Source organism: Cotesia glomerata, linkage group LG3, assembly GCF_020080835.1.
Source record: "Cotesia glomerata isolate CgM1 linkage group LG3, MPM_Cglom_v2.3, whole genome shotgun sequence".
NCBI classification, from domain to species: domain Eukaryota; kingdom Metazoa; phylum Arthropoda; class Insecta; order Hymenoptera; family Braconidae; genus Cotesia; species Cotesia glomerata.
The window spans coordinates 26,790,196-27,078,553 of NC_058160.1; the positions used below are offsets into that span (position 1 = coordinate 26,790,196).

The window sequence follows — 288,358 nt, forward strand, 5'->3', positions numbered from 1 at the left end:
TAACTTTTTGGCTGCATTAGTCATTAGGTAATTATAAGAAGGATATGTTTTTTAAATAGTCGGCTTTTAAATGGAATTTACACTTGATTTCACAAGTAACAGACCGATAGCTTACACGGTGGCCATAGAAACAAAATTAGAATCAGCTTAAGAGAGTCGTAAACCAGAGAAGAGTACGTAAAACACGGGTTGAATGATGCGCGACAGCTGAAAGTTCAACCCGGCATCGGGTCTACAATTCCATCTAATCCCATCTTTATTATTAATTAGTAACCATTAATAATCATTATCAATATCAATAACGATATCAAATCTCTAAAAATTTCTTATTTCTTCCCAAAAAATAAAACCTTTAAAACTAAGCGCAATCCAGCTGAAATTTTTACCAGTTAAATTCATTTATTTTCTAGCATACAGAGCTAGATATTAGATAAATTATCACTATATTATACAAAATATTTAAAAATATATATAAAAAATACAAAATGCATAAATAGTTTGAGAAAATACTAATATTGCACAAATTTCTTGTACTGTTACAATAACAGATTCTTAATCCAATTTTTTATCATATAGTTTAGCGTTTTTTTAGGTAGTTACACATCTTTACACCAAATTACTCAATTCTGCGACATACTGTACTCAATAGAAATAATTAAATAATTTAAAAAAAAGGCAACTTTACTAAATTCATTCACTACTCAATACTAACTTTATTCAACGCTAAGTTTACTCAGTTTCAACTTTATTTTATGAAATCTTTACTCAATAGTATTTTATAAGTGATAGCGCGCTTTTAAAAATCTCTATTCAATTTTTTTTGTTTTATAATATTTTTACTTTAAATAAATTTAAAAAAAACTTTATGCAATAATTTTATTCTTAAAAAATAAAATTCCATTGTTTTACAAACTTTATTCAATCTCAACTTTACTCAACTATATGTAATTTCTATATCTACACGGAAAAAACAAGATTACACTGGATATCATCCCAGATTATACTGAGTAAAAAAAAAATTTCAGATAGTAGCTAGTATAATCCAGATATCACGCAGTATAATCTTCATTACAATGAGTATAATCTAGATATCACACAGTATAATCTGGATTTTTTTAACTATCTGAAATTTTTTTACCACAGATATCACTGAGTATAATCTGGGATGATATCCAGTGTCATTTTGTTCTTTCCGTGTAAATATAATAAAAAATTTTTTTTTTAATTTATTAAATTATTTTATTGCAGTACAGATTGCACAGAGCTGAGAAATTTTGAGTACAGTTTTTTTTGCCGAATAAAATATTATTAAATAAAAAAATATTGAATATAGATTTTTAAAAGCGCGTCATCACTTGTAAAATACTATTGAGTAAAGATTTAATTGAATACAGTTAATACTGAGTAAACAGCGTTGAGTAATTTGGAGTAAAGATGTGTAACTGCCTTTTTTTTACTATAATTTAATATCTTAAAATTATTAGGTAAAAGGTTAAAATATTTTATTGTAACAAAAATTTAAAACTTTATTTTATTTCTTATTTATTATTTGATTTTTATTGATGCCCACTAAATAAAACAGGGCGTTCACTGTTCTCTGACGGTTTCGAGTTATCCCAGAGAAGCATAATAAAATCGGACATAAATAACTGGCTCGAGGCGTGAGTTAAATAACGTAAATGTTAATAATCGTGTATAGTGGACCAGCTTGCTCATACGAGTACATACGAGTCAACTGTGCATTATATATTATATTATTATATTATATTACATTACAAAGTATATTATGATTAAATATTTTATGTTTAATACATATAAAATCCGAAACATAAACTTTATTTATTTATTTATCTATTTCTTCCCTTTGTTTACTTCCCGTAGGACTAAGGATGTCATACAGTGATATATTTTCGCAAAATATTTTTTAATCGCCGCTTGATAGACTCGCTTTGTTATTTATTTTAAAAAACTATCAGCAAACAAACAACAAATAAATAAAATAATTTGAAATGTTTAGTATACAATGGAAGTATCTTTTAAAAACATACTGTAACATCAAAGTTAGTTTATATAATCTAATAGATGAGAATAATTAAAGAGAACAAGATAAATTATTGTGAAAATTACCGCTCGGCCATTTACACGCCAACTATTTGCATGTCGTCACTTTCCTGGTGAACTACTGCAAAGACCTCGGATAATTTATTATTTCTTCTTCTTTAATTCTATTTTATTGGTCTCTTATTTTCTCACTTGATGATTAGCTGCTAATGACGCAAGGCTGAGATTACTCGGCTCATCTCTTCTCCGTTATATACAGATATTCTTCTCTTGGTTTTTTAAACTTTTTAATGGTTACGGAAAGGATCTCTCTTGGAGTCGGAGAAGCGCAATGACGCGGGCAATTTGTAGTCAGATGTCAACGAAGCTATTTCTGTTTTATAGTATTATGTGTATCTGTATTTATCTGTATTATATTATAGATATATGTGTTATATGTGTGTGAAAAAGAAAAACGAGTACAAGAAGCATAGCGGGCGGACGTTTAACTTTAACATAATATGAACAGACGACCCTCAAGTCGGCGATATATTATCTGGCGCTTTTCGGTTTTATTTTTGAGATTTTCCGTTTACACGCTCAACTATTTTTTTTCCTTCCGTTCTTATACAAGGTGTCGTTTGTTTTCGTATAAATTATGTCCAGTTGTTAAATATTTAGGCCTGCTGCTTGGTTTTATTCTCTGAAGATATAATATAGTTATTATTTTATGAGGTCGTTTTTAAAAATATAAATTATAATTTAATTATATTTAAATTAACAGACATCAAAAGAATTTTTAATAAATTATTATAAATGAAATTAAAATACTTTTTTTAATATATTATTTATTATAAATAAAATAAAAAAAAATTTAAGAAACAATGGAAGAAATTTTTTGAAAATATTTTGTTAAAAAAAAAAGTCAGATGTCGCTTGATTTTAATATATAATTTACAGTAATCTATATTATTAAGATAATAAGAAAAATTTTGTGTCCAGGATAGTCATATAATAAAATCGGTTTTTTAAGTGAAATTTAGTGTCATTGCAAAGGTCTTGATTTGAATTTCTGCCTTTTTAAGGTTTCATATCATTCTCACTGATATTCAATTTATTGTGATAAGTATTTAAGCTGCATTCGAAAATACATAATAAAGAAATTACCTTGTATCTTGAGAACTATTGACGTTTTTTAAGATATAAGCTGATCCCGATGTTACACACATCAAGATCTTTCATTTGAGTACCCACGTCAATTTTTCATATATTTATATGTATTATATATATATGTATATATGAAAAATATATCAAAATGCATGTGGGTACTCAAATGAAAGCTCTTGATGAGTGTAACATCGGGATGAGTTTATATCATTAAAAACGCCAATAGTTAAGAAAGTACAGTGCAATTTAACAAATATCCCGTGAACTATTGACATTTTTAAAGATATAAACTCAACTCGACATTACACTCATCGAGACCTTTCATTTGAGTACCCACATCAATTTTTCATATATTTATATATTATATATATGTATATATGAAAAATATATCAAAATGCATGTGGGTACTCAAATGAAAGCTCTTGATGAGTGTAACATCGGGATGAGTTTATATCTTTAAAAACGTCAATAGTTAAGAAAGTACAGTGCAATTTAACAAATATCCCGTGAACTATTGACATTTTTAAAGATATAAACTCAACTCGACATTACACTCATCGAGACCTTTTCATTTGAGTACCCACATCAATTTTTCATATATTTATATATTATATATATATGTATATATGAAAAATATATCAAAATGCATGTGGGTACTCAAATGAAAGCTCTTGATGAGTGTAACATCGGGATGAGTTTATATCTTTAAAAACGTCAATAGTTAAGAAAGTACAGTGCAATTTTACAAAAGTCGTTATTTAATAAAGCAAAATTTTATTTATTTATAGTTCACAAATCACGGCAGTCACATAGTGACTGCAAGGTTGTTAGTCTATTGTTATTTTATAATTAATAATACAAAATAATTGTTTCAATCGTTAAAAATTTATCTTTAACCCTTCGTCACTCGCCTCATGAGCAGATCGCCGCCTAACAACTACTCAACCTATAGAGGACTCACTATAGTGCGAGCGAGAAACTAAAAAAGACGCGAGTGACGAAGGGTTAACTAAAAAGTGTCTTCACAAAAATTTTTCTAAAAAATTTGAGAAGAAATCTTTGAATTAATAATAATTTTATTTTATAAAATTAATAATACAAAATAATTGTTTTAATTTTTTAAAATTTATTTTTAACTAAAAAGTGTCTTTACAAAAATTTTTCTAAAAAATTTAAGAAGAAATCTTTTACAAAAGATCCAAGTAATGAAATAAGTGAAAGATTGAGTCATTTGCTTAGTGAAATGTAGCTTATGCAGTAATCTAAGAAGCTAGTGCAGTCGTTGCTTTGATGATTAACAGACACGTGCCAAAGCGTACAAGAGCGCGCGCAGATCGTTAAGTGCTGACAAAGATCGGTCTGCACATGAGCTGCTGACACCCTACACTGAAGAACACTTAAACTTTTCTCATTTTTCCCATTACTTTCAACACACTTTTTCTCAGTCTCTCGGGTTTATTTATACATAAAATTCCATTTTTCCAGACTACGTGACGTAAGATTAAATGTTTTATTGCCGTCCGCTCGGCAAAGCTATTAAATATTCAAGTATTCTTTTAAAAGCGGACCCATTTAACTAAGTTGGATCTTTTTAAAATAAATATTCGACGTACTCTTAAATTAGAAGTTAATCAATCAATTGACTAACGAATTGATGATAAGAATATTGTTTTGTCACAATAATTAGACATCGATCGAGTATCATAACTTACGATGAAAATTTGTAAACTATGTTAGCTGTATCCTGTTATATCAACGATTGACTCATCTTGATGCATTAGCGGATATTGTCCTACGCCAAGTATCATGTTGCAGAGTCTAGTAGCATGTACAGTTTACATTTATACCCATAATATAGAATCAAATCGTATCGTGTGAATAGTACCAGCTGTTCAAGTCAAGATACTCTTATTTGACACCTACTACATAATATACTAGTCAAATTATTTACATTATTAAGAGAATAAGCAAAATTTTGTGGCCAGTGTATTTATATTATAAAATGGGTTTTTATGGTTAAATTTGGTATCATTGGAAAAGTCTTGACCTGAAGTTGTGCCTTTTTATGGTTTCATATCATTCTCACCAATAGTCAATTTATGATGATAAGTATTTAGGCTGCATTCGGAAATACTCTATCTTTAGATACATAATTAAGGAATGACCTTGTATTTCGTGAACTATTGACATTTTTAAAGATATAAGCTCATCTTGATGTTACACTCATCAAGACCTTTCATTTGAGTACCCACATCAATTTTTCATATATTTTTATATATTATATATATGTATATATGAAAAGTATATCAAAAATGCATGTGGGTACTCAAATGAAAGCTCTTAATAAGTGTAACATCGGGATGAGCTTATATCTTTAAAAACGTCAATAGTTAAAAAATCACAGTGCAATTTAACATAATCAAGAAATGACCTTGTATCTTGTGAACTATTGACATTTTTAAAGATATAAGCTCATCATGATGTTGAACTCATCAAGACCTTTCATTTGAGTACCCACATCAATTTTTCATATATTTTTATATATTATATATATGTATATATGAAAAATATATCAAAATTCATGTGGCTACTCAAATGAAAGCTCTTAATAAGTGTAACATCGGGATGAGCTTATATCTTTAAAAACGTCAATAGTTAAGAAATCACAGTGCAATTTAACATAATTAAGAAATGGCCATGTATCTTGTGAACTACTGATATTTTTAAAGATATAAACTCGCTCCGACATTACACTCATCGAGACTTTTCATTTGAATACTCACATTAATTTTTCATATATTTATATATATCATATATATGTATATATGAAAAATATATCAAAAATGCATGTGGGTACTCAAATGGAAGCTCTTGATGAGTGTAACATCGGGATGAGCTAATATCTTAAAAAATGTCAATAGTTAAAAAATTACAGTAGAATTTAACAAAAGTCATCATTTAATAAAGCAAGATTTTGTTTATTTATAGTTCACAAGTCACGGCAGTCACATAGTGACTGCGAGATTACTAGTTTATTTTTTATTTAGATTGTGAGAAAAGGATACTTTTAAATTTCCAGGAAAATGGATGTGATATTTTTTTTTCAATATAAAAATTTTTAAATAAATAATTAGTAACTGTTCAAAAAAATGTAATGATATGAATTTTAGACATTAAGTCTGTATATTTATTTTTTATAATTTTATATTAACAATTAATTATACTTACATACTAATGGTACTTATTTTAATTAAATACCACGTAGTTGATTAATTAAAGACGATAAAAATGTTTATATGTAAAAAGAATATTTTATATAATATTATAATTATCCTCTTCTATTTATTTTTTTTTTCACGTTCGACGTTTAAATTTTAATACTTAGATGACAGATAAAATGCTGAGGAATGACTGTCAAAAATAATATTAAGGACTTTAGTACGAAAATTCAGCAGTAATTGTGATTTAATCCTCGCCGAGCAGATCCTCATCGAGATTGACGTCCTGTAATAATTATATATTTATTATGCTGGTAGTTATCGAGTATTTTTTTATTTTATTTATGTAATTCATTAGTCGCGCTAATATTATGTGATAATTATTGTTGATATATGTAATCGATACAAATTGAACGTGAACGAAGGGTATTCAATATATATAGGAATATATGTGCCTGAACCGACGGATACATGTGAGTAATGTGTTCAATGTTTTAGTATGTTAGCCGAGAGCTTTTGCAAAAACCCCCAGGCTGTTTATTCTATCAGCAGTCACGGTGTATTTTATTTACAGGTTTGTTGCCATAACATACTAAACCCCATCGAGTTAATCCTGCGACAGAGTCGCAAATCGTAGCTGAGCTATGCGTTTTGTCACGCTTTCATACATTGCCTTTTATATATATATACATATGTATATTCATTTTTTTTTATTTTATACTCCGACTCAGCGTTTATTTATTTTATTTAACAATATCGTTGTTAGTAAATTACGCGTATCTAATTTATTAGTTTCACAAATAAAATTCACAGCTATTCGATATTATCAATTGACTTTACAGATGAATTATTTGTGCTATATTTTTTTAATAATAATAATAATTCAAATAAACGCGCTGTGCATTATTAGATTTTCCAAAATTTTACAAATGATATTTCATTAAAAACTAAGAAAATTAAATACATATTTTGTAAAATATTTGTTAAGTATCGTACAAAAAGTAAACTGTAAAATTTATTTTGATTGCGATTAATTTTTATAGTTTTAAACAGTAAAAATAGAAACTATAGAAACTATAAAAATTAATAGGAAAAAGTAAATTAATTTACTAAATATTTTATTAAATTTACTTCACAGTAAAATTTACTTGGATTGCTATTAATTTTTATAGTTTCTATTTTTACTGTTTGAAACTATAAAAATTAATCGCAATCAAAGTAAATTTTACAGTTTACTTTTTGTACGATACTTAACAAATATTTTACAAAATATGTATTTAATTTTTTTAGTTTTTAATGAAATATCATTTGTAAAATTTTGGAAAATCTAATAATGCACAGCGCGTTTATTTGAATTATTATTATTAATAAAAAAACAGTACAGTGGACATCGGGGTGGCACAAATTTAAATATTACAAAATTTAATGTAGAAAGTGTAAAAGCTACAATTTATAATTAAATATCGAAAATGTGATTAGTAGCTGTCACTATAGTAAATAACGACTCTCTCATCTTAAAAACTTACAGTTTCAAACAGTAAAATTGCCTTTTCAATATATAGTCTATACTATGAGTAAAAGGGGAAGGTCTCACACTCGAATAATTTAACATTTGAAACAGTAAAAATTCTACTCTTAAAATATATATTTTACCAGTCCAAGCAAATCAATAACTATAGTTTGATTTTTAGCGTTGCGTTCAAAATTTACCATTTTATTTTGTAAATATTGACGTTGCTTGTATAGAAATTTAGCAACTGTAGTTTATATTTTTTACATATCATGCGATCATTTTTTAGGTACGAAATGATAAATATCAAATTCAAAATTCTTAATTATTATACTTTAACATTTTCGACTTTCACATAGCAAATATTACTGTTTGAAATAGTATTTTTTCCGTGTAAATAATAAATTGTAGCATTTAAATGATAAATATTATAAAGTGATTGTTAAAATCAGGATTTTACTGTTTGAAATGGTAATTTTTTCCAGTTGATCATTACTTATTATAAATCGACTATTATTTATTACAGTTTACTTTTTCCGTGTACTATTATATTAAATATCATTTTATGTAATAAATCTATCAGAAAAATCCATTACGAATGTTTACATAAATATAATTAATTCCATAATTGTAAAATAATATATTTTAATCCCTAGAATAATATATGTAAAAGCAAATATACTTGTAATTGATATATTTAGTTTAAATATATTAATGGACCTGAAAATAAATAAAATAAAAAAGTAATTTATCTTACAGTGGTGTCGATATTTTCATCAAGCTCGAGATCCAAATCCAAATCCTCATCCTCTACCGTCAATGGTCTCGAAGTACTTTTCGGATTCGTTACTTTTTCAGGCACTAACGGCTTCATTTGAGCGCCAGCGTGATCTAAATCAAGCCCTTGCAATCTGTTGGCCAAATAATCATCCTTTTTGTTGTCATCATCCGCTTGTCCGTCATCATGAGTACCATGTCCAGCGGCTAACATTTCTTCAGCAGGCTTTCGCTCAATATTTAACTGAAAAATAAGAAAAAAAAACCAACGATCTAGATTATCTTAATAACCGTGACTTAATAATAAACACAATACATTGTGAGTATGAACGACTATAAAATTATTAATTTAACGAGAATAAATAAAAATAAGAGTAAGCAAGTAGATAAAACGAGTGGATGCTATTGTTGTTGGTATTATACATTTACAAGTGTAGATTGTAAATTGATTACAACTGAGTAATGGATTAGTTCCGATAGGATTCGCACAACATAAATGTAATCAGTTTACTGTTACGCAATCATCGTAAAGTGTGCGCTGCGATTTAAACTTTAAAACACGGCATTTGATGGATCAATCTGGCCTGTTTAAAGTAATCGTTTTATCGCATAACGATTCATGCATAAATCAATTACACTTAAATTAATAAAACGTTTATTGTTTTATTCTAATTAGATAAGCACTCCAGTTTTAAATACGTGCCAACTATTCATTATTTTAATATTAAAATCTATATTATTAAAAGAATAAGCAAAATTTTGTGGCCAGTGTATTTATATGATAAAATGGATTTTTATGGTTAAATTGAGTATCATTGGAAAAGTCTTGACTTGAATTTGTGTCTTTTCAAAGTTTCATATCATTCTCACCAATAGTCAATTTATGATAATAAGTATTTAGGCTGCATTCGAAAGTACTCTATCTCTAGATACATAATTAAGAAATGACATTGTATTTCGTCAACTATTGACGTTTTTTTAGATATAAGCTCATCTCGATGTTACACTCATCAAGACCTTTTATTTGAGTACTCACATCAATTTTTCATATATTATTTATATATATATATATATATATATATATATATATATATATATATATATATATATATATATATATATATATATATATATGTATATATGTATGTATATATGAAAAATATATCAAAATGCATGTGGGTACTCAAATGAACGCTCTTGATGAATGTAACCTTGGGATGAGCTTATATCTTTAAACACGTCAATAGTTAAGAAAGTACAGAGCATTTTAACAAATATCTTGTGGACTATTGACATTTTTAAAGATATAAGCTCTTCCCGATATTATGCTCATCGAGACCTTTCATTTGAGTACCCACATCAATTTTTCATATATTTTATATATTTATATATATGTATATATGAAAAATATATCAAAAATTCATGTGGGTACTCAAATGAAAGCTCTTGATGAATGTAATCTTGGGATGAGCTTATATCTTTGAAAACGGCAATAGTTAAAAAAGTACAGTGCAATTTAACAAAAGTCATTATTTAATAAAGCAAAATTTTATTTATTTATAGTTCACAAGTCACGGCAGTCACATAATGACTGCCAGGTTGCTAGCCATAAATAAATAATTTCTAAAAAATAATTTAGACTTATCAAATATTATTTATACAAAAAAATAATTAAATAATTACCGGCAAAGTTGGAAATTTCGATGCTGGAATCTTAGTTTTATATTCTTCCCTCAAGTACTCTTCAACCTTGAGCGCTTCTCTATAACCCGGGAATAAATTCTCATACTGTTCTGGATCAGCCAAACTTTGTCCAGCTTTTTCACTGACTGCAGAAAGTTTTTCCTTCCATAATTTTACGACATAAGAAATTTTACTTGGCGCATAAGCTCGTGCAAAGAAAGCGGCTTCGGGAATCCGATCAGTTTTTATTAAAATCTCCAAACACTCGTCAACTTTACCCAGCAAGAAGTTTGATAAAAATGATATATTATTCTTCCCACTTTCATCAGCAGCTTGCCCAAGTTTTTCAATCATACTTCCGTTGCCAGTGCTAGTGGCCAGTAAGAGTAACCCACCAAAATCTTGTGCGTGGTGTAAGCATTCTTGCGCGAGTCTAAGTTTTCCTTGCTGAGTGGCAAGAGAGGCCAACTGCTGCCATTTTTGCTGGCTGCTGGCTTCTTTGGCGAGAGTGTGAGCTGTCTCAAGGTCACCTAGGGAGAGAGCGAGCTCAAATCTGTGCTCGGGGTCTGTTGAGACCTCAAGAGCTTGTCTCTTGAAGCCTTGCTTCTCCAAAAAGTGAGCGACTCGAGTACGGTGTTCTTTAGGTACAGTAGGCAGCACACGGTCAGCTGTCTCGAAGTCTTTTCGCATCACCGCGGTCTGGTACTCCAGGACTGAAAGTAGTAGCGAGTAAGAAACAATTCCCAGCTCTTTGTCACACAAGTAAAGACGATTGTCCTTGGGAACGTAGCCGAGGAGATACATTGGACGGTCCAGATGAGAAATAGTGACGACTTCACCACCTACGAAGTAATTTATACGGTTCACGCTGTTGGTATAGATGAAGCAATCTCCTATCCAGCAACCAGTCTTGACCACTTCACTCATTTCGGCTACCATTTCAAAAGCATCTTCAATATCTTCTGCGTTCTCGTCTGCATTTAACACCGCCTCGCTGTGGTACTTTAGGATAAAGTACTGGTCAGTTGTCGCGAGGGCTATTAGTGATGCGTTCTCAGCCCAGTAGACGTGTGTTGGTTGAATGTCAATACGTCTTATCAGTCTGAGATTTTCCCAGTCGAAGAATGAAAGCCCTGAGACTGATGAAACTCCCAAAAGAAAACCACCGAATATTCCTATAATTAAAAATTAATAAATAAATCAAATTTAACCTAAAATGTTCCAAAAATTTCTGAATTTTTTTAATATAGCAAAAAGTGATATTATCGATAACATAAAATGAAATATTTAAGTAAATGTGGTGCTAGAACCAGAGCTTTAAGTGTTTATTAAGATGCAGAATTAATTTTAAGAAACTGTGATGAAAAAATTGTAAAAAACAGTTCTTACTGTTGTACAATGCTAAATAAATATCTATCTATTAATAAATAAATCAAAGTACAGACAATAAAAAATTAATATGATAACCAGAAACTTTTTGAAAACAAAATCTTGTACCGAAATTTATTAAAAAAATTTTCGGTAATTATTTACAAGTGGGTCAAAACTTATTTTTGGCCATATCTAGGTGAAAAATTAACATTTTTTTATTTTTTTTTATTCTACTTGTTTTTACGGCGGACTTATGGTGATGATATCGAAAGTATCAAAAAATTAATATTTCGATAGCTTTTTTGCTTTCAAAAGTTGGAAAAAATTTTGGCTCTCATGTTTTTGAATAAAATTTCTATTTTATCTTTTTTTGATATATTTCTCTTTGAAAAGTACATGAAAAAACGAACAATTAAAAAAAAAAGTCGAATATCACAATTTTCTAAAAATTTATAAATTTTTTTGAAAATTTGTTAAAATTGTGATAATTAATTTTTTTTTTTAATTGTTCATTTTTTATGTATTTAAAAAAAAAAAAAATTTATCAAAATTTTCAAAAAAAATGAAAATTAAAATAGTAGATCCCACTTGTAAATAATTACCAAATTTTAATGTAATGTAATCCGAGAATCAAGGTTCATGAAAAAAGTCAATGCTAAATTTTTATTTTAGCACAACGTTTAGAAGTTTATTACTCCTTCCTCAGGCGTCATAAAGATTCATGTATTAACTCTATCACTAAACAATAAATGCTGCTTTGTCGTTTCCATTCTAGTCTACAATATTCTGTTAAAAATTAGCTAAAAACACACCGTCTTTTATCAATTGAATGTCAACAATTTTGGACAGAATTATCCTCGGATTACATTACTTTAATTTACTTCAGTGTCAGGATCGTAATAACCTTTTAAAATTACCAAATTTTCTTATAATTTGATCACCAAATCTATATATATATATATATATATATATATATGAATAGCTGTGCGTTAGTCTCGCTAAAACTAAAAAACGACTGGACCGATTTCAACAATTTTCTTTTTATTTTGTTCGCTATAGTTCAGGGATGTTTTCGAAAGAATAAAATTTTCGAAAAACCCGAAAGTTCAGCTAAGGAAATCAACAGATCTAAAATTTTTAATCGTCTATCTTCTGTAGTTATGGACAAAAAAAAATTTCATAAATTCAGTGTTCATTTTTTGGGATCTTGATTTTCAGGCGATAATGAGAAGCGAGTTTCATTTAAGAACTTGACAAAATTCTAACCGCACTTCATACAGCCAGTATTTATTCTTTATCGAAGTAGATTAGAGTTTAAAGATTGATAATCGCTGTTCGAAAGGTGTAATAAAATATATTGTAGGTGATACGAAGTTCACCGGGTCAGCTAGTTAAATAATAAAAAAGCAATTACCATCAACACCAAAGTCGGGTTTCAAAGCTTTCTTTTCCTTGAAATTTTTGAATACTTTGACAACCGACGAACTTTCACGTACAGCATACTGACTGGAATCAGCGGCCCAAACAAACTCCAAAGCTTGACCAAAGGCCTTATTTCTCAGCGCCATTGAGGTGTAGATAATATACTCGCCATCTCCACAAACGACCAGGAACCGGCCATTAGGATTATGCTGAATAGTCTGAGGATAAATTTCACAAGCACCCATATCTTTAACAGCCAAGGGCAGGCGTTCGCCGTCTTGAACTTCTTCTCCCATAGCCTTGAGATTAACTTGCTGGATCTCGCTGTGTCTTGCCCAAACAATTTTTCCTCCCATCGAGTCCATGGAGACAGCTGGTTCTTCTCTACCAACTTTAATCATAACACTTCCTTCATCGTAACCGATGGCCACGTTGTTCGAGCCACGCATGCTGGAGATAGTCCAGACTCTCTCGAAGCCATAGTTGAGAGAAGACTCCAGCCTGTAAGTACCTGCGTGCCAGATTCTCACCGTCCCATCCTCGGATCCAGTTAAGACAATCGGCAGCTCGGGGTGGAAACAGACTGCAGATATATTCTGAGTGTGTCCTTCTAGCGTTTGGACACATGTTTTGTTCTGATAATCCCATATTTTTACATACCGGTCATCAGCGCCGGATATTAAGTATGGTTTATCACCCCCGTGATAATAATCAACGCAGTTTACTCCTTTCTCATGACCTTCAAGGGTAAAGTTCGCAGTCGAGGATCCAAGCTGCCAAACTTTGACTGTTCTGTCAAGTGAAGCACTTGCGAATGTGTTATTGTCTTTAGGATTGAATACTATCTGCATTACATAGTGAGTGTGACCTTCAAACACCTGCTGTCCTCGCCATGCCTTCTCCCAATTCCATAATTTTATTAACATGTCATCTGAAAAGTAAATTTATTGGTAATTTTATTTAAGAAGGTAATAATAAAATTTAAATTATTATAACTGGCAACCTTTATTAAATTGCACTGTATTTTCTTAAATATTAACGATTTTAAAGATATAAGCTCATCCCGATGTTACACTCATCCAGAGTTTTCATTTGAGTACCTACATGCATTTTTTATATATTTGTCATACATATATATATAGTATAATATAAATATATAAAATATATGAAAAATTGATGTGAGTACTCAAATAAAAGGTCTCGATGAGTGTAATGTCGGAGTGAGCTTATATCTTTAAAAATGTCAATAGTTCACAAGATATAAGATCATTTCTTAGTTATGTTAAATTGCACTGTACTTTTTTAACTATTGACGTTTTTAAAGATATAAGCTCATCCCGATGTTACACTTATCAAGAGCTTTCATTTGAGTACCCACATCAATTTTTCATATATATATATATAATTATGAAAAATATATCAAAAACGCATGTGGGTACTCAAATAAAAGCTCTTGATGAGTGGAACATCGGGATGAGCTTATATCTTTAAAAATGTCAATAGTTCACAAGATATAAGGTCATTTCTTAATTATGTGTCTAGAGATAGAGTATTTTCGAATGCAGCCTAAATACTTATCATAATAAATCGACTATCGGTGAGAATGATATGAAACCTTAAAAAGGCACAAATTCAAATCAAGACCTTTGCAATGATACTAAATCTCACTAAAAAAACCAATTTTATCATATCGATGGTTTTCTAACGCAACCACGTATCTCGATTTTTGAAGATGAAAGGGTTCAACTGAAAAATTGATAATTAACTATAAACGCGTTACTGAAAAAAAAAGATAAACCAGATTAATAATAAACATGATAGTATTTTTAGAAAATATAATTAATAAATATTGTTTTTAGATGAATATTAATTTTTTATAAGCCATTTTTTACCTCATCTCTAAAATTGTCATTTTTGAGTTACGAGGTTGCGTCAGAAAACCCTCAATATGACTATCCTGGACACAAAATTTTTCTTATTCTCTTAATAATATAGATTAAAATATTTACCACTACTGGTAAGAATAAAAGGCTGAGTTGGATGGACCGCAATACATCTGACATAATCACTGTGTGCTTCAAAAGAATGAACTCGCTCCAAAGTATTGTAGTTAAATACTCTCACTTGCATATCATCTGATCCTGTTACAACCCAGTTTTTTCTGGGCACAAATTTTGAAGTTCTTACGGGAAGATCACATACTTCAAATGTTTTTACCAGTGTCTGTGTTTCATGATTCCAGATGTTGACATTTCCTTGGTACAGCGAACATAACATCCACGGTTCTGACGGATGCAAGTCGACACTTTTAACTCTGTCGGACCTTGCGGTCAATTTGCGCTTTATATCTAGCCTCAGAGGCTGAAAAAATTTTTTTTTCATAGTTATTGTTGTAAACTAATTGTTAAATAAAATAAATAGATTCTATGCTGCGGTAAAAACTTTATAGGTTATATTGCGGTATGAAAATCATTACAGAAGCAAGTAATCATTTAAAATAAAATCTTGGTATGATTTATTAATTTGTTTATTAAATTAAATGATTCGATAAAATTTAAATTTAAAAAAAATGAAATATGTGGCGAAATTGACGTGTCCACTGTTAGTAAAGACACAGTGGTTACTTGAGGAGTAAGTTTATGCATTTTTATTAAAGAAATTAAAGGAAAATAAGGGTTAAAAAATTTAATTTTTTAATTAAGTACTTACCATTTTTAATTATTTTTTAATAAATACAAATTCAATTATATTTATCCTAATAATTTATATTTTTTTGATCCAAACAAGACACAACTATAAAAACCTTACACTTACGTGGCGCAAAATAATGGACATATAGCGGCGCGCGCATCTGGCTATCTATACATACATACTTAACTGACATATATGTAAAATTCAAATATTATTCATATCAGTAAAAATAAATGAGAAGTTACTATGAAATTAATTTTTTTATTTTTTAATATGATAAATATTTGTGTAAAATTTGTTGTTTGTAATAATCGAAATTGAATGAGAGTTTAAAAAGAAAAAACCTTTTTTTTTCGTTTTATTAAATCAATGTCTATCATACCCTTGTGTACTTCAATAAACCATGAAAAACGAATAATAAAATAAATTTTAATTGTATAATTTACATGAAAATTGTTTAATTTTATTTAACAAACAAATTTATTCCAAAAAATTATTTTTAAAATATTGCATTTTTAGTAGATTTCATAGAAATCTAACTATTGCATTGGTCCTCATGACGGAACTTTTGAAAAATTTTGCTATATTTCCACTCAGCTCGTCAAGCGGATTCAGAAAATGCATATGGTTCAAAAGTTTATCTATGTATGTATTTATATATATATATATATATATATATATATATATATATATAATCGGCATTGTCTCTTCTCTAACTCTCGTAATTCTATACGGATTTCAATAAAACGTAACATACTTATTCTTAGGACGATTTCCGAGGTTAAGTTCTAAGATGAGCCAAATCTGTCGATTAGTTTAGAAGTGAGAGCAATTCAAAAACTTTCAAAAATCGCAAAAAATTTTCACTTTTACCTTATTTCCGTGCAATAACAATGGAACGCGACATCCTATCGGATTTCTGTAAATTGCATTTGAAAGCTTATTTAATAAGCTTCAATTTGTGTACTTATTTATTTCTCCAAATTAAATAGTTTAGGAATAATAGCAATTCAAAAATTTTCAAAAATCGCAAAAATTTTCACTTTTACCGTATTTTGGTGCAATTACAATTGAACGCGATATCTTATCAAAATTCTATAAATGGTATCTGAAAGCTTATTAAATAAGCTTTAATTTGTGTACCTCATTATCAGTCTAGGCCAAAAATCACCTACTTTCTCAGACAGATATAATGAAATTTTACTTTTGCATTCGTTTTGACGTCATTGTTGTTTAATCAGACAGAAATTTATTTTTTTTTTTTTTTTCGTATGCAACCCTAGTAGTATTTTTATTATTCATCATGAAATCTACTTCCATTTCGGCTGCCGAATGGCCTTTTTTTAATTTTTTAAAATTTCTGCATGACAATTTTTTTTCTAATTTTTTTACCATAATCTTTTTGTTAGAAAAATTCTTAAAATTATCAACTATATAAAATTATCTGCTAAATTAATTTTCATTAGTTTACTGGAATTTACTTCAGTCACCTAGAGTAGATTGTAAAATTATTGATGCTCTGTAATAAAAATTTTTTGAATATATTTTTTAATTAAAAAGCTCTGATTACTGTCTATCATAATTAATCCCGGAAAAAAATGAAATATATATCTAAATTTTGGCGAATTTTTGAAGTACGAAGATCTAAGGAGATAAAAAAATGGTTAATTTAGATGAATGTAGATCTACTTTATTTTTTCTCGGGATACTTTATCATCATTAGCTATTTTACTTTTATTCTTCACGGCCTTTTTTTCAAAGGTCATTTTGGATTAAAACCCATTGTGGTTGCTCTCTTGTCATCTAGAGAATACTACTTGATGAATTATTATAAATGCAATTAGCAATTATGATTTACAAGTTTATAATTTAATTATTTAAATACTCCCATTTGGCCCAAGAGTTACAAATGATAAATTTTCTGTAAATTAAAACCAAAATTTCTGTAAAGAATATGATTTTTTTCATATTAAAAAAAACAATTTCAATTAATAAATACAAAAATATTTAATTACAATTTTCGATATTTATCTATAATTTTTATAATCGAAATTGGTGCGAGTTTTTCCGCTGAATTCCCACCCACGCATAATGCCGCACTGAAAAAAATATTCTTGACTGGAGGGTAAAATTTCTTGGCTCAAGAAAATATTAAGGAAGAATGAAAATTTCTTGAAAGAAAATTTCTTCTTGCTTAAAAAATAACTTTTGTCTTCCTTAAAATTTTCTTGGTGCAAAAAGTTTTTTTCCTTGCGGACCAAACTAAACTTGTAGTAAATTGTGGATTTTAGAATCAAAAGGGAAAAAACTTTTAAAATCCTTGAACTTGTTATAATTTCCAACGTCATAAACCGCTATCGGATTTTCATTTTACGTCATTAATTTAACTGCGTCATAAAGTATTAAATACGATGACGTTTTCTATACCTAATTTCCTCTTCATTATCATTATCCAATGAACAATATCATTTTACCCCCTTTGAGCGAAGTTTATTCGCTTGGTTTGAACTATTTTTATAACGCATAAATGCAATAGCGCATGAAATTAAAAAAACCAAGAGTGAACTTTGTCATAAGCATACAAGGAAATTACACGTGTTAGGAAGAGTGTTTAGCACGGAGTCTGCTCATATACTTCCTATCATTTATAACCGGATACTCTCCGGGATTTTCATCATTATCTGCCAAGCAGTCTCACTGCAAGCATTATCACCGTGATTATTATTACTTAAAAAAATATTAAGCTCATTTTGCTTACTGTTAATTATCATCAAGTTATTTAATATCTGCTGCTAATTTCGTATATTTTATTGTCAATTATCGTGCAATATCTGCAAGTTTTTGTATTCTTCATCTATCTTTGGGATTAAGTTAATCAAGTTTTGTTGTCAGAAGAATATTTCAATTAATTTACAAAGTTCCATTTGTAAATTCAATTATATCAGCGCTCTAACTCTATTAAAAGTGGAAACTCATCAAATTCGATTTATATTATTTTTGCAGTAAGTTTTCTTCTTAATATAATTTAATATAATTTTTACATCAATTTACTGTATTTGTAAATACATCTATAATTTTTTTAATAGAACATTGCAAGTATTGATTATTTTTTTTACAAAAATTTATTTATAATCAGATTATCAATATCTTCTTAAAAATATATCATATATTTTATTACAATCATACACTGATAAAAAAAAAATTAACTTGAATCAAAAGTAAAATTTTTGAACTAAGAAAATAATTTTGAAGAAGCTCATTATTTAATTATTAATTTATTAGATTGTGAGATTACATAATCCAAAAATAAAAAAGAAAAACATCATTAGAAATATAAAATATTAGTCTACAAAGACTCTAAATTTTGAAGAAATAAAATAATTAAATATTACTATATTATAGCTTCTAATATTATTATATTATTATCATCATAATAATGGATATTAATCATTGTCTTGAATCAAGACAAAAAATTCTTAAATCAAATAAAATGTACTTAAGCTAAGTGAAATTTCTTAGTTTAATAATTTTTCAACTCAAACCAAGAAGAAGAAATCCTTCAAAATTATTTACTTGATTCAAGTAAATTTTTTTTCTGTGTACAGTAACTAACTAATTTTTAAAAGTTTAAATATAATTATTTAAAGTTAGGTATGAAATTTTGATAATTATTCAATAAAAAGTTCTAATTTGAAACTCTTACTCCGCGAAGAAATTATCTGCGTGACCTATGCAAGTGATATTATTATATAACAATTATTTCTTCTTGCTAGTACCTCTGACCTACACTTGAGTGGCCATCACCTTGCTGATGAGCCGAGTAAATCAGTGTTCTTCTTAAAAGACACGCACATTCCTGTCATTATTATCACAACTCTACAATGAAGGTCATGCATTATCGACCGTTTAGTAAAACTTCTTTAAAATCCATTGACCGCTATGATTGCCGTTCACTGCATATCCTTGACAATAGACTCAATGAACTGTTGCTAATTAATTAAATGATTACGGAAATAATCAACGGCATTTATATATTCTTCTTAAACAATATACTGAAAGCTTAGTAGTTTTATTAAGAAGAAACGAATATTATTTAATTTACAGATATTGATAAAAGTAGCAAAACTGGAAGTGTCAATCAATCATTCGTCCGGTAAAAATGGCGAGGCAATCAATATCGGATCGAAAAATCCCTCATCTGAGGGACATCTTTGGTTTCGACAACAACAACAACAACAACAACAACCAGGTGCAATTGGAAAAACTTGGGAAACTGGAAGAGACGTCATTAAGCAACAATCAGATGAATCAGACGCGGAACCGCGATTACAGCAAAATTCTAACCGAGAGAGACGTAAAGCACTTAGAACAGCACCTGTCGATGAAGAAGACTATCCGTAAGAAGATAATGAGAGACTTGCAACAAGCGTTTGTAGAAGACCCCAACGAATTTAGAGTGGATGATGATATCCCTCTAGAGAAGCTAAAAGCTGAAATTAATTATCGAAGCTTGAGCTTCGGTTTTCCTTCACAAAAACATCGATGCGCGATAGGAAATACTGAAAGTACATTCCTGGAAATGCTTCGTGCCGATGGAGAAGGTATTTTTTTTATAATAATAGTTTTTTATTTTATTTATAAAAAAAAATAATACTTAAGTTAGCCAACATTTTTTAATTTTTTAATTTCTTTTTATTTATTAAATCAGCACAAAAAATATTTAAAAAAAAAAATAAAAAAATATTTTTAAAAAATAAAAATAAAAAAATATTTTTAAAAATTAAAAATAAAAAAAATATTTTTAAAAAATGGCATTTAAAGTTTTTAAAGTTTTTTGCGAATTAATTTTTTTTTGTGATTTTTTTCATTCAAAAAAATTATAAAAATTTTTAGATGGCTAACTTAATTTTCATAAAAAAAATATTCATTAAAATTATTTATTCTAGGATTTGACAAACGTCTAACGAATGGCTATGGCTATGACTCGTCTCGTAGTAGATCTCCAGAAAGAATGCCTTCAATCGTAATAACACATCATTTTGATACAGACGAAGATTCAACTAACTCTTACGATTCATTAGAAACTACGCTCACTCCAAAAGAAAATTCTAAATTTTGGAGACGTTTCACAATTAAGAATCCTGACAAGCGATGAATATCATAACTCGGTTTGTTTTACTAAAAATATTATTTTTAATTTAAATAATATTTATTTAAACAGCTGTATTTGTATTTTATCATGAACACGAGACTTAATTATCGTTACTGTTATCATATAGTTATATATTTTTGTTATTTTAAATTGATAATTAAGTTTTTAATCATATTCGTGTGATTTTACTGATACGAACGAAACTTGTCTGTGATACGCATACTTAATATTATTTATATATATTTAAAAATTTTAAAAAAGATTATTATAAGCTAAAAGTTTAAAAAAAAATTATTGATTCTTCTCATAAATATGAAGGTTTGATGAAGATGAACAAAAAAATTTACTCAATTTAAACTTGTATTTTTTTAAAAAGTTAAAAAATTTCACTGTTACACAACAATCGTATAAAAAATTTTTACTTTCATAGTATATTTATAAAATCTTAATTATTTTTAAATTTCGGTGGACGTTTCTCAATAAATGCTGACATACCCTCTTTTTGATCATCCTAAAAAATGAATTATATAACGTATATAAATTATCCTCGAGTATTTAAGACTATTATGTAAAAAATAAAAAATTTTTAATAAAATATTACCAAAGCAAAAGTCGCTTGGAACATTCTTCTTTCAAAGTTCAGCCCTTCTTGGAGTGACAATTCGAATGCTTTATTAACAGCTTCTTTAGCTAAAGCCACTGATAGTTGTGAATTAGCGGCTATTTTTTCACCTAGTTTAACTGCTTCGTTGATCAATTGATCTGCTGGGAATATTTTGCTGACCAAACCTGAAAAATATTAATTAATAGAGTTTTTTTCATGTATAAATAAAAGATATAGGGTAAAAGACCCCATTAGTGGCGGGGACCCCATTACTGACACTTTCTTTGATTTTAGTACTTATTCAATTAATGAAATATTTAATTTCAATAACGAATATATTATTTTTAATCTTTAAGACATTTAGATCAAAAAAATTTTTTATTTTTATTCCAAATAGAAAATTTTTTCATTGAAAGAAAAAGTGCCACTGATAGGGGTGAAAGGTGCTACTAATGGGGTTTTTTACCTTACACTGAAAGAAGGATTTATTTGTACCAAAAAATATTTGTTAATAGTTAACAAATGATTTATTAGAGACCACTTTTTAGTATTAAACAAATATTTTTTAGTATTTAAAATGATTTGTTTGTATTTAATAAATCTGATATTCATTTATTAAATATTAATAAATCTTTTTAAATACTAAGAAATATTTATTAAGGACTAAAAAGTGTTCTCTAATAAATGATTTGTTAAATATTAACAAATATTTTTAACTATAAACAAATCCTTCTATCAGTGTACATGATGTATATCACCTACCAAATTTCTCAGCTTCTTGGGCAGTTATCTGATTACCAGTCAGAACCATTTCCATGGCTTTACTTTTTCCAATAGCTTTGGTAAGTCTCTGAGTGCCACCAGATCCCGGGATTGTCCCGATGATTATCTCTGGCTGACCGAATTTAGCTTTATCACCAGCATAAATAATATCACACATCATTGCGATTTCACAGCCACCTCCTAACTATTTCATTTTAACATTATTAATTATTAAACTATCTATTCATTACTATATCGACGGTACTTTACCAAAGTACCGTCGATATTCGTCTAATTATTACCAAAAATTAATTACATACAGCATAACCATTAACAGCAGCGATAATCGGCTTTCTGATTTTAGAAATATCGCTCCAGTTTTGTAAGAATGATCCCTTCAAGTTTCCAGCGAATGTATTACTTGCCATCTCCTTAATATCCGCGCCTAAATATTTATATTTATTTATTAATTTATTAATAGTAAATAAAAAGGGAATAATGTTTTTTGTAAAAAAATTTTTTTACCGGCTGCAAATGCTTTTTCACTTCCAGTTAAAACAAGAGCTCCTATTGATTCATCTAAATCAAACTTTTCCATGGCGTCATTCAATTCTGTTATTAATTGCTGGCAAAGAGCATTGAGAGCTTTGGGTCTGTTGAGGGTCACCAGGCCAACATTCTGTTTTTCACCGGCTTTTTCTGCTTTGATGAACTCATATTTGTTCAAAACTGATGCTGGAAAATATTTATAATAATTGTATTAGTTATAAGGTATTGACTGCATTAGAAGTCATTGAACTGTGGATAATTAATTTATTTTCAATCATCAATCCGGCAAGTATTATGTAACAGTATATTTATGAATTAATTATTTATAAATTAATAAAGTAATAATTATTTTTACTCACCAGCATAAAGTTTGGTGGAAGTTGAAAAATTTTGAGTATTTTTTGGCAAACGATTGATAAAATTACGGGAAATAATTCTCATAGCCATGATGATGTGTCGAACCTGTTGTTGGTTGTGAAATAAAAATTCGATATGTGAATTAATATTTATGTATAATAATAATAATTATACATAAATTGCTCTACTGGCAAAAGCGGCCAACATATCTTACTATTATGATAAGAAGTTATCGTCATATAATACTTACTAAATTTTACACTATCGCATACCATTTACGGTTGAATTCGTATTAAATGTTGATAATATAAAAATATAACACTATATTGGTTATATATAAGCTAGATTTACATCATATATTACATAGAAAAATACTTACAGGCTCATATATATGTACATATATGTATACACTATAGCATGAAATGAATATACTTTTATTTAGATAAAAAAAATTGTATTCAAGACTGAAAACTGTTCAACATTACTTATAATATTAAATCATACATAAGTACATGTACATTTTTATTTTTTTTTACTGAATAATATGTATACATATATTTATATATATTTTAGTTGCTTAACAAATATATCTCTAAGTTATTTGAGATGGAAAAGAAAGAAATTAATCATTTTTTAATAATTAGTATCTGATATATTAATGTTATTATTATTAATATTTTATTATTGTTATTATCACATCGAACACGTGATATCAGTCGAGTATATTTATTTGAGCCATTGCGCATTCAAATGTTTAAAAATTCCAAAGTAAAGAAAATGTATTTTTTTGCTCGACGGGCAGAAAGCGTCAACTTTCGGCCCGCTGCGCTAAACAAAGTTGCCCCTTTCTGCCTTCGTCGAGCAAAAAAATAGTATACACTCCACGGGAAGTAAATAAGAAAGCCTCAGATCACATGTTTGTTGATTTCGGCTTCGCCTCAGCCAACAATTACATGTGATCTGAGACATTTCTTACTTTACTTCCCTAGGTGTGTAATATACTATATCATCAAATATACCCTTTCATTTTAATAATGGAAAATTTAATAAAAAAAAATAATTAATTAAATGAAAATTATTTTTTTAATAATATGCTTAAATTATTTGGTTTAAAATTTTAACGATTTTGCGTAGAGTGCTGCAGTGGCTTGCATCTCATCACCATTGAATCTACGTAGCTCGGCGATAACTTGAGCTCGAGGAAATCCAAGAGTTACAATAGCTTTGACATTAGCTTCTGTAAACGGATCACTCACTGTAACTGTTTCTAAATTATCTGATTTCGGTGTGCTAGTTGATGGGTTATTCGAGCTGCTTTCTACAAATAAAATTATTATAAAATAAAATAATTATTTTTTATACATTATATAATTACAGTAGACTTTCGATAACTCGAACTTCAAGAGAAATTATAAAAACTTCAAGTTAACGAGTTTTCGACATAACAAGATGTTCGAAATCTGCAATTAGACCAAAAATTAAGAAAACTCTTGATTTCTGCTGTATCAAGCATATTTGTTTTAAAAAATTATTAATTAATAAGGTAAGTTATATTACATAAAGTCTATTATTTTCTTCTGAAATAAAGAATTATCAGATTTATTATCAATTAATTTCTTGAGCTTAAATTGTGAATCAAATACATTATTATTATTATTATTTATTTATTTAACTGCAAAATTTTTATACCTGATATTTTTTAGTATTGCTGCATTTCTTATAACTTTTAGACCTTAATTTCTTCTTAAAAATATTTATATTCAAGTATTTTCTATTCATAAATAAAATTTTTTATTAATTTGGCGCGCAAACTTTTTTTTTAATAAGAAAATTTTTTAAAAATCTTAAAATTTTCAGTTACTATGTTTTGAAATTGGGCAGCCGTCCTATAGTAATTTAGATTTGATTGCTATAAGTTTGGACAGTTCCGAGAAAAATGTCTTTATAATTTACTAACTTCGATTTATAGAGTTTCACTTTTAAAATTCAAGTTACAGAGTCAAAATAATTCGAGATATCGCGAATTTAAGAGTTTAGCGGAAGGGAATACAAATTTTTTTCGAGTTACTGAGGATTTTGACTTGACAAGGTTCGAGTTATCGAGAATCCACTGTATAATTAAATACATACAGTACTAAAGTCTAAAAACAATTTTACCTTGCTGTTGTCTTAATTTTTTAGCTTCTCTAGCACTGTCCTCTAATACTTTTTGATATTCCTGGTCATCCATTGCATCATTATTACCACTTAATCTTGCACATTCCGGTAAATCACCTGTTAAATGTAGAAAATTAATTACTTGGTCATCTTTATAATTTATAATAGAATAATAATAGTAGTAAGTTATATTTATACAATTTATACAAACCTTCGGCTAAAAATTGTGTTTCTGTTCCAGTCGTGCCAATTTTTAAAATATTTTTCTTAAGATCTATACAACACTGATGCCGTTTAAGCATATCTAAACCAAGAAGCATGTCCATTGGTTGTTCCTCAAGAACACTGAAGGACGTTGTCAAGTGATCGTTTGCTATTTGTATTTGCACCATGTGAATACGTCCAATAATACGTTGAACACCTACACCTTTAGCAACTCCGGCCCACCTTGTGTCAACCAGTCGCATAATATGACATCTTTCAGCACATGCTGCTGACATTATTGTAGTTTGAGCACCTAATTTTTAAAATACATATTATAAGCTTCAGTAATTTACATCTAAATAATATTTGAATATTTATGTGTTTAAAATCATCTGAACGTTTATTACAAAATATACATTTTATAAATACCAAATGTATAAAATTAGAATATACGAATTTTTTTCTTTGTTGTAAAGTATCTGTTTCGAGAAACGAATATCGAACGCGTTTTAGATTTAAAAATAGTTGCGCTAAGAAAAACAACTTGTAGCAAACATGTTCTTGACATACCAGCAACGAAAAATTATTTTTCTCAATGCGTAAATATTAAAAAATAAATAAATTAGTACCTGAGTCGATAAATGCTTTGACTGGAAATCCATTAACTTTACAGTTGATATAAAGCATAACAACTGTTCCAAATGTTTCAGGATTATATTCCATAGCTGCTTCCATATTAGCTTCGATATTTTTTTGTTTTATTTCTTCAGCAATTAATCTTTGAGATTCAGTATCAAATGGATCTGCGTTCATCATTCTTAGTCGTTGTGCTTGACGTTCTTCGCGAATTTTTATTTGTTCTTTTAGTATCGTTGAAAATTTATCTAAAATTAAATTTTTAAATCAATAATAAAAAATGAAGATGATAGAAAAATAGTATACACTCCACGGGAAGTAAATAAGAAAGCCTCAATAAGAAGCCTCGGCCAACAATTACATGTGATCTGAGACATTTCTTACTTTACTTCCCTAGGTGTGTAATATACTAAATTAAAATAAAAAATTTACCAAGATTCCCTGAGAGTAAAGCATTGGCTAATCTAGGATTATTCTGTTTCAATAAAGCCAATTGATCAGGATTTGCTAAAAACATGTCCCTTATCATGGCAGGATCATTTTCATTTCTTGGATTTTGTACTCGAGAAGAATTACCCGATGAATTAGGGCTACTACTCAATGGTGCTCCTGGAACTCGAATTGAGCTAAAGTCCAGAAATGGTACGGCTGAAAAATAATATTTATGTTTATGAAAATTCTAAAATTAATTTTAATTATTTTTTGTAAATAAGAAACTTGTATTTTTACATCACATGAATTTCAGCATTATTATATTATACTAGCTGACCCGGTGAACTTCGTATCAACTACAATATATTTTATTACACCTTTTGATCAGCGATAATCAATCTTTAAACTCTAGTCTACTTCGATAAAGAATAAATACTGGCTGTATGAAGTGCGGTTAGAATTTTGTCAAGTTATTAAATGAAACTCGCTTCTCATTATCGCCTAAAAATCAAGATCCCAAAAAATGAACACAGAATTTATGAAATTTTTTGTTGTTCATATATACAGATTTTGATTTATAGCCAGACTAACGCACAGCACTTCATTTTTATATATATAGATGAAGAAGATAGTATAGTATAACTCTGCAGTATACTTGTACGTATCTTCCTACATATTGAACAATTTTGGTACACTCTTGCAACCTTGAGGCTCAAGCGTAACAATAGCGATTCCGATACAAAATTAACAATTTTAAATTTTTTTGACTGAACTTTCGGGTTTTCCAAAAATTTTTATTTTTCTAAACCATCCCTGAACTATAGCGAACAAAACAAAAAAAATTTTGAAAATCGGTCCAGCTGTTTTTGAGTTTTAGCAAGACTAACGCACAGCAATTTATTTTAATATTTATGATTTTGTTTCAAATGTTTTTTTTTTTTATAAACCATCTTTGAACCAAAACATACAAAAAAAAAAATTATCAAACCAGCGGTCAAACCATATTTGAGTTTTAGCGATACTAACGCGCAGCAATTCATTTTTATAACTATAGATATAGATTTTATATGGTGGTTGAGTATTCTTAAATTTTCTAATTTTCCGCGCAATTTTCTTGATTTTTTCTTTCATAAGAACCTTCTCCTGACAATAACAAACACATCAAAAAGAGAATTAGTGAAATCGGTCCAGCCGTTCACGCGTGATGGTGTGACCAAAGGAAATAGGCATTCATTTTTATATATATAGATTATATTATATTATTTATATAATATAAAATATGTAATATAAATTATATTATAGAAATATAATTATAATTATAAAAATAAAAATATTTATCAAAAAAAAATTTTGAAAATTGGATTTTTGACAGACTTTGAAACAAAAAAGTCCAAACTTCAATTTTTTTTGTCATCTTTTTGATACAAAAAAAGAATTTTTAATACTGCTGAATGTTTTTAGCTAAAAATTTAACTATATACTCTTGAAATATTTATAAATAAATGGTAAAAAGTTCAAAGTTCTATCTCTTTATCAGTTTTTACAAAAATTCCCAAAAAAATGCTCAAAAATCAGGGCTTCAAACCAGAAGACCCCCTTAAAACAAAATTTTTTTGTTATAAATAGATTCAGTAAAAATAACAAATTTACCTCCATTATTACTTGGAGGTTGATTCAATTCAACTCCACTCTGATGCATGTGTTGCAATATTACAGCATCACCATCTCTGATTCCATGTTCTTTTAAAGACTTTTTATCGTCCATAAGAGGCCGTCCATTAAATGCAATAACAGTTTCGAGAGCCGGAACCCCACATTCGACCTCGCAAAACGCTTTGAAATTTTCTAGCTCTAAATCCTCACTTACATCCAGGACAAATATATCGTCACCGAGGGTCATTACTGTTACTTTCATCCTAAAATCATAATAAAAATTATTATTTACTATTATTTATCATTTATATCCAAAAATTTATTTAACTTACTTGATAGCTTTGTAAATATTGCAATAAAACCAGTTTATATCGTTCACTTATATATAATAATAATCACAAAGGCCAAAAGTCCAAATTTATCGTTGTTCAAATTAATATTAATATTATTGTTGTTGTTATTATTAGATTGTATACAAGTTTGTTTATAAATTTACTAACTAGAGTAAAAATTTTAGACCTACTGCTCGCTGAAAATAAAATTGAAAAAAAGAGCTGCCGCTAAATCACGGAGTAATAATAACTTGAACTGAATGATAATGGACTTTTCTTTAGCTGGATCGTTTCTTTTAAACATATAAACAATAACCTCAAAAAAACCAGCTCAGCAAAAAATATAGACACGCAGTAACACGACAGAGACAGTACCTGTTTACCTATATTACGAGATACATCACTTCCACTAGAAAGAAAAGGAAAAACGAAGCAAAGTTATTATTATCATCATTATTATGAAGATGTATATGTTAATACACACTGTTATGTCCTTATGTCCTCCTCCTGGTGGACAACGATAGAAATCTTTATTTAAATTTAAAGTTACCGACGTGGTCTTTGATTCGCCCGGGAATATTGAAATACTCAACTTTATCAACGGGAACTTGTAGGATGAGGAAAATGATATAATAGTATATTACACACCTAGGGAAGTAAAGTAAGAAATGTCTCAGATCACATGTAATTGTTGGCCGAGGCGAAGCCGAGGTCAACAAACCTGTGATCTGAGGCTTTCTTATTTACTTCCCGAGGAGTGTATACTATTTCTTTGTCCGACGAAGGCGGAAAGCGGCAACTTAGTTTAGCGCAGCGGGACGAAAGTTGCCACTTTCCACCAGGGCAAAAAATGAATATAAATTAAATATAGTATATTGTGTAACATGGGACGAAAGTACTACTTTCTGTCCCGGGTATGTAATTGCCACCCTCGCCTTCGGCTCGGGTGGCAAATACCCGGGACGGAAATGTAGTACTTTTCGTCCCATGTTGCACATACTATATTTTTTATCCTGCCAGGCCCAAAATTCGTAAAAAAGTTTAATGGAACTCAGCGATTTGTGCACGGGATCTACGGGCGAAGCCCCGGCGGGCGGTTGGGGCGGAGCCCCCCCCCCACCTCAAAAATACTTATTTTAAATTATATTATATTTTATAATTTTTATATTTTCGTTGGAAAAAACAAAATACAATTATTTATCAACAGTTCGAAAAGTTTATTAGAAAATCACATTTTCTATTTAAATAACATTATTAACTTTATCATTATTTTAAATTATATAATTTTTTATCGCTGGATTTCGCTGCGACCAAATTGTTTGTTATATCTTGGGCTTCAGCTTGAATGTAGTCAGTACCCTCTTCGTCATTGTCACTCATCGCTGACGTTTCAGATGAGCTCATCTTAGTTTTTTCAATTGTTTTATAACTATTTAACTTTTTAAATTATTAACTAAATCACGTAAATTATATCACAATTGATGTGTTATTATTGCCGAGATATTGCACTAATGGCGTCATGACAGCTGTTCTGAAGCTTGATGCGTGTGAGTACTGACGCGCATAGTATCGCACATGCGCACTAATGGGTAAACCGAGGATAGAAAGTATCACTTTGATCTCACATAGAATGGATAGAATCCGAATTTTGGGCCTAGGCAGGATAAAAAATAATTGAACGGAATTAAGTTAACTGAATCGAAGTATATATTCAAAAGACTTTACACAAAATTAGAAACGAGGTGATAAGTCTGAGCTCGAATTAATAGTATATTACACACCTAGGGAAGTAATGTAAGAAATGTCTCAGATCACATGTAATTGTCGGCCGAGGCGAAGCCGAGGTCAACAAACATGTGATCTGAGGCTTTCTTATTTACTTCCCGTGGAGTGTATACTATTTTTTTGCTCGACGAAGGCGGAAAGCGGCAACTTAGTGTAGCGCAGCGGGACGAAAGTTGCCACTTTCCGCCCGGAGGGCAAAAAATACTATTCTGATTCTTCACTAGAATTTACTAAGTCCGACTCGCAGCAGTAGAAGTGGCGGGGGCGGCTCTCCCTACCATCCGAGTATTCCGCCGTACTGGCCTTTTGGCAACGTTGATTGGTCCTTCTCCTTCCTTCTGGGTCCTAGCTGTACTCCTACTCAGGTACTTGTCCTTTCCAGCCGTTGTTGAACTACCTGGACTCGCCAGCAGGGTTTGTCCAAAGTTTCATCATCCCTGGGAATTTACAGAATTTACCGGACTGAGTGGTTGAACTGGACTCGTCATAAATGAGGGTCACTAATCGGCTCAGACTATCTTCTCTTATTTTTTTTATACAATATTTTATATTCCTTAAGGGATGAAAATATATTTTCTAATATTTCTATAATTACTTATGTCGAGAGCAATTAGGTAGTAAATTTATATATTTATTGCTTAATCCTCTTTTCTATTTTATTATTCCTAGTCTATTGTGCTGAATTTTCGGGGAGTAAAAATACAGTCAACGCTCTCTGTATATGACTCGCCCGTACAGGACCATTCTCTGTATTTGACTCGTCCTTGTTCATAAGAACTGTGTAAAATCGTCAAATACAGAGGAAGAATGTGGTCAAATACAGAGAGCGTTGACTGTACATTTTAACAATAACCTTTTTTACTAATAACTATAGGTCTAGACCTAAGTTGTGGGGTTTTCCCAAAAGTTTTATTATAATTGTAAAAATAAATTTAATGTTGAGTTTCGCGCTATCAAAGGGGTATCATTAGTGCTCGCATGGCGGCGCCAGTCGTGATTCAACTAAACCGTGATATATGACATCACAACACACGTACTTACTGTATATTATGCTGTCATTCTTATTTATGGGGTAAAAGTAACAGAAATCTGATTTTTTTCAATTCTTTATAAATAAATTGAATGAAAATTAATTTAGCAGATATTTGATAATTTTAAGAATTTTTTTAACATATAAATTATGGCAAAAAAAAAGTAGAAAAAAAAATTGACATGTAGAAATTAAAAAAAATAAAAATTTAATTTTTTTTAAATAATTTTTTTGAAAAATTATATTTGCTAAAAAAAATGAAAAAATAGACTTTAATGTCATATAAATTGACTGTCAATTGATACAAAAAATTACAGATGAAGAATTTTAAATAATTTTCATGTGGATATTTTATTATTTTTTTCTTGTAATATATTATTTATTCAAAAATATTTAATTTTTATTAAATATCTGATTTTTTAATATTAAAGTTAGCTGTCACTTGACCAATTTTTTTTTAATTTTATTTAATAATTAAATGAATTCTAATAAATTATTTAAAATAATTGCATTTTTAATTTTTTAAAATTTCTATGTCAATTTTTTTTTTCTTATTTTTTTGCCATAATTTATTTGTTAACAAAAGTTCTAAAAATTATTAAATATCTGCTAAATAAATTTTCATGATTTTTTAATGAAAATTAATTCAGAAAATATTTAATAATTTTTCTAATAATATTGCATAAAAAAAAATAAGAAAAAAATTGACATTTGGAAAATTTAATAAATTAAAAATGCAATTTTTTAAAAATAATTTTTCGGAACAAATTTTTTTATTAAATAAAATTAAAAAATAATTAAGTGACAGCTAACTTTAAGCTCTTAATATCATGATTTTTTAGTATTTCTTTCTTTGTCACTTGTCATATTTTAATAAATAATAATAAAGAATAATAATAATAAATAATAATAATAAAGAAGAAAAATGGAGAAGCGTCAACGGAGATAGTTTCTCTCTCTGTTTAGCGTTGACGGCGATTGACGCGCCACTAATATAATGTTACTTTTGTATTTAATTATTTTACAGTACATACTATATATATGTTGTGTTTAAAGTATGTAAGAATATCAGTTTACTTATACTTATACTTAAAAATTTAAATCTTGAATTAAAAATCTTAATAAAGTAGAAAGAAGATAAGTAATAATAATTTATATCAATGCTGCTCTCCGAAAATTACTAATGTTTACATAACAATTATTTCACACCGCTGGAAGATACTTGTCCAATGGAGTTTTATATTAACAACAATAATTATTTGCGATGCAAATCGCAGCAAAATTAATAATCGGTATAATGAGTACATGGAAGCTGATACAACGACGTTGTTACGATCTTCTTTCACATAAATCGTCATTACTTATTATTCTTATTGCATTTACATGCATATTTGTTGGTACTGTACACTTTGGAGAGGTTAGAATTAATTAGTATTTATTTATTTTTTATTTTTTTAATTTGCTTAATTTATTAAATTATAACTAAAAAATATTTTTAAAAAATTGCACTTATAGTTTTTGAAGTTTTTAACAAATGAAAAAAATTTTTTTTTATTTTTTTATAGTAATTCTTTAATAAAAAAAATCAAAAAATTTTTTAGATGGCTAACTTTATTTTCATGCAATGTGATGATAATTTTTTCAGGTATGGCTTGCTTGGAGTAAAGAAAAATATCAAGCCGTATTCCACTCGTTCAATGACAATATCATCGGCACTTCGTTTCAAAATAAACTGTGCCAGCATGTGCCTATTGATGTAGTTTATACGTGGGTGAATGGTAGCGATCCAGCGTTTATTCAAGATTTACATAAATATATACCAGTTCCTAATGACATTAACGCAGCTGTGTCGAGATTTAATGATAAAGATGAGTTGAGGTACTCGTTGCGATCGCTAGAAATGTATGCACCATGGGTTAGACATGTTTATATTATTACTAATGGCCAAATACCCAATTGGCTGGATATGGATAATGAGAGAATGACACTTATTAGTCATCATGATATTTTTCCTAATAAAAATCATCTACCGACTTTTTCAAGTCCAGCTATTGAAAGTCATATCCATAGGTAATAAATTAATCAATTTTTTACACAGTAATAATAGATAAATAAATAAATAAATAATGTTGTTTTGTGTTGTAGAATACCAGGAATATCTGATAAATTTTTATATTTTAACGATGATGTTTTCCTGGGTACGGAAGTCTGGCCTGAAGATTTTATCACGCAAACTGGCGGGCAAAAAGTTTATTTGGCTTGGTGGATACCGGACTGCTCCGATATTTGTCCTTGGGCTTGGGTTGGAGATGGCTCTTGTGATCCTGCTTGTAATACAACAGTTTGTGAATTTGATGGTGAGATAATCTATATTATTAAGAGAATAAGAAAAATTTTATGTCCAGGATAGTCATATGATAAAATCGGTTTTTTGATTTAAATTTGTCTTGATTTAAATTTGTGCTTTTTCAAGGTTTTATATGATTCTCACTGATAGTCAATTTATTATAACAAGTATTTAGGCTGCATTCGAAAAATGCTCTAACTCTAGATACATAATTAAAAAATGACACTCATCAAGACCTTTCATTTGAGTACCCACATCAATTTTTCATATATTTTATATATTTATATATTTCACAAATGCCATATATATATATAGAATATATAGAAATTGCCATGTGGGTACTTAAATGAAAGGTCTCGATGAGTGTAATATCGGGATGAGTTTATATCTTTAAAAATGTCAATAATTAAGAAATGATCTTGTGAAATCTTGACATTTTTAAAGATATAAGCTCATCCTGACATTACACTGATCAAGACCTTTCATTTGAATACCCACATCAATTTTTCATATATTTCATTTATTTATATATTTCAAAAATACCATAAATATAGAATATATAGAAATTGCCATGTGGGTACTTAAATGAAAGGTTTCGATGAGTGTAACATCGGGATGAGCTTATATCTTTAAAAATGTCAATAGTACACAAGATATTTGTTAAAACGTCCTGTACTTTCTTAACTATTGACGTTTTTAAAGATATAAGCTCATCCTGATATTACACTCATCAAGAGCTTTCATTTGAGTACCCATATCAATTTTTCATATATTTTATATATTTACATATATGAATATATGAAAAATATATCAAAATGCATATGGGTACTCAAATGAAAGCTCTTGATGAGTGTAACATCGGGATGAGTTATATATTTAAAAACGTCAATATTTAAGAAAACACAGTGGAATTTAACAAAAGTCATTATTTAATAAAGCAAAATTTTATTTATTTACACATAGTGACTGCAAGGTTGCTAGTTTAATTTAATTAATTATTTTTTATATTATTGTATTTTAATTATTTTTTTAATTGTGTTAAAAGGTGGAGATTGTAATACAACGCCCATACCAACAGACAGTGAAGTGATGGAAGAAGACGGTGACTATCCGTATAAGCTTCTTCAAATGAATCAAGAAAAAGAAACAGCAAAATTTTTTGATTCATTAAAGCAAAAAAATCAAAATATAAATTCTTCAGTTACAACTCGTCCTTCTGTTACGACTATTCCGTCGTCATTACCTTCTTTTAATTCATTTTCAACGTCCGATCCTTTGAACGTTAATGAAAATTCACTGGATGATATAATTAAATTACTGAAGGATAAACATAATCATATAAATAATACTCAAGATAATGAATTAATACTTTCGAAAAATAGTTTTAGAATAAACAGAACTGCCGACCAAAATGGAGATAAAAAAAGAAAAAAATTATCTACGTCCACTGAAATAATAGGATTTAAGTACGAGTTTGCTCATCCGATGAGTCGCCGTAAGCAGCAAAATCGAAATGATGATATTATAAATCTTGTACATATAAGTGATCCTGAAAAATCAGACAATATTAATAATAACAATAATAATGACAATGACAATAATAATAAATATCCAAGTCACTTAAAACGTAAAATTCGTCGACTGGATACTTATGCAGAGTCATTATTATACGTTAATAGAATTTATAACGCAGCCTATGGGTTTCAGCGACGTCGCGTGCCAGCTCACATGCCACATTTATTAGACAAAAAAATAATAGAGGACATGCATGATAAATTTAAATTTGAATTCGATAAAACTTCGTCTCATCGCGTAAGAAATTCTCAAGATATGCAATTTGCATTTTCATATTTTTATTATCTTATCAGTGAAAAACAACAGTCAACTGCTGGTGAAATATTTGATAGATTTGATACTGATAAATCGGGTACATGGTCTGATCGTGAAATAAGAACTCTTTTATCACGAATAAATCCACTTCCGTTGGATTATAGTCTTGTGATAGATTTTGAAAATGCAATTACTAATTGCTCACGTCGTATTAAATTAACTAATAGTAAAAATATAGAGCCACCATCGGGTGAACGTTATCTTGATTCTATTCTGCCTACTGTGACTAAAGAATTAATAATAAAATGTGACGCAATAGCCAATAAAATTAAGTCACAGTTTGGTGAAAAAAATCGTTACCAACATGAAATTTTAAAAGCCGGAAGAAATGAAATCTTTGAGATGTTAACGAGCAATGTGTCCCAGACAGTACAATTGCTCGATGAAATACGACGAGAGCCAAAGAAATTTATTTGTCTAAATGATGATATGGATCCCTCGCGAAAATCAGAGAACGATATTATCCGAGCTTTACTTAATGATTTTTACCGTTCTCTATACCCACTTAAGAGCAATTTCGAATTACCAGCTCAGTATAGAAATAGATTTTCTCACCGAAATGAATTATACGAGTGGCGAGCTAGTCGAGCGAGAGCTAGGAATATTTTACTTTTACTTATATCATTACTGATGTTTATTACGATTTATCATTTATTTTACAATCAAATCCGACGATTTTTACGCAACAGATCTCTTCCGGCTTTTCTTGTGTAATTTATTAAATATCTGTGATTTTATTAAGTGTAACACTTGTACTATTTTATCAATCATTCTAGTCAACTATTATATATTTTTTTATCTGACTTATCATTTTTTTAATCATCACATTAACTCATTTTTATTACTATTAATTTATTGTTATATTAATTAAGAATTCTACAATAAACTATACAATAAATCGTGAATAATTTATGGAATTGTTGGTTTTTAATTATAACAGTGATTTAATTATATTTTTTGATGATCTAATGGAGGACACTGGAAATGGCGCAAATTTCTTGGTCCAACCATTCCTCCTTGGACTGTTGAGCATTCAGCCATCCACTTACCGACTCTGGTTACTTCACTGGATGATAACTTTGGACCAATTCCTAAAAGAAACAATTCAAAAGAATAATTCAATTTTTTAACTTCCCGCTAAGAAAATTGAAAATTTTCCAACACATTTTACAACAAAGGGAAGTTATTAATTTCGGTCCAATTTTCGAAAGTGAGAGTTTTCATCGGATCTCCACGAATTTGAGTTTTTTAAAAATAAATTTGAAATTATTAGAAACTCTAATAGAATTAGAGAAATAGAAATTTAATAGTTTAATTACTAATATTATTTAATATAATAACTTTATTATTATTATTTTTATAATAATAACTAAATTAAACTATAGTTTTTAATAGTTTCTAAAAACTATTTCTAAATTTAACACGAATTTAAGGTCTAAGGAAGTATGTGTGTGAATAAATTTTTGTCGTACGATTTCTTAAAAACGAATCAACCGATTGAATTTTACGACTCAAAAGGGTTTTTCAAAACTTATATCTGATTAGATTTGAGAGTTAATCCATCGAGCCATTCCGAAAAAATAAAAAAAATAAAAATTGAATTTTTGTTTTTTTAAAATAACTTTAAAGAATGCAGAAAAATCATAATAAAACCATGTATACATTTTTTGAGCTTAAAAAACTGCGTCGAATGCATTTTTGAAAATTAAAATCGAACGACGCATTCAAAAGTTATAGTTGTTTAATAAATATATTTTGATATTGACATTTTTGGAAGACCAGCAGATAAAATAAAAAGTGAAGCAAAAAAGGTGATTTTAAAATAATAAAATTCCAGGTTTACAAATAGTGATTATAAACTATCAGTTATATATTCTATCAATTAGTGATTATCAATTATCAATTACTAAAAATTTTTTTTTTCTTGTTTTGCTTTTCTCTTTTTTCAAATTAAAAAAAAAAAAACTTTTTTTTTTTTTTAATTTCTTAGGGCCAGTTTTTCAACCCCGGGCTTAAGTATTTTATCATTGTGAATATATCTATATATCTATATTATATATAGATATATTCACAATGATAAAATACTTAAACCCGAGGTTGAAAAGCTGGCCCTTAAATTTTTTAAACCTATCTTCTCTTTACAGATGCTATTTATTGTATAAAATCATTACTAAACATTCTACACATGAAAATGTAATATATTGTTGTGAATTGCTTAGGGCTTTTTTTTACAAATAAATAAATGAATAAATATTTTGAGCTCGAAGAGCTCAAAACGTAAAAAACGTTGCTTTGAGTTTTTAAAAAGCTCAAATATTAATCGAAAAACACATTTTAAGGCGCTTCAAATTCAAACTTAGCGGGAAGTTCTAGATTTTTTTTATAAAAATGAATAAAAAAATACGTACCTGGAATCATTGGATAGTGTGAAATCCAATTGGAGTTTATTTTACACTTGTTTTTAATTCTAGCTGATTTTGTTTTTTCTAAGCCTATGCTATCATCGCTAGCTAATGATCTATTGTCAGAGTCTTTGGTCATCTTAGCAGACTTAACATTTTGATGTCCATCAGCATTCGATGTCAATAAATTATCTACATTGACGCTTAATATTTTTTTCTCTTCACTCTGTGTTTTATGATCTTTATCAAGTACATCAATTATTTCTTCACTGTCGCGTGAAAGTTGATTATAATTATTAGAAAATTGTTTCTCAAAGACCGGTTGTTCTTCAGTAGCTTCTGAACCTTCAACTGATGGATGTTTTGTTGAATCTTGGGTAGAATTTACTTCATCGGATTTTAATTCAGAAGTACTTTGACATTCTGATGATTCAAAAATTACAAATTCAGACAGGTCTTGATTAGGTTCTCTTTCTTCACCGCCGCAATTTAATCCAGCTAAATATCTGTTAATTATTTTTAATTGTTAAAAACAAAAATATATAAATTTTATAAAATAATATAAATTAAAAAAATTCTTACTCGTAGATCTCCATAAATAAATTTACTGGAATCATTGATGATCCACCATCGGGTTCCATTGTAAATAACTCACAAATAATTAGCATTGTGTCAAAAAGACTGGAACCTAATAGACCAGCAGCAATTGCCAAAAATTTTTTTATTTGACATTTTCGACGAAATTTACCGACAATCATTATTAAATTTAAATCTGTAATTTCTAAACACAAGTCGGTCCATCGTTTCAAAATAACTTCAACTGGTACCGTTTTATTGTAATCTTTGATAAAAAAAAAAAATTAAATTTTTTTAAATTAAACTAATACATTTAAAAGAAATAATATTTTATAAACTGACAGTGTTTATAATTACCACCAAGTTGTCGTACAAGCACCTTTAGCAAACCGAATGTTAGACAAGATCCACTAGCAGCTGTCTCAAGAGGATATTCAAGTCGAGTTTTGCTCGGTGGTTCAGATCCTTCAGCTAACGCATTAAAATAAGCCGTTGACCATTTCAAGAGATCATACGGCTGTGTTCTAATCGCTGCTTTGCAGAATTGTTTTAAAATCACCGGTAATTTTGGAGGAACGCTTATAGAACTTGTTCCTCTTTCCTCATTTATCATTTTAATAATAATGGTAAAAATCAATTGTTGAAAAAGTATATAAAAAAAACAAACAATTTAGTTGAACTAGTTTTCTAACTGATGTTATTCTTTGTTTTGATAGCTAGCTGTTGTCTTGACGACCATTCAATAATGGTAATAATAATGGTATGCCATACTTTAACTTTAGTAATCAATTACTTATTACCTTAAAAAATAATAGATTGATTTTTTAATTTCATAAAATATTTAATTAATTTTTATTATTTAACATTTCTTACCATTTTTTAAAACTATTAAAATGTCTATAGGATTAATTCAATGAAACTGAATTTAGCAGACTTCTGACGATTTTTTTGACTTTTCTTACAAATTAATTCAAAAAAAAATATATTTTTTAAATTTTCACTTGTAATTTTTTTTAATTTCTAAATGTAGAATTTTTTTATTAAAATTTTAATGAAAATTAATTTAGCAGATATTTTATCATTTTAAGAATTTTTTTAACAAATAAATCATGGCAAAAAAAAAAGTAGAAAAAAAAATTGATGCAGAAATTTTAAAAAATTAAAAATGCAATTTTTTATAAATAATTTTTCGAGAAAATTTTTTTGTTAGTGATACTAAAATTACCAGAAATTTGAAAATTTCTGATTTTTTTAATCAATAAAAATTTTAAGTAAAAAAATATTTTTAAAAAATTGCACTTAAAATTTTTCAAATTTTCTAAATATTAAATTTTTTCTTTTAATCTTTTTTTTAAATAATTTTTTTTTATCAATAAAAAAATTCTAAAAATTTTTTGTGTCGGCTAATTTAATTTTCATTTTTTGTTAAATAAAATTAAAAAATGATCAAGTGACTGCTAACTTTAATGCCATAAAATTTTATCATAACAATTTTGTTATAAAAATCCAAAAAATTAACAGATTTTTATTAATTTCAGTATCATTGAATGAAGGCACAATTTTCACAATAATAATTAGTAATCAGTAAATAGTGACAATATGTCATGAAAATATGAAAATTAATTTAGCAGATATTTGATAATTTAAAAAATTTTTTTGACAAAAAATTATGATAAAAAAAATTGACATGTAGAAATTTAAAAAAAATTAAAAATCCAATTTTTTAAAAATAATTTTTCGGAACAAATTTATATGTCAAAAAAAAAACTAAAAAATAATCAAGTGACTGCTAACTTTAATGTCATCAATATTTCAGTTCAAAAAAATTTTTAAACTATTAACAGTCAGCTGACTTCAGTGCGAATAACAATTTCAAAAATTTTCTAGTATTTTTTTTTTTTAGTTTTTAAATTTTCGCGCTTAAATCACACTGTGCAAATTTTAATATTTTACTATATTTTATGCAATTCACTCTACCAACTGTTAAAAAAATAAAAATCCAGGTGGCAGTAAGAAGCACAATAAATCCATACAAAAGAGGGGATACATTTGATTTGGAGGGATTTCAACAAAATATTGTAAAATATGGCGTTACTTATATTGTAGTAACCTGTGCGCATCAATAAACGTGAGTGTATGTATCCGGCACTTTTATTGCTAAATATTAACCACTAAATTCGCCAAGTTATTCCATCTAAACCCTAATAATAATAAAAACATCATTAATAAAAGTGAAAAAGTAATTTTTTACAGACGTTTTAAAAATGTCTAAATCCGAGGAAACAATACCCGCAACAACGAATGCCACTGCTACAAATTCACCTACAGCTACACCAACTCCGGCTCAATCGCTGACAACAACAGAAACGACAGGTGATACTAACGAAAACGATTCAAATGATTCCTCTGGTGAAACAACATCGTCCCGCGGTGGAGACTTTGAGACTAAATTGGAGACCGATCGCAGTAAGAGATTTGATTATTTACTCCGTCAGACCGAGATATTTTCCCATTTCATGACAAACAACCAGAAAGATAAATCGACTAGTCCATTGAAGGTTAAGCCCGGCAGGCCCCGAAAGATTCAGCCAGCTGATAAGTCCGCCGAAGCTAACAGCAAAACTGACTCCTCAGGTGATCACAGACATCGAAAAACCGAGCAAGAAGAGGATGAAGAGCTGCTTGCTGAATCAAACACCAATGTCGCGCAAATCACGCGGTTTGAATCCTCCCCAAATTATATTAAAAATGGAGAGCTGCGTGATTATCAAATCCGCGGTCTTAATTGGATGATATCCCTTTACGAAAATGGAATTAATGGTATTCTCGCGGATGAAATGGGTTTGGGTAAAACTCTGCAGACTATTTCCCTGCTGGGTTACATGAAACACTTCCGGAGCATCCCCGGTCCGCACATTGTAATCGTTCCTAAATCAACACTCGCCAACTGGATGAACGAGTTCAAGAAATGGTGTCCAAGCTTGCGCGCAGTTTGCCTAATAGGAGACGCAGAAACCCGTAACACATTTATCCGGGACGTGATGATGCCCGGAGAGTGGGACGTCTGTATAACTTCCTACGAGATGGTAATAAAAGAAAAGTCAGTATTCAAAAAATTCAACTGGCGGTACATGGTGATCGACGAAGCTCACAGGATCAAGAATGAAAAGTCAAAATTATCTGAAATATTGCGAGAATTTAAAACAGCCAACCGGCTGCTACTAACTGGAACTCCGCTTCAGAACAATCTTCACGAGCTTTGGGCCCTGTTGAACTTTTTACTGCCAGATGTGTTCAATAGCTCCGACGACTTTGACTCCTGGTTCAACACCAACAGCTTCCTCGGAGACAACTCGCTTGTTGAGCGTTTGCACGCGGTACTTCGTCCGTTTTTACTTCGTCGTTTGAAGTCTGAGGTAGAGAAAGGCTTGAAGCCGAAGAAGGAGATGAAGGTTTACATTGGGTTGAGTAAAATGCAGCGAGAGTGGTACACAAAAGTTCTCATGAAAGATATTGATATTGTCAATGGAGCTGGTAAAATTGAAAAAATGCGCTTGCAAAATATATTGATGCAGTTGCGTAAGTGCTGTAATCATCCTTACCTATTTGACGGAGCTGAGCCAGGTCCTCCTTATACCACAGACGAACATTTAGTCTACAACTGTGGGAAGATGGTTATTCTTGATAAATTACTGCCTAAATTACAGCAGCAAGATTCTCGTGTACTTATCTTCAGCCAGATGACCAGAATGTTGGACATTCTGGAGGATTATTGCCACTGGAGAGGGTTTCAATATTGTCGTCTGGACGGTAACACTGCCCATGAAGATCGTCAGCGTCAAATAAACGAGTACAATGCTCCGAACAGTGAGAAATTTATTTTCATGTTATCAACACGCGCTGGAGGGTTGGGAATCAATTTAGCCACCGCTGATGTGGTTATTATATTCGACTCCGATTGGAATCCTCAGATGGACTTGCAAGCGATGGACCGGGCTCATCGGATCGGTCAGCAGAAGCAAGTTTGTGTTTTTAGATTCATAACTGAGAACACTGTTGAGGAAAAAATAGTGGAGCGAGCTGAAGTTAAATTACGCCTTGATAAACTGGTAATTCAGCAAGGTAGATTGGTCGACGCTAAACAGACTGCGCTTAACAAAGACGAGATGCTTAATATTATCAGACACGGAGCTAATCAAGTGTTTGCGTCCAAGGACAGTGCAATTACAGACGAGGATATTGACACGATTTTGCAGAAAGGCGAGAGCAAAACTGCTGAGTTGAAGCAGAAGCTTGAGAGCCTTGGTGAATCTTCGCTGAGAAATTTTACTGTTGATGCGCCTACGGACTCTGTTTATCAGTTTGAGGGTGAGGATTATCGTGAGAAGCAGAAGATACTTGGCCTGGGGCACTGGATTGAGCCGCCTAAGCGGGAGCGCAAAGCCAATTACGCTGTCGATGCTTATTTCCGAGAAGCTCTGAGAGTTTCTGAGCCAAAAGCGCCCAAAGCGCCACGTCCGCCTAAACAACCGATCGTTCAAGACTTTCAATTCTTCCCTCCGAGACTCTTCGAGCTGCTTGATCAGGAGATTTATTATTTCCGTCAGAGTGTTGGATATAAAGTACCGAAAAATCCTGAGCTTGGGTCCGATGCCGCGAGGGTTCAGAAGGAAGAGCAGAGGAAAATTGATGACGCTCAACCGCTGACTGACGATGAGGTTACTGAAAAGGAGAAATTATTAACTCAGGGTTTTACCAACTGGACCAAGCGGGACTTTAATCAGTTTATTAAAGCTAATGAAAAATACGGAAGAGATGACATTGAGAATATTGCTAAGGAAGTCGAGGGGAAAACTCCTGAGGAAGTGATGGAGTACTCTGCTGTCTTCTGGGAACGCTGTCACGAGCTTCAGGATATTGATCGTGTAATGGCGCAAATTGAGCGTGGAGAAGCTAAAATTCAGCGACGTGCGGGAATCAAGAAGGCTCTTGATGCGAAAATGGCGAGATATCGCGCTCCGTTTCATCAATTAAGAATTGCCTATGGGACGAATAAAGGGAAAAATTACACTGAAGAGGAAGACAGATTTTTAGTTTGTATGTTACATAAACTTGGATTTGATAAAGAAAATGTCTATGAAGAATTAAGAGCTACTGTCCGCTCGGCTCCGCAATTCAGATTCGACTGGTTTGTCAAATCAAGGACAGCTTTGGAGCTTCAGAGAAGGTGTAATACTCTTATTACTTTAATTGAACGGGAGAATCAAGAGCTGGAGGAACGCGAGAGACAGGAGCGTCGTAAAAAGGGCGGCGGAGCTGGTGGCGGAGGTGGAAATGCTGGAACAAAGCCTACTGGTAAAAGGAAGCAAGAAAACTTGCCAGCTCCTCAGGAGAAACCCAGGAAGAAGAAGAAATAAGTAATTTTTCTTTCGTTTTATTTCTCATTAAATTAATTGATTTATTTTTAATATTTTTCTTAAATTAATCATTGACTGGCAGATTGTAAACGTGTGTTGCTCCTTAATTTTTCTTTATTAGTCGGTACTTTTTTTTTTTTTTTTACTCATAATATTGTAAGATTTATTTATCTTAACTATTACTTAGTATTATTCTACTGATATAATTAATATTATTATTATGGTAATTAAATTCATAAAGATGTTTTGAATGATATGAGCAATCTTTAAATTAATTGTTGATTTAAAAAAAAATTTTTATCGTTCAAGACTTCTTTAATCATTAATAAAATAAATAAATTCAATTTTTAAATGCTCAGCTGAAAAAAAAAAAAATTCTTTTATAATTTTTTTTTAAGCCGTATGACAATGACAAATTTCCTTTAAAAATTAATTTGTAATATTTTTAAAATGAAAATAAATAAAAAAAAATAATTTCACAAAGTTTTATTTATACTACATTTATTTATTTATTGTAATTAGTTTACTTTTTTAAATAATTATAATATCAATTAATTATAAATTTTTTTACGTAGTAATAGATATACATAAATTTATTTTACTATTTTAAGTTGCCAATTTTACCTAATACACAATGGATAATTTTTTACAACAACAACAAAATTAATTCAAAAGGTAAGTCTCAATTTTTTTTTAATCCTTCCTTGACATTTTTTCTATTTATTGTTATTATCATACACAATTTTATAGTCCATACCAGGCACATGCTTACTTTTGCGATTCCTCAAAATTTATAACAATAATTTAAAGTTATCCATTGATTGAGAATTATAATATTTAGACTAATAATAAACGTTTGATTTTTTTAATTTTATTGACTGTCATATTAATAATTAAATTTATATCATGAAGGTATAAAAAAACAATAAAAGATTCATCCATTTAATTAATATCAAATTAAAAAAATTAATTATTTTGTCATACTATTTTTTATTTATAGTATTAAATGATATTAATAACAGGTAATATAATTCGAACATAATAACTGCGTTTTTGCGCGTTACTTTTATCATTTAATTGTTATTACAATATTATAATTAAATTATTTGTAATTCATAAGTCTACTCACAAAAAATCACTATTAATAATAATAATAATAATAACAACAATAATAATAATTTTTTGATGAAGGGCCGGCCTATAATGTGAGATTGACTACATTAGTATATTATTATTATTATTATTGTTATAATAATTATTATTAATGATTACAATACGTGTTAAATACCTGGCAACTGCCATATTTCCAATATATTATTTTTTAAGTAATACTTAATATAATCATTCATAAACATATTTATTTAAATAATAATTTTTCGATTCTTACGTAGTGCTGGACATATAGACGGAAAATATCAATGCGCTTAATATTTAATTATAATTTTAACAAAATTTCATTTTTTTTAACATAAGTAATAATGTTTCTTAACTCATCTAACAAATAATTAATAATAAAAAATTAACCATTATATATACTTATAATTGTAATAAAAAAAAATATAATATATATTACAAGCTTCAGCAAATTTTTAATTTTTTTAAATACCATAGATTTAATTAAATTAATTAAAATAATAATTAGATTTTCGGTCAGTAACACAGCTTTACTCCGGATTACTCAACTCTGCGACGTACTGTACTCCACTAAAATAATTGAATAACTTTAAAAAAAAAAAAAAAAAAAAAAAAAAACTTTACAATTCTTTCACTACTCGATACTAACAGTTAGTATCGGCTGCCCAATTTTAAAACACAGTAACTGCAAAATTTTTATACTTGATTTTTTCTAGTGTTGCTACATTTTTTTTTTTATAACTTTTAGGCCTCAATTTCAACTATTTTTTCTTAAAAATATTTATATAACAAGTATTTTCTATTCACAAATCAAATTTTTCATCAATTTGGTGAGCAAACTTTTTTTTAATAAGAAAAATTGAAAAAAATTTTAAAATGTTAGTTACTGTGTTTTGAAATTGAGCAACCGAACTTTACTTAGTATTAACTGTATTCAATAATATTTCGACTCAATAGTATAATTGTGATAATTGTGGACATTAATTTAAGTATGCTTTTAAATTAAGTTTACTGGAAAATAGCCATTTGTAAACTCGAACGTTTATAAACTATAAATTTGAAAATTAGTTGATATTGTCATTTGTAAAATTAGTCGCAAATAAAAAATGATATTAATGAAATTAGCAAAATGAAAATTTCACAAAATATAAATTCAAAGTTTACAATCGGCTAATTTTATAACTTTCTGCAGTAATAATTGGCTAAATTCACATAGCTACAGATTTTCATTTTTCCCTATTTTATAAATGACTGAATTTATATTTGGTGAAATTTCCATTTCGCTCATTTCATTAATATTATTTTTTATTAGCGACTAATTTTACAAATGATAATATCAACTGATTTCCAAATTTAGAGTTAATAAACATTCTAATTTACAAACAACTATTTTCTAGTAATATTAAAAACATACTTTAATTAATGACCATATTAGTAGTGTTGACGCGCTTTTAAAAATCTCAATCAATTTTTTTTTTTATTTAATAATATGTTTACTTTAAATAAAATAAAAAAAAAACTTTATACAATAATTTTATTCTTAAAAAATAAAACTCTATAGTTTTACAAACTTTATTCAATCTCAACTTTACTCAATTATATATCTATATATAATAAAAATTTTTTTTATTTTTATTAAATTATTTTATTGGAGTACAGATTGCACAGAGCTGAGAAATTTTGAGTATAGTTTTGTTTTTGTCGAATAAAATATTATTAAATAAAAAAATATTGAATAGAAACTTTTAAAAGCGCGTCAACACTTCTAATATACTATTGAGTCGAGATATCATTAAATAAAATTAATACTGAGTAAACTTAACGTTGAATAAAGTTAGTATCGAGTAGTGAAAGAATTGAGTAAAGTTTTTTTTTTTTTAAATTATTCAATTATTTTAGTGGAGTAGAATAATTCGGAGTAAAGCTGTGTTACTGTCAATTTTCGATAGTCAAAAAAAATTTTTGAACAGTATTTAGCGTACATTTAAAATTAATATTACAGTATTTTTACTCGACTTACATAGTATATGTGTACTTGACATAAGACATATTATAATAATTATTCGTAGTGATATAATAATACTGTTATAAATTATGGCGTGACAAATTATGAGTAATTATTTCGTCAAGTAATTTAACCACATACATACTGTGTTGAAAATTTGTATTTAATTTAATAAATTATCACTCAATTCATTAATTTGCAAAAAACGTACAAATAAAATGTTTTTTTTTTTTTTTTCGTAATCTAGTGGATAATCTTTAATAATTAATCATTTATTCGTCAATCTTAATATATGAATATTAATATATTTTATAATTTTCATTTTATCTACTTTTTTAAACCTGTATCAATACATTTTGATTGTTAAAAAATTTTAACCACTCAAAGTCGTCATAAGCGGTATAAAAAAAATTATTTTTTTTTTTTTGAAAATTAAAGAAGATAATTAATAGCTTCTGAAAAAAAAAATAATAATATAAGTAACTTAGTAACTAAAGTAGAAAATTTTTGACTGAAGATAAATAAATCTTTATCTTTAATAAAAACTAAATCACTTATTTAACTTGCGTTTATCATCTATCAGTTATTATATGTTAATTGATATTACTTTCTTGAATTACATACTTTTAATACGATTTATTTCTATTATATAGACTGACAGAATGTCAAGTTCAAGAAGCATACTAAATTCCAAATAATAAAAAAAATACAAAATGAAAAATAATAAATAATTGTTCTTGTATTTTGTGTGGATTTTTTTTTTATCTCCAAAAAATAAAATAAAGCTAAAAAATATATAATTAATAATTCAGTCAAAAGTAAAGAAGTAAAAAAAGATAACAGCCAAAAAAAGAGGTAAAGTGCCAGCAAAAAGTGACAGTAAAAGCGTAGTAGGTTTAAATTAATAACTTTCGGCATTAATTACTATTTTTTGCTCGTTTGTAGTCTTGGTTTTCATAAAGTGCATTGTCATTAGAAAATAAATAATATAAGTATTATTTAAATCTGGAATATTTAAATTATTTTTAATTTTTTCTAATAAAAAAAAATTAAAATTTTCCATCGTGAATAAATTGAAATATAAAAAAATTTATAAAAATGATTAAAACTGTTAAAGGCTCAAGTGACAGCTGTGATTGTCGACTCATTGAATAAAAATAAAAAATAAAATAACAAAAATATTTACATAATTATAGTAATAATGATTTAAAGAGAGTACGATTGAATAACAGTAAATAAGAACGAGATATGCCTCCAAGGGGGTGGATCAGGGGGTGGAGGCAGGGTTACTGGTTACGGACGGCAGTGGCTTCGCTTTCTTGCACCTTCATTACCGTCGTCGTCCTCGCCTCCCCGACGTATCTCTGTATATCTTTCCCCTTTAACGCTCACTATCTTATTATCTAAATAACGTACCAATTTTTTTGGCTCACGTTTTGGAGTTACGGGGCGGTGTTCACGAGAATCATCGTCACGATCAACGTAACTGTAACGTGCTATTATTCGGGACTTGAGCTCTTCGTCGTTTACAGCAGCCTTTGAGCGTCGACTGGGTTGCTAGAAAAATATTTAATCATCAAACATGCATTTCCATTTAATTTATAATATTAAGAGAATAAGAAAAGTTTTGTTTTCAGGATAGTTATATGATAAAATCGGTTTTTTCAGTGAAATTTAGTGTCATTGCAAAGGTCTTGACTTGAACTTGTGCCTTTTCAAGGTTTCATTTCATTCTTACTGATAGTCAATTTATTATGATTAGGCTGTATTTGAAAATGATCTATCTCTAGATACATAATTAAGAAATGACCTTGTATCTTGTGAACTATTGACATTTTTAAAGCTATAAGCTCACTCCGACATTACACTCATCGAGACCTTTTATTTGAGTACCAACATCAATTTTTCATATATTTTATATATTTATATATTTCACAAATACCATGTATATAAAATATATAGAAATTGCCATGTAGGTACTTAAATGAAAGGTCTCGATGAGTGTAATATCGGGATGAGCTTATATCTTTAAAAATGTCAATAATTAAGAAATGACGTTGTATCTCGTGAACTACTGACATTTTTAAAGATATAAGATCATCCCGATGTTACACTCATCGAGACCTTTCATTTGAGTACTTACATCAACTTTTCATATATTTATATATATTATATATATGTATATATGAAAAATATACCAAAATGCATGTGGGTACTCAAATGAAAGGTTTCGATGAGTGCAACATCGGGATGAGCTTATATCTTTAAAAACGGCAATAATTAAGAAATTACATTGAATCTTGTCATCTAATGACATTTTTAAAGATATAAGTTCATCTCGACATTACACTCATCGAGACCTTTCATTTGAGTACCCATATCAATTTTTCATATATTTTATATATTTATATATATTAGATATATGTATATATGAAAAATATATCAAAAATGCATGTGGGCACTCAAATGAAAGCTCTTGATGAGTGTAATATCAGGATGAGCTTATGTCTTTAAAAATATCAATAATTAAGAAATGACATTGTATCTCGTGAACTATTGACATTTTTAAAGATTTAAGCTCATCCCGACATTACAATCATCGAGACCTTTCATTTAAGTACCCACATTAATTTTTCATACATCTATATATATTACATATATGTATATATGAAAAATATATCAAAATGCATGTTGGTACTCAAATGAAAGCTCTTGATGAGTGTAACATCGGGATGAGCTTATATCTTTAAGAATATCAATATTTAAGAAAGTATAGTGCAATTTAACAAAATTTATTAAATAATACTGCAAAATTTTAATAATTTATAGTTCACAAGTCACGGAAGTCACATAGTGACTGCAAGGTTGCTCGTTACAATTCTAAAAATTTTACCGTTAGATAAGTAAGATTGCTGGAAATACTTTGACCAGCTTCTTGTCTATGTAAAGCTATTTGAGCAGCTTTAGCAGGATCTCCACCAGCGATAGCAAGACAATGTCGAATTTCAGCACGGCTTGCCGCTGGAAACATTTCTTGGAGCAGTGTTACTTGGTGCCATGAAGTTTCATGTTGCTGAAACAATTATGATTTTTTAATTACTCATCGATTGGAAGAGTTTCATCAGATTGATTTTTTTTTTTAAATTTCTTATGTGAAATATACAATTAAATATTAAAGCTCAACTTGGAGCAATTGAGGCATATACCATCAATTTTTCTCAAGCTTTAATATTTTATTGTATATATAACATACAAAATCCAACAGCGAAATATTTCATTGAGGTCACAAATTTTCTGCCCCAAATACTAACAATTCAAAAATACATAAGAGTATGAATAAAGTCTCTACTAAAAATTATTCCTGATTTAAAAAATTCGTGATATTCACTAGAGTTATTAAATAAATTTAAATAAAAATTTTTAACGTTTAAAGCAGTTATAAAACAAATAATTTGTTAAATCCATTCTATATTAATACACTGTTTAAAAATAGTGTATTTACCGATTGTTATATATAATATCGATATTAAGCGGAAAACTAGGCCAAGCATAAACATGAAACTTGAAAAAATTATACAGTTGTACGAAATTTTCTGTTAAACTGAACAGTAACAAAAAGTAACAACATTGATAATTATTTTTACTTCAGTAAAATATTCGCCACTAGAATCACTTCCGGCGTCGCTTGTCTCTGATAAATGATGTACTCTGATACTCTGGGACTCTGGTGGCAATAAAGCAGTGAGGCTTAGCTGGCTGAATAATTCATGAGGCTGAATATTATCAGCTTCTTCCTCTTTGTTTTCTTCCCGAAGTTTACTTTCGATGTCCAGTAGCCATTTAGTGACAGCTTCCTTTTCAATCGTTGAAAATTCGGGCAGGCAAGCTGACACCATTTCGCACAATCCTTCCACATCTAGGTCCTCTTCTAGAGCACTTTCTTCCACCATGCTCACCACATAGCTCAGTACAATGTCATCTATCAAGCTGCATAAACAATTTCAATTATTATTATTATTGCTCTGATCAGGTCTAAATTGTTCTATAATTAATTTAAATCAGGATGTTGTAGACCAAGATAATGTTATGTTTTTTATTTCATTTATTTTAACATGTTTCATTTTGGGCTACAACATCCTGATTTAAATTAATTATTATTATTAATGACATTGAAGTTAATAGTCACTAGAGAATTTTTTAATTTTTTTAACAAACAAATTTGTTCAAAAAAATTACTTTCAAAAAATTGCATTTTTTGTTTTTTAAAATTTCTGCATGTCAATTTTTTTTTCTAATTTTTTTTGCCATTATTTATTTGCAAAAAAAATCTAAAATTTATTAATTATCTGCTAAATTTATTTTCATTTATTAATGACATTAAAGTTAGCAGTCACTAGAGAATTTTTTTAACAAACAAATTTGTGCATGAAAATGAATTTAGCAGATATTTTGTAATTTTAAGAATTTTTTTAACAAATGAATTATGTCAAAGAAAATGAGAGAAAAAGATTGATATTTAGAAAACTAAAAAACTAAAAAATGCAATTTTTTAGAAATAGTTTTTCGGAGCAAATTTATTTATTAAAAAAAATTAAAAAATGGTCAAGCGACTGTTAACTTTAATGTCATAATTTGTTCAAAAAAATTACTTTTAAAAAATTGCATTTTTAGTTTTTTAAAATTTCTACATGTCAATTTTTTTTTCTAATTTTTTTTGCCATTATTTATTTAATAAAAAAATTCTAAAATTTATTAATTATCTGCTAAATTTATTTTCATTTATTAATGACATTAAAGTTAGCAGTCACTGGAGAATTTTTTTAACAAACAAATTTGTTCATAAAAATTAATTTAGCAGATATTTTATAATTTTTGCAACAAATAAATTATGTCAAAGAAAATGAGAAAAAAAATTGACATTTAGAAAATTAAAAAATGCAATTTTTTAGAAATAATTTTTCAGAGCAAATTTATTTATTAAAAAAAATTAAAAAATGGTCAAGCGACTGTTAACTTTAATGTCATAATTTGTACAAAAAAATTACTTTTAAAAAATTGCATTTTTTGTTTTTTAAAATTTCTACATGTCAATTTTTTTGCCATTATTTATTTAAAAATAAAATTCTAAAATTTATCAACTATTTACTAAATTTATTTTCATTTATTATTATTATTATTTGGATAACAATAGAAATGTCAATGACAGCTTACCTTAGTTGTGCAGTAGGTACTTGTTTCCTAACGAAATTAAATAATGATTTTTTAACCAATTCTTCTTTTTCATTCATCCTTTCCCCTGAAACACCATTAAAATATTATTATCTTCCTATCACTTGAGGTTAAAACTAAAAAACACTCTATGTATTATTATTATTATGATACACAAATAATCAATAGCACAATTATTCCACAATTATCCCAATGGTAAAACACTTTGGAATATTGATGAATTTTACAAGCTCGTGTCATTTCTTCTTCAAGTAAAATTTATTTTTGTCAACAAATAAATAAATAGTTAAAAAAACTAATGGAAAAATAAATAATGATTTGTGGAAGAGCAAAAATTAGTGATGGAGTTTTAGAAGCGCCGGTGGTGTACATTATTAAATTTACTTTGTTGAATTTTTATAACTAAAACAAAACCTCTGTATTTTTGAAAAAACAAGAGTTACGCTCGGTAAATATTGTGGTAATTATTATTGAATTATTAAAATGGCAAACCTCAATTAATGATTTGATTTATTTTCGTTTACAAACAAGCCTACAGATTATAATTTGACAGTTCAATCTGGGAAAGGGTGGTGAGTATATCTATTGAAAACTACGCAAGTGACATCTGGTAGCTCGACCTGACATGTACAGTACATCTGTATATATTGACCTGTACCTGCCTACTGTCTATACCTCGTACCCGCAAACCTCATCCTTTATCCTTATTTATCTTTTGTTTATATTTTTTTTATACAAGTATTGCTTACACTCATGCTTCCGGATTATTACACAAGATAAATGGAAATATATAAATTTATGTCGGTCAACTTATTTTTTATATCTAAAAGTGTAAGGTTATACTTATTTATTTTTTTTACATCTGACAACTTAAATTTTTTTTTTTTTTTTGAAAAATGATAAAAATTATTCGAAAATTTTTTAACTCACAAAACTAAAATTGTTAGATATTAATATTTTTTTTTTAATATAATTTTTTTTTTTTCCAGAAATTATCAAAAAATGGAGCAATAAAAATAAAAAATTTTTGGGTACAAATTTTATAGGTAATAAATTATTTTTAAATAAAATTTTGTAGGTATATTAGCAGATATTTATTATTCTAATGTGAAAAATAAAAAAAAAATTATGAAAATTAAGTTAGCCAACATCTAAAAACTTTTAGAATTTTTTTTATTGAAAAAATTGTTACAAAAAAAATAAAATAAAAAATTTCATTCGTAAAAAACTTTAAAAACTATAAGTGCAATTTAAAAAAAATATTTTTTAGTTCTTATTTAATAAATGACAAAAAATCAAAAAATTGAAAACGTCGGCTAACTTTAGTATTATTATTATTTTATATTAATCATTAAACTTTATTATAATTAAGTAAACCGATGTCTAAAAATTTTCAGATTTTTTTTTATTAAAAAAATTATTACAAGAAAATAAAAAAAAAAAATTATGAAAATTAAATTAGCCGACGTCTGAAAAGTTTTAGAATTTATTTTTATTGAAAAAATTATTACAAAAAAAATTTTCATTTGTAAAAAACTTGAAAAACTATAAGTGCAATTTAAAAAAAAAAACTATTTTTTAATTGTAATTTAATTATTGAAAAATAATCAAAAAATTAAAAACGTCGGCTAAACTTTAGTATTATAAAAAATTATGATACTGAAATTGAAAGACATCTAATAATTTTTAAAAATTTTTTAACAAATTAATTTATCACAAAAAAAATTATTTAAAAAATATTCCATTTCAGAGCTTTTAAAAATTATAAATGAAATTTTTCAAAATAATTTTTTTATTTATTTTTCAAGAAAAATAAAAAAATCAAGTGTCTGCTAATTTCAGTGTCATAAAAAATTCTGTTTATTTATCTTTTTGAATTACTAATAAGAAAAAACTTATCTGATTACTATTGTAAAATTTATTTTATTAATATCATAATAAAACTTATTCAATGATATGTTGATAAATATTTACAGAACTAAATTAGTCAATAAACAGCGAGGAAGATAAAAATAGTTATAAAAAAGACATATAATAATGACTGTTGGTGGAAAGATACTGATAACTTCAAAGCGTACTTTCTTAGCTGATGATTCAACAACAGACTTACTTCCATTGAGAAAACCAATCAAAGGATGTTACTGCGTTTACAATTATAATAAAAATTCAAAAAATAAACAAAGATCACAACCAACATGCACTACTGCAAGCGACTCAGATTTTTGGCCATGCAGTTACTGCAAGAGCAACTTTGATATTAAACTCACCGATTTGTCAACTGAAAATCAATTACCCGGAGCACCGACATTTAGTAGCGATACGTTTAGAAAAATAAGCAAGATAAATTACACTCCAACGTCGGAATTTCTTGGAAATGTTAAACGAAAAACATCTAGACAAAATTCTCAAGTGTCTGTATTGACTTTCGAGCCACAATCTTCAATACAAGACTTATCAAAGAAATCTACGGCAGATAGTCAATTAAATGAGCCCCGAAAATTGGGATCTGAATTAAAATTAGCTAAAAGTTACGAATCTATTGTGTCAGAAAAAAATATTACACCAGAAATTCAGACTATTTTTACCTCAACAGCGTCTTATAAAAATTCATCTAGTTCTTTGACTGATAATAAATTAAAAAAATCAATAAGTTTGTCATCAGATTTAAATACTCGAGAAAAAGAAAAATTTGTAAAAAATTTACCGCGAATTGTTGTACAAAATAATTGCCGTTGTAGAAATTGTTTGATAAAAGATGTAAAGGCTAAAAATTTAACGAGTCGCAAGCAAGTATGCGCTAAATGCGGATGTAAACGATTATCATTACTGTCAAGTGATAAAATTGATTCGGAAATTGATAAGGAAACACGAGAACTTGGAGATTTTCGTGACAAGAATTATTTCGACACACATGGCTCGAGTCGTACGCTTTTATCAACTCCATTAACTCCACCAGAAATACTCAAGCAGCATCAACTCAACGATAGGCTGTTTCCCGAGCCAGTTGATGAAGATAATTTGGTAGTATCTATTCCACTCTTAAGTGATGATCAGCTTAAAAAAATCATTCATTACTTTCCGCGAGATATTATAACTCAGTATTGTAAAAATAAGGCTGACACGAATGAGAAGAAAAAGAAGATCCAGCGAAAGTGTCCGCTCACTGGTCATCTCATTAATTTGTATAAGTTCAATCATATTAAGAAACCTCAGTCGTATATTATTAGTAATAATAATATTAATAGTCTTGCATTAAATTTTCAGAAAAAAATAACTTGATAATTATGGTATAAATTATAATGTAATGAGAATATTATTGATAAACGCTTTTTAGTTGTTTTATAAAGAATTCCAGTTAAAGATTTTATTTAAAGCATTTATATAGATAAATGTGATGTGTGGTGCAATAATCGTGTACTTGACATTGGAGAAAATGTATATGTAATAAAATTTTATAAGACTCGTTTGACCATGTAACACTTGTTTTGATCTGATATGTAACATTTGTAAGATATTGGCCTCATTTAAGGTTTTATCGTAATTTATAGTTCATATTTGTGTTATTATTGTTATTATTATTTTTTATTTTATAAATTATATCAAGCATAAAATATTTTATTAATCATAATTAATAAAAAATAATTAATTTTTTTTAAAACAAAACAATATTTTGAAAATCTATTTTTAAAAAATAAAAGAAGAAATCAGGTTATAAAAATTAGAAAATTATTATTATTTTTTGTTTTATAAATTATATCAAGCATAAAATATTTTATTAATCAAAATTAATAAAAAATAATTAATTTTTTTTAAAACAACGATATTTTGAAAATCTATTTTAAAAAACGAAAGAAGAAATCAGGTTTTAAAAGTTAAAAAGTTATTATTATTTGTTTTGTAAATTATATCGGGCATAAAATATTTTATTAATTAAAAATAATTAATTTTTTTTTAAACAAAATATTTTGAAAATCTATTTTTAAAAAACCAAAGAAGAAATCAGGTTATAAAAGTTAGAAAGTTATTATTATTTTATGTTTTGTTAATTACATCAGGCATAAAATATTTTATTAATTACAATTAATTTAAAAAAATTAATTTTGTTTAAGACAAAATAATATTTTGAAAATTTATTTTGAAAAATCGAAAGAAGAAATCAGGTTATAAAAGTTAGAAAGTTATTATGATTTTTTGTTTTGTAAATTATATCAGGCATAAGATATTTTATTAATTAAAAATAAATAATTTTTTTTTAAACAAAATATTTTGAAAATCTATTTTTAAAAAACCAAAGAAGAAATCAGGTTTTAAAATTTAGAAAGTTATTATTATTTTTTGTTTTGTAAATTAAATCAGGCATAAGATATTTTATTAATTAAAATTAATTTTTTTTTAAACAAAAAAATATTTTTAAAAAACGAAAGAAGAAATCAGTTTAAAAAATTAAATTTAAAAAAAGGCAACATGACCTTCTTTAAAACAAACCCTATATTTATACATATACAAGGCTTATTTTTATTCGAGGTCATTTTTGTATTTAATTATAAACGCTTATTAGAATTTTATTACACAAAAATTGTAAATAATTTTTTGCTTTACGATGCAAAAATTAAAAGTTTTTATACATTCTAAATATTGTATCATCATTATTTATAATATATTAAAAAATTAAACTTCTCTTTTGCTATAATTTATTGGTAATATATTTTCTTCTTAATAAATAAAAAAAAAATAGTTACAATTGAATATTACAAGTGTATTTGATGAAACAATTTTGTAATAACCAAAGTGTAAATATCATTAAAATAATTTTTTTTTTGTCAATCAAATCACAAATTGATAAATCATTGTAAAAACAATTTAATACATAAATATCGACATTAAGCAACATTCCATTTATTATTTAACTTATAAGTAGCATCTACGCGTATGAGGCAAGAACCCTGGCTATACCAATTATTCACAAATAAAATTTCAAGAAGATATTCAACACAGTAATATTGAAAATAATTATTTAAAATAATAGATATTGCATCCTAACTGAGAATGACTGATTGACATTAAATTTTAATGAGATCTTGAAGAAACATTTCACTGTGACCGTGATATCTTTGTAGAAGGATAAAAAGGACGTGTTTTTTTTAAATTAATATATTTAAAAAGATAGTAAGTACTTATTAACTTTTTCTTTATTTATAACTTTTAAAATATTACATACCGTAATTTATTCTTGGGCTACAATAATTAATTTTCGTCTTCCACTCTAGGATTACTTTGAGAAAATTGTTCGCTCGCAACAACCACGTAGTGGGGTAATACTTACGCAGTTAAATACGAATGATTGATCAAATGGACACAGTCTTACCGTGTACTTGATCAGAAACTGATCAGTAATAAAAAAACCAGTTATTTTTATAACATTCAAAATTTTATCTAAGTTCTTCACATATCTTCTCAGTTATGGAATTGAGATCGGTATTTATTCTCGCCTTTATCGCTGTATCCGAAGCCGTAGATCTACGTGAGTATTAAAAAATAATATTTATTAATTACAATAATAATAATTAAAAAAAAAAAATTGTTTAATTTTATAATTTAAAAAAAAAATTAATATAAGCACAAAAAAAATTTTTTTAGTTATTAAAAATACTTAATTTTATCTGGTGATAAAAGAGAAAGTCGATTGCCAGATTGTTAGAATTGTTTAGAGTTTTAAACTGATGTTAATACTACTTAAAGTTTCTGTAATAAGTAAAACTAAATTGCAACACTTGCATCAGATTATTAAATAATATTTATAACATTTAAATAACAAATAAAAAAAAAAACAACAAAATTAATTTAATAAAAAATTAATTTATTAAAAAAAAATTAATTTATTAAAAAAAAAATTTTTAAATTAAAAAAAAATAATTAAAAAATATCTTAAATAAAATAAAATAAAGTAAAAGAATTAATTTATTTTTATTGTATACGTCAAATATTTGTATTAACTAAAAATTATTTTTTTTTTTATTTTTAGTTTGCCTGATGAAGCTGAAATAAATCAGCGAAACGTTGAAATTCTTATAATTTAATTCATTTATTGTCCAAATTCCCAAGATCAAGTTTTTTAAATATTTTAAATATGGACGAGAACTTAAATATTAATATTTATAACTTTTTTTCAGCTTCCAGTTTTAAAATCTGCAAATTAGATGACCAAAATTTATCTCAGTGCGTAAATGAAGCTGCTAAACAAGCGATTGTTTCGATGGCAAATGGTAACTTTCAATTTTTCATTTAAGTATATGCATAATTACATATCTTCACTTCTATTTCAATTACTGTGAAATTAAATAATATCAATTTCGTTAAAAAAGCCATTCATATGAAACGCATGCAATTTGCCGACTTTACTTTCGACTTGCTCTGCAACTCTGCTTGACTAGTTATTCGCGCAGATATGCAGTATATTTATATAAATTTGCTTTCTTTTTACGGAACAATTAACAAACTGTTTAATTTATTACTTTTTATGCTTAAGGAATTTCAAGCTTAAATATTCTGCCGATTGAGCCTCTGGGGATCGATAACATGTCTATTGGCGAGTCTGGAACAATAGCTTCTTTCAAACAAAATTACCGTAATATTAAAGTTCACGGTCTGACCAAGGGATTAAATGTCACCAATTATGAGTAATTATTTATTTATTTATTTGTAAAAAAACACCATCGGCAATTTACAACATGTTACATTTTTATGTATAGAATTAATGATTTTATACGATACATAGCATCTGCAGAGAAGATAAATTTAAGAAATTTTAAAAATTTAAGAAATTAAAAAATTAAATTTGAAAGAAAAAATTATAAAAAATTTTTATTTATTTTATTTTTTTTTATTGACCATTATTTTTTTATTTTTCAGAATTGATTTTGATAATTTAATCTTTAAATCAGATTCTTTTAATCCGCAAATTGACTTTGTGGCTAATTGCAAACTTGATGGAAGACTATTGCTGTTTCGTATTCACGGTCAAGGACCCTGCAATATAACAATGTGTAATTTTAATTTATTATTTTAATTATTTTAATTTGAATTATTATTTTAAAATTATTTTAATTTTTTATTTTATTTTAATTAATTTATTTTTTTATTTGAATTATTTTTTTTTGAATTATTTTAATTTATTTATTTTAATTATTTTTATTTGAATTATTTTAATTTATTTTAATAAAATTATTTTTTTATTAATAAATTTAATTAAAATTTTATTTTTCAGTAAACTTAAAAACAAAAAATACTTACTACGGTGAAAAATACGAAAAGGATAATAAAACTTACATGAAACTCCTGAAGTACGATGTGAAATTCAGGCCGGAAAAAGTTATTCTAAACTTCGAAAGGCTTTTCGAAAAAGACAGTTTCTTGGGGACTCAAATAAACTCAATCCTAAACAGCAATTCTGATCTTCTTTTCCGAGAACTTCAAAGTTCTTACGAAGACACCTTCGCAAAAGTATTTATTAAATTCGGTAACGATATCTTCACACAAATCCCCTTCAATAAGATATTTCCAGCTTAAGTAATCTTATTGTTTGTAAATAAACAATTTTTATATATTTTTATTAATAAAAGTTATTATTTTAAAAGAAACACAGGCATTTATTCACAAAAGGCTGCTGTAGCTACATTACTTTATTCGATTGCTTCATATTAATAATAATAATAATTATTATTATTACTATTGGTTACCAGTTACAATAAATCGGCTATTAGTTCTACATATACAAGAATGATCGTGTAATTAGGTAGTAATATTTTTATAAACTGTTTATTATTTTTTACAGCCATCTTAGTAGCTTCTTATCCGTCATTATTGACTTTAATAATTAATAGCAACTTTAAAAAATTAATTTTACTCAACACATCTCTTTAATCAAAACCAATTAAATTTAACGCCGTAAAATCTTACAACTAATTTAATAAAATTTTTAAATATTGTCGGTGATATATATTTTTACACATGTATAAATAAATAACCATTAACTGTTCGGTATTTAGTATTATTGTAGATGAAAAATGTTTATTGATTAATTTTATAATGAAGAAATGACAAATAATTTATTATGATCAATTTAGTGATGAAGAAATGAAATTAGGTACAATTATTAATTATTATTTTTATGATAACTTATTGGCTAAGCTTTCGTGTGTTTTGTGCAGAAAAATTTCTCTTCTACTCAAGGATTATTAAATATTTTAATTGAAAAATCTCTCAGTAATTTTGCTGAAAGATTGTTAATTTTATTACTAACATTACGATAATTTAATATTTATTTTTATTTCTCAATCTATTTACTTCAGATTTAAATATTCTTCTTTTGTATATTTATGAATAATTTTTTGCATTATATATACTTAATAATTTTTCATTAAATTATTCATAATAATTGTGAATTTACGGCAATGATATTTATCATCTTCTTTAGTAAAACACTCATTAAGAAGTAGTAAAGCTAATGCGCAGGTATAATTTATAATATAATATAATGTTTGTGTAATTATAATTTAATTTTTCTCGACAATTTATCAATCTTTTACTTATATCTTGGTCTTAGTAGAATCTTCTCGATAATAATTTATAAATCTTGTACAATACAACATTGCGGTTAAAAATTTAGTCTACCTTGTACTAAAAATACATACGCAAAAATATTTACACATATATATGTCGTTCTATTAAATTTTGTTATCAGCCAAAATATTATTTTTTTTTCTATTATTTCCCTTTTTTTTTTTTATAAATAATTAATTAAAAACCATTGATATTTTATTTTATTAATGCGGTACAATTATAATTAATCAATACGTATTAACGGTCTAAATTATTTAGATTTAATAATTAATTATCGCCCGTAATTAAGCATCCACGTATATTGGTGATCTTGTTGGTCTTTTTAGTTTATTCTGTATAGTATTGATAGTTAAATAACATTTTTTATTTTTATTTTTTCCTATTTAATTCATACGACCGGTAAATGGAAGGAACGAAAGTAAGGCATCATATATAATAACAATAATCATAAGTACATATATTGGGTATACACAGGCATATATTTTAGCTTATGTAACATGTACATATACACATATATAAATTTTATATATTTACACTACTAGTTGCAAGCGTATTTCATAAAAGTTTATTTGTTAAAAACCAAGTTAATGAAATATTTTATATTTCACATTTAATTACGTGCTTTTTAAATTATTTATTGCAAAACAAATGCATAAGTTTGTAAAATTCATATTTTATATTTATATATACATAATCTATGTTATGAAATAAATAAATTAAAAAAAATATAAATAAATAACAAAAAAATACAATAAAGAAAAAAAATATTTTTAACTATGACACTTTTTAGCTGTATTGGGAAATGGTAAAATACTTAATGGGAGTATTTGTTTTTTTTATATAGTTGTGGCAATTAGCAATACATCAATAGGCAATTTATATATAAATATATATATATAGATGTATGTATATATATTTATATGGAGAGTACCCATACCTGTTCTTAACTTTATAGTTATTATGATATTACATAACATTACATAATAACAAACGTTCCCACGTGTAAATTATGTTCGAGTTTTTAAGAACATTTTTTTAATTATTATATACATTTTAATCTTTCACAAATATTTTTTTTATCTCTCATCATCATCATATTAATTAATAGTTAAAGGCGGGCTGTATTTAGCGTATTGTAGTATTATTTACAATCATTTTTTTTTTCTTTTTTTTTTTTTTTTTTTTTTTACTATAATTGATACATAACATGTGACATATATATTCACGCGTTACATATTACACATATCACGATTCCTAAATTCGCACAGCATTTTTATACTCAAATATTGCAATCATCGGCATATCGTGTTACAGATGCCATAAGGGCGTATAATAGAAATTATACTTTTTTTTCTGTCCAAAAAAAATTTTTAGTATGGAGAAATTTTTTTTTTGCATTTCTCTACGTTTCATTAAAAAATAAGTTGATTTTCATAAAAAAAATTTTATACACCCTTATGGCTCCCGGGACCCACCTCGGATGCCAAAAGGGCGTATAAAAAAATTTTTATTTGAGAACCGACGTATTTTTTCATGAAGTGTGCAGAAATGCAAAAAAAAATTTTTTTTCAAACTAAAAATTTTTTTGGACTTAGAAAAAAAAATAAAATTTTTATTATACGTCCGTATAATATTTTTTTTTGCATTTCTGCACATTTCGGACGAAACTACGTAAATTCCCGAAAAAAAATTTTTTCTACGCCCTTAAGGCTTTTCACCGGGACCTTTTTGCCGATTTACACCCTTATGGCCTCTAGAACGCGATATAATCAAAATTATAGCACTTTTTATCTAATATATTTCTTAATAAGTATATCTACTGAAAAAAAAAAATAATTTTTAATGTACAATTTTAGTTTCACAAATAAATTTTCCAATTTCAATAAATATTTTATTAAATATCTTTCAATATAAACTGTAAAAAATATTTATAGAGCAACTATAACGGACGTTTACATTTGTTGAATTTTTTTATTTAGGATTAGGATCTGTTAAAAACGTATATTCGCTTTTAATAATCCAGGTCAATTATTAATTAAGAAATATAATGCTATTAATTATAATGCACGTGACAAAATACCATAATTCAATTTCTTCTTTCGAGCTGTCTTAAAAGTATTAATATTCATGTTTATTATATTTATATGTATAGATGTTAATCTTCATAATATATATATTTTTTTTACGCAGTAAAGTATCTATCATGATACCTTTTTAAATTTTAATTTCAACATTTAATTAATTAATCATTAAGGTCTTGTAATTGACTATCTTAAAAACGCAACAAAACTAAAAAACATTTAAAAATTATTTATGTTGACTTTAACGTCAAATTTCGCAAGTGATATTTCACATATATAATATCATTTCATTACAGCAATACATAATATCTTCTTTTTATTTTATTTATTTATTTCTTCTTTTACACTTAGAATATCAATATACGTTACGACTTAACAATAGTCGTGCTAATATTTGTCATATCACCTCTTATGCAAGCTCACCTATTATTTGGCATAAAAAATAAGTCTATTATAATTTATAATATATATATTCATATTATTTTTATAATTTTTTCCTTCTTCCTTGCCTTAATAATAATAATAATAATAATAATGATATTATAGTTTATCATTATTATTGTGTATAAGTGTGTTGATAAATATTTAAGTAATGTTGTTGATAATAAGTGGCAGCGTGTTGTTATACAATTAATTATTTACGGAATTAAATTGCAAGTGTAAAGTGTTGTTTATGAAGATAATTCGTGTACAATTTAATCTCTTTTTTTTTCTTCTTCTTCTTATATATATAAAGAATATTTTAAATGTCTGGCTCGTACTTAGACATTGTTTTAATTAATTCCCGTGTAAAAATCATCTAGTATCATGATAAAGTTCATTATGAATATCATAATGAATCTTATATTTTGATACAAATATGAGATTCATATAAAAGCTATATTAATATACATTTGATATCCGTAATAAGTCAAATATTTATGGGAACAAATTTTTTTTTAACTTGATTATAAAATTTTTATTTTTTTTCTTAGAGAAAATTTCTAGTAATTTAATAATGAAATCATTATATTAACATAAATTTCTAATGATATCATAGTGATGTTGTTAGCCTTTTTTAATCGTGATATAAAATTATTGAGTCATAAATATATACAGGAAATAATGCCAATTAATTAAGTTAAAGAAATTTTTAGGAGGATTAAAATTGTTTTCAAATTAAAAAATAATTATCTCAAGATGAAAAAATTTTGTCAGTCAAAAACTTTTTTTTAAACCAAGATAGTGTTTTTTTAAATATTCTTATAAGTTAAGAAAATCAAGAAAGAAAAAGTAAAGTAGTTTAACAATAAAAATAGTGCTTTTCTCAATTATTATACTTTTCCTCTGATTAACAGAAAAAATGAAAATTTTATTAATTTACTTAAAAAAAAATTCGTTCACATACACTGATAGAAGGATTTCTTAGCATTTAAGAAGATTTTTTTATATTTAAGAAATCATTTCTTAAACATAATTTCTTAGTATTTAAAAAATATTTCATAGTATTTAAGAAATATTTCTTAGTATTAAAAAAATATTTCTTAGTATTTAAGAAATATTTCTTAGTATTTAAAAAATATTTCTTAGTATTTATAATATTTTTTAAATACTAAGAAATAATTTCTAAATACTAAGTAATGATGTTTAAGAAATGATTTCTTAAATACAAAAAAATCTTTTTAAATACTAAGAAATCCTTCTATTAGTGTAAGTATTTTATTTATTACGGGTTTCAGATAAATATTGATATGGCTTTTATATGAATCTCATATTTGTGTCAAAATATAAGATTCATTATGATATTCATAATGAACCTGATCATGATATCAGATAATTTTTACACGGGAATATTTTTCACTTTATTAATTTAATTAATTAATATATAAGCAACGATAGCGTCCAATGTTTTCCCTCATTTTCAGATAAATATAAATAGGTATTTAATATATTTATAAATATTTATATTTATATGAAAACAATATCAGTTATATGTATAATCGCAAGACAAACAGTAACACTTGGTAATTGGGCATCGTAATAAATTCGAAGATATAACACAGAAACATCATATATTATTAAAGTAAATTAATATAAGCATTATATTATCTCAAGTTAATGTTATTATATTATCTTTTGACTCATTATCAAACGCTGTATATAAAATAATTCCAGCGTGATGTGATATAATTATTTATAAATTAATAATCACGATAAGCGTGATATTTTATTTACTAGTCTTATTTCCCTCGATTGATTTTTATATTAATATCATTATTTATCATTAATATTATCATTAATTTAGGTGTATTTTCAGAGACGACTATCAGTGTTCAAGGATCACTCTCCCAGCGGGTAAACTGAATGCGTCTTGTGTCCAAGGATGGCGATAGAAGAGACCCGAGAGAGGCGCTCGGTGGTGAACTCCCAAAATTTTTAGATGTCAACGGTGACTTGAGATGCCTGTGTCGAATCACCTCTCGCTCGGCAGGCAGTGGCCACAGTTCCTGGCGAACCGATTGGCTTGGATGATTTGACTATACACTCCATATTATTAATTTTAATGAGTTATACTGACTATTTCTTCACATGCTTTATGAATTTAATGATAAACAAGAGATTTATTATCAAACATTTATGAAGATCATGATTCCTCTTATTTATTGCATAAATATCAACTTTTAAAAATAGATACTTACCTGGAGCGAGAGAGCCTCATCTCAGGATTCACCCTGTTTATTTCTTCTTCCCGTAATGGATCCGACTAATGACTTCAAAGTTGCGCCGATTCCTCGTCCGTTTGGAGTGGTCATGTTATTTGAATTTCTAAAACCCTGGGGATGAGCGTCGAGGCATTTTTGATACCTCAACTTGAAAAAAAAAATTAGTGTAATCTATATTATTAAGAGAACAAGAAAAATTTTATGTTCAGGATAGTTATATAAGAAAATCGGTTTTTTTTTAAGTGAAATTTAGTGTCATTGCAAAGGTCGACTTGAATTTATGCCTTTTTAAGGTTTCATATCATTCCTACCAATAGTCAATTTATGATGATAAGAATTTAGGCTGTATTCGAAAATACTCTATCTCTAAATACATAATTAAGAAATGACCTAGTATCTTGTAAACTATTGACATTTTTAATGATATAAGCTCATCCCGATGTTACACTCATCAAGATCTTTCATTTGAGTACCCACATCAATTTTTCAAATATTTATATATAATATATATATATATATATATATATATATATATATATATATATATATATATATATATATATATATATATATATATATGTATTTATGAAAAATATGTCAAAATGCATGTGGGTACTCAAATGAAAGGTCTCGATGAGTGTTAAGTCAGGGTGAGCTTATATCTTTAAAAATGTCAATAGTTCACAAGATATTTGTTAAAATGTCCTGTACTTTCTTAACTATTGATGTTTTTAAAAATATAAGCTCATCCCGATGTGACACTCATCAAGAGCTTTCTTTTTAGTACCCACATGCATTTTTGATATATTTTTCATATATACATATATGTAATATATATATAAATATATAAAATATATCAAAAATGCATATGGGTACTCAAATGAAAGCTCTTGATGAGTGTAACATCGGGATGAGCTTATATCTTTAAAAACGTCAATAGTTAAGAAAGTACAGTGCAACTAACAAAATTCACTATTTAATATAGCAAAATTTTATTTATTTATAGTTCACATGTCATGGCTAGTAATTATAATTCTTTTACTTTAGAAAAATAAAATAAAGAGATATTTACCTTGCAAGCAGCTTCAATTGTTTTGCAAAGAGCACCACTACTCGGCTCACAATTAAATACATGAGCGATGAAGAGATCCTGAGCTGTATGCATGATAAATGCACATTGCTTCACATTGGTTCCGATTCCCAAAAATGATAAGTAGCGTACTCGACACTCGGTGATCAATTTTTCATCCTGAATTAAAAAAATATTAATAATTATAATTATAATTTATTATTCATAACTTGTCATTATTGTTAGGTGACTTACATTAGGTGTAAGAATAGAAATCATACTAGGAGCCACAGCGACGTTTACATTCCGCCATTGATTAATAGGGGTGTTTGTCACCATGTGGTCGATTGCGTCGTTCAACACGTCCATTCCCGTAGCTGCAGTTACTTGCATTGACCCAAGATATTGTGCTCGTAAAACTTTTTTTGGCTCTTCCATTGGGGTAGGGAATGATTGTGCTGTTTTTTTTTTTTAAAGAAGAAATTAAATATTAATATCATAAATATAATAAAATTATTGATATAAAATAACAAATATAATAAAATTATTAATATAAAATAATTAATATAATAAAATTATTAATATAATTACAATACAATATAATAAATTTACTGATAAATTTCTTAATCTCAACAATGAATTTATTACCAGAAATATATCAGCGACTTACCAACCAGAGGCTGATCATTATTTCTGTGAAAGCGGCGATGTTCTGTGGGTAAATTGGTAGGTCTTGTTGCTAGACTAGTTCTGCCGTTAATGTCCACTGGTTTGGCGAGATTCTGGTGCAACGATCGCTCAATCATTATTTTTTTACAAATATCACGCAATGTGTTTGCAATTGTACGGGCTGGTATGTCACACCTAAACACGTGACACATGAATTTTCTAGTCGATCTGTCTCTTGCTACGTAAGCAAAGTCCCTAAAAATTCAAAGTTTCACAATTTAGCATTTCATTGGGCCATTTAATAATTATGACATTATATTTAATTAATTAATTCATTCGAGTGTTTGGATATTTATCTTAATTACCTCTCACTAAATGATCCGTAAAATGCGATAATTGGAAAACATAATTACCATTAAAAAGTTTGTTATTATTATTACTTATACTTATAAAAAAATAAATACCGTCCGTGATCTCTGCCAACTCCCCACACTCTTAAAGTATGAATTGGTTGGGTGTTAAGTACTGTCAGATTCTCTGGGTCAATTAATTTTAGTGCTCCTTCGTCTAAATCCATGAAAAGATCTTTTCCCTAAAAAAAAAAAAAAAAATTGCTTGTTTACATTAAAGAATAAATTTGTTGTAATTTATGACGTATTAAATTGACTTACGTCGCCCCATCGACCAACAACGTCTAGAAGATCATTTCTTCCGAGTGACAAGTCAACGATACACTTGTTGACAGCTTTGCTACTTCTTTCTGGTGTCAAGTCTTCTTCAGCTATTTCCGTCCAACCAAGAGACCGAACGGCGAATCTTATTGGTTTGTCTCTTCCCTCAGAGTCTGCTCGTGCTGGATAACTTCTTCTCCTATTATATTACATGTAAAATATTATTATCTATATTATTAAAAAAATAAGAAAAATTTTGTTTCTAGGATATTCATATGATAAAATCGGTTTTCTTATTGAAATTTAGTGTCATTGCAAAGGTCAATTTATTATGATAAGTATTTAGGCTGCATGCGAAAATACTCTATCTCTAAATACATAATTAAGAAATGATCTTGTATCTTGTGAAATATTGACATTTTTGAAGATATAAGCTCATCCCAATGTTACACTCATCGAGACCTTTCATTTGAGTACCCACATCAATTTTTCATATATTTTATATATATTTATATATTTCATAAATACCATATATATAAAATATATAGAAATTGCCATGTGGGTACTCAAATGAAAGGTCTCGATGAGTGTAACATCGGGATGAGCTTATATCTTTAAAAATGTTAATAATTAAGAAATGACCTTGTATTTTGTCAATTATTGACTTTTTTGAAGATATAAGTTCATCCCGAAGTTACACTCATCGAGACTTTTCATTTGAGTACCCACATCAATTTTACAGATATTTTATATATTTACATATTTCACAAATACCATATATATAAAATATATAGAAATTGCCATATGGGTACTCAAATGAAAGGTCTCGATGAGTGCAACATCGGAATGAGCTTATATCTTTAAAAATGTCAATAATTAAGAAATGACTGTATTTTGTCAATTATTGACATTTTTGAAGATATAAGCTCACCCCGATATTACACTCATAGAGACCTTTCATTTAAGTACCCACATCAATTTTTCATATATTTTATATATTTATATATATGTATATATGAAAAATATATCAAAAATGCATGTGGGTACTCAAATGAAAGCTCTTGATGAGTGTAACATCGGGATGAGCTTATATCTTTAAAAATGTCAATATTTAGGAAAGTACAGTGCAATATAACAAAATTCATTATTTAATGAAGCAAAATTTTAATTTTTTATAGTTCACAAGTCACGGCAGTCACACAGTGACTGTAAGTTTACTTGTAATTAATAACAAGCAAAAAATATGAAGATATTTGACTTTCTTATTTTATTTTTCATATTATAATAAATTTAATAAAAATATTATGATACTTAAATTAGCAGATAAAAATTCTTGGAATTTTTATAATCAATTAATTATTATAAAAACTATATTTTTAAAAATTCGCACTTTTAATTTTTTTAAATTTCTTCATGTGAAAATTTTTTATTATAATTTAATTACTATAAAAAATTGTTAGATGTCTGTTAAATTTAGTATCATAAAAATCTAAAATTTCTTCAGTAAAGTTTTACTTAAATTAATAAATAATAAAAACGTACTTTAATGCCAATTCTTCTTTTCGTTTGTTTTCTAATTCTTGATCTAACGCAGAACTTGTATTGCTACGTGTCACTGTATTGATTATCATCCCCAGTGAATGAAAATTATTTATCTGTTATACAAATAAATTAACATGAGCATAAACACATAATTAATAATTAAAATGACTATGTTAAAAAAAAAAAAAAACTTACACTGTCATTGTCTTTAACAAGACTTTTACGGTTTTCATTTTTGCAATTAAGTGTTGCCTCTGGTGGCTCTCTCTGTATGGTTCCGCTCTTTATGTGCCAGTAGTAAGGGCCATCTTTGTCTGAAAAACAAACAAACAGATCTAATATCTTCATAAATAATTCAATGTGTGCAATGCTATGTTAAAAAACTCAATAAAAAAGTATTGTCCGGTAGTTTGCATGCAAACGAGATATCTCACGAGAGTTTTGATGAATCTTTCTGATTATTTTTTTATTTCAGATTCATGGAGATAAAATTCAGATGTAGAATCGCTTGTTTTATTTTTTTTAAAACAAAAATATTAATTTAAAATTTTATAAAATAAACATAATTTACCCTCGTGTTTTTCCCAACCAGCCGGCAAATTTTCATCCTTGTCCTCCGAATGCGGACTTTCTGACTCGTCAGGTTTTTCTTTAAAATTATTGTGGAGTTGGTTTGTTATATTTTGATCCTTGGGCTGTCTGCGTTTAACTGGGACAGCATAAAGATCGCTGTTAAGGCCATCTTCTACGTGAGGAACTCCGCCCATTTCTGTTAAGTCGTTATCAACTTTTTCACAGTAACTGAAATGAAAATAAAGATTAATTTATTACTAATATTATTAAGAAAATAAGAAAATTTTTGTTTTCAGAATAGTGATATGATAAAATCGGTTTTTTAGTGAAATTTAGTGTCATTACAAAGATCTTAACTTGAATTCATGCCTTTTCATTTCATTCTCACCGATAGTCAATTTATTATAAGTATTTAGGCTGCATTTGAAAATTCTCTAGATACATAATTAAGAAATTACCTTGTATCTTGTGAAATATTGACATTTTTAAAGATATAAGCTCATCCCGATGTTACACTCATCAAGACCTTTCATTTGAGTACCCACATCAATTTTTCATATATTTTATATATTTATATATTTCACAAATACCATATATATAAAATATATAGAAATTGCCATGTGGGTACTCAAATGAAAGGTCTCGATGAGTATAACATCGGGATGAGCTTATATCTTTAAAAATGTCAATAATTAGGAAATGACCTTGTACCTTGTCAACTATTGACATTTTTTGAAGATATAAGCTCACCCCGTTATTACACTCATCAGGACCTTTCATTTGAGTACCCACATCAATTTTCCATATATTTTATATATTTATATATATTATATATATATTATATATGTATATATGAAAAATATATCAAAAATGCATGTGGGTACTCAAATGAAAGCTCTTGATGAGTGTAACATCGCGATGAGCTTATATCTTAAAAAATATCATAAGTTGACAAAATACAATGTAATTTCTTAATTATTGACATTTTTAAAGATATAAGCTCATCCCGATGTTACACTCATCAAGACCTTTTATTTAAGTACCTACATCAATTTTTCATATATTTTATATATTTATAAATATAACATATATGTATATATGAAAAATATATCTAAAATGCATGTGGGTACTCAAATGAAAGCTCTTGATGAGTATAACATTAGGATGAGCTTATATCTTTAAAAACGTCAATAGTGAAGAAAGTACAGTGCAATTTAACAAAAGTCATTATTTAATAAAGCAAAATTTCAATTTTTCATAGTTTACGGCAGTTACATAGTGACTGCAAAGTTGCAGGTTAATATTTAATAGAATACGTTTCAACAAAATTAAATAATAAAGTGATAATGTTGAAATCCGATCAGAAGATAGTGAAATCGAGATATACTGCACAGTTATCAATGGTAGTAACATTAACAGTTGTCATGTCAGACAACCGGGAATATTAAGATCGTTAAATCTAACGAGTAAATCGATAATCAAACCTGGAGGATTGTGTAACGATTACATAAGTGTTTGATAGTTTAAACAATCTGTATGCGATTGATCACTATCAGGGTTATCGGCGTTTACCGTGCCGATTTAAATGACCAATTGAATCGAATTGGTGGTCCGTAGAGTAAGAGCTGTTCGGATATATCGGCCAGTAAGCGGGTAGGATACAAGTGAGCTTTTTCTGTTTTTCTAACTAACGAGTATTGTAGGTATTATACATGTACGTTACGAATTACGAATAGGTATTCAAGAGGACAAGTATTGATAGCGGAGAAAAGAGAGAATGGTCGAGCTACAAAAGTAGTACAACAGGTGAGTTGAGTGTTAAGTCCATACATGGATCATCAATGTCTATTCTGTTGTAAATCCCGGGTTAGACATTGTTTTATACAGATCTTGATTGTTGTTTAGATAATAAAAATTTTTATTGTAATTTTTTTATAAATAATTTCGGTTTGGTTGGACAAAAATAGAGGACAAATATTTTTTTTTTCTAAGGGGTCATATCATTCTATGGGGTTGTTATTTCCATCTGAAAGACCTTTTATATTCTATAAAAGCGTATTAACCTTTAGGTGAATCGGTTATTCTAACCCTAAAGGGGGTTTATTTTCTCGATTCTTTAAAACCTTAATAAAAGTATGAAAGCTTCAGAATTTTTGTTTTTAAATACAAATTGTAGATTTTTAAAATAAATTGAAGACTGAATTGTGAAGTTTTTTTAAATATATCGAATTATTTCTTCTTTTTAAATAATATTAATTGTGATTAAGGAGGCATCGTGAAAAATCACATTTCTTACTACAATACAATATTTTTCAATTTTTTAATACTCGTACTTTTAAGTGTCCTCTATACGAATAAAATTTTTTTTCAACAGTCCTTGCGGTGCTAATTTTTGAAATATTAGCAATTAAAAATCGTACATCTAACATGTCTTCCCTATCCTGACCGTAGTTAGAATGAAAATTTTATTGAATAACAACCATACTTTTCTTAGGATTTTTTTGAAAAACTGAGAATATTTAATTGAAGTTTTAATAAGTATCTTTTCTCAAAAATAACATAGAGCGATATTCATTTTTTTATAAAAAATTTTTGAAGTTAGCGACTTTCGATATTTTACGTGAGCAGAAGTAAGTGAGCAATAGTCTGTAAAGAGAGGCAGTTCTAGTGCGTAAGAAAGAAACTAATAGCCATAACTTATTGGTGTCTTTATTTGCCGTGATACCTCCTTAAATTTCAATTCTCAGATAATAAATTAATATATCTAGAAGATATATAAACACTGAAAAATATTAATTGATATTTGCTTCGAAAAGCTGGAAGATAAATTTAATATTAATGCAAAATATTAATTACATAAAATAAATTGAGTAATTTAAAAAGCACATTAATTAATGCATAATTTTTGCGGATAAAAAATTTTATCTTTGCAGATTGTATAAAATATTTACTAATGATTAGCTTTCGTAAAAGAAGAAATAAAAGTGATTTTTTTATACATTTACTTAATTAGGGTGTCAGATTCAATAGATCGTTATCTAGCGCAAGGTTGCAAAATTTAATTGTTAATATATTATTTCCTCACAGTAATATATTATGAATAAAACAATATAAACATGAATTACTATTCGATTTTACACTGTCGACATTTATTCATCCCTTGCCATTAATATTGCAATTATTCATACATAATCAAACTCACATTTACAAATTCGATTGTATATATTACTAACATCTACTTTTATTTAAAAATAATAATGATCAATTGAATCTGATACTTTGAACTTATAATTTTCAAACATATTAATCAATAATAATAAATTATTAATATCTTCACCTTTAATCAAGGATAAAAACAAATAAAAATAATCAATATTAATCAACAATAATCAGCTTAAAAATTTAACTACATAAAAATATAATAATTACTTTAATTAAAAAATAACCAATTATTTACATGATACTACAGCGACCAATACATCGATACATTGCAAATAAATAAATAAATAAATATTTACAATAATAAGCATTACATTGAAAAAAAAAAATAATTTGAATTAAGATGATAAATTTCTTCAAAATTATTTTCTTAATTCAAATTAATTTTTTTTCTATGTGTAATTAAATAAATATAAAATTGGGACTTTACTGTCAGTACGATTTTTATTAATAAGTACGTACTTTCTGACGAGGTCAGAATCATCGGCATCGAGGGTCGCGGGTGGATTTGACAGGGCCTTAGATGATGATCGAGGATTCCCGTTGAGGTTATCATCAACCAGCGTCGACTCAGCTACCTCCGCACCCTCGCTGCCATACCTGAATCACGTTTATATATAATTTGTGTTATATATTTGTATAACTTTCAATAGTTCTAATAGTTCTTTTTTATTTAGAAGAAAAAAAAAATAAAAATAAAAATAGTTCAAGTTGAGCAGAACCCGAGTGAATTAAAATTAAAAAGTGTTTGCATATGCCGTCTTCTTGGCACTTGAATCTTTTAGATATGTAAGAGCGTTCAGACAGGATAAAGTGCTTACAGATAAATGTACCAGTTTAATTAACGGTGGTAGAACCGAGCCAACACCAGTTATAGCTTACAGTACGCGCAACTTAGTACACACTCGCTAACCAATGCTCTGAGGATTAACAGCACTCGCTTTTTCCTCCAATGCCGACAACAAATTTAACTTTTTTTTGTGATTTATTATTATAATTATATTTGTGTGAAAAAAATTACATTCAGAAAAGAAGAATATACTGTTCAAAATTAATTTATTAGATCATTTTAATTATTTGATAAATTTTTTTGGATATTAATTTTAAATTTATCATTTTTATAAATTTTTGTGAATTATAATAATAATAATAATAATAATAATAATAATAATTATTATTGTCATCTATATTATTAAGAGAATAAGAAAAATTTTGTATTTAGGATATTTATATGATAAAATCGCTTTTTTAAAATTAAATTTAGTGTCATTGCAAAGATCTTGATTTGAATTTGTACCTTTTCAAGGGTTTATATCATTCTCACGGATAATCAATTTATTATGATGTATTTAGACTGCATTCGAAAACCCTCTAGACACATAATTAAGAAATGACCTTGTATCTTGTACATTATTGACATTTTTAATGATATAAGCTCATCCCGTCATTACACTCATTGAGACCTTTTATTTGAGTACCCACATCAATTTTTCATATATTTATATGTATTATATATATGTATATAGAGCGGCATGATGGCCGAGCGGGTTAAGTCATTATTCCGTTAGTTCGCTCGCACATCATGCCGTGAGGCGAGGGTTCGAGCCCCGACAGTTGTTCGAATAGTTCCAACACCAACCGTCGGGGGTCGCTCCGGTAGCCGAACTGTACTGGCATGGGTTTTTTCTGTGGTTTCCCCATCGCCACTATTCCAACAACCGATAGAAAGGGGTGAGGAATAGGGTAAATACAGTACAGAAAGCACAAGTCGGTCCACAGCCGCGTGATAATAATAAAGAGTTAAGTATACAAATGTGCGAAAAATAAGGTTGATTATGTAGTGAAAATACAGGAGTGAAAAGAGGATGTGCTGGGGTCCAAAAAAGCGTTGAATAAACAAGGACAGTATAAAAACACAGGACGGTGGCGCACTCGCGGAATGCGACAGCTACCATCTACCCAGCCTTGTAAAAACCAAGAACGGTACAAGTAAAAATCGAAATAAATATATGTGTATATATGAAAAATATATCTTTAAAATATATTATTATTATTATTATTATGCTTTACTTGTACTCCTCTCGGTTTTTACAAGGCTGATTCCTCTTTTTCTTCTAGCTCTACGCTTTTTCTATTTCTCATATTGGACCTCAGCAAGTCCCACCCGACACTTCATTTTTATTTTAATTTTTTGCGGCTGTGGACCAATTTGTGCTTTCTGTGCCGTATTCACCCTGAACCTCACCTCTCAGGCTGTTGGAACAGAACCATGGGGAAACCACAGAGAAAACCCATGATAGTACAGTCGGAGCTGGGCTAAGTCTACAGTGATTGATAAGAAACTCTTCTTTATCGACCACTGGAGCATTAGGCCCCTCTCCTAGTGTGCAGAGATCCCTCGCGCTTACCAACGCCGACTAGAGTGGTCACCCATTCAAGTTGTTGCTTAAATGGGTAATCACCCAAGTCAGACGTGTGCCGCCCGGCTATCTCTGCCACTTTCAGAGGCTGGCAACGTAACGCACATATTTTTATTTATAATCACTGAAAAATAGTGGTGCGAGTCGGGATCGAACCCGGGTCCCACTCTTTCGAAAAGAGGGCACCGAGCCGACTAGGCTATTGCCAGCCTTATCTTTAAAATATATAAAAAATATATCTTTAAAATATATATCATATATATGTATATATGAAAAATATATCAAAAATGCATGTGGGTACTCAAATGAAAGCTCTTGCCAAGTGTAACATCGGGGTGAGCTTATATTTTAAAAAACGTCAATATTTAAGAAAGTACAGTGCAATTTAACATAATTAAGAAATCACCTTGAATCTTGTGAACTATTGATATTTTTAAAGATATAAGCTCATCTTGATATTACACTCATCAAGACTTTTCATTTGAGTACCCACATCAATATTTCATATATTTATATATATTATTATTATAATATTATATATATATGTCTATATAAAAAATATATCAAAAATGCATGTGGGTATTTAAATGAAAGCTCTTGATAAGTATAACATCGGGATGAGGTAATATCTTTAAAAACTTCAATATTTAAAAAAATACAATGCAATTTGACAAAAGTCATTATTTAATAAAACAAAATTTGTTTATTTATAGTTCACAAGTCACGGCAGTCACATAGTGACTGCAAGGTTGCTATTTATTACTATTATAAATATGAATATACAAAAAAATTACATTAGAAAAGAAGAATATAATGTTAAAAATAAATTTATGTTTATAATTTTAATTATTTAATACAAATTTTAAATTTATTATTTGTATAAATTTATATAATGCAAAATTTTTTATTGGCATAATATAATTTTGTTTACCTTCCTGAAAGGTATGCTAAGTATCAAACGAACAATAAAATATGAAACATGTACTCGAAACCTTCAACAGTTACCGTCGTTTGTCAATTCATCCTTGAACTTTATATACACGATAATGTTATTCATAAAAATATAACATATTCATTGGATTATTATTATTTATTATAATCCAAGATATTAAATATTATTCCTTTTATCAAGTTATTGAATTTTTCAAATCTCTTGAAAAATATTTATCCTACTATTCTATATTATATAATGTACAGTACTTTAATATTCTTGTCTCGATAGTTGCTTAAAATGTTTTTGAATACGAGGTCAGCGCAGGGACTAAATTACCCCTCGATCAGCTGTAATTGTAACACGTGTCGGTGTTTTACTTAAAACTTTCAATATGATATTGTAAAATTTTTTAATTAAGCCGTGAAACTATTTAAAAAACATTTCTTCTCTCTGAAAAATTTTTCCGCATTCTATATAAAATACCGGCGGTCATTTCAAGTGTAATGGTACAGTTTTATAATTTATAATTTGAATAGAAAAAATTGCTTTGCATTCAAAAACAGCCGCACAATTCAGAATAATAAACTTAAATATTCTTTTGAATTAAATAAATTTTTTCGTTTTAAAAGCGAGCTTTTATTCTTCCTTAAATTTTTTCATTATAATTAGAAATATAATTACTGTCGAAGAAAAGTTTAATTAATTTTTTTTTAATCCAATTTATTAAGCAGCAAAATTTTAAAAACTGAATTTTTTTCATTTTAAATAAACAATTTTATTTTTATAAATATTCTCAATTTTTATCAATTCATCAAAATTTATTATACATCACAAATTAATATAAAATCCAGCTAGTGCGCGAAAAATTTTTAGACATTCTACCGCAAGTTCCCGAGTTCAATTCCCAGCTTGAGCATTTTAATATTTCCCTCGATACAATTTTTATTTTACATAATAAAAATATTATTTCTTCTCACTTTTATTGAAATAAATAAATTAATCTTAAATTTCCATAATATACACTAAAATATTTATTATTATTTTGATTATTTCATCTATACTTTATATGTATAAAATAGCAAGCCGTCGAAAGCGTGGGCGTCGGTAATGGTCTTGGTTGTATTGGCGTAGTCGGGACGACGCTCGTTCGATCAATACACGCGGCACCGGCGCAACCCCACTTTTATAATAGTAAACCCCTCTATGTATTTCGGAGTTGCCCTGCGGCCCCAGTGGTCCCCACGGCAACAGTCTTACTCTTCTCGGTATACTAGTTCGCTCTTATTATAATATTATACATACATATAATACATATGTACGTTCTGTAGATCTCTTCGCCCTAACTTACTCACAAGCTCTTACATTCCTCCTTCTACTTCTGCTTCTATCTTGTACTTTGCCAAGGATGAAACTTGGATGATAGTGACAGAGCGATAAACAAGGAAACAGAGAGACTACTCCTGACTTTACAGACTACTCGTCTTTCACAACGCGCTTACAGCCAAAGGGTAATTAAGTTTATGCTGATTTGCCACCCTTCGATCCAACCAACTCCCGACACTCGTCAGAGTCGCCTCCGATGGATGGATATATGTCTTCGGGGACTTTATTTATAATTGTACTGTTCACTAACTGTATAACAAAAGTACTTGTTATTTTCTAAGAAATTTACTAATGTTATTTATTAAACCTTGTAATTTATTGATTAATAATTGAAATTATGTTAAAACTTTATAAAAATTATTAATAATTTTTTTATACATTTCTTCTTTACAAAAAATTTTTTTTGTTACTTTCAATAGTTAAATTTTTATTTGTAATTGTATAAAAACTTAATTGTTTAAAAATATAAAATATCAAAAATTTTTGGGTAAATAATTTTTTTATACATTTCTTCTTTACAAAACTTTTTTTTTATCTTCAGTAATTTAATTTTTGTACTTGTATAAAAATTTTTATTTAAAATAAAAGTTACTTAATTATATAAACTTGCAAGAGTTCTTTTTATCTTTGTCTAATTAGTTATATTAATTCAAAGTTAAAACTTCTTAAGATTGTAATAAAAAGATTATTTCAACAAGATATCTCTTATTTCTTCTGATTTATGATAATGTATCAAGAAATTTCTATTGAATAAAAAAAATGCGAATAAGAAAGAAGAAATAACGGCAAAAGGTTGAAAGTTATGTCGATTGGAAAATATTATATTATTTATATAATAAATGCGAGAGACGTAAGAAGAATAAAATTTTATGAGAAATATTTATACAAAAAATCGAAAGAAGAAATGCAAATATAGTTAATACTAAAATACATCTAATAAATTATTGTAAACAATTTTTCAATATAATTTAACATTTCTTCACGATAATTTATTTAAAGAGAATAAAAAAAGTGTAAGATGTCAGTAAACTTTCCGCATTTAGGTAATGAGTCACCCGACAAGAGAAGAAATGGGGAGTTTCTTTTGACGAATGGTGACACAAAAAATGTTTGTTAACTCATTGTATATTTATTACTGGATAAAACAGTTTTAAAGTGTCACGGTGATACTTTTTTATTAATATTGTTTCTTGATATCCTGCGGTGTCATTTTTAATTTTTATTTCTTCATTAATAAAAATTTTTTTTAATCAATAATTGATTACTAATTGCAACCATTGAATAATAATAAAAATAATTAAAACAATTGATAGCTAATTAATAAAAAGAAGAAATAAAAAGAAACTGATTATTCAATTTCAAGTGTTACATTTCTTCCTTAACCCGATGACTTGTAAGCGGAACCTATTTATTGATCATAAATATATAAATATATATGTATATGTATATATATATATATATATATATATATATATATATATATATATATATATATATATATGCTGCATATATATATGCTATATATATATATATATATATATATATATATATATAATTTAAGGATGACATTTTATTATTATAAATATAAATAAAACTCACAGTCAGCTACCGGCACTTGAATTATTAGCAACTATCGAAATCCGCGGCATTAATTCAACTTGCACTAAACTTTGATTGTTGTTCATTATATTAATACCCTTATATTTTTTTACCAATATACAATGATTAAAAAAAATATATGTCAATCTATCACGGAAAAATTTCCATTAATTTTTTATCTATATATGTATACAGCTAATTACATATAAATATCGGTAACAACGACTGCTCGACAGCCGGAGAAAGACTAAAGTATTTGACGGAGAATATCGAGCTTTCGGTACAACTCGGCTTTGTTCGGGTGGATTCGTTACACCTGATGACGTCATCATGCCGCACCATATCACATATTTCAACTACTGGAAATCCTCCAGTGTCTGTACTTGTATAAGTACATAAATAGTCACATCATCTTCATGTACACACTCAACTAAAATGTTTGTAATCGTTACTTTATTGCTGATATTAATTTTATAAATGAAGAAAACAAATTATGATTGCAAAAGAGCATCAAGAGTACTTGAGCGATAATTGACGCCGCTTGACATTATTTTCATGCTACAAGCAGGTGAAGCAAATATGACGCTAAAATTAATAAACACTTGATCACTTTTTAATTTAAAAAGAAATTTAGTGTTTAAATTAGTTTTATTTTAAAAATAATCAGGTGATAAATCAATTAGCATAAGTATAGGTTAGATTTTTTTATTATAAAAACATTCGATGCAAATATTTATCGGTTATAAATTGACATTTTTTTTTTAGGTTAAAATCAAATATAATAATGAAGACTATAAAAGAAGAAACAATTAATAAAAAAAGGTGATTATTAAATGAAGGTAATATTTAGATCTTAGTCAATGAATAACAATAAATGATTATGAAAATTAAATTAGCTGACATTTGAAAATTTTGATAATTTATTTTATTGAAAAATAATTTTTAAAAAATTAAAACAAATATTTTCACATGAAGAAAATTTTAAAAATTATCCGTGGAATTTTTTAATAATAATTTTTTAGTTCTAATTTTTAATTAATAAAAATAATCAAAAATTTTTGAGCGTCGGCTAACTTAAATTTCATTAAATGATTAGGTTATTTAAGATCCGTGATTTATTTAATGTCTAAATTATATCAAAATCCGCAACGCTTCGTTCTCTGATAGGATTTAGTTTTATTTAATAAGATTTAATAACAGATACTAAATGATTTAATAACAAATCTTTCATTACCAAATATTTAGTAATAGGTACTAAATCATTTATTAAAGCCCATTTAGTTCCACCAAATAAATATTTAGTAGTATTTAATAAATTATTTATTGGTACCCAATAAATCGTTTATTGGTATCAAAGAAATTAATTTTTTAATTAATTTTAACGTGTAACCTAACTTTTTAATTTAAAATAAATAAAAATAATTAAAATAAATAATTTTAAGTAAAAATATAAGGTATTATAAAGAAGAGAATCTCATCAAATTATATATTTTTGTTTGAGACATTTATAAAATTTAAAATTAAACAAGTTTTTAACATATCAATAATAGGCAAATTGAAAAATGTAAACTAAACTCCACTGAGAAAAGACATAAACAGAAGACATTTATTGGGAGTATGTGTGTTTTTAAAGGTTTGATAAATCTTCTAAAATCGAGCTGAATAAAATAATCTGAGTTATTTAATAGGTTATGTATCACATAAACATTGGAATTAAAGCATAGCCATCTACCGACAATACTTGCCAAAGAAATATTTAGTACCTGTTACTAAATATTATTTAGTGGAAATGAATATTTATTTCCATGTAATAAGGCTTTGTTCATATAAAGAAATCAATTATTAAACTGTAACAAATAATATTGATGGGTACAAAATATTTGTTTCTCCCAAATATATGAATAAAAATTTTGTTACTAAATAAGTTTAGTACTCCGGACTAAATCCTTCTATCAGTTTTGATAATCTCAACTTCATCAGAAGTTTTTGAGTGAATTTATACACAGAAAAAAAAATTAATTTGATTCAAGAGAAAAATTCTTAAACCAAGAAAATAATTTTGAAGAGTTTCGTTGTCTTGAATAAAAATAAAAATTTCTTGAATCAAGTAAAATTTATTTAGACCAAGAAGAATTTCTTAATTTAAGAATTTTTCTATTCAAGTCAAGAAAAGAAAGTTCTTCAAAATTATTTACTTGATTCAAGTAAATTTTTTTTTCTGTGTATAGACATCAAAATCCAAATCAAACTGCGCTCTATTACAGTCGCATGGAATACACTGATCAGTAAATTAAATTTTATCCACTTGTTCAAAAAGTTAAGGCTTAATTAATAATTGTCGTTTGAAAATATGACAAGTATTTTCAACAATAATAGATTAATATTATTACTCAATATATACACTATTTTCGACCGTGTGTCTAACCTTAGATTTTGTCCAAAACATATTGGTTGTAATTATTAAACTTGGTTGAGAATAATTGATAAAATGGTTCTTATGAATACCTAAATTTAAATTTTATATATTAATTTTAGATATTGGTATTTGCTATAAGATTGTTGAGGGTGATAAATTTGCAGCAAAAAAAAATATATTTTTGTGAAATATATTCCAATATTGATCTGAATAAGGAACCGAATAATTTAAGAATTTTTTGTATAACAATATATATGCTTATCACGTATATAGCGAATGATACTGGGACTTTCAGTATTGGAACAGCCATAATCTAGGTGGTTATTCAGGAAAAAGAAACTCTGGATATTTGTATTCCAAACAAACAAAGGAAGGTTATATAGGTAAAAAAATACACGGACAGGAAAAAAAAATCTGGTGTATTACGGGCAGCGCAAAAATTTTCACTGCTTTCTGGTATTCTGAATAGCTTCGGAGTGTTTGAAAATAAACGGTTGACATTGAATGAAAATTTGATTTTAAAATTCAAAGTATTGAAGATAACTCGCGTACTCTTAAAAATTTTCAATTTTCTCTGAGGGTGACTTGGAAAATAAAAAGTTGAACTGACATTTGTATTCCTGGAAGAAATTTGGCCGATAGATGTTGGTACAGTGGTACCGGCGGCAATAGCACACATGTGGCCTCATTGTTTGTTAACACGTAGGTTTTCTTTTCTGGTGTATAAGTATGTATGTACAGAGGAGCCGGAGGAATGAGTACATAGACTTGAGCAAAATTCAAGCACTTTGACGACGGTAATACACACGAGAAAGGCTACATGTATTCCCCAGTGCGCATAAATGTTAGACCCTCGTTGTTTTCAATGCTCTGTGGATTACGTCTTTGGCAAGATTTTCGTCGGGGGCTGAAATAAAATAGATCCCAGAAATTGCCTCTTCACGTGTTATGACTGGAAAAATAATTTTTTCGATAAAAATATTTGATAAACTTCGTTTATTTTATTTAGTTGGTTCCATTAATGCAAATGAATTAATTAATATAATTCAATTATTGACTCTAAACTAATATAAAAATATCTGGTTGACTAAAAAGTTTTATAGGTCGACAGTTTTTACGCAAAAATAATTATCTGTAAAAGAGCGATATCATAAACTTTCACACCAGCAATAACGAAACCCAGTAAATAAATGCATATATCACCTAGGTCATTTACTCCCAGTAATGGGATGTTGCAAATCCCAGCGCGCAATAATATACGTGAATTATTTTCGAGCTCTATGGGCGTAAGTTTGTTGCCAGTAAAAATTTCAACGCAATAATGAAACTAATACCCAAGAAAAAAAAAATAAGAACTATCAATCCGTTATTTTGGCAAAATAAATCCCGGAAAAAATTTTAAAGTTATGAAAAATTCATATTATTTCATAAACTTTTTTTTTTTAATTTTTTTTATTTTAATTTATTTGAAGTCGCATCAACTCCATAAGGTTATTAGCGACTACTATTTTACAAATACATATGTTAATTTCCAAGAATTTTTTTAAATTTTATTTACAAGAATAACATAAGTTGATTATCATTATTGAAACATGGGTAAAATCTCTATTTTATTATCTTTAATTAGTTTTATGATTTTGGGAATACTGTCGGTTCATTAAAATTATTATAAAATAAAAATTATAATATTAATAATAATATTTTTTTTTGTAACAAAAAATGGAGCGATCATTCTAGGGGTGCTTGTTTTTCAGGAAAATTGTGGGTGTAATACAATTATTATTATTTTTATTTTATAAAAATTTTAATGAAATAATATGAATTTTTCATAACTTTAAAATTTTTTCCGAGTCTATTTTTTCCGATTATCTGGCAAAATTAACTAATAGTGGTGATGATACTGAATTTAAAAGACATCTAAATATTTTTTAGTTTCATGACAATTAAATTATAATGATAAAAATTTTGCAAAGAAATTCCAGAAGTAGAAATTTAAGGAAATTATGAGTGCGTGTTTTTTAAAATATTTTTTTTATATTAATTGATTTGTTGTAAAAAATTAAAAAATTATTAGATGTCTGCTAATTTCAGTATCATATGATAATGATTTTTTTTTCTCGAAAAAATTTAATGAAAGCTTAATTAATTTTATAATCAATAAACCGAATTAGTGGTTCAAGATAAAATCTTTGTTGATCTAATCTTTAATCTTAATGAACTTTTCTCGCAATTGCAACGTGTATTTGTGTCTTATAGCGCCGCCCAGTTTAACGACCGAGACAGATGACCGAGCTAGTGTTCAAGAAAGCAAGGAACGAGAAATTAAGTAAAGCTTACATCTATGACATGAAGTTTTTCTCTCGTAAACGACGTGTCCCAAGGAAATGAAATTGCCCTTTGACGATTAGACGTAGCAGTTACTTCTGTGCGTATGTGTACGAGGATTATATATTATGTCTCGGAAGTATTAAACTTTTATAGTTTTACTCGACCATAAATTTTATTGGTTATACAGTTAAAGTTATTTACAGCTTGTTTTTCGCCAATTTCGTTTTGTATCTTCTATGAATTAAGATGTTTGTCCCTACATGGATCTAATATGTAATATCTTTCCAGAAAAAAATCCGATATATGAAGCAAGAAATTCCAATCTCAATATTATACTCAATACCAGATCGTAAAATTGGCAGGTAAGTTCAAATCAACTAGAACTCTTCTGACATTTGATTCATAAACTTTTTCTTCTTTATTTTAAGGTTTTAGTTGTTTTCTCTGGCAGATACGGCTATCAGACGATAAACCGACAAGCATTTCCTTAATTGGATTTTTATGCTCGGATTCTTGCCATCCGTCACTCGACGACAATGTGCTATCGCCAGTCGGAATAGAATGTCTACGTGCCTTCATGATATCCTCTGTAATTTATACCTCGGAAGCGTGCTTGCAGTGACACTGGTAAGGATACCTAAAGAACTTCACGAATTATTCTAATCGACTACAGATAATAATAAAAGCCCTTTTAAATTCGAGTTTATCTAACATTTTATAGATAGTACAACAATACTTTATCCATTTAGCGGAAAATTAGTTGATAATCTTGTTTGTAACAAGAAAAAAATTTTTTTAAAAAAAGTGCACGGCTCATAATGCTCATCTAATTATGAAATATTAAAAAAAAAAAAATAAAATAAAAAATAAAACATAAGTCGTTCAAAATTAGTTGCCGGAAAAACAGCTGTACTAGGAAGGTAATGGCGCAGGCGCTCCTGGTGGAATAAATGTACATAATATGTATAAACATTTCACCATCCATGTAAATTTTACATGGATATATATATAGATATACAGTCTTCTGGCTTTTTTATTTTGTTAATTGTACATTAATGACACTGAATTAGCTAACCATTTGCATTCGGTGATCTACAATTCTCCTAAAGAATTAAAAAAAAAAAAATTTACTTAATTGATGCATTTTTTCGCAAGTTATAGTGTTTTCAGAGTTTCATACATGACGGACAGGAAAATTTTTTGACCTATTTTGATGTTTTTTTCCATTTCTAGTGCACTAAATCAATTTTTGAAAAGTGTCAAATTAATCTCCATTAAATTATCTTGACAATAGTATGCAAAATATCTTGATTCCGTGAACTAACAAGACTATAATAATGAAAATAGTTGCCGAAATGAGACGAAAAAAATTTTTCGATCGTAAAGCACTTTGATGCTTCGCATCATGAGTCGTGTAATACACAGTAAAAAATTTTTCATCGTTGTGTAAAGTGTAAAAATTTTTGTGTAGAATATTACACTCTAGTGTGTAGAATTTCACATTCTCATGTGTTAATTTAACACACTAGAATGTTGAATTAACATTAATTTTTGTAAAAATAGTCAGTAACACAAATATTTGTGTTAAATTTGACGGAAATTTTTTACTGTGTATATTTTTACATTGAAAAAAAAATTAACTTGATTTGAGAGAAAAATTCTTGAACCAAGAAAATAATTTTGAAGAGGATAATTTTTTTGAATCAAGACAAAAATTCTTGAATCAAGTAAAATTTCTTTAAATTAAGAAAAATTAATTAGTTCAAAAATTTTTCTACTCAAATCAAGAAGATTGTTCTTTAAAATTACATACTTGATTCAAGAACATTTTTTTTTCTGTGTAGAAGTAGATTTTTTAAATTAAAACCCACGAAGGTCAGGTGATGCTGATTTTAGTATAATAAAAAAAAAATGTTTATCTTTTTTTAGATTTAATGATGTTTGTTCCGACAATGAAGGCCCCAGTTGTTTGTGAATGTGAACAAGGTAATTTAATGACAATGAAAACGTGTTTCTTCACCCTTAAATATGAGTTTAATTAAAACTTACCCAAGATTGTGGTTGGCGGTATTGTCTGGTGTTTCAGCGGTGACTGAATTTTGAGTTAAAGGACCTTGGGTTACGTCGACGCCCATGCTTTCAAGATCAAGTGTGGCGTAAGTTCTTCGTGCGTGTCTCGTACCACCGCCACCACCGTCTCCACCTCCGCCACCGTTTACGATCCCCGTGACCATTTCTTCTCTTCTGGCTCCACTGACCACTAAATCTTGATAGAATTCGTCGAAGAGTGAATTTTCCGTACCATTACTGTTCAATGCGTCATCGAAGCGAGCTGATTCAAGATGGTAGTTTGGATTTTCGAATGACAAAAGCCCGTTTTCTGTAAGTACAAAAAATATACTAATTAGTAAATATATAAATAGGCTTGATAACGACAATGAGTAATGAGCAATAAGCAGCAAGCTGGATAATTAGGGCAGCTAATTAAATTCTGATATTTTATTCGAAAATGTCGTTATTATAATATCAGTAGAATATAATTATGGAATAAAATAATTGGTAGGGAATTGATGTTGCATAAGTAAGGTTCCAATCTATTGATTATCTAGCTAAGCACGTAAATTTTTTATTTTGTTCAGTTATCCATATCGATTTCTTTACTAGCGTACTATAGTAACCCGGGTGGATGAGCTTTTAAAACTATTTCAAAATGGCGTTTAGAGTAATGGCCGAAGGAGGCCAAAGACGCTGTCAAATTAGATTTTATACACTGACATACACTTTTATCGTTTAAAATTATTAACTTGCTCTGCATATATTTATACTTGTTCTTTCCTCTTTTTATAACTCAATAGCTGTCTCATAAAATTATATTATTTCTGAAAAAAATTTATTCTTCCTTACAAGCACACTTGAAGAATTTTTTTTATTTTAATATTTTATATCCTTTGAACTATAGTGGATAAAAATCTTCATTTTAATTTTTAATTTTTTGAAGGAAATTTTTTTTTTGAAAATTTTGACATATTTTTTTTTGAGAAATACATAAAAAAATAAAAAATTAAACAAAAAAGTTGATTATCACAATTTTAACAAATTTTCAAAAAAATTTATAAATTTTATAGAAAATTGTGATATTCAACTTTTTTTTTTTAATTGTTCCTTTTTTTATGTACTTTTAAAAAAAAAAAAAATATATTAAAAACATAAAAAAAAGATAAAATAGAAATTTTATCCAAAAACATGAGCCAAAATTTTTTCCAACTTTTGAAAGCAAAAAATTTTTTATCATAAATGTATCGTAAAAATAAGCAGAATAAAAAAAATTAAAAAATGTTAATTTTTCACCTAGATATGGCCAAAAATAAGGTGAACCCCATTTGTAAATAATTATCATAAATTTTATTCTTATGAAAATAATTTCATAATTTGTTTCAAATTTTAAATGACAAAAAATCAACAAATTCATTTATCTTACCGCCGAATATATTTTTTTACAAAACCATTTATGTTAAATTTATTATTTAAATTTGCATATTTCTTCATTACACCTTAAAGTATATGGTTCGGTAAATTTACCGTAATTACACTTAGTCTTTACCGCCTTCCTGTCAGAGGAAGAAGATATTAACCTCGAGGTACCCGTACATTAAGAAAATTGAGCTACATTTCTAGTTCACGTGTAGTTTGACTAAACAATTGATGGTTCTTTGTTGTTGTTTGTTGTTGCTGTATAACAAAGTGAATAAGGTGGGCTAAAGAGATTACAAAAGTGCCAGTATAAAAATCTAACACTGTAAACACATTAACGTCACTTTAAAAGTCAAGAGAAAAGTTTCGAGACAGCGATAAAGCTCGTACTCTTGCTCTCGCTCTGTCGTAGTAATTACAACGTGCCCTGGGAACATAAAAATTTTTCTTGCGCCTTCTCGTTAATTTTCTTTTCCGCCAGTCTGCAGTCAACTCGAGAGCTGATATCACGTTTCCACTCTCTTTCCCATTTATAAGCTTTTGTGAAATAAATCTTTATGATTCGCTTGTATTTTAGTCTGAGAAAACAACTAATTATAATTATAACTAATAACTACTTCAAACATAAACAAAAGTGTTTTACTTAGTGGTTCAAAGATGTGTGTTCTAAACTAACAGACAAACATTAGTATCAACATTTATGTTCAACTGAATTATTGATCGAAGAAACATAAAAGTAAGTGAGTGATTTTATTGCCGTTAGCAAGGTAAGAGTGAATTTATTTTTTAGTAAACGACAGAGTAATAAAAATAATAATTTCTTATTATCATCAGATATTAACTTCCTTTCTTATTTACAGATCGTAACTCGCAACTCAAATATTTCAACCAGAAGCCAGAAGCAAAGCTGAAATGTGAATTAGAGTTTATGATGATGCAGGAAAGTAAACTTATATTATATTGTACTTAATGTGATATATAGTCACGGTATGTTTTATTAATAATTATAAATCATATTTAATAAGCTATCAGTTATCTGTCAACTGTAAATTTTTTATTTTTTGTTAGATATTATATCATACACACAGAGAAAAAAAATGTTCTTGAATCAAGTATATAATTTGGAAGAACTTAATATTCTTGATTTGAGTAGAAAAATTCTTGATTAAAGAATATTTTTCTTGATTAAAGAAAATTTTGATTCAATAATTTTTCGTCTTGATTCAAGACAATTACCCTCTTCAAAATTATATTCTTAGTTCAAGAATTTTTCTTTTGAATCAAGTTAATTTTTTTTTCAGTGCAGAAAAAAAATTAACTTTATGACACCAAAAAGGATGATTATTTGGCCAACAGATTTTGCAAGGGCTTGATTTAGATCACGCTGGCGCTAAAATGAAGCCGTTAGTGCCTGAAAAAGTAACGAATCCCAAAAGTACTTCGAAACCAATGACGGTAAAGGATGAGGATTTGGATTTGGATCTCGAGCTTGATGAAAATATCTTCACTGTAAGATAAATTACTTTTTTATTTTATTTATTTTCAGGTCCATTAATATATTTAAACTAAATATATCAATTACAAATACATCTACTTTCGCATATATTATTCTGGGGATTAAAATGTATTATTTTACAATTATGGAATTAATTATACTTATGTAAACATTCGTAATAGATTTTTCTGATAGATTTATTACATTAAATGATATTTAATATAATAGTACACGGAAAAAGTAAACTGTAATAAATAATAGTCGATTTATAATAAGTAATGATCAACTGGAAAAAATTACCATTTCAAACAGTAAAATCCTGATTTTAACAATCACTTTATAATATTTATCATTTAAGTGCTACAATTTATTATTTACATGGAAGAAAATACTATTTCAAACAGTAATATTCGCTATGTGAAAGTCGAAAATGTTAAAGTATAATTATTAAGAATTTTGAATTTGATATTTATCATTTCGTATCTAAAAAATGATCGCATGATATGTAAAAAATATAAACTACAGTTACTAAATTTTTATACAAGCAACGTCAATATTTACAAAGTAAAATGGTAAATTTTAAACAAAACGCTAAAAATCAAACTATAATTATTGATTTGCTTGGACTGGTAAAATATATATTTTAAGAGTAGAATTTTTATCTTTTCAAAAGTTAAATTCTCCGAGTGTGAGACCTTCCCCTTCTACTCATAGTATAGACTATATATTGAAACGGCAATTTTTACTGTTTGAAACTGTAATTTTTTAAGATGAGAGAGTCGTTATTTACTATAGTGACAGTTACTAATCACATTTTTGATATTAAATTATAAATTGTGGATTTTACACTTTCTACATTAAGTTTTATAATATATTTACATTTTTGCTACCCCGATGTCTGCTGTACCACACAGTAAAAAATTATTCGTCATTGTGTAAAGTGTAAAAATTTTTGTGTAGAATATTACCCTCAATTGTTTAGAATTTCATATTCTCATATGTTGATTTAACACAGTAGAATGTTAAATTAACATTCGTTTGTGTAAAAACAATCAGTAACACAAATATTTGTGTTAAATTTGACGAAAATTTTTTTTACTGTGCATTAGAAACTATAAAAATTAACCAGAATCCGAATGAATTTTACAGTTTACTTTTTTCCGTGAAGATGAAGTTCTTCAAAATCATTTACTTGATTCAAGTAAATTTATTTTCTGTGGAGCTCATAGAACAGTAAAGTGTAATATGAATTTGGCTATTCTATATCCAGCGATATTAATCGAGGTATAGGTAGATGGTTTTGGAGATGCAAAATAGTGAACAAGGGTAAAAGGAAGGAAGGAAGGAAGGAAGGAATAATCGACCTAGCTGTGTTGTTTTCAGTTTATATTGGCATTGTTATTCAGTAATACCGAAATTAAGTTGCCCTACGCGGTACACATACACTGTTTGATAGTAGAAATAACAAGGCAATCAGTTGACGATTATTTCCGGTAAACGAAAATTAGCTGCGTGAGAGATTCAGATAAATATTTGGGTTTAATATCATTATCGGCTGACAATATCTTGTTATTATTTATTGTACTTGTAGAAGTCTTATTATTAAGCAACAACGTCCTTGTTTGGATATAAATAATATGCCGCATAAAAAAGTATGTAACAGGATCAATATTCGTTAGACAGATGCTTTAAAAATTAACATTTAAGGCTTCTTAAACTAGAACACGCGTTATCCACATTGCAATACCTTTTTTTATTTAATACATATTTTCGTTGTCTCTTATTTCCATCACCCGCTGGTCGTGTGGCTTAGCATACAGCAGTATCCAGTTATTTTTCCCCTTTTCGCAAAGCTGGGTGAACTAAGCATCGTTGCATACTTTTATCCGGCATTTTATGCGTACCCAGTAGGATAATCTTGTTATACTTGTTACCAACGATACTCACACTATTATATCCCTCTGTACTACTCTTTTTTCACCGAGTTCTTATTCTATGATAACCTAATCGTTCATTGAACCGTCTATTCAGCTTCTACGTCCGACACACAGTTTTACGACAAAAAATTTAAATCCCTTGGTATGGAAAAACGCGTTAGTATTCCGGATGAATTCTGAGTGTTTTTGTTAACTTTTAACAAAAAATGCTAAATGTTAACAGGGGAATTCATGCAGTATAATTCAATTCTTGTACTGTAATAATGTAATTCAAGATATAAGCAATTGCAAGCACGCCAGAGTCTTATACTCTGAATTTTTTGTTATTTCTTTTTGCCTATTCATAATGCTTAGCATTTTCTGTGTAGTCGCATTTTGCTGGTTCCGAGTAAGGAAAAATCGGCTTTACTTTTATGACTCTCCCCTAAACGTAAGACGCTTCGACACTGCTAATATTTCACTGGTATATTTCGTGCAGCGGGTGCAAGTAGTGCTCAAATGCAGATAAAACAATTTGCTATTAAATTTTTAAACTACTTGCTTTTTGTTCTTTGTTTATTGTTTATTATAATTACTTAATGATTCACTTAAAAATTAATTTAAAAATTTACATAAATTTTTGTAAAAAAATTTAAATTAAATATTCAAATTTAAATAGAAAATTTTTACATCTTCGCAGAAAGAAAAATTTCTTGACTGGAAAACAAAATTCTTGGCTCAAGAAAATTTTCGGGTGCTTGAAGGAAGACCGAAGTTGTGTTGGCCGAAGTAAAAATTTTTCTTGAAATTCTATTCTTGGTAGAAGTTATTTTTTCTTAATTCAAATTATCATAAATACTTGATACAATAAATTTTTATATTTGATCAAAATTTTTAGATACTTTAGGGAAGCAGCGCCACCTACTTGAGCTGAGAAAAAAATTTTCTCACCTTGAGAAAATTTTTCTCTTGAATATTTGATACCCATTCTATATTATTTTAGCGTGCAATTATAAATATTGAATGAAAAAAAATGATTCAATATTATTTGATCTTCCCATTTGACATGTTATCAATAAAAATATTAATAAAAATTTACTTCTATCTTTATATTTAATTTTTGGAGCAAGAGAGAAATTTTCTCAAGACAAGAAAATTAACTTCTACACTGATAGAAGGATTTCTGAGAATTTAAGAAGATTTCTTTGTATTTAAGAAATCATTTCTTAAACATCATTTCTTAGCATTTAAAAAATATTTCTTAGTATTTAAGAAATATTTCTTAAACATCATTTCTTAGCATTTAAAAAATATTTCTTTGTATTTAAGAAATATTTCTTAGTAGTTATATTTCTTAATATTTAAGAAATATTTCTTTGTATTTAAGAAATATTTTTTAAATACTAAGAAATGATGTTAAAGAAATGATTTCTTAAATACTAAGAAATCCTTCTAACAGTGTATCAAGAACTAAATTTTTTGGAGCAAGAGGCTGAATTTTATCAAAACAACAAGATTTTCTTGACTTAAATAAATTTTCTTGGATTAAGATTCGTATTTCTTAAAGCAAGAGAATTAATTTTGTTGGAATAAGTGAAATTTCTTGTGTCAAAAAAAATGTTTTTTTCGCTCAAGAAAATAATTAGAAAGAAAAATATTTTCTTGGCTCAAGTGAACCTTTTTTTCTGTGTTTGAATAACGTGAATAAAAATTGTACGGTCAAATATGAGAGGTTCAGAATAAAGAATAAAGTTGATCCTCATAAAATTAAAAAACAATATGCTTGACATATTCATAACTTTAATATTAAACCATTCCGACAGCCATATATTGAATTTGTCACGTAAATCGTAGAAAGGTATATTAAACTGCACGAGACATGAAAAATACAAGATCGTCCGTCATATTTATAAGCTTTAAAACGAATTCCCGGGTGGATTTTGTTGCCCTCCAGTGGTCCTTGGAGAGGTCGCGGTTAACGCTATTCGCTATATACTAACTGTAAGTTGATAGGGGAGGTGTGTTTGCGGTTCGCCAGAGGGTTGCGCCCCCGCGAGTCGAGGGTGGTTGCCGCTCGTATAAGGTTAAAGTCTGACATCACATGAGCACATACATATATAATCTTTCTTACATATAAATCTTCAACCCGCTATCCGCCATCCACCATTCTTCATCCACCATAATTTACAGTTCTTAGCCATTCCGACATTAAACCCTCAAATTGATAGACTTGGGCTGTGAAGCTCGCCGACCGAGGTAAGTAACCCTTTTATTTTGCGTCTGTTCATTTCAGTATTGACTTTTTTATTTTTAAATTTAAGTTACGGATGAATTTAGTTAAATTTTTATTTTTTGAGATTATGTGCTGTTAATAATTAAATTGATCAATACAAAGGTCATATACTTCACAGTTAAATATTTAATCTATATTATTAAGAGAATAAGCAAAATTTTGTGGCCAATGTATTTATATGATAAAATGGGTTTTTATGGTTAAATTTGGTATCGTTGGAAAAGTCTTGACTTGAATTTATGCCTTTTCATGGTTTTATATCATTCTTACCAATAATCAATTTATCATGATAAGTATTTAGGCTGCATTCAAAAATGCTCTAGATACGTAGTAAAAAAAAATGACCCTGTATCTTGTGAACTATTGACATTTTTAAAGATATAAGCTCATCCTGATGTTACACTCATCGAGACCTTCCATTTGAGTACTCACATCAATTTTCTCATATATTTATATATATTATATATATGTATATATGAAAAATATATCAAAATGCATGTGGGTACTCAAATGAAAGCTCTTGATGAGTGTAACATCGGGATGAGCTTATATCTTTAAAAACGTCAATAGTTAAGAAAGTACAGTGCACTTTAACAGATATCTTGTGAATTATTGACATTTTTAAAGACATAAACTCACCCCGACATTACAGTCATCGATACCTTTCATTTGAGTACCCACATCAATTTTTCATATATTTATATATATTATATATATGAATATATGAAAAATATATAAAAATGCATGTGGGTACTCAAATGAAAGCTCTTGATAAGTGAAATATCGAGATGAGCTTATATCTTTAAAATCGTCAATAGTTAAAAAAGTACAGTGCAATTTAACAAAATTCATTATTTAATAAAGCAAAATTTTATTTATTTATAATTCACAAATCACAGCAGTCACATAGTGACTGTAAGGTTGGTAGTTTTTATTATAAAGCAGTTTTGGAGAAGAAAAGAAAAAGAAATAAGACAACTAAAATAACAGTTAATACTCTGAGATGAAATTGTATAGAACGGTACTTATATAAATTATATTTTATAACACGATATAAACTACACTAAGAACGATTTATGTAAATTAATCTTCCAGTAAATTTACTATAATTACTTTACCGTACAGCAGATACTACACGAGAAGACTGATGTCACTTGCGTACGTGAGTAAAATCTGTACGGGTAGTACATAATATAACGAGAACGGAAATGTCATCTGTGCTATATATACTTCAAACAATGTATATGTACTTTATATCTCGTGTGTAAAGACAAAGTGTTTTATATTATATTATATATATATATACCCATACATATATACGAATGTGAACATCATAAGTATATTTATTCGTATCTGTCTATTGGATCCCGAGAGAATAAACTTTTCTTCAGGCGCATGACATAGTTCTTTGTCCTTGTTTTTAGTGTTTTGTTGCGTCACTCTTTCGTTAAGAACGGTATTTTGTAGGAGTAGATGTTTACAAAAAGATATTTAGACGCCGGAAGTACTTCGAGAAATTGGGCAAACTTTTTGGTTCATTGTAGAATTACTGCTGTGTAAGAAGTTGATAGTTATTTTTCATATAAACGTCTAGGTGAAGTTATTATTTATTAGTTTATTGAATTAGAATAAAAATAAAAAGATTGCTCAGTGAGCGAGAAGAAAAAAATTAATTAAAAAAAAAGTAGTTCAGAGAGTATAAAAAATGTACAATATTGAAGCAGATCAATATTATATATAGTGTTGTTAAACACGCGAGTTATTCCTATAGAAAAATATGGCCATTGGGATTAGCTTAATAATCGATACTTATTATTATTATTATTATTAATATTATTGTTTTATTGTTTTATTTAAATAAGATGAATAAATATATTCATTTCAAAAATCTTTAGATATTTATTTATAATTTCCATTTCTTTTTTCAATAATAGTAATTTTTTTTAAAGACTGGTTTTATAATACTTTATATATTAAGTTTATTGGCTGTCCAGTCTAATACAACAATTTTTTTCTCTAATATTTTGTAATATTGTTAGCCTGTATTTCCCTTCAGGCATAAACAATTTATCCTTAATTCATATCTAAATTTGTCATTAAACATAAATTTGACTGAAAAAATAATTTGGATTATTATTTTGGTCTGGGCCGTCCGAATTATTTTTAGGCTGGACAGCCAATTAACTAAAATTATAAAATAATAATAATAATAATAATAATAATAATAATAATTGTAATGGAAATTAATATTAAAATTAAGTTGTTATAATTAATTATAATAGACAAAAAATTATAATAAATTAATTAATTTAATAAAATTCTTGATGCAACAAATTAAAAAATTCATAAAAAAAAGTCAATAATAAAAAATACATCGTTGAAATAATGAAATTACAAAGTTAATAATTATTATTAAAAACAATAATAATAGATATTTATTAATATCTCTAATAATATTTTTTTTTGTTTCAATAATATTAACTCCAAAAATTTACTGCTAAAATTTGAGTCATAAATTTGTAAATTTTAAAATTCTGCTTTAATTAGCTCAATGAAATAGTAACTACAAGTACTTGACTGATAAAAGAATAATTAATAAAAACATCAAGGTTAACATTAACTGAATACTTTGATTGGTAAAATCAAGATATACAATTCATACAACCCGGTTATCACGTGTTAGATACACTTATTGTTAAGCAAAAATAATAAAAATCAATGTGAAATAAAGACAAGCCGACGTTTAGTGTCACGCGATACAAAAGTTAATTTTTTTATTTTCAAGTTCGTAGTATATTGGTGAGTCTGGTCAGGGCCGCGTGTTGGTACGCGGACAAAAAAACAACTCCAATTAATAACTCAAAATACCCCAAGACTCAATCTGCTAAAAAAGATTCTTATATTTTAAATTTTACATCTGGAATTTTAAATTTTACAGGTACGATTAATGTGTCCTAAGTAAAAAGTTTTATAAGTTTAAAAAACCACTTACGGCTCGTTCTGTGTAGTACCATCGTGAAACTAAAATTACTCTAAACTTTTATCACAAAATGATAATAAAAAAAAATAAAATAAAAAAAAACACCTTCCACAGTCTAGTTTACGAGTTTACACCCCCTTTTAGTTTATCGATACACAGTAATTGCTGCATCCGTACATGTAGAAAAACAAATCACGAAGAAAACATATGTTACAACAAAATTTCTTAACACTTGTTCTTAATATTAAATATTTCTTCACTTGTTACCGAAATTTAAATTAAAAAATTATCGCTACATGTTATCTCACACTCGGCGTTATGATTCACCATTTAATTATCGTAATTGCGTCATATGGTGCCTACTGATATAAAAAAAAATTATAAAACTAATAATAAATACAATAAAATATATTATTTGTATTTCTACGTCTGGTTGAACAATAAAAGTTATAAGTTATAACAATAATAGTGATAGTGATAGTAATAGCAATGCAAGTACGTGGTATTGAGTGTAGCTGCAAGAAAACGAAGTAATAAAGCTCCAGATACGTTGGGGCGTCGCGTACGTCGCAGTGACTGGCAAACAGCTACATTGGCGCCCTCTCTTTTCACCCCCAACTGGCAGGCTTCTGTCTCAGTTGCTCGCGCGCGCATCTCCACCCTCGGACCTACACATGCTTCATCGCACATTATTTCATTCTTTCTCTCTTTTAGTCGGGGTAACTCGGTGGTTCCTTCCCTTACCTGTACTTTGACGTCTACTACTCCCACTATTCTTCTATGCTTTCCATCACTTTTTTTTTTATCTTTTTTTTTTTTTTAATCAAAATAATAATAAAAATATATGAATTGGAGATCGGTGTTTTTAATTATTAAACAGACAGGTAGTTTTTTAGCCAAAGTAACTGATCCGCAATGTGTAGATTTATTTATTTATTTGCCATTACAGAAACTCAACAGCCCAAAGGGCCAATAATAGGGTTACTTAATTTTTACAAAGTTGGAGATTTTGACAGAATGAAAAACTTGAGTAAAAGTATGACTCTACACATAAAAAAAAATGTTTTTGAATTAAGTATATAATTTTAAAGAACTTAATCTTCTTGATTTGAGTAGAAGAATTCTCGAACTAATAAATTTTTCTTGATTTAAGGAAATTTTACTTAATTCAAGAATTTTTCGTCTTAATTCAAAAAAATTACCCTCTTCAAAATCATTTTCTTGGGTCAAGAATTTTTCTCTTGAATTAAGTTAATTTTTTTTTATATAAACTAAAATTTATATATTTAATTAATTGTTCTAACTTAACAAAGTAGTTTAATAACTAAGGAAAAAAGAAAAAGAGATGAATTAAGACACGCATGCAGCGTTACATTTATTTTTAATTTCACGGAAAAAAGAAAAATAGAAAAATTAGATTATATAATGTAACGTGACGCTCCGTGATGAAAACTGGAAAAATTACAGTTTCAGATTGTAATTATTACAGATTTTATAAGAATTACATTGTAGAATGTAATATTTACATATTGAAAGCTCTGAAAATTAACATTCAAAGTTTAGATTTAGAAAAATGTTATTTCGAACTGTAGTTTTTCTAGTTTTTAATGCTACGGGACACTTATTACTATTTATAATGTAATTTTTCGAGTTTTCTTATTTCCGTGTTCATTTGTTGTTAGCCAGGACCAAAAGTGCCTAAATTAGATATTTTATCAAGAGTTAAATATTGGTGTTATGCAAATTAATATGTTATTCAATTTTATTAATTTTTCAACCTCGACATTTCGCACAGTAAAAAATATTGTGTAAAATCGACACAATTTTTGTGTTAAATGCGGCCTTCACAAATTAGTGTTAAACCTCCACACACTTTGTGTTAAAATAACACAAAGTGTGTTGAATTTTAACACTAAGTTTGTGTGGACCGTAGTAATTAGTATATTACACTCCATGGGAAGTAAATAAGAAAGCCTCAGATCACATGTTTGTTGACCTCGGCTTCGCCTCGGCCAACAATTGCATGTGATCTGAGACATTTCTTACTTTACTTCCCTATACACTGATAGAAGGATTTGTTTATAGTTAAAAATATTTGTTAATATTTAACAAATCATTTATTAGAGACCACTTTTTAGTCCTTAACAAATATTTCTTAGTATTTAAAAAGATTTATTAATATTTAATAAATGAATATCTGATTTATTAAATACAAACAAATCATTTTAAATACTAAGAAATATTTGTTTGATACTAAAAAATGGTCTCTAATAAATGATTTGTTAACTATTAACAAATATTTTTTTAATACAAATAAATCCTTCTATCAGTGTAGGTGTGTAATATACTATTTTTACTGTGCGGTATGAGATCTCATATAATCCTCAGGTGAAATTACAATTTTTGCAACAAATTTGATTAAATCTATTTTACAATATTATTATTATTAGTTTTTCTAAATTATTATTATTTTTTGAAAACTACAATTAAATTCTATAAACTTATATTTGAATTTTAAATTAGAATTTTAGAGAAAGAAAGATAGATAGAGTGAAATTGATAAAGATTTTTTTTTGTAGAGTAAGTATAAAATTTTTTACAAAAAAGATTTGATATTACTTTTTCGTATTTTCAATATTTGATACATAATTTTGGATTAAAAGTTAAACATTCAATTTTTAGTTTAAATTAAAGTACAATTATGATCAACTTTAATAAAACTAATAAAAATTATAAAATCTCCGCAATTAGTATTATCATCAGCAAATTTTATTAATTAAGTATATTTATTGCAATAAATTATAATCCCAACTTTGATCAGTTATTGACGTACTAAATATTTAGTCTATTACGCAGATTAAACATCATCAAGGTTCAATTAATATTTGTCTTTAGCCAACATAAAGTTTCATAAAAACAAAATGACTATGATTAAATTAATAGTATATAAAAGTAAGGAATCGCTATTTCTTGAACTAAAACTGGCCTTTAGTCATGTCGACCTTTTATCTTATTTTTCTTCATCAGCGTCTTTTTATTTTTCTTGCTCATCCTTTCCCTCTATCCCATATATACCACCCACCGCATCAGTGTCACTATCACTATCACTATATTTTACATTTATTCTTTCTCACTAAAGCTTTTCGCGCTACTTCACCTGATGGGGTAGTACACAGGTCATGTGACTTCATCGCCAACCAATCAGCGTGGTCTGTACGTTACCCAGCGGTTCTCATCCAACAATAGTGTAAAAAGATGTGTCATCATCCAACATAACACACAATTCCTACACAGAAAGAAAAATTTCTTGACTGGAGAACAAAATTCTTGGCTCAAGAAAATTTTTGAGTGCCTAAAGGAAGACCGCAGTTCTATTGGCAGAAGCAAAAATTTTTCTTGAAATTCTATTTTTGGTGGAAGTCATTTTTTCTTAATTCAAATTATTATAAATACTTGATACAATAAATTTTTATATTTGATCAAAATTTTTAGATACTTTAGGGAAGCAGCGCCACCTACTGGAGCTGAGAAAAAAATTTTTTCACCTTGAGAAAATTTTTCTCTTGAATATTTGATACCCATTTTATATTATTTTAGCGTGCAATTATACATATTGAATGAAAAAAAATGATTCAATACTATTTGATCTTCCCATTTGACATTTTAATCAATAATAGTATTAATGAAAATTTACTTCTATTTTTATATTTAATTTTTTGGAGCAAGAGAGTAATTTTCTCAAGACAAGAAAATTAACTTCTATCAAGAACTAAACTTTTTGGAGCAAGAGGCTGAATTTTCTCAAAACAACAAGATTTTCTTGACTTAAATAAATTTTCTTGGATCAAGATACGTATTTCTTAAAGCAAGAAAATTAATTTTTCAAATAAGTGAAATTTCTTGTCAAAAAAAATTTTTTTTTCGCTCAAGAAAATAATTAGAAAGAAAAATATTTTCTTGGCTCAAGTGAACCTTTTTTTCTGTGTAAATTAAATTTTATCGACATGTCCATAAAGCTAAGGCTTAACAAATTAATAATTTTCATTTGAAAATATCAAATTATCATAAACACTTGATACAATAAATTTTTATATTTGATCAAGATTTTTAGATACTTTAGAGAAGCAGCGCCACTTACTTCAGCTGAGAAAAAAATTTTTTCACCTTGAGAAAATTTTTCTCTTGAATATTTGATACCCATTTTATATTATTTTAGCGTGCAATTATACATATTGAATGAAAAAAAATGATTCAATACTATTTGATCTTCCCATTTGACATTTTAATCAATAATAGTATTAATGAAAATTTACTTCTATTTTTATATTTAATTTTTTGGAGCAAGAGAGTAATTTTCTCAAAACAAGAAAATTAATTTTTCAAATAAGTGAAATTTATTGTCAAAAAAAAATTTTTTTTTTGCTCAAGAAAATAATTAGGAAGAAAAATATTTTCTTGGCTCAAGTGAACCTTTTTTTCTGTGTATGATGTTAAATATAATAATAATAATAGTAGAGCACATATAGCATTTGATATTAATATCAACACATATAATGACAATACGATGGATAATATAAAGGGAAGCTGGAGAGTTTCGCAGGTTTAGTTTGTTATTGCATTAAATCTCATTATATTGGAACAATGATATGACATGAATATTCGTATGAATCCAAACAATAATTTAATTAAATTACACAAAAACAGCATACGCTCATACATGTATTATATGTTTTATGCAGAAATAAATTTACAGATAAATTCGCAGTTGAGTATAAACAATGCATCGCTATCTTATGACTATGACAATAAAAAATATCTGGCGGATTTACAGACGGAGATAGAGAATCGGAAAAGGAGAACAATGTAATTCAAGCTGCCCGCGAATCATGTCACGGAGCAGACAGCCGGTGAAATATATGCTTCTAAGGGATTAGGTGATCTCTCGGTATCTGGTGGGACTATGGGACACTGCAGTTGTATGCAAAAAGGAAGCCGAGGAGAGTTATGGTCATGAAACGTTAAATGCAGCACAGATCAGATCGTATACATATATATGTGGACATAGACGTGCATGGGTATTAGAATGTGGATCGTGGAGTTGAATGCAAGGGAGTGAGCAAACAAACGAACGAGAGCTTAATGATGCTCATGAATCATCCAGAGAGCGCGGTTGTGCATGTCAAAGACACCTACATGGCCCAGCTACGTTGCGAAACTCCTGCATGTTAGTTATTCGTATTCACCTGTCTATCGCTTACAGATATGTGACGAATATTCCTCCTAAACACTAGACAATGGCTTTTATCGTCTGCTTATATCGCGCTGTCACTCTGACTTCTGCCTACACTGATTCGATATTACCGACTGTAGTCATAAATAATTTATGTTCTAATAGGACAGACATTTCATGTCAATCACCCATTTTCGAGTCTCAGATTTTAATTTGATTTTTGGTTACCCCATGGATGAAATATCTGGAAAATGTATATCACTGATAAGAAAATTAACTTGACTCAAGAGCCAAAATCTTGAACCAAGAATACAATTTTGAAGAAAATGATTTTCTTGAGTCAAGAGAATAAATTCTTGAGTTAAGAAATTATTCTTGGTCTAAGAAAATTTGCTTGTTTTAATAATTTATTCTCAAGGAATTTAGACTCATGGAATCCCGGAAAAAATAGACCTGGAAAAAATATTAAAGTTACACAGTAAAAAATTTTTCGTCAAATTTAACACAAAAATTTGTGTTGATGACTTTTTTTACACAATTTGTGTTGAATCAACATACTAAAATGTTAAATTCTACACAAACATTTTTACACTTTACACAATGACGAAAAATTTTTTACTATTTATGAAAAATACACATATTATTCCATTAAAATTATTAGAAAATAAAAATAATATTTTTTTTGTAACAAAAAATGAAGCAATCATTATGGGGGAGCTTTTTTTCAGGAAAATTGTAGATGTGATACAATTATTATTATTATAATTTTTATTTTACTAGAAAATCAAACGCGCTTTGCGCGTTTCTGTCGAAATGTTTATTATCAACAATTTAATAATCAATATTTTTACAAATTTAACTCTTTAATATTTAACCGTTGCTATGGTAAATTTTATCATAATAACCGTTGCTATGGTAACCGTTGTTATAGTAACCATTGCCAAAGTGGTCACCATAACAACGAAAAACGACAACAATGAAAACATCACATCAAATTTTCAATAAAGGATAATAATTTTAATGAAATGATATGAATTTTTCATAACTTTACACCGTAAAAAATTTTTCGTCATTGTTTAAAGTGTAAAAATGTTTGTGTAGAATTTAACATTTTAGTATGTTGATTCAACACAATAGAGTGTTGATTCAACACAAATTGTGTAAAAAAAGTTATCAACACAAATTTTTGTGTTAAATTTGACGAAAAATTTTTTACTGTGTAATATTTTTTCCAGGTCTATTTTTTCCGGGTCTATTTTTTCCGATTACCTGATTCAAGAAAATCATTTTCTTCAAAATGGTATTCCTGGTTCAAGATTTTGGCTCTTGAGTCAAGTTAATTTTTTTATTAGTGTAAATTTTATACGCTGATACAAAAAATTAAATTGAATAAAGAGAAAAATTCTTAAACCAAGAAAATAATTTTAAAGAGTTTCACTGTTTTGAATCAAAACGAAAAATTCTTGAATTAAATAAAATTTACTTAAACCAAGAAAAATTTCTTAGTTTAAGAATTTTTCTACTCAAATCAAGAATAAAATTCTTCAAAATTATTTACTTGATTCAATTAAATTTTTCTTTCTGTATACGCTGATACAAAAAGGAATCAAAAATCATTTTCTTGGTTGAAAATTTTTTCTTTTGAATCAATTCAATTTTTTTATCGGTAAGATGTGTAGATATAAAATGTTTTTATTTTCATTTCTGTTAATGAAGCATATGTTTTTTTTTTGTGGGCGTAATTTTTTTATCACTTTAGCACTGATGTCCAAAATTAAATAACTCCTGTGTTGAATAGTTCTTTTGAAGCTGCGATATTCATCAAAATTGATTAAATAGATTGTCAAGGGTGATCAAATGATAAAAAGTTTATTTATTATCATTATTATGATTATTACTTATTGAATTTTAACAAAAATCAATAAGCGCGTGAAATCAAGCCCAGTTTTGTATTTTATCAATGAGGTTTCATTTGGAGCCAGAATGAACTGGCTGATCAAAAGGATTTATAAAATCAACTGATACGGTATAGAAAAGTATATAAAAGTATATAGTACGGATTGGATTCGGTGGAAGCTATTTCGTTTTAAGTACAAAAGTAGTGCCGTATAGGTAGAGGTATAGATTCATTGGTACATACAGCTTCGTGTAACCGACAGATACTAGTATCAGGAGTATCAGTGTGCTCGCGTTGGAAATAAGTGAAAGAGAAAAAGGGACAGAATATGTCGTGCAATGACGTTCTATTTCTACTCAGTACAAAGTACATTGAAAGAGTATAAAAGCAGACAAAAAGTAAAGCTGAAGCAAAAACGGGTATAGAGAGCTTCAATTTTACATCACGAATATTACCGAGACCGAGCGTGCTATTTTTTACCACCAACTTTTTTTTTTTACCAGAAAGCATCACGACTTAATTAATTTGAATAATAGACGAATAATTATCTGCACTAATGACTTTTTTCCGTTCATTGAAATTATTACTATTATTATAAAAAATTAATATAAAAAATGTGGAGAAAATTTTATTTTTATTTTATGAATTTTTTTTTATCATTTTATTTTCTATTTATTTTTTCCTGTAAAGTGCTTTTTTATTTATCAGTCTCATAGTTCGGTCATACTTGGCCGAAATAATCAAGCGAGATAGAGATAGACACAGGAAAGTGTTTCTAACGCAATAACATTTCAATTCGAGGACGGAAATTGCCAAAGGGCATTTTGTCGTCCTCGTAACACTCTGGCACTTTCTGCAGCCTGGGTGGGCGTACCTCTCTATTTTTTTATTTTATTGTTTGATATTTTTTATTATTATCTACATGCCTGATAAATTCTCCTCCCTGCTATTCATTTTAGTTATGCTCAACACTGTAATTGAATTTAATCAGTTAAGAGCTCAATATTAAATTTAAATATCAATCTAGAGACAATTTAATCATCAGCGCCAAGGGATTTTATCGATAATACAATGAACATGAAATTCATTATTTCCGTCAATATATCAAGTGCAATTCAAGTGGTCTTCAGTTATTGTATATTAAATATACATCGACATTTAAATTGATGCTCTGTATTATATTTGTGCACGTAAATCAAATACCACTACTATATCAATATAAATGAATAATAATAATATTAATGGAGTTGCTTCATACTCATATATTATTTTGAGTAGGCATAAGGAATTGTGTAATAGAGAATTGCAAGAACTATGATTGTCATTCATGTAATTTCTATTGTATACAAAAAAAATAATAATTTATAAAGAATTATTATTAATATTATTAATATTATTAATTATTATTAATATTATTAATTATTAATATTATTATTGTCTATATTATTGAGAGAATAAAAAAAATTTTGTCTTCAGGATAGTTAACTTATGATGATATGTATTTAGACTCTATTCGAAAATGCTCTATCTCTAATAATTAAGAAATTACCTTGTATCTTGTGAACTATTGACATTTTTAAAGATATAAGCTCATCCCTATGTTACACTCATCGAGAGCTTTCATTTGAGTACCCACATCAATTTTTCATATATTTCATATATTTATATATTTCACAAATACCATATATATAAAATATATAAAGATTGCCATGTGGGTATTTAAATGAAAGGTCTCGATGAGTGTAACATCGGGATGAGCTTATATCTTTAAAAATGTCAATAATTAAGAAATGTCCTTGTATCTTATCAACTATTGACATTTTTGAAGATATAAGCTCACCCCGACATTACAGTCATCAAGAGCTTTCATTTGAGTACTCACTTGCATTTTGATATATTTTTTATATATACATATATATAAAATATATGAAAAATTGATGTGGGTACTCAAATGAAAGCTCTCGATGAGTGTAATATCGGAATGAGCTTATATTTTTAAAAATGTCAATAATTAAGAAATTATATTGTATTCGGTCAACTTATGATATTTTTAAAGATATAAGCTCATTCCGATGTTACACTCGTCAGGAGCTTTCGTTTGAGTTCCCACATGCATTTTTATATATTTTTCATATACTTATATATATAATAAATATAAATATATGAAAAATTGATGTGGGTACTCAAATGAAAGGTCTCGATGAGTGTAACATCGGAATGAGCTTATATCTTTAAAAACGTCAACAGTTAAGAAAGTACAGTGCAATTTAACAAAATTCATTATTTATTAAAGTAAAATTTTACTTATTTATAGTTCACAAGTCACATGGTGACTGCAAGGTTGCTAGTTACATTTTTAAAAAATAATGACAGAAATAATCACAATAATAATAATTTAAAGAGAAATAGAGATAGAGGATAACTCTTGAGTGGAAAAACAAAATTACTACAACTCCAATTGTCAGAGTTAAACTTTAAGAGATGACGACAAAAGGGAACAACCTGATAACGACTACAGACTATATATATTCTACAAAATATCTCCAGTGTGACTGAATGAAACTACACGACCAAAATGCATTAGATAACACAGTACCACTATTGAATTATTGCATTAGTCACTCCCACTGAATTAAACCCACAAAACTAAACTCAAATTATCCTTGCAGTACCAAAAAATAGTAATCAAACATACAGTTTGTAATCAAATTTTTCAACTTTTGATTCAATAAATTAATCAAGGGAAAAACCAATGATATAGATAGAGACGTGAATCCAGATACATATCAAGATGATCCAATTATCATAGTTTAATTGAGAAAGTTTGTGAACGTGATAAATATTAATTGAATTAAACTCGGTTTGTTTCCTTTATCCTTTATCATATAGATATCATATCCGTGACATATATATTATACACATAGATAAATCAGCCCCAATGATAACAACACACTAGTGAGGAAATAGCTCGGGCCAAACTAATAAGCCTTATAGTTTATCCTCACGAATGAGACGTTATACACGTACGTTTATTTTCCAGCTTCGCAAACTCTATTACCATTTATGCTATAAATCTTTAAGCGTTCCGGTGTGCTGTGTCATGAAATACATAAGAAATTATTCATTTATTTACTAGTTAATGTTTAACTTTTTTTTTATTAACCAGTTTTCGGTACTCAGTAAAAATTTTTGCGTCATTGCGTCAATAAACTTAGTGTTAAAACTTTTTGTGTTAAATATTTAACACTTTTATGTGTAAATTTAATACTTTTATGAGTAAATTTAACACTTATTATGTTAAATCAACATAAAAATGTGTTAAATATTTAACATAAAATTTTTTGACGCAATGACGCAAAATTTTTTACTGTGTAAAAATCATCAGCAGAAGCCTAAAATTTTTTTTTATTTTGGAATAGTATTTAATTTTCGAAATATCTATTGTATAAATGAACAATGAGTACTTATTATAATAAATATTAAATTAGCCGACATCTGAAAATTTTTATTAATTTTTTTTATTGGAAAAATTGTTACAAAAAATTAAAAAAAATTTATTTGTAAAAAAATTGAAAAACTTTAAGTGCAATTTTTGATAAATATTTTTTTGTTTCAATTTAATAAATGAAAAAAAAATTAAAAACGATAAAAAATCATTAAAACACGCTTTCAAGATCAATTTTATCGGATAGAATTTATTCTAATAAATTCAACAGTTCAAAATGTACTTATCAGCTACATAAGATGTTTTTTACTTTCACACCAACAATTTGACTTGAAACTGAACCGAAATTTATAAATCTGACCCTTGTAAGCCCAATGTTTTTACGTCCAAAAGTAATTTATTTTATTCACTTAAAAAAAAGAAGGATATACTTTAGAGAAGAAATTTAGGGCTAAATATCGAATTGTTTTTCGAGCAGGCTATTGTCTAGACCAGGATCAAAAAAAATATCGACAAGCTACAAATGGAATAATTTCTGCCGTACGAAATTAGTTCGGGGGGAGCATGAAATAATAAATGCGATTTGGTCTAGTTTTTCATCCAAAACTTTTATTTAAGAAGAAGAAGAAGAAGAAGAAGAAGAAGAACGCGAACGAGGTGGGAGTGGTTGGGTCGATGCCGTCAATATTAGGTAGCTTTGAGCGGAATAACGTGCTATGCTGGTAACTGGTAAGACCTAGGTGAACAACGGAACACAGGAGAGATAAGGATGAGGAGAGAAGAAGAAAGAGGTCGATTTAATTTTACCAACTTTGTACTTGGGTCGAACAAGTGCTTGCACGTTCGACTTTCAGCCACTTTACCAGTCGTGCCAAGTACGCCGTCGAGAATTCGTCGCTACTCCTTCTATTCCGCGAATAGTTTTGAACTTACAATGGTCCTCCAACGCCTTTTTCCAAGGATAATATATATATTATATTACCCCATTCACATATCTAGCTACATAAATCTTTATACATATGTTATATACGTATTTGTATTCATAAATATTAAATTCAAGATGTTTTATTACGTAGGACTTTTTATTACGTACATTCGAAATACTTTAGTATTAATTATTATCATTTTGGATTTCAATACTATGATTTTATTATTAATTTTGGAAAAATTGACGTTTTTGTTGAGACTTGAATATTTTGGAAAAAAATTTTTATAAAATTTTTATTGAGCTTTATAATTTTTGATGTTAATAAAAAATTTTATGTCGTCCTAAACTTGTAAATAAAATTTTTTCACATCAATTTATCGATTTAAAAAAATTTTTTTTATATTTTTGAAGTAAAAAAAAATTTTTTCACAAAATTATAAAAAATTTTTTTATATTTTTAGAGTAAAAAATAATAGATTTTTATATTTTTGGAGTAAAATAAAAATAGATTTTTATATTTTTAGAGTAAAACAAAATTTTTTCACAAAATAAAAAAAAATTTTTTTATATTCTTGGAGTAAAAAATAATTGATTTTTATATTTTTGGAATAAAAAAAAATTTTTTTTACAAATGGAAATTTTTTTTTTATTATTAAAGAAAAAAATTTTTTTTTTCTAAATTATTGTAATTTTTATAAACTTCGTGGAAAAAAATTTATTTTAAATATTTTGGATCATGCGATTAAACAATTACCAATTTTTTTTTTATGTGTAGTTTCTTGAGTTATAAAGTTCAATTTTATCGAGCTAATGAATTCTTATTCCAGCATCGATAATATAATAAAATAAAATAAAATAAAAACAGTAGGAACATAACCAGATTATTACAAAATAACTAGAATAATAAAACATATATATTATGGGACCGTTAAAAACAAAATTTATTACATCTTCCCGAGCATGTGTCGCTGATTGCGTGCCGAAAAAACTTTGTTAATATTTTCTAGTACTCGCGTTACTATCGCATTAAATCAAAACTATTATCCAACAAAAAAGAAAATTTATCAAACTGGTATATATACGGTATTAGATGAGATATAGAAAAAAGTTTAAGTGGGCACTTAAAAACTCACCGAGAAAGACACTGTCGTCGTTGTCGAGATCAAGGTCGAGATTGCTGTTGGTGTTAGACTGCTGAGTCTGCCTGACGAGGTCCATGTTTGGGTCAACGGAATAGGTGGATCCCTGGCAGTCCTCCTCGAGACACCCCGCGGCCAGCAGTTCGGTCAACAGTGTAAGGTACGGCGAGGTTACAAGTCGCGGACTGGTTGTTCGAACGCAGCCGGGTATCCAGAGCCCAAGAAGACTGTAGGGTACCGCAGGAACCGCTCCCGCACTCACAAAACCGCCGTTTAACAATTCTCCGCACAACATAGGTGGAACAGAGACTCCTCACGTGTTACCTCCAAGAGCGAGAATTCTCTATCTGTTCAAAAAATTTTTTTTTATTTTCATTTTGTCAATTATTCACTATTAAAATTATTGAATAGACATGTCCATTATTTATTACTCTACTCCGGAATTTATTTTATACTCGATGTGTTTTTTATAGAGAAGAAAATTTGAATATCGATTGATTTTTAATATAACCATCGATTTAATACAACCAGCACACACAACTTTGCTGCCATTAATGCTGACACTGATATGGTACTGGTTCTGAGTCTGCTGGCGTGGGTGCAGGTTTTCTGATGATGTCAAGGATCGCAGGACCGTAGCTACTTTTACTTTGAATCGGGTTTAATTCTCAGTAATTATAATTTTATTATACTAAAATCTGACAATTTTTATCATTTTTTTAAACAAATTAATTTAAAGAAAATTTTACACGTTGAAATTTTAAAAAAACAAGAGCATAATTTTTTAAAAAACATTTTTTTGGTAATAATTTTTTTTTTAAATTAATTAAAAAAAGCGCCATTCGGCTATACCCGACATGGATAGGTAGATTTCTCGTTTAAATATTAAAAAAAATATGTTATTAAAAGGCAATAATGTCCTAAAATGTATTTTTTATTATATTTTTGCAAATAACGATATAAGACCGACTAAAACAAATAGATATTCAAAGACATCTACCTAAAAAATAGAATTTATAACAGATGAAAGCCATTTGATGATAGAAGCTAAAAATTTATTTATTCTAGTTTTTTTTTAACTTTTCCAACTACGAAATAAATTGAAAAATGTATCAAAAGGTGACGAAAAATAGCTCAAATTGAATATAATTATGTAAATTTTAAGATAAATTTGATAGATTTAAGCTACCTTTCACGACCTAAAAATTATTTGAAGAAAAAGGGCCGAAATACGTTTATTGAAAAATTATTGAAAATTCTCAAAATCACGAAATTAATTAAAAAAATCATTAAAACTAGACAAATGATAGTTTATATTAAAGGTTTAAATGAAGTTTAAGATAAATTTGATAGATCTTATCTATCTTTTACATCTGGAAAATTATTTTCATAAAATCCACAAAATTCAAAATTTTTTTGGAAATGAAAAAAATTTTTAAACAACCACAACTCGTAAACTAACCGGCCGATTTTGCTCATCTTCGAACTTGATCTTGGTATTGATCCACAGAATAAGCTCACAAAATTCCATGACGATCGGTTGAGAAACTGTGGGCGCAATCCTGCTGACATGGTGCGTTATATCATATATATATATATATATATATATATATATATATATATATATATATATATATATATATATATATATATATATATATATATAAATACATACATAAACTTTTGATCCAATGCCATTTTTCGACATTATTCGATGAAATGAAACATATTATGACAAAATTTTCTAAAAATTACGATATGAGACCGGCTACAATAGTTAGATTTCTGAAGAAATCTACCTAAAAATTGAAGTTTGAAAATTGAATTTTTACAAAATTAATTTGTAAAAATCAATACTTAAGATTTTATTTTAAAATAATTTTAGTTGAAATAAATTATCTACAAAGAAATAAATTTTTTTTTTTAAATGGAGAAATTTTATTGATGAAAATTCAGTAGTTAGGGTCAATGAATGTTGATAACTAAAAGAAAATTTATTATACTGAATATTTTATAAAATTATTATAATTAAAATCTAAAATATATATTTTACATTTGTATGATAAAAATATTTTATAGATTAAGGAAAATCCTCTAAAAAATTTTTGTGTGGGGGTGTGACGGAAAAAAATAAGGACGAAAAAGAATTTCAGAAAAATTTCGCAAGGAATGTTGGTAAAAAAATTCTTTCAATGTGGTAAAAATAAAAATAAAAATGCATGTAAATAAGAAGAGTGAGCATGAAAAATAAGGAGACGGAACGAGGACTCACGTGTGCTCTGATCGGTGAGAAAAGCACGCATGTATATTATATTAATCTCATAGAAGAGTAACAGTAGCAGCAGCAGCAGGATGCCATCAGATCGACTCAACCGAAATTGGAAGACCTCGAGCGAGACGAGACTCGAATAATTTTACGGTTCGTCTCATACGCTGCAGTTCCAGCGAACCATACACTTCTGTCATTGGAATATCAATCATCTCTTAAATCCGTCATTTACGGAAAAAAATTAAAAAAGTAAACTACATTGTAAATTTTTTCATTTTAAATACTTTTTTTTTTCCGTTTCACCTGAAAAATTTCAATGAAAGATTTTTTTTTATATACACTGATAGAAGGATTTATTAACTATTAATAATTTAATTTGTTTGGAGGCAATTATTTAATTTATTAAATTTTAATAAATATTTTTTAACATTCAATAAATATTTATTTAGGAGGAAAATACATTTATTAATAGTTGATAAGTATTTATTAATAGGCAAGAAGTATTTATTAATAGTTAATAAATATTTTGTTGAGTGAATTTGTTTCGCTTGCAATGTTATGTAATATAGAGATTGCTTATAAACAAAAATCATCTTTATAAATTATTTTCATTTATTATATTACATTATAATAACGTTTATTGTAAAATATTAAATTCTATCACAGCTCATAATTATCTTTTATATTTATAATTATTAAAAACGTGAATTTATTTAGTGAATTGAATTATTATCATATATTCCAGCTGTAGCGTTATAAAAAGTCTCAAAAGAAAATTGCTATTTTTGCTTTTTATTTTAAATAAATATTTGTTAAAAGTTAACAAAATATTCACTAACTATTAATAAATATTTAGTAACAGTCAATAAATTGTACTAACAGGGTAGCGATTGACCTGGAAAACCTGGAAATGTCAGGGAATTTGAAATTTCTGGAATAGTCAGTGAAAAGTCAGGAAGTTTTGACTTGGGTCAGAGAAATTTCTAGTTTATTTAAAAAAATAAATTAGAATGCTGTAGAAATAATAAATTATTTCTATAGCATTCTAAAAATCGTACTGTAGATAATATTTAATATTAATTGATGTTATTTAATTTCTTAATTTATATTTCTTCTTTTTTGTGATCAATAATATTAAAAAAACTAAATGTATGGATAATTAATAATAAAAAAGAAGTATAACTTCTCAATGATTAATGATAATAATAATATCAATTATTGTATTTTCAAAAGTTATAAACATTTAATCGAAAGAAACTGATTTTTTTTGAATAATTGAAAATCTGCAAAAAAGTATAACATAATTTATAGTTCCAAATTTTTACTTAATTCTGGATATTAGATATGAATTCTAGCATACAAAAATTATTTGCAATTATAACAAATATTTGAATAACCATTATTTTTTTTTAGGTTCTGGAATTTTATTTTTGATCAGGGAAAAGTCATGGAATTTTGAAATTAGTGTTCAGTCGTCACCCTGACTTAATATTACACTGAAAAAAAAAAATTAACTTGAATCAAGACAAAAATTCTTGAACCAAGAAAATAATTTTGAAGAGTTTCATTGTCTTGAATCAAGACGAAAAATTCTTGAATTGAATAAAATTTACTTAAACCAAGAAAAATTTCTTAGTTTAAAAATTTTTCTACTTAAATTAAGAAAATGAAATTCTTCAAAATTATTTACTTGATTCAAGTAAATTTTTTTTTCTGTGTACTGATTAACTGTTAATAAATATTTGTTAACTTAACAAATATTTATTAACATTTAATAAATAATTTATTAATTGTTAATAAATATTTATTAAATCCTATGATGTTAAAAAATCATTTATTAACAGTTAATAAAGCTTATTAAATATAAACAAATCCTTCTATCAGTGTATGTTAACATTCAATAATCTCGTTTTAGTATTTGATATAAATTGAAGAGCCGATAGGTAATTTATAAATTATATATTATAATTACAAAGACGTCGATAGGTCTTATAGGATTCTCATTAATTGGCGAATAATGGTGTAACTTTATCAAAGCTGTAGTACTATAGTCTCATTATCACAACAGAACTAAAGAAAATTGCGCTATTATACCGCCACGGGCCATACGGTGGGTTTTATGATAGCTAATGATAATATATATATCGCAACGCGCTTTCTGAGTTGAGGTCGAAGGAGGCCAACCAGGGCCGTCATAGATCAGTGAGCGCCAGGGATAAAACCTTATTTCATTTTTAAAAAATTATTATTATTTTAATAACTTATATAAAATATAAAAATAATAATATTGAGAGTTTGTATACAAATTATCTACATATTTTTTATTTTTAAAAAGTTCCAAAGTAAGTAATTGATAAAAAAGAGGGTAAAAAATTTTTTATAATAATCCCACATGAATTATTGAATAATTCAGGATAAAATATTTTCAGAGAATAAAAGTAAACTTTTGAATTATTCAAAAAGTTAACATATTGTAAGATATGTAAGAACAAATTGTTACAGCTTAATACTTACTTGGATAAATTATTAAGCAAATATAAATTTAACTATTTAAGATCTTATTTAAAATATACCATAATTACGGTATATTTTAAATAAGATCTTACGATCGATTAACTTAATAACTTTAAAGCGAAGCATAAGAAACTTCCTTGGTAATAATTAAAAAAGTTGTTACAGCGAAAATAACTGAAGAATTAACGTCCAGTATCGAGAATATAAAAAGTTTGTTTTTTAACGGTAAAATAAAGATGAAGAAGGTAAAAAGTAGTTATGAATGTTATGCAAAATAGATTACACAATATTTTCATTCTTTATTTGTTGCAACGAGGTTCGTGAAGCCATTAACTTGATTTATTTTTCTATCTTTATATTCTTTGCTTTTCTCCCGTATATAACACGAACCCGGAAAGCTCATGAAACGAGTCAAGTTATAAGTTTGCTCTGAAAAGGTTCGACTACATATAAATTTTCCCTCTCTAAGGTGAAATCTCTCGCTTAGTTTTTCTCTTTTCATTCTTTTCATCCCTAGTCTGGGCAAACATTCAAGCCAAGTCGTTACCAACCTTCTCAATTTTACCCACCGACTCTCTGCTTTTATAAATCGCAAGATAAAAACATTTTAAGAATGTAATTATAAACAAAAAACTCTATTCGTCTGGATATTAATTATCCAATTCAATTTTCACTATTTTACAAAAGAACTTTGATGATTTCTCCGTCAAAAGAATATAAAAATCTCTTGTTAATATTCCTCTTAAATTTAATTACTCGTGTTTTAAAAAGTTAACTTTTAATTCAACTTATATTCTTCACATAAAATAACATTTCGATCTCGTAAATTTTATAACGCAATAAAAAACAAAAGAATCTAATAAAACTCAATGGATAGCGATGTAAATCGAAGCTTATTTTATGTAAGCTTCAATTTATATTTTATGAAATTAAGCTTTGATGTTTTATGTGAAGATAAAGTCAATTTATCAATAAATTTCTTCTTTTATTTTTTAATTTATAATTTTTCTCATTAATAACAAAATAATTAGGAATAATACTTTACTTTGGAGTGACAGTTAACTGAAAAAGAGACGAATTTACCCAACAGACAGACAGACCGGTAGTGTTTTATTATACGGTGCGAAAAACCACTAAAGTAAATTGCTTTTTGTTAATTTATCGAGAGCTTACAGGCTATCGGCACTGTAAATGACGATTTATTTCAAAGCTCTCAATGCTTCAGTACAATTCAAAGCAAACTGATTATAAAGAAACACAAAAATAATAATAATATAAGTCTAATAATGACCAAAATATCTTATACAGATCGATAAATTTTGAAATATATAGCTCGAATGAATATAAGTGGATAAAAGAATAAAAAAAAAGACAGCGGGTTAAATAATGCTAGAATCCTGATGGAATTATAACTAGTAATTTTATTTTAGAATCAATTTAATGGAATTTTATTATTATTATTACCAGAGAATTTTTCGTGCTAGTGATCATTATGTTGATTGGAAAAAAAGTTTTTGTTTAAGCACACAGAATTAAATATGAAATCTTTTTATCTGTTTACATTGATATTGAAATGATGAAGGTCTTTTAAAATTATATTGGTTTAGCGAATCCATTAGCGGATTCTGTTAGCATTGCCCTCAAATCCTTCGAAGGTTTAATATATTATTGATGTAACATTTGTTATTTTTTATTTACAGTCGAATGTAGTTGTAAGATTTAATTTGAAAATCTATATTATTAAGAGAATAATAAGAATTTTGTGTCCAAGATTTTTTTGTAGTGAAATTTAGAATCATTGCAAAAGTCTTAACTTGAATTTGTGCCTTTTCAAGGTTTCTTATCATTCTCACCGGTAGTCAATTAATTATGATTTAGGCAACATTCGAAAATAATCTATCTCTAAATACATAATTAAGAAATGACATTGTATCTCGTGAACTATTGACATTTTTAAAGATATAAGCTCAGTCCGACATTATACTCATCGAGACCTTTCATTAGAGTACCCACATCAATTTTTCATATATTTTATATATTTATATATATGAATATATGAAAAATATATCAAAATGCATGTGGGTACTCAAATGAAAGCTCTTGATGGGTGTAACATCGGAATGTGATTATATCTTTAAAAATGTCAATATTTAAGAAAGTACAGGGCATTTTAACAAATATCTAGTGAACTATTGAAATTTTCAAAGATATAAACTCATTTCGACATTACACTCATCGAGACCTTTAATTTGAGTACCCACATCAATTTTACATATATTTATATATATTATATATAATATATATGTGTATATATGAAAAATATATCAAAAATGCATGTGGGTACTCAAATGAAAGCTCTTGATGAGTGTAACATCGGAATGAGCATATATCTTTAAAAATATCATAAGTTGACAAAATACAATATAATTTCTTAATTGTTGAAATTTTTAAAGATATAAGCTCATTCCGATGTTACACTCATCGAGACCTTTCATTTGAGTACCAACATGGATTTTTCATATATTTTATATATATTATATATATGTATATATGAAAAATATATCAAAATGCATGTGGGTACTCAAATGAAAGCTCTTGATGAGTGCAACATCGGGATGAGCTTATATCTTTAAAAACGTCAATATTTAAGAAATTACAGTGCAATTTAATAAAAATCATTATTTAATAAATCAAAATTTTATTTATTTATAGTTCACAAGTCAAGACAGTTATATAGTGACTGCAAGATTGCTAGTTTATTCTTATTTTTAATCAAGTACTAAACTAATGAGTATTTTAATTTTTGGTCTTGATTATTAACTTTAAAATTTTTTAATTACAATGATTGGAAAAATTAAAAAATTTTGTTCACAATCAAAAATTAAAAAGCCGCTTAAAAGATGATAGGACTAATGAAGAATAGAAATAATTAACTAACAAATGAGTAGTAAAATAAAGTTAATAGTGTACCGGGTCAATAACTAGAAACGCTGCTGCAGCAGGTTGATTGATCGCGATTGAGGCTCCAGTCAACCTGGCGCCAGTCCAGCGACTCTCAGACCCAGACCTAAAACAATTCTTATGTATGTATTATGTATTAGTCGAGTATATACATATATACGTTTGATTACAACCTGATGATGCAGCCACGCAACCGCCAAAGCACATATACAGCACCCACATAAACGTCCAAGTGTGGAAACAGTGAGTAGTATACTTATTGGCGCCGTGCTGCTCGGGTACGAGTTTAAAAAATAATAAAATAGCCGCTACTCGTCGAAAGCCAAGTCAACTAGTATAGTATACTATAGGAGTGTACTAGTCTACCCCATCGACTTTATTTTATGTCGACAATTACGATGCAATTACGATAAGACTCGCCGACCGACATTGTTATTTTTTTTTCTTCGCATTTACACGCTGGAAAAATACTGATTATTATTCTAGGAATGATAAAAAATTTAATAAAGACATACGTTTTTTTTTTTTTATTGATATGGTTAATTACTTAATGTATTTTAGAGAATTACGTAAAAGTAATTAAAAATCGATTAAGATTACAAAAAATTTGATTTTTTACTAAATTTAATTTTAAATCACAAATTTTTCATTTTTAATAAGCAATTTTAAGTAAAAAATTTTTAATTAAAATTTTCTAAATTTTATCAAAAATTGACTATTATAATTTCTTATCAAAAATTTATTTTTGAATAAAAAATTTGCAATTAAATATTAATTTTAAACCACAAGTTTTTAATTTTAAGCCACTAATTTTTATTTTAAATGAAAATTTCCAATTTTTAATTAAAAATCCTTGTTTTAAATCATTAAGTTCAATAAAATTAAATTTTGACTCACGAATCAATAATTTATTTTTAAAAAGTTTATTTTTGAATTGAAAATTTTCAATCAAATTTAATTTTAAATTGCACAAATTTCCAATTTCTAATTAAATAAACCACTTTAAATTTTTATAAATATCAAATACATCAACCATAATAATGATAAAATTATTTAAAAATATTCTTCTTAAAAACTTTGCGCAGTGTAGCGTAAGTAAAGTAAAAAAAAAAAAAAGTAAAATGCAAATCACTAAAAAAGTGAAATCTCGATGGTACTCGTTAGATCAAAAGTGGAAGTAATTTAAGCAACTTGTTAAAACCCATGTTTACTACTTGAGTATATAATAGTTGTCTAAGTATTATGAATATGAATTCATCAAGTAAAGAGGAAGATACTTAAGCGGCATATCACAAGCACAGCGATATTTCGAGGCATTACTGCACATTGAGGGACAGAAGGGAAAATGTCAAAGGGAAGAATAAAAGCAAAAATAAACATATCTGAAAAAGACCAAAAATAAAAAATAAAAAGATAGTATATAAACCGTGATTTTTGCTGGTAAAAAACAAATCCGCGACACAGAAGAGTACTTGGTCACGTTTACTAGAGAGGTGAAGATAGAAGTGTAGTGTGCAGTATGGTTAGTAACTATTATATGTAGCAGCTTCTATTCAGTGCAGAAACGGATGGTACTATAGGTCGTAAAAGTAAAATGGTTGGTCTACTTTGTAGACAGTGTAGTACGTAGCGCTACTGTAATTTCACCCCTCTGTATTATATTGTATCTAACAATATAAAAAACTGCGGATGATGATACCTCTAAAGGGTGACAAAGTTAACTTTGAGTTACTTTTTGTGCTACCGAGCAGATACAGGTCGTGGTCTTCAGAGATGTATGAGAGACACTAAAAAGTTCCGTCTAAAGGATCGTATTTAAGGATCGTTGACCTAGACATGTGCAGCTCTGATGCTTTGCGAAACTTAAGCTTCTTACTTTTAATTAACATTTCTTTTTATTTAGCTTGAGATTTTATTTAGGCGTCACAGAAAGTTGGATAGACATTTCAGAATTTTTCGAGATTTTACTCAACAGCTAAAAAATTAAAAATTTTTCAATTGTTTGATTTCAATAAAATCCTTTATTTCTTCTTTCAAAACAAGTGAATTTATAAAAGACTTTTTAGTAGATTTCATAGAAATCTAACTATTGCATTGGACCTCATGACGGAACTTTGGGAAAATTTTGCTATATTTCGACTTAGCTCGACTTAGCTCGTCGAGCGGATTCAGAAAATGCACATGGTTCAAAAGTTTATATATGTATGTATTTACACGATATAATCGGCATTGTCTCTTCTCTAACTCCCGCAAATCGTTACGGATCTCAGTAAAACGTAACTTACTCATTCTTAGGATGATTTCTGAAGTTAAGTTCTAAGATGAGCCAAATCTGTCGATTAGTTTAGAAACAAGAGCAATTCAAAAATCGCATATATTTTCACTTTCATCATATTTTCGTGCAATAACAATTAAATGCGATATCATATTTAATTTCTGTAAATTGCATCTGAAAGCTTATTTAATAAGCTTTTATTTGCATACTTATTAATTTTTCCAAATTGAATAGTTTAGAAATGGCAGCAATTCAAAAATTTTTGAAAATCACAAAAATATTCTCTTTTACCGTATTTCCATGCAATTACAATTGAACGCGATATCTTATCAAAATTTTGTAAATTGTATCTGAAAGCTTATTAAATGAACTTCAATTTGCATACCTCACTATCAGTCTAGGCCCAAAAATTACCTACTTTCTCAGACAGATTTGATGAAATTTTACACAGAAAAAAAAATGTTCTTGAATCAAGTATATATTTTTGAAGAGCTCAATATTCTGGGCTTGAGGAGAAAAATTCTTGATTTAAGGAAATTTTATTTAATTCAAGAATTTTTCGTCTTGATTCAAGGCAATTACCCTCTTCAAAATTATATTCTTGGTTCAAGAATTTTTCTCTTGAATCAAGTTAATTTTTTTTTCTGTGTAATTTTGCATTCGTTTTGATGTCATCGCTTTATTGTAATAGAAGTTGTTTATTATTATTAATATCATTTTATAAAAAATATGTTTTTTTATTCGAGAAATCTATACTTCCATTTCGGCTGCCGAATGGTTTTTTTAATATTTAAATTTAGTTTTGGTCAATGATAACAGATGGCGCGACGTCCTTGAATATAAGATAGAATGTACATGAAAAAGACGTTCTAAAAAGTAAAAATAAAATTTTTGGAGAAAAATATTAAACAATTAAGTCTTTAAGTCGTAATTCGTTAGAGCAAGTAGAATAAAGAATGAAAATTGCTCGGACGGTGACATTTAATGTTTAGCTATAATTAAATAATGGTAGGGTCGTATACCTTATACATATTACATACCATAATAATTTAAAGAATGTCGCTTGACATTACCTGTTTTATGAGTGAGAGTAATATCGTTAATGTCCGTCTTTTATTAGTTTTTTTCCGTAACAAGCGGTCATATTATTCTGTCTAAATAATGAAATATCTTACACAATTCATTAATCAACTTCTATGATAAAAACCGGCAAACAGACTGTTATTTTTAGTAAATATTAATGTCAGTGATATTTAATTCAGACAAAGCTCGAAGCTTTTTAGCAAAGCCTGAAAAAATTCTTCTGGAGTCAAATAAAAAAAGTTTATAAACAATAAAAAGAAGGGAAGAGTACAAAAGAGCTGGCGATTAATGTGGTCCCTTAGTGAACGTAAAATGCGTGACAATGAGTGTGTGACAGTAGACAACAACAACAAAAATAACAGTATAGAGCTAAAGCAGAAAGGTTGCATTTATTCGCCTTTCTCATTTTTACCGAGAGCCAGCACTCTCATTCTTTTTTATTTCAAAGCCGAGGGAGCATTCAGGTCGGCTGAAAGCTAGGCCAGACTATTTTTTATTATCATTTTTATTATTATTATTACTATGCTTTTCTTTTATTTATTTTTAACCTTACTCTTTCTCTAGTGCATCTCACTGTAACTCGCAAATGAATTCAAGTCAGCAATTCTAACGTTTCTTATCGTACATCCAAGTGACATTTTAATCTTGCTTTATTGCAAACCTCAATTCCGTCGAGCAGATTAAAAAAGCACTTTAATAATGTCGAACTTTTCCAAAATAATTACTTCGCCAATGATTGCTTTAATTTACGAATTTATGGGCTCGGGGAGAAGAGAGTTGTTATAGTGCGAACATTAAAGAGGAAGTTGTAAAAAAGTCAAATTTATTTTAGGATTATTTGAATTGTTTTACCATATGTTACCGGGTATATTATGTGAGATTAGCATTTAAATGTCACGTACTTGCGTATTAAATTTATTCTATTATTATTGTCTGTGTGATAAAGAGAATAAAAAAATTTTGTCCCCAGTATTTATTTGATAAAATTTGTTTTTTTTTTAGTGAAATTCGGTATCAGTAGAAAGGTCTTGACATAAATTTAATAAATTTGTGCCTTTTAGAGGTTTTATATATTTTTTGGTAATTGTTAATTATTTATCTCGAGTTTTGTGAGAAATTTTGAATAATTTATTGGTTCTAATATAAATTTCTTCCCTGACATTTGTCCATTAATTAATTAACAATAGATCCTGTGATAGCAATATTATTTTTAAAATTTATTTAAAAAGTATCCAAACTATTAATATTGTTTCTAAAAATATAAAAAATCATTAAACCAAAGTTTTGGAAGTAAAATCGTTATTTCAAGTTGATAATTCTTATTATTATAAATTTTTTTTTCGAAAAAATTTGGATCTCCAGTTACTTATTTTTTAACCTTTTGATCTATTTAAAAATTTTTTTTTCCATTAAAAAAAAAAGAAAATTAGAGTGAAGTTTCATTGGCTAAACTTCAGTATTTTTGGGAGCCAATAACGATTTTAATTTTTTTTATGGGAGTTCAAATCGAAAAAACTACGAAAATTAGGTAATAAAATTTTGTCTCCGGTATTTATTTGATAAAATTTGTTTTTTTTTTTAAGAGAAATTTAGTATCATTAGAAAGGTCTTGACAAAAATTTGTGTCTTTTCGGGTTTTATATTTTTTAACTTCCCGCTAAGAAAATTGAAAATTTTAAAAAATCGGGAAGTTATTGTTTTCACCCCGTTTTTCGAAAATCGAGTTTTCATCAGATCTCGACGTTTTGAGGTCCTAGGAAGCTTTCCTGACTGTTTCCGCGGTGATGTCACCGTGTGTGTGTGTGTGTGTGTGTGTGTGTGTGTGTGTGTGTGTGTGTGTGTGTGTGTGTGTGTGTGTGTGTGTGTGTGTCTGTGTGTGTGTAAATCTCTTATAACTTTTGAATGGATCATCCGATTCGATAAAAATAAGCGGCGTTCCAAAGAGTTCCTTTGACCTTAGAATTCTGATACTAGTTTACAGAATTTGAGTGGATGAATTTTGAGGAATCTCAAAAATAAAATTTTCAAAAATTCATTTTTTTTTTAATATCTTTTAAACGGCTAAACCGTTCGATTCCAAAAACTAATCAGCTCTTAATCTCAAGAAACCACGTCGATTGCCACCAGCCCGGTCAAAATCGGCTGATTCGTTCGTGAGATATCGTTGTCGAAAAAAATTGAAAAAAATGTTTTTTTTTTAGAATTTCTATGAAATTTTTAGTCTGACCAGTTTACACTTGAAGATTCTTCAATGAACTCAAAAAACTGCGTTGAATGCCGTAAACTACGAGAAAATCGGTTAATTTATTCAAAAGTTATTGCTGTTTGAAAATTCAAAAAATAGTGTTCTATGAAACTTCCATCAGCCTTTTGAGCTCGATGAGCTCAAAAGCACAGAACAGCTATTTGTTTGAGCTCGGAGAGTTCAAAATTACACAAAAATTATATTTTTGAGCTCGAAGAGCTTAAAAAATAAGTGAATTGTTGAGCGCTTAGGTATGGAGGTAGCGGGAAGTTGCAGGGATGGCCTTTAGGGTCAACCGTTTTCCTAATTTTTTTGATAATTGTCAATTTTTTATACCGAGTTTTTTGAGAAATTTTGAATAATCTGTTGGTTCTATAAATTTCTTCCACGACATTTGTCCATTAATTAATTGGTAATTGGTCTTGTGATAGCAATATTATTTTTAAAATTTATTTCAGAAGTATCCAAACTATTTATATTATTCCTAAAAATATAAAAAAATCATTAAACTAAAGTTCTTTTATTTATAATTCGCAATTTTTGGCAGTAAAATTGTTATTTCAGGTTGCTAATTATTATTATAAATTTTTTTAAGAAAATTTGATTTATTTAAAACATTTTTTTACCATTAAAAAAAAAGAAAAATAGAACGAAGTTTTATTGGCTAAAACTCGGTATTTTTGGGAACTAATAACGATTTTTAATTTTTTTTTTGGGAGTTCAAATCGTTAAAACTACGAAAATTAGGTAATAAAATTTTCCATCTTATGTTGTTACTAAAGTGCATCGATATTAGTATCATTTATTTGCACCAGTAGCTTTTTACATCCGTATGCATCAAAGAATAAAATTCAATTCTATTCTACCGAAAGTAATTGAAAAAATCACTGAAACGAAGTAGATAAATCCTCTGTAGACGATTACTTAATCAAAAAAAAAAAAAAAAAAAAAAAACCAATTTTATTTGTAAAGTTGCGATTGACATTTAATGAAAAAATTCAACAAGTTTTACACGCTGTCACCTATCAAAAATCCGAAAAACGATTCAATTATGTAATCAATTCGATCCCTAATGAATAAAACTAATGACTATTTGAATTCTGAGAGATTTGCATAGCCATAGACATCAAAAAGTCAGGATCAGAAAGTTTGAAAAAAAAAATTTTTTTCTGTCGATTAATTTATTTTTACCACCAGCTGTTTGACCTCAGAATAATAACTTTATGCTTGTCTATTGATGATGGTGCTGCCAGTGTGGATACGACTGAATTTAATCTAGCTCGTCCTATTTCCATGGAAAAAAAACAAAAGAGAACTCAAAGTGAATGTGGAAATATAAAGATAAAAAAAATGTTTAAAGCTTGGCACTGTTCCCAACCAACGATATGACTTAAATAACGCCTTTTTAATCAGCCCAGTCTATTCACTCTACAGAATATCGATTTTACAATTTTATTAAATAAAAAATATACATATATAGATATATTTATTTAAATTAACGTGATATTACGGATATATGTGCCGTGTATTTATACGTACACACACCTAGAATGCTACGAGACGAATTGACGATCGATTCTGGTAGGTGTTCGCAGTTGGCTGGTTGCACGTGCGCGTTCGACAATAATTAATGTGGTTCAGAGTATATATATTGTTGAAATAAACTGATATGGTATTTTATGTGACATAAGATATAATGTGACATGCAAGAGGTCAAATTAGTACTAAAAACCATCAGTGTAAAAATACTGATATTTTACAAAGTTCATTTTCTGTTTTCGTGGATTCAAATTTATATTTTTGTATTGATGCACACAGAAAAAAAAATTTACTTGAATCAAGTAAATAATTTTGAAGAATTTCATCTTCTTGATTTAAGTAGAAAAATTCTTAAACTAAGAAATTTGTCTTGGTTTAAGTAAGTTTTATTTAATTCAAGAATTTTTTGTCTTGATTCAAGACAATGAAACTCTTCAAAATTATTTTCTTGGTTCAAGATAATTTTTTTTTCATTGCACGGAAAAAAGAACAATAGAAAATTTACATTATATAATCTAACGTGGCGCTCCAATTTCACAATTTTCTACTTTTTTTTTTTTTTTAATTGTTCATTTTTTTTGTATTTTTCAAACAAAAAATATCTAAATAAAATCAAAGAGAAATTTCGTTCAAATAACATAAAAGTTATAATGATGGACCTCATTTGTAAATTATTACACTGATAAAAAAACTAATTTGACTCAAGAGCCAAAATCTTGAACCAAGAATAACATTTTGAAGAAAATGATTATTTTGAGTCAAGATAATAAATTCTTGATTCAAGAAAAATTTACTGAAATCAAAAATAATTTCTTGTCTCAGTAATTTATTCGCTTGACTCAACAAAATCATTTTCTTCAAAATGGTATTCTTGGTTCAAGATTTTGGCTCTTGAGTCTAGTTAATTTTTTTATCAGGGTACAGTTTCAGAATGTAATTATCATAGATTTTATAAGAATTACATTGTAGAATGTAATATTTACATTGAAAGCTCTGAAAATTAACATTCAAAGTTTGAATTTAGAAAAATGTTATTTCGAACTGTAATTTTTCTAGTTTTTAGTACGACGGGACACTTAATACTATTTATAATGTAATTTTTCGAGTTTTCTTTTTTCAGTGTGCAAAATAATAAAAAATTGATAAGGACCTTTTTTGTAGAAAATTGAATTTTTTATAAATAAGTACTCTTACAATTTTTGATATCTTCGATACTTAATCAAGAATCATCAATTGAACTTTAGTTTATATTTTTTTATTCTTATTTGAAAAAATTTTTGAAATGATATTTGAAACGAAAATTTTGCTAAAAATATGAAAGATACAATAAAATTGATAAGAACCTTTTTATAAAGGATAAAATTTCCTAAAAAAAAAGTATTCGTACTATTTTTCGGTTTCAAAATTTTTCTTAGAATTTGAGATTCAAAAATTTTCTTTCTTCAGAATAAAAGCTCGAATCTTTAGAAATAATAAGAAATATTATAAGATTTGAACTACTGTTATCTAACGAGAACGTAATGTAATTCGAATGTTGACTTGAGAGAGCGAACAAAGGATTGACAAGAGCACATGCACGATAACAATGGATGTAAACATGTATCCCAAGTAAACAGTAACCCATTTGCCTTGTATAATAGAAGCACGTTAGTCTGCTGGTTCATCGACTTAATTACCGGCAGAATCGCTGACTGCCTTACATACTGGCTGTGTAGTACGTACGTGTGTCTATGACGTGTACATGTCTTGATGCTGGTAAATGCTAAGTGTAAAGCGCAAGTGTCTGCCTTTATATCTCATGATTATAACTCTGACGTAGTACGTGTATTATAAGTTACAAGCTTATTGATCAGAGGGAAAAAGAAGAGATGGAAGAACTATCTAGTCTTTAATAATTTATTAATTATAATTTAAAAACGTATGATTAATTTTTTTTATAAAATATTATCCCATATTATCCTAATGACAAAAAATATTCTTATCAATTTATTATGAAGATAAATAAAAATAAGGACAACTACCTAATCTGACCTTTATTGTAATAAATTTTTTAGCGTCTGCAAGATACGCGCAATTGTATAAACAGATAATGAAAATCCAGAAAAAGATTCAGTTCACATTAAAATTTAGCAGTGAAAGTTCATTACAATTAATCGACGTGATAATCGTGTCTAAAAATGGAAATTTACTGCAGTATTATCGCGGCAACAATAATAACAATTATCATTTACAGTGTGATAAAATATTCATCATCAAAAACGAATTTAAATTGTGATATAGCATGTGTGCCGGGAAAATTACCATTTATCGGACATAATTTGCCAATTATCACAATGCGCTCTAGCTTTCTTTACATGTTCAATATTGACTTTTACCATTTGTTCCCAAATAGCAGCATGATGGGTTATTACAATTTCTCCGTCCCCGGAATAATAATCCGGGATCCAAAATTAATAAAGCAAATAATGACCACGGAGTTCATAAACTTTAGCAAAAACACCTCCTCCTTGGACCACAATTTGGATCCCTTGTTATCGACAAATCCTTTCTTCACTTCTGACGATCAGTGGAAAAAAAACCGGACAATACTGTTGAACGGACTAACCAGCCAAAAATTGAAGGTAATAGCCCTCGGGATAAGCAGTGTCGCCGATGAATTCACAAATTACCTCGAACAATTGATAACATCATCTTCTTCGAAATCAGGAGCGATAACAGTCAATGCCCTGGAATTGCTCTCTCGTTTTACTGCTCAAGTTGTAGCAATAGGAGGATTTGGAATAAATGGAAAATCTTTTAATACCGAAGAAACAGAAACTTTTGAAAGTATGGTTAGACCAATGTTACAACCGGGAAGTTTTTATGAATTTATCAGCATTATTACTTTTTTCTTTCCGTTTATAGCCAAAATTTTACGCGTAAGATTTATGCCAAAGAAAATTTACCATTACTTTGTTAACATCATAAAAACCGTGCTGGAAGCTAGATCAAACGGCAATCAAAACCCACACAATGACTTCATTCAAAAAGTCTCCGAGTTTTGCAGAAATGAAGAAACTGGAAAAATTGACGAAGTTTTAGTTGCGTCTCACGCAGCCTCCTTTTTTCTCGACGGATACATAACCTCTGGAGTGACATTAGCGTTCACAGCCTATCAAATCGCAAAGCATGGAGAAGTCCAGGAGAAACTCAGGCAACATGTGATCGAAATTCTGAAGAAAAATGATGGAAAGCTGACATACCAAACGCTGGAAGACATGAAATACATGGAACAGGTTATATACGAGTCAATGAGACTCTTTCCGGCATTGGGATACTTGGGCAAAGTCTGTACCAAGGAAACAAAACTGGTTGGCTCTGATGGTGTCGAGTGTTGTGTAAAACCAGGCACCGAGATGATAATTCCTGTATTTGGACTGCATCGTGATCAAAAGTATTGGGACAACCCGGAATTATTTGATCCAGAAAGATTTTCACCGGACAATGCTGGTAATCTTAATAAGTTCGTTTTCTTGCCGTTTGGGGGCGGGCCCAGGCAGTGTGTGGGAATGAGGGTGGCCATCATGCAGATGAAGGCTGCTTTAGCGATGTTGGTTAAGGATTATTGGATTGAGGTTGATCGGAAAACTGATGAACCTCTGAGAGTTCATAAACTATCGGGTCTGTTTACTGCCCCCCATTCTGATATTTGGATCAGAGTTTGTAAACTAAAAGATCGGAAGTAGGAAAGGTGAATTAATGTTTCAGAATTTGAAGAGATTTAGAAGAAAATTCAATAAATTTTTTTGAATTTTTGAGAATTAATGAAAGATCAAAAGTTGTTTATTTTTTACAATCATCTTTTCATACAAGCTAACTTTGAATATTCTAGTACAGTATAAAACCATTAGAAATTAAATCGAGTGCATTGCATGCTCTTGAAACAGCGACAATAGAATACATGCTTCGTTTGAAGCGCCAGTATAGAGATTAAATTCTAAAATGGCCTCGAGGTACATTTGCTTTAAAAATTCATAAATGTCCGTTTACATTCACTAAAATTTATTCTGTAACAAAAAATCTAGCTTATATTACAATAAAAAACGTTAATTATTTACAAGTTTAATTTTAATTTTTTTGAACGAAATTTCTATTTGATTTCATTGACAGGTTTTTTTTTTAAAATACAAAAAAAAATGAGAAGTTAAAAAAAAAATTTGATTATCACAATTTTAACAAATTATAAAAAAAATTTATAAATTTTTTAGAAAATTGTGATATTCAACTATTTTTTTTTGAACTGTTCGTTTTTATATATGCTTTTCAAAAAAATTTATCAAAAAAAGATAAAATAGAAATTTTATCCAAAAACATGAGAGCCAAAATTTTTCCAACTTTTAAAGGCAAAAAAGCTATCGAAATTTTTTATTTTCCTTTCACAACATTTTTTATCATAAATGCGCCGTAAAAATAAGCAGAATAAAAAAAAATAAAAAATGTTAATTTTTCACCTAGATATGGCGAAAAAATAGAGTGGACCTCACTTTTAAATAATTACCTAAAAAACTTAACTTGCTGCCTCACAGTTAGAAAATTCTAAATTAATATAAAAAGCTCTTAAAAAAAAAAATTAGGTTGTGGATTGAAAAATTCTGATAAAAAATCAACGCAACAATCAAAAGATTAAACACTTGAGTTGATAAATGAATTTCATTGCTAATATAACTGATACTTAAACTGTGTTTTCATATTGTTATCTTTTATTATTCGCATCACTCTTTTAGAATGAGTAGGCAGTAAGCAACAGTGTCTACTATTAAATATACGCAGTACATCTCAATGTCGTTAAGTCGGATAATATGACATCAAGGATGAATTTTATAATATGGTCCCTTCCATTCTGCAACACATATTTCAGTCTCCGACGGTTCAATTCACCGACAACACTTTGTTATCTTTTTATAGCGATTGCGTTATACAACGCAGATAAATATTGTCCGTGATTTTAATGTTTGTCAAAAAAGTGAATTAAATACCTTAATTTGAAAATGGATTCGATTTCTTGGTACTCTATTTTCCTGGCGTCAATAGTGGTTTTGATGTTTGGAATTTACTGGTATTTTATGGAAAAACAAAAGTACTGGTCGAAGCGTCGCGTACCATCCATCAAAAGCAACGTTCCATTTATCGGAAATATTTGGCCGGTAATAACGATGCGTAAAAGTACAGGCGAAATGTACGACGAGTTTTACAAATCAATGCCGAAGAGCAGTATGGTTGGGCTTTATAGTTTTGGGGAGCCAGAATTGCTGGTAAAAGACCCAGAATTAGTGAAAACAGTTTTACAAACAAACTTTTCAAGCTTTCAAAGAAACGGAATGCAAATAAACCCAGAAGCGGATCCACTTCTGAGCCGCAACCCATTCTTCACAGAGGGAGAACGTTGGAAAAAAGAACGTTCTGTGTTGACAAACAGCATGACGAGTGGAAAGCTCAAAAATATGGCACTTGCGGTCCACGATGTTTGCCTTGAATTTATTAATTACTTAAACAGCCAATTAAAGTTTAACAGCGGCAAAAATGTTGAAGTTGACGCACAACTTCTGTTTGCACGATTCACATCAGCTGTAGTTGCAAAAGCTGGATTTGGTGTAAACGGCAACTGCTTTTCCGACGAACCTGGCAGTTTTTTGGAAATGGCAAAAATGATGTTCGAACCTTCTTCATTTTCCTCCGTCAAAAGCATGCTCGTGATATTCTTTCCGATGCTTAACAGCATCATTAAAACCAGTTTCGTGCCTCCCAAAGTTGATCACTACTTCAGAAATATTGTAAAAGAAGTTTTGGATGCCCGAAAAGATGGCGCGAGAGGCAATGACTTTATCCAGCACTTGAGTGACACTTACAAATTAAACGCTGAAGAGGCTGATGGAAATCTGGATAAAAATGATGTCAACCTTTCAATCGCTGCACATGCTGCGTCGTTCTTGGTCGACGGCTATCTGACGTCCAGTGTCACGTTGACGTTCATTGTCTATGAAATAGCCCGTCATCCAGAAGTACAGGATAAATTGCGAAAAGAGGTGAAACAAGTTTTGGCGAAGCATTCCAATGAAATAACCTACGACGCTATTCAGGAAATGAAGTACATGGATCTAGTGATCAAAGAATCAATGCGGACAGTTCCAGTAGCGCCAATTCTTCAGAAAATTTGCACTGAGAAAAGCAAATTAGTCGGGTTTGACGGTGCTGAGTGTCAGGTTGAACCTGGTACTAAAATAACCATTCCTGTTCAAGGTTTGCTTACAGATTCCAAGTACTGGGAAAATCCAGACAAATTTGACCCGGAAAGATTTAACGACGAGAATAAATCTCAACAGCATAAATTTGTTTATCTGCCGTTCGGGGGAGGACCCAGGGTTTGCGTCGGCCAAAGAATGGCCTTGCTACAGATCAAAGGCGCGTTGGCTGTTTTGCTTGACAACTTTCAGCTTAAACTCTCCCCAAAGACTAAGCAACCTTTGGTCTGGGCTCCTGCTTTTGGCCTTAATATTCCTGAAGGTGGCATTTGGATAATGATTGCACCGCTGTAATAGATGCTTCGACGAGTACCTTATTAATTATAATTGTAATCACAGTTATGTTTATAATAATAATAACGATAATAATAATAGTTGTTAATGATTGATCTTTTTTTAGTCGATAGTTTTGATTGATTAGTTTTTCAATAATTGGTTCTGTTAGTGATGGCTTGGTTCTGATGATTGAAATGACACTTAATTGACAGTGATATGATACATATGTTAGCTGGTAATTTTTTTATTATTGACGAGAATGATTTGTGGATTATTAAAGTGTCAAATGGTTTGAATTGATTTTTTTTAATGATACCGAGAGAAAAAAATACTTTTATTGATTTGATTTTTTTTAAAAACATCGAGCATGTTTTTTGTCTGAAAAGTTGGTTAAATTAATTAAAATAGTCTAAATAAAGCTAAATTGATAAAAAATTTCAATTAATAGAGAAAATATGTACTACAAAATTTTTAAGAAAAAAAAAACAGATTATTTGTTTAAATTAGTAAAAAATGCAACAATAAAGAAGAAATAAAACAAATATTGATATTCTTTTTTTGAAAAAAAATTAATATGTTTAAAAGGTCCATTAAAAAAAATTCTTATCTAAATAATATTTTTTTCTGTTAGTGCATTAAAAAAATTTTGAAAATTACACTGAGAAAAAAAATATTTTTACTCAATTAACAATTTCTTGGTTCAAGAAACTCGCTGACGATCAAATATTATAATATTATTAATTATTAATTTCTGAAGAGAAGAGCATCAATATTTATTTTTGGATAATATATAAACAAAAGAATAGCTTTATTTAAATTAAGTAAAAATTATTTCAATCAATTTAACAGTTTTTTGAGCTAAGAATATATATTGTTGAAAATTTTTAAGAACACAAATTATTGTATCAAGAAAATTTTTTTAATAAGTTTTTTTTTTCTCAGTGTAAAAAAAAAACAGTTTTAAATATTTATAGTATAATAATTAAAAGCTTAAATGTAAATAATAAATGAGTAATTTTAAAATATTTTTGTTCATCTATGTATAAAAAGAATTTTTATAAAATAAAATATAAGCATGAATAATTTATAAAACATAAAATCTAGTCGGTCATTTATTCATACATTTACTAATAACACGTAAGTACAGTTAATTAATATTCAACGACTATGATTATTGAGCCATCTGGTTCCTCTACTCAGCGGTTTCCCAACAATGGTTCATTAAAAACTAATTCTATATAACTAATATTATGTGGGTATGCATATACACGTATATGATATTGTAATAATAATAATAATGATGATGATATTTTAATAAAACCTTCGTGTAGACCTCTCGCCCGGTTAATTATTTTGAATTAATAACTTTTCCTCGCGGTAATCGGCGGTCGTTATCCAGCGATTATAAATGATTAATAATGTTTAAATTTTATAATATTTTTACACAGATGAAAATGGCTGGGTGCTTATGATATTTTCCAGAGGAATAATACTGTGTTTTAATTAAAGCTCACGTACAATGCGTGTATTATGGTAATGAAAAGATATAGGATTATCAGAATTTAGTTTATCCTCTTTGTTTTTTAGTGATGACGCAAATAGGACAATGATGGGTTGAAATGTGCTGGATAATGGGGCGTAGTTTGCGAACAAGGAGAACAATAACTGTAATAGTGAATGAGAGTGAGAAGGTAGTGTGCTGCTAAAGCATCAAATACCAGAAACAATACCCCTAATCTCGATCATTCACAATACTAGACTTTACTTGTGCTGCTGAAACTGCTGCAGCTGCTGATATATCACTACTACTACGACTACTGGCTGTAATACCTAGAGAGTTATATTTTCGCTGTATTATGATGCTGTAAATTTAGGCTCTTGTTTTTTATGTTTGTTCTCAATTGATCAATTTTTATAGGCTTACTTTAGTTTATTGAAATAAATTGTTCTGATGTCATAGGATGTATACTACATAAATATGATAATATTTAATGATTATTTGTGGGAGCTTTGATTTTTTTATTTATTTAAAAGTTTTGTTATTATTTTGTTTTTTATATATTTAAACAAAATTTTATTTTTATCTTCAATCAAATATCGGTTTTTTGAAACATTTAATTTTGTAAAATTATTTTTTTAACTAGTAATTACTAGCAATCTTGCAGTCACTATGTGACTGCCGTGACTTATAAACTATAAATAAATAAAATTTTGCTTTATTAAATAATAACTTTTGTTAAATTGCACTGTACTTTTTTAACTGTTAACGTTTTTAAAGATATAAGCTCATCCCGATGTTACACTCATCAAGAGCTTTCATTTGAGTACCCACATGCATTTTTGATATATTTTTCATATATATATATATATATATATACATATATATATATATATATATGTATGAAAAATTGATGTAGGTACTCAAATGAAAGGTCTTGATAAGTATAATGTCAGGGTGTACTTATATCTTTAAAAATATCATTAGATGACAAGATTCAATGTCATTTCTTAACTATTGACGTTTTTAAAGATATAAGCTCATTTCGATATTACACTCATCAAGAGATTTCATTTGAGTACCCACATGCATTTTGATATATTTTTCATATATACATATATATAATATATATAAATATATGAAAAATTGATGTGGGTACTCAAATGAAAGGTCTTGATGAATGTAACATCGGAATGAATTTATATCTTTAAAAATGTCGATAGTTCACAAAATACAAGGTCATTTATTAATTATATATCTAGAGATAGAGCATTTTTGAATGCAGCCTAAATACTTATCATCATAAATTGATTATTGGTGAGAATGATATGAAAGCATGAAAAGGCACAAATTCAAGTCAAGACTTTTCCGACGATACCAAATTTAACCATAAAAACCCATTTTATCATCTAAATACACTGGCCACAAAATTTTGCTTATTCTCTTAATTAATATAGATTAAGCGTTCGATGAAAATTTATTTAAAAAAAATTTTTAATGATTTTTTTATGGGGACTAATTTTTTTGGATAATTTTTTAAATACTGAAATTTTGTAAATTTATTTCTAAATTATTGAAAGAAAATCATCAATTTTTTATACATTAATTTAAAATAAGCATTCATTAATGAATTATTCAAATTAATAAGATTTTTCATAATGATATCATTAAAAAAATATTTTTGTTGTAAAGTAGATCTAAATAATAAATAAAATAAAATTTTAATAACAAACACGTGTTACTTAAACAAACAAACAAAAATGACAATCACTCTGCAAACAAATAAAATAATTACTTAAAAAATATGAAATACGGGAAAAAAGTTACAGAGACAAGAGAGTTGCTAGGATTATTATATTTTACGGCTGTTGATGTTTTGTTCCCGGAGAATTTTATAAAATACAAAACGAGAGCACCGAGGGTGAAGTATATACATATTTCATATACAAACAATGCAGACTGTGTTACTACAGCCATTTTGGCATCCAAGCGAGCGAACGAGCGACCTACTTCGCAAAACACTCGTCTCTCCACTTTTGTTTGTATATATACTTCCACATCGATGTATGAAAACTTCAACCTCCACAATTAGTTTGAATTTTAATTAAAACTATAATTGAACTATTAATAAATAAATAAATAAACGTTGTCTAGACAGTTTCTGAAAGATAGTTTTTGGCATTAGTTCTATTCTTTCTATTCCATTTTGGGTTATATTAGCTCCGAGTTCTATTCTGTTCGATTATTTCCTCTGGATGGGCTTTTTGGTGACCATCCACTATGCTACCTTCCTTCCTGGTTCCTTCCTGTTTCCTTCCGGAAAGTGCTATTTCTCAGCACTCAAAATCGAGCAAACAAACTAGCTACTATCATATCACAACCCTCGATTTATTAGCAAACTATTTCTGATCATTGATCAAGTATAAAAGAAATCTGCACAGAAAAAAGGTTCACTTGAGCCAAGAAAATATTTTTCTTCCTAATTATTTTCTTGAGTGAAAAAAAAAATTTTTTTTTTGACACAAGAAATTTCACTTATTCCAACAAAATTTATTTAGATTTAGATTAGATTATTTATTTATCTATGCCAAATCCTGCTGGCCAAATGGCAAGTAAAAATAAAGAATACAATTAATTACAAATTTAAAAAATATTAATAATAATAATTTACAGATATTATAAGTACTCTGATTTCAATTTTATAAAATTATTATGATTACGATTTCTCTAACAATCTTATAAACATTTATGAACTCTATTTATACATCTAGATTAAAAAAATAGTCAAAAATTTTATTCTTGAAAATCTCAAGACTGGACGCATTTACAATATCAGACGGAAGTTCTTGCCACAAACGTATAGCAGTAATTACAAATGTACCTTCATAGTGAGTGGTTGCAAAGTTAGGTATTTTAAAATTTACATTGTTTTTCTTAGTAGCTAAACGATTCGATCTAATATCCACATCTTCTATGCATAATTCACGTAAATAATGAGGTTTATTTACAGAGAGTAATTTATAAAAATAATTTGCTAAATAATAAATTCTACGACTTTCGATAGAAAGCCAGCCTAGTCTACGTCTATAAGGAGTCACATGATCATCACGTTTTAAGTTGAAGATGAAGCGGATAGTAGAATTTAATGCTTTTTGTAATTTCAAATTATAATTCTCTTATTGCTTCAAGAAATACGTATCTTGACCCAAGAAAATTTATTTAAGTCAAAAAAATCTTGTTGTTTTGAGAAAATTCAGCCTCTTGCTCCAAAAAATTTAGTTCTTGATAAAAGTAAATTTTCTTGTCTTGAGAAACTTTCTCTCTTGCTCCAAAAAATTAAATATAAAGATAGAAGTAAATTTTCAATAATATTTTTATTGATTAACATGTCAAATGAGAAGATCAAATAATATTGAATCATTTTTTTTCATTCAATATGTATAGTTGCACGCTAAAATAATATAAAATAAGTATTAAATATTCAAGAGAAAAATTTTCTCAACTGAAGTAGGTGGCGCTGCTTTCTTAAAGTATCTAAAAATCTTGATCAAATATAAAAATTTATTGTATCAAGTATTTATAATAATTTGAATTAAAAAAAAATGACTTCCACCAAAAATAGAATTTCAAGAAAAATTTTTGCTTCTGCCAATACAACTGCGGTCTTCCTTTAGGCACCCGAAAATTTTCTTGAGCCAAGAATTTTGTTCTCCAGTCAAGAAATTTTTTTTTCTGTGTGGGAAAAATGATGAAAAAAAAACTAGAATTCACACGGACTGCAAAAGTATCAATTTATCGTGGATATAACTTGGAATTAATCTTATAAATACAAATACAATTTCTTTTCATTGGAACAAAAGTTGATTATCTTTCCAGTTGTCATAGCAAAATTCACTCTGTAAATAGAGGAAAAATAATGAATTTGAAGAACAATGAGGATCAATAAAATGAACTTTAATAATGAACGAAGAAGACAGCTGGAGACGAGAATTTAATTGAATTTGAAATAGGTCACATTCATTTAAATATCACTTTCTGTGTTTGTCACTCATATAAATTATCAGCATACATAATTAATTATATAAATTATATTATTATTATTATTATCATTTTTTTTTATTTTTCAATGATGTGATTAAATTACAAACACAATTTTATTTTAAAATAATATTTAATCTCATTTATCCAAATTTACTCGAGACGTCGATTTGAACCGTGGTAAAATGCAATTCATGTAATTCACCTCACTTGACCACTACAGTCCAATGCCATTACAATATACGTCAATCACATTTACAAAATTCTTTATTTTATAAAAACTTATTTTCGCTTTTTTCAAACTAAATGAATTTGGATAAAAAATTTCTATAGCGCACAATATTGAATTCTTTTGATGTCTAGTTCCCCGTTTACTTTTTATTACAGTAAAATTTACCGTGAAATTCAAGTAACTTAAAGTTATTTTGTTTCTTTTTATTTCTCTTGCCTTTTTTCTTCCATATGCTGTTATAGTTTTTTGATATAAAATGCATCTATAAAGTGGTTATCCATTTAATTGAAAATAGATTTACTTTTCGCTCGACAGGCTCCGGCATCGCGGTTTAATTCGTTTATTTTTGAAAACGTTTTAACGAACAAACGAACGAGCGAACGATCTAGAAGAGGATTACTCGTTCCAGTATTTTCAACGAAGCGTGTTAACTGTTAAAGTTTTATATTCACCCGAAAAGCTTTTAGAAGAATTAAAAGATATTTTTATCGGTTTTCATTTTGTGCCGAAAAATATTTCCTAAATCATTGATTAGCTTTTAATAAACATTTAAACTATAGTTTAAACTATATAGTAACTATTGTTAATATTCTTAAACTCTCCCAAATATATATTATATTTTACACGTTGCAATAATTCATTTCCGGGGGTTATTCTCTCGGTCTTTAGCTGCTAAATGTTATATTGCATATCCCACATTGTTCTGCTCAGCTGCAACCCAACACTACCGACATTGGGCACACTGACACGTGTGTAATGGTGGTGAATATATAGCATTGCGATTGCATTATTCTCATACTTTATCTATACCACTAATAACAATTAAACCGGCGTCTGTGTGTTCTATATTGTATTCGCACCACACCCTATACTAGACTTCTTTTATTCATAGGTACACGAGAAATTGTTTATTTATATAGAATAATTGTCTAATATTAGAGTAGAATACACACATTATTTTCACGATCAATACAATGTCGGATCAATAGAATTTAAGGTAATTGTTCTAAACTTATAAATTGCACTTTTACTTGAAATTTTTATAAATAGATTTTTTTTAATCACAAATAAAAAATTTTGAAAATTTTTTGGAAAACCCTAAACTGTTTTGGAGCAAGAAAAAAATTTTTTTGCTCAATAAAACTATTTTATCCGAGAGAATTTTTATTTTACAAAATCAGTTTTTCTACCAAAATTTTTTTTATGTGTAAAGTTTATAAAAAACAAACAAATTTACAAAAAAAAAAATTTTTTTTAATGTAAATTTTTCAATTTTAGTAAAATTTTTCTCAAATTTTTAAAATTTCACTTTTAATAATGTTTCTTTTATAAATTGATTTACTCATAATAAACTTAAAGAAAAAAAATTTTTTTATTATTTTGTTTTCAGTAAACTTAATTTTATATATATTTTTTAAACAATACACAAAACCCTCCAGCAAAGCCAATAAGCGGGTTACATTAAAAAAAAAAAATAACAGTTATATAATGTTTGAAAATAGTGCTTATAATTTGCGGCTTATAATAATTTAGTGCTTTATTTAAAGAGAAAACAGTTTGTAACAAAAAAAAAATTAATTAATCATGTAGAGTTTTCAATTTTTTATAAAATTTATGACTGAAAAAAGTGCGATTAAAAAAAAATGATCAAAGTTAATTAAATAAAAGCAATAATTTTCACCGAACAGAAAGTTAAACTTTCATAAACTAGAACAAAAGGAAGTTAACATAATTTTTGTCCATTGAAAAGAACAAAAGCCATAGAAGTAATAGCCAAAAAAAAACTATTTTATTTGAGGGGTACAATAATGTCGTGTGCAAGGTGTTAACATTTTAGCGCTTCCTTAAGCTCTTTTATAATAAAATACTAAATTTCTCAGCGTATACCGGCCTTTGTTTCGCGCTTGCTCTTTAAACTCGATCATCATCTTCATCTCTTTTCAGTCTATTCTCATTCCCATTCTCAGCCCTTAGTTCCAGGGCGCGTTAGAGCTGAACCCACTTTAGCTACTCCGTACCCGGCTCTAAATTTCACTAAATTCCAAGATCTCTACTCTACTCTGTACTAGCAGAACCATAAATCCAACTCCTCGGACGTACATATCTCTCTTTTATGCGCAACTACCTATACTACTACTATTCCTTTCATACTTCATCTCTCTCTTTCTCTCTATATTCACGATAAATTTAGCGTTGCCGAGTTTAAATATTTATTTTAATTGACCCTAATCGGTCAACTTCGCTCCTCTATCGCATTGCCCACTACATCTTACCGATACCTTAAGAAACATCGTCTATTTTTAGTCTGAATTGATTTAATGATCTCTTTAATTCAGAAAGAAATTTCAAGATTTTTTTATCCCCACACTGATAGAAGGATTTATTTGTATTAAATAATATTTGTTAATAGTTAACAAATCATTTATTAGAGACCATTTTTTAGTATTAAACAAATATTTCTTAGTATTTAAAATGATTTGTTTGTATTTAATAAATCTGATATTCATTTATTAAATATTAATAAATCTTTTTAAATACTAAGAAATATTTGTTAAGGACTAAAAAATGGCTTCTAATAAATGATTTGTGAAATATTAACAAATATTTTTAACTATAAACAAATCCTTTTATCAGTGCATTCGTTGACTTTTACTACTGAATTTTCAGACATGATATTTTAAATTGAATTTTTCTTTTTTAAAAAAAATCCTAGACCTTTCCCCTATGAAAAAAATTTATATCAAAAATAAATAATTAAATGCAAATTAAAATACATAAATTAATTTTTAACTATAACTAGCAACTTTGCAGTCACTATGTGACTGCCGTGACTTGCGGACTATAAGTAAATAAAATTTTGCTTTATTAAATAATGACTTTTGTTAAATTGCATTGTACTTTCTTAAATATTGACGTTTTTAAAGATATAAGCTCATCCCGACGTTACATTCATCAAGAGCTTTCATTTGAGTACCCACATGCATTTTGATATATTTTTCGTATATACATATATATAATATATATAAATATATGAAAAATTGATGTGGGTACTCAAATGAAAGGTCTTGACAAGTGTAACATCGGGATGAGCTTATATCTTTAAAAATGTCAATATTTCACAAGATATCTGTTAAATTGCACTGTACTTTCTTATCTATTGACGTTTTTAAAGATATGAGCTCATCACGATGTTACACTCATCAAGAGCTTTCATTTGAGTACCCACATGCATTTTTGATATATTTTTCATATATACATATATAATATACATAAAATATATGAAAAATTGATGTGGGTACTTAAATGAAAGGTCTCGATGAGTATAACATCAGGATGAGCTTATATCTTTAAAAATTTCAATAGTTCACAAGATACAGGGTAATTTCTTAATTATGTATCTAGAGATAGAGAATTTCCGAATGCAGCCTAAATACTTATTATCATAAATTGACTATTGGTGAGAATTATATGAAACCATGAAAAGGCACAACTCCATTTCCAACGATATTAAATTTAACCATAAAAACCCATTTTATCATCTAAATTCACTGGCCAAAAAATTTTGCTTATTCTCTTAATAATATAAATAATATTTTCAATTATTTTTATTATGAAATTTGAACTATGTTTTCATATATTTTTAATAGATTGCAATGATAGTAAAATATATAAACTTGACCGAAAGTTAATTATTGAAAATATATCTTTTATCTACAAATAAAAAATTAATTTGATTTAAAAAAAAATTAGGAAAACGGTTGATCCTGAAGGCCATCCCTGCAACTTCCCGCCAATCCTATACCTAAACGCTTGAAATTGCACTTATGACGTTTTTGAGCTCTTCGAGCTCATAAATACAATTTGCGTGTTATTTTGAGCTCTCCGAGCTCAAAAAAATAGCTTTTGTATGCTTTTGAGCTCTTCGAGCTCAAAAGTTTGATAAAACACTGTTTTTTGAATTTTCAAATCGCAATAAGTTTTGAATGAATAAACCGATTTTCACGCGGTTGGTGGCATTCGACGCAGTTTTTTAAGCTTCATAAAGAATCTTCAAGTTTAAATTAATAGAACGAAAAATTTTGGAGTAATTCCGAAAAAAAACTTTTTTCGGTTTTCTTTCGTCAACGATAACTCACGAACGAATCAATCAATTTTGACCGGACTGGCGGCGATCGACGTCATTTTTTGATGTTAAGAGCGGACTAGTTTTTGGAATTGATCGGTAAAGCCGTTTAAAAGTTATTCCAAAAAAACCCCATTTGTAAAAATTTTTTTTTTGTACATTTTTTGCGATTTCTCAAAATCTACCGGTCCAAATCGTTCCAAACTATATCTAAAATCTAAGTTTGGATAAGCCCTTTCGAATGGCACCAACCGCGATCAAATCGGTCAAGCCGTTCAAAAGTTATGAGAGGTTTACATACATCCACACACACACACACACACACACACACACCATCGCGGGAATAGTCAGGGAAGCTTTCTAGGACTCCGAAATGTCGAGATTCGATGAAAACTCGATTTTCGTAAAACGGGGTGATAACAATAATTTCCTGATTTTTGAAAATCTTCGATTTTCTTAGCGGGGAGTTAAAAATCTAACCAATAAAATTATTTTTATGAAATTTTTTATTTTAAATAAAAAAGAAAAATTCTTGAATTGAAATTAATTTTAAAAATATTTTCAATACATAAAAATTCTCATAAATTGAATCCATATATTTTTATGCCTGAACCATAAATAATAATAATAAAATATATTATTGATTTAATATACCAGAAATCTCTTGTAACGAGAATCATTACGATAAATTTGTAAGAAAAAGTAATAAAAAATAATAATTTAAATTGGAAAATCCGTAGAATATAAAAACGATCCTTTTCGGTAGGATTTCATTTCACAACCCGTCGCACAAGCTCGTTTCCGGTTCCTCTTTACCTTTTTTTTTTTTTTTTATCTTTTAGCGGCCCACCCTTCATTTCCACATCCCACAAATCGTTGTTAGAAAGTAGATCAATTTTAATTCCCGGCAATAAATTTTAATATAGATATCGGAAAACCCTTAGCTTTTATATGTATGAGAAAAAAGAAGAAAAGAAGACAGTATAGTAGTAATGTTGTACAATAATAATGTATCGAGGAAGTTGCCCGGATTTTTAGGTTAAGGTTAAAGATTTTCTCCGGTGAAAATAGGCGGGTAGTTTTAGTTATTTTGTTGGCGTTTGTTTGATCGACTCAGAAGCAATAAGTCAAAAAGTTTAAAGTTATAAGGAAACGCTAGAAACAGAAGATGCGTACACAGAAGGATGTCGCAAAGAGTATTGACGTCAACCGAGTTTTAAATATTGTATCCAAGTCACGTTCCAGAACCACCCGTATCTACCCTCTTCTTTCTTCCTCTCGTCCTTTACCCACTTCACCTCCGCTTTTACCGCCTCTTTCACCTCAACCTCAACCTCGAGGTATCCAACGCCCCACCTAACCCCTGATAGTGTATCTGAACGTCGCATAACTACCGCAAGGTTTCTAAGGAGACCTAAAAAGAAAATCTACGAGAAGACGAACTTTTTTTTTTTCAAGAAAATAAAATTTAAAAAAATATATACCAGCGAAAAAAAACTTTTGTCTCAGCCAGGTTCTCGCTCTAAGTAATAGAGCTTAATACACGAACGCTCAAGTTAGTTGGCTCAACGCTAAGCAGCTTGATGAACAAGATATCTTCTTGTACATATAGATATATACTTTTTTTAAAGTTTATAATCCGCAATTAACAGGCGAAAATTGTGAACATGGATAATTATATTGTTATAAACTTGGGGATTACTTTTTAATTTAAACCTGTCATTTTCTTGACGTTTCATTTAATATTTAGATTAAAATTTTATTATTATTATTTTTTTAATTAAGCAACTGGTTACCTGGTTCTGATAATTTAGAATTTGAACCAAATTAAATTATTGTGTCAATAATTTAATTTGCGAATTTGATTTCAGATTAATTAGGTTAATCTGAGTGATCGAGATAGGACGATTGTTTAATTAAAAAAAAAAAAAAAAAAAAAAATTGAGATAATATTATTTAAAGCTTTTATCGTGATGATATTATAATTTTCAATTTAAGTATTTACTGTAATATTACAGAAGTAAAAATAACTCTAAATAGAATATTATTTACTTGATAAAGATTTTTATTTTTAGTTTTTATTGATGTCTTTTTAATCTTATGTAATCAATCTCTAGCCCTTAGATCAGTCTTGGGATATTAAATTCAATATTACTTAATATGAATATTCATTGAATAAGGATATGATTCATTTATTACCATAATCATTAATTCTCTTTGATTTTATGGTAATTTGAAAATATAAGTTTTGCATAAATATTGAATTTTATAATTTTCAAGAGTTTTCATTTATTATTTAAAAATAATAAAATATATTTTATTCAATTAGCTTATAGCGATTTGCATTATACACCATACATAAAATAATACTTTTTTACATGCATTATCACATAGTTAATTAATATCACATTTCATCTTTTACATTGATGATCATTATCAAATTTTGTTAGCATGATTAATATTCAATTTGATAAAGTTTTTAAGTAGCATTTTAATTTATAAGATTCTCATTTTTTATTTAATTAATACTAATAAAATAATAATAATAATAATAAAAAATAACATCTTTACTTAGTCTTAAAAAATCAAAATTTTTAATTACTAGATATATTCACCCAAGGATGTTATGAGTGCTCATACCGACAATAGTGTGGTGAAAATAGTTAAAAAATAAAAATTGAATTAGTCTATCATCATTTGGATCGGGAAAGTTGGCTTACAATAATAAATGCTCTTTAATAAGTAAAATCACCGATCTTAGGAATAATGTTTAATAATAATAATAATAATATTAGTAATTAAAAAGGTGGATTAATTCTTAGCCAAATTCCTTGATCCAAATTTTGGATGGTATTGAATTAATAAAATTTAACTGTGTCTACACGGAAAAAAGTAAACTGTAATATTCATTCGGATTCCGGTTAATTTTTAAAGTTTCAAACAGTAAAGCAGACATCGGGGTGGCAAAAATATAAACATTAGAGAACTTAATGTAGAAAGTATAAAACCCACAATTTATAATTTAATATCTAAAATAAGTGATTAGTAGCTGTCACTATAGTAAATAATGACTCTTTCATCTTAAAAAATTACAGTTTCAAACAGTAAAAATTGCCATTTCAATATATAGTCCATATTATGAGGAGAAGGGGAACTCAGATGAAAGAGAAGGGGGTCTCACTCTGGGAGAATTTAACACTTGAAACAGTAAAAATTATACTTTTAAAATATACATTTTACCAGCCCTAGCAATTTACTAATTTTATTTTATACTTTTTACAGATCATTTTTTAGGCACGAAATGATGAATATCAAAGTCTGAATTCTTAATTATTATACGTTAACATTTTAGACATTTAAATAGCGAATATTACTGTTTAAAATAGTATTTTCTTCCACGTAAAGAGAAAAATTGTAACGTTTAAATGGTAAATATTATATAGTGAATAGTAAAATCATGATTTTACTGTTTGAAATGGTAATTTTTAGCAGTTGATCATTACTTATTATAAATCGAATGTTATTTATTACAGTTTACTTTTTTCCGTGTAAAATTTGGATTGGGGAATTGGGCTAAGAATTAATCAACCTTTTTAATAAATAAAAACACCGATCTTTGAATTATATATAAAATAATAATAATAATAATAATTACTCCATTTTGCTTTTATTACTTTTTTAACTTTTGGTGCCATTTCATCAAGAACTAATATCATACTATCTAAAATCATATTAACCGCAGCATTAAATTCAATAAAATCAAAAGTATTATTTAGATCATTTTTATAGATGACATTATTCACTTTATCATCTAATTTTGACAAAAACAAATCATAGTCTAAATTAAATAATAATAATAATAACAACAATGAAAATAATTTTTAAAAAATAAAAAAAAAGTAACTTCTTAAAAAAAGTGATAATAAAATAAAATAAAAAATCCTTATTACTTATTTTTAATATCAAGCACTTACCATTAATAACTCTTAAACCCAGTCCTCAAGATATGATACTTCTCCTCCGTTAAAAAACAGTCTAATTACCATGAAATAACAAAAAAAAAAAACCAGAATAAATATAAATAAATAAATAAATACCGCACAGTGGAGAGTTACTTGCACAATATAACAACACCAACTCAGTGAGTACTAAACTCTGCGTGCGTTTGACGTGAAACGTAACACGAGGGTAACTATTTCTTCCTTTTTTTATATTTTTTGGTCTTTTATTCTTTTTCTTGGTTCTACTCGCCCTCACCCTCGCCGCTCACCCCTCACCCCTCGACACTCTTTTCCGACTCTCTCACACACTCTCCGTGTGGCCTTGACGCGTGATGCGCAAGCGAGCTAACCGCTGCCAGATGCACAGCAACAAAATGTTTAAAAGTTTATATTAAATATAAAAAAAAAAAAACATTGTAAAAAAAAATTTCTCCGTCTGGTGTTTTGGTTTTGCCGCGAGCGCGACGAGAAATTTGAAATTATCGAGTAGAGTGTCGAGCTAAAACGATGTACCAGTACCCTTGGTACAAAGACGCGAAAACGTGACACTTTAAATGAAGCACGCAGCCTAGGTATAGTGTGGGATGATGCAAGGGTGAGAGAAAGAAAAAGAGAGTGATGGGAGACAGGTAGTTGTATAGTGCGATAAATAGAGTAAGTCGCTCCACTCGCCTGCGCGTATGCTTCACTAGGAGGGTGTTATGGCGCTGGTTTTGGGGTGAAAGAGAGACTTTGAAGGCTACACAGCCAACAGTCTTTTCCCCCTCCATAATACCAATCTAACCCCGGCGACCGCGCGACCGTGCGCAACCCCTCTTCCAACCCGCTCATCCATCTCAGGGGTGTATTTTCTTTTCGCAGTACCCTTTATTTTTTATTTTATTTTTTCTTTAGAATATCTATGGTTATTTTTGTTAATTTTTATTTTTTCGAGTACTTTTTTTTTATTTTTTCTTGATCATTCATTGACATTTATCAATAATTTTGCTCTTTAATTCGAATTTCTTTTTTATTCAATAAAAAAACTCAAGAGAAAAAATCGCACCAAAAAATCATTTTTGAAGAAATTTTTTGTCGAATAAAAAGAAATTTTTTAATAAAGTAAAATAGAAATTTTTTAGTTTAAAAATTTTGTGCTTGATTTATTACACAAATTTTTAAAAATGTTTTTCTCCAAAGTCATTTTTTTTTTATCAATCTACAATAATTTTTAAAACAGGAACCATTTAATTTTGAAATTCTTGAAAATACTTTATAAAAATTAAAAATTGAAGTTTAAGAATGAATAAAATTAAAAATTTAGAAAAAAAAACAATATAAATTTTTATACTAATAAATTAATCGGTAAGAAAAGAAAAGATTGGCAATAAAATGAAAAAAGTGAATACCAAAGGATAAATTAAGTCTTATCAACAAATAATATTTTTAAATATCTTTAACAAAAATCTTTGAAATATTAAATATTTATTTAATAATTATTACCTTGTTAAAAAAAGTTTAAAAATTTTACTTTCTAACATCTAACTAATATTTATATATTAAAAAAAATTGTATGAAATTGTAAAGTTATGTAAATAAAAGACTAATACTAATAAATTAATTTGATTTTTTAACTAATTACAATAACATTTCTCAAAAAATGAATATTACAACCTTACTTAAAATTCAGATTTTCATAATTTACAAGAACGTGAAAAATAGCGAAAAATTGATAATTTATTCAAAAAATAATAACAATGATAGCGATGAGCACAATAGGCAATTGATCGAAGGCAGTTAGTAGTGACAGAACGATTACTAATCTTTTACCAATTTGCTCCATTTCTTGTTCGCCGGCAATAAAATAGTCGCTAATGGTCCAAGCACAATGGAATAGCGGAAGAGTACCAGGAGAGAGAAGAAAGGATGTTAATGGCAATAAAAATGGAGGTAAAGATGATGGCGTCGATTACCGATTCTTGATTCTAAAGAGGGAGTACTTTGCAAATTCTTCAAAATTTATTTAAATTTTATTTTTTGAAAACTTTAAAGTTAAAAAAATTTTATTTTTTTTCCAATTCATAACAATATTAAATTAATAATCGACTAAAATACGGCAATAACAGAAGCACAGCGAGTTTAAACGCTTGATAGAAATAAATTAACTCGAGTGAAGGCATTAGAAGGTGATTGTAATTTCACACATGAGGTAGCAACCCTCCCTCTACCAGAAACTCAGATTATTCGTTTTCCTCATGTCCTCCCTCCAGACATACCTTCACTAACAAACTCTGTATTATATATCGCAGATCGTACATTGTATACTGTTTCGCGAGCACGTGTGTGTATATTATTCCCTCATATTCGAATTGGGTATTCGCAGCCTTATTCGCTATATACATTAACTCTGTTGTGCGTTGATCCTATTCCGACTCGACTCATACTCGCGCTTCTCTACCTCTTCCACTGTTGCTATACCGACACTCACTCACTAATCCAATTAATTTTCTCTCTTCGTCTATGGCGACATGTTTCACTGTTCCCTCTGTATACTCTATACCCATGTACTACTGTACATAGTTATGTTGATTTAATTACTCCGGAGGTATTATCACGGGGGAGGCTCAAAATAAACTTCTGGTAAATAATTCGCCCGATCATTCGGTGGATTTTAAAAAATAAATCAAATAATAAATAAATATTTAAATAAAATAATTTAAAATAAAATAAAATAATTAAAATAAAATCAAATAATAAATAAATAAATAAATAATCAATTAAATAAATAAATAAATATTCATATTAAACATTGATGCAAAAAAAAATTATTTTATTTAATTTTGAGTGAAGAAACTTCTTACAAAAAAGAAAAAAATTCTTAATCTAAAATGATAATATCTTTAATTGAAAAAAGGAGTTCTTTCTAATACAATCCTAAAAAATTATGCTTAGAATTTTTTTTAGAAATTGCATTTTTATTTATTTTAAGTTTTTTGAAAAAAACGTTTCAGAATAAATTTTTTATCAAAAATGAGATTGCTTTTTTTTAAAAAATTAAAAAAAAAGTTATTGAACGGTAAATTTAATTATATTGACTAAAAAAAATAGAACCTAAATCATTATTTAGAATTTTTTTTAGGAATTACATTTTTATTTATTTTAAGTTTTTTGAAAAAAACGTTTCAAAAAAATTTGAAAAAAAATTTTTTTATCAAAAATCAGATTGCCTTTTTTTAAATTAAAAAAAAAAAAGAGTTATTGAACAGTAAATTTAATTATATTGACTAAAAATAATAAAGCATCACATTAATCATTAGTTAGAATTTTTTTTAACGTACGTAAAAAATAGAATAATTAATAAGACAAAAAATTCAAAAAGTTTTCAATTAAAAAAATCAAAAATTGTGAAAAATTTATTCTGTAAATTTTCATAATTAAATTATAAATTCGCCGGGAAATAAAAAAAAATATTTCAAAACATTTTGGATTTTACAAACAAAAAAAATAGCTAACCATAGAACTAAAAAAAATCTAAGAAATACAAAATAATAATAAGTTTATGGTTTCGAAAAAATTTCCCATTATTCAGATTAATTTTATCTATCAATATCCATTAGATAATTTGAGTTTCCGTGACCTGCTAAAGAGCCTATAGCTGATAAAAATTTCCATCTATTTCTCCCTTGGGACTCCTCTACACAAAACAGCATTAAAATTCGTTATCCAATGGATATAAATTCATAAATATAATCCACAAAAGAAAATTATACGAGGTCCCTGAGGGGGCGTATCTACATTCCTCCTCGTGCATTATCGAAATTTGATTGCACGAAAGCAAGCGTGTATCGAGGCACATACATAATCTTATTTTAATATACCTCGTAGGTAGATATAGGATATTATACAAGGTACCTTACCCGATAATTTAATGTCTACGGTGAACCCTATTTGAGTGTAACTCTGGCGTGTTATCTCGCTGGATATATTAAACATTCACCTAGAATCAGCAGGGGCATTCACAGTTACCGTCTAGCTTTCTTCTCTCTAGAGAAAAATTTAATGCATATGTACAAAGAAATAAAAAGTATCCGAAAAGAACACCAGAGAACGAAGCTAGCTTTATATACATATATGTCTTATAAAAAATTAAAATTTCATCTGCTCCCTCGTTATACCGCGATACAGCCTCTGTAATCCTCACAGTTCACCGACGGCTTTGGTAATTAATTTCGACTAACTTTGGCCCAACTTCAATCTTATTTATTGAAAATTACGAGCAATAGTGAACTAATTACTTTATATTTCCGTGGGGAAACCTTCGATAGATTGTTCAGTAATTATTATTTATTAATTATCTTGAGGACGATAATCACTCGTTAAGAAGCTCCTAATAATTTATGATGTTCCATCAGTCTTAAATAGATAGCTCATTAGTTGTTTGCTGATGTACTCAAGAATTAATCAATTTATATGTAAGAGATTATTCATGACATAATATCAAATTGATATTTAAAGGTCGATTATTTTTTAACAACTTATAAGATTAATTTTTTTTATGAAATATTATTCTGGCAAAATTATTAAAAATTCTGTTTTTATAAATTGAATTGAATTTCAATAAAAAAATTCTTATATTTAAAATTCGTTGAAAGCGAAGAATTATTTTTAAAAAACATGTCGACTAGAACCGAGCCTGGAATCGAACCCAGACCTGCCTGATTATATTTTAGTAAATGGTGTATAAAGAGCAGACCGGGAAATATATGAAAAATTTACTTATTATTAAAACATATTTTTGTTTAAAAAAAAAGTCTTCTAGACATTAAAAAATTTTTTTGAGACAAATTTGACTCAATATTAATCCTGAATTTTTACACTAAAAAAAAAAAATTAATTTAATTCAATTGAAAAATTCTTGAAAAAAAAAATCATTTTAAAAAGCTTTATTATCTTAACTTTAGTAGAAAAATTTTTAAATCGATAAATTTTTTCTTCAAGGAAGTTCGAGCGTAACTAATGAGTCAAAATAGTGTTAAAGTTTTTTTTTAATTTTAGTTTTCCCAATATCCGTCAAAATTCTTTATTTTAATTTAAAATAATTTAAACAATTTAATAATTGATAATTTTTACTTATTTAATAAAGTAAAGTAATAAAATGACTTTGGAATTTATTACTTGCTGGAATAAATAAACAGATTTGGCAATAGTGCGCTTGATTATACCCATAACTGAGACGTGGATGAGTGTGTGAGAAACATTTCTCTCTCTGCAACTATATTTCTATCCTTTTCTTTTTTCTCAGCTGTTGACGCGATGATGTCAAATGTTTATTCGAATAAATGGCTGACGATAAACGAGTTACAAACATAAAATTTGACTAAATATTTCAAAAATTATATCGGTAATGTATTATTATTAAATTGTTTGTATATTTTGGAAAAATCCAAGTTACTTGTGTATAGTTTTTTATCCGTTAAAGTTGGGAGGTTAATATTGAAAAAAATAATTAAAGTCTCGACAAAAGTTTGTCCGCCATAAGAGCCCGTGTATAAGGAGATAAAATATGTGATTTTTAAAATTTAATATCTAAGTAACTAAACGGTGAATCTTTTTTAAATTTTGGAATTAAATAAATAACGTATTTATTTATACGTATATTTAATTTCAAAGCTGAAAGTTGGAAATTATTTTTTACATAAGATTCGCTCGAACTTCCTTAATCATTTAATTTTTTTTTCTTTTCAGTGTGCTTTGTCAAAATTGGCTAAATAATAAAAATTGGTCGAAACAATAAATTATATTTCCGGTCCAATCATCAATTTTCAAAGTAAAAAATAAAAATTCTTTTGATTTCGAGCACAAGTTATTTTTCGCTTCTTCCGAATAATTTATTCAGTTAAAAAGTTTTTTTTTAATCAAATTTATTTATTTTTTGAATGTACAAATTTTTTCCTTTAAAATAAAAATTAACTTATTTATCTGTTAAAATATTGTCTAAATGATAATTTTTCGTACGGAAATAATTTACAGGATTACAGAAAAATAAAAATAAAAATATTGACCGATAATTCAGGGGTTGGATATCGTACTCGGGGTCAATCTATTGTCGGAATTATATTTTTTCCTTTCTTCCCTCGTACTTCTTACCATACATGCACTGCACGTACACTCATCTTCACAACTTCTTCATCCATATACTTACGTATATTTTATACGTATATAAATATATATCTTGTTCTTATTTTGTTGAGTTGGCGACTCGACGACCCCGTTAGAATAGAAATCATTATTTCCACGCCGGCAATTGTCAGAGACGGTGCTCTCTCCTCCGCTGGCATCGATCCAATATTATCGATTCTTCGATGTCACACAACCAATAATCGGTTAAAAAGACCTCCGACTACGGCTAATAGTCCCAGATAATAAAAGATAATAATAATACTAAAATTTTATAATTATTACCAACGATTTTATAATCTGTTGGGTATCAGCTATTCAGCGCAGTTTACAAATGTCCTCACGCTTAATCCTTTTACATCCTTCGCATTAGCAGTTAACAGAGAAAACAAACAAATAATTTCCATAAAATAATCACAATTATTTTACTTGCTTTTTTAACTTTTTTAACATTAAAAAATAAACTAGTGTAATTCACGAGAAAGATTTTTGATGAAATTAAGAAAAAAAATTTTTTTTAACAAAATTTTTATTACATATCCTGAAAAAATTTAAGACTTATTTTTTATACAAAAATTTTTATCTATATTATTAAAAGAATAAGTGAAATTTTTTAGTCAGTCAATTAATATGAAAAAATGGGTTTTTATGATAAATATTTAGACTGCATTCGAAAATGCTTGATCTCTAGATACATAATTAAGAAATTACCTTGTATCTCGTGAACTATTAACATTTTTAAAGATATAAGCTCATCCCGATGTTACACTCATCAAGACCTTTCATTTGAGTACCCACATCAATTTTTCATATATTTATATATATTATATATATATGTATATATGAAAAATATATCAAAATGCATGTGGGTACTTAAATGAAAGCTCTTGATGAGTGTAACATCGGGATGAGCTTATATCTTTAAAAACGTCAATATTTAAGAAAGTACAATGCAATTTAACAATTATCTAGTGAAATATTGACATTTTTAAAGATATAAGCTCACTCTGACATTACACTCACCAAGACCTTTCATTTGAGTACCCACATCATTTTTTCATATATTTATATATATTATATATATGTATATATGAAAAATATATCAAAAATGCATGTGGGTACTCAAATGAAAACTTTTGATGAGTGTAACATCAGAATGAGCTTATATCTTTAAAAATGTCTATAGTTAAAAAAGTATAGTGCAATTTAACAAAATTAATTATTTAATAAAGCAAAATTTTATTTATTTATAATTCACAAGTCACGGCAGTCACATAATGACTGCAAGCTTGCTAGTAAATTAATAAATTATTATAAACAAAATTTTATTAAATTCTAAAGAACAGTTTTTTAATTAATTAATTTTTCTTGGATCTATTAAATTTTTTTGGTGTAAAATTATTAAATGGAGAAATTTTCGCTCTTCACAAAGAAAAAAAATTTTGTATTGAGAAGTAAAAATACTTCAACAAATTCCTGAACCAAGAAATTTATGACTAGATAATAATTTGTTCTTTTAGTATGCGAAATTTCGATTTTTTTGAGTCAAAAGTGAATTTCTAATTAAGAGAAAATTTTGAAATAAAAGTAGCATTCAAAGAAAATACTTTTCCTTAATCCAAAAATTTTTTTTCAATGTCTACCAATTGAACAGAAAATTAATGTGCGAAAAAAATTTTTTCCTCAATGTATGATGAATAAGAAGAATAAAAAAATATGCTAGATAATAATCTGACATATTAGCATCGATCATTGTAATTTAATTAGATATCAACAGTGTCATCCTCAGATAACGTAATCGATAATAGATCAATTATAGAGTAATTATAGTTGTATATCAATTACGATAAACTTAACCATGCAAGATGTGTATAGGAGAGCAGACATGTACCTATGTAGATATTATGTTTAACAACAGATAACAACTGATGCTTCGGGTAAACTTGTTTGAAAATAAACTTTCCATTTAAACTCTCCCACGATCCATTAACCAAACAGTTATTGCTATTATTATTATAAAGGGTGTACATATGTAGTCTTGGTCTCACCCTGGGTCTTCCTCATGGCTCGTGTGTTCCAGGTTAGTATGAGCGCATACAAGATGATGTATATGTAGGAGGTACAGCCGAGTGAAGAGTTTAAAGGGTATTATTGATTTCCAAAAAAACCAGATAGGATGAATAGACCGCTCGGGATCGATGCGCCCTGGGCTTTAATAAAAGGTTCAAAAATCAGAAAAGGACTTTCCTTTGGAGCTCAAGAGTAAGGAGCAAGGTTTTGTTGGCTTACCACAGACTTACCCTCCGATGGCGATGGATGCTCGGATGAGCTGAGCGCCAATAGCATCAGCAATACCACCGTAAGAATAGTGATGCAGTTTGATCCTCCTTTTTCCGGCGTAGGTTAGAGCACCTGAGGGACGAGTTATATATTCCCCGGTTTTATACTTACTTCAACAAAATCTCACTTTAAACTTACTGCGGCCATGTCCTCACTTTTTTCTTTTTTAGTTTTATTTTAAAATCTTGTATATTGTGTTTTCTTTCTTGGGATTTTCTGCTTTATTTTTATTCCGCTGTTACATCTCAGACATTTCTTCGAGGTACTTCAAATGGCCTGGCTGTGAGTCAACAACTTTTTTTATATTTTATTAACTCCGGGTCTTTCTGTCACACTGTTAAATGGAAGCTTCATTCGCTTTTTGTCAAATACAAAATCTTCTGAGTTATTTTTTCTTTTAAACAAGCAGAATTAAGTGAAACTGGATATTTATTTGATGTAAGTTCAAAATAAAATTCTTTTAATAAAACGAGAAAACTTGTGATCGAAATTTCTATTTTTTATTCAATACCTAAGCTCAAATTTTACTTTTACCTTTAATACAATTTTTATTGAAAAAAAAAACAATGATTTACTTGATAAAAATTCTAAAACTTTTTTTTTAAAGTGATTTGGAAAAGGTGACAGCTTGTTTGGCTAGAAATCGATAGATCATATTCTAAGAAATGATTCTAGACTTATGTTGGCGAAAAATTGCGGTAATTTTCAAAGTCTTAATGATTTTTCAAGCTGGGGAGCTAGAAAATGACCTTAATTAGGTGTTATTGGTGAAATTTTTGCAAAAACCTCTGAGCAGAGAAAAATTCAATGAATTTTTCTCCAACCTGGCTATAGGGCGATTCCGCGGGGGACGATTTTTGACATAAATTTTTAAATCACAGTATTTGTTAATTTTTTTTATACCAATTTTATTTAATTTGAAGAGGGTAAGAGCATTTGTGTTGCACGAACGTCGAAGTCTAATTTGAAAAGCAAATTAGTTTTGATAACTGCTACTAAAAAAAAACGTAGAAAAGTTGCAAAAAAAGTTACGCAAAAGTTACGCGTTTTTTATGCTTACAGTGATTCTGAAGATGAACCTTAAGTCTGATAAATCGCCGACTATTCCAAACAAATAATTTATTTTAGTTACATAGGAAAGTGCTAATTAGTGATACAGCATCTATGATCTCATATCTTTAATTTAAAGTTACATGGAAATGTTTATATTTACTACAGTGGGACGTGTTGCACCCGCGACTGGATAAAAAGTGAATAATTTATAACATTTATTTCTTTTAATAATTTTATTTAAATTAATAATTAGTTTGTTTTGTATTCTTTTGAAGAATGTAAAAATAATTTAATAAATATTCCATAATTAACAGACTTTTTTCATTCTAGCTTCATGACCTTTAATGGTGGGCCGATTTCGTTGCACCCGCGATAGCACTTTGAACCTCTCCTGTGTCTATTTAGACATTTTATTAAATGTTTTTTATATTAATTTTTGTAAAACAGATTACAATGTAATCCTGCGACCAGTCATTTCTTTAAAAAGAGTTTTTATTTTCTTAGTAAGAAGCCTTGAGTGAGTCTAAATGTTGCACCCGTGAGTACGGAATCGCCCTATAGAAATCGATAGATGAAATCATAAGGAATGATTCTAGACTTGAGTTGGAGAAAAATTTCGATAATTTTCAAAGTTTTAACTATTTTTCAAGCTGGGGAGCTAGAAAATGACCCTAATTAGGTTATTGGTGAAATTTTTTCAAAAACCTCTGAGCTGAGGAAAATTCGATGGATTTTTCTTCAACCATCCGAAATTTAAACTTTTTATTAAATACAAAAGCTTAAAAATTTTTTTTCCTTCTAAATCCTTCATTAAAGAGTTGATGTGACGTTTTCATTGTTGTCGCTTTTCGTTGCTATGGTAACCACTTTGGCAACGGTTACTATGGCAACGGTTACCATGGCAACGGTCTATTATTAATAAATAAAATTTGTGAAAATGAATTAAATTGTCGACAATAATAATTTTAACAGAAGCGCGCAAAGCGCGCTCGATTTTCTAGTAAGTATAGATAAATATTTATTTGATAGAAATATCAACGATGTGATATTATTTATCCTTAAAAAAAATTATGACTCATTTTAGTTAAATATTCATCAAATAGAAATTCCAAAAAAATTTTTTTTTGTATAGATTCGATCTAATTATGACACCAAATCTGTAATTTTATTTTCGATTTGTCAAATTTTTGGTGATAAATTTAAAATTCAAAATTCTCTTTGCGACCTCAAAGTTACTTCTAATGACCTTAAAATCATTTTTTGCACCAAAAAAAGCTTTTTTTAATACTAAAAAAAAATTTTTTTTAAAACTAAATAGCTAATATTTTTAACTAACTAACTAACTAATATTTTTGAATATTTTGAAACTAAAAAAAAAAATATTTCGTGATACGAACTTCAATAGAGAATTAAAAACTTCACGATTTGTTATCTTGACCTAAAAATTCCAAAATTTTATTTAACTTAAACAACTCAGTACACTATCACGCAATGACCTGCCCACATAATTTATTCACCTGCCCAATTTCTGCCAAACTAGTCACGCAATCGTTCATTTTTTTCCAATAATATTATATATAATTTTATCTAATTGCCAGTTCCTCCTTGCTGACTCCTAAATGTATAATTACATTAATAAAAATGTAATTAGCTGTAAGTCTGCGATTAAATTTTGTGGGTTTAAAAAATTAATAAAAAATAATTAGGAGGGAAATTCGTGTAAATGTTAAGTTATTGCAGTATGATATTATATTATAACATTGCACATATTATTCGTATCTCAACGAAGGCTCAGGAATGCGTTTGTGGTTGAATGTGGGCTTTAGGTGGTAAGAGAAAAGCGACAGGGGAAGAGAAGGGTATGCTAGTATGGTTTTCCCCAGAGAGCTAGATGAAGCTTTAGGTATAAGCATCCCTGAGGCCACCAACCCGTATATAGCCGACCTGCCGGAATAATTCTCAAGCAGTGGATCATGTTGATATTGCATTCGTATTGCAAACTGCTAAATGTCGAGAGTTATTACTCTTCTAGGAAGGGTATTTTAATCCTAAATCAGAATCCATTAATTAGTGGGATATACGCACTAGGAATTTCTTTCAAAAATTAATTTTTTTAATTTACAAAATATTCATAGAAAATTGAATCTCATTTTTTTTTTTAAAAGTGAAATTTTTCAAAAACTACCCTTTCGATCAGTTTCAAATTTTTACATAATTTTTGCAATTATATTTTTTAATAATTTATTAGCAACTTTGCAGTCACTACACTGAGAAAAAAAAATACTTTCATTAAGAAAATTTTCTTGATACAAGAATTTATGTTCTTGAAAATTTTCAACAATATATATTTCTTAGCTCAAGAAATTGTTAAATTGATTGAATAGTATATTACACACCTAGGGAAGTAAAGTAAGAAATGTCTCAGATCACATGTAATTGTTGGCCGAGGCGAAGCCGAGGTCAACTGCTGTGATCTGAGGCTTATTTACTTCCCGTAGAGTGTATACTATTTTTTGTCCGACGAAGGCGGAAAGCGGCAACAGTTTAGCGCAGCGGGACGAAAGTTGTCACTTTCCACCCGGAGGGCAAAAAATAATTTTTACTTAATTTAAATAAAGTTGTTCTTTTGTTTATCTATTATCCAAAGATAAATGTTGATGTTCTTCTCTTCAGAAATTAATAATTAAAAAATTAAAATTTTGTTTTAATAAATAATGACCGTTGTTAAATTACACTGCATTTTCTTAAATATTGACGTTTTTAAAGATATAAGCTCATTCTGATGTTACACTCATCAAGAGCTTTCATTTGAGTACCCACATGCATTTTTGATATATTTTTCATATATACATATATATAATATATATAAATATATGAAAAAATGATGTGGGTACTCAAATGAAAGGTCTCGATGAGTGTAATGTCAGGATAAGCTTATATCTTTAAAAAAGTCAATAATTCACAAGATATCTGTTAAATTGCACTGTACTTTCTTATCTATTGACATTTTTAAAGATATAAGCTCATACTGATGTTACACTCATCAAGAGCTTTCATTTGAGTATCCACATGCATTTTTGATATATTTTTCATATATACATATATGTAATATATAGATATATAAAATATATGAAAAATTGATGTGAGTACTCAAATGAAAGGTCTCGATGAATGTAATGTCGGGGTGAGCTTATATCTTTAAAAATGTCAATGGTTCACAGAATACAAAAATCATTTCTTAATTATGCATCTAGAGATAAAGCAAAGTTACTTCTACAAACTTAGAAAAAATTAATTTAAACAATTTTTAAACAAAGAACAAAATTTTGAAACTTTTATTTTAAATCAAATAAAAATCTTTAAAATCATTTTTAGTTTAAGAATTTTGTAACTTCCTGCTAAGAAAATTAAAAATTTTCAAAAGTCGGAAAATTATTGGTTTTACCCCGTTTTTTGAAAATCGAATTCTCATCAGATTTCGACGTTTTGAGGTCCTAGGAAGCTTCCCTGAATGTTTTCGCGATGATGTCAGTATGTCTGTATGTATGTGTGTGTATGTGTGTATGTATGTATGTGACCCTTTTATAACTTTTGAACAGCTTGACCGATTTCATCGCGGTTGGTGTCATTCGAAAGGGCTTGACCAAATTTAGATTTTGGATACACTTTAAACCGATTCGGACCGGTAGATTTTGAGAAATCTTAAAAAAACTACAAAAAAAAAATTTTTCAAATGTGGTTTTCTTGGAATAAGATTCAAATGGCTTTACCGATCGATTTCAAAAACTAATCAGCTCTTAACATCAAAAAACCACGTCGATCGCCGCCAGCCCGGTCAAAATCGGTTAATTCGTTCGTGAGAATAACTGCGTAAAAATCGGTTCATTCATTCAAAAGTTATTGCGGTTTGAAAATTCAAAAAATAGTGTTTTATCAAACTTCTATCAGACTTTTGAGCTGGAAGAGCTCAAAAGCATAAAAAAGCTATCTCTTTGAGCTCCGAGAGCTCAAAATAACACAGAAATTGTACTTTTGAGCTCGAAGAGCTCAAAAACAAAATAAGTGAAATGTTGAGCGTTTAGGTATGGAGTTAGCGGGAAGTTGCACGGATGGCCTTAAGAGTCAACCGTTTTCCTACTTTTTTTAGTGGATGTTTATCAATTTTAATATTAATCAATTAAAAAAAATACTTGGAACTATTGAACTAACTTTAATTGTTTCTACAATCGGAAAACAATAATCTAAAGTTTGATTTAAAAATAAATATTCTTTATAAGTTACAATTATAAATATAAGGATAGTAGAGTTGGAAGAACAAGTAAAGACACTGTAGGGTGGGATTGTCTCGGGAATCGCGTTGTTATTTCCCTTCCAATTTCTTGTGTACGACCACAAAATTGGATGGCACAGAATTACTACTATATATTCGCAGTGTCTCTCGAGACGTGGTCCCAGGAAGATGCGCTAGGATCCAGGATTCCCATCTATACCTTGTACAGACTACTGAAAAATAAAAGCAAAAATTGCGCTTAAGACAGGCAAAAAAATACCCAACTAAGTAATGATAACAATAAGAATAACGGCGAGACAGAATGAGAAAGTGGAAGGTATAAACTAAAAGATAGTATAATCCACCGTCGGGCTTGGACAAAACTATATGAATAATTGAATCACAGACGGTCCGAGTTTAACTGAGCTTAACTCAAGTATCGATAAAAAGAGCTATTTTAACTGAACTCTCTTTCTTTATTCTTCGTTTTATGCTTCTTGTGGCAGCTTTCTTCAGCGCACCAACAAACCCATACGTGTAACATTAGTTTTTACGACTGTTATACCCCAGAGTCAAGTTGTCCAATACCAATGCTCTGCTGATCTTGCTGCTATTAGATATGTTCCTCTTTTCCTACCGTACCAATGCTTAAATATCTAAAGGCGCTTATTTTATGTATAAAATACCTTCTACAAGACACTATTACATGCATGTAGTTTGTTTATTTCAAACAAATTATTTTTACTCGCTTCAAGCTAAGCTTGAATTTTTTTTTAAAATATGGTAATTATTTACAAGTGGGGTTAATCCCATTTTGGGCCATAACTACACGGAAAGAACAAGATAACAATGGATATCATCCCAGATTATACGCAGTGATATCTGTGGTGAAAAAAAATTTTAGATAGTAGCTAGAAAAATACAGATTATACTGCGTGATATCTGGATTATACTCATTGTAATCTGGATTGTACTAGCCACTATCTCAAATTTTTTTTCACTCAGTATAATCTGTGTAGATGAAAATTTAACATTTTCAAATTTTTTTTTTTATTCTGTTTGTTGTTATGGCGCATTTATGGTAAAAAATGTCATGAAAGAAAAAAATAAAGATTTCGATAGCTTTTTTGCCTTCAAAAGTTGGAAAAAATTTTGGCTTTCATGTTTTTGGATCAAATTTCTATTTTATCTTTTTTTGATATATTTTGTTTTGAAAAGTACATAAAAAAACTAATAATTGAAAAAAAAAAGTTCAATATCACAATTTTCTAAAAAATGTATAAATTTTTTTCAAAATTTGTTAAAATTGTGATAATCAACTTTTTTTTTTAAATTGTCCATTTTTTCATGTATTTTTCAAAAAAAAATATATCAATAAAATCAATTAAAAATTTCGTTCAAAAAAATGAAAATTAAAATGTTTGACCCCACTTGTAAATATTTACCTAAATTATTTCTACAGAAACTCTTGAAAAATGATGTCTATTAATTTCAATAAATTATTTAAAAAAATATTTTTGTTTTATTGTTTTCACAATTATATAATTTCAGATACACTTTTTTGCCACTCGGCTTATAATCAAGACATGAGATTGAACACTTTTTAGTCGATGAGTTTGATTTAAAATTTAAAAATAAACATATTTAGAATTTATAATAATAATTTAAATTTATCGGTGAATAACATTCAATTTGATAAAGTACTTTTTTTCATGATAATTGATAGTAAAATTAATTGACATTAAGTAAAGGAAGATTTGTGGTATAAATAAATAATTATTGATAATAATTAATATCGATAGTAATATAATAATAATTATCAGAATGGACGCTTGATAGTATTTAAATGTGATGTAATGAGTATTACTATAACTATTTGAACAGTTACACGAGGCAAGGCACATATCAATGTGTGTTATCTCATCCCATACATGTATACATATATGTATTTATTAAATTCTCTTTAAATTTTTTCATTGAAATTCAAATAATTAATTTAACAGTAGTAAATACATGAAGAATCAAAAATATATAATATCATCTCTGAGGAGTTATTTAATGTATATATATCAGTGGGTTATGTCCGTAGATGATGCATGCGTTGAGCTCATTAGTCTACTGCGTGCCATAAGTAAATACATATATATTCATTTTGTTTGTCCATATATAACTGTTAATGAGACAACATAAACTTAAGCTCAACGCAAAGCACAACTATATTCGTTGCTAGTATTAATAATCTTATCATAATGATATGACAGCTAAAATTATTTCATTTACAAGCTATTTATCTAATTAATTTATCTGATAATTTCACGATTAGACATTTTGTTCTTATAGAAGTTTTCACTGTTAATGTCAGTAAAGTATATAAGCGATATGAATACAATAATGAGAGGCTTTGGTTATTGTCATGAGGAGTAGAGGATAGTGAGTTAATTTAATAAATCTTAACCAAAAAGGCCGATCATCGTTGGCTATTGTTCGCCCAGCATTTTGAACAGTAATAGTCATTTTCAGGCGATCCGAAAAATGGACAATCTTCAGTGAGACATTCTCTTACAGAACCACTGTTCCTTTTGAATTCATTGTATTCTCTCGGTTCTGGTGCTGTTATGTTGTTGTAAAATGTTGACCTTTAAAAATAAAAAATAAATTTATTGAAAAAAATAAATCATCTATATTATTGAAAGAATAAGAAAAAGTATGGTTGTTATTCAATAAAATGTTCGCTCTAACTACGGTCAGGATAGGGAATACATGTTAAATGTACGATTTTTAATTGCTAATATTTCGAAAATTAACACCGCAAGGACTATTAAAAAAAATTTATTCGTATAGAGGACACTTAGAAGTACGCGTATTCGAAAATTGAGGAATGTTGTAAAAAAAAGTGATTTTTCACCATACCTCCTTAATAAAGCAAAATTTTAATTTTTTTTTGTTTACAAGTCACGGCAGTCACATAGTGACTACAAGGTTGCTAGTTTACATATAATCCAATAACTCACCTTGATAAATATAGAGTACGATCTTTATTCGTATTTTTTGGTTGTAGCTTACTGACACTAGCATGGCTGTTACTGTCACTGACAGTATAAAATTTTGATTTGCCAGCCCCATAATTTATTTCAGTCCCTGAGGCGTCTTTCTGCATCTCCAAATATCTGAAATAAAATTTTTAAATTAATTAAGCTATTATTATCTAATTACGCCGTCTCTTGAGGCTCATGAAGGTAATATAAGTGAAGTAATACAACCCTAATACCTATATCAATATTTTAGGCGCGGCTCGTTACTTAATATTTACCCTTGAATTTTAATATCACTTTCATTTTAATCATACATTACAAAATTATTTACAAAACAAAAAAATAATCACCTTGAGTGAGCGCACTGGAGATAATTTTGTAGCATTTGATCAACATACTGATGCCGGTGGCTTTTAAGTTTAACACACAGTACACCTTCGGTAGTCAGTCCAGCCAATGCCGAAGTCGGAGGACTTTTGGGTCTCTTGGCCATCGAAGACCAGAGTTTTTTGCTCATTGACTTCCCGATTGACCCAAACTGCTTAGCGACACCCAATAGCTGCTTAGCAGCTTTGCTCTTGCCAGTCAGCGATCCATCAGTGTCTGAAAGTCTGTCCAGATCTTCTGTCGTGAGTGTTTGATATTCACAGTCTAAGTAATCTCTAATAAGAATTTCCATCTGGAATATCAAATAATGTCAGTTTATTATTTTATTTTCTGTCAATTGTCTAAAAAATAAATCGCGTTACTAATGCCAAAAAGTTGTAGCTCAAAATATTTGGCTTTGAAGAACCAAAAAGGTATATAAAAAAATTTTTTTTTCTCCAATCAACATGGGGATGTATAAAAGTAGAAAATCCGGTTGAAAAACGCAAAAAAAAATTTTTTTTTACATACTCCCAAAAAAAATTTTAAAACCAAAAGCATGTATATGAAAAAATAATCTAAATAGCTTCTAAAGACCTCAAAACGTCGAAATATATAAAATTGATTTTTTATAATTGAAATGATAACACTACCAAAGCCCAATTTTTTTTTGATTTTTAATTTTTCGTATTTTGTAGAAATTCATAGAAAAAATTTTAAATAAAATTTTTAAGTTCTCCTTCTTGAGAAGGATTTACATTTTTTTTTTCTCTCTCGCCCTCTATTGGACAAGCGAAAGTATCTTTGTCATACTTATACAACAAATGGAATCTTAAACCGCATTTTATAAATAAATAAAAGCATTTTCCATAAATAAAAGCAAATTTTTAAAAAAGCACTTTACTCTTCGATAGATAATTTAATTATCTATCAAAAAGCGAAGCGTTTTTTTCGAAATCTTACCTTATAGGGTAGAAATACTGTTTGTGGCCAGTGAACCTTTTTTGGCCACTTTATTTTCAAATTATTATATAAATAATTTTATAAGCTCACGACTTTATAAATTAAATTTGTATAAATGTATTATTTCATAAATTCTATAAAAATTCTACTTGAATAGTTAAGTTTTTTACAAATTTACTAAAATATCGTGGCCAAAAATGGTCCTAAGATGGCCAAAACCGGTACTTCTACCCTACGTGAAAAAAACACGTTTGAAAATTAACTATCAACCGCTCTTCTTAAAAAAATTGAAAATTTCAAAAAATTCAGCTGTAGTAGTGTTTTCAGTTAAATTTCCAAAAATTACTTTTTTTTTAGATCTCGACGTTTTGAGATTCTTACAAGCTATTTCGACCATTTATTTATGCATGTACGTCCTTTCGGCTGTAGAAATTTTTTTTCTTAAAGCCAAAAGAGTATATCGACGCTCTAATTAGCAAATTGTCTAACTCCATTTTAGAGAATTTTTTATTTGTACGAAAAAAACAATTAGTTCAAAATTTATTATCACTTTAAAAAACTATTTTATATAATTATTATCTAATAGAGATATAATATTCAGGTTTGAATCTTTCAAATAATTTATAATTCAATTATGGCTACATCAAAATGTTAAAAAATCACCCTCTATAAAATATGGAGTTAGACATATTGCTAATTAGACCGTCGATATGTCGAAAAAAATTTTTTTTGCACTTTCTAACCAAATTTTTACTTTTATATATTCTCAAGTTAATTGGAAAAAAAAAAAAAAAATAATTATACGCCCTTTTAGTTCCGCTAAGTCAAAAGGACATATATTTTAAGATATGCCCTTTTAGAATTAGAAACGCGAAATAATAATAAAAATTTACAGTATCTTGATGACAAAGCAGAAGATCTTGAGAAGCGGTCCAATCCCAGTCTGGGCCAGGGTCAACAGCGAATAAGACAGGAAGTAATTGTCCAGTATCAGGATCGACAAGAGGTATACTAACGCCTGTGGTATCACCAATTCCGTTTGCACTTGCAGCAAACTCATTACCACAGTCGACAGTTACCAAAGGAGAGAAATGAGCCGAGTGGTAAGCTAAAAGCAGGGGCGTCCGGTGACACTTTGCTGGGGAAACTTGAAGTGGAAGATATACTCCACCGAAAGGAATTGGTGCCAAGGCCACACCTTCACAATCACGGAGCATAGTTTCCGCAATTACGATGATTGGTCTGCGCAAAACATGCGCCAGTGCAAGGACATGAACCTAATAATCAACAACAATAATAATGATGATGATAATGATAAAAGTCCAATGACAATATTCAGTATTATCAGAGATTGCTTGGAATAAATACCAAAGACATTGTTGACAATACACACATACCTCCTCAAGACTCTGATAAGAAGTTGCGGTCTGCGATCGTGGATTCGCAGATGCCATTTCCACAATGCTTTGCCATTCAGTTAACCACTCGGTTTCCGTATACGCCAGCCCAGCGGCGGCATTCAACCCCATCTGCCTCCATTTCCATCGTCTGAACAATGCGTCCTTGTATTCGCCTTTCGACAGAGTATTGTGTAAAGCATCCCTTAGAGTCAACAAACGATCATGGAACCCCCACATTCCTAACGACGCAGCATGGAGTAAGCAATTTCCATCTCCAGTGGTTGCTAATGGCCAGAGAACCCTAGCGCTACTGCTGTTCTTGCCACCGCACCACCAATTTAATCTTCCTGCTGCCTCGAGAGACGTCAAGCAGCCTACCTCAATCAAATCTCTCTCCAAAAATTGTCGAAATGAATCTAACAGACAGCAATCATTAATTAATTTATCTACTTTATTATTTTTTGAGTATCTGAGAATCTGATGAATCTTTATTTTTAAGAGAATAAGAAAAATTTTGTTTCTGGGATAGTCATATAATAAAATCGGTTTTTTTTAGTGAAATTTAGTGTCATTGCAAAGGTTTTCACTTGAATTTGTGTCTTTTCAAGATTTCATATCATTTTTATCAATAGTCAATTTATTATGATAAGTATTAAGGCTACATTCGAAAATAATCTATCTCTAGATACATAATTAAGAAATTACCTTATATCTTGTGAACTATATATTGACATTTTTAAAGATATAAGCTCAACCTGGCATTACAATCATCGAGACCTTTCATTTGAGTACCCACATGCATTTTGATATATTTTTCATGTGTACATATATATAATATATATAAATATATAAAATATATGAAAAATTGATGTGGGTACTCAAATGAAAGCTCTTAATGAGTGTAACATCGGGATGAGCTTATATTTTTAAAAACGTCAATAGTTAATAAAGTACAGTGCAATTTAACAAATATCTTGTAAATTATCGATATTTTTACAGATATAAGCTCATCCTGACATTACACTTATCGAGACCTTTCATTTGAATACCCACATCAATTTTTCATATATTTTCTATACATATAAATATATGAAAGTGCATGTGGGCACTCAAATGAAAACTCTTGAAGAGTGTAACATCGGCATGAACTTATATCTTTAAAAATATCATTAGTTGACAAAATACAATATAATTTCTTAATTATTAACATTTTTAAAGATATAAGCTCATCCCGATGTTACACTCTTCAAGACCTTTCATTTGAGTACCCATAACAATTTTTCATATATTTATATAAATTATATATATGTATATATGAAAAATATATCAAAATGCATGTGGGTACTCAAATGAAAGCTCTTAATGAGTGTAACATCAGGATGAGTTTATATCTTTAAAAACGTCAATCGTTAAGAAAGTACAGTGCAATTTAACAGATATCTTGTAAATTATTGACATTTTTTAAGATATAAGCTCATCCTGATGTTACACTCATTAAGACCTTTCATTTGAGTACCCACATCAATTTTTCATATATTTATATATATTATATATATGTATATATGAAAAATATATCAAAATGCATGTGGGTACTCAAATGAAAGGTCTCGATGAGTGTAACATCAGAATGAGCTTATATCTTTAAAAACGTCAATATTTAAGAAAGTACAGTGCAATTTAACAAAAATCATTATTTAATAAAACAAAATTTTAATTTTTTATAGATTATAAGTCACGGCAGTCACATAGTTATAATTATAATTACCAGGGTAGATTGATAGATCAGGTAATGAAAATGTAAATTCAGGCGTGTCAACAATCCCCAGAAATGTCAACTGCGAACGAGCGTGTGATACTATTGCTGCATTTTCAGTAGCTCGGGAAATTCCTCTCGCCAATTTTTTAGTCGTCCCACCTGCTGCTCCACCGACTCCACCAGTACCTCCGGTGCTGAGGGTGGTTGAATTATTTGTCGGTACATCTGGTTCCAATCCATCGTACATCGATAAAGTACTACTCATAACAATCCTATGGATTTTCTGTAAAAATGCACAAATGAAAAAGCACAAGTGTAGATATCTTTGGTGATATCAAATTAAACCGCATACATTTATCATTTAGGTGTGGTTTTAAATTTTTTTTCCTTATTCTCTGAATCGGAATTATTACAAAATAATAATAATTTTAAAATGATTAATACTCACGGCTATTGAATATTATAGTTCAGCTTGATTACACAGCATCAGTTCTGAAACAATAAGAATAATTTGAATATGTTGTTATTATGTAATAAAATAAAAATAAAAAATGTTTCATTTGGCTGATTAGGTATCGTCGTATTGAGCTTAATCATTATTAGTTTTATTATTTAATTTATTGTGCAATTGTATGCAAAGAGTAAGTTAATTGACGACAACCGGGTTCTATTATTGGCAATTTAAATAATTAACAAAAGAAATTAATAATAAATAAGTAGTAAAAGTTGGATATTAATTTTAAATATATCGGTAATGTCTAACAATAAACAAATAATTTTTTATCACTAGCTAACACGTGTAAAATTCAATACAAATCAATTTAAAGAATAAAATTCCTAATCTTTATGAATACTAATCATTTGAATAAATATGCTTTTGAATAGTTTTCAATAAATTAATTTCATTGTAATGATATTCAAACATATTTATTAGCGTATAAATAATATTTTTCGTATGAATCATTGAAGATAAAAAATTTATTTTTGTATTTCTTAAAATGACAATAAAAATTGAAATAATTATTAATTTTAAAATATTTAAAAATAAACTCTTTTTTTAATAAAAAATTGACAAAATACGTCTATAAAAAATTTTAATTACTCGAAAGCGTCTAGTCTCATTGAAGCGATTTTTCAAGTTTATAAATACATTTAAGAACAATGGATAAAACAAAAACTCACGTGCTAGTAATTATAAGAATTTAAATTTACAATACATCACAAACTATAATATAAACATTATTTAGTTACACACACACGGTCATACTGACGGCCTTGCTTTTTTAACCGGTTATGTACTAAAGAGCGAAAAATAAATAAAATTTTAAATTTTATTTATGAATTATTCATGAAAATTAATTTAGCAGATATTTAATAATTTTAAAAATTTTTGTAACAAATAAATTATGGATGACATTAAAGTTAGGAGTCACTTGATAATTTTTCAATTTTATTTAATAAATAAATTTGCTCCGAAATATTATTTCTAAAAAATTGCATTTTTCATTTATTTAATTTTCTAAATGTCAATTTTTTTTCTTATTTTCTTTGACATAATTTAATTGTTAAAAAAATTCTTAAAATTATAAAATATCTACTAAATTAATTTTCATAAATTATGGCAAAAAAAATTGACATGTAGAAATTTAAAAAAATAAAAAATGCAATTTTTTTTAACAAATTTGTTTGTTAAAAAAAATTTTTAAATTGTCAAGTGACTGCTAACTTTAATGTCATGAATTATTCATACAGCAATACACGGAATACAAAATACAGAATAATTGCTATTATCATATTGTCGCTACAGCTCTCACAACCGACACTCGAAAAATTACTCAAGAATTTTTAAATTAATAAATTTTTTAGTATACTATCTGATTTTTGCAAAAATTAATTATATTTGCAGCAATATTAAATAGAATAACGTACACTGGCAATTATAATAATGTATGAAAATAAATTTAGCAGATATTTAATAATTTTTTTTCAAATAAATTATTGCAAAAAAAATTAGAAAAAAAAATTGCCATGTAAAAATTTTAAAAAATAAAAAATGCAATTTTTTAAAAGTAATTTTTTTGAACAAATTTGTTTGTTAAAAAAAATTAAAAAATTCTCTAGAGACTGCTAACTTTAATATCATTAATAGTGTGTATAGTTATTTACAACTTCTAATAATATCAATATACATATAGAGCAATTGCGTTTTACAAAAATAGTTGTATAGCACTCTTGCTCTGTTCTGCTCTCAGTAGCCGTTGCGTTCAAGGTGAGAATTAAAAAAATTAAAAAAAATTAATTACGCGACCACATTAACGCATATGTGTGTTAATATAAGCATATATTTATGAAATAATAATTATTTGAAGCATTTAATTTCAACAGGTTTTTCGGATTACCTATGTGTGTACAAAAATATAATTTAAAAATTTTTAGTACTTAAAAAATTATTAAAATAAATTTTAGATGATTTTTAATTAAAAAAAATTTTATGAAAATTAATTTAGTATATTTTTTAAGAATTTTATAACAAAGAAATGATGGGAAAAAAAAATTAGAAAAAAAATTGACATGTAGAAATTTAAAAAAATAAAAAATGCAATTTTTTAAAAAGAACTTTTTGGAAAAAATTTTTTTGTTAAATACAATTAAAAAATTGTAAAGTGACAGCTAACTTAAATTTCATAAAAATTTATAAATAAATATTTTTCATGTAAAAAAAATTTTTTTTAAATGTCATTTGTTGTGAATAAAATAAAAAATGATGTTTTTTAATACAAACTAGATGCTTACATATTCAGATGTTTACTAGCACGAGAGTCATTAATAATATAGTTTATAAACATAAACTTTCACTTGTAATTAAAACATAAAGAAAAAATAAAAAATTAATTTTAATGATGAACGTCAATAAATAATTGAATGAATGAATGAAAATACTTACTGAATAAAAATTTCGATCTTGAATTAATAAATTATGAGCAATGCGTGGGAATAACACTAACAATAACAACAGTAATAATAAAATAGTCTTAGAACTTATTTATCATCAAGTGACATTTATTTAGTACAAGAATTAAGAACGCCAACACTTTTGGAGGTCATACTTCGATCGGTTTAATTTTTTAGTTAAACTGACAGCGATCATGCCGAATTTTTGCTGGTATTAATTTAGTATTGTTTTATTTAATCAATCATAGGTGTACTTATCGTTAAAACTTTATTAGATAATAAAATCCAGCATAGCAGTAATAAAATATAAGTATGTATTTACATACATACATATATATACCTATGATTATTTATACTTGTTGATAATAAAATTTGTCGTTTATTTATTTATTTACAGACACCACTGGGGAGTGTAGATAAATGTGTAACGTGAACGATGATAAATATACATTACACCCACAATCCACAATGTTTAATTGAATCTAAGGAGTTTAAGACTGGTAATGGTAAACATTGTTAAAGAGACCAAGACCAAGACCAAGACCAAGACCATCAACATCCAACATCAACACTACACACTCAACAGTTCTATACTTTACTACTGTTGATTTTTATACTTAATCCTCTATTCTTGTCTCTCTCGCTCTTGTGGTTGTGACTCATGGATCCTACCAGCTAAGGTTACAAATATATAACATAAATATGTATGTGTGTAATTAAATATGCTGGTAGAAATATGAATGTGCTGCTGTTTTGTCGTTACATGAAAATTGGCGTTAACTCTGAAACAGGTACAAAATTTATGATACTAAAGTGAGCCGACGTTTTTAATTATTTTCACTTTTTATGAAATTCCTAAAATCTATCTACTAGGACTTTTAAAAAAAATTGAAGTACACAATGACGCACACCAAGTACGTTCCAAAATTGTTTCTTTTAATTTTTAAATTTACAACAAAATTTTTTTTAATGTCCAAAAATCATATACAACCATATCGGTTACTTGGATTTTTTAATTTTTTATTTTATATCTTTTTGTAAAGAAATAAAAATTTTTTTTCTTAATAGTCTTATGAACGTGGACTTGGCGCGATTTTTTTACAGTGAAACTGTTTTTGTTCGGATTTCAGTATTTTTTGTAATTATAATAAAAATTGACAATTTTAATTTAATACATTTCCGGTGGCAAACTATCCCCTTTAAGCTATAGTTCATGTAAAAGTTATTCTTGCGCCGCCTGGCGTGTGTAATTGCAAGCTGTCAAATATCTTTTTTTCACTGTAGTTTCCCATCTATTATAAGATTAGCATGCATCCTTATATTATTTAGTCTCTGGCCGTCCGCTTTTTACATAAGAAAAAAGTTAAAATCTAAAAATCTGGGTCGCTATAGTTTGTGCTGATTATTTTTAATAATTTTAAATAGAAATTATAAAGATAATTGATAATAATCAAGTAATACGCGTAATAAAAGGCATGAACTACTATTATAAAATATCATATAAAAAAAAAAAAATCAAAATAAATTTGTAACCTCAAAAAACCGTTCTGCTTACGGTGTATAGTATACACACTCGGTAGTCTGGCTTGAGAACGGAACTTGGCGCCAGACTCTATCGAGTCTGTTGATATATTAGTGTGTGAAAATCATTTATATATAGTAGAAATATGTGTACTTATATATGTACAAGAGCGGATATATGTATGGGAGTTATGGTGGGAGAAGAACGGAGTTTGAAGCTCTTCGGAAAAACTATGTAACGACACTTCTTACCGAGAGCTTAGATTGCTAAGATCACGTCATTGTAAACCTCAATTTTATATTTTGAAGCTTTTTAATATTTTGTCAACTTGAATAATAAATTGAAACCAACTAAATAATTTTGATAAAAATTAAATAACGTCTAAATAGAATTCTTTTATTTAAAATGATTCCTTTCCCGCGCTGAAACCGAGTATTTTAATACTCCCGGGCGAAAGAACTACAGTAAGTAAAGTTTTCAATAAATAAAAATAACATCCACTAGATGGAAGCATAACAATTCACATGAAACAGTAAATTAAAAATCCCTAGATAATTTCACTAGGTTAATGACATATATTTATTACTAGAATAGTATATTTAAGTTCAAATATATCTATATATACATTCATGTATACATGTGGAATAATAAGCATGCAGCATGGTCGGCATAAACTTACATGGTTAAGTTGACATTACGTATGGAAAAATTAAATAAATAATTATTTAATAATAAAATCCACACATGTAAATATTTTATACAAATTCAGATGATAATATATATATATATTTACAATGAGTTACATGTGTGGTAAATTGTGTTCAGCTATTTTGTTACAACACTTTGGAGAAACGGTTGAAAGTGTAGGAGATTGTTTATTTAAAAACAATAAACAAACAGTACCTTTTATTATAAGCAAACTTTGTCTTCCACCGAACAAGGTATACATTATTTTATTTGAATTACTGTTGTGATTTTAATTGTTTAAAAATGACTAAAATACAATTTTAATTTTTTTGTCAACAGGTTAGAGAGTCACTGTGTGTTTTGATTAGATTTGGATTAGTTTCATATGAACAAGAAGAAAAGGAGCCTGTTCGATATGTACTTGATTATGATAAAGTATTAAATATTTTACGGTATTCAAGGTAAGTGACAGAAGTTTGATTAAAATTAAATGAAAATTAAGTTAGCCGACATCTAAAAATTTTTAGAATTTTTTTTTATTGAAAAAATTATTATAAAAAAAATTTCATTTGTAAAAAACTTGAAAAATTGAAGGTGAAATTCTTTAAAAATATTTTTTTGTTCTAATTTAATTATTAAAAAAATAATCAAAAAATTAAAAACGTCGGCTAACTTTATTATTATTAAAATTAATGACATTAAAATTAGCAGACACTTGACCATTTTTTTTATTAGTTAAGAATTAGAACTAAAAAATTCCATGGATAATTTTTAAAATTTTCTACATGTGAAAATTTTTGTTTTAATTTTTTTAAAATTATTTTTCAATAAAATAAATTTTCAAATGTCGGCTTATTTAATTTTCATATTTTTTTTAGATTTTATTTGACAAATAAACATAATACTAAAGTTAGCTAACGTTTCTAATTTTTTTATTTTTTTTTCATTTATTAAATTGGAACAAAAAAATAATTTGTAAAAATTCCACTTGTAGTTTTTCAAGTTTTTTACAATTGAAAATTTTTTTTCTATAATAAAAAAAAAATTATAAAAATTTTTAGATGCCGGTTAACTTAATTTTCATCAAATAAACTAAGTTTTGTAAATTATTTTAAAAAAATTGCATTTATAATTTTTTAAAACTTTTAAATTAAAAATTTTTTTCTAAATCTTTCTTCCTGTAATTGATTTATTAAAAAAATACTGAAATTATTAAATGCTTCTCAATATCAGTGTCATGAAAATCATTGATTATTTTTATTAATAGTTATAGTTTTACAGATTCATGTTGTTTATAAAAAAATGCAGCGGAGATGAAAGCGAAATAATGTTTGAAGAAGTTTTGAAAAACGGATATGAAACTGCGTCTCAAGTTATAATCAGAGCGTATGAAAAAATATCAAAAGGTAAATAAACGCCGATCATAGCACTACCCTGATAGCCAGCTTAATTCAAACTTTTATTCAATCTACTACCAAAATTTTTAGCCAACTTGATGGAAAGAGTTTACAAACCAAACGGTTTTAATTAAGTTGTCTATAAGTTACTCTGCAATTTGACGTCAAGACTTGCAGTGCAAGTATTTTAGTCAAGTTGTAGTAAAATTGAAAGGAAATTTAACCAAAAATTTGGTGTTAACTTGTATTCAAATTGTGGACGTAGATTTTTGTCAATTTGTTTACAACTGTTGTATTGTAAAGAATTACCGCAAACTTGATGTTAAGTTAATTGTAACTGCTGAAATCCAACTACTTTTTAAAAAAGCGTAACTATCAGGATACTTATAAAAGGGCTCCCCGCCTTTATTAATCCCGCCAAAATTTCTCAGCAAAAATTTCTCACAATTATTTACAATTAAGTACAATTATTTCTAAAAGAAAACATTAACATGGCCCTTTTATCATGGTTTTGTGTGAAAAAATATTGTACAAGAAATTATTGCTGACAATTTTTGTCGCGAGAAATTTTTGCATGAGAAAAAAGAGACGGTCACCTTAAGAGGGGGCGATACATGTAATTGCCTTAATTTCTACCTTTTTCTGAGAATTTTTTTAATTAAATAGGAATGAATGAACCATTTTGGAATTTTGTAGGATTATTTATTATATATTGAAGTACAGAAAAAAAATTTTTTTTTATTTTTTTTTTTTTTTCAAAATGGCCGCCGTAAAAACGAATCTGCCGAGACTCTCTCGGAAAAAGACACTAATTTGCGGGCGTTCTAATTTTTCGTATGGTGATTTGAAATTAAAAAAATTAGTTCTTACGTGTTCTTAAAACATATATCTTCTAGTTAAACCAACAAAAAAATCAAAAAAGTCAAAAAATCGTAAATTGGCACACCTCAGAAAAAAAGTTCGATTTTTTACCTCTTTTTCAATAGTTTTTTTTTTTTTGGTAAAAAGGGTTAATTTTTGTAAATTTTTTTGGAATGTTAGAGGTTTAACTAGAAGCTATTACTATAAAGTAGACGAGTAAAAAATTTCATTGAAATCGGTTGAGAACTTTTTGAGTTATCCCGCCCGCAAATTAAAAAAAAGTCATTTCGAGAAAAACGCGTTTAGATTCAGAGCCGACTGTTGCGATACTATAAAAGCTGAACACTTTAACGAATTATAACTTACAAAATAATGCGAATTTATATCGAAAAATTCACAGGCATATTTTTTGGGTATTATACTAACTATTAATGCAAAAAAAAAAATTTGATTTTTAAAAAATTTTACATGTATCGCCCCCCTCAAAAGAGTGGTTAAAAATTTTTTTATGTTAAAAATATTTATTTCAGTTAACAAAATACCTTCTATCGAGTTATTGTACGAGCAATTTCAAACAATGGTAAAAAATCAATTTTTGATAAGGAATACCCCAGAAAATAATAAAAACGACAAGACCTCGTCAATCGGGAACACGGATTTTGATGTTCCAAAATTAAATTTAGAGGAAATTCAAAAAATTGTAGATAAGGCAATTAATTCTGAGGGTAAAACTGGTTTTGGTGATGACAATATCTACTGGAAAGTTAATTTCGATAGATTAATTCAAGATTTAAGGTAAATTAATTTTTTTAATAAAATAATGATTAAAAAAAAATTAAAATGTAATTAAAAACTTATTATTTGTTGACAGAGATGAAATAATTGTAGAAACAGTCGGAAGGATTTATGATAACGATGCTGCTGAGTTGATGCGTCGTCTGATTTTTTTAATGTACACGCGGACAGCATCTTGGGCGCCAACATCGAACCCAATTCCTTTTCACGAAATCAGAGAAGATATCAGAAAATTAAATATTCCTAAACTTACTCAATACCTCGATCAATATTTACAAATAATTGGTAATTTTTTCTCTGATTTTTAATTTTTTTCATTAACATAAATACTAATTACAAAATAATTATAGTTGAAGATTCAAGGAGATTCGTAAAACGTGTTGGTGATTCAGGTGGTGGACAATTCAGTATTGATATGAAAGAAATATTGTCTCAACTTGCTTGGGCCACTGTAGAAAATGTTGTCTTGGAACGATTTGGCTCCAAAGCTGCTAGGATATTCAGGTTTTAATTCAATTATTTATTAATTAAAATATTATTTACAAGCTTAATTCAAATCATCTATATTATTAAGAGAGTAAGAAAAATTTTGTCTCCAGGATAGTCACAATCGGTTTTTTTTTACTGAAATTTATCATTCTCATCAATAGTTAATTTATTATGATAAGTATATAGGCTGCATTCAAAAATGCCTCTAGCTCTAGCTACATAATAAAAAAATGACTTTGTATCTTGTGAAATATTGACATTTTTAAAGAAATAAGCTCACCCCGAAATTACACTCATCGAAACCTTTCATTTGAGTAGCCACATCAATTTTTCATATATATATATATATATATATATATATATATATATATATATATATATATATATATATATATATATATATATGTTATGTATATGTATATATGAAAAATATATAAAAAATGCAAGTGGGTATTCAAATAAAAGCTCTTGATGAGTGTAACATCGGGATGAGCTTATATCTTTAAAAACGCCAATAGTTAAGAAAGTACAGTGCAATTTAACAGATATCTTGTAAATTATTGAAGTTTTTAAAGATATAAGCTCATCCTGACATTACACTCATCGAAACCTTTCATTTGAGTACCCACATCAATTTTTCATATATTTATATATATTATATATATGTATATATAAAAAATATATCAAAAATGCAAGTGGGTAAAAGTCATTATATAATTAAGCAAAATTTTATTTATTATAGTTCGCAATTGTCGGCAGTCACATAGTGACTGCAGGTTGTTAGTAAATTATAAGACATTAACAATAAATAATTGTCCTCAGGTTGGTTCGGCATGAAAAATTTATCGAAGAAGATAAAATTAAACAGATAGCAATGATGCCTGAAAGAGAAATTAAAGAACTGATGTACATATTGTTAGACAAAAACTATTTACAAGTTCAAGAGGTGAAGAAATCAACAGCTCCGACTGCTCCAATGAAAGGGATATTTTTATTACACATTAATTTTAACCATGTGGTACGCATGGTTGTTGAACATTGTTATCATGCATTGTACAATGCAATCCTCAGGCGGAATCATGTTACGACTACCAATGAATCTCTTATGGACAAACATTTACGTCTAGAAACAGTTTTAAGTAATTTGGAGGCAATGAATGCTGACCCAGCACAAATAGAACAGGTTAATTTTTATTTATTGATTATCAAATGAAAATGAAGTTAGCCGATATTTAAAAATTTTTTATTGAAAAAATTTCAATTAAACAATTAAAAAAAAAAACTTGAAAAACTATAAGTGCAATTTTTTATAAATATATCTTTTTAGTTGTAATTTAATTAATTAAAAAACTCAAAAATTTTTAGACGTCTGCTAACTTTAGTGTCATATTATTAAAGGTTATTCTATTAATTATGTAGTTGAAAATTTTAATAAACTGTATATTTTTTTTTTTGTATTATAGGTCAGACTTCTAATGACACCTGCTGAAAAAATTCAGGTGGACAAAGTTAAAATTACCACTAAAACATTAGGAACCGCAGAGTTATTCATCGAAGATACGTTATTTTTATTAAAAATGTATTTACGTTATCACTGATTAATTGCGATATTTATTAATAATTATCGCTCTATTGTGAATATTAATTATTCAAAAATTTTCAATAAAATTTTGTAAATTATTATGATTAATTATGAGTTTATTTTTAATTTTTAAATTAAGTTAAATCCTGAACTTAAATAATAATAAATGTGTAACAAAATGATACTGAAATTAACAGACATCTGACAATTATTCGAATTTTTATAACAAATCAACTATTTTAAAAAATTCACACTTGTAATTTTTTTAAATTTCTACATGTGAAATTTTTTCGCTAAATTTTTTTCTTTACAATTAAATTGTTATATGGCATTAAAGTTAGCAGTCACTTGACAATTTTTTAATTTTATTTAACAAAAAAATTTATTCCAAAAAATGATATTTAAAAAATTGATTTTTTTATTTTTTACAATTTTTACATGTCAATTTTTTTTTAATAATTTTTTTGCGCTAATTTATTTCTTAAAAAAATTTTAAAAATAATTAGATATCTGCTACTTTAATTTTTATAATTGTTATAACAATCTAAAAAATTGTTATGAAAATTAAGTTAGCCGTCATTTAAAAATTTTTAGAATTTTTTTTTATTAAAAAAACTATTACAAAATAATTAAAAAAAATTTTCATTTGTAAAAAACTCGAAAAACTGAAAGTGCAATTTTTAAAAAATATTTTTTAGTTCTAATTTAATAGTTAAAAAAAAATCAAAAAATGAAAAACGTCAGCTAACTATGATACTAAATTTTGCCGAAATTTTTAATTATTTTATATTTTTTTTAATAATTAAATTAAAACAAAAAAATATTTTTAAAAAATTTCACTTACAGTTTTTCAAGTTTTTTACAAGTGACATTTTTAAAAAATTTTTTTGTAATAATTTTTTCAATAAAAAAAATTCTAAAAATTTTTAAATGTCGGCTAACTTAATTTTCATCCGCTAACTTTATTATTATAAAATTGTTAGATGTCTGTTAAATTCAGTATCATTTAACAAATAAATATTTAAAAAATATAAATTACAAAATTTAAGATATTGCAGAACATGACAATATCGATAATGTTTTGCTTGCGACAAGAAAAAAATGATACTGAGAGTTTCTACCAGAGTACTCCGATCCAAATTACTTGATTTTTAGTTTCATTAGTATTTTTATCTCCATTAAATATTTTAACAGGTAAAGTATAATAAATAACAAAATAATATTAAAAATTATTAATAAAATCTTTCAATTCTCCATAACACTTGACAAAAAACTCGAAAAGAAAAAAAAAATCGCAAAAATAAAATAAAAAATAATTTCTAGGTTATAATATTAATTAAACCATATTTTTATATTTATCAAATCATATTTATATAACTAGACAATTATTTAACACCCAAACTAACAGCTGTGTTTTTTATCTAACAGTTAAATAACTCCGTGAAAAAAATCTGGTGGTGGTAGTCTAGAAAGACTTATCAGGGGCCACAATGGCCACCTGGGACGGCTCCTACCCAGGCGATGCTCAGGATGACGGTAAATCGTACCAATATTCAAACTCACAAAACCGTGTGACAGATGATCCTTCGGATCGTTCTTGGAACCAGGACAACAATCAATCAGCTCCAGCTGCTAATTACGTCGATAATAACCAACCAAGTGTTACTTATCCCTCGTCATCTTCAGGAGAATTAAGTAACCAGACTTTTGCTGCGAGTTCAAATATTTACTTTATAAATAATCTAAAGTTCCATCAATCATCAAGTACCGATTCTAATTTCCTGCTTACAAAATCCAACTTACACCCAGGAGCAAGTGAGTTTATTCCGTCTGGTGTTAACAATCAACCGAGCGAGTCATCGAAGGTATTTTTTTCCGACAACAGAAGTAAAAACTACGGCCGTAAGTACGACAAAAAAAATAATACTAATTACCGTCAAGACGGAGATTATTATCAGAGAAATTCTTTTAAAGCTTATGACAAATCTAGGAAGAATAACTTTACTAATAGTAATACAAATAATAGCAACAATAATCCATCTTATAATTATAGTAATGATTACCAGCCATATAAAGATTATTCTGACGTCAGCTTTGATAATAAGTTAAGTAATAGCAAGGACAAGTACAATAATAACAACAGAAGACCAAGAAGCAACGGAAGATATAATAACGACCGATATTCTTCAGCAAATCGTCAGTCTAATTTAAATTCAAATGATTATCAAAGTACTAGTAATAATTTAGAAAACAGGCCTAGAAATTTAAATCAAAGTAGTTATAATTATAATGATAATAGCAAAGATTCTGGAGATATCTCTCAGAGTGACAGACAGAGTGACAGACATCCAAAAGGAAAGCAACCTTTGAGCAGAGATCCTCGTGATGAAAGATACCGCGGATTCACTGGTGATAGCTCGGATGATAGACAGATGTTGAAAAAAGACAACCGACGGGGTAAAAATAATAAAGATTTTTATGATGATCCACGAGATGAAAGATACAGACACTCTAGCAGACGCAAGGGAGATTATTCTAATTATTATGAGGAAAAAGTTTACAGAGATAAGAATCATCGTGATAATAAATCGGAAAGCAAGCAGTTTAAGGAAGAAACTGTTGGAAAGTTTGTTAGTAAGGAAGAGTTTGTTCAAGAAGATAAATTAAATAATTGGAGGTCGAAGAATAGTCCAATTAAGAAGAATAGTGGTAGCAAAAAAAGAGTGGAGGTAGATGACGCTGCGACGCAGAAGGAATGTCTTACCGAGCAGCTAAACAGAGGACATCTTGAGTGTCTTGTCTGCTGTGAAAACATCAGACAAAATGACGCAGTCTGGTCTTGCAGTAACTGTTACCACGTTTTGCACTTGAAGTGCCTGAAGAAATGGGCAGAGTCATCCCAGAGCGAGAGTGGTTGGCGCTGTCCTGCCTGTCAGAATATAAACTTGGTAATTCCTGAAGACTATTACTGCTTTTGTGGCAAGACTAGAAGTCCTGAGTGGAACAGGCAAGACGTTGCTCACTCCTGCGGCGAAGTTTGCGGGCGTACTCGAGCTAAAAACAACTGTGTACATAAATGTACGCTACTTTGTCATCCAGGGTCGTGTCCTTTGTGCCTGGTGATGGTGAACCGCTCCTGCGGTTGTGGTAAGACATCACAGAGTTGTAAATGTAGCACAGACACTCAACTATCTTGCTCAGCCACGTGCGATAAGTTGTTGAATTGCGGGAAGCACAAGTGCGAGAAAACTTGCCATCATGGTAATTGCGAGCCTTGTGATAAGAAAATAGAGCAGAATTGTCACTGTGGGAAGAAAAATCAATTTGTTGAATGTTTAAAAGACACAGAGCCTTTTTATTCTTGCGGAGAAGCTTGCAATAATTTGCTGGATTGCGGTAATCATAATTGCAGGGATATTTGTCATCCTGGACCATGTGGCTCTTGCTCGCTTAATACTGAACTAGTTACTCACTGCTGTTGCGGACAAACTCCGCTGGCAATAACACGCGCAAGTTGTCTGGATCCAATTCCGACTTGTGATAAAATTTGCTCTAAAAAATTAAAATGCGGACAGCCAAGCTCGCCTCATTCTTGCAAAGCTTCTTGTCATGTTGGAGATTGTCCTCCGTGTGATTTAACAACTTGGGTTAAATGTCGGTGTGGTAATATGGACCGGGAGATTCCTTGCTGCGATTTAACGACAAAAGCTGATGATGCAAGGTGTGAAAAAAAATGCGTTAAAAAACGCTCCTGTGGGAAGCATAAATGCAATCAACTTTGTTGCATTGATATTGAGCACATTTGTCCATTGCCGTGTTCAAAAACTCTGAGCTGTGGTAAGCACAAGTGCGAGTTGACTTGTCACAAAAGTAGGTGTCATCCTTGCTACATTAGTAGCTTTGATGAATTGTACTGCGAGTGCGGAGCTGCTGTTATTTATCCACCTGTGCCTTGTGGTACTAGAAAACCCACGTGTTCTCAGCCGTGCTCACGCCAGCACTCTTGCGGTCATCAGGTACTTCACAATTGTCACAGCGAAGCTTCTTGTCCTCCTTGCACGGTGCTGACTCAAAAGTGGTGTTACGGAAAGCATGAATTAAGGAAAGCTGTACCTTGTTACTACAATGAGATATCTTGTGGAATGCCTTGTAACAAGCCGGTGAGGTGTGGGAGGCACAAGTGCATCACTCTGTGTCATCCGGGAGCTTGTGAGAAGCCCAAGCAAGTTTGTGTCCAGCCTTGCACGGTTCCTAGAGAAATTTGTGGCCACAATTGCGCTGCTCCGTGTCATGATGGCAAGTGTCCTGATACTCCTTGTAAAGAAATGGTCAAGGTGACCTGCACTTGTGGGAATAGATCTATGACTAGGGCTTGTGCGGAAAATTCAAGGGAGTATCAGAGAATTGCAAGTGGGATTCTTGCTAGTAAAATGATTGACATGCAGCTGGGACACTCGGTTGACTTGGAGGAAGTTTTTGGTCAGGGCGCGAGGAAGCAGAATCAACTGAGGACTCTTGAGTGTAATGAGGAATGCAGGACTATTGAGAGGAACAGGAAACTTGCTCTTGGGTTACAGATTGTTAATCCTGATCTCAGTGGGAAGCTCATGCCACGCTACAGTGATTATATGAAGCAATGCGCTAAAAAAGATCCGCCTCTTTGTAAGATGATTCATGATAAGTTGACGGAGTTGGTACAGCTTGCTAAGACTTCGAAACAAAAATCGAGGAGCTATTCTTTTGATAGTATGAATAGGTGTAAGAGACAGTTTGTTCATGAGTATTGTGAACATTTTGGGTGTGAGAGTCAGGCTTATGATGAGGAACCTAAAAGGAATGTTGTAGCTACTGCGGTTAAAGATAAGGTAATTGATTATTTATTTTTTTTGTTATAGGTTTGTTTATTGCACTGTATTTTCTTAACTGTTGACATTTTTAAATATATAAGCTCATTCTGATGTTACGCTCATTAAGAGCTTTCATTTGAGTACCCACATGCATTTTTATATATTTTTCATATATACATATATATAATAAATATAAATATATGAAAAATTGATGTGGGTACTCAAATTAAAGGTCTCGATGAGTGTAATGTGAGGGTGAGCTTATATCTTTAAAAATGTCAATAATTAAGAAACTATATTGTATTTTGTCAACTTATGATATTTTTAAAGATACAAGCTTATCGCGATGTTACACTCATTAAGAGCTTTCATTTGAGTACCCACATGCATTTTTGATATATTTTTCATATATACATATATGTAATATACATAAATATATAAAATATATGAAAAATTGATGTGGGTACTTAAATGAAAGGTCTCAATGAGTGTAATGTGAGAGTGAGCTTATATCTTTATCTTTAAAAATATCATTAGATGACAAGATTCAATGTCATTTCTTAACTATTGACGTTTTTAATGATATAAGCTCATCCCGATGTTACACTCATCAAGAGCTTTGATTTGAGTACCCACATGAATTTTTGATATATTTTTCATATATTCATATATAAAATATATGAAAAATTGATGTGGGTACTCAAATGAAAAGTCATGATGAGTGTTACACCAGGATGAGCTCAAAAAAAACCGATTTTATCATATGCCTATCCTGGACACAAAATTTTTTTTATTATCTTAATAATGTAGATTGTTATTATTATTTTTTTTTTAGTGCTGGTTACCAAGTTACAGCCTATTAGAAATCGTTCAGAGGGAAAATGGTCAACGTAAAGTGCCAAGACCATTGTTAAATTCTGTTAAAACTGCTACACCAGGGTAAATAATTATTCTTATTATTATGTATTAATTGTGAAAAATAAATATAGTAATTAGAAATTTTTAATCAATAAATTTTTTATTTCAGAATATCAGAAGTTCTACCATCAACTGCCAGCAAATCTCAAAAATCACAAACTTCTTCCACTTGGAGTGCACCTAAATCAACAGAAATAGAAATAGACTATTTTGACTATCCAAATCCTAAATGGAAGTAAAATAAATTCAAACCCATGGATCAATAAATAAATAAATAAATAAATGAACAAATAGATAAAAAAAAATTAACATTTCAAAATTTTATTCCAAAGATATTTAAAGTTTATTTCATCTCTACTCTGCATACTTTTGAAACATTTATTTAACTCACCAACGTGTAACATTCAGTTCGGATTATTACAAACAACATGTTTTACAGACAAATATATTTATATAAACATTTATTTTATTAATTACATAATACTTAATTTTTTTATTGTTATTTATATATTATAAATAATATTTATTTATCGGATTTTCAAGTGTTCTTGGTAACAATATTAATTAAATAGTCGGCAAACGCTGGATGGGTCATAAGAAATAATTTAATAATTAAATAATTTTATTCTAAAATTTCACCAACACTACCGTCATTTCCAGTAAATTATACAATTTAAATTTATTTTATTATTAATTTCTCATGGTTTATTGATGTACACAAGGGTATGATATATATATTGATTTAATAAAACAAAAAATATACAGAGCAAAAAAATGTTTTTTTTTTCTAAACTCTCATTATAAATTTAAGATACATCTTACTTGTTAACTTTTACACAATTAATTATTAAATTGTAACATTATTACGTAATTAAAAAAAATTTTTTTTTCAAGTATCAATTATTTTTTTTATATCATTACGATACTCTATTTACATAACATTTATTTTAAATTATAATCCAGACTAATGAAAAATTTTGCGATAATTTTCTTATTATAAAAAAAAAATTTTATTTTATTTAAGATATTTATAAATTAATTTTTTTATTAAATTAATTTTTTTATTATAATAAAAAAATTTATCTCGCTTATTTAAAAATTTACTGCACAATTAATTAAAAAAAAAAAAATCTTTATTAAAATTTTCTAACTTAAAAAAATATTTAAATAATTTTTAATGAATAATTTTTATTTTGATAATTATTGTGCATCCAATCGTATACAAATAACATTTTAATGACGATAAACACTCAAGTATTTATTATTATAATTTTTATTTTATATGAAGTATATGAAAATTTGATATATTACTGTATATTTAAATATCTTATACATCATCATCATTAATAATAATATTATTATTTTTATTTTTATTCATAAACATTTAAGTAGATAACACGCTGATTATTTGGCACATTAAACACCTATATATATATTAAATCTTTTATTTTTTAAAATTATAATGCTGAGTGATTTTCAGTAGTGTTATATTTGTTTGCGAGGTATTGGAGATTATTTGTTTTGTACTTGGATGAAGAGATTTAGTTATTTTATTAAATAATATAATTGATGCTTGTTTCCTCACATACACACATATGTATAGGTAATCTCTGATGAAACACAAGTTTTCATTTAATTAATTCTCGAGATTATAGACATCAAGATGAATATCACATTAATAGAATCACAACACTGGTGTATATATAATATTTTTTTTTTTTTATGTATATATATTTATATTTTTTAAATATTAAAATGTTTGATTGAACAGTGATAAACAGTTAGGGCACTTGGAAAGTCGGGTTCGAAGTATACAAACCATGTACATATATTTTATTTATTTATAAGAAGAAATATTCAAGAAAATCTATTCTCTGATGATTAAAAATTTTTTCTTCCTTAAACTTGTATATTTAATTGTAAGTACTTTTGATTATTGTAATTGATATTTTTAAAATTCACGGTAAGATATTAAGGTCCTCAAGAATAACTCACACTCGCTATTTTTTTTTTAAATTAATTAATAAATAATTATTGTTTGAGCTATTTTAGGATTTAGTACAAAAATAAATTAACAAACCATTTGATGGTTTTTTTTTTTCTTAAAAAAATCTTGATTTTTTTTTTCTTGGAATGTTTGATATAAATAATTAATATCTTTAATAAAAAAAATTTTTAACAAAGCTTTGGTATTAATAATATTTTTTTTTTTTTTTTTTTTTTTAGTAATTGAACACAATTTATTTGTTCTTTAAAATCAGTACCGATCTATTGCACAATCTGGACAATAATATCAACCGACGTTGTATTATATTTAACTTAATTTACTATTACTATTAGTATTATATACTAGTATTATTCTAAACAACATTCACAGCAAGTAAAGTTTATGTTCCCAAGATAGATTTTCTCATGATAGTAATAAAGTATTAATAAAACGTAAAAATTTCATTTTATATAATCAATGATCAAATAGATTTACTTGAATTAATTAAATATTATTTTATATCTAATTTTAATTTAAACGAATAAATAATAATTATAATTTTGGCAAACTTTTATCGAAATATATTGCTTACTTTTTATTAATAAATTATTTTACTAATAATAATATACTTTTATACTTTAAGTATTATTATATATAAGGAGGATCTCGCTGTTTGAAGCGATAACTGTTATTGTAATTATTAAAATACTGATGCCTTGGGCTTATAGAAGATTGTTTAGTAATACTTGCCATGCAACAGCCCATTATTAGTTCTAATCCACGACAAATAGTCTGATAAATTATCCAAGGTAATGGTTTTGGATATTTAACAGCTTCCAGACGTTCTCCGTAATTTAAAGTAGCACCTAGCAGTCCTAAAAAATAACCAATATTAAAAAAAAAAATAATAACAATACTATAAAGTAGCAACCTAGTAGTCACTATGTGACTCCCGTGATTTGTGAACTATAAATAAATAGAATTTTGCTTTATTAAATAATTACTTTTGTTATGTTGCACTGTACTTTCTTAAATATTGACGTTTTTAGAGCTTTCGTTTGAATACCCACATGCATTTTGATATATTTATCATATATACATATATATAAAAATATAATATATATAAAAAAATTGATGTGGGTACTCAAATGAAAGGTCTCGATGAGTGTAATGTCAAGGTGAGCTTATATCTTTAAAAATGTCAATAATTAAGAAATTATATTGAATTTACTCAAAACTTATGATATTTTTAGAGATATAAGCTCATTGCGATGTTACACTTATCAAGAGCTTTCATTTGAGTACCCACATGCATTTTTGATATATTTTTTATATATACATATATGTTATATATATAAATATATCAAATATATAAAAAATTGATGTGGGTACTTAAATGAAAGGTCTCAATGAGTGTAATGTGAGGGTAAGCTTATATCTTTAAAAATATCATTAGATGACAAGATTCACTGTCATTTCTTAACTATTGACGTTTTTAAAGATATAAGCTCATCCTGATGTTACACTCCTTAAGAGCTTTCATTTAAGTACCCACATGCATTTTTGATATATTTTTCATATATACATATATGTAATATACATAAATATATAAAATATATGAAAAATTGATGTGGATACTTGAATGAAAGGTTTTGATGAGTGTAACATCGGGATGAGCTTATATCTTCAAAAATGTCATTATTTCACGAGATACAAATTTATTTCTTAATTATAATTAATTACATATATGTATCTAGAGATAGAGTATTTTCGAGTGCAGCCTTAATACTTATCATCATAAATTTACTATTGGTGAGAATGATATGAAACCATAAAAAGGCACAACTCCAGGTCAAGACTTTTCCAACGATACCAAATTTAACCATAAAAACCCATTTTATCATATAAATACACTAGCCACAAAATTTTGCTTATTCTCTTAATAATATAGATTATTTAAAAATTAATCAATAAAGTTAAAATAATAGACTTACCGTATGGTCCAAATATTCTAGCAATGTCTATAATACATAGAATAATTCCCAAGACAGCTGTTGCATAAATAACATGAAGAACTCTGCGTACTTGTGATTTACGACTGACTCCACAGGACGATTCTATTTGAAGTGGAATGTCTGTTTTAGCACGATTCACATTTGCAATGTGATTTAGAATAGCATGAAGAGTAAAGTCACTTCCTCCCTGAAGAAATAATTTTATTCATGAGAAAAAAAAATTGTAATGCATGAAATAAAATATTTTTCTAATAATAGACAATCGGGTAAAGAAGAAAAAGAAACAAACAAATAAACAGTTATTTCCCGTACGATAAAAATAAAAATAAAAAGTAAAATTTATTACTCGATCAGTTGCTGAGTTGTTATTATCAGGCAGCAAACTGCTCTCAGCAGTGATATCTTGATCATCTTTAAACTTGTCAATATTTTTCCACGACAAGCTTTTTTTACGTCCTCTGTTATCCTCTTCTTTAGACTTTGGCTTATCATTATTCATCAGCGCAGCCTTTTCATTACAGTAATCATGTTGATCTGAATCTGATTCCGATTTATTTTCCAATATCTCCATCTTAGATACTGTGCTTTGAAAGTGTGTCGGGCTTTTGTCCAAAGTTTTGATACTGACATCACTGGTACGGCGATTTGTAAACAGCGGTCGAATTTGTCCTATGTCTGAACTGCGTCTGTAAGAAATGTCGGAATTGCGCCTCGACTCTGGTATTTTAACAGCAGCCAGACCACCAAGATCTGAATTTCGCCGCGAACTGCTAGGACTTACGTCAAGAACTTGCGGCAATCTTGGTTCGTCTGTCGGAAGCATTCTTTTTGGCGTTCTATTCCCAAAATCGGAATTTCTTCTCAACTTTGTAGCAAACTGAGAAGTTCTATTCTTCTCGTGACTAAAGTCTGAGCATCGACGAAGATCTTTAACGCTGCCTGCTGGGGTTTGTATGTCTGAGTTTCTCCTTAAGATTCCTTCCGGTGTAACCGGTCCGTCAGTAACAGGAGATTTTTTTTCTGCGATAGACGAGTTGTCTTCTTCATTTATGAACTTAACACTGCTTGCTGAGCTTCTTCTCGATTCGCGGCCCGATACGTCGCTACCCCGTCGGCTGTTCGCCAAAGAGCTTCGCCGACTTGGACATGACACTGTTATTATTGGAAGAACTGCTGATGGAGTTGGAGTGGGTGGTCTTACGTATACTTCTGGAACTGTTGATGTTTGCTGCTGCTGCTGCTGCTGGTGCTGGTTTGTGTAATCTTTATTATTTTTAACATTTGATATTCCTGTTGAATTGCTATTAAATTGGTCCCTTCGTTCATTTTCCATTTTAATGTTTTCATTGCAATTGATGTTTATTATTTCAGTGTCTTCAGACTTTGTTCTTTGGCTAAACAACGTGGGAACAAGAGCTGCAGCAACAGAGGAAGCCAGATTATTGTACGGAGCCAACATTGCTAATTGCATTATACCTAAAAAAAAATATAAATTTTTATTAAATGCGAAACTTTATCGTTTTTTTTTTTATCAAAAAAATTCGATAAATTAAAGGATTCAATTTTTTTTTATTAATTTTTTTTTACTTGTCTTGTTTTTTATTAAAATTTTTTAGAAAAAATCAATGTTATTTTTAATGAGCATTAAAATATGAACAAGTTGAAATAAAAACAAAAGTTATGATTGAAACATTTGAGAAAAATTTTTTAATTTTGAGGATTTATCAACAATTTATAAATATTCTGCATTAAAAACAATATAATTTTAAATAAAACTAGCAACCTTGCAGTCACTATGTTACTTCTGTGACTTGTGAATTATAAGCAAATAAAATTTTGCTTTAATTAATAATAACTTTTGTTAAATTGCACTGTAATTTCTTAACTATTGACGATTTTGAAGATATAAGCTCATCCCGACGATACACTCATCAAGAGCTTTCATTTGAGTACCCACATGCATTTTTGATATATTTTTCATATATTAATATATATGATATATATTAATATATGAAAAATTGATGTGGGTACTCAAATGAAAGGTCTCGATAAGTATAATGTCGGGGTGAGCTTATATCCTTAAAAATGTCAATATTTCACAAGATATCTGTTAAATTGCACTGTACTTTCTTAACTATTGACATTTTTGAAGATATAAGCTCATTCTGATGTTACACTCATCAAGAGCTTTCATTTGAGTACCCACATTCATTTTGATATATTTTTCATATATTCATATATATAAATATTTAAAATATATGAAAAATTGATGTGGGTACTCAAATGAAAGGTCTCGATAAGTATAATGTCGGGGTGAGCTTATATCCTTAAAAATGTCAATATTTCACAAGATATCTGTTAAATTGCACTGTACTTTCTTAACTATTGACATTTTTGAAGATATAAGCTCATTCTGATGTTACACTCATCAAGAGCTTTCATTCGAGTACCCACATGCATTTTTATATATTTTTTATATATACATATATATAATATATATAAATATATGAAAAATTGATGTGGGTATTCAAATGAAAGGTCTCGATGAGTGTGACATCGGGATGAGCTTATATCTTCAAAAATCTTGATAGTTCTCAAGATACAAGATCATTTCTCAATTATATATTTAGAAATTGAGTATTTTCGAATGCAGCCTAAATATTTATCATAATAAATTGACTATTCATGAGAATGATATGAAACCATAAAAAGGCACAAATTCAAGACAGGACCTTTACAATGACACTAAATTTCACTAAAAAAACCAATTTTATAATATGACTATCCTGGACACAAAATTTTTTTTATTCTCTTAATAATATAGATTAGTCAATTTTTTCAATTTTAGGTGCAATTGTGTTCAATTTTATCTATTTTACAAAATTTTGAAAAATCGAAAAATTAAGATGTTGAAAAATTTTTTATATTATTAGATTTTTGATGTTTTAAAAAAATATTTCAATCATAATATGAGATTTATTTTTAATCTGTAAAGTTTTTACAATTTTTTAAAGAAAAAAAAATGACAGTTTTGTAGAAATTGAGAAATATCAGTGAAAAACAAGACAAATAGGTATCTGTTTAAATTTGGAAATTAAAAAAAGAAGAAATGTAAATTTTTGTAAGTTTTTATATAATGAATTATTGGTAAGTCCGTTGTTAAGAACAATAAAATAAAAGAAAACTTGGTCGATTTTTGAAAACCAAAAAACAATAACAAAAATACCTTTTTGATTGCCCAATGAACTGTCACGAATGAGTGCATTACTAGGTAAAGTCCTTACGATATCCATTGCTTTGTAGCCGGCGTGAAGAAATGTCAGGTACAAGATAATACTCCAGATGAGGAAAAGCGTTTGTACAACGTATTTGGTAACGTAATGATTGTGAAAAGCCAAGGCAACGTCACTTGCAATAACAAATGAAAAATGAGAAGTTATCACAAAACTCAACCATGATTCCTTTTGCAGTCTCTTGGGGCCGAACTTTATCTGTCAAGTGTTTATTTATTAACAAAATTTTGTCTGTGCGGTTGTTTGAATATTAGATTACTATTATTATTATCATTATCATTATTACTTGGGTAAGTTGAAGGAAGGCCAATTGAACGAGGCAAAAGGCCGAGGTCACACAAGGAAATCCAATGTCCCACATTATTGAGCCAATTACTTTCGGCATCGTCTAAAATAATTATTCATTAAATTTACTGTTACTGTTATTGATTATTAATTTATTAATTTACTAAAGTATTTGATTATGTTTACGTAAGTTAAATAATTATTAAATCTTAACCTCTTGCAGATTGTAAGGATCAATAAACAAACAGCCACTTCGGGATGCTCCAAGAATACATAGGAATACGTTAATTGTGATCATGAAAGGCCGACTGGAGATAAGAGACCTGTCAAAAATAATAAATATGTTTTTAAATGATTTTTTAATGACATTAAAGTTAGCAATCACTGAATAATTTTTTAATTTTATTTTACAAAAAAATTTGTTCCAAAAATTTATTCTTAAAAAATTGCATTTTTAATTTTATTAAATTTCTACTTGTCAATTTTTCTTTTCTCATTTTTTTGCAACAATTTGTTTGATAAAAAAATTGTTAAAATTATCAAATATCTGCTAAATTAATTTTCATTATTTTTTAACATTATTTAAGTATTATATAAAATTATTAGTAAATAATTAAACTTAAATGAGCAAACATCTGACAATTATTTATGATATTGAAGTTAGAAGTCTTGACCATTTTTTAATTTTTTTTTTAGCAAACAAATTTATTTTGAAAAATTATTTAAAAAAAAATTGTATTTTTAATTTTTTAAAATCTCTACGTCAACTTTTTTTTTCTAATTTTTGTTTGCTATAATTTATTTATTAAAAAAATTATTAAATATCAGCTAAATTAATTTTCATCAATTATTTATAATTATAAATAACACTAAAGTTGACAGACACTAGAAATTTTATATAATTTTATAACAATAAAATTATGTGAAAAAAAATTTAATAAAAAAATTCCAAATGTGAAAATTAAAAGAAAAATTATTAATGAAAATTTTTAGAAGCATTTTTTTTATTATAAAAATTAAAAAAAAATTAACAGGTGTCAGCTAACATGAAAATTAAGTTAGCCGACATTTAAAAATTTTTAGAACTTTTTTTTATTAAAAAAATTATTGCAAAATAATAAAAAAAATTTTCATTTGTAAAAAATTTGAAAAACTCTAAGTGCAATTCGGCTAACTTTAGTGTTATTCAGCTAACCAGTAGATCATCAATTATTTTAATTTTTATGCAAAAAATTTGCACTTAATTTTTTTTAATTTTTGGACATGGAATTTTTTTTATAATAATTGAGTTATTATAGAAATAAAGTTAAATTTCTGTTAATTTTTTTAGTATTATAATAAATATACCTTAAATTTAAAATAGAGAAGAGGGTATAGAAGCTCAGTACAAAGAAGAGACACGCAAATCCGTAAGAATGTAAAGGAAAAATCCATTTTAGATGCTGATTAACTGCTGTCCAGGATGGTGCAGTTACCAGGATTTCGTCGCGTGACAAACTTGTAGCGTTGCCGCAATTCTGACCGGGCTGTGACGTTGTTCCATTTACACCTGTTAAAAAAAATAATTATAAATAATATTAATTACAAACTAACCCAATAATATTATATTTCAGGTAACTTTTTATAATCCGCCGAAAAAAATTATAACAACAATAATTAATCAATAGAACCGGTGACTGCGTATTTATATCATCTTCTTTTAAAAAAATGAGCTTAAATATCCCATCAGCGGGAAGAAATAAAAAACAGAGGCACCAAGTAATTGAGAACAATCTGTGAAGAGCACAAAAAGTACAAAAGAAAATAGACTGTAAATAATTAAAAATTAACTATAAGAGTTACAAGAGTGAGTAATTAGTAAAATAAAAAATATAATAGTTTATTTTATTAACCATAAGTCCAATCAGGAAGTCTATCCATAATCTCTTGAATGCAGCTCACCACACATCACTAAGTGGCCCTTTTTAACCAGGTGTTAGTATTTGGGCGGACTGATGAGAGATATTGTAGATATTGTGGCAAGTGATCAAGGAACGATGGCCAGTGATCAACCGATCAGTTCAACAGGCTTAAGGCAGGCAAGCAAGCAAGCAGATGAAGCACTCACTACTGAAACAAGTTGCAAAGTGCAGCAGCAGCAACAGGCTTTGCTGGTTATAGTACTTTAATTTTCGCCCCTACCACCTCTGAAGCGAGATGAATTCTGTCTCTCTGTCTCTCTTGGGCTGGGAAATATTGATCTTGGTCTTGAGAGAGGGTGGGAAAGAGTGAAGAAGGGTGTCAGAGAGAGTAGCGGTGGTGTTATCCACCCGACTTGGGTACATACTCCTATCCATAGGCGAGCTGCTATTGCTACTCCTCCTACTGCTGCTGATATGATGCTGATACTTTTTAAATTGGTTATTTTTGGGATTCAATTATATTTAACTTTTTCTGAAATATCTCATTGTACTTTACTTACAAGTAAATTTTTTTATCAATTGTTTACAGATATTTACATTCCACAGGAAGAAGAAATAGTGCTTTTATTTGGAGTCTAAGGTGAAATAGTCGACGGTAAATTTTAACTGATTCTAAAAGACCGATAAGACGACCCAGTTATCTCAGGCAGATACTGCTACAACTTTATCACCGCCCCTCACTCAGGTTACTATATATTACATTAGAGCTTCGATGTTAACTTGTTGATACAAAGTTATACCAAGTGCACGGCTTGGTAATTTATTAATCATTCATTTATAATTACCATTACAATCAATATCGTTCATTTATTTATTTATTTTTTTTTCTTTTTAGATATTTATCATGCTAAATAGGATATAGAAATGAAACTCGGTCGTTTTAACAATATACATATCACAGGATGACGATTATCATCTTTGAATCGATTATCGACTTTGTCTATATTTAGATTCTAATTTCATGATTGCCATGATCGATGACACGATTTTATTAAATTTTGTCCGAATAACAAATTCATTATACCAGAGTATGAGCTGCTACCCGCTAAGACATTCTAAAAATACTTCAAAGACAAAACTATGTATAAAGAAGAAAAAAAACGTTTAACTGGTGATTAAATAGCCGTACATAAATGGATTTAAAGTACACTATATATATTTAAATAACAACAGTTTATTTTTACAATAAATAGAAAATTTATTTATTTATTTATTTAACAATATGGAATAATTAATCATCATTATTCAATTTATATTATACAAATATCTTATAAATATTTATCTATGGATGTATGTGTGTATGTACAAAAGAAGAATTGGTTCAATCATTGTTTTTAAACTATTACTTAAATATTACAATAGCTATTAGGGTAAAAGACCCCATTACAGACACTTTAATTTTGGTACTTATTCAATTAATGAAATAATTAATTTCAATAATGAATATATCACGTTCCAGATGCCTGGCTGCCCAATTTCAAAACACAGTAACTAACATTTAAAAATTTTTTCCAATTTTTCTTATTAAAAAAAAGTTTGACCACCAAATTGATGAAACATTTCATTTGTGAATAGAAAATACTTGAATATAAATATTTTTAAGAAAAAATACTTGAAACTGAGGTCTAAAAATGATAAAAAATCCAGTAATATTAGAAAAAATCAGGTATAAAAATTTTGCAGTTACTGTGTTTTAAAATTGAGCAGCCGTGCCATAAGGGCGTATACCAGCAAAAGGTCCCGGTGAAAAGCTGTAAGGGTGTATAAAAGCCGAAATGTGCAGAAATGCAAAAAAAAAAATTTTATAGGCTCTTATAACTCCCGGTACCTACTCCGGATGCCATAAGAGCGTATAATAAAAATTCTATTTTTTTTTCTAAGGCCAAAAAAATTTTTAGCTTGAAAAAAAAATTTTTTTTTGCATTTCCGTTTAACTGTCCTAATGGATATGTGACAGTATTACTTGGCAAACTAGCAACTAAGTGGCGTTAAAGATGTGCAATTGTGTAATTGTAATAAGGAGTATGGCTATTTTTCTTTTCTTTTTTTTTTTTATAATTTGCTATTATTGTGAATGAGTAGCAATAGCTAACTCATCATTAGTCCATTCACTCAGTAATTTGGAATTTGTATATGAAATCACTATGCTAGCTACAGGTCATCTTGTTATACATCAAAAATTATTTTTTGTATACTAACTACTGTATTATTAACCCTGTTAATGGCCTAGGCTGTTGGGTTTGTTTATTTAAATAAACTAAAATAAAATTTCTGCACATTTTATGAAAAAATACGTTGGTTCCCAAAAAAAAAAATTTTCTCCTAAGTAAAAATTTTTTTTTTGACAAAAAATAGAATTTTTATTATATGTCTTTATGGTTCTCGGCTGCCATAAGGGCGTATAATTTTTAAGGCATCTGCAATGCGATATTATATCTAATCTTTAAAACTTTTAGATCAAATAAATTTTTTATTTTTATTTCAATTAGAACATTTTTTAATTGAAAGAAAAAATGACATTAATAGGGGTTAAAGGTGCCACTAATGGGGTCTTTTACCTTAGTTAATTTTAAGTATTTGTACAAGTAATATTAATATTATATTATTATTGTTACAGATATTTAAAATGTATGGTGAATCGTGTGTTATCTGAACTCGACGTCAAAATAAGTGGCTGATGGACCGCAAGAAAATACGACAATCGATGCCTGAATATTTTCTTGACTACGATACGTTGGTCAATGAAGTTGACAAGCCCTTACTGCGACCAATTGAAGCAGAATAAATACCGGGCTCAATACTTCCGAGTATTCGAGATTACTTTGACCGGATAATTTTTTACATAGTAAATATTTAAATACGAAAATTAACAATAGTGAAACTAAGCTCCACAATGCGCGTAGTATTCCTGTTTTAATCATTCCCTCCATGTGCATTCTTATGAATATTATTGCGCAAAAATATGTATTCAAGCCATCTGCTGCAAACAGTGGCGAAAATACCGTCCACCATCCTGAATAGCCGAGGAAATAATGTTCATCTAATTTCAGGGCTAATAGTACTGTGAATATTGTTAAGGATACTAAATTTATCCATATTTCAAATATTGTTAATCCAAGCCAATGAACTATCTCATTCAATGAAAATATCATTTTTATGTCTGTTTTTTTTTTAGCTATTATTTTACTTTTATTTTTTATTTTAAACGGAAGACATGACAGTTTAAGTATGCAATTAAATTTTTAATTTATTGATTAAATAAGCTAGTTATTATTCAATAATTAGCTAGCATACTTGAAAGGACCCACAAGTACTGTTCTAAATACTCTAATGTGCGCTGATGAATTTAATCTATGATTTAATTTGTAATCTCCTTCATCAGTCAGTGGCTCTAAATCATCTGAAAAATATATTTTTATTTTTATTATTTTATTAAATGTATATTCAATATTGTTACTTAATATGTTGTAAAATTTTCAATATTTATAAATACTTAGTTCATTAATTTTATTAGTATTTAGGTATAGCAAATAATCATTGTATAATAAACTATTAAACAAATTTATGTACTTGATTTTCGAAAATTGCCATCTGGCCAAATTGGCTTTGGCATAATAATAAAATTAATCTAATCTAATCTAAATGTAAACAAAAAGTATAAACATGGTTTTACACTACGTGGGTTTTTGTCAAAAATTTTTTAGTTAAGAATAGAAAATTTTTATAAATCTTTAAAAACATTTGTACACAGAAAAAAAAATTAATTTGAATCAAGTAAATAATTTTGAAGAATTTCATCTTCTTTTAAGTTAAAAAATTCTTAAGAAATTTTATTTAGTTTAAGTAAATTTTACTTTTGATTCAAGTTAATTTTTTTTTTCAGTGTAATGATTAAATAAAATTTTAATGAAAATAAAAATTACCAGTTAATTTAACTGTTCCAGTACGAACATCCAGACCCAAGGTACCTTGATGAATCGACTGCAATTGCAAAGCTAGTTCATAAGCTCTGTACTGAGCAGCACCAAGACCATGAATAATAAGCTCTGTTTCTCCAGAATCAAACAATTTTTCACACTTTTTTATCAGCGCCTAAACATACAAATTACAAATAAATAAAAGTATTATCTAATTTAGGTTATTGTAGTTAGTAAAAAATAATTACCTGGATGCTCGATTTGTTTGATACATAAATGTCCTTTTTTCTTCTAGGAAAAGACGGAGGAGTTGTTTTTCTCAATATGTAATCGGAATTTTCTTTAGATTTATTTTTCTCTGGCTTTTGACTTATTTCACTCGTTTTGTCCATTTTCAATCATTTTTTTCTTAACAAAATACTTGATCACGTGATTTATTATCAATAGATGTCTAAAAATTTGAATATTATATTTTATTAAATTATTTAATTTTCAGATAAATTTTTTATTAATTCAAAAACAATATTAATTATTTTACTTTTTTTTTTTTAGAAAGAAAATGAATATTGGAGTGTTATTTACTGTAATTTATGTATACTAACTTATCCTGTAAGTATTATCTACAATGACAAGTCAACTTAACCTCAAAACTTAATCAACAAATTGTGCCGCAGCATCTGTAGTATATGGCCGTGTCATTGATTGAAAATAAAAAATAAAAATTCTAAAGAAAAAAAAAACTGGAGAATTAATTTATTGATTTATTTATAAATTAATAATTAAAAAGAAAAATAATGGCTACAGAAAATAGCATTATAAAAGACTCAGAAGTAGATAAGAAAAATGTTATTAAAAACAGAGAACTTTTGTATAGAATGATTATCAGGTAAAATTTTTAATTTTTTATGCCATAAGTAAACACAATTTTTTTTTTAAGAAGTATAAATTACTTATTAAACATTTTTTATTTTTTAAATTAGAAATTATATTTTTTTATCTAACATATTTTTAATAACTCCGGTTTTTTTATGGCATTGAAGTTAGCAGTCGACAATCTTTAAATTTTTTTTAACAAACAAATTTGTTCCAAAAAATTATTTTTAAAAAATTGCATTTTTAATTTTTTTAAATTTCTACGTCAATTTTTTTTCTAACTTTTTTTTGCCATAATTTATTTGTTAAAAAAAATTTTACAATTATTAAATATCTCCTAAATTAAATGACATGAAAGTTAGCAGTCTCTTGATCATTTTTTATTTTTTTTTTAATAAATAAATTTGCTCCGAAAAATTATTTCTAAAAAATTGCATTTTTTATTTTTTTAATTTTCTAAATGTCCATTTTTTTTCTAATTTTTTTTGCCATAATTTATTTGTTAAAAAAATTTTTACAATTATAAAATATCTGCTAAATTAATTTACATGATTTTTTTAGTTAATTAATTTTTTATATCATAAGTAAACACAATTTTTTTTTTTTTTTTTTTCCAATAAATACAAATTACTTATTAAACATTTTTTTATTTTTTTTTTAAACTAAAAATTATAATTTTTTATCGGACATATTTTTAATAACGATACGGTTTTTTATGGTATTAAAGTTAGCAGTCGACAATTTTTTAATTTTTTTTAACAAACATATTTGTTCCAAAAAATTATTAAAAAAAAATTGCGTTTTTAATGTTTCTAAATTTCTATACGTCAATTTTTTTTCTAATTTTTTTTTTTGTCACAATTTATTTGTTAAAAAAATTTTTACAATTATTAAATAGCTGCTAAATTAATTTTCATGGTTTTTTCAGTCAATTATTTTACGACGGACATCAAACACTGGCAGTACAATTATCAAATTTAATCCAAGCTGAGCCACCATGTCCGCCATCAGACAGATTGTTGCATTTGATGTTAATTGGCTTGGCAAATGAGCCAGACCGCTCGAAAAAAGACAACATTAATCACTCATCATTCACCAGTTTCGAAAACACTTTGGGACCAGGTCTGGATCTGGAGTATGAAACAGAAGCCCAAACACAGGCACCTGAGCCAGCGCAATATGAAACAGCTTACGTAACATCGCACAAAGGAAACTGCCGAGCTGGAGCTTTTTCTCCAGACGGACAACTGATCGCAACCGGTTCTTACGATTCGTCAATTAAAATCCTGGATGTCGACAGAATGTTGGCCAAGTCTGCTCCAGATGAAATGGTACCGGCAGATCAAACTACTGGACACCCGGTAATCAGAACTCTGTACGACCACACTGAAGAGGTAACTTGCTTGGAGTTTCACCCCCGTGAGCCGATTTTAGTGTCCGGTAGTCGTGATTTCACAATAAAGTTGTTCGACTACAGCAAAGCAAGTGTCAAAAAAGCCTACCGTACTATAAATGACGCAGATCAAATTCGCTGCTTGTCTTTTCATCCCAGCGGAGATTTTCTGGTGGTTGGGACGAACCATCCAGTTGTTAGAGTTTATGATGTAACTACTTCTCAATGCTTTGTTTGTAGCATACCTAGTCAACAACACACTGCTGGTATTACGAGTATTAAATACTCGTCGGATGCTAAAACTTATGCGTCTGCTGGAAAAGATGGGAGTATTAAATTGTGGGATGGTGTTTCAAATAGATGTATCAATACGTTTGTTAAAGCACACGATGGTTATGAAGTTTGCTCTGTTGAGTTTACTAGGAATGGAAAGGTTTGTTTTAATTTAGATTTAATAATTAATAAATGACACTGAAAGTAACAGACACTTGAAAATTTTTCGATTTTTCTAGAAAAATTGTATTTTTAATTTTTTAGAGCTTATAGATGAAATTTTCTTAAGAAATTTTTTTTTTTATAATCTAAAGAGAATAAGCAAAATTTTGAGGCTAGTGTATTTATATAAAAAAATGGGTTTTTATGGTTAAATTTGATACTGTTAGAAAAGTCTTGACTTGAATTTATGCCTTTTCATGGTTTTATATCATTCTCACCAATAGTCAATTTATGGTGATAAGTATTTAAGCTGCATTCGAAAATGCTCTATCTCTAGATACATAATTAAGAAATGACCTTGTATCTTGTGAACTATTGACATTTTTAAAGATATAAGCTCACCTTGACATTACATTCATCGAGACCTTTCATTTGAGTACCCACATCAATTTTTCATATATTTATATATATAACATATATGTATATATGAAAAATATATCAAAAATGCGTGTGGGTACTCAAATAAAAGCTCTTGATGAGTGTAACATCGGGGTGAGCTTACATCTTTACAAACGTCAATAATTAAAAAAGTACAGTGCAATTTTACAAAAATCATTATTTAATAAAGTAAAATTTTATTTATTTCACAATTCACGGCATTCACATAGTGACTGCAAGGTTGCCAGTTTATTTATTAAAAAAAATTCTAAAAATTATCAAATGTCTCTCAATTTCAGTATCATAATAATTAATTTAATAATTTTAGAGTAAGTGTCAATATTATTTAAAATAAAAAAATTTTTATAATTTTAAATAATTGATCATATTTAATATTCAAATATATATTGATAATTTTCTTATAAGTTTTCAATAAGTGATACATTGACTTTTTAATTAATTCAGCTGAATAGATTTTTTATTAATCGTTCTACGTATTTACCTTTATTTTTATGAATATTGACACTTACCTTAATAACAATTTATCTATTATTGAAATTAATTTTCTAACTATTATTTTAGTATTTATTGTCATCTGGTAAGGACTCATTAATAAAACTATGGGAATTATCGACAAGCAGATGTTTAATAGCGTACACAGGTGCTGGAACTACAGGTAATTTCAAGATTATAGTTACTATTTTATTGATCGAAAAGTTATAAATAGTTTAAAAAAATAGAAATAGATAAAAAGAAAGATGTATATATTTATATTTTAAATTATGCATGTAGGTAAACAAGAGCACAAAGCTCAGGCAATATTTAATCACACTGAGGATTATGTCATGTTCCCCGATGAAGCAACCACGTCTCTCTGTGCTTGGAACTCGAGGAACGCATCGCGAAAACAATTATTGTCGCTTGGACACAATGGACCTGTAAGGCTTATCGTTCATTCACCGACTGCTCCAGCATTCCTTACTTGTAGTGATGACTTTAGAGCAAGATTTTGGTTCAGACGAATGCCTACGCATTAATAATCAATTCGTTTTTTTTTATGATTTAAAAGATTTATGCGTTAAATCTTATTTTTGTATCTTCAGTGATAAATAATTATAATAAACAACTGGATTACAACTGGTAATAATTGTAAACAATCTAACATATTTTATTTTATTTTTAAAATTACTAAATAATGCAAAAAGCATTTTTATATTAGTAAGTATTTAAAAACAATTTTATGGTTTTTAAAAAAAAATTCATATCAATTAATTTCTTCTTTTGATTTTCAGATTGTATTTTGATATGTTTGTAATAAGTGGAATGTATGAAAGATATCATGTATAAGTATTTAAATTTTCGTATAAGAATTATGCATGATTTAATAAATAAAAATTTTAAATAAAATATAAATTATGTTACATATATTTGCATGGATTAAAAAACAATATTCAAAATAGCAAACATTTTAATCAAATTTTTTTAATGATACTGAAATTGAGAGACATCTGATAATTTTCTGGAAATTTTTAATTAATAAATTATAGCAAGAAAAATGAATTTAAAATTCCGTCTTTAAAAGCTCTGAAAAATTACAAGTGTAATTTTTTATGAATAATTTTCTAGACCTAGTTTAATTTTTAAAAAAAGTGTCTGTTAATTTCAATGTCATATTTTTATCATTAATTATGATACTAAAATTAGCCAACGTTAAACAATTTTTGATTTTTTTTATTACTTAAATTACAAGTAAAAAAATACTTTTAAAAAATTCCACGGGTAATTTTTCAAAATTTCTACATGTGAAATTTTTTCTTTTAATTTTTTCATTAAAAAAAATTATTAAAATTTTCAGATCTCGGCTAATTTAATTTTCATTCATCAATTACATATTAGTAAAAAAAAAAATTTTTTAATATTCATTTGAGCTTAAGCGACTGCGAAATTAATGTAAAAAATTTTATTTTTTTTTAACATAATAAATTTTGACAGTTCAAATTTTTTTCTAAAATTTAGTAAAATTTTTATGATGTTAAAATTAGCTAACGTTCAAAAATTTTTGATTTTTTTATCAATTGAAAAAAAATACTTTGAAAAAATTGCACTTATAATTTTTAAAATTTTCTACATGTAGAATTTATTATTTAAATTTTTTCATGATACTAAAATCAGCAGACGTTTAAAAATTTTTCAATTGTTATCACTAATTAAATTATAACTAAAAAAATGAAAATTAAGTTAGCCGACATCTAAAAATTAAAAAATTTTTTGTGATTAAAAAAAAAAAATAAAACATAATTTTCATTTGTAAAAAACATGATAAACTATGAGTGCAATTTTTTGAAAATATTTTTTAGCTCTAATTTAATAAATGAAAAATAATCAAAAAATTAAAAACGTCGGCTAACTTTAGTATTATCTAAAATAATATTATAAGAAAATTACATTTTTAATTTTTTAAATTTTCTGCATCTGAAATTTATATTTTTTTGTAATAATTTTTTTAATAAAAAAAATTCTAAAAATTGTCAGATGTCTGCTAATTTCATTTTCATATTTTTTTGTAATGAGAATTAAGTTAGCCTGCATTTAAAAATTAAAAAAATTTTTTTTATTAAAAAAACTCTTACAAAAAAAATAAAAAGAAAAATTTCACTTGTAAAAAACTTAAAAAACTACAAGTGCAATTTTTAAAAAATATTTTTTAGTTCTAATTTAATAAATGAAAAAAAAATTAAAATCGTCGGCTAACTTTAGTATTATTATTTTGTAATAATTTTTTAATTTAAAAAATTTTGAACTGTCAACGAATTTAATTGTAATAAATTTTTTTTGTTGTAAAAAAATAGTCGCGATATTTTCAGTATAATTAAAAAAATGAAACGCTACTGAAGTCAGACTGATAGGAGGATCGGTTTCGAGGACAACAACGAAACGACGAAGGAGAAGAGGACAAGAGGAAGTTGTTTTCGGGAGTGTAGTGTGCGTGCGCTGGACATATGCGCAGTGGTGTGTCATATAGAGTGCCGGTGTGGTGGCGAGAGTAGTTTAATTCCGGCTTTTTCTTTTTTCCACCACTACTATTATTATTATATTTTTTTAGTACAGTGTTCGGTGTTCCATTCGGTGTGTATTGTCACGTCACATACTGCGAACTCCCGCTCCGAGTTTAACAGTGTCACGTGACCCACGCTAACCGCCATCTTTGCTTATCGTATAAACAGTGCGACCGGGCGCAGTAAGGATAGCTGTTGATTAAATTCGTGGTTTTAGTGTGTTTATTGTGTGATTGAGGTGCTGAGAAATGTCCGATATCAAAGCAGAGACCAAGAACGATAATAACATTGACGATATGTCCAAGGTAAGTCCTTTTAATTAGTGTTAATCCTTCATCAAGCCGAGTTTTCATGCTAATACGGCGTGTAGGTATACCTCAAATACGGGATAACGCTCCCACCTATTTATTATTCATATTTATCATCCGTACTTTATTTTATTAATTATTATTATTTTTCCATTTAATTTATTCATCGCCAATTTTTTTTTTTAAATAGTTGCCTCCAATTTATCATTAATTGTAATAGTGGAATTTTTTGAAGCTGCGCTGTACGTCCTTCATTGGCAAAGATGGTGGATGTTTTTTATTTTTCACCCGAGTAACGAGAGTCGCTGCTCTCCACGCCGGCGACTCGGCATTCAAAAAGGCGGGAAATCATTTACCTATATACTTAACATCATCGGTCAACTACACTCGAAATTTATTATCATTTAAAACATTAATTATTTTCCTAACAATTTAAATAATTCAAACTAACAACATCAATACTACATAAAATTATTTCACAATAATTAATTACACTATTTATATTTACTAGTTATGATTTATGATTATTGGAGCTGACTTGTAACAATTAATGGGCTATGAGTGCCGCCCATGGTTCAATGGTCTTCGATAGCCTTATCAGAATTTATAATTATCATCACATTATTTTAAATTCCATTTTTTTTTCTTTGTAATCCTAGAATATTTTACATCAAATTTTTTGTCATTTGTTTTTTTTTACTGTCATAAGTAATTGTAATAATTTTATTTCAGGACCAGTCAGAGGAAAAACCAACTCCTAGTAAAAACAAACGAAGCGGGTCCAAGAGACTGTCTACTCTTGAACGAACGGCTCAGGAAGGCGAAGCTCTTGTTAAGGTATTTTGATTATTATTTTTTGGAGCGAAAAATTATTAAGACTATTTTACAATATTAATTTTTTTTTTATTTTAAATTTTAAGTATATTTAATATTCTTTATGTGTCGATAGTGTGCCGGTTGGATTTAGAATAAAACAAGTATAAAGTATAATAGTGAGTGAATGATGAAATATATATTTAAAGTGGGGGAATAGCTTATACGAAGAATTGAAATGTAAAGTTGTTCTACGGGGAGCTCCAATCGGTTTTTGATTGTACTTATAAGAGAAAGTTCTTAATCTGGCGGCTTTTTTAAATTATTTATTTGTTGATTAATTTATTAAAAATTTTTTTAAATATTAACAATTAATTAAGTTTTTAATTTTATTTTATTTGAGTAATATTTAGATGTAAAAAAATTTTTTTTTTTTTTAATCAAGTTAATAATTAAGAATTTTTTATTAATTCCCAAGCGTCACATAAAAAACTGTTGATTTTTTGGTAAATTTTATTTAACAAGAAGTCAAAAATTAATAATTGTCAACTTAAATTAAATGAAAATGAAGTTAGCCGATATTTAAAAATTTTTAGAAATTTTTTATTGAAAAAATTTCAATTAAACAATTTAAAAAAAAATTTCACTTGTAAAAAACTTGAAAAACTATAAGTGCAATTTTTTATAAATATCTTTCTAGTTGTATTTTTATTAATAAAAAAATTAAAAATTTTTAGACGTCTGCTAACTTCACTGTCATTAAATTAAACAAAATATTACAAAAAAAATTTTTATGCCGCTTAGGATTATATTAGTTTATTTAATGTAAATTTAATTTTACTTATTACTTATTACTTTTGCAGATATTAGTTTTATTAGTATTACTGTATTTATATTATTATTATTATTATTTTAATTTCTTTCAATTTATGTATTCTTAATCATTTTTGTAATTATTTGGATATTTGGTCAAAAGGAAAATCATCTCCATGATTAATAAAATGAATAAATAAAAATAAAATAAAATTTTATTGAAAATGTGTATTAAAATGAATTTTTTTTAAGGGAATGGGTTCAGCGCCAGTAGAAGTTGAGGGCAGAAGACGTACCCGCAGTTCAGCTCGTGGACTGACACCTTCTACACCTGCACCTTCTCCACCGAAGAAACAAAAAACCGAGGTTATGTCAAAAGTATCGTCTGGAACAGGACGCGGACGTGGACGTCCAAAGAGGCAGGAGAAGACCAGCGAAAATAATACCGATGAGGAGGCCAACAACAAAAATGAGAAGCATGTTGAGGAGGAAAAAATGGAGGTAGATGAAGAAGCTAAAGAAGAAAAGGAGAGCAAAACGTCGGACAAGAGTGTTGCCGAGAAAAACAGTGAGGAAACTACTGATGGAAATGATAACAATGCTGAGAAGACCAATTCCAAGGAAGAAAAAACGACGGAAGAGCCTGAAGATGCGCCGGCAACAGAATCTAAAACTCCGGCAAATGCTAGTGAAGAAAAAAAGGAGGAAAATGATGAAGATGTTAAGGATAGTTCAGACTCAAGTCAAGACGCGACAGATGCAGTTGCACCGGATAATAATAAATCTTCAGAACAACCACCTGCAAACACAGAGTCTCAAAATCCCTCCAACAAGACGACCACCGATGAGAAAAAGGAATAACCTTTTTATTTACTATCAAATTCAATATAATTTTTGCGTAAGTCATTTTTTTTTTCTTAATTATAAATTAATCATTTTTAATATTTTTTTTTTGGTAAAAAAATAATATTATAATTTTTTTTACAGGTATCAAGACGGCGCACACATCGGGGCTGTAAAATCAAAGTCTCCACGTCTATTTTATTTAATTGACATCTTATATTGCTGTTTGTAATTGAAATCAACATTATTTTTCTATTTGAATGATTTTATGACACTTAATAATTTGATTTTCCAAAATTGTAATTAATAATATTACGTTTAAGTTAACGTAAAATGCTATGATTAAATTATTCTCTTAATTAGTCCTTAAATATTTAAAAATTAATATTTTTCATGACTTAGTATTTTTTTATTATTATTTTCCAATTAGGTTAATTTTAATGTTTTTTTTTTGTTGATTAATAATTTTCAACAGCATATAAAGATGTAGAGCATACGTTGTTCATGTACATTAATAATATTGTAAAATATATTTAATATGGACTCGTAAACTAAAATTGGAGATATCGACGTAAACAAAATTATTAATATTTGAATCCAATTATCTAATTATTATTATTACTGATAAATCGACAAAGAAAATATTAGTTTAATATAAAAAGTAAAATAAAATATTTGAAAAAAAAAAAAAAAAAAAATTTATAACTTTATTATAATTATAAAATCATAAAAATAAAAATAAATTAATTAGCGTAATAATTAAAGTAAAGTGTTAATTCAATCATATAATAATCATATATATATATAACTTTCGGTACCATATTAAATATTTAAATATTATTAACGTGTATCTGAACGGTTGTGAGTGTACAGATAGATTATATGATTGATGGACTATATTTAATAAATCCATACTTGATGAGACACAAATCTAAAAGATTCACATATTTGATAATTCAATATTAATGTAATAATAATGATAAAAATAATATTAATAATAAAATTACATATTAATGTACTTTTGTTGCTTTTTGCATATCGTGTCCACGTACACTTTACTTGGAAAAAAATAATAATAAATTCTTGTATTAATTTTAAACAATTGATATAACTTATTAATTATTACTCATTAAATAGAGTTATTCTGTTCGTATTCAGTATATTTTTTTTCTTAATTGTATACAAAAACGGCCTCAATGTAATTTAGTCAAGTACATTTAATAATTTTCCAGTTTTATCATAACATTTAATAATTACTATGTACGCGCGTGCAATAAAATAAAAGAGCAAAAAATATAAGAGATCTCATACAAATAAATTTAATATTTCTCACGATCAATTAAACATCACATTGTTAGAAAATAATTAATTTTTAAAAGTAATAAATGAAAATGAATGCCAAAAAAATTTTTAGTAGTTAAAATGTGACTCTATTAAAATTATTATGACCGTCTTTAACTGATAGAAAAATAATTGAAAGGTGTCTCGTTTAGTGGGGTTTAGAGTACTAGTGTTAAACATTAGTTAAATAATTATTGATATGAATAATGAATAATATTAAATATATAAATATATATAAATAAAACTTGTCCTATTGAGATTCGCTCATAAGATCAAGTGATATGTGTAATAAAAAATATATATTAGTGTTTTATCATATTAATAATAAAGGATAAAATTATAATAACTATTAAAAATATGAGTGAGTTATGAATGTAAGACAAACCGGTAGTTTTTATACATTATCTTAAAATATTCATTATTTGGTTCGGGTTTTTTTTTTATCTGTACTTTATTTAGATAATTTTCCTCTAAACAAAATGATTTTATCGTTGTATCATTTTTTATAGGCGAACAAAAATATGTCTATCTGATATGAATTATTTAGTTACTTAGTTTTTTTTTCTCCTACTGTAGCGTCAAATGATTACAATGATTGTGAGATGATAATGTTAAACTTTTGTAACAAAATTGCTTCTATCAATAAAATAATTAAGAAATACATTCCGTTTAATTAATATAATTAATTGTAAATTTTAGACCCTGAAGCCTTAGCTCCCTAAGAGCCTTAATTATTAAAATAATAAATAAAAATTATCAGAAACTTATTTATTAATAAACTACAATTAATTCTTAGAAAATAATTAAATGTTATCAATATTAAGACTAAAATATTTCATTCAGTCCATCGGTGAGTACAGTGCTGACTTGTGCATACATAATAAAGTCTCATTTCTTCTTCAGCACGTCGTGTTTGAGCCTGGAAAAAAACAGCCTCTCGGTGGTTGCACTTCGGACAAGGATGATCCTCCGTCCTTGGTAATGTCGGGTCAGAAATAACGTCCTGAACAATGTGAGTCAACTCACTGAAAGTAGACAGCAGTGTAAATAAAAATAAAAAACAAAAATATTTTTTTTGTGACATAAACTTACTCAATTTCGTGCATAATTTTGTTTACATAAATACAATTGCTGTCTGCATTTTGTTTAAAGTCACAATTTCTGCACTGTAACAAATAAAAAAATAATTTTTAATATTTCGACAAGTAAAATTATGCTTTTAAAGTATGACATTAAAGTTAGCAGTCGCTTGACAATTTTTTTTAATAAATAAATTTGCTCCGAAAAATTATTTCTAAAAAATTGGATTTTTTATTTTTTCAATTTTCTAAATGTCAATTTTTTTTCCATAATATATTTGTTAGAAAAATTCTAAAAATTGTTAAATGTCTGTTAAATTAATTTTCATTTTTAAGGTTATACATTAAACTTACCGCGTATAAAAGTACTTTATTCTCCTTATCCTCTTTAGGATACAACATATTATTACACTCTTGACAAAATCTTATTCCTACAAATCCTGGACCATCATTATGAGAGTCATAATTTGTCAATCGCGACATTTTTAATTGTAATAATTAAAAAAAAAATAAAGGTTATATATATATGTAGACGCTGTGAGTAAGTAAGAATGCTAATGTCAATGGTTATTTTTTGTAACCCTTGGTTGCTTGCGCATTTTTGTTTTCTCACTCTTACTATAGTAATTTTCTATAGGTTGAGTAGTGTCAGTAGTGTTTTAAAGGATTTTCTAACGGTGGGACCAACGCAAGGATAATAATGTCTATCTCGAAGAGCCCGAATGTGTTTAATGGTTGGATCGATACTCAAAGGAGAGGAATTTCATTAACTGAGAAGCCAATCAAGATACTGGAATATTTAATTACTCACAGCTGATTGGACGGAGCCGAAAAAGTCCCTAGACAGTAAGTTAAAAAAACTAAAAAAATTAACAAACGGAAGTCACGCATTGTAAGTACGCCTAAAAATGATTTATCGCGCAATTACAATAATAAATTACACTATTGTTATAAATATATATATATATATATATATATATATATATATATATTACTATATTCATTGCTACCCATAGATTTTAATCGTAATTTACAAATTAAACTAATTGATCCGAAGTTTATTATTTTAATCAATATTAACAATAATAATTATTATTTAAAATAATATTATTGAACATTAAAAAATAATAAAAAAAAAAATGAATACTGGTTTTTTTATTGTTTGCATTTGTCGGTTGAACAAACTTGATGCGCACAAGTTGATGCGCGTAAAACACTAGAATTAACAACAACGACATTAATAATTAACTAACAAAAATATTTCATGGGTTGCGGTAAAGGTGTCTGCTGACTAACTCCAAAAGATATTTACTAGTAAGAGTAAGTAATAAATTCAATTAAAATCTATTAATTATTACAAGTGATTTTAAAAATAAATTTGTGTTTTATTTTTAGAGTAATAATATAGAGCGGTATTATTTGAATAATTATTATTGAGATAATAAAAAAGTGTGGTAATGTTTTTTTTGAATGGTAAAAGTTAGTAAATGGCGGTAGTGAGCGCTAGTGTTCCCATTGAATGCTACCCCCCAGCACTGGTGCTACCCCCACCCGTGGGTGCTCCCCTAGCCAGTGCAAATCTCGGCGGATGTATGTTTTCTTAAGGGATTCTTACTAATTCACGCGACGATTGGAGATTATTTATCGTTAAAACTGTATTAAAGTGGTGATCCGTGCTGTTAGAGTGACACGACAAAGGTAGTAATTGAGTATCAAGTGTTATTAGTGATTATTTAAAGTTAAATAATGAAGAAAGCGTGAGACAAAGTGCTCAAGGCGGTCCCTCGGGGGGTGATGGCCCTCACGCCGACAGAGCGTCATCTCCCACAATCTTTAAATAATAATATTATACTTTTTACATTAATAATACTATTTATTATTATTTTATAACTATTTGTTACTCAGTATTAATTATTAATTTAGCTAACCTATTGATGTGATACAAATGCCGACACGTGATTTTTTTAAAAATGGCATTCGAACGCGTGGGTGTTTCTGTCTCTCTCTTTTTCGCGTACCAACAGGCATTATTACTTCTTTTTCTTCCTGTTATTTTTATTTATTTTTTTATCTCATTTTACATTTTTATTCTTTTTTTCCATCACGGCGCTCGTCTCGCGCCGCATCGAGCTGTTATTTGTTTTGTTGCCCATCCATTCTTTATACAGCACGCTTAACTCTCTCAGCCACTTTTTCTTTGTTAATATATATCTATATATACATACATACATACTTATCTGTACAGTGTACGTGTATGAATATATATATACATATATACCATAATATATAATGTATAATAAAAAAAGAATATTAAAATATACATCTATAGATATATATTAAAAAAAGATTAACTAAAGAAAAAAAAGTTAACCGGGACGCCAAAATTTTTTTACCGTTAGCGTGGGTATGCCAGTTTGTTAATTAGTTGGTTATATACATACATAAGTATACGTCTAATGAATATTCGGCCGGGCTCAATAGATTTGCCATTCCAAGTTTTATTAGTTTGAGAATGTACTAGCGCAACGCTCTCTTGTGCCCATACTTTTCGGCAGTAATTTTATTGTTAATGGAGATTCTCTTATATACTCTATGACAGCCATGTTGTTAATTCTTTGATATGTATAAGAGTTAGTTTTTGTTAAAATATTTATTTCCCGCTTTCCTCACTTCACCCTCCACTTCTTTATATATTTTTTTTAAATTTATTTTATACATATTCATTGTCATTGTCATTTAATAACAATAATTAACTTACTCCGTTTATTTGTTTTCATTGTTGCCGTTTCATTCATACTTAATATTTTTATTATTATTTAAAATTAAATATTCATTTTGTAAAATCGATTTTCTACAGTTTTACCTATGCAACAACAATAATAATCATAATAATTTTACAATAGGTTGGGTTGGATACTTTAGTTTTATTTACTCAAATATAATTTTTTTTTTACTCCAATAAATGATTTAAATTGCGTCATTAGAAATGTTTAAGTATTCACGGTGATATTTTATTCAAGAGTTCAACATTTGAATCATTAATCAGTTTCATATTGTCATCATTAAACCAATGTTTTTTTTTTTGTTTTTTTTTCAATTTAGTTTAATTTATAATTATTTAATTAGAGTAAAATAATAATGAGTGATTTTATTTCAGATAAAAAGAGCTGGTCAAATTGGATCTATCATTTAAGATTATGGAACCTGGAAATAACTTACCTCCACCGGGTACTTACCCTGATGGAGATCGTCAGCAGCTTTGTGTATCATGGCACTCACACCAGTCAAATATGCACAACGCATTTCCAAAGCTCCTCAGTTCGGAGCAGTTTGTTGATGTCACATTGGCCTGCGATGGTGGCTCAATAAAGTGTCACAAGGTAGTATTGTCAGCCTGCAGTGATTATCTCGAGAGATTATTACTAGAAATACCTTGTTCGCATCCCATTATTTTCTTACGGGATATGCGTATGTGGGAGCTGCAAGCACTCGTTGAGTTTATGTACCGGGGAGAAGTTTATGTCGAGCAACAACAGCTTGCTAAATTGATGCAGGCTGCTGACGTTCTTCAGGTAATGACAAATTTCAATAATAACATTATTAATAATAATAATTAATAAAAATAGATAATTGTTATTTTTTAATATTTATTTATTTATTCATTTAAACGCTAATCGACTTTGTACATATTGGTAATACAATGAAAATTTTTTGAGAGAATTTAATTCAAGTAGAATTATAAATGAAAATTAATTTAGCCGACATCTAAAAATTTTTATAACTTTTTTTTATTAAAAAAATTTTTACAAAAAAATTAAAAAAAAATTTCATTTTTAAAAAACTTTAAAAACCAGAAGTGCAATTTTTTAAAAATATTTTTTAGTTCTAATTTAATAATTAAAAAAAAACTCAAAAAATTAACAATGTCGGCTAACTTTGATAACACAATTATAAAAGAAACTAGACTAATCGATTTATTTTAATTTAGCTAAGAATGTTTTATAGGAACCATCGAAAAAATTTATATCAGTGTGATATCTATTAACAAGAGATGATATTCTGTTTTTTGGACTATTGTTGTTTTCAGTATACGATTATGTCTGAGGTTGAGATTTTTTTCGAAGAACTCGAAGCAGTTTAATAAATCTAAGCTTTTTATTCGATCCACTTCTTGAAGAATGTTCAATTTTTTACACTATAATATTTTTCGGTATAAAATCTCATATTATCAGAAAATTCTTAGATGAAAATACAACAATTAAAATTTATTTTTGACAAATTTTTGTTAGATAATGTTTCCGAATTATTTTTTCAGTTGCCGAAAAAAGTGACACTAAGTAAAAAATTATATCCTTACACATTTTTTAAAAAAAATTGTCGAAATAAAATTTTAATTGTTGTATTTTCACCTAATATTTTCTCTGATGGTATGAGACCTCATACCGAAAAATATTATGGTGAAAAAATAATAATAAAAAATTGAACATTTTTCAAGAATTGGATCGGGTACCAAAACAGACTTAAAAATAAAAACTATCTATCTTTGTTAATTAAAAACACCGATCTTTGAGTCATATATTAAATACAATAATAATATTATTGATAGATTGTAATAATAATAATAATTTATTAAATTTCAGATTCGTGGATTGTCAGGTCAAACACGAGATGTCAATCCAGAAACCTCAACACCACCAAGTGTATCGAGTACACATTCAGAACCGACGACTCCAATTAATAAAACCCCACAAGTCCCCGCCGTAAAAGAAGTTATTGAAGACGAAGAAGATGACGAAGAAGACGATGCACCAACTCAAAATGACGACCCGATGACTTTCCTGGAAAACTCTACAAATGTAACATTAAACTCGATAAACAACACTTCTTCACTCACTGTCACTCCCACCGACCCTCCAGTTAGCGAACCCTCTAATTTCCTGACCATAGACCACACTGAAAATATCGAGCACACCGAAGCACTTCAGCATTTGGAAAAAGCGCTAAGTTCTTGTGAAGCCACGATGACCGAAACGCCTGGTATGGTTAAAATGGAACCCGACGAACAATTTTTTCAACAGGATAAGCCCTATTCAATCAGTATGGTACCCACGTCAAACAATTGCAACACGACCAACAATAGTAACAGCAACAGTCCCTTCCCTGCAATCGAAGGTAAGTTTTTTATTACTTATTTTTTTAGTTTCATTATTTGAGATTTTTTTATAAGTTGATGCTCATTAAGGGGGGAAGTCCTATTAACCATTGATTTGAAACAAAAAAATTAAAATATTTTTTTTTAGAATATATTAATGGAAAGGATTTCCATATAGGATAGTCAAAATTTGGGGCTATTTTTTCGATATTTTTGACCTCAAAAAATTATTTTATCAACGCAAAATATCTAAAATTTTAGGTTTTTTCTTCCGATAGTAATATAGAGAAAGGCCTCACCAAATTTTAAACAAATCGATCAATAACTTTTTGAGTTAAAACACGAGCAATTTTTAAAAATATAATTTCAAGATAATCGCGTTTAAAATTATAGTACACGAAAAGAACAAGATAACACTGAATATCATCCCAGATTATACTCAGTGATATCTGTGGTGAAAAAAAATTTCAGATTGTAGGTAAAAAAATCCGGATTATACTGCGTGATATCTGGATTATACTCATTGTAATATGGATTATACTGGTTACTATCTGAAATTTTTTTTCACTCAGTATAATCTGGGATGATAACCAGTGTCATGTTGTTTTTTCCGTGTACGCACCACAATACGCACTTCGGCCCGCTTCATTATATTATCTATAACTTTGTCAATATTCGACATTTTATTTTTTTTTCTCGTCAATACACGCTCAACATACTATATTTTCAGATTATCAAAAAAAATGATTTTTTGAAAATTTTACATGGACTTCTTCCCCTTTAAACGAAAAGTTTATTATAATTAAACCAAGCTTAAGCATAGTTTTAAAGTTGTAACTTATAGACTTGATTACTTATTCAGTATCGAGTCTAGAGCGTTCAAGTACTTGATAAATTAATACCATTGAGCTATCGCTGGTTATTATTAATTAAAGCTATTATTGACGATCAAGTTTATTTTTAAAACTGATATAATTAGTTCATAGAATTTGGATAATAAATGAAAATCACTTCTATTTATTTATTTAAGCTTCACAATGATAAAATATAAAAGTCATTAAATTTAATATCTTAAACAATAATGAGTATGAACAGTTCTTGTTTTAGATATATGTAATTTAATGACTATTTTGTTTATCACTTTGGAGTTTGAAGTATGAATAAACATATTATATGAAACGTTGCTCATTTATTTTTTTATTGTCCAAATATCCATGAAATTATTTTTTATCAGTAATTAAAACTTAAGATAAGAATTTAATGGTACAATAAATAATATCGGAGTTCGTTGAATGATATTATTTATTAATATTTATTTTTTCTAAAAACTGGTTTTATAATACTTTATATTTTTTAGTTTATTGGCTGTCCAGTCTAATACAACAATTTTTTCTCTAATTTTTTCTAATATTGTTAGCCTGTATTTCCCTCCAGGATAAAATTGTTTATGCCTGGAGGGAAATACAGGCTAACAATGTTAGGAAAAATTAGAGAAAAAATTGTTGTATTAGACTGGACAGTCAATAAACTAAAAAATATAAAATATTATTTATATTAATAAAGAGATTGTTACTATTGTAAGCCAACTTTCCTGATCCAATTGATGGTAGACTAATTTAATTTTTATTTATTAACTATTTTTCACCACACTATTATCGGTATGAGCACTCATACCATCCTCGGGTGAATATATCCAATAATAATAATAATAATAATAATAATAAAAAAAATCTTTACTTACTTAATCTTGACTAAAATTGTCAATTAAATAAAAAAATTTTAATTATTGGATATATTCACCCGAAAATTAAAAATTTTTTATTTAATTAACAATTTTAGTTAAGATTAAGTAAAGATTTTTTTATTATTATTATTATTATTATTATTATTATTATTATTATTATTGGATATATTCACCCGAGGATGGTATGAGTGCTCATACCGATAATAGTGTGGTGAAAAATAGTTAATAAATAAAAATTAAAAATTTAATGAAAATTAAATTAGTCTACCATCAATTGGATCGGGAAAATTGGCTTACAACAGTAACAATCTTCTTTATTAAGTAAAATCACCGATTTTAGGAATAATGTTTAACAATTATTTATATTAAAAAAAAAAAATAGATATTGAATATTAAATAATTATTATAAATTTGGATATTTAGGTTATCAAAGACGACAACGGCGATCAGAAGCTGAGTTAAAGTTGGCATCGGACATGGTGGCCCGCGGCAAAACGTTTCAAGTAGCTTCCGAGAAATACAACATTCCGATCAGCACGATTCGCTTTTACATGGTCCGAAAGGGGCTTTTGCAGAGGCGAAAACGGGGACGCGGATCGACTAACATAGGTGCGTCCAACAGTCAGCCTGGCAGCCCCGCGACTCCGCCATTTCACATGATGAATTACCGCTTGCCTGAGAGTTTAAATTCAACTCTTCAGTAGTGGCTAACTTATGTGAAAGTGAATAATAATAATAATGAAAAAAAAATAATAATAATTACCGGTTGTTGTATATCCGGTAGTAAACCTTGTCGATTCAGTATCACCGTAAAAATAATAATTATCGATTTCTTCCCTCATCGTCATCGATCACAAATCACAACCATCATTTCGATTTTATAATATATAAATCGAATATTGATATTTATTTTTTATTATTATTATTACTACAATTATTAATTATACATATGATTGTTTGATTTTATTCATATCAATCATTAGTTTGGCTGTTGTTGTTGTTACTGCTACTATTGACAATGACGACAGTCAAGAGAGTTATAATTAAGTGATGATTTGATTATTTAACTCGGGTTTGTTTGTAACAGTCGTTAAGATTTAATCAATTAAATCCATAAAATGATAGACGCAACGCGATGTATTTGTTGTGTCAACAGACAAGTAGAGAGTTGTATTAGGACATACCTACAACAGTATAATACAACTTACCCCAATTTAGAATAGAAAAACAATAATAAAATAATGATATTACTTATAAATATTGTATGATATTGGAACTTATAATAATCCGGCTGATGTGATGAAGTGAAAGATCCCTTGTTTTTATTTTTTTTTTCTTTTTTTTATTTTTTATTTCATTAAACAGGAATCTCTTGCAATTGCTGCGTACACGGAAAGAACAAGATGACACTGGATATCATCCCAGATTATACTCAGTGATATCTGAAGTAAAAAAATTTCAGATAGTAGCTAAAAAAATCCAGATTATACTCATTGTAATCTGGATTATACTAATTATAATCTGGATTATACTAGCTACTATCTGAAATTTTTTTTTTCACTTTATATAATGTGGGATGATATCCAGTGTAATCTTGTTCTTTCCGTGTGTCGAGTAGCAATTTTAATAATGAGATTATTTGGTTTGAGATTGTTAAAATACATTCCCATGATTGGCCTACGTGTAAAAAAAAAAAAAAGAAAATTTTTTTTATTCGTCTTAACTATCTAACGCTTATCTCAAACGAATATTTAATTACTTTGTCAAGTATATTTATCATTTATCAGTTAAGAAAAATGATCCGTGTGTAGACAATATGATAAATAATATACCTTATAACTTTTAACTGTTATATTAATATTTATCTGGAGTGAGTTATTTTCTTCGTAAAAACTTGCTTTTTTTCACAAGACCCTCCGATGTAAATCCGCGATTAATCTGAAAAACTAATCATGACTTATAGTAGTAATAAAAAACGCTTTTTACATATGAGTGTACAAAAAATGAAAAATAAAAAAAAAAAAAAGAAAAAAATGGTTAACAAAATGCAAAAAATAATTATAAATTAATAAAGCAGGAGAGATAGATTATTGTAACGAAAATCAAGTAAATACATGTAGTCAACGAGATATAATAACTAATTAATCAAGTTTTTATAAAAAGAATAAAAATATATATTTTTAAGTCATTAAATTAGTATTTTATTATTTTTTTTTTTTTTTTTTTTTTTTTTTATAAAAATTTAATTGTTGGAACAGTATCTCAGAGCAAAATCAACAATGTTGTACGGTGTTAATGTCTTTGTTAAATATAACATTCAAAAGAGGCCATATTTTTTCATGCAATGCAATAATCGAAATATAGTGTTACACTTACAAAGAAATAGATCGAACAAAAAACAAATACTAAATATTATAATGATAATAATAATAATAGTAATAATAAATTTTTAAATACGCGATAGGATTATGATATTTTTTTTTGTTTAAATAGAGTGTCTGCTAGATATTAAATTACTCAAACAAGGCTCTAAAAAAAAAGTTACAAAAGAAATATAATAATACTAATGATTAAGTAAATAGATCTATTGAAAGCAGTATTCCAATCATCAATGCAGAATATTTAGTTTTTTAAACGGACATTAAAATGCTACTTGCAACATTCAAATCGTTTCATTTTCGTCAAGTTTTTTTTTTAATTTGTAGAAATAGTTTTAATTAATAATTATTATTAATTAATAACTTACGATTAATGAATTTTTTATTTGTTTTAAGTAAGCGACTATTCGATATAGAAAAGAGTAATAAATTGTAATATTATATGAATAAAACTCTTATAATTATATATTATAAATATGAGAGTTAAGATATTTAAATATCTTATTGAATAATAATATCAGTCTCTCTTTCTTGTTTTATTTACTCATTATGTTATTTTTTACAATTAAATAAGCTCAGCCATTTTGAGGCAATAAATATTATTGTTATTATTATTATCATTTAATTTAATCAATTAATTATTGAAAAATATTATTACTAATGAACTTTCTCGGATTCGTAACTCGGTGACCGTTTTTGTATTTGTAGATAAATTAACGACTGGAATTTTAAAAAATTATTTTATTGTTTATAGAAAACAAAATAAAGTACACAGACAAAAAAAAATAATTAAAGTATAAAATCTATTAATACAGTCTTGATACACAAAAGTTACCGAGCTAGGGCCATCATGTTTATAAATAACTAAAAATAATTATACATTTTATTGAAAATGTTTTTAGTCATGATCGTTTCTTGGCATTTTTGATGAGTACATTTACTTTTATTTTTTTTTTAGTTTAATTATTTTATAAATATCTAAATGTTTATTTTAATTTTTATTTGTATTTAATGAACTTTATCTTTTGCGATACTTTTAATGAAAATTTGTAGGTACTTTTTCTAAGAAATAAAAAAAAATGAAAAAAAAAATTTTTTTAACAAATAAAAAAGGCCTGTAGAGAAAAAGGATGTGAAATTGTGATCTCGTGAATTATTTCAGCAGCTGCGAGTATAAAAACAATTAATTTGTAAAAGAGATTAGAAAAAAAAATAATGAAACTAGAGTTCGATAATTTATGATATTAAAAACATATATTTAATGATAAATAAGTAAAATAAATAATGTCACTGGAAAGTATGGTAGATTAAAAATGAAAGAATTAATTTTTTAAATTAAAAAAAAATTAATCGTCTTTATAATTTTCTTTCTTGATAATATTTTTTTTACTTATCGATAAAATTGGTACAAATTAAAGAATTTATATTATTCTTTTTTTGCTATGAATTATTTTTATTGCAACTTTTTATAGGGAGGTATACATAAAATAAAAATAATTGTAATAATAATTTTTGAGTAATTGCAGAGTGATAGGCAGCTCTGAGAAAATGCCTCTTTTTTTTTTTAATTTTAAAATTGTATATTATTGAAGTAATATTAATAACTTTTAAGGAACAAAACAAGTCAGATGTTGAAGATGTTGGTAGAGCAATACTCTCGTGTTATTTCGATCATACGAAACAAATAAAAATTCCCGTTTAATTTTTAATTACACTGTAAACATTGATGAGAATAATAATAATAATAATGATGATAATATTAGGTCATACGTACATCTCCACGCGTTATCCCAAGTATTTTCAATTAACAAAATATATATTTAAAATGAAGTGAAAAAGAAATAATAATTAAGAAAAAAAAAAATGAAACAAATTTATAATTATTCAATAAGCCTATATTATAAATCGTTTTTTTTTTTAGAGTACATTACTTTTAATATTAATTAAGATAATGTAAAATGTGTTAGTGAAGCATGCTTCTAAATAGTAATTTAGGTCATTGCTATAAACAATATATAAATTATATAAATAATGATAATAATAATGATAATGATAGAATAATATTAACAACCATGAAAAATAATTATCATAAGGCATTTAATAAGCGCAGAGTATTTCTTAATAAAATTATTTCTAAAACGAATCAATACCACGTTTACTCTTATTTTATTTTTCATACATGACGATACATTTAATTAGTGTAAAAAAAAAAAAAATTGAAATTTAAATAACATATTCATCATTACTATTGTTATTGTTATTATAATACAGTCGAATTCATTTTATAAGGAATAATAATAGTAATAATGATAATATTGTGTATTTTGAGCATTAATCAATTGTCAATTCATTTTATTTAATTAAGTATTTAATTTTAGGTTAATATTGTTTTTATATATTTATATATAACAATATGGACTTTTTTTTTTTAATTTTTAGTTAACTAAGTTATTATTATTTTATTGTTTGGATATCAATTATAATTTATGTAAATTGAATAAATTTTTATTGTTAATTATTATTTCTTTATTAAAATGTACGGAAAAATTTTCAGTTGAATTTTATTTTATTATTAAAAGTAGCAGAAATAATTTTTTTAACTTAAAAAAAATTTTTATACAATTTTTAACATAAATTATTTTTAAAAATTAAACTCAAAATTTTTGCTATTTTTTAAAATTTTATTTTCTAAATTTATTGTTTCTTTTTTTTAATGTTAAAAAATTCAATCAATAATTATAATGAAATAATTGTAAAATAAAAGTAATTAATAAAAGAAGAAATTTCTTATAACAAAATTCGACTGTTGATAAAATAACACAAAACAAAATCGCTTTAGCATAACAATAAAACACACTAACACGTAACTTAAAATTGTTAACGTGTTTGGGGATTTATTCGCAGGGCATTCATCAATGCGCTAGTGAGCGATCAGCATTAATCATGCCCATCATCATACTACAAGACAATGGCTATCATCATCAAGTAAACAATAATCATTATTTCAACCTTCCTGAGCTCCGAGAAAGATGACCTAGGCATGTTTCCGATAGCCGACTTGAATAATCAGCGTGCCTACTCCTGGATGTATCTTCATCATCATCTTCATCATAATCACACCGTCATTATCATCAAAAAGCAATCGTACGCCATACGCCAAGATTTAAATAATAAATGGCGGGTATCTTCAATTTGACAATACATCCGATTAAAAAAAAAATAAAGTTATATTATAATGCAACTGGGTGGGGAGCATCTCTACAGAGAATTTCTTTACATTTTATAATTCCTCAGGAGAAATCTTTATTTTTAAAAACTCTCAGTATAAAATTCTTCAATGAAAACGAATCAATTAAAAAAATCCTTCTTTTGAAAATCTCTCAGGAAACAATCGATTACAATGGAACTTCTTTATGTCGTAAAACTTTCAGGCGATAAGTACTTCTCTCAAAAACAAGAGCTCGATATTTTGCTAAATTCATGTGTATTTTTTTTTTAAATAATTAAAAATATCGACGTTCTAATTAGCAAATTGTCTAACTCCATTTTAGAAAATCTTCCATTTGTACGTAAAAACAATTAGTTCAAAATTTATTATCACTTTAAAAAACCATTTAATATCTAATAGAGGTATAATATTTTGGTTTGGATCATTCAAATAATTTATAATTGGACTATTGATTGCTACATCAAAATGTTAAAAAATCACCCTCTAAAAAATAAGGAGAGACCAATTGCTAATTAGACCGTCGATATAAAGTTGTAATTATTAATAATTATAACATCTATAAAATATTTTTGTAAATCTATTTTTGATCGGACGATCACATTTTGAGGTCCCAAAAAACTTTATATTTTTAATTATTTTAATAAAAAAAAGAATACACTTGAATTTAGAAACATATCGAGCTTTTGTTTCTGAGAGATGTATCGCCTAAAAGTTTTATGATATAAAGAAGTTCCATTGTAGTCCATTGTTTCCTGAGGGATTTTCAAAAGAAGGATTTTCTAAATTCTCATTGTCATAAATTTTATGTACACCTTATGGAAAGAGAAAAAAGCACAAACAATAATTGAATTTAGATTTAAGATTAATGCAACATGCAGCGTTACGTCTATGACACACTCAGTTAATTACAATAGATTGCGAAAATGTCTATAGAATTGTTACTATTACTACTACTATTATTATTATTATTATTATTATTATTATTATTATTATTATTATATTTTTATTACTTAATCTTGTTTATATTACTCTATTATAATTATCATTATTACTTTCAATGGAATTAAGAGTTATAAATATTATTTCAATAACTATTATTAAACAATGTAATCGCTGATATATGGTCACAGGAAGCAAAAGTTCCATGATCAATTTAAATAAATAAAATAAATTGATCTGTTTTCACACAGTAACAAATTTTACGTCAATACGTCAAAAAATTTTGTGTTAAAAATTTTTATGTTAAATATTTAACACTTTTCTGTGTTAATTTAACACAAGAAATGTTAAATTTACACATAAAAGTGTTAAATATTTAACACAAATTTTTTTACTGTGCATTGAAAAATTTCATACTGAGATTTTTTAAAAATAAATATTTCTCCTGAGGGATTATAAAATGTAGAGATGCTCCCCGACCTTGCAAATCACCCTAAGAGTTAGCGATAAAATCGCTAGATTTTATTTATCTAATCAAGAATAATTATGTTTAAGCAAAAGATTTAAAAACAGTGAATTGTCACTCGATAGTTTCTTAATCATGTCCTGAGATTAATTAATAATAATAATTAATTGTTAGTCCGCTGTATTGCGGGTTGATAAATAATAATTATATAGAAGTAACATTATAACATTAATAATAAGATTAATTATCTTGAGTATCGTACATGTATGTATAAATATATGTGTTGAGATTTTTATTTTGTAACTTTAGAAGTAAATAATGTAACATTACTTTAATTGATCAAACTAAAAGCGCCTTTGTCTGAAAAAGCGATTATGAATAAGAAAAAACAAAATAATTAATTATTTAAGAAAAAAAAAACATGGAATAATTGTCTTGCTGTATAATAATATATATATGATATAAGATGGTTTAATAACTCCTGGACCTATCTCACTATTATAATAAGTATCCAAGATCTTTATTTTACACTTATATACTTTTAAGAAAGGTCATTGACTTAAAATCTGTCCTGTTGCCTTGGAATTACCCGTTCTCCCTTTAAATGCTCTTTTCTTCTATTCTTGCATTATATATCTTCTGTCGTCTGGATTCTTAGTCAGCAAAATTGTCAAAAAGGAACAAAAGAGAGGGTTGGTTAAAGAATCTCCTTTATATGCATTTACTTAAATATATACATAGAGTACTTATTTACACTCCCTTTAGTTTCCAAAAACTGAGGAACCGCAAAACAAGAAGACTAGACCACAACGGCGGAACAAGAAGACGATAAATATATTTTGAGGCAGAAGCACACGTGTAGGACGTGGGATTCCCCTCGGCATCTTTGCCAACTTTTTGCCAGACAATCGCACACTTTCTTTGTCCATTTAACGTGTATTATTATAAATTATCATTATTACCGAGAATCCCTCTTCTACCACGTGTGTATTATTTATATTTATGTTATTATCTTTCAGCTTCTAGCTGGTTCTTCATTCAGCATAAAGGGAAGAAAGAAGGAATTTTTTGCGCTTATTCAGTTAAAAATACCCTCCAAAGCGTTTCCCAATGTGTCACAAGATCGATGACATTTGTTAAATAATTGTCTTTTTGTTAAACAAATTAAAAATGCGTAGTTTTGTTAAAAGAGCGTGACATTTAATATTGTGTACGACGTATGCGCACGCTCTCGCATCCTCTCTTTCTTTGTGTTATTTTTGGCAGAATCACCGTTGTATGCTTTAAATAGGACCGAGTTTCCGTCGAATAAAGCAGTTTGTAATACGAATTCTACATGTTGGAGCATCGCACTGTCTTTGAAGTAAGTAAACAGGTGCTATTGCTCTATCATCAACAATTGTTTATTATATATGATTCTTCTGATATTCTTCTTTGATTTTATTTAATTATTAAGGGTACGGTTAAGTTTTTAAGTGTGCTAAGGTACGATAAAAGATGATTAATTTGATAATTAATGTGAAACGGGTGATATTAGATAATGAGTGACGACGACGGTGGTTATATATATGTGTGTGAAGACAATGTTCGGGAAAGTCTTGAGCTTTGTACTTACCAGCGGGAAAATTTGAAAACGATTATTGTTATTGTTATTATGCATACGTGACAAATTTTAATGGACTATATTATATTAATTGGCGCTTGGCGAATGTTATTAGATTAGATTATTTTTAAATAGTGAGTGCATCATATAAATAAAAATTTCGTAATGTTAACTTCACTGGTGGATACACTTGCAGTGGAACCTTATGTTCATGTGTCAAAACACAAAAGAATATTTCGAGTTTTATTTATGTATAAGATGGTCACCAATTCAGTTTTTTATTGTTATATTATTCTTGAGTTTTTATTTTTTAATTAAATTTTATTAAAGTTAGCAGTCACAACCATTTTTTAATTTTTTTGACAAATAAATTTTTTCTAAAAAATTATTTTTAAAAAATTGCATTTTTTATTTCTACATGTCAATTTTTTTTTCCATTATTTATTTGTTTAAAAAAATTCTTAAAATTATTAAATATCTGCTAAATTAATTTTCATTTAAATCTCTTCAATTTTTGCTTTTGTGAAAATATGTATTACACTGAAGTTAACTGACAGTAGAAAATTTTTTATAATTTTATAGCAATTAAATTATTATGAAAAAAATTTTATAAAAAAATTCCGGGTGAAAATTAAAAAAAAATTATCAGTGGAAATTTTTTAAAGAATTTTTTATATTGGAATTAATTTGTTATAAAAATTTAAAAAAAGTATGAAATTAATCTCCATTAAATTATCTCGACAATAGTATGCAAAATATCTTGATTCCGTGAACTAACAAGGCTATAATAATAAAAATAGCCGCCAAAATGAGGCGAAAAAAATTTTTCGATCGTAAAGCACTCTCTGATGCTTCGCATCATGAGTCGTGCAAAATTGACAGCTCACTTCACTACCATAGATATATAATATTAAATATTTCTTTTGTAATAAAAAATTTGAAGAGTCAAGAATTAATTCTTTTGTTGTTGAAGCTATTGTTAACCTCAATTGTCAACAATCAAAGTTTGCAAAAAGTTTCAATTTTACTGATGAAGATTAAAGTAGCAGATATTTAATAGTTTTTAGAATTTTTTTAAGAAACAAATTATTGTAAAAAAAATTAGATAAAAAAACTGACCTGTAGAAATTTAAAAAAATTAGAAATGCTATTTTTCAAAAATAACTTTTTGGAACAAATTTATTTGTTAGAAAAAACTAAAAAATGCTAACTTTAATGTCATATTTTGCTGTCAAGAATAATAAAAAATTTTTGGTAGCTGTCAATAAATAAAACCTGTCAAATTTCTATTATTTCTTCTTTGCACATATTTCTTCAATCTTACCTGACATAATTGAGGTTCCAGTTATTTAAAAAAAAATAGTTTATTTCAATAAATTATGTAGTAATAATATTAAAACTCAATTAAAATATAAAAGTACTCACTTTAAAATTAATTAAAACGTAAAAATTTGAACTAAAATTACAGTCTAGACAGAAAAAAACTGCGCGATTTCTCTGTCATTGGCACGAGTTCCAAAAAGTTTCAGATGTTATTATTTTGGAAGCACTTGCTTCAACTTGAGCGATGACGTCGTCACCTAAAAAAGTTGTTATTGTTGTTACTATGGCTAGTCTTTAATAAATAAAAAACTTTTAGAATATTGTAATAAATAATTGAAGAAAAAAAAAATAAAATAAATAAAAATTTAATATTTACAGGTCTCGTACTCACGGTTAACGTTATTTCGATCAAACGAAGTGCGTATATAATGTCAAATTGGGTTTGTAATGTGTAAATAAAAATAAATAAATAAATAAAATAAATAAAGCATGCTTTACAATGCATGTAATGTCATGCGCATAAAATTGCATCTATTAAAAAATATATCCCACTCGGATAGCTACTTTATTTATTATTATTATTATTGTTATTATTATTATTGTCTATATAGACATCATATGACAGCAGAAAAACGTCATTATTTAATACAGGCATTAGAAATAGACATTACCCTTTGAGTGCTCTGAATAAATAGGACCGAGTGGTGCTCGCTCACAATTAGACGTTTGTAAGACTAAGACTGACATTACAAAATATTACATACTTTTTTACATTGTTAAAATTTATACATTATATATTTATAAGTTGTAATTGAACTTTGCTATTACATTGCTACTCGTAAACGGTGTGTAGTGTGTAAAAATAAATTCATCAGAACGTGCACGTTTTCAGCAAAAAAAATAATAATCATGAGTAATAATTGGAGTTGTCGTCATTCTCGATCACTCATCTCTATTTTTCTGGCAAGTTTATTTTCAAACAAAGTCTTTATTATATTAATAATAATAAGCACATTGTCAAGTTAAATATTTAATATGTAATGGATGTGAGCATAAATATTTACTATCACAAGGTCATGATCATTTTAATATATCATTTGTTAATAATAATAATAATTTTTTAAATTTATATCTATAATTATTAACAAAAATTTCGCAATTATATTTGTTTAATATAGATGCCGGCTGAGTGCATTGCCAATCCACTGCAGCGAGAGCTCGCTGATTCAATAATACGAATGCAGTCTTTGGATGAGATAAGGATACTGCTGGCTTGTGGAGCTAAGCCCAACGAAATAGTTACCCAGGGTTTACGACCACTTCATTACGCGGTTTGGCAAAAGTACACGGATGCTGCTCAACTTCTTATTGTTCGAGGTGCTGACATTGACGCTACTGATGAGTGCGGGTACTCGGCGCTTCATTTAGCTGCTGAGCATGGTTATATTGATATTGTCAAGATGTTATTGAAGCATGGTGCCAAAGTGGATCATCGGCCTGACACTGGCGAACTTTTTCCTCGGTAATTATCTATATTATTAAGAGAATAAGCAAAATTTTGTGTTTTTTCATGGTTTCATATCATTCTCACCAATAGTCAATTTATGATGATAAGTATGTAGGCTGCATTCGAAAATGCTCTATCTCTAGATACATAATTAAGAAATTACTTTGTATCTTGAGAACTATTGACATTTTTAAAGATATAAGCTCATCCCGATGTTACACTCATCGAAACCGTTCATTTGAGTACCCACATCAATTTTTCATAGATTTTATATTTTAATATATATTACATATATGTATATATGAATAATATATCAAAAATACATGTGGGTACTCAAATGAAAGCTCTTGATGAGGGTAACATCAGGAAGAGCTTATATCTTTAAAAACGTCAATAGTTAAGAAATGACATTGAATCTTGTCATCTAATGATATTTTTAAAGATATAAGCTCACTCTCACATTACACTCATTAAGACGTTTCATTTAAGTACCTACAGCAATTTTTCATATATTTTATATATTTATATATATTACATATGTGTATATATGAAAAATATATCAAAAATGTATGTGGGTATTCAAATGAAAGCTCTCAATGAGTGTAACATCGCAATGAGCTGATATCTTTAAAATATCATAAGTTGACAAAATACAATATAATTTCTTAAAAATCGACATTTTTAAAGATATAAGTTCATCCCGATGTTACACTCATCGAAACCGTTCATTTGAGTACCCACATCAATTTTTCATAGATTTTATATATTTATATATATTACATATATGTATGTATGAATAATATATCAAAAATACATGTGGGTACTCAAATGAAAGCTCTTGATGAGGGTAACATCAGGAAGAGCTTATATCTTTAAAAACGTCAATAGTTAAGAAATGACATTGAATCTTGTCATCTAATGATATTTTTAAAGATATAAGCTCACTCTCACATTACACTCATTAAGACGTTTCATTTAAGTACCTACAGCAATTTTTCATATATTTTATATATTTATATATATTACATATGTGTATATATGAAAAATATATCAAAAATGCATTTGGGTATTCAAATGAAAGCTCTCAATGAGTGTAACATCGCAATGAGCTGATATCTTTAAAATATCATAAGTTGACCAAATACAATATAATTTCTTAAAAATCGACATTTTTAAAGATATAAGTTCATCCCGATGTTACACTCATTGAGACCTTTCATTTAAGTACCCACATAGATTTTTCATATATTTATATATATCATATATATGTATATATGAAAAATATATCAAAAATGCATGTGGGTACTCAAATGAAAGCTCTTAATGAGTGTAACATCGAGATGAGCTCATATCTTTAAAAACGTCAATAGTTAAAAAAGTACAATGTAATTTAACAAAAGTCATTATTTAATAAAGCAAAATTTTATTTATTTATAGTTTATAAGTCACGGCAGTCACATAGTGACTGCAAAGTTGCTAGTTTTTTTATAAATAATTAATAAATAGCTTATTAATTATCAAAATATTTACAGTACGATGCTGTGTGATGAACCACTTCGATTAGCATTGAGAAACGGTCATACTGCAGTAGCGAAAATATTGCTGGAAGCTGGCGCAAATCCAAACAAAAGGTACTTTTTTGGTTCGGAAATAAACCTGGTATCACCGTTAGATCTTGAGTGTATGGAATTATTGTTGGCTTTTGGAGCGCAGCCTAATACTCGGGACCGCGCTGGTCTTACGCCATTGATGAAAGCAGCAAGGTTACCTCAGGTAATATTAAAATAATTATTTTTTTTAATTTAAATTTAATATTAATATATTTTTAAATAAATTAAAGGGTATAGCGTCAGTGTTGCTGCTGTTGAGTTACGGAGCAGACGTTAATGCGATGGCAGACGCAAGACACGATTACAGAACAGTTATGCATTATGCGATACTCGGTGGCGACAAAACCGTCATCAATCTAATGCTCAAGCAAGGAGTCAGGCTGAATCTTGGCCCTGACTACCAAAAACCCTCGGCCTTGGACTTGGCTATTCTCAAGGGTGACCCCTCGATTGTTGAAATGTTACTTGAAGCTGGTATTTATTGACATTTTATTTATTTTTTTATTTGGCATCTTATCGTACTTGGCAGTATTACTGTCACGGTTTATATAATTATATAATTAAGAAATGACCTTGTATCTTGTGAACTATTGACATTTTTAAAGATATAAGCTCACCTTGACATTACATTCATCGAGACCTTTCATTTGAGTACCCACATCATTTTTTCATATATTTTATATATTTATATATATTACATATATGTATATTAGAGAAATATATCAAAAATGCATGGGGGTACTCAAATGAAAGCTCTTGATGAGTGTAACATCGCGATGAGCTTATATCTTCAAAAATATCATAAGTTGACAAAATACAACATAATTTCTTAATTATTGACATTTTTAAAGATATAAGCTTATTCCGATGTTACACTCATCAAGAGCTTTCATTTGAGTACCCACATCATTTTTTCATATATTTATATATATTGCATATATGTATATATGAAAAATATATCAAAATGCATGTGGGTACTTAAATGAAAGCTCTTGATGAGTGTAACATCGCAATGAGCTTATATCTTCAAAAATATCATAAGTTGACAAAATACAATATAATTTCTTAATTATTGACATTTTTAAAGATATAAGCTCATCTCGATGTTACACTCATCAAGATCTTTCATTTGAGTACCCACATCAATTTTTCATATATTCTATATATTTATATATATTACATATATGTATATATGAAAAATATATCAAAAATGCATGTGGGTACTCAAATGAAAGCTCTTGATGAGTGTGACATCGCAATGAGCTTATACCTTTAAAAGTGTCAATAGTTAAAAAAGTACAGTGCAATTTAACAAAAGTCATTATTTAATAAAGTAAAATTTACTTATTTATATTTCACAAGTCACGGCAGTCACATAGTGACTGCAAGATTACTAGTATTTTTTATTTTACAAAAAATTAATTGAAAAAATAATAATGATAACCTGATAAATTTTTAGGTGCTGACGTAAATGAATCATCATCAATAATCGGTTCACCTCTTCACGTCGCTTGCGCTGACAATATTCCCAACAGGCTAGAAATCCTGAGTATGCTTTTAGAACGTGGAGCTGATCCAAATCTGGTGATAAGAAGCGATGAAGGTCCATCACTGCGTCCAGTTTTGGCAGAGTATGTTGCCAGTAATGTAAATCCATCTGTCGAGGTTGTTGCTCTGCTTCTAAAGTATGGGGCGCGAGTTGTAATAAAGACACAATTTCGTGATCCCCACGGGATACTAAACTCCCTTCAAAATACAGCGGATAAACCGAAATTACTGAGAGCTTTACTGGAAGCTGCTGAGAGTTTTGATCCCTGTATGATTAGAAGATCCAGCAGCTTAACTGACGCGCAAAGAGTTCTCGTGATGGAAGCTGCTCGAACACCCTTGCCCCTTACTCATCAAGCGCGGCTGATAGTCAGGAAAATATGCGGGCCTAAATTACCTAAAATTGTACGGAGACTTCAATTACCTCAATCGTTAAATCGTTATCTTCTTTATGATTTTTCATAATAATTGTTTGAAATTTTTTAATTAACTTCATTTACCTCTTGTTATTATTATCATTATCATTATTATTATTATTACGCTAAATGCATAAAAATAAACCGTTTTATTTTTTGCTATTTTTCCTATTTTGTTTACAAAACAAATTATTAGATTGTGATATGACGATTAATGTACTCTCAAATTTTTTTTGTAGACATTAGTATTTTTATAAACCTGTTGATTAATGATGTAGACTGAATAACATACTGATGATTATTATTATCATTATTATTATTATATATATATTTGTAAATTTTATAAAAAACAATTGTTAAATAATCATTAATCATGTTCAAGTATTATAATTTATAAAGAAAAATTGTAATTTGACTATTAATATGTAAAATGATGAAGATCTCTTGTTGATTTATAAATTTCAAATTGATAAATTATCAGACTCATGATTTTATACCTTTGTATACATTAAATAATTAAAAGTTAAATATACTGGTAGAAATGACAAAGATCAATTAATCTACTGTGATATTTTAATAGCACCCTTAATCTCAATACTCAATACTATCATCAGTTATTGCGTTAATAACTTTTGGCAATCGTTACGTGCCAATTAAGATGTCTTTATGAAATTAATCATCCTGAGGTCAGTAATTTAAAGAATGACAAATTTTATAACGTTCATTTTTCTAAGTCAGTTTATATATAATAATTTTTTTCAGACAACCATTATTAAATCAATAATATAAGTTATAATTCCCTCAAATTTAAAATAGCAGTTAAAATGAATGGTTCAAATTTTTGATATTGTGGCAATAGTATTGGCTTATAAAAAATGTTTTCAAACAAAAGTTATCCAAAATTTAATTTTAAAAAAAATGTCCCTTACATTTTTTCCTAAGATCAATAATTTCACTGTAATTTCAAAAGTAAGATTCATAATTATCATGAAATTCGGACCTTTCATTATTTTAAAATCATTAGAAACATTTTTTTATAAAATTAAATTTTTAACAAATTTTATTCAATAAATTTTTTTATAGGACTAATATTCTATGATATTAAATTTAGCTGTCATTTGACCGTTTTTAAATTTTAATTAACAAAAAAATTTATTCCAAAGAATTATTTTAAAAAAATTGCATTTTTAATTTATTAAATTTTCTAAATGTCAATTTTTTTCTCATTTTTTTATGCAGTAATTTATTCTTAAAATTATTATTATTCTCAAAATTATTAAATATCTGCTAAATTAATTTTCATAATAATTTCGCCTTAACATTAAACATTTGAACCATTTACTTTAAAATTGTAGCAAACATTGAGACTCTAGTCATATATCTATTTTTCATTTTAAGAAAAGTAAGAAAAAAAAATAATTTAGTGCATAGAAAAAAATTAAAAAAAAAAATTTCAAGTAATTTCGGCGTATTTTTATATTTTTTTCTTTGGAGGGCGAGGGGGATCACATGATGACTACTCAGCCAATGAGAGCTCGAGATGGCCGGCGCGCGCCGTGGCGCTACGCCGAGACTGCCGCTCCCTTCAGATCCGACTCAGCTACCAACAAGGTGAGACGCAGTACCGCGCGCGTCGCGTTCGGCTTATTTTTCATTCTTTACTTGCTTCAAATTTTACATAGTTAAAACGTCCGAATCATGTAGAAACTCGCGTTTTATTACACCGGCTTTGTAATTATTAATAAATAAATAAATGTTATTAAAAATTTTGTTATATTTCAATTGAAAGTGTATCTGTTGTAGTCGTGTTTTTTTTTTATCTTTTTTAATTGAACGTTAGTTTTAATTTCAGTGCTTAGTGTTCAGTGTTCAGTGCTTCAGGTCCATCAATCAGAAGAAATTACGTTTTTCATCAGCAAAGTCGTTCAATTTAACTTTTAGTGATGTTTGCTAGAGAAGTAGCAGTCAAATGATGAAATGGCGGCTAAGTCACTTTTAAATCATTCCAAAAAGTCATAATCTTCTAAGTATCATTTCTTCGTCAAGGTTTGCGACATATTTTATTATCTGATCATTTTTTTTTTATTTATTATTGTTATAAATTTTAATTGTCATTTTTTATTTCAATTGACATTCATATCAACATTTAACTGGAAATTTTTAATAATTTTCTTCAAATTTTTTTTTAAATTTTACGCCCTCTACCGTTCAAGTACATTTTTGCGCGCTAGTTTTCAAATTTGAATTTTATAAAATTGTGAGTTTATTTTTCAAAGGTTTTATCACGAAGAATTATTTGGGTATAAGTATTTAATATTATTTTATTTTAAAATATAAACTATAAACTTAAATATTTAATTATTAGTTTTAAAATTTTAATTGGGAAATTTTATTAATAAAATGAATAAAATGTAAAATTTTTAGATTCCGCGCTTAAAAAAACAAAAGCGCCATCTACTAATAACTTTTAATAGCTTTCTGATTTAAAAAGTAGATAAGATACCGACAGAAAAGTCAGTTTCAAAACAACAATGGCGGTGTTCTCGAAATTCTCTCATTGTTTACATGTCACACCAGCCGGGGAATGAAACAACGGTCAGTTATCAATTGTAGAGGTTTTAAATTGCGTCGAAAGTCTCACATAGCAGATAAGGTGACTGAATAAGTTATTCACTTATTACTTTAGTCATTTAGTAGCGTTCCTTGCGACTGAGTTATTGTATTCAGCTGGCATTTAGTAGATCATTAGTTATTTTAATAATATTCTTTGGTGTTTTTTGTTAGTTAATAATCATGATGGATTTCAGTTAGTATTTTTATTTTTTTAGATAAAAAAAAATAATTTAAAAAACTGTGAAGGACTTTGAAAAATTTTCCAATTTACAATTTTTGTTGAAAATAATACCCACAAGTTTTTAAAAGTCTTTTTAGTATTAAAAATTATTTTTTTTTGCTTTATTTATTTAAGTATAAATTTCTATATTTTTATTTGTTCAATTATTTATAAAATGAAAAAATTAATTATTGTTATTTTAATTAGTTTTAAATTAATTTAAGATTTTTTTTTTATATAGAAATCGAAATAGACGATGTCGAAACGTAAGAAAGATGAAGTAGTCGATTTAACAGAATCAGATGACCAAATAATAAAACCAGCGGCCAAAAAATTGAAACAAGCTTCAGAAAAACCTAAAGTGCCAAAAAAACCAAAATTAGTTTCCGAAAAAGCGAAACCAGCACCTAAAAAACGCAAAACTGAAACTAAAATGGGTTGTTTGGAGTCAAAAGAAAGCCTAGCTGATTCTGACGAATTTATAGAGCCAGTTTTAAAAGTTAAAAAATCTACGGGTGCTAAAAAAAATCAAAAAACTATCATAGACTCTGAGGGGTCAACAGAGTCAATTTCAAGTAACAATTTTCATATTGACCCAAACCACTTAGTACACGACTGGACCAGCGCAGAATACATCCAAGAGTTCAATGGAGTAACTCGAGCAGTTGCCGAAGCTGTGGTGAAACTTTTGGATAACGACAACACTATTCCTTTCATCGCGAGGTACCGTAAGGACCAAACGCGTGGCTTAGACGCCGATAAGTTAAGATTGATCAAAGAAAGTTACGACCGCGCGAAAGCTATCAAGCACAAAGTCGACTTGGTGATAAAAGCTATCGACAAATCTGGGAAATGGACTCCTGAACTTCACAACCATGTAAAGTCTGTCAAAACTTTGGCTGAGTTGGAGTACATTCACTCGCTGTACAAAACTAGCTCCAAAAGGACGCTCGCGGAACGGGCTAGAGAACTCGGGCTGGGTCCAGTTGCTGAGGCGGTCTTGAAGGGCGATAAAATTCCGCATTTAAAAAGTTTTATTCGCTCTAATGAAGAAGGTCTTGAAAGCGAAGATCAAATCAAAGATGGAGTTATTAATATTCTTGCTGATGTTATTAGCAAAAATAAAGAGACTTTTGATAAGACAAAAGAATTGCGGGAAAATATTTCGGCTACTATTCAGACTAAGAAGACTAAAGATGGTTCTGGTAAAGAGGATAAGGGTAAAATGGATAGTAAAAAAGACGACGAGAAGTATAAAATGTATTACGAGTGGAAAAATATGGAGAAGAATATAAAACCCCACCAGACACTTGCTATGAATCGAGCAGAAAAGGAAAAAGTTATCGCGATTCAAGTAATAGTTCCGGATTATTTAGAAAGTCAATTGAAAAAATTTATCTTGCAATTGTACCAGTCGGGAGTTAACGCCTCGGTATTTCACAAGGACCTGATTTACAGGGCGTTCGATACTGCGTACAAAAAGTACATTAAGCCGTCTGTGATACGGAGGATCAGAAGCGAGCTGAGCGAGAAAGCTGAGGAAGCTTCTATGGAAGTGTTTGCAGTAAATGTTAAGCAACTGCTCCTCACACAGCCGGTTAGAGGAAAAAGTATCCTGGGGATCGACCCCGGGTTCAGGCACGGTTGTAAGCTTGCTGTAATTTCGGCACAAGGCGATTTACTCGACACAGCGACTATTTATCCACACTGTAAAAATGATAAATTGCGACGAGGAGGCGCTGATACGCTCGTTAAGCTCGTACGTAAATATGGGTGCTCTATTTTGGCGCTGGGTAATGCAACAGCTTGTCGAGAAACGGAAAGCTTTATTTCGGATATTATTAATTCGAATTTATTGGACAAACATAGAGTCACTTATACGATTGTTGATGAATCTGGGGCCTCAATTTACAGTTGCAGTGATTTAGCTAAAACTGAGTTTCCAGATTTAGATTGCAATGTAATATCAGCTGTATCAATAGCAAGGCGTCTTCAAGATCCACTTGCGGAACTGGTTAAAGTTGAACCGAAATCGCTTGGAGTTGGAATGTATCAACACGATTTACCGGAGAAACAACTGATGGCTAAATTAAATGAGGTAAGTTTAACTAATGTTCGGTGCTTTTAATTTGTAGTCGATTGCAGAGGATTTAAAGCTGTAGTTTAAGTTAAACATGACATTGATGAATATGAAATTTATTTAAATTTAATTAACTAATATATATTATTAAGACAATAAGCAACATTTGGGTTTTTATGGTTAAATTTGGTATCGTTGAAAAAGTCTTGATCTGGAGTTGTACCTTTTCATGGTTTCATATCATTCTCACCAATAGTCAATTTATGATGATAATTATTTAGGTTGCATTCGAAAATGTTCTATCTCTAGATACATAATTAAGAAATGACCTTGTATCTTGTGAACTATTGACATTTTTAAAGATATAAGCTCATCCCGATGTTACACTCATCAAGACCTTTTATTTGAGTACCCACATCAATTTTTCATATATTTATAAATATTACATATATGTATTTATGAAAAATATATCAAAAATGCAAGTGGGTACTCAAATGAAAGCTCTTGATGAGTGTAACATCGCGATGAGCTTATATCTTTAAAAATATCAATAATTAAGAACTGACTTTGCTATCTTGTGAACTAATGATATTTTTGAAGATATAAGCTCATCTCGATATTACACTCGTCAAGACCTTTCATTTGAGTACCCACATCAATTTTTCATATATTTATATATGTATATATGAAAAATATATCAAAATGCATTTGGGTACTCAAATGAAAACTCTTGATGAGTGTAACATCGGGATGAGCTTATATCTTTAAAAATGTCAATAATTAAGAACTGACTTTGCTATCTTGTGAACTAATGATATTTTTGAAGATATAAGCTCATCTCGATATTACATTCATTAAGACCTTTCATTTGAGTACTCACATCAATTTTTCATATATTTATATATATATTATATATATGTATATATGAAAAATATAATAAAAATGCATGTGGGTACTCAAATGAAAGCTCTTGATGAGTGTAACATTGCGATGAGCTTATATCTTTAAAAATATCATAAATTGACAAAATACAATATAATTTCTTAATTATTGACATTTTTAAAGATATAAGCTCACCCTCACATTACACTCATTGAGACCTTTCATTTAAGTACCCACATCAATTTTTCATATATTTCATATATTTATATATATTACATATATGTATAGAAGGAAAATATATCAAAAATGCATGTGGGTACTCAAATGAAAGCTCTTGATGAGTGTAACATCGGGATGAGCTTACATTTTTAAAAACGTCAATAGTTAAAAAAGTACAGTGCAATTTAACAAAAGTCATTATTTAATAAAGTAAAATTTTATTTATTTATAGTTCACAAGTCACGGCAGTCACATAATGACTGCAAAGTTTCTAGTTAATTATTAATATTGATTTATTTATCAACAGGTCGTAAGTGAAGCTGTCAGTTTCGTCGGCGTGGACGTCAATACAGCGTCACATTGTTTATTAAAAAGAGTCGCGGGTTTATCTGATGCCAAAGCAACAAACATAATAAACTGGCGAAAGGATAACGGGCCATTCATCAATCGCGAGCAGTTACAGAAAGTAAAAGGTATTGGAGCGAAAACTTTTGAGCAATGCGCGGGATTTATACGAATAATGCCCGAGACCGCGTTATCTCAATCAGTGGAGTCTAGCTCTATGGAGACTAAATCTAAAGCGAAGATTAAATTTAATTATCTCGACCAAACGTGGATTCATCCCGAGTCATACGGTGCCGCGAGTGCCCTTATCAAAGCTTCCAATTCACGTCCTGAGGATTTAGGATCACGTAATTTTATTTCTGCGATAAATGTCTTCGTTGCTGGTAAAGATCGTGCTGAACTAGCCAAGCAGCTGGGCACTAATGAAACTACACTGGAGGTTATCGTCAAGGGACTGAGGATGGAGAAAGGCGAGGATATAAGACGCCAGGGTAGTGCTCCCTTGTTCAGGAATAGTCTCAAGACCATCGATGACTTGGTAGTTGGATCTGTTTTGAATGGAGAAGTCAGGAATGTCACGCACTTTGGCGCTTTCGTTGACATCGGCGTCGGAACTGATGGTCTTATCCATATCAGCGGTTTAAAAGGAGCCGTTCTTTCAATTGGACAGCACGTAGAGGTCAAAGTTGCCAACATCGAGAAAGAGCGAGGTCGCATTGGGCTTCATTTGAATAAATTTTCCTAGATTTTACTATTTTGTTGTTATTTAAGGGGGATAGCCACTGTGAGAATCGAAAAAATAGGTGATTTTCGGGAATTTTTTAGACTGGGATAATAAAGGAATTTTGGGATCGGGTTTTTTTTTTGTTTTATAAAGTATACATTGAAGATCATTCCCCTAAATTTTGATTAGAAAATATCATGTTGTTACAAAGTTATAAGCATTTTTGTGGAGTACCAAAAAAATTTCCCCCACCACGGTGTGATCTCTAACTCAAAAACGGTTTATATAAAACAAAAAAACGAAACAGCGTTGTAATCTGCATGCATGTGGTTATCGTTACACGTAGGGAATTTTGAAAATTTGGATTTAAAAAAAAATAGCGACATTAAAAATTTTTTCTTTTTTTTTCTCATTTTTAGTAGATTTCATAGTAATCTAACTATTGCATTTGTCTTCATGATGCAACTTTTGAAAAATTTTGCTATTTTTTGACTCAGTTCGTCAAGCTGATTCAGGAAATACCATTAGTTCAAAAGTTTATATATGTATGTATTTATATATACAATATAGCACGGTTTATCCGGACGATAGCGTCTCTAATTCATAATGGATCTTTTCCAAACTCAACATACTTAATTTTTAGACAAATACCAAGGTCAAGATCAAAGATGAGCGTAATCGGTCAAGTAGTTCAGAAATTACAGGGTTTTTAAATTTTCAAAATAATAAAAATTCATTTTTTGGCAGATTTTTTCGCGCATAACTTTTAAATGAAACAACTTATCGAATTTTTGTAAATTGTAGGTTTTTAATGAAATTTTACTCTTGCAGTCGTTTTTTCGATTGATTTGTCCAATATATCTCATAAAAATCTATTTATATTTTTATCTTTATTCTCAATTAATTTTTTCTTTGTATATAATCCTAGTAGTTTTTTTTTCTATCCATTATGAAATCTACTTCCATTTCGGCTGTCGAATGGCCTTTTTTTTGGATTTAAACAGCCCTAAAAAATCTTGAAAATCAAAATTTTCAAAATCCCCTACGTGCAACGATAGCTACTGAATAGACAAATACGGAAAAAAAAAGTTGCAAATTGGTTCATATTTATGGAAATTACAGTTCCCACCAGTTCAAAAAAAGTAATTTCGAGAAAAACGCGTTTTCGTCGGAGCGCCGCGCGTGCAATGGTCATTTGACACGCTGTCACAAAAATAACTATAACTCGAAAAATATTCAGAATTTTCATATAAAACTCTAGATATATATTTTTGAATGTATAAACTTTGATTTAATAATAAAAAAAAAATCATTTTTTTAAATTTCACAGTGGCTATCCCCCTTAAATAATTTTTTTTGTAAAAATATTTTGAGAGTGCCTTTTACCGTTATTGATTCAGTACCTCAGATTAAATGTATTTAATGTTATTAAAATACTTAGAGACAATAAGTAAGTTATTTAAGTTTTAATTTGATAATTAATAAAGTATATTTTCAAACAAACTTTGCATCTCCACTTGTAAAAGACTTGAGAGGTTTAATGTAGTATTAATTATACCGTTAATATCTCTCGGAAATAATCCGAGCGATAAAGGACTCTACATTGACTTATCAAGTACCAGCTGCTTATAATAATACTCCCTTTGTTAATTTAATGAATAAAACCTTTACTCTGTTTGTTGAGTTGAGCGCAACTAATAATATTCAAGATGCTGTAATCAGAATATTAAACGATCTATAGATGGACAGAATAGAAAGCGGAGACCTGTAGGTGAATAAACCAGAACAGGACAATAATAAAATAAAGTTGTGAGGGCTGTGATTCAAACTGACGGATTGACACTGGAGAGTACGGGAGAAGCGAGGGGAATAAAAATTCCCTTTTAGTATTACCATTATGATTAATATTAGTTATAAAACGAAAAATCAATTTATTCTCTTCGTTTATGCCCCGCTACACATCATTCATCGGATTGTGAATACTGGTATTAATATTAAAATAATAATAATAATTTATGCTATCAATTTATTAAAGTAATTAGACGGAATTACCATAATTAGATTTTTCAATAAAAATTTTTTATTAATTGCTTTTAGTTTTTTACTTTTTTAAAAAAAATGAGCAGATATATACGAGGTAAAAAATTCAATAGATAAATTTTTAAAATATTTGTTCGATTTTAATTTAAAGCTAATGGGTATTGATAAAAAAATCAACGATAAATTGTTTTTTTATTCGTTATTTATTTTCAGGGCTCGTATCGTGTTAATTGAGAAAGTAGAGCGAGAAGACAATAAGAAAATAAATACGTGTGTGTATAGATTGTGGGCTCGGTACAATGAAGTTCGATCGCGATAATGAAACTTGAACGGCGTGTAGGGCGTCGGGAAGTCGCGACGCTCCCATTTTCCTCATTGACGTCGCGCCGTACGTCCTGATGAAGCTCTAGCTCGATACTTTGCCGGGCTGCTGGCTGTTGGCTCCTATATATAATAGGAATAGCTTATACTACGGGCTATGTACACCAAACGAGAAGAGAGGAGTTTTGTAAACAAACTAAAACATCGTTTATCGCTTATCCTATCTGCTAAAAATAATATTTGACAAGGTATTACTCGATAATCTTTAAAATAGCTCTATACAATTTAAAAAAATATTTAAAATCCAAAAAAAATCTTAATTTTAATTAGCAAGATTTTTTCTTAAAAATTTTTTTTCAATTTAATTTTTTGATACAATTAAATAATTTTTACTAAAGACCAATCGGCTGCCCAATTTTAAAACACAGTAACTGCAAAATTTTTATACCTGATTTTTTTCAGTATTTCTGCATTTCTTATAACTTTTAGACCTTAATTTCAAGTAATTTTTCTTAAAAATACTTATATTCGAGTATATTCTATTCATAAATCAAATTTTTTATCAATTTGGCGCGCCAACTTTTTTTTAATATGAAAAATTTTTAAAAATCTTAAAATTGTTAGTTATTGTGTTTTAAAATTGGGCAGCCGCAATATTATCTCTCTTCATTTTCAGCAGTTGAAAATTTTCAATTAGAAATTCGTTCATTATCTGAATCACAAAGAGAATTTAATAGATTAAATTAACTTTGACAAAAAGTTAGATGGTAATTAACAGTAATTATTCATCCGATAAATGGATTACGTTATGCAGCAGTATTATATTTAGTTATAAATTATATATGTAGTACCTGACAGCAATATTGAGTTATTTCGCTAAACTATATATACAACGGAGCCGAATTAGCCCGATTAGCCGAATACATGTAACCGGATGTCCTAGATTTACATTATATTGGCTCCTGGTCATTGGTACAATGTTTAAGCTCATGTCTGTATGTATGCCTATGCATTATACAGTGTAACTTGTATTGTTAGTTAGTGGTATTAATTGCTATGCTGAATTAAAGCATTTGGATCCATCGATTTTCAATATCCGGGCTTCCAAAATCCGGATCTAAATATTCATTATTTCTAAAAAAAAAATTAATTAATAAATTATTGGATAGGTCAGTAGTATTTTGCCGAGTTCAGAGTAAAGTTACTGCACAGAGGCTGGTTGACTCGCATTATATCAAGCATCTTCCAGACCTGAGTGTGACCCTTGACCTGTTTTAATTACTCCTCGTTACAGCTAAACTAAACAAAACGTGCAGTAGTAAGTGCCGAGTACTAAGGAAGGTCATTGTACCTTTACTTGAGAAAACAGTAGTGAACTGATACTGATACTGATGATGACAATTTATCCGATTTATCCTGTACAGGCAAGACATTTATCTTTTTTTAACGAACTAAAGTCAATTCCAAAACGTATTATTGCGTTCCGCGAAACTCGCATCAAGTTATATTTGCATAATCCGCTTAAATGCTTTACTTTGTTCTTCTTAATGCCGGTTTCTTCTCTATCTCTGTTTTCTTCTTAATGTACTCGCAAACTATGCAATTGCACTTATTCGAGAATAATCAATATATATTTTTTTATTTATGGTAAGTTGTCAGCCATCAAGCGACAGCAAACAATTTTATTTTTATTTTTTAAGCCTTTAGCTGGGAATAAATTTTTCTTTGACAGAAAATAAATGAAGAACCCAAGCCGGGTTTTATGGAAAAATGTTTACATTTTATCAAGTACCGGCAGTTTATTTTAAATATCCTTTTTTATAGAGTATTATATTGAGAAGGTAAAGAAATTAAAATAATTTAAATTATTTTTAGTAAAAAGAGTAAACTGCAGATAAGATCGCAGGAGTATGATGGAACAATTATTAAAAAAATTTTCTCATTATCCTGAAACTTATGAGTAAACTTGTAATTGGTTATTACTCGAGTCGAGTTAATAAAAGTTGAAAAGCTATTTTTCTTGGTTTCTGATTTAACTCGGCTCGCTCGTGTCAGGTAAGGGGCAGCGTCAATTACGTAACAGAGTTGAATCAAGAGTAAAAACGGGCTAGGTGTATAATCATATAATAGAGAATGTAGAGAAGAGAAGTCTCGAAGAAAAGTTTGTCTATAGACGTACAGACATCAACTTATTTCCCGTCTTCCGTCTTTTCAACGGATTCGAGTCGAGTGTAGTGTACTACAGAGGATCGTTGACCTCATCCTCATCCTCACGAGTTTTATCCCCGAGAGGGCGAATCTGTGATTACTGGTGAGTGTGCACTGTTCGCTTTTAAAGTTACTCTGTACGGTATCATGGAAAATAATAAAATCAGTTATAAATTGTATAACCACCAATAGAAGATAAAACTCTTATTTTATTCTATTTCTATTTTATCTCAACAGTTATTTATTGGCCTTATTCCAATAAGAAATTTTATAATTGCGCCAGACAAAGTGTCTCGTAGTCTGAGTCCAGATTACCCTCATAAAAATAATTTATATTAAAAATATTTGTTGAAATTTAAATAATATAAACTCGCAACCCTATAGTCACTATGTGACTGCCCCGACTTGTGCACCAGAAATAAATAAAATTTTGATTTATTAAATAATGACTTTTGTTAAATTGCACTGTATTTTTTTAACTATTGACATTTTTAAAGATATAAGATCATCTCGATGTTATACTCATCAAGAGCTTTCATTTGAATACCCACATGCATTTTTGATATATTTTTCATATATACATATATGTAATATATAGAAATATATAAAATATATGAAAAATTGATGTGGGTACTTAAATGAAAGGTCTCAATGAGTGTAATGTGAGGGTGAGCTTATATCTTTAAAAATATCATTAGATGGCAAGATTCAATGTCATTTCTTAACTATTGATGTTTTTAACGATATAAGCTCATCCCGATATTACATTCATCAAGAGCTTTCATTTGAGTACCCACATGCATTTTTGATATATTTTTCATATATACATATATATAATATATATAAATATATGAAAAATTGATGTGGGTATTCAAATGAAAGGTTTTGATGAATGTAACACCGGAATGAGCTTATATCTTTAAAAATATCAATAGTTCAAAAGATACAAGGTCATTTCTTAATTATGTCTAGAAATAGAGCATTTTCGAATGCAGCCTAAATAGTTATCATCATAAATTGACTATTGGTGAGAATGATATGGAATCATGAAAAGGCACAACTCCAGATCAAGACTATTCCAACGGTACCAAATTTAACTATAAAAACGCACTTTATCATATAAATACACTGGCCACAAAATTTTGCTTATTCTCTTAATAATATAGATTTACGATAAATAAATCATTTTTAAAACTAAAAGATGGCAAAAAAATATTTTTTCTTTGTAGATATTTTTTTTGTTTATTTTTGTTTATATTTTATCTACATTATAAACACTAATAAAACGATTATTATTATTATAAAAATTCATTTTAAGCTACATGATAATTTAAATATACCTCTAGGACTATATTTTGAATATAAATTTTTTTCATGAAGTTAAACGCATTAAATTCTCATACAGACCAGAAATTTCCTGTTCCTCTTTTTAATTCAATTTGTAGCAAAAAATCGTGCGACATTTTTTACTTCTTGTCTTTTATTTCACATTGTATTTATCGAAAATTTCCATAAAAAAATGAAGAAAAAAAAAGGGCAAAAACAAATTGAAGACCGGGAAGCTGTCAGAATTTAAGTGAGCAATATTTTGTGAAGCACGTGCCCTTCTGACGGCCCTTCACATCCGCATCGGTCGTTGATGTTCCTACTCATAGTGATGCTTTTCACGAGTGCGTCGTTACGCAACCGTCTGGTCTAGTAGTCCGTTCTTCTTGTATCGGGGTTCCTCGTTTCCCTTTTTCCTGCTACGTCCTTGTCATCATTCCTCCTCCCAGATTAAACTTTCCCAAATAACAAATTCTAAACACGTGACAACGTGTCTCTTTACTCTATACCTCACTTCTCGGTCTCGGAATCCAAAAAAGTGCAAAAATATAGCTCAACCTTTCCTTTTATTTAGACTCGGTGTTCTACACGGGGCTTGAATTCAAGGAGGGTGAATGTATTGTTGAATTTATAAGGTAACAACTAACTTTACTAGTATGACGCCGGTCTCAGTCTGCGACACATTTCACTTGTCCTTCCGTCTAAAGAAGTTTCTTTAGCTTCATTTTTAGTTACAAGCTTTAAGTTCTGGATCTTAGATCCTAGATTCTACAGGTTATGGGTCACGCATCCTGGAAAAATTCTATCCACTGTATACAATATAATACCACGGCTGTCCAGTTGCATTACTGGTCACCGCTGGCTGGACTTTACGTTATTTCCGCAATGGTTTTTCACAATGCAGCCAGTTAACATGAAATTGATACCAACTTTTAGAAAAGCTTTCTTGGAAAAAATAAAAAAAATTGTTAAGTAGAGAAAAAATTTTTTTCTTTAAGAAATAAATATTTATTTAATATTTTATCGGCAGAGATGTAGATGTAGATGAAGAAGGGTTGTCTTTATACGGTTATCGGTTTTCCCTTTTGTCTCTCGTCATCCGCCCTTCCTTATTCTTATTCACAACTACCACCAGAGTTATATACTCGATACTCACACTCATTTCACACTTTGTGTTTATATTAGCTGCTAAGGATTGTATTTCGGGAAAGTTTTAATGTATGACAGTAACTACACTGTTAATATTACCATGCCAGTTGTGTCTCGAATAATCAGCTCTATAATTTTCGTGTCTATTGTTTTGAATACAAGGGCGAATTCGTGGTTCTCGTTTACAGAGGAAATTATTTTGAAGTATGCGATAAGGAATTTCAGTTTTACAATATTAAATTTATTAAATCGTTTAGTTGGTAATCAATTGTTATTATTTATTTTTTTTTATTTTTAGTTTAAACAAGCGCTTGCACTTCTTGTGATGAGTTTCTGCTGGCTCTTTAGGAAAGGAGTTGAAGTAGAAGTAGAAGTACTTTTGAGAGCAAAAAATAATTACTTTTAAGGAGATTGACCTGAAAAAATTCAATTTTTTTAAGATTTATGTCCGAAGTTATTTTATTTCAAACTCATAAATTGGACCTTAGTTTTTTTTTTCGATTTTTGGAGTTTAAGCATTGAGTCAAATTTTTTTGACCATTTTGATAATGGAAAAATTTAATTTTATTGAAAAATTACAAAAATTCTTTTTCTAAAATTAGAAAAGCAAATTTTTAAATTAAGAGCCAATTTTTATAAAAAATTAAAATAAAAAACTTCAGTCTAATTCAACAACTTAAGAAAAAAATAATTTTTAAAAGAGTTTAGAAAGATTAAATAAATTTTAAAAATATCTAAAAATACATGAAAATTTTAAATTTATCAATTGAATTTTTTATTACAAGTTATTTGAAATATTAAACAATTTATTTCTATTCTATAAACTATCCTTAGTAACAATATTACTTTTATAAACCAATAAAAAAGTACTTAACTCGATTGCATCTTGACCATTACACGGGTTTATTATCAACAGCGGTAGAAATTCCTTCGAGAAATTCAATGTCTGCAAATAACACACATACATACATATATTTATCTATGTAAGTATGTAATGTACCTACAGACATGAAAGAGGGTAGTAAATGAAATAGAATTGATTCCTTTAGTTAAAGGCGTCGTGACCCTACAATAGCTATTTGGTCGAAGTTAACGAGCTGGTACTTTGAGATCATTACTGACCTACCTTTTTACGAGTTATGCAAATGCCAAGTATCATGAGTAGTGAGTAGACCCGTCAATGTGGATAGGATGACTTGGAAAGTTGCCTGGCATAATATAAGTAATACATAAATGTTTAATATGGAGGCGCGGTTACTCTCAGATCCACGAACCCAGATGTCTATTATGTTGTTGCATGGCATTAAATATGTAATAACCAGCTCGGGCTTATTCATCCGTTACGTCAGGACAGCCAATTTTAGTTATTTATTTTTGCCTTTTAACTTTAAGTGTGCTGGAACATCAGTACTTTCTTTTAAGGAGCATCATCGCTCAAACAACTGGACCGTTGTTCCGGTCTTTAGACCAATCAACACAATTTAATTATTTACTTGTAAATTTTAGGCTTCAATGTGGAGTAAATACATCTATGATAAAAAAAAAATAAAATGAATCATCTATATTATTAAGAAAATAAGCAAAATTTTGTGGCAAGTGTATTTATATGATAAAATGGGTTTGTATGGTTAAATTTGGTATCGTTGGAAGTCTTGATCGGAGTTGTGCCTTTTCATGGTTTCATATCATTCTCACTAATAGTCAATTTGTGATGATAAGTATTTAGGCTGCATTCGAAAATGCTCTATCTGTAGATACATAATTAAGAAATGACCTTGTATCTCGTGAACTATTGATATTTTTAAAGATATAAGCTCATCCCGGTGTTACATTCATCAAAACCTTTCATTTGAATACCCACATCAATTTTTCATATATTTATATATATTATATATATGTATATATGAAAAATATCAAAAATGCATATGGGTACTCAAATGAAAGCTCTTAATGAGTGTAACATTGGGATGAGCTTATATCTTTAAAATATATATTATATATATGTATATATGAAAAAGATATCAAAAATGCATGTGGGTACTCAAATGAAAGCTCTTGATGAGTGTAACATCAGGATGAGCTTATATCTTTAAAAACGTCAATATTTAAGAAAGTACAGTACAATTTAACAAAAGTCATTATTTAACAAAACAAAATTTTATTTATTTATAGTTCACAAGTCACGGCAGTCACATAGTGACTGCAAGGTTGCTATAGCTTAAAAATTAAAAGTATTTTTTACGAAAGTTTAAGTGAAAAAATATTGTTCGATTGAAATTATTGAGTAATCCTATTCAATTATTTCTGGTATTAGATTCTGGATATTTTTAGCGGCTAGTCAATTGATTCGTTTGATTGAATTTGAAGAAAAGTGCAATGTAATAAAATATAAAAAAAAAAGTGATACTCACTAAATCTTACAATTATTTAGACATCAACGGCATCAATCACACTCAAGTTGACTGAATAAAAGGTGACGGATGATTTATTATAAATCAAATAAATGGGATTATCTTATCCTCATTACTGCGTCTGGTAAAAATTCCGGTGAGCAAAAAGAAACAAGAAAATAGCAAGTTTAGTACAGAGAGAACAAGAGCTCCGCAGACTAACGAGGCAATTAGAAACAACGAGGTCGCGAGAAATATCGCAAGTCCGTGCTTTGGATCAAGATAGATCCTCTCGCGTGTTACGTTTGAGAAAAAGGTTATATATCCGCGAATTCATCTTGTCACTTTTATTAAGACAAATTTAAGACTCCCTTACGGTATCAAACCCGCGCTCTGCTATCTCTAATTCTTTATGAAATTATCTTGAGAAATTTAAAAGAAAAATTTTGAGCGAAAGGGTGGATCTGGATAAACTGAGAGTCAGGACAGTGGAGAATTGGCCAACTGCCCGGATAAAATTTTTCTCGGGTTTAATTTCTGGCAGAAATGTCATTTACACTCAGTAGTCGCATCACAACAGACTGCAGGACAAAGTTGAAAATATTTAATGAAAAGAAAGTAACGAAAACTCGGATACGTGACATTAGAAATTTTTATTATTATTTTTTTTTGTTTTTAAACAATTAAGGAATATTAAATTAATCCCTCGACATGTCTGTCACAAATTCACCCTATTCGTGCAATAATATTAATTATTATTCCTTTTATTATTATTATTATTAACTGTTAATTACTAAAAGTTTGAGTATAATCGGAAGGATTAATAAATTTAAATGTTGAATTTATAATGATTCAGAGGGAAGCCCTTGAAGAAGCGACGCCTGACAGGATAGAAGCAGGTGGAGGGATGATTGGATGTATGACGGAGTACCGAGAATAGAAGAGGAGGATGAAGGAGGGTTGTTTCAGCCCGTATTTATACACCCAGGGGCAGAACCCACTGCACCGCGAATAGACCGACGACGCATAATACGAGTTAGGTGAGTACAAATGGACTCTAGAGTGAAAAGTTGTTTCAAAGCGTCTAGTCCAACAATAGACTGGATGGAAAAAAGGGAAAAAGTCCGCCAGATTGGAATGAATAGTATATATGTATACAGAACGAGGGAAGTAAAGAGATACTCTCTTTCTATATATGTATAATGTATAATACTATGCCACCAGAAAAGGTAGAGAACTTTTATGAAAAAAGTAAAAAATAATACGCGCGATTCCGCCCTCGAGCGTCACCGACTTCAATGCCAAGGTTTTGCTCTTCTAGGTCGATAATACTCGTCGGATCTCGAAAAATCCCTTTTACTATTTTATTCACATGAGCAATAGTGTAGAGGAAGAACCTCAATGTCGTGCAAATGAAAAGATACATTTTTTTTATATAAATGTTGTACTTCGGATCCGTTTTATTGTAGAAATTTACAGTCTTCAGATATAGTTATGATAAAATGAAAAATTCTCGATTTAATCAACAAGCTTTTGTATTTATTATTATTCAAGTACATTTTTTTTAAATAACAACAAAAAATCGTATTTTTTATCATAAATTGCACAGAAAAAAAAACTTCTTGCACCAAGAAAATTTTAAGAAAGACAAAAGTTATTTTGGAGTAAGAAGAAATTTTCTTGGCTCAAGAAACTTTGACTTCATTCAAGAAATTTTCAATCTTTCTTAATATTTTCTTGAGCCAAGAAAATTTACTCTCCAGTCAAGAATTTTTTTTTCAGTGAATAATAAGATGAAATATTTCATAAAATCGTAACAATTTGAACATAATTAAATAATTTAAACACTTTTAGCATTCAAAATTAATATTGACAGTTTTCTTTTGAAATTAATATTATAATTAATTTTAAATACCAAGTACATTAATTATAATTTAATTATTTAATTAAGTATACTATCCACATTTTTTAAACAAAATTTAAATAAAAATTTCAAACCTTCAATCGATTTTACTTAACTTTTATCATGTTAGATTTAAACTTGCAGAGAAAGTCCAATTTTTTGTTCGTGACAATTCACAAGACCGATTGCTTCGTAATAGAACGATATCTCTATCCAATTTGATATACGACGACGCGCACGATATTCTCGTTACCGCACAACATACAGGCGAAGCTTCATGAAACGAATATCACTCGGTATTTATTTTATTTTATTCTATTCTCTGCTCTTTTTTATCATAAATTTTTCGAACACATTCTTCTTCCATTACAATGCTGATAAATCTCTTACAAATGGAATTTTTTGCGGTGTATAAAGTCCCGGGTGTAGTACACATATATATTTATAATACTAGAGCGTATCTACACACCAATTCTAGTACTTTATATACTGGAATTATTATTCGATGTTCCAAATACCTTTTTGTATATTTTATTTCAAATGCGTACCTTTTACATCGAATTTATTCAATTGGTTTTTTTCCGGGTCTCTTTGTGTCAAAGGGATCGCAGAGTTTACGATTTTTGCGACGGAGTAACTCTATCGCGGATGTTTTTCTTTGCCATCGTTATTCGAATAATTTGTTGACTAAACATTTATATAATACTAAATTGAATTTTAAATTTAAATTTTTAAATCATACAATAATTCAAAGTTATTATATTTGAAGAATGTCATTTTAAATTTTTCATCTTGTCTTAACTTGACTGGGTCCTAACTCCTTCGAAAACAATGTTAAGTATTTCGGACTTTCTTAAAGCAAATGTTTTCCTTGTCATATACTCCATTTTAACAACCCGCAAAGCCCTCGAGAACAAACTATGCATAATGATCTAAAATATAAGCTAAAGAATTCTGAGAAAAGTCCAAATATTTATCTCATATTTACATACTTGAATTGTTATTTCTTTTCTTTTCTTCTATTCATTTTTATGAAAAGAAAGCTTTAACATTATTTGATAAGTAGGTAAAAAAATAATAATAATTTATCTATAAAAAATATAAAATTAATACCATACGTGATTGAATTTGAATATCTAGCAGTATCTCTCCAGCGAACCGATCAACGGCCATCACACGATTTATACAATCTCCCAGATGTTTTTGATTGGCCACTTTATCGGTAGAGTGCCAACGATAATGGAATATAACGGGTTGGACATTTCATTTAGTCGCCAGTTAAATCGATCCCTTATTCTTTTTTCTCTCTCAATTGCATCTACATCGAGATCAACAAAATAACACTGCCGTGGTTTTCTCTTACACTTTTTTCTCTTACCATATTTTTTCACTTCTATATAATCAAACTGATCGAGTATCACAATATTGCGAATTTTATTCAAAGTAATCGAGTTTGCGCATCACTTCTGTATCATCAAGTGCAACAAAGTATATATACACCGTCATAGTGTTAATCAAATTTTATTTTGTTTATTCAATGCGATTTATTTCATTTCTCTTCATCCTTCATTTACAATCATATCACATAATTTCAATTTTATCCTGTTACTTTTACAAGTTATTTAAACCAAAAAAATTGTTCTTTCAAATTCATTTTTTATTCAAAGTTTTATTTTGTTTACTTAGATTAAATTAATTTATTATGCACGCAGTAATTTTTACATCAATTAATAGAAAGCGATTTCACCATTCAAAATATTGTAAAAAGTTATTGTCCATAAAAAACAATCAAATTATTCTTTAATGATCCCACATCTCGTATCATTAAAAATAAATGATTCAAATTCCAATAATTGCCGTTGAAAATTAATTTCACAGACAAATTAGTGATAATTGAAATTTTAATAAGCTAATTATTAAATTATGACGATGAATTTTCAAAAAATTTCAATATCAATTATGTTATTAATTTTAAATTATCGTTTAATTAAAATAGAACAAAAGCAAATAAATGAAAATGAATATTTGTTTAAATGCGTATGATATAATTTTATTCGCAAATGTTGACACTAAAATTGCCCTTTTATTTGTAATATGTACTTTCGAATCATTTGTATTAAAAGATAATTGCAATATCGCAATGGACGCGGTTCAACAAAAAAAAAAAAAAAAAAAAAAGGAGAGGCCTATAATAACATAAAGCGGGAGAGTGGAGGATTGATTGAAATATTCATGCGATCGATTGAAAATTATTAATCCCTTTGAGCGTAACTCGGTAGGCTCGTTTGTATAAAATTCAATGCTGAAATTCTGGGGTATACATGGTCGTGGTGAATGAACCTAACTTATCTCTTTCCACGGCAGAGTATAATCTTGCAAAGATAAAAAAACCCGAGTATTAGTTTCAGACACACACACACATACACGTACTTAGTACTTGTACATAAAAATTTTCAATATGATTTAAAATTCAATGATATAACCTGACGGCGCTCATCTACGCAGAGAATATAACTTAAAAGGCTGAACTTTTAAAGTGCTGAGAGCCAAAGGAGATTATGACCAAGAATATTATACATTACATGAATCGCCAGACTTTTAAACTCAATCTTTTATTATACTTTTTTTTGTTCGTTTCATTTTTATTTAATACTGGTGATATCTTTTGACTGATGCGCACTAATCAACTGCGGGCAAGATCAAAGTGATTGGACTGACAAGCTTGATCCTTTATACCGAAAATGTTAACGGTAAATTTGGATTCGTGATAGCGAGTTTGGTTACACTCTGCGACGCTTGTTTTAGTTATTTTAGTGATACGCGCGCTAATTTCGCTTTTGATTTTCAGTGAAAAGCTTTGTCGTTTATTTTTGTCAAAAAAAAATTTGATTAGCTACGGCAAGCATTGTTAAAAAAAGAACTGGTCAGCTTTGAGAGGAGCATTTTTGAGGATCTGGGTCAAAAAGATGATTAGCAGCCAATGGAACTTTACAATCAGAAGCGACATTATCGGATTAGAAAGAGTAATCCTGTATGATAGCATGTAGGAGCATAGTTACTGAAACAAATAGTTTTTCATGCTACGCCACTGGATGGGATATTGATCGAGGGGTCGTCGGAGGCCCTTATACTCTTGTTTTATTTCACTCTCTTTTACTCCGACTGTCTTTCTCTGGCGCCAGCCTACCCGTGCTCTCGAGGTATATAAGTCTGCATTTATTCGCAAATACACACACACATACGCACAGAAAACCGCAGAACTTGGGAACAAAACTCTCACCTCGGAGGCGAGGGGTTTAAAACTCTCTCTAATTCCTCTCTAATTTCACGCAACGCCGGAAACTACCAAGACACCAAATGATCCAGTGGCTATTAAATATAATAATCCCTTGTTGTAGTTGATTGCTGCGAGTCATGGAGAGTGATATCACTTTACTACATTTCATTTTGCTTGTAATGTCAGTTTTATCTGCTGTCTTCAATTTATTCCGATGTAATTTAATTATTTGATCAGTTGAATTAATGTGGAGCCTGTTTCTTGACATGTTTGTCGATTAAATTATCTCGATTATGAAAACACATCGAACTTGTCTAGGAGATTTAGATAAATTTCTGATGGATGGGAATAGTTAATAGTAAACTGAAAATAATAGTCAATATCAGACTGTAGACAGGACGAGCATGAGTGATTATCGGTGACTATACTATGACTATCAAGAACCGGTATTGCCGGGATATGACCACTTAGAGACATTGTGATTTGATTGCGGCCGGAAATAAATCGATATCCGCGATTGCTTGAGCTCTGTCAGCACGCAATCTCACGTATTATTTCTACTGGTGGTTTCATTTTTCTTTGTCTCGGGGAAAAAATCTACTAGATTGATAGCTATTGACATTTTGTTTATTTTTTTTTTGACTTTCGATTTATTGATGTTTTGATAGCTTGAAGGTTGATTGGTTTTATGACATGGAAATTTTTAATTCAATTCAGTTTATTGTGATGAAATAATTTTATAATGATCGATTGAAAAGGAACTTAGAATTACATTAATTATTAATCAAATTTTTGGAGAATTTTGATTTTATATTTCAGATTTTAAAATGGATTTGGAAAAAATATTGAATCAAAAAGATTTAAAAAAACAATTCTTGAAGTAAAAAGTTGTTTTTGGTTTACGATTTTTTTTTACTTAGACGGAGAAAAATTAATTATACTACCTACTATACAAAAATAGTAACTCCTATTATCTAAAATGGTAATAAAATTAATTAGTAACAAAATAATAGGTGGTATCATTGAAAATTGTAATAGCTACTATTAATAATGGTAACGATTACTATCAAAAATAATAATTGTAATTATTATAAATTATAACTGTTACAATCAAAGATGGTAACTGTAACCATCTCAGATTGTAAAAATTCTGAAAGAAAAAATAATATAAATTTACTTAATTAAATTCTTTATTTACATCCATATTTTAGCTAATGTACATTTTTTTCTTTGAAATATTAAAATATTTTAAATTCCCTTCAAAATTTTTTTTTGAAAATTTCAAATTTTTTTTCAAAAATTTGACGTTGAAACTTGTTTTAAACAAATAAAAATTTAAATATACTTTCAATCCGAATTTAATCCCGATTTTTTGAGCACTACAGCTGCTTTTAGTTTATTCAGAAATGCATATCCACGGTAACGCAGATTCTTAAATTTTTTAATATTTTTTACTAGCTTAGATTGTAGTTATTATTATTACTGATGGTAACTATAACCATCAGGTTATATTAGGAATTACGATTTTGATAATAGTAGTAACTAATTAAAATAATAACAGTTATTATTACTGATTACCATCATAATAGTAGTAGGTACCATCAGGATGGTAAATACTACAATTCAGATGGTTTACTTAATTATTTAAATAATATTTACTACTATCGAATTCAGTTAATAGATTTTAACCTAACTAGATAATAAACTCTACTATAAAATTTTCTCCGTGTATAAATTATTTTTTTTTTGTTTAAGAACATGTTCTTTATTTGAAGATTTGAATAAAAAAATTTTTAATTGATCAATTTTCTAGTTTTAAATAAACTGTTTCATTCATTATTCAAATTTTATATTGAGAAAAAAAGTATTGTCTAGACGAAGAAAAATTTATTAAATAAAAATTATTTTAATCAATTTGACCAATAATTATTAAGAATATATTTTCTTATATCAAAAAAAATTTTCTTAATAAAAGTATTTTGTTTTTATAGTATTTAAAAACATAGTTTTTTTTGTTATTTTTCATTTGTCATAGGGGATTGCTATTATTCGTTCTGATTAAATGTCATATCAAGCTACATAGATAATAAAATATCATTTCAAGTTGTTATTTTCATTCCCTACTGGGTGATGATTTCTCAGAACTAGTCGACGAAGGCCATGCCGTTTTATTTTTAGGCATATCATAATCATTATCATTATCATTACTTTTATTTTATTTAACTATATTGAATTCAAATAAGGTACGTGGCCCTACTGAGTAATTCAAAAGCAGATAAACGAAATCGCGAGAAAAAAAGATATAATACTTACGTGAGAAAAATTACATGATCTTACGGATGATGATATTCTATTCCGTAGTGATAGGACATAAAAATGAATGAGCCGATAGCGTAAATTTAAGTGCGAGGACAAGTAGACCCCATTATTTATTCCGCGTGGCATCTTAATCTTTTCGTTTTTCGTCTCCAACTTTTTTTATTTGTTTGGTTGTTCGACAACCAGAAACGTTAAATAAAGGCTCTAACTGACGGAACAAAGATAAATATAAATATAAAACAAAGCTTGTCGCCAGTGACAAACCCGGGGATTTTCGGCAGACGAGCCTTTGAATATCGAGAGAACCAGTCCCTAGAAAAAATAAAAAACCGCGACATTTACGAATACATTATCTGGCTCTGATCACTCTACTTCGACCCTTTTAAAGTTGATTCAGGCTACAAGCTACCTTTGTTCGTTGTTAGTTTCACGAAAAAACAACTTTACTCTGTCTATAGTATCGGTGTATTCTCCTTGTTTCTGCCATGGAATCCTTCATAACGATGATCGATCAATTTACTTTAATGTATACGTACTATACTCACTTATACATATGTACATATGGAAAACAGACATTTAATAGTACACGCGTAAATTAACGCGTCGAGTCAGCCAAATTGATTCACACATAGTGTGTTAACCGCGGACAACCCATTGCTGATAATTCACCGAGTCCACACACGACAAAATTTCATCACGAATTGACCGCGAACCAATCCACTCGGCAAATAAAATATCACTGATATTTTATATTTATAGGGTTTTTTAGCTATTCATATATTCTGTGTGTCTGATCGTTAAAATTTTGAAAATTGAGGAATTAGTATTAATAATTAAAATACTTTAAATAGAAATTATTTGGTTTGAAAATTTGTTGAGATTAATTATTCTATTTATTAATTTTATGCAAATAAAAAATCGATATTTTGATAGATTCTACACAGAAAAAAAATTGACTTGATTCAAGAGAAAAATTCTTGATCCAAAAAAATAATCTTGAAAAGTTTCGTTGTCTTAAATCAAGACGAAAAATTTTTGAATCAAGTAAAATTTACTTAAACCAAGAAGAATTTCTTAGTTTAAGAATTTTTCTATATTTAAATCAAGAAGATGGATTTCTTCAAAATTATTTACTTGATTCTGTAAATTTTTTTTTGTATAGGATTTGTTTATGCAATCTAGCAGAAAAACAATTTAAATACGTAGAAAGTTAATAGAAAATAAAAATTTTGATCACCAATTCTGCTAAGAGGTTTAGAAATCTTAAATGAATTTTTAAAAGCCTTTAGATCTCCACGGATAAAAAAAATTTTTTTGATATAAAAGTATTTTTTTCCTAACACCTGATTGAATTTTCAAAATTATTTTCTTCCAATTCATATGTATTGTTACATTGTTTAATTTTAAAACTCGAGTTTGTCGTTTACAATTTACAATAACGCTAAACTCAATTTCTTATTTTAAATGGCAGGAGGAAGCCCCGTGGGATCTATAGAGTTTGAATTACTTCATGAACGTGACTCATTCATTGTACATTGAAGATATTCGATCGTCATACATCCTATCTATATCATAGAATATACATTCACGGAAACTCACATAACATTTATATTCAACTGACATTATCCAATGAATTTTCAATATAAAAGTAACTACTTAACTCAAAAGCTGAGTCCTGAAAAAGTTTAAAATTTCAAGGTATAATGACATCATTAAAACGTCAATGCTTGAGTGATGAAATGAGATGATCATTAAAAATTGTATCATCAAACTTTCCTAGACAATTTAATAATAATTTTTTAGTTATAATTATAAATAACTGCTTACATGTATACGAGCCGGGAGAACGAATGCACTGCAAGTGACTTAATTAAGTTACAATTCAGGAAAAAGTAAAAGCCGCGGGGTATGCGTATTAATTTTGAAGAGCGCTCCACATTGAAGCCGTATGATATTGTATAATATAATATGATAATATATTAAAGAGTCGCTGACAGTTAGTACGTAACCCAATAACAACTTTATTGGGGTTGTCTGTGTATAAAGGGTACACGTGCTGACCCTCTGACATTCCAACCCTCCAAGGCACTCTGGATACCCTGAGTAGCCTCTGTCAGACTCCACGCACTCATCGACTACACTGGCATCCTACACAAACGCCCTAATTGCTAATTATTTTGATAGACATATTAATTTTATTGCTGGTATTTCCTGTTTAATTTTCGATATTTATTATATTTATTATGTTTAAAGTGATATTGTCGTAAATTTAAGTTTTTAGATTGATAGTATAAAAAATTTGGATGATCAAAAAAAAATTTTTGTCTATGATTGAAAATAAAAGTTAAAAAAAATGATAGAACAATCTTAAAAAGCTTAGTTTGAAGCAAGAAATTTTTTTATATTAATTTGACCAATACTACAAATATATCGAGGGTTTTCTAACGCAACCACTTATCTCAATTTTTGAAGATGAAAGGGTTCAACTGAAAAATTAATAATTAATTATGAACGCATTACTGAAAAAAAATATTAACCAGATTAATAATAAATACGATAATATTTTTAGAAAATACAATTGATAAATATTGTTTTTAGATGAATATTAATTTTTTATAAGCTAATAAAAGGATTTGCTTATAGTTAAAAATATTTGTTAAAATTTAACAAATCATTTATTAGAGACCACTTTTTAGTCCTTAAAAAATATTTCTTAGTATTTAAAAAGATTTATTAATATTTAATAAATGAATATCAGATTTATTAAATACAAACAAATTATTTTAAATGCTAAGAAATATTTGTTTAATACTAAAAAGTGGTCTTCAATAAATGATTTGGTAAATATTAACAAATATTTTTAACTATAAACAAATCCTTCTATCAGTGTTTTTTTCACCTCATCTCTAAAGTTGTTATTTGTGAGATACGAGGTTGCGTTAGAAAACCATCGACATGTGATCCTTAAAAGGGCTTAAATTCAAAGATTTCTTAAAGAAACTTTATGACATTTCGGTAGGACCAAACGCGTTAGATTTCTAAATTTTCTACACATGCATTTTTACAAATTTTTCATAATGTGATTGTAAAAAACAATCCATAAAATTGTTAGCTATCTATTAATTTCACTTATTCAAAATTCTGAAGCTACTTTGACTAATATAACGTCTAAACTGTGCCGATTAAATTTTTTTAGTCGGTCGACTATTGATATATATTTTATCGAATTAATTAGGCAAACAAGTAATTATCAGGAACCCCGGAATTTTTGTTAAATACCGCGTATGAGTCAGTAACCCAGATTTTGTTGCTTGCTATGCAAACTTTTATCAGGATACTCACCACTTATCGGAATTTTCATAATACAGTCCACCACAAATTTAACTCGAGCGTAAAAATCACGAACGAGTTTAATAGTGCTGCACAAGTTAAAAAAAATCTAATAATCATAATTCTTGGGTCAGACGGTAAATTTACCAAAACTCTGGATCCTATTTTTGCATCCTTTGGTTACATACCTACTTACAAATATATCCATACATAATAAAGGTTATCCGGTTATCTATATGAAGCCAGGATCCAGGCGCAGACCAGAGGCTTGTATGATTTAATAAGTCAATAACCAATAAATTACTGGAAACGCTTCCGCTCATACTTGTGTTGTCCGTATATTATATAATGTCTATTATATTCAATGTAAGCTGGATGAAAATAGGGCTAGAGGTTGGAGGTTTGGGTGTCGGGTTTAGACAAAAGCCAGATATTAGCATTACACATCCCTCCCGCTGACTCTGTCAGAGTGTGTTGCAGGGTTATATAGTTTATAGTAAACCTCAAGCCTTTGCGAAAACTGCAAAATCCATCTAATCGAGAGCCGCTTATTTAGCAATGCGGAAACGCTCGTCCAGGTAAATAAACGAGACATAAATCTAATCCTGTCAGCCAATATATTTGTTATACTTGCTATGTGTTAACTTTAGCATTCTCCAGATGTGTTACACAAACAAAACCGTCTACTTCGGTTTCTTATGCTTTGCATTCTGTTCCGTTCCTCGAGTTATGTTATTGATTCAACAAACTTATATGCTACTGCACTCCAAACCCGAGATTCTGTTGGTTTTAAGTCAAGTTAGTTCTTTTTCGAGTCGTCGATTTTATGCCACTTGTATGGTAGTTTTCTCTAAACAGAGTTGCAAAAATTAAACGTTTTTAATATTCATTTTTTATTTTATTAATAATTAAATTATAAATGGTTGATTAAAAATTGTTTTATAAATCATTTTTTAATTAATAGATAATTTAATATGTTCAATCGATGCATTATTTAAAATGTTGATTATTTTTATTACTTAGTTTCTGTATTTTTTAAAAATTTATAATTATTAAAATTTAATTGATACATTCTTGGAGAAAAATTTAATGAATGCATTTGATAAAAATTAATGAGTGGAAAATTTTAATTAAATAATCTTTTAAAATTATTAACTAAAATAATTTACACAATTTTTAAAATTTATAATTAAAAAAAATTAATTGATGGGTTCATTGAAAAATTTATAATTAATATAAAGTCAATTTGAAATTTAAAAAAATTGATAAATAACTCGTAATAGTAAATTCATTGTTTCATATTCGAAATTTTCAAACTTTTTAAAGATGAAAGATTTTTTTAATCCCCCGATAGAGCGTGACACATTCACTCTCATTAAAATCGACGTTTTTAATCTCGGTAAGCGACGTCACAAGAGCTCCGTCTATACAATATTTATACTTTACTAGAATTTTTTATATTTATTAATGCACTTGAATAAACGAGGATAAAAAAAAGAAACGTACATACAGAAAAAGAAAAAAAAGCACTTTACTTTAAAAACATCATAATGGAATATGATAGATATGTATGCCAAAGCGCGATGCAGCCATTGAGCTCCGGAATAATTGAAGTAATGTCTGAGCTTCGAACTTGTCATAAAATTTATCAAGAGTGTCGCCGAAGTGAAACGGTCCTCAAGGGAGATGTCCAGATTAAGGGCCAGAAAACTTTTGAAAATGCAATAAACCTACATCGCTTTCGTCTCCGGATACGGCAACTGAACCTGGAAGAGATGAAAAAGTACAACCTACAAGTCTACTTCTTACTTGCTAAGTTTCAACTCTCTAGTTACTAGCATAAAACTTTTTTTAAAGATTGCGTTATTCGTGCCATAAAGAACTTGATGCAAAAAAATCAACTTTGATATACGCAAAAAAAAATTTTGTTTAAATAATAAAAGATTGCGAACTTGAGATGAAATCAAGAACATAAATTTATAATTTTTTTCTCACTAATTAATATCAATTGACAATTGAATTATTCTCTGGTAATTTTCTTCCCCAATCTTATCTCATCTCTTATCCACTTAAGCCTGAACTTGGTAATTGATATGCTGAAACCATCTTCGCTGTTTATAAACACAATACGCGTACTAAGTGAGAGTCGAGATTGTTTGAGGTACGTTTTTTGTTCCTTCAGTTCCTTCGCTTTTTTTCGGGATGGAAAAGTTTTGGTTTGGATACTCATTAAGTAAACCCTCGTATCGTCTCGAAATTTTATTTTTTCCGAATACAAAAATGTTCTGTTCCCAATTCGACGATATTTATCCATAAATCAAAATATAACTGCAAAAAAAGAGAGCTTTTAATAAGCCCTCGCTTAATTATTCCGGCGTTTAATTGCATTAACTTTGTCTGAGATTCGAGCCAAAACACTTAATTGGCGCGGCCTTTTTAAGTATATTATGCTTTATATTTTACTAAAAACTTTCTCGAGACTTATTGAATTTATTTTATAATTTTTATTCTTCGCTTATTGCTTCATTACACTGAGGATAATGAGAAAACTTTTCAAGGTCTGAATTTATTTGTTTAGTCAAAATAAATTCAACGACTTCATCAATCCTACTTTAATTTTTCACTCGAAAAAAAAGAAACGAGACTGAAAATTCATGTATGTACATTTTGATCCGAACTGAAGGGATGAAAAATTGACAAGGTAATTAAGCTCAGGGTTATTTCTACAGGTTGAGTGGTAAAAAAGATATAATTCTCAATTAAGCGAAGTTTATTACTGCCCGCCGGCTGGCAAGCTCATTGGCTCCTATTCAAACTGTACACGAGTAGAATGTATGTTATTCGATCCTGTACCCTTGATCCTCGATCGGTTCTCCTGGCCAGCGCTCGCTTCACCCGTTACTTCCTCTTCTTACCTTTTACTCTCATTCATCTAAATCATGTCACCGGAAAATTGAGACATGATCCTCTGTAAACATTTCGTTGGAATTAGGCATTCAAATATTTACGCCGGCAGAATCTGAACTGAAAAAAATTATCTTCAAAATTTTTTTTGCTTTGAAATATTCAGTTTAAATTAATTGATCATTGACTCAAGGGCGTAAAACTTTTGTATGAAGAAAAAAAAATCCTTCAAGTTAAAGATTTTAGTATATTTAACTGAAGAATTTTTTTCTCTTGAATTAAAATTGGCGGGTACTAAAATTGATTCAAAATATTACCGAGTCGTATAAAGAATATAAAAAAAACTCGGATTTTTGATATTTTTATTGTAATTGTTTATAATTTATAATGCCAAATTATTCCTAATTTGTAGCCTTACGGTAAAGAGCCATAATTTATAGCTAAATTTGTCATTAAAGACAAATTTGGGAACTGGGGAAATAAAGGATAAAGGGGGGAGGGGGGACCTTACTCAGTAGGAATTTTTTGGTAACCGAAAAAATAATTCAGACAGCCTAGACCGGGATTCGAACCCGGATCGTTTGGTTACGCGTCAAAGGCTCTACCAGTTAAGTTATCCGAGACATTGTCCGTAACTACCATTCTACCGTAACTACCGTAACTACCATTCAGTCATCTAATAAGACCTACCGAGTAATTATGGCTCTTTACCGTAAGATGGACGGTGGTGTTTATTACTCGGTAGGTCTTATTCAGGCTTGCAAACCCATTTATAAAGCTTATTATTCGATTGTTTGCATTCAAGCTTTTTACCACAGCATGGATTCGGATCATTTGAAAAACGCTGAAAAAATCAACAGAATTTGAAAACAAAGTCCTTTTAAAAAATATAATTATTTTTAACATCTTACTAAATCTCCGTAAGTTGGACGTTTATGTTCTTCTGCTCTGAAGACTAATGAATTAGTGAACTGTATTGATACAGTCACGTAAAAAACAAACAACGCTCTTCCAAAAATCATTTTATTTTATAAAGTGATAAAATTATTGAGTTTTGGAAGAACAATGGGAGATTGCTAACAAAACATTAACTAATATACAATCGAACGCTCATTAATATCCAAAATGAGTTTTTTTTATTTATTATTTTAAACTAAAATAACGAGGCCCCGGTGATTTTTAATCGTTATAACAAAAAATACTTTACAACTTTTAATTACTTTATTTTTCAACATCCGATAACTTAGACACAAATCTTAGAAAAAAAAACAAAATAATTAATGATACACTTGATCACTCGATTATCAGAAGTAGACAATTACTGTGCGCAGCACTAATCGATCTAAACTCAATGGGCTTAATCTAAAAAAAAAATGTTTCATTAACACTTGAACCAAAAACAACGAAATAATGATTTACTAACCAGGTATGCAAAGATTAGTAGCTACGGCTTTAAAACCCGACTGACATTGACAATGATAATCAATGCAAACAGAATTTGGAAGCAAGCATTGGCCATTTGTCCAGCAAAGTCCGTTCAAAAGTGGATAACATGTCGCTTTATTGATCAATCTATTGTTTGATTTGCACACACAATAATTATTTTTTGAGCATTCTGCATGCCACAGATCTCCGCAGTCAATATTTTTACTACAACGAACTACAAATTTTTCTTGAAAACAAAAATTATAAAAATAGATTAATCATCAACATTAACTTTTCGATCTCATAAATTTTATCACTTACCGATTTCACATTGAGTATCTGAAACGGCAGAAAAATTAGGCTTGCACTGGCACCTAAAATTGAAACAATGAAAATGATCAAATCTGCAGTCTTTATCCGACGAACACGTTTCATTAATAATCGGTGCGCAAAAAGTTTGATTGTTAAACTCATAATGATTTTTCCGACAAGCACAGACTTTATGATCTGTACATTGAGAGTTATTTATAAATGCACAATCTTTATGATTTCCGCAGGGAACTCCTAAAACAAGAGCTTGAAAAACAAAAGTAATATTTTAAAACTGCGGAATGTAAATGGTCAATCAACAATCTATACCAAAAGTTTCTTACTTTGTTGGCATTCATATTCTTCATCAATAACCTTGGGAACGTAATATTTTTTGCATTCACATTTTCTGTTATAACAGCGAGAGTTTTCCGTCACACAATCATCATCTACTTCACAATCTCCACCTATAAGTGGCAAACATGATGTCTGATCTTTTGAAGCAAGATAGTACGGTTCACAAACACATTTTTTATTCGATGAACACTTTGTGAATCTTATGTTAACGCAATCTTCATCCGAATGACAGGATTGATAAAGAACTGAAATAACAAAAGCATTAACAAACATTGTCAGATTAATTCAATCTTACACTCATCGCAGTGATACTTGCCAGGCAAACACTTGTTGGAAATAAATCTAAAATTCGACACGCATTGACAAAAATTGTCAATACAGATAGAATTTTTAATAGTACAATCCATGTATGAAGCACATAGCCCGCCGATATTCTGAGAACAAATTGTTTCCGTCTGTTGATAATAATTGTTTCTACAAATACAGCCATCAAACGCAGAACATTTAGAGTTTTGTATTTTACCGCAATCTTCATCGAATTTACACTTATAATTCAAACGCGCTAATCAAGGAATATTAAATATCAATTTAGAATTTATATAAATCTTAAAATAAAGGTCATACTTGGTAAGCATAGATTGTTGGCTTGCGCAGCATATTCTGGCTTGCATCGACACTTATTGTTCACACAGGCCGAGAAATCGATGTGACAGTGTTTATTCTCAGTACAATGCTCGTTTAATAGTGGGACGCACTTGGTATTCAATACAATATAATTTGGTGGACAAAAACATTTACCACCATCTGTACAGGAAAAAAATTGAGCTTCTTGGCACACTTCGTCTCCCGGATTACATTTCCAGTTAAAATAAGCTTCAACGAAATGTCAATAACAACTTATACAATTTTTTACTCGTTTTTAAATGATACAAACATTGATAGAATAATTCCTTACTTGGTGCACAGCGCTCATAAGATTGTGGTACAAAATCTTTTTCACATTCGCAAATGTGATTAACACAAACAGAATTTTCAGGAAAACAGTCTTCAGTTTTCTGACAAGACGATCCTATTAATGGCCGACACGAAAGGCCAATTTTAATGTAATTCTTTTCGCACACACATTTGTTGTCTTCAGAACATCTTGTGTGATTTTGAAATTCGCAGTCTCTATCAAATCCGCAAATGTTTCCTACAACTATTTTTAAATTATACTTACAAAAGAATAATGTGTTATTTATCTTAAAATCAATTATACTCACCTTGCTGACATTTATTATTGATTCTTTCAAATCCATCATAGCATAGACACATTTGCAGTCTTATCGAAGATTTTCTCAGCCTTTCTTCTTTGCATATAAGATTTTCTTCACAGCACGGTTGTAAATTGTGTAAGTTACACTAAAAAATAATCACGTAAATCGAATCAAAAATTATATTTAAAATAAGTAAAACTCTTTATCTTACAGATTCTCCAAAGCTTGCACAATCATTGTATTTTGTTTTGCCAATTGCTGAACCAGTGAGCTGAATAATTATACTCCATGCAACGCTTAAAACAAAAAATTGAACTTTTACCATCGTGTTTCTTATAAACAACTGAAATGAAACAATTCACTATTTTAAAATAGAAGAATCAGTTTCTTAATTAAAAATATAATAATCATAATCTTATCTTGAATTTTAAAACTGCATTTAACGATATTTATACCAATAATATCAATTTTGATATCCTCTTCGAAATGTTTTTTTTATATAGATTAATTGCTTCACTTATTTTTTTTTTTAGGAAAAAACAACTTACTGTGATATTTGTAGAGGAAAGTTAATTGAAAATAAAAAAGAATTATTTCGAATTACAAAAAGAATTTCGACATCTGAACACAAATATTTTTTAACTTACCACTTAAGAAATTGAAGATTTAAAAAAATTATTGTGTGGTTTTATGAAACCACGATGCGAGTGAAACTTTTTTGGGATTGTTGACATTCAACTAAAAATTTTCAGAAAATTAATCAATTTAGGGGAGGTTGGCAATCGCCTGGTCGGCTCGGTGCTCGCTTTTCGAAAGAGTGGGACCCGGGTTCGATCCCAGCACGCACCAATATTTTTCAGTGATTATAATTAAAAATATGTGCATTACGTTACGTTGCCAGCCTCTGGAAGTGGCATAGATAGCCGGGCGGCACACGTCTGACTTGGGCGATCACACATTTTAAGCAACAACTTGAATGGGTGACCACTCTAGTCAGCGTTGGCTAGCGCGAGGGATCTCTGCACACTAGGAGAGGGGTCTAATGCTCCAGTGGTCGATAAGGAAGAGTTTCTTATCAATCACTGAAGACTTAACCCAGCTCCGACTGTACTAACATGGGTTTTCTCTGTGGTTTTCCCATGTTACTGTTCCAATAGCCGAGTGGTGAGGATCAGGACAAATGCGGTACAGAAGGCACAAGTCGGTCCACAGCCGCAGTGATAAGGCAGAGTTAAGGCAGTAACTAAGCAGAATGATAAGGCTTAGGGTGTAAAAGGGCGTTATTACGACTGTACACTAGAAATCCGTACATAAATAATCAATTTAGGGTATTAAAATTGTGTTTTTAATCCTAACTTGATAATTGGTAAATGAAAAGGGTCAGCCTAGGGGATGTTGCCGCGATTGTGCTTATAGTCATGAACGGATCTTAATGAAATTTAGTACATATGTTACTCAGACGATTATAGACCATTTTAATAATTTTTCGGAATTTTATTAGAAACAAAATCTAGTTTTGTGTTACAATATTTGTAAGTCTTTAAATTCATGTAATTAATATTATTTTTGAAAAAATATTATCAATAGGTTAAATAATTAATAATGAACTATTTTATAAGATACATATATTTTAAATAAAAAAACAAACAAAATAGCGTGGAGCACTGGCACAAGTGAGTAATAGCCCGAGTAAAAAAGATTTTATATAATTAGATACCATTATATATAATTGTATATCGTCTATATATAATTGGATATAATTGATATATAATTCTATATAATTATATCCAATTATATAAAATTATTCAAAATCATGAAGGAGAATTATATAAAATTATATATAATTAGATACAATTGTATAGAATTGTATCTAATTAGACACAATTGCATAAAATTATATAAAATTTTATGTGATTTGCCTTCACAACTTTATAAAATTTTATACAATTATATATAATTAGATACAATTGTATAGAATTATATCTAATTAGACACAATTGTATAAAATTATATAAAATTTTCTGTGATTCACCTTCACAACTTTATACAATTATATATAATTAGATTCAATTGTATAGAATTGTATCTAATTAGACACAATTGCATAAAATTATATAGAATTTTATGTGATTTGCCTTCACAATTTTATAAAATTTTATGAAATTGTATAAAATTATATATAATGAGATACATTTATATAGAATTCGACGGAATTCTCTTTTACAATTGTAGATAATTTTATATAATCAGATACAATTATATATAATTGTATACAACTTTGTATAATTGTATGGAATTCATGGTCTTGAAAGAGATTTCTGCAATTTTATGTAAGTACAGACGTTTAATCTATCTGTTATAAATTTTACAGGATTCAATATATTGTGATAACTATAAGACTCTTTCTTTTTTCATCTTAGATAAGAGTCTGTTTTCTAATGATTAATAATCTTTTAATCTATAGTATTTTGCAGATGAAATAATAGGAACTGTATTAACTTATAAAAAAATTAAATTTCACAAAAATTAATAGTTTCGTCAAGTTTAGAAATTTTTACCTAGACCCTCCAGCAATATATAGTTCGATATATTAAACAAATAAATTCATCAAAATTCGAGCTTTTAATTCTGATTATACCTCTATTAATTTTTTAATTTTAAAGTAATTATAAATTCTAAAGCAACGGAATACCTTAAAAATTTCTTAGAATCATTTTTGCGATTTTATGTATGCATAGATAATTTTATAAATCCACATATAGATCATATATATCATTATTATATGCATATATATATATATATATATATATATATATTAATAATGAATAATTTATAAATTTAATAATAAATTATGTTCATTACAAATCGATCATGTATACGATTTTCATTACTTATAGTTATTACAAACTCTAAACTTCAAGTAAGTCTAGTAGGTAAACAGGTAGTGAATCACTTCCAAGCGTAAAATCCCAGGTTCGATTCCTGCCCACGCCAGATATTTTTATTTCTATGGAAATAATTATATATAATTTACACATAATTGTATCTAATTGTATAAAATCTTTCTTACTCGGGAGTCTATACACTACACGGTCAGCTGCTGCGAACTATAGGCGCCGCCATATTGGCCTTGGCTGCTCTGTCGAGCGCCTTTCACTTTATCCCTACTCCGCAGCCGACCGTCACGCGACATGCAACACACAGACGAAAAAGTTTGAGACGATGTAATAAAAGTTTCACTTTAAAAACTCGGATTTTTGATATTTTTTAAACGTCCAAAAATGAGTCCTTATAATCGGTAGAAAAAATTAAATAATTTTTATTTAAGTATTTTTGTGATATTTTAATTAAAAAAACTTTTTCTTAAAGTGTATGTCTAAAAAAATTAAATTAAAGGCGTTGAAATGCCGGGTCAAGTCGCAATCAATGATAGATGTTAACCCAACAATTTATTCTATAAATAAACTTTTTACTGGAGCTTATACTTGCCCAGTTTACTTACAAAAATCTGTTGTCCTGCCATAAAAACGGACTTAGCTCGAAAACAATAAAGTTAATCCGCAATTAAAGTTTAACTCGCGGGAATGGAGAAAAATCACGTTCGCGTGTCTCCATCAAGCCTTACACAGAAGATTAAATAAAATAAAGTATAAAGGATTATGGAGAAGAAGTATGTACTACACAGAAGGTATCCAGCATGTAGACGTGGCTTTTTATGATGCTCCAATCGACTTAAATACCCATAAAATAAAGACATAAATTCAGAAGCAATATTTTCCAAGCCGAGGTCTAAGCAAGGAACAGGAGAGATCTAGCTTACACAACAAATCCCTCGTATTTTACGCTCTGGACCTTAGTGGCCACAGAACAGAATTAAGGAGAATTATTCCTGCACACAGATACTGGAAACTGGACAGTGAAAACACCTGCAAGTTCGTCTACATGCTTCTGCTACTGTGTAGTCTGAGGTTTTGTGAAAAGTGATCTGGTTGACGGTTACGGCCTTCTCGGATAAACTTTACGAACATTCCGGGTTACTTACCTTTGACTTTAACGTTTTATATGAGCCTGAGTAAGAGACAGTAAATGCCTATGAGGTTCTGGCTAATAGTTATTTAATAGTTACCGTTTTGTTTACTTCGACAGTTTGATGTTTTTATTTTTGAATCAAATTATTGAAATAAAAAAATAATAATGATAATCGCCTAAAATTATGAATTATGAATAAAAGAAATTTAGCTTGAAGTTTTTTTGATCAAAATAAAATTAATTAGGGTATTTTTTAAATAAATTTTCAAAGCAATAATGCTATAAGGGTCATGTGGGGCAAGAGTGCGCAGTGGGTAAGAGTACGCAAACCCATTCATTTGAGTCCCAAAAACATGGGATTGCGCACTCTTAACCGCTGCGCACATTTTCCCCACATGATTCTATAGGATCAATTACCTCCAAAACTTGACATAAAAAATTTACTATTACTAAAAAATATATAAAATTGTAGAAATGCCCAAATTTACGTGAAAACCTTTACAATGATATTAAATTTAATTAAAAAAACCGATTTTATCATATAAAAGCGTTGGAGAATAATTTTTTCTCATTTTATTAATTACATAGATCAAAATAATAACAATACTTTTCTATTAAGTCAACAGAGACTAGAAGGAAAAGTGAAACATCTAACTTGTCAGCGGCATCGCGAGTATAAATCGAGTATGGGGTGAGGTGTTTTGCGGCAAACGCGTAAAAGCTTGTGCGCTGGTAGCACAAGGAAAGAAAAATAGTTAACGTTACCCGAGATTCAAGCAGAATCGACTCTCGACTGGTGATAAATCGCGAGTATTTATTAAACTGATTGGTGTAGTGTATAGCGAATGCTCCCAGTAAAAAATTCCGCGACATTTAACAACGTCTATAAAGCTGGATAATCAATTGAGCAGAATCACCAAAAATTTTAGTGATTTAACAACTATTTGACATTGCAAAATTACGTTAAATAATTGCCAAGATTCCCAGAGAGCTAATGTTTGATGATAAAGGGTTCATGCGCTGACACGATCACCTTTTCGTACTGCTTTGAAGGGCGATAAGCCATTTTTTGTTTGATCTATAAATCAATTGGTCTGTTTGCAATTAAGCGTCGGGAAATTCAATACCCTCATCGTTAAATTAAATAACCCGATATATTAGTTGTGCATGTATATCTGTAGTCTCTAGTGGACTAGAGTGTGCTCGGCATTATATCGTGTGCCATTGAAATACGATTCTTCCCTTCTGGTATTATATACAGTATTGGAGAATAAAGTCCTCGTGTGAGTGTGTGTTGCCTCGAGGGACGCTGTTACATTAAATCGTGGGGGTGTAAGTTCAGCTGTCGAGTATTAGTCTGCACCAACAAAGATATCTCCCGAGTTGTTTACGACACCTCGATAATATTCTTTACCTTTTCATCGTCTATAACATCCGGAGTGCTTTTATAGAAGCTTCATAAATCCCGTAGCTTTCAGGTACTTGCCAAAGCTAGTACGGGTATTTTACCCATTTCGACACTCTTATACTTACACCATACCAGCACAATCATAATAATAACAATGCTTTATACGTGTCCATTATGAATATCTGCAAAAATATTTACAAATTTCATTTCACGGCGAAAAAGTTTTTTTTCTTTAAGTTTGAAATCTCTAAGTTTTCTCGTAAATCTTCAACAACTTCCACCTTATAAACTAATCTCCTGAAAAAAATTTTTATAAGGCCATATATGACCCTATAAGAATAAAAAAATAATTTTTGAATTGTTCATTTCTTATAAAAATGTGTACACCAATTTAAATATCGTATAACATAATGATTAAGTTGTATAACAAGATGAGCTTCTCAAGAGAGTCAAAAAAATTATTTTTATTTTACAACTTAACATCTCCAACTTAACTCTCTTAAAAGGAGAAATTCAGCGATCGTGTGCCACCTGTCGGATATTTTAAAAACTATCATTTATTAAAAACTTTTATTTGACTATATCAGGCCATATACAGGCACATCAGAACATAAAAAAATTACATGTGGACTTATCAGACCATACTAGAAAATTTTTCACGGAGTTTGCTTAGGAAAGAGCTGATTATTCTAGTGCCGAAGCAGCATGACGTAAAACGTAAATATAATAGCACGTTATCGTGAAAGAATTTCTAAAACATGCTCCGCTTAAATACAAACATTGAATCGTAAATCCATTAAACACACAGCAGTGCAGTGCTGGTGGTGCAAAAAAGAGAAAAAACCTCGAGTCAGCTATTTGTTGGCTGGTAATTTAACGTGAAATATTGAGGAATTTAGCGAATGGAGTTTACTTGCGTACGGTACATTAATTACCGGGTAACCAGCGAGCAGCCGAGTAACTGCCTGAATATTTCATAAAAAACATAAAAGTTATTCATACCACAGTAATAAGTATAATTACTATTATAGCAAAAGCTGAGTTTGATATTTCACTTAAAAAATGACAGACTGGTTACCATTCGCGACAACGTGGCTCCTTTATCTGGTGAACTAATGCTGGTGCAGCAGTCTCCAAGATATTGCTGTTGGCAACCAGATAGACCAGCAATTCGAGTGTCCATGGTTCGAGCCAACTCAAGCCCCGATCAATATACTTATGTCCGCAATCTGCAGAACCGTTTTTAGTTTTGGAGACTGAGATCTAACGTTAAAAACACTTGAATAATTGTAATTATTATAATTTCTCCCTCTTTGGGGTAATTCGAGAGGGTAATTCAAAAAACCTACAATCCGCAAGGCTGTCGAGCTCCGAAAGCAAAACTCGGTGCTGTAAAAAATGTTTGCTCAGGCAGGTTATTTTTTCTGACATGTACTTTTACTTTTACTGTAAAAGTCTCGATGCCCGGGGTGTTAATAAGAAGCAGTCTGGTACTAGTAGTCTACACTCGGTGGCATCCCTCACTAAAGGTTTTGAACTCACGAATTGCCCTGACTGTCGCGATAATGAAGCTCTTTCCATTCAGTTGGCATTCAAGAGCCCTGAGACCCCTCATCACTTTTTTCGTTGTACAAGCTCAACTGCTGCCTATATAGCTATCATCTTCTTTTTATTTAACTTTTTATTTGGATACACCTTCCCTGCACCCCTTCGGCTCTTCTGGTCGTAGTCTTCGTCCCGGGTTCGTCAAAAAGATAGACAAGGTAATGTCGTTCGCCGTTCACTGCTCAACCTTTCTTATTTTATGTCTCTAAGAAGCCACATCTTTCTCCCAGCTTGCTTTAGACTTACTTTGCGACATTACTACCCTTGTACAAAAAATACGGTCGAGGCTTGAAGAATGTAATCCCTCTACAAGAGAGCTTACACTTTTTAAAACGCGATTACTTAACAGTAAAGATGGAGTTGATTCAACAGTTGTGATTAAAGTTAGATGCTGAAACGATAATTTACTGGGATCTGAATAACTTTGGGAGTTCAAATAATTTATTCGTTTGTTGCTATTATTTACGTTTATTAAATAATCATAAAATTAACTATATTTAACTTTACATTATTATTACACTAATATTACATTACTATTACATTATTAGTTTTATTATTACAGTTAGGTTGTTTATGCGAGACTATAGATCTATAGATGAACAATAATTAGCAAAAGCGCTTATTTTTAGGTTAAGCACGTGCATGCCATGCAGTCGAGGAGCCAATGCTTTGAATGGATGCAAATTGAGCCAAAAAAGCGCACACGGAAAAATATTTACTGCAATTTTGTAGTAATTGATACTACAATTTATTTTTCCTGTAGGAGGATAGATAGAATTCGCGCCAGAAATCAAGCTCTGGGTTACGTGGTTTAACTCGGAAACGTCTTTCTATGGATTGTAGAGCTATTGCACGGCCGGACAGGAATGATTTGATGCACTCATAAGTTGGAAAGTCTGTAGCATCTCCAAGCTTGATTTCCCAGTCTTCTAAAGTTTGAGGGTCCAGCTTTTGGGTGATACAGTGGACAATGATGTGATCTCAATGATCAACTGGCGATCCGAGAGCTCTCAGGGCATTCACAACTTCAGAAGTAGAGTTGATGACGTTCCTGATCTCTTTGGCGGTTCGCGACGCCATCTTAGGTATGCTGAACAATTTATTGAGTTGAGCTGTGATCAATACGCGTGTGTTCTCATACCTGGTGATTAAAATTCACTACGCGGTAGCGAACGCAGTCCGTGTGATCTCCACCTTGGCGATGAGAGAGTAATCAGTACCGTATAAGCTCTGGCGTAAGTACATCATCTTTTCAACCTCATTGATGTCGTCCTTGTTGAAAACAGATAAGAACTCGTTCTTAAATGATTCCCATTCTAAGGGTTATCCCTTAAATTTTGGAAGTTGAATCGTAGGCAAAGGTGGACGACTTTCGGAGGCTTCGTTCACAGTGCCATTTTTAGGCGAAACAGGAACTTGACGAGGTTCGATCTCTGTAATGCGACGCTTGAGTGCAGTTTTGACCAAGGCATAGCAATTTACCGCCTTGGTGTATCGACCTTCTTTGAAATAGTTATGCGTGATATCTATGTACTTGCAGCTGGGGAGTTTATCATTGGCGTCGACGATCTTATTCCAGGTAGCCTCAAGCACCTCGAACTTGACTTCGCAGTCGACTAGTTGGATACGATTATACAACCCGTTCACGAATTCATTAAACATGGAGTTGAGGGCACCCATTTGAGTCTCGAACACCAGCAAGTACTTGGCAGACATCGTAAATAATCTGAAAGATAAATTTATTAAATAATTGTAAAATTCACTATATTAAAATTTACATTAGGGTTGGATAAATTTTGGTCAGAAATTTTTTTTTATCATATAACGAAGTTCTGCCAAAGAAAAAAAAAATTAAAAAATTTTTTTCAAAAGATGAAAATAATTAGAAATTAGATATACTGATAAATACTTGAATTTTAAAGAATTTTGCAATATTCGTTTAATAAATTAAAATTAAAAATATGTTGTTTTAGTGTTGATGCTTACAAAAATTCTATTAAAATAACAAAATTAACGTTTAAATTTTAAACATGGAAACTATAATAGGATTTAACATACCTTGAATTGTTTCGTCGACGCACATGGTTTTTTATTAATTAATATTTTCTTTTAGTTAGCGCAATTAAATAGTTATATTAAATTTTTATATGAATTCACTCTGAATTTATTTAATATTTTACTGTAAATTTACTTCAACGTTACTATAAAAAAAAAAAAAAAAGATTTTCTATTACACTGAGTATAAATTATAAAATACTGTTTAGCTGCGTGAGAGAAACCCGGTAACTAGCTAAATTGGGCGATCCGCACACTTGGAGATCCTGGATACGAGAGTGAGTTCATGCGAAAATCTTCAGGGCCTCGAATTTTTGGGCGTTTTCAAATTATCCTTAATTGGGAGAAACAGTCTCCAATAGTTCGTCGATTTTTCTTGGCCTTTACCCTCTCTTCCGGGTTTTTCGAAGATTTTCACTTGAACTCCCCTCTTCGGGCCCAGAGGACACGCTGTGCTTCTCTCTCTTACTTATAGGCTGTATGTGAATCTATATATCGGTGTACACACAAGCACATTAACATAAACACAAATGATATACACATACATATAATTTTCTTATTTAACTCAGTCTTTTTTTTTTTATTTATAACTATTAACTAATTTATTTATTTATTTACTGATAATAATAAATTTTATCATCAATAATTATTTGTTATTCCTATTCGTCTAATTTTATAATTATTCAATTAATTTTATTTATTATTCTCTAGTTATTATTTCCTTAATAATTATTTAAGTAATTTTTATTATTCATGCTAATATTATTTAATAATTTTATTCTAACGTTTATTATTATTTTCAACTCTTTAAGTTAAAATGATGTTATTTTAACAGTTTTAGGTTATTTGTTTCTTTTAAAATTGATCTTATTTAAGCATTTCAAAATTTTTTCTTTGTCGGTAATGTTAGTTAATACAAAGGGCAATAAAACTCTCATTTACTTATGTATTTAGAGTTTTAATCCCTTCAAGAATTTGAGAGACTGGACGAGACACTCAATGCGTTTTCTAATTACTAGCGTCTTTTGTAATAGTATATTTCACGCCTATTAAAGTAGGAAAATAAGAAATGTCTCAGATCACATGTAATTATTGTCTGAAGCGAAACCGACATCATCGGTTGATGATATATGCTTAACTAAGTAATTGAATGGATAGACTTTTTCTATGAGTGATTTGGCGCATGGAGCACATAGTGTGCACTGACACACTATTGCCAAAACCATTATCCATTATTAATACATAAATAAACATAATCAATATAATACTTCACACAATATCAAGATACAAAATACATTTTAATATTATAATGTGGAAATTAATCAATGTAAATATTCATTAATTAAAAATCTTTTTTCCATCAGTTGTAATAAATATCAGTCTTATTTTCTCATTATAAAATGAAAATTAGTTATTTTATCACGATACTGTGCAAATATATATGTATAAGTCCATTAATTTGATTAAAATACGGCTTTTTGAAAATAATTAATATCCCGAAGTAATTGTGGGACATTAAAATGTTGAATTATAAATTTCGATGAAACTCGGAAAATTTAAGCGAAACATTAAAAAAATTTTTAATAAAAAACCACGGACTCGGATCACGGAAATAAAGTAAAATGTCAAGGCTGAGTGTTGCGTCATTGATGATCGACTGGAGTGAATATTGTTAAAAATAAAATAATATAAGGTATTAGGTGTTATTGAACACTGAGTATAGCAGATGATAGTTTGAGACAATAGTAGGTCCAATGGTAGAGTATTATGTTGATGTGTATTACCGCGATAATTAGTATAGTAGAAACAAAACAATGCAGAGCCTTGGTGCGCAGATAGATTTCCTGACGTATGAGTTCGTCGATGAATGCTCAATGCGAATTACCACCCACGTGGGTTTGTAAATCAAAATCCCACTATCGATCTCCACCCACCTATTCACAGAGCCACTCGCAGACTCCAATCCGTACAGTAACGCAAAACGACTTTCGTCAATTCTCAGCGTCAAAATTACGTGCTGAATGTACGTGATTTAACGGGAATTAACCACATGTTTATTTCCACGGCAATACAAAATTATCTAACGTGATTACTTATTCCATTAACGCGCTGGTAATATGATTTATTTATTTCCATAATTATTTGCACCGGCGTTATCATTTGCGTGGATTTGGTGATTGTTATCGGTATTTGCATTGTATTATACATTAGGATTAATTTAATCGTAGGATATCTTTGATTAAATTTGATTGTTATAATAGAAATTAGTTTTGAACAATAGTAAATAGTCAAATGTAAATTATTACATCGCTGTAATTGAAACGTTACAAGCTTTTAATGTAGATTTCGTCGACCGTACATAAAAAAAATTGACTTCATTCAGTAAAATTTACTTGAATCAAGAATTATCCCTTAATTCAACAATACTTTTACTAAAATCAAGATTCTTAAACTCTCTAAAGTATTTTTTTTAGCTTAAGAATTATATTTTAATACATTAATTTTTTTATCAGTATATAATTAAAATTATGAACTTTAAAAAATTAACAAAATGACGAAACTTGAAAAAAATGAATAAATTAATTAATAAATCAAGTGTAAACTCTGTTACACATCCCCAGTAAATTCTCAATATGCCCTGCAGAATAAATTTTTTTCATATTTAGTACTTTTCTTTTCAATTCCAACCACCCTATGTAACGATTCGTTAAAAAGTTTGCTATTTTCTAGTTCGATTTTCAGACAAAAAAAGCAACAATGAAATTAATTCGGGTTGTAATGTGGGAAGCCATTGCAAAGTAGTCTCGATCTATTGTTGCGTGACATAAATAATAGTCTATTGAGTTATGTATACGTGGATATAAGCATAACAAATGCATTATTCGGGGGCGCGGACTGTGAATAGAAACAAAACGCAGACATAACCTCCGATCGTTTGGTCTGTACACATAGTTACATATATATAAATTCGTATGTATGTATATGTTTAATATGGGCATGATACGTGGTCGCATCGCTTAACGCCCCGTTGGCAGGATTCTGAATGGCAGGAGAAAGCCCCGAGGGCGTCTAGTCCACAGGAGAGAGATAGAACCAGACATAAGCGGGAGAGCAAAAGGGAGGCTGAAAAATCCCAGAAGAGTTGGACATAAAAAATATAAAATGATATTAAAGTGTGTATGTGGGTGATGATGGTTCAAAAACACAAGATGACGACGTACGCAACGTTACATAATGCATATCAACTCGGCTCGTTTTCCGGTGCGTTTTCTCAAATTCCATGTCATTAAACTCTGCTATACACACACACTGACGTATAGAGTTGCTCGAGGAAACCTCTGCACAATATTATTCACGCATGTGCCCTTGTACAAAGTATACAACTGAGCCTCCATTCTCTTCTTTTCTCAACTCTTTACTTCCGTTTTCATGAGAATGTGTTTTTGTGTGTAGGCTGTACAAGGGCGCAGGCTGCAAGGGTAGTTGATGGTTTACTAAGGCTGAACCTTCTGCGAATCCTCCAACCCTTGATTTCAGATCCAGACGCGCGTGCTCTGTCTACACACGGTTTATATTTCTTCAAGCAAGGGTGTGTGTAGCCAGAATTAAGCGGGTAGCAACTACTGCGACATCGTCGTCGTGTATTTAAATAAGACTGCTACTGCTGTTCGTCGATTCAAGAGTTGAGAGAAAGCTAACGACCAGAAGAGGGCTAGGGCGATCACTACTGCGATAACTTGCGTGGTTTCTTTGGAAAAGTCTTTTACTTCAATCTGAAGTAGTTTTGTGAAGATGGATTTGTAAAAAGGCTTTTTTAATGGATAAAAGGCTTTTTTAAAGGATAAAAAGTCTTACAGTATTTAAATTTTATACTTTGGATCGTTAATTTAAGAAGTATGAGCGTAACAATTTTTGATTGAGGGGTTCAAAATTTTCCTTTGATTCAAATTTTGCATCAAAGGATAATTTATGCAGTTTTATGATCACTAAATTGTTATAAAAAAAATAAAGTACAAAAGTTCTGCGTGTAGAAATTAAAAAAAATTTATTGATATTATTTTTTAGACCGAACCTGTCTATTCCTACTCATCAAAATTTTCTATTTCGACCCATGCCCTCTCTTAACTGACAGAATTGCTTCAGTAAAAAATTGACAAAAAACAAAGTAAAAGGGAATTCGGGTCATGAAGAAATTTATATTTCTATTATGGAAGACATTATATATACTTTTATTTATACGATAAAAAAGTATTTGATGTAAGTTATAACTGAGAAAATTCCTCGAGGTAAAATAACAACTTTTTTGCGGTGATCCGGATTCTGAATCTAGAGAAATACCACTCGAACGGGTCATGATCAAGTAGGATATTGAATGGGCAATAACGGTAACTGTTATCGTTATTTGGGGCCACGAACTCAGACTCAGATATATCCCCCCTAAAACTCCCCAATCAAATGCCATGTGGTTATTCCCATTTCTTTAAGAATTTTATCCGTGTCTATATATTTCCGTGGGAGAGTAAACCGAAAATACCTAAATCGAGAGATACTCTTTTTTTTAAAAACTAAATTTATGAGGTAATTTTATTTCATGATAAAATTTTTAACGATTTTGTTAAATTCAGTTGTTTGCGTGCAGTCTCTCACAGTTTTTTAAAAATAATATATAATAAATCTAAAAAAATATAACTGAAAATAAAACACAGAGTCAATCGGAAATTGAAATTTAGTTTCCTCCGGCGAAACTCTAATTGTTTTTGTATCTATATGTACTTTCGAATTATTTTCAGTGTTTGATTTTCTGCTGCAGGTGCAGTCTGACGAGCAATTACGAAATTTTCTGCACACATAATACATCAGTAATTCTGCCAACTCCAAGAGAAGTCTCGGCTGCCGACCAAGAAAATTTCATTGATGATGAAGGTAAGACAATTAAATTCATTCATTAATTATAATTCGAGGTTTAAGAAAGTCTCAAAAAGCGAACGTTCAATTGATTTTTTCTGAAGAGGCCTTTCATTACGAAGAAAAAATAAAAAACTCTTTTCGATCGACGGAATAAAATCCTGAACGATATTTTAACTCAATCCTAAAACAATTGCCTTTCGCAATTAGCTTTTAAAACAGTTAAATGTTGAAAATAAAAGCACTCAGCTTGCTCTACTGGTTACCTACCCAACGCCGACATCAGGCCATTTACACCCGATGTAATTACCTACAATGAACAGCGACAATTACTTTGCTCACGGGAAAACCTACACACTTATCTGGGAAAATATCCACCTACTAAATACTTTTATTTACATTTTATTTAATTAACCATTTTATTTTTTACTTTTAACTTTTTAATTTTAATTAAAATAAAAACTGTTTCAACAGCAGTAGGTTTAATATCCGAATACGATTCATTAATTAAAATTATCCGTTGTTGAAGTTTCACCGTATAAACAAAAGTTTAAATTAAATGGTTCGACAAAAATAGCCGGCCTTTTTTCCCAATTAAACTTAAAGTTATAATAAAACCCTTGTAATTCAAAGTAAACTGATAAAATATTTTTTATCTTCTCCCCTTCGGTCATAAGCCAGCGCGAGTACCGTCAATAAAAAAACATCCTATTTCCTTCCAAAGTAGAGGGATCTAAATAAAAATAATATAATTTCAACGCTGCTGGTGTATCCATGTATCTGAAGTTTCTAGTGTTTTTCAATGAATGAAATTAAAAATAATTTTTTTTTTTTATCTTTGAAGCTGAAAATGTTTTTGCTTTAAATAGTGACGAAAAGACATAAAAAAAACTAAATAGCCCCTCAACCTTTACATTCACCATTGAAACTAAAAATTAATGAAACATCCTTAGAGGCTTCGTTTAAAGTCTATAAAAAAATTGACAAACTTTTAATTGCCCCGGAAAATTAACTAAAAAATCATAAACAAATTTAGAAAGGCCAAAGGAAAGAAAAACATTTCAAACATTTTCAACTTCAAAGGTGAAAAAATTTTTTCTTGAATTTCGTTCACTGAAAGACGTTTAGAACTTCAGATATATGAGTATCTATATATTTATGTTGATATATTGTACTGTAGAGTACAATTTCCAGTTCTTTTCAATAATTAATTTTTCAATGTACCGTCTTACGGGTCTCGAGTGCACGATTCAATTGAATCGCCGGGTAATCATGCCGTCTAGTAGATGGAAAAATTTTCCTGTTACTTTGTATGCCCTTTTTATCTTGAGGTACAGGAATATTAATGCTAATAATACGGCTAGAGCCGAAGAAAAGGGAACTCAAGGATAGAAGTCGTACTTGATTTGGTGTAGAAACAATATTTTATGTGAATAGAAGTGAGGAGCTTTATTTTAGATGAAGAGAACAGGAGCAATATTAAGAGTCAGCGGAGAGAAGGATAAATCTGAGTGGAGTGAAAAGATGGCAGTTATTGCAAGAAGAAATGGAAAAAGTAAGAGGAGGAAGAAGGAGATATAATAGATGAAATGAGACTGGGATGGTTCGTTTAAAGTTTTGACATGAGATTCGTGAAAGCCAGTGGAAAAATCCCGGTTCGATATTTAGTTGGTTTTAAACTTTTTCTCGAGTCACTGAGCTAAAAGTCTCTGGAGATTAAACTGAGAAGCCTCGTAAAGACAAAGGTATCAGTCGCTGGTTCTTATCGTGAAACACTGTTAGTCCAAGGATATCTTACGAAAATAATAAAGTTTTTTACGAGTCATTTGCACTCGTAGATTCCTTGACCTAGTCGTAAACATGAAAATTTTGATTTTTAAAAATTCACTCTCGGACTAAAAAAGCTTTTTTTCTTAATTCAAGAATTTTTTTTCAAACAAATAGTAGTAAAAAATTTTAATTAAGAAAATAAGTTTGTTCATTGAAAAATAATTTATAGAAAATTTACCTAAGACCAGAATCGAACCCTTATCGTACAGTGCTCTTAAGAAACATGTCATATTGTTGGTATCTATTCTTAGATATATTGCACGCTTTATAATGAGGAGTGCTTTATTTTATTTGTAATAAAATAAGCGTGTAAAGCTTGCACTTTTAGATTTTTCAAACTTCTTAAAACATTTTGTTTGAATGAAAAAATAAAAACCATATATTGAAAAATAATCCAACTTGTTCAACTATTTGAAACTTTTAAGCCGAAATTTCAAGTATCAAGAAAATAATTTTCTTGAGCCAAGATATTTTTATCTGTGTAACTGCCACTATAATAAATGCAAATGACAATCTAAAATGGATAGCCAAGCCTACGTGCTCGGTGTGACCTGATAAGTTTCCCATGTATGAAGCTCAAAAAAATGAGCCCGACTTTGTCGACTCTGCGTATTATCGATAGTGTGCCCAATCTCGTTAAAGTGCATCCACTCGCCCGGGATCAAAGCGCACACTCGATGAACCGGTGACCTCGTGGCTCAAGTAGTTCGTCGGCTTTTTAATGCGACAAACTCCGTCCAGCTTTTTTCCATATAATAGCACGTGCGATCGCCTTGCTAAGAATAATAAATTTTACGAATTTTACGCTACTGCTGATACTTTTTCAATTCAGTTTTCAACAGTCGAGCATCAAGATTTGAGTCAACATCGTAAATTTTTATTTAAACCAAATCTGAGGGTACAAACAAGACATATCAAAGTAATAAAGTGTCTTCAGAGCCATTTATGAAGATTATCTCAGCTGGTTAGAAACATAAAGCTCAGAATGATTAAGCCGCCGACAAACGGGAACTTTTTGAGACTCCTGCGGTAGCTGATGAGTGGAGGAAAAAAGTTCAGATGGGGAGTTTAAAGCTGATATCTCGTCTGAGTTTAGCGGCCGTCGGGCTGTGATCCAATCCCTAAACCTACGTGGATATTTTGTTTGTATATGTACAGTATTTAAGTCTATAACTCTCCAGCTCGTCCTCTGTACTTGAAGCCCAGCTCAATTGGTTGGCTTCCATTCGTGAAGTAAAATCCAGCTCACCGTCTAGCATGTCTCGAATTTGTAGTCAATAGTCGGTAGTCGACTGTTGGAGAACCACCAGATTCTCTTTCTACTCTTCCTCGTGCTTAACTCCAACTCACATGTACTTTCACTACATAACACTCTTTCCCTCGTACTCGTATCATATCCGATCTCCAATACCCAGACACAACACTTTAGCGTCACCGATGTCTTCAGTATCAGTGAGAGAGAGTCGGGCTCCCCTCGTAAGATTTAGCCACTAGCAATATTTCGTTTAACCAAATTATGTTATTAAACCCAAGGTACCACTTGCCCCGATTTAACCTACATGCGATTATCTTCTTATTTCCCTTCCTTCCTTCTACTTTGATCATTCCAACCAACAACTGACAACCATTTCTGCCTCTTTATATAATATTTTAATATTTAATACTATTATATATATTCAAATGAATTCCTGGTTTCTATTTTATTTTATTTTGTGCCACCCGCTTTTTTTTAAATTCCTACTATAAATTTGTTAGATTAAAAATTTTACTCCCCGAGAGCTAAACTTTTTCCGTAAACGACATCTACATTGCCGATTAATAACATATTTCCTTTTTTTAACCAAAGAGCGAAGTTTGCTGCTGGGAATAATATTATATTAATTAGACTTTTAAAGTTATACCATTGCCATTAGATGCAGTGTTGCTGGAGCTTTTAGAAAACTACAAAGATTAATTCAAATTACTGTAATTTTTGCATTTTACCTGTAAATTTTTACTAATAATCTACTGAAAATTTCTTAATATTTTTTTTAGACTGAAAAAAAATTACTTAAACCCTAAATCTCAATTTTTCTATACTTTTAGCAAACCTTCAACAGGTTATGATCCCAGACACAGAAAATTAAATAACATTTCTAATGATAAATTTTCCTCATCAAAAATTGAAAAATGATTATTTTAATGATCAATAATTACTCAAATTCCGGCTACCTAAAACTAAAACTTTTACCAAAATTCAAGAGTTCTAATTAACCAAGTTGAAACTTTGGAAAATTATAAACTTGACACAAGGACTCTTTGGTATAACAACAGTTACTCCAGACAACTCACTAGCTGTAGCGTCTATTCTATCAAACTCTCTTGTTCCCAGTTCCAAGCTTCCGCGATCTATTGTATTTGCGGAAACTATCCTCAGCTTCACGTGAGCTTTAACCGTCAGCTTCATCTTCCAGCACCTGTCTAGTCACCCGTGAGTTTCCTTGTTTCGTCCCCAGTTCCAGGAGTACGTGCTCTAATCTGAATATCCCCGACGTCTCGATATTTATAAGCAGCCGGGTCTCAATCGAAAAAAGAACAAAGAGAAACATCTAATCTTTGATTTTTCTTAGCGTATATATTGCCGTCTCGGGCTCTAGGGACGTCAGAAGCTGACGTAGAAAAGCTCATGTGACCGACGTTTCTCTCCTATATGTTCTACCGGTCCGTGCTTTGCTTAAGGCTCGCCATCTTGTTTACCCGCACACTTTGCCAAGTTTATTATGTACGTGTCCCATACTCTTGCTATGTATACATACGACTATTATTATCATTATTGTTATTATTTAACATAACATAATATACATGATACATATGTACGAAAGTTATATAGTTGCGGTAGGAGGTCATCTTCTTGTCCAAAGCGCAACTTCCTGTGGGATGTCACGGTAACTCACGAATTACCCGACGGTTCTCTTGCCTCCTGTTTCTTGTTACGCGTGGTGAAGTTTCAAATAAATAACCGCCTCAAGGACGATGCATTCTTGCTACTTTATAATAGTTGGCAGCTAAGGAGCCAAGAGGTTCGGAAACTTTGTTCAAAAAAAAAATTGAGCTTTTGTTAGTATCACTCTTTGAGTTTATTGATCAATTTTAAAGTATATAGAGTAGTTATTCTTTACGTTCTGAGTTCTGAAAAATTTTTTAACGAGTAGATTAAGAAAAAATAATAGATTGTAATGTTTTATTATAGTAAAAAAAATTATAAACCATCGAGGGACTAGTCTTAAAGAAAAAAAGTAACTTTTTGAGGCAATACAATAAGAAAAGGTAAAAGTGAAACAAAGAGGAGGAACAAAGTTAAGATCGGACTTACTAGATTGAAGGAGAATCAGATCCAGTGAACTTTCAAAGTATATATTTGGTATTTGGTACCGAGCATATCGATGTATAGAAAATGTCTTGTGTTTTGCATAAATTTGTTTGCGTAGGTGTGAGTCTAGTGTTTGGACTCGATTGTGTGTGGAGCTCTTATGTTTGTGTGTCTATACGGACTTAGAGCACATAAAAAAAAAATTTAAGATAGGAGTTGGGAAAACAGCCGGCATACATTTTTTATTCGGCTGGCAAACGCAAAAGAACGAAAAAAAAAACGAAATTTTCCTAAACTTTACGGTACGTATGCTCTGGCTACGAAATTGATCTCATTCCAGAAAGAGATTTTCTTTGAAATAAAAAATGAATGAATTTACTTTGCTGTGCTCGGAAAACTTTTTTTATCTTTTCTTGTTATCAAATCAAGGGAATATTGTTGTATTTTTTTTTTTAATTAATTAATTTTACCTTTTAATTTGATATTGAATGGTTTTATAAAAATACATGTGACGCACTTATGCTAAACAAATAACATAAGCTAAGTGACGACTCATATCGAAAAATAAACGATCGAATGACGTGAGAGTATCATATGAGTATAAGTATACATAAAACATAAAACGCGCCTACGAAGTTAAATATGTCCAGAATGCTTTTTAAATAATTGTTGGTTAATTTATAGCAATGATTTAATGGATAACGCGTGTTTATTTTTATTAATCACTATCTCTGAATAGCGTGTGAATTTATTCCTCTTACGCAATACAATACCGGTAAATATAATTTTTAAAAGTTGGTGCATAAATAATAAGAATAATAATAATAATAATGAAAAAGTAGATATTATTATTTAACTGTACTAAACAAAGTGTCTGCCTTAATTATCGTTACGTAATAACAACAATTTTTTAAAATGAAATTTTTATGATTATAATTGTACAGGTGTACTAAATGTTCCACACAATTTACAGAATTCGCGCTCCGGTGCATCTTTGTCTTGATAATTATCTCTAATTACTACAGCGCATCTTGTCTAATTAATTTAATTCCCGTAAATAAAATTATTTCCTCGGTCTTAGTCTCTATTTATGTATTTTCATTTTACTCCAACCATTATTTTATTTTCTATCGCTATTATTAAATTTTAATTGTGAATTATTACTCTCTGAAGTAACAAAAATTGTTTTATTATTAATAATAATAATAATTGATGAAGAATTAAAGCGATAGAGATCGAGTGTCTGGTTGAAATCACTTTATTTAAAGAACGTGTTTCATTCCGGGTAATTTCCTCTTTAGCTGTGGCCAAAGGACACACACGATACTCGATATAGTATTGCACAGTGTGTACTCTATATACGCTGTAGATGTGGTGTAGGGCAGTGGAGAGTAAGAGAGTAAGAGAGAGCTTTTGAGATCTCGAAAAGCGCTATACCACATACCAGTCAAGTTTAGTCCGCACTTCAAGTTCAATATCATTTCACTTGATCCCTTTTCTCCTGTACTTTTGTCCTTCGGCTTCCGTTTTTCTTCACCGTGTTATCTCTGATTTTATTTCATCGCTTTATTCGTAGCTTGCAGTAGGGTAGGACCTATAGGTTACTGCTACCAAAATCCAGTAGCCATTCAATCCGAATATCCTTTGCAGTTTCCTTTCTACTGTACGGTGCAATACACTTTTATTTTATCAAATTATGCTGGTCTTTTTGTCGAGATATTGAATTTTGTGAAAAATGTATCTTTTAACAATTGAATTAATTCTTTTCAATTTTTTTTTAACCAAACTTTGAACAAAAAATTATTAAAAAAATTTTTTTATCTAAACTTAAATTTTTTTTGAATCTCTAAACTAAAAATGGTTTTTATTTTTAATCCCCAAAACAGACTTCCGCTATGATGCTCTCGATTTTTAGCCCTCTGAAGGTGTAATTGTCACCGTATACTAAAATCCAAGATAGAAGAACCAAGAATAATCCATCTCTCACGATCTGTCTTGCTCCATCGCCATTTAATTTACCTGAGTGCAAGTTTTATCTCGGCAAAAGAACCAAGTGATTCATTTTGTCGGATGATAAACGGAGAGCTTTTCTCAAATTAAGAGTCTAGTATTTTCAGTTGAATTTACTCTACCAGTTATGATAAATATTGCTGTACCCGGAACACCAGTACGAGTAACAGGATTATTCACTAAATTTATTTATTCAGCTCCTCATACATTTATAAAATTACTCGATAAAAAATGCATCCGCGAAAAACAAGACAAATGTCTGGATCGAGAGTTTTGAGACGTTTCGCGAAGAGAGAAATTAAATGGAACAAAGTGGATATTTTATAGAGTACAGAAAAAACGTATAATATACACACGGTGTAGTGAGAGCCGAGAATATACGCACGGTAGCGGATTACAATCTTCCCTAGAGAAAGAGTTTCGATTTTTATATCCATGGTGGATATGTTTTATAGAGATAGTGTATACGCGATACTATATCGCTCCACTCTGTCGCAGTTTCGTAACACCTCCCGCCATAATAATGTCATGGTATAAATTACACGGACTTGGGACCTGGCATGGGCTGAAACCCGGTCTTATAGACACTGAATATGTTGATAAAACCGCAAAATACTTACTTGAAAGCTTGTACAGTCATTTCACTTTATTTATTTCAATGTTCAAGATCTTTTCTCCCGGGAGCAGTATAATTTTTTAGTTTTATTTTTTTGGGTCTAGTCTGTCGGTACTTTTATGGATTTTTGAAACATTTAGGTACTGTCTAATATTTGCCAAGACTAGTGCCAAAGATATATAAAATGTAGAAAACATTAAAAATATAATATCATTTTTTTATTATAACAAAAACTAGACAAAATGTTTCTAAAATCCGCAACAATTTAACGTAATTAAATAACTTAAACGCTTTCAGCATTTAAGATCAATATTGACCATATTTTTTAAAAATTAACATTATTATTGATTTAAAATACCGAATTTTGTTTTTGTTAATGATTGTTTGAATAATTATTGAAATAAAAATCTATCGATAATTTCTTTTAATATTTTCTAACTAGGTCTTGTATTTAAATTACTCAAAAATTGAAGATTTAAAATTTTATGTAACTTTTTTTCATGAGAGGTATAGTATGTATATTTATTTTTAAATTACAGTTATAAGTACTGTACACTGTAAGAGTACTATACATTGCACATAGATGTAAAGTATAAATATAAATAGGAATTATGTTGTGTTTTGTGTTAACACAATTCGACAAGAGTAATAATATCAGAGCATGTATCTCGAGCTTGAGCAAAGGCTGCAGCCTTGTGACCGTGGCTGTATAAATTATGTCACAGAAGCTACATCAGGTAGAGGCCGCGGAGTACACGTTGAGTATAAAGAGAACGTGATAAACTGGTGCTTAACATTGTGCATGGATATATAGGAATACTTCCGAGGTGTACATAGTACAGAGTATAGATTCATGGGGTTTTTGTTGGACTGGTGTGGATGTCTACTAAAGTTGTATTGTACCTGTAGTTGTACTTGTAATATTTAAATGGTGATATGGTAGTTTCCGGAGTATGATAGTTGTCGCCGTCCCCGAAGTGCACTGGAGACACGACAATTTTGAGTTCTTTATTTCCCTGAGGGTCCACGGGTGATTTACGCCGACTTGGGCGGTTGCAAATTACCGTCTTGTGTGTAAATCGAGGATCGAAAAACCTGTTGGTGAATCACCTTTGTGTTGCATTCTACACACTGCTCGGTACACGTACCTCTCAAGCTCGACCTGAATATATATGAAGCTCAAGTTGTTTATGTGAGTTGGGTGAGTTGTGGGTTATATTATATTATGTTATATTATAATATAATATATAATATAAATATATACATATGTAAATGTAGTCACTTGCGAAGATGATTACCGAGGTGATTCATACATCATCCACTTATTACAAGATGCTTCAATTAAAAAACTATAATTTATTTTTTAGATGAGGATTTTATTTTTGTTTCTGCAACTGGGGAATTATGTGTAATTTTTATAATAATAATAATAATAATAAAGTATTTTTAAATTAAATTAATAATGAAAAGAAGAAAAAACTTAAGAAATATATTGTATGTAAGATTTAATAGTAGAGTATTATTATTATTATTTATAAAATTTTAAAGGATTTTCAATCAATATCATTTTCTTTTCTCTGTGAAATTTTTTGGAGTCTCTTCCAAGGATCTTATTTAAATTGCACATTGAAATTTTCTGACTTATCTGAAGTAAAGATCATTAAAAAATTTTTTGAAGAAATGTTTTTATTTTGAAAGGAATTTTTATACACAGAAAAAAATTTTGCGTCATTGCATTAAAAAATTTTGTGTTAAATATTTAACACTTTTATGTATAAATTTAAAATTTATTCTGTTAAATCAACACAAAAAAGTATTAAATATTTAACATAAAAATTTTTAACAGAAAATTTTTTGACGCAATGACGCAAAATTTTTTTCTGTGTTGTTAAAATTGGTATTGTTAATCGGTCTTGACGTGGATTTGCTCCTTTTTATGATTTTACATATTTTGATAATGTTGGTAAATTTTTTTATGTCAAATTCTTGTAGGAGTTTTACACACTATAATTTTTTTCCCTGACATTTGTCTCTAGATAATTGTTAATTAATTCTATTATATTTATTTATTTACAAAGTATCCTAATTATGTAAATTGTGATTAAAAATCTAAAAAAAATCTTTAATCCATATATAATTCATCCATACTTCGTCACACACTTACTGCCGATTGCTAATAATAATAATAATTTGAATAAAAAAAAGCTTGAATCCCTAAAAAACCCTTAGTTTTATTCCAACCTCGAATCTCGGCTAGAAAACCCCCGAAATCTCGTAAAGTAAAAGTAAAATAAAAGCAATTCGGCCTAGTTTGCTCAGCAAAGAGATCCCCGATCTCCGATCTCCGAATACGAATAGAAGTTGAAATCTAAAAATGATCGAAGGGAGACTAGAGACTGAGAGCAGAGGAGTAGAGCTCAGGGTAGTCACTAATAAAAAGGGTACCGTAAATCCATTGGGGTGCTAGGCGACATCAGTTCTCCTGTTGTGACCTATAAGGGGCATTTCATATATTTTCACCCTACATACACACACTTGCACTTGTACTTTTACTTAAACTACATACATACATACTTACTTACATTGAATGTATAAAAAAAGAGGGGACGACGTGCTGACGATTCACACAAAGCTCAGGAGTAGGGAGAGTGCGCGCGTTCAGGCGGCTGGTCAGTGGGGGGAGTAAACACGCCGGCGCCTCAGTTCAGCCGCGTCTCTTGGTTACTCCACATCGCGGCTCGCGGTCGTTCCCCGTGTTTAGTTTTCGAGTAATCATCTGCTCTTAAACTTGTTAACCCGAAAATTAAATAATTAATAATAATAATTGTAATTAAAAAACTCGATTTTTAAAAAGTGTTTTAAATTTAAATACAAATAAAATTGTGAGTAATTGTGAACAGTACTTGTCAGTGTAAATTTATAATTTTTTTTATAATTGTTTAATTGATAAAATTAATTTATAAATAATAATAAAAATAAATTGTTGAAATTTTTACTCCAATTTAAATTTAAATTTTTACTCCAATTTAATTTAAATTTATTGAAGACTTTAAAAAAAGTTGCGCTGAATTTTCAGATTGCATTAAATAAAATGGAGTTTTAAATGAAAAATAATAGAAATTATAAATAAAATAATAATACTGAAAGGTGGATGTACGACGTACGAGTGTTAGCAGTAATCCCTGACCGGTCAGCTAAGCGTAAACGTGAGGAGCGAAGAGCGAGAACCGAGACAAGAAGCTAAGCCGCGAGTATCGCCACTGCTCGGTTGTACTTATACTTAGCTCCCATTCTATCCAGCAGTGTTTTTTGTTTTGTGAGAAGCCGCTCGTCTCCTTGTACGTCGCCCTTTTTTATTCACTCGTCCACTACACTTTTATTTAATCCACTTGCTATATTTATTATTTTATTTAATAAAATATACAAATAAAACTTTTATTATTGGAGTTCTGTTTTTGTTTACTATTTTTTATTACAAAGTTTGGTGTAAAAAAGAAATAATTTCATCAGTTTAAATATAAAACCCTTTTGCTGTTACTAGACCGGTGTAAGGATTGGTGTCTTCTTTTCTCCATCTTCGTTAAGAAGGAACAAAGAGAACTCCGCGGATCGATCGGAAAACTTCGGCTGCTGTGGGTAAGTTTATTTTATTTTGTTTTATTATTATTTTTGGTATTGATAATGATGATGGGATTTAATTATTCTAGGTATGTATTGATTAGTTGACAATAAAAAACTTTTCGTTCAATTATATTGACGGTTTTCAGGCAGAGATATTGTTTAGGTTCGTTGAAGGTTATGCCGATGTCCTTGAACGAGAAACTGTTACAGTATCAGGAAGTTATTGCTTTATTAATTGATTTATCGGGTGAATTTTTATTTAGCTGAGGTATTATTGATACTGACACTAACAGACAGCT

The 288,358-nt window shown here is 28.4% G+C and overlaps 27 protein-coding genes and 3 long non-coding RNA genes across 53 annotated transcripts in view; 16 read left to right on the forward strand and 14 right to left on the reverse strand.

The window, feature by feature from the left end:
• Positions 1 to 6,532: 6,532 nt before the first annotated feature.
• Positions 6,533 to 16,022, reverse strand: LOC123260580 (coatomer subunit beta'). The gene is made up of 6 exons (XM_044721752.1): positions 15,898 to 16,022; positions 15,198 to 15,549; positions 13,181 to 14,119; positions 10,396 to 11,570; positions 8,693 to 8,956; positions 6,533 to 6,711 (listed from the first exon to the last, which is right to left on the reverse strand). Exons 1-6 carry the CDS (start codon positions 15,898 to 15,900, stop codon positions 6,673 to 6,675), a joined length of 2,772 nt encoding a protein of 923 aa, XP_044577687.1. The 5' UTR covers positions 15,901 to 16,022; the 3' UTR covers positions 6,533 to 6,672.
• Positions 16,023 to 18,467: 2,445 nt separating this feature from the next.
• On the forward strand, positions 18,468 to 21,124 carry LOC123260633. Its single transcript, XM_044721849.1, has 3 exons — positions 18,468 to 18,881; positions 19,984 to 20,480; positions 20,826 to 21,124. Exons 2-3 carry the CDS (start codon positions 20,039 to 20,041, stop codon positions 21,032 to 21,034), a joined length of 651 nt encoding a protein of 216 aa, XP_044577784.1. The 5' UTR covers positions 18,468 to 18,881; positions 19,984 to 20,038; the 3' UTR covers positions 21,035 to 21,124.
• A 50-nt stretch (positions 21,125 to 21,174) lies between these two features.
• LOC123260632 (probable enoyl-CoA hydratase, mitochondrial) lies at positions 21,175 to 23,661 on the reverse strand. 3 transcript variants are annotated; one of them, XM_044721847.1, is made up of 7 exons: positions 23,556 to 23,661; positions 23,306 to 23,416; positions 22,923 to 23,132; positions 22,718 to 22,842; positions 22,398 to 22,602; positions 21,633 to 21,820; positions 21,175 to 21,542 (listed from the first exon to the last, which is right to left on the reverse strand). In XM_044721847.1, exons 2-7 carry the CDS (start codon positions 23,391 to 23,393, stop codon positions 21,477 to 21,479), a joined length of 882 nt encoding a protein of 293 aa, XP_044577782.1. In that variant the 5' UTR covers positions 23,394 to 23,416; positions 23,556 to 23,661; the 3' UTR covers positions 21,175 to 21,476. The 3 variants fall into 3 exon arrangements, with proteins under 3 accessions (XP_044577782.1, XP_044577783.1, XP_044577781.1); XM_044721848.1 differs by having other exon boundaries at positions 23,306 to 23,408; positions 23,554 to 23,650; XM_044721846.1 differs by lacking the exon at positions 23,556 to 23,661 and having other exon boundaries at positions 23,306 to 23,512.
• Positions 23,662 to 24,363: 702 nt separating this feature from the next.
• LOC123260630 (protein DDI1 homolog 2) lies at positions 24,364 to 29,105 on the reverse strand. Its single transcript, XM_044721845.1, has 7 exons — positions 28,718 to 29,105; positions 28,383 to 28,648; positions 26,733 to 26,948; positions 26,294 to 26,548; positions 25,672 to 25,977; positions 25,461 to 25,577; positions 24,364 to 24,621 (listed from the first exon to the last, which is right to left on the reverse strand). Exons 2-7 carry the CDS (start codon positions 28,645 to 28,647, stop codon positions 24,413 to 24,415), a joined length of 1,368 nt encoding a protein of 455 aa, XP_044577780.1. The 5' UTR covers position 28,648; positions 28,718 to 29,105; the 3' UTR covers positions 24,364 to 24,412.
• Positions 29,106 to 32,546: 3,441 nt separating this feature from the next.
• Positions 32,547 to 36,614, forward strand: LOC123260397 (N-acetylglucosamine-1-phosphotransferase subunits alpha/beta). The gene is made up of 4 exons (XM_044721476.1): positions 32,547 to 32,949; positions 33,178 to 33,602; positions 33,678 to 33,889; positions 34,925 to 36,614. The coding sequence occupies exons 1-4, from the start codon at positions 32,797 to 32,799 to the stop codon at positions 36,481 to 36,483; spliced, it is 2,349 nt and encodes a 782-aa protein (XP_044577411.1). The 5' UTR covers positions 32,547 to 32,796; the 3' UTR covers positions 36,484 to 36,614.
• A 58-nt stretch (positions 36,615 to 36,672) lies between these two features.
• LOC123260403 lies at positions 36,673 to 39,521 on the reverse strand. The gene is made up of 4 exons (XM_044721486.1): positions 39,105 to 39,521; positions 38,754 to 39,012; positions 38,178 to 38,677; positions 36,673 to 36,860 (listed from the first exon to the last, which is right to left on the reverse strand). Exons 1-4 carry the CDS (start codon positions 39,358 to 39,360, stop codon positions 36,718 to 36,720), a joined length of 1,158 nt encoding a protein of 385 aa, XP_044577421.1. The 5' UTR covers positions 39,361 to 39,521; the 3' UTR covers positions 36,673 to 36,717.
• A 1,281-nt stretch (positions 39,522 to 40,802) lies between these two features.
• LOC123260394 (chromatin-remodeling complex ATPase chain Iswi) lies at positions 40,803 to 44,387 on the forward strand. The gene has a single exon (XM_044721466.1). The coding sequence runs from the start codon at positions 41,012 to 41,014 to the stop codon at positions 44,162 to 44,164; it is 3,153 nt and encodes a 1,050-aa protein (XP_044577401.1). The 5' UTR covers positions 40,803 to 41,011; the 3' UTR covers positions 44,165 to 44,387.
• A 1,477-nt stretch (positions 44,388 to 45,864) lies between these two features.
• On the reverse strand, positions 45,865 to 62,763 carry LOC123260407. 2 transcript variants are annotated; one of them, XR_006508457.1, is made up of 2 exons: positions 62,726 to 62,763; positions 45,865 to 45,916 (listed from the first exon to the last, which is right to left on the reverse strand). It is a non-coding gene; the product is annotated as an uncharacterized LOC123260407 (long non-coding RNA). The 2 variants fall into 2 exon arrangements; XR_006508456.1 differs by lacking the exon at positions 62,726 to 62,763 and adding an exon at positions 58,153 to 58,168.
• LOC123260404 (CUE domain-containing protein 2-B) lies at positions 48,371 to 53,120 on the reverse strand. Its single transcript, XM_044721487.1, has 5 exons — positions 53,025 to 53,120; positions 52,515 to 52,599; positions 50,948 to 51,290; positions 50,197 to 50,376; positions 48,371 to 48,860 (listed from the first exon to the last, which is right to left on the reverse strand). The coding sequence occupies exons 2-5, from the start codon at positions 52,589 to 52,591 to the stop codon at positions 48,597 to 48,599; spliced, it is 864 nt and encodes a 287-aa protein (XP_044577422.1). The 5' UTR covers positions 52,592 to 52,599; positions 53,025 to 53,120; the 3' UTR covers positions 48,371 to 48,596.
• Positions 53,181 to 56,009, forward strand: LOC123260402. The gene is made up of 3 exons (XM_044721485.1): positions 53,181 to 53,363; positions 53,522 to 53,578; positions 54,509 to 56,009. The coding sequence occupies exon 3, from the start codon at positions 54,570 to 54,572 to the stop codon at positions 55,809 to 55,811; it is 1,242 nt and encodes a 413-aa protein (XP_044577420.1). The 5' UTR covers positions 53,181 to 53,363; positions 53,522 to 53,578; positions 54,509 to 54,569; the 3' UTR covers positions 55,812 to 56,009.
• LOC123260405 lies at positions 57,362 to 60,169 on the forward strand. The gene is made up of 6 exons (XM_044721488.1): positions 57,362 to 57,698; positions 57,800 to 58,053; positions 58,703 to 58,795; positions 59,059 to 59,209; positions 59,442 to 59,575; positions 59,797 to 60,169. The coding sequence occupies exons 2-6, from the start codon at positions 57,993 to 57,995 to the stop codon at positions 60,096 to 60,098; spliced, it is 741 nt and encodes a 246-aa protein (XP_044577423.1). The 5' UTR covers positions 57,362 to 57,698; positions 57,800 to 57,992; the 3' UTR covers positions 60,099 to 60,169.
• A 2,705-nt stretch (positions 62,764 to 65,468) lies between the features above and the next one.
• On the reverse strand, positions 65,469 to 145,604 carry LOC123260395 (protein Fe65 homolog). Of its 8 annotated transcripts, none has more exons than XM_044721471.1 (15): positions 144,857 to 145,604; positions 109,546 to 109,898; positions 86,807 to 87,137; positions 74,140 to 74,277; positions 70,457 to 70,686; positions 70,081 to 70,199; positions 69,886 to 69,998; positions 68,344 to 68,542; positions 68,137 to 68,264; positions 68,038 to 68,043; positions 67,674 to 67,927; positions 67,259 to 67,461; positions 67,007 to 67,183; positions 65,911 to 66,081; positions 65,469 to 65,718 (listed from the first exon to the last, which is right to left on the reverse strand). In XM_044721471.1, exons 2-14 carry the CDS (start codon positions 109,844 to 109,846, stop codon positions 65,932 to 65,934), a joined length of 2,349 nt encoding a protein of 782 aa, XP_044577406.1. In that variant the 5' UTR covers positions 109,847 to 109,898; positions 144,857 to 145,604; the 3' UTR covers positions 65,469 to 65,718; positions 65,911 to 65,931. The 8 variants fall into 8 exon arrangements, with proteins under 8 accessions (XP_044577406.1, XP_044577403.1, XP_044577402.1 ...); XM_044721468.1 differs by having other exon boundaries at positions 65,469 to 65,748; XM_044721467.1 differs by having other exon boundaries at positions 65,469 to 65,757.
• LOC123260406 lies at positions 80,814 to 86,813 on the forward strand. Its single transcript, XR_006508455.1, has 5 exons — positions 80,814 to 80,852; positions 84,686 to 84,854; positions 85,046 to 85,119; positions 85,186 to 85,384; positions 86,687 to 86,813. It is a non-coding gene; the product is annotated as an uncharacterized LOC123260406 (long non-coding RNA).
• On the forward strand, positions 126,507 to 128,504 carry LOC123260399 (cytochrome P450 9e2-like). Its single transcript, XM_044721482.1, has one exon. It carries the CDS (start codon positions 126,615 to 126,617, stop codon positions 128,160 to 128,162), a length of 1,548 nt encoding a protein of 515 aa, XP_044577417.1. The 5' UTR covers positions 126,507 to 126,614; the 3' UTR covers positions 128,163 to 128,504.
• LOC123260400 (cytochrome P450 6j1-like) lies at positions 129,310 to 131,344 on the forward strand. Its single transcript, XM_044721483.1, has one exon. The coding sequence runs from the start codon at positions 129,465 to 129,467 to the stop codon at positions 131,007 to 131,009; it is 1,545 nt and encodes a 514-aa protein (XP_044577418.1). The 5' UTR covers positions 129,310 to 129,464; the 3' UTR covers positions 131,010 to 131,344.
• Positions 145,605 to 160,201: 14,597 nt separating the features above from the next.
• On the reverse strand, positions 160,202 to 169,650 carry LOC123260398 (OTU domain-containing protein 7B-like). 4 transcript variants are annotated; one of them, XM_044721478.1, is made up of 8 exons: positions 169,512 to 169,650; positions 166,668 to 166,711; positions 166,229 to 166,502; positions 164,461 to 164,879; positions 163,957 to 164,340; positions 162,085 to 162,413; positions 161,714 to 161,869; positions 160,202 to 161,338 (listed from the first exon to the last, which is right to left on the reverse strand). In XM_044721478.1, exons 3-8 carry the CDS (start codon positions 166,482 to 166,484, stop codon positions 161,170 to 161,172), a joined length of 1,713 nt encoding a protein of 570 aa, XP_044577413.1. In that variant the 5' UTR covers positions 166,485 to 166,502; positions 166,668 to 166,711; positions 169,512 to 169,650; the 3' UTR covers positions 160,202 to 161,169. The 4 variants fall into 4 exon arrangements, with proteins under 4 accessions (XP_044577413.1, XP_044577412.1, XP_044577415.1 ...); XM_044721477.1 differs by lacking the exon at positions 169,512 to 169,650 and adding an exon at positions 169,164 to 169,431; XM_044721480.1 differs by lacking the exon at positions 169,512 to 169,650 and adding an exon at positions 169,013 to 169,086.
• A 1,662-nt stretch (positions 169,651 to 171,312) lies between these two features.
• Positions 171,313 to 176,602, forward strand: LOC123260401 (DNA-directed RNA polymerase III subunit RPC3). Its single transcript, XM_044721484.1, has 8 exons — positions 171,313 to 171,634; positions 171,720 to 171,841; positions 172,662 to 172,786; positions 174,169 to 174,433; positions 174,510 to 174,718; positions 174,784 to 174,937; positions 175,745 to 176,105; positions 176,386 to 176,602. The coding sequence occupies exons 1-8, from the start codon at positions 171,488 to 171,490 to the stop codon at positions 176,518 to 176,520; spliced, it is 1,518 nt and encodes a 505-aa protein (XP_044577419.1). The 5' UTR covers positions 171,313 to 171,487; the 3' UTR covers positions 176,521 to 176,602.
• Positions 176,603 to 177,588: 986 nt separating this feature from the next.
• LOC123260408 (protein shuttle craft) lies at positions 177,589 to 183,014 on the forward strand. Its single transcript, XM_044721490.1, has 4 exons — positions 177,589 to 177,698; positions 177,933 to 181,369; positions 182,187 to 182,290; positions 182,379 to 183,014. The coding sequence occupies exons 2-4, from the start codon at positions 177,995 to 177,997 to the stop codon at positions 182,506 to 182,508; spliced, it is 3,609 nt and encodes a 1,202-aa protein (XP_044577425.1). The 5' UTR covers positions 177,589 to 177,698; positions 177,933 to 177,994; the 3' UTR covers positions 182,509 to 183,014.
• A 1,413-nt stretch (positions 183,015 to 184,427) lies between these two features.
• LOC123260409 lies at positions 184,428 to 192,039 on the reverse strand. Its single transcript, XM_044721491.1, has 8 exons — positions 191,742 to 192,039; positions 191,197 to 191,398; positions 190,064 to 190,172; positions 189,851 to 189,952; positions 189,498 to 189,762; positions 186,618 to 187,747; positions 186,251 to 186,458; positions 184,428 to 185,131 (listed from the first exon to the last, which is right to left on the reverse strand). Exons 1-8 carry the CDS (start codon positions 191,767 to 191,769, stop codon positions 184,905 to 184,907), a joined length of 2,271 nt encoding a protein of 756 aa, XP_044577426.1. The 5' UTR covers positions 191,770 to 192,039; the 3' UTR covers positions 184,428 to 184,904.
• A 2,304-nt stretch (positions 192,040 to 194,343) lies between these two features.
• On the reverse strand, positions 194,344 to 194,980 carry LOC123260414 (transmembrane protein 203). Its single transcript, XM_044721499.1, has one exon. It carries the CDS (start codon positions 194,960 to 194,962, stop codon positions 194,549 to 194,551), a length of 414 nt encoding a protein of 137 aa, XP_044577434.1. The 5' UTR covers positions 194,963 to 194,980; the 3' UTR covers positions 194,344 to 194,548.
• LOC123260413 (ribonuclease P protein subunit p20) lies at positions 194,980 to 196,178 on the reverse strand. Its single transcript, XM_044721498.1, has 3 exons — positions 195,976 to 196,178; positions 195,734 to 195,902; positions 194,980 to 195,210 (listed from the first exon to the last, which is right to left on the reverse strand). The coding sequence occupies exons 1-3, from the start codon at positions 196,117 to 196,119 to the stop codon at positions 195,092 to 195,094; spliced, it is 432 nt and encodes a 143-aa protein (XP_044577433.1). The 5' UTR covers positions 196,120 to 196,178; the 3' UTR covers positions 194,980 to 195,091.
• Positions 196,179 to 196,292: 114 nt separating this feature from the next.
• On the forward strand, positions 196,293 to 199,983 carry LOC123260410 (cleavage stimulation factor subunit 1). Its single transcript, XM_044721492.1, has 4 exons — positions 196,293 to 196,613; positions 197,529 to 198,426; positions 199,449 to 199,542; positions 199,659 to 199,983. Exons 1-4 carry the CDS (start codon positions 196,522 to 196,524, stop codon positions 199,901 to 199,903), a joined length of 1,329 nt encoding a protein of 442 aa, XP_044577427.1. The 5' UTR covers positions 196,293 to 196,521; the 3' UTR covers positions 199,904 to 199,983.
• Positions 199,984 to 201,979: 1,996 nt separating this feature from the next.
• Positions 201,980 to 204,954, forward strand: LOC123260412 (uncharacterized protein DDB_G0286299). Its single transcript, XM_044721497.1, has 4 exons — positions 201,980 to 202,227; positions 202,963 to 203,067; positions 204,109 to 204,754; positions 204,844 to 204,954. Exons 1-3 carry the CDS (start codon positions 202,171 to 202,173, stop codon positions 204,715 to 204,717), a joined length of 771 nt encoding a protein of 256 aa, XP_044577432.1. The 5' UTR covers positions 201,980 to 202,170; the 3' UTR covers positions 204,718 to 204,754; positions 204,844 to 204,954.
• Positions 204,955 to 206,466: 1,512 nt separating this feature from the next.
• LOC123260415 (DNA-directed RNA polymerase II subunit RPB9) lies at positions 206,467 to 207,954 on the reverse strand. The gene is made up of 3 exons (XM_044721500.1): positions 207,474 to 207,954; positions 207,133 to 207,206; positions 206,467 to 207,065 (listed from the first exon to the last, which is right to left on the reverse strand). Exons 1-3 carry the CDS (start codon positions 207,600 to 207,602, stop codon positions 206,876 to 206,878), a joined length of 393 nt encoding a protein of 130 aa, XP_044577435.1. The 5' UTR covers positions 207,603 to 207,954; the 3' UTR covers positions 206,467 to 206,875.
• Positions 207,955 to 208,311: 357 nt separating this feature from the next.
• LOC123260411 lies at positions 208,312 to 214,755 on the forward strand. 3 transcript variants are annotated; one of them, XM_044721494.1, is made up of 4 exons: positions 208,312 to 208,439; positions 210,277 to 210,691; positions 211,760 to 212,291; positions 214,439 to 214,755. In XM_044721494.1, the coding sequence occupies exons 2-4, from the start codon at positions 210,317 to 210,319 to the stop codon at positions 214,717 to 214,719; spliced, it is 1,188 nt and encodes a 395-aa protein (XP_044577429.1). In that variant the 5' UTR covers positions 208,312 to 208,439; positions 210,277 to 210,316; the 3' UTR covers positions 214,720 to 214,755. The 3 variants fall into 3 exon arrangements, with proteins under 3 accessions (XP_044577429.1, XP_044577428.1, XP_044577430.1); XM_044721493.1 differs by lacking the exon at positions 208,312 to 208,439 and adding an exon at positions 208,655 to 208,817; XM_044721495.1 differs by lacking the exon at positions 208,312 to 208,439 and adding an exon at positions 209,551 to 209,749.
• A 7,465-nt stretch (positions 214,756 to 222,220) lies between these two features.
• Positions 222,221 to 229,310, forward strand: LOC123261059 (ankyrin-3-like). 7 transcript variants are annotated; one of them, XM_044722526.1, is made up of 6 exons: positions 222,221 to 222,390; positions 224,332 to 224,370; positions 225,132 to 225,475; positions 226,993 to 227,233; positions 227,301 to 227,544; positions 228,530 to 229,310. In XM_044722526.1, exons 1-6 carry the CDS (start codon positions 222,364 to 222,366, stop codon positions 229,081 to 229,083), a joined length of 1,449 nt encoding a protein of 482 aa, XP_044578461.1. In that variant the 5' UTR covers positions 222,221 to 222,363; the 3' UTR covers positions 229,084 to 229,310. The 7 variants fall into 7 exon arrangements, with proteins under 7 accessions (XP_044578461.1, XP_044578465.1, XP_044578462.1 ...); XM_044722527.1 differs by lacking the exon at positions 222,221 to 222,390 and adding an exon at positions 224,162 to 224,218; XM_044722525.1 differs by lacking the exons at positions 222,221 to 222,390; positions 224,332 to 224,370 and adding exons at positions 224,386 to 224,404; positions 224,846 to 224,916.
• Positions 223,865 to 224,620, reverse strand: LOC123261060. Its single transcript, XR_006508604.1, has 3 exons — positions 224,345 to 224,620; positions 224,056 to 224,210; positions 223,865 to 223,954 (listed from the first exon to the last, which is right to left on the reverse strand). It is a non-coding gene; the product is annotated as an uncharacterized LOC123261060 (long non-coding RNA).
• Positions 229,311 to 231,551: 2,241 nt separating the features above from the next.
• On the forward strand, positions 231,552 to 236,484 carry LOC123261940 (uncharacterized protein YdcI). Of its 2 annotated transcripts, none has more exons than XM_044723838.1 (3): positions 231,552 to 231,687; positions 232,109 to 233,965; positions 235,356 to 236,484. In XM_044723838.1, exons 2-3 carry the CDS (start codon positions 232,124 to 232,126, stop codon positions 236,136 to 236,138), a joined length of 2,625 nt encoding a protein of 874 aa, XP_044579773.1. In that variant the 5' UTR covers positions 231,552 to 231,687; positions 232,109 to 232,123; the 3' UTR covers positions 236,139 to 236,484. The 2 variants fall into 2 exon arrangements, with proteins under 2 accessions (XP_044579773.1, XP_044579774.1); XM_044723839.1 differs by lacking the exon at positions 231,552 to 231,687 and adding an exon at positions 231,711 to 231,840.
• Positions 236,485 to 261,966: 25,482 nt separating this feature from the next.
• On the reverse strand, positions 261,967 to 262,673 carry LOC123261468 (prion-like-(Q/N-rich) domain-bearing protein 25). The gene is made up of 3 exons (XM_044723060.1): positions 262,638 to 262,673; positions 262,331 to 262,589; positions 261,967 to 262,248 (listed from the first exon to the last, which is right to left on the reverse strand). Exons 1-3 carry the CDS (start codon positions 262,671 to 262,673, stop codon positions 261,971 to 261,973), a joined length of 573 nt encoding a protein of 190 aa, XP_044578995.1. The 3' UTR covers positions 261,967 to 261,970.
• Positions 262,674 to 287,476: 24,803 nt separating this feature from the next.
• The window catches only part of LOC123261939 (ankyrin repeat domain-containing protein 50-like), a 100,606-nt gene continuing 99,724 nt past the window's right edge, over positions 287,477 to 288,358 (forward strand). Inside the window, exons 1-2 of one of the 2 annotated variants that reach the window (XM_044723836.1) lie at positions 287,477 to 287,776; positions 287,980 to 288,074. The gene's annotated coding sequence lies outside the window, so the exon portion shown is untranslated. Of the gene's footprint in view, positions 288,075 to 288,358 lie in introns of both variants that reach the window. The other variant, XM_044723837.1, reaches the window with a different exon arrangement.

What these genes read in the sequence shown, in the direction of transcription:
- LOC123260580 (XM_044721752.1), bottom strand. An exon ending in ACCCGACTTTGGTGTTGATG is followed by an intron (nt 11,571 to 13,180) that starts GTAATTGCTTTT and finishes TTTTAATTATAG; the next exon opens with GAATATTCGGTGGTTTTCTT. An exon ending in ATGAAAATATCGACACCACT is followed by an intron (nt 6,712 to 8,692) that starts GTAAGATAAATT and finishes TAATTATTACAG; the next exon opens with GACGTCAATCTCGATGAGGA.
- LOC123260633 (XM_044721849.1), top strand. Translation starts at nt 20,039, where the DNA reads ATGGCGAGGCAATCAATATCGGATCGAAAAATCCCTCATCTGAGGGAC. An exon ending in GCTTCGTGCCGATGGAGAAG is followed by an intron (nt 20,481 to 20,825) that starts GTATTTTTTTTA and finishes TATTTATTCTAG; the next exon opens with GATTTGACAAACGTCTAACG.
- LOC123260632 (XM_044721847.1), bottom strand. Translation starts at nt 23,393, where the DNA reads ATGGCTATGAGAATTATTTCCCGTAATTTTATCAATCGTTTGCCAAAA. An exon ending in TTCCACCAAACTTTATGCTG is followed by an intron (nt 23,133 to 23,305) that starts GTGAGTAAAAAT and finishes AATATTTTCCAG; the next exon opens with CATCAGTTTTGAACAAATAT. An exon ending in CCAAGAAGCTGAGAAATTTG is followed by an intron (nt 21,821 to 22,397) that starts GTAGGTGATATA and finishes AATATTTTTCAG; the next exon opens with GTTTGGTCAGCAAAATATTC.
- LOC123260630 (XM_044721845.1), bottom strand. Translation starts at nt 28,647, where the DNA reads ATGAAAGTAACAGTAATGACCCTCGGTGACGATATATTTGTCCTGGAT. An exon ending in TTTACTCTCAGGGAATCTTG is followed by an intron (nt 26,549 to 26,732) that starts GTAAATTTTTTA and finishes ATTTAATTTTAG; the next exon opens with ATAAATTTTCAACGATACTA. An exon ending in AACACAATTTTTAGCCGAAG is followed by an intron (nt 25,578 to 25,671) that starts GTTTGTATAAAT and finishes TACATTTAACAG; the next exon opens with GTGATTTACCGGAATGTGCA.
- LOC123260397 (XM_044721476.1), top strand. Translation starts at nt 32,797, where the DNA reads ATGCAAATCGCAGCAAAATTAATAATCGGTATAATGAGTACATGGAAG. An exon ending in ATTGAAAGTCATATCCATAG is followed by an intron (nt 33,603 to 33,677) that starts GTAATAAATTAA and finishes TTTGTGTTGTAG; the next exon opens with AATACCAGGAATATCTGATA. An exon ending in AACAGTTTGTGAATTTGATG is followed by an intron (nt 33,890 to 34,924) that starts GTGAGATAATCT and finishes TTGTGTTAAAAG; the next exon opens with GTGGAGATTGTAATACAACG.
- LOC123260403 (XM_044721486.1), bottom strand. Translation starts at nt 39,360, where the DNA reads ATGATAAATGAGGAAAGAGGAACAAGTTCTATAAGCGTTCCTCCAAAA. An exon ending in TTATTTATGGAGATCTACGA is followed by an intron (nt 38,678 to 38,753) that starts GTAAGAATTTTT and finishes AATAATTAACAG; the next exon opens with ATATTTAGCTGGATTAAATT. An exon ending in ACACTATCCAATGATTCCAG is followed by an intron (nt 36,861 to 38,177) that starts GTACGTATTTTT and finishes TGTTTCTTTTAG; the next exon opens with GAATTGGTCCAAAGTTATCA.
- LOC123260394 (XM_044721466.1), top strand. Translation starts at nt 41,012, where the DNA reads ATGTCTAAATCCGAGGAAACAATACCCGCAACAACGAATGCCACTGCT.
- LOC123260404 (XM_044721487.1), bottom strand. Translation starts at nt 52,591, where the DNA reads ATGAATGAAAAAGAAGAATTGGTTAAAAAATCATTATTTAATTTCGTT. An exon ending in GTACCTACTGCACAACTAAG is followed by an intron (nt 51,291 to 52,514) that starts GTAAGCTGTCAT and finishes TTGTTTATGCAG; the next exon opens with CTTGATAGATGACATTGTAC. An exon ending in GTGGCGAATATTTTACTGAA is followed by an intron (nt 50,377 to 50,947) that starts GTAAAAATAATT and finishes TAATTGTTTCAG; the next exon opens with CAACATGAAACTTCATGGCA.
- LOC123260402 (XM_044721485.1), top strand. Translation starts at nt 54,570, where the DNA reads ATGACTGTTGGTGGAAAGATACTGATAACTTCAAAGCGTACTTTCTTA.
- LOC123260405 (XM_044721488.1), top strand. Translation starts at nt 57,993, where the DNA reads ATGGAATTGAGATCGGTATTTATTCTCGCCTTTATCGCTGTATCCGAA. An exon ending in GATTGTTTCGATGGCAAATG is followed by an intron (nt 58,796 to 59,058) that starts GTAACTTTCAAT and finishes TTTATGCTTAAG; the next exon opens with GAATTTCAAGCTTAAATATT. An exon ending in TTAAATGTCACCAATTATGA is followed by an intron (nt 59,210 to 59,441) that starts GTAATTATTTAT and finishes TTTATTTTTCAG; the next exon opens with AATTGATTTTGATAATTTAA.
- LOC123260395 (XM_044721471.1), bottom strand. Translation starts at nt 109,846, where the DNA reads ATGTTGTGCGGAGAATTGTTAAACGGCGGTTTTGTGAGTGCGGGAGCG. An exon ending in GATTCTGACCTCGTCAGAAA is followed by an intron (nt 70,687 to 74,139) that starts GTACGTACTTAT and finishes TTTTCATTTCAG; the next exon opens with TTACTGTGAAAAAGTTGATA. An exon ending in CAATTGAAGCTGCTTGCAAG is followed by an intron (nt 66,082 to 67,006) that starts GTAAATATCTCT and finishes TTTTTTTTCAAG; the next exon opens with TTGAGGTATCAAAAATGCCT.
- LOC123260399 (XM_044721482.1), top strand. Translation starts at nt 126,615, where the DNA reads ATGGAAATTTACTGCAGTATTATCGCGGCAACAATAATAACAATTATC.
- LOC123260400 (XM_044721483.1), top strand. Translation starts at nt 129,465, where the DNA reads ATGGATTCGATTTCTTGGTACTCTATTTTCCTGGCGTCAATAGTGGTT.
- LOC123260398 (XM_044721478.1), bottom strand. Translation starts at nt 166,484, where the DNA reads ATGAGTAGTACTTTATCGATGTACGATGGATTGGAACCAGATGTACCG. An exon ending in TGATCTATCAATCTACCCTG is followed by an intron (nt 164,880 to 166,228) that starts GTAATTATAATT and finishes GCTGTCTGTTAG; the next exon opens with ATTCATTTCGACAATTTTTG. An exon ending in CTTATCAGAGTCTTGAGGAG is followed by an intron (nt 164,341 to 164,460) that starts GTATGTGTGTAT and finishes GTTGATTATTAG; the next exon opens with GTTCATGTCCTTGCACTGGC.
- LOC123260401 (XM_044721484.1), top strand. Translation starts at nt 171,488, where the DNA reads ATGAGTTACATGTGTGGTAAATTGTGTTCAGCTATTTTGTTACAACAC. An exon ending in TTTGTCTTCCACCGAACAAG is followed by an intron (nt 171,635 to 171,719) that starts GTATACATTATT and finishes TTTTGTCAACAG; the next exon opens with GTTAGAGAGTCACTGTGTGT. An exon ending in ACCCAGCACAAATAGAACAG is followed by an intron (nt 176,106 to 176,385) that starts GTTAATTTTTAT and finishes TTTGTATTATAG; the next exon opens with GTCAGACTTCTAATGACACC.
- LOC123260408 (XM_044721490.1), top strand. Translation starts at nt 177,995, where the DNA reads ATGGCCACCTGGGACGGCTCCTACCCAGGCGATGCTCAGGATGACGGT. An exon ending in CTACTGCGGTTAAAGATAAG is followed by an intron (nt 181,370 to 182,186) that starts GTAATTGATTAT and finishes TTTTTTTTTTAG; the next exon opens with TGCTGGTTACCAAGTTACAG. An exon ending in GTTAAAACTGCTACACCAGG is followed by an intron (nt 182,291 to 182,378) that starts GTAAATAATTAT and finishes TTTTTATTTCAG; the next exon opens with AATATCAGAAGTTCTACCAT.
- LOC123260409 (XM_044721491.1), bottom strand. Translation starts at nt 191,769, where the DNA reads ATGGATAGACTTCCTGATTGGACTTATG. An exon ending in CCTTCCTTCAACTTACCCAA is followed by an intron (nt 189,763 to 189,850) that starts GTAATAATGATA and finishes AACACTTGACAG; the next exon opens with ATAAAGTTCGGCCCCAAGAG. An exon ending in ACAACTCAGCAACTGATCGA is followed by an intron (nt 186,459 to 186,617) that starts GTAATAAATTTT and finishes TTATTTCTTCAG; the next exon opens with GGAGGAAGTGACTTTACTCT.
- LOC123260414 (XM_044721499.1), bottom strand. Translation starts at nt 194,962, where the DNA reads ATGATATTTTCATTGAATGAGATAGTTCATTGGCTTGGATTAACAATA.
- LOC123260413 (XM_044721498.1), bottom strand. Translation starts at nt 196,119, where the DNA reads ATGGACAAAACGAGTGAAATAAGTCAAAAGCCAGAGAAAAATAAATCT. An exon ending in CAAACAAATCGAGCATCCAG is followed by an intron (nt 195,903 to 195,975) that starts GTAATTATTTTT and finishes TTGTATGTTTAG; the next exon opens with GCGCTGATAAAAAAGTGTGA. An exon ending in TGGAACAGTTAAATTAACTG is followed by an intron (nt 195,211 to 195,733) that starts GTAATTTTTATT and finishes TATATTTTTCAG; the next exon opens with ATGATTTAGAGCCACTGACT.
- LOC123260410 (XM_044721492.1), top strand. Translation starts at nt 196,522, where the DNA reads ATGGCTACAGAAAATAGCATTATAAAAGACTCAGAAGTAGATAAGAAA. An exon ending in AGTTTACTAGGAATGGAAAG is followed by an intron (nt 198,427 to 199,448) that starts GTTTGTTTTAAT and finishes CTATTATTTTAG; the next exon opens with TATTTATTGTCATCTGGTAA. An exon ending in CACAGGTGCTGGAACTACAG is followed by an intron (nt 199,543 to 199,658) that starts GTAATTTCAAGA and finishes TTATGCATGTAG; the next exon opens with GTAAACAAGAGCACAAAGCT.
- LOC123260412 (XM_044721497.1), top strand. Translation starts at nt 202,171, where the DNA reads ATGTCCGATATCAAAGCAGAGACCAAGAACGATAATAACATTGACGAT. An exon ending in ACATTGACGATATGTCCAAG is followed by an intron (nt 202,228 to 202,962) that starts GTAAGTCCTTTT and finishes ATTTTATTTCAG; the next exon opens with GACCAGTCAGAGGAAAAACC. An exon ending in AAGGCGAAGCTCTTGTTAAG is followed by an intron (nt 203,068 to 204,108) that starts GTATTTTGATTA and finishes ATTTTTTTTAAG; the next exon opens with GGAATGGGTTCAGCGCCAGT.
- LOC123260415 (XM_044721500.1), bottom strand. Translation starts at nt 207,602, where the DNA reads ATGTCGCGATTGACAAATTATGACTCTCATAATGATGGTCCAGGATTT. An exon ending in ATAAAGTACTTTTATACGCG is followed by an intron (nt 207,207 to 207,473) that starts GTAAGTTTAATG and finishes TATTTGTTACAG; the next exon opens with TGCAGAAATTGTGACTTTAA. An exon ending in AAAATTATGCACGAAATTGA is followed by an intron (nt 207,066 to 207,132) that starts GTAAGTTTATGT and finishes GTCTACTTTCAG; the next exon opens with TGAGTTGACTCACATTGTTC.
- LOC123260411 (XM_044721494.1), top strand. Translation starts at nt 210,317, where the DNA reads ATGGAACCTGGAAATAACTTACCTCCACCGGGTACTTACCCTGATGGA. An exon ending in AGGCTGCTGACGTTCTTCAG is followed by an intron (nt 210,692 to 211,759) that starts GTAATGACAAAT and finishes ATTAAATTTCAG; the next exon opens with ATTCGTGGATTGTCAGGTCA. An exon ending in TCCCTTCCCTGCAATCGAAG is followed by an intron (nt 212,292 to 214,438) that starts GTAAGTTTTTTA and finishes TTGGATATTTAG; the next exon opens with GTTATCAAAGACGACAACGG.
- LOC123261059 (XM_044722525.1), top strand. An exon ending in CACTCATCTCTATTTTTCTG is followed by an intron (nt 224,917 to 225,131) that starts GCAAGTTTATTT and finishes TGTTTAATATAG; the next exon opens with ATGCCGGCTGAGTGCATTGC. An exon ending in ACTGGCGAACTTTTTCCTCG is followed by an intron (nt 225,476 to 226,992) that starts GTAATTATCTAT and finishes AAATATTTACAG; the next exon opens with TACGATGCTGTGTGATGAAC.
- LOC123261940 (XM_044723838.1), top strand. Translation starts at nt 232,124, where the DNA reads ATGTCGAAACGTAAGAAAGATGAAGTAGTCGATTTAACAGAATCAGAT. An exon ending in TGATGGCTAAATTAAATGAG is followed by an intron (nt 233,966 to 235,355) that starts GTAAGTTTAACT and finishes ATTTATCAACAG; the next exon opens with GTCGTAAGTGAAGCTGTCAG.
- LOC123261468 (XM_044723060.1), bottom strand. Translation starts at nt 262,673, where the DNA reads ATGGATTTGAAAGAATCAATAATAAATGTCAGCAAG. An exon ending in CAATAATAAATGTCAGCAAG is followed by an intron (nt 262,590 to 262,637) that starts GTGAGTATAATT and finishes TTCTTTTGTAAG; the next exon opens with TATAATTTAAAAATAGTTGT. An exon ending in TTATGAGCGCTGTGCACCAA is followed by an intron (nt 262,249 to 262,330) that starts GTAAGGAATTAT and finishes ATTTCGTTGAAG; the next exon opens with CTTATTTTAACTGGAAATGT.